The sequence below is a fragment of the Streptopelia decaocto genome, assembly GCF_964273445.1.
Source record: "Streptopelia decaocto genome assembly, chromosome: 1".
NCBI lineage: Eukaryota > Metazoa > Chordata > Aves > Columbiformes > Columbidae > Streptopelia > Streptopelia decaocto.
In genome coordinates this window covers 49960203-50248560 of record NC_138663.1, presented here as the reverse complement: position 1 = coordinate 50248560, position 288358 = coordinate 49960203, and the positions used below count along the sequence as shown (strand labels likewise).

At 36.2% G+C, this 288358-nt stretch overlaps 3 protein-coding genes across 3 annotated transcripts; 2 read left to right on the top strand and 1 right to left on the bottom strand.

Moving 5' to 3' along the window:
- Positions 1-50077: 50077 nt before the first annotated feature.
- On the bottom strand, positions 50078-63178 carry TSPAN19 (tetraspanin 19; the record flags this gene model as incomplete). The annotated part of the gene is made up of 8 exons (XM_082056752.1): positions 50078-50152; positions 51371-51454; positions 56039-56182; positions 58638-58748; positions 60566-60640; positions 61790-61920; positions 62949-63021; positions 63113-63178. The coding sequence occupies 8 exons, from the start codon at positions 63176-63178 to the stop codon at positions 50078-50080; spliced, it is 759 nt and encodes a 252-aa protein (XP_081912878.1).
- Positions 63179-68366: 5188 nt separating this feature from the next.
- On the top strand, positions 68367-177747 carry LRRIQ1 (leucine rich repeats and IQ motif containing 1; the record flags this gene model as incomplete). Its single annotated transcript, XM_082065663.1, has 26 exons — positions 68367-68495; positions 69413-69524; positions 70526-70620; positions 71806-71911; positions 72613-72842; positions 74762-74836; positions 75010-76209; positions 76842-76994; positions 77722-77872; positions 83066-83259; positions 84040-84167; positions 91557-91630; positions 91932-92025; positions 96990-97166; positions 105871-106347; positions 108598-108736; positions 111301-111420; positions 124800-124889; positions 125607-125731; positions 126349-126444; positions 126782-126867; positions 135048-135149; positions 156470-156602; positions 158224-158284; positions 163228-163348; positions 177608-177747. The coding sequence occupies 26 exons, from the start codon at positions 68367-68369 to the stop codon at positions 177745-177747; spliced, it is 4608 nt and encodes a 1535-aa protein (XP_081921789.1).
- Positions 177748-190682: 12935 nt separating this feature from the next.
- ALX1 (ALX homeobox 1) lies at positions 190683-209629 on the top strand (the record flags this gene model as incomplete). Its single annotated transcript, XM_082052314.1, has 4 exons — positions 190683-190914; positions 193150-193454; positions 197121-197249; positions 209309-209629. The coding sequence occupies 4 exons, from the start codon at positions 190683-190685 to the stop codon at positions 209627-209629; spliced, it is 987 nt and encodes a 328-aa protein (XP_081908440.1).
- Positions 209630-288358: the final 78729 nt, after the last annotated feature.

The window sequence follows — 288358 nt, the reverse complement described above, 5'->3', positions numbered from 1 at the left end:
ACCATGCCTGGTGCTTGTATCAAATAATTGTATTGAGTTACTTCTGAAATTCTGGGAACACCTTGATTTCTCACCTTTTATATCTGAGAAAGAAAACACATAGATTGAAACCTGTATTGCTAAAGTTGCATTGTAAGAAAAATTTTCATGTTCATAACCTGCTTACCCATCCTTACATGTATCTTAGCATGTTTTTCCAGCTCCTCCCTCTGTCTGGCTCTGTTTTTACCTGATGAGCTCCTGGGTCAAAAGCAGTGAATCTTGCAAATTCCAGGCCAATCTCCATATCTGTGTCTGAGGAAGGCCAAGCTCTGATTCCCCTTCTTCATTCATAGCCACCACTCCAAAGGGAAAATGACACAATCCATGTATTTGTTCAGTAACCCTGCTATCCTTTTGTTAAAGTGCTTTTCAGTTCACAGCTTCCTCTTGAACATGCTGCAAAGGTGGCGTGTGCATAAAGGGGGAATGGAAATTTGGAGACACGTGGTGATGAAAGGGCTGTGGTAAAGCAGTGTGTTCTTCCACAAAAGAGCATGAGCACAAACTGTAGGACGTTTTATAAAATGGCAGCAGATGCTTATCTTGACTACACAGGCATAAAGGTTTTTTTCCCCCAACCATATAAAATTAATATTAATCATCAGAATGTGACATCAAACTATACAAATTAATAGGCCTTTCTACACAGAGATCAAGAAAAGGCACCATCTTTTAATACGTGCATTGAAGCAAAGAGAAGATGGATCATTTTACTAATAGTCTCATGCAGGTTCTTGTCCTTTTAAAATATTTTTATTATTACTAATTACTTATGTTATAAGTCAAGGGGAAAACCATGGTGCCTCTTCATTCTTAGACCACTTCCCATTGTCAGAGTGCACGTAACTGAGTTTGTGTTTCTTCAGCCAAGCAACTGCAAGACACAGCCTTGACAATGTTTACATGGAAGGCAGAGTACAGATTTGACCAGTTCTATGTTTTTTTGAAGGTTCTGACTTTCTCTATAAGAGGTTTATCCTACAACATTTGACCTCTTGTTATTTATACTTTTCATATAGTCCTAGTAACAGATTCCTATTGTTTTAGGTATTTTCCAGTAACCCAATAAAGCTTGATATAGAGGTGCTGAGATTTCTCCACAAGGACCTAAAAAACTTTTAAAATAAAAAATTGTGTTTGGCTAAAGTGAGAATGGAAATCCCATTCTGAAACTAGACATACAGCTTTAAAACAGATAAAATGGAAATTAGGGATGAAAACAGAAGCTACAAGGTTTGTACACCCCTCTCCTTCTGCCAGCTGTGTTCTCGAAGGTCACTCAGTGACTTTCTGAGCAACACAACCTCTGCTCAGGTCCCTAGGAATTACTTTCTGACAAGGCTGAGGTCTGTCTGCTCCTTGCTGTGCACCACAGTCTCTTTAGTTTCAATGTGAGACTAAGCAGCTCTGGCTGTTGCCTTTTCCACTCTAGTTCCCATAGGAAACATGTACCTCCCTCTGGACAGCTCACCTCATTTCCTCTTGTCAAGTATAAATAAGCCCTCCCAAAACCAGGGAAGAGCAGCATATACTTTGCCTGAAAGCAGGTCAAGAGTTTCCCTCACTTTTGCAGGCAGATGACAGTCATCTCTGACCAAACAGGCAGGTTATGAGCCAAATCCTCAGCTACATACCTTCCATGTCAGTGCAGGTTTGCACCTGACTCGCTCAGACTCCAGCAATCCTCATGCATATCAGTTTGCAAAAGATCATGGGGATACACTCAAAAATAAACACTGTGTGTGTCAGCAGACATGTCAAAAAATGAATATGGGGCTAATTTAGAGCTCATTCTTGTTTCACTTGTGTACATATATGCATGTTAGGAGAGCCTGTAGTCACTATTGCTAAATGATTGTCTGTATTTACCATTCCTTTTTATCTTGTTATCACTTAAAAACAAGTCTGGGTCTCATTGTGCTAGGCACTACACGAAGGTAATTGATGAGGAAGTCTGTGTCCCTAAAAGACTCTAGTCTGAAGGATAAGAGATAAATACTAGATTAAACAATAAAGTCAACTGGATGAACTGGGAGTAAAACGTGCTAAAAAAAAAATCTGCAGTTTAAGATGTTCTGCATCACAGTCACAGTTTTTCCATCTGTTTCTGAATTGTAATAGCTTGAGAGGTATCACTTTCCTTGTTACTGCTTCATTTAGTAAAATGTTCTGTTAAAAAGGTTGCCTTTCTGTGGAGCATTAGTGGAATGAGTACAAGTGAATACAACTCTTCAGAGGTTTTGGCCTTCAAATTACTTCCAAAGGAAGATACATGCAGTAAACATCCAAGTGATTGTTCACTCGCCTTTGTTGTCAATAAAACTAAATAGTTCTAGTAAAAGGCAACTCAAAGCAAGCAAGTACATCTTGTATTTCACTTAACTTGGAGTCTTAGCTTACCCAATAACACACCGAATAGCATAAGCTATGCTGACAGGAGAGATAAGAAGAAATTACACTCTTTACTTCATCTACTTTATTTTTGCTTTTGAATATGGGCATAGAGAAGACACAAATATTTCTGATATTACATGTAGTTCATAAATAATCACAATCTTTGAGACTAATTTTTTCAAGATTTTGCTCCTACTACCTGAAAAACTGGACAGAAATTATAAAGTAAATAAATATCAGAAAATCTGGTGCCTGTATTGTCACAGTATAACATTTTACCTCATAAGTGTATTCTTTCAATATTTATACTATAGTTGACATTTTAAGCTAGTACTTCATTTTTCAGTTGTATTCAAGTGTCACAAGACTGTTCTTCTACTCAAACTCTATAGAAATTCAAAGACAAAATCTCTAGTTTTCTACTAAAGTACAGCTAAAACAAGAAATGTTTGCTAGTATTTTGTGAGAAAAGACATAATAATAGCTGTAAAAGGAATAGAAGGAAAGAAAAACCAGGAACTATAAAAGTGAGTGAAAACACTAAGAAAATGAAATAATGATACAAAAATAAACTTACCTGCAATTTCTTCTCACTCTTGGCTTACATTTTTGAGGCAGACAGATACTGATTTTTGATATACTGTTCAAAATATAATCATTTATACATCTCAGATAAAATAACATTATCATATACATTTCACACATCAAATACTAATTTCCAATTCAATATAGACTTTAAAGTTTTGAGTGCTTCACTAATTTTAAAAGACCTCAAACAGAGGTTCACATTTAAGCATACAATTTGATTCTGGTTCCTGTTTTGTTTTAGATATGCTACCACTCTGTCCTTATTTTTTAGATTTCTTTATGTTACTAAATAACTTTTATTTTGTTGGTAAAATATGTAAGTACCCATATATTTGTTTCCCATATGTACATTTTAATGAGGAATAAAGGAAACCACATTTTAATGGACAATTCATTGAAAAATCGACAACATCTGCATTCATACTTCTGCTGTATCTTTTTGTGCTATATTCTTATATGGAGCTTGTTTACTGTTACAGTTCAGAAGTCATTTGTGTCTATAAAACACATAATACTTTAAAGATAACAAAAAGAAAAAAAGGAAGTTATATAGTTTATCCAGACTGTAAGTAAAGCTAAGTCTGATGGGTGGTTTTAAATATTTTGCATTTTCTTTCAAAGCAAAGGAATGTGGAATTTCATTTGATATTATTTTTTTTATAAAATCTTAATGGACTCTTTATTCCTCTAGTAATCATAATCCTTTTTAAATGATATGGCACCATTGCACACAGTAAATAATGTACTTTTCACTGCAAGAGATACTAAAGCCAATAACAATACCTTATTGTGAAGCAAAGTTAATAACTGTAACTGGCAGCATTATTTCAGCCTCTTGCCAGCTTAGAGCTGATAAAATATTAATTCTTATGTCTGTCACAGCAATCGCTGAGCTACAACACTTATCAGGCATTACCAACTACTAAATATTTAATTAAAAATTATGTTGCAAATCAGTGCTATTATGTGCTGTTTGAGGGGTTTTTAGTCATCACACATCTACATGTCAATGCTGGCCTTTGCTAGCAGCATACTTGCTTCTCCTAAAGAAGCCAAGAAGTTCCACACTAGGACATGTGCAAACCACAGCACATTGTCATTTAACCCTAAATTGTGGGTACTGGTGCTCTGTAGGGGTCAGTGGGGTGCAGCCCATTAAGCTGCTCAGGCAGCTGCCCTTGAATTGCCACAAAAGGCAATCTAACACATTACAGAAAACTGAAATTGGTGGTGGTTTACCTTAATACGACAGCCTGTAAACTGCTGTGGTTCAAAAGCAGCTGAGCAGCCCCAGCACCCAGCTGGGAGCCAGAAGGAGCAGGAAGAGGCCAGTGGCATGGACCTAACAGAGACCTTGCGCAGCACTGGTGAAGCTGCACCTCAAATCCTGTGTTCACTTTTGGGTTCACTACAAGAAAGACATTGAGGTGCTGGAGAGAGTTCAGACAAGAGCAACAAAGCTGGTGATGGGTCTAGAGAACAAGTCTGATGAGGAGCAGCTGAGGGAACTGGGGCTCTTTAGCCTAGAGAAAAGGAAGCTGAGAGGAGACCTTATTGCTCTCTACAACTACTCGAAAGGAGGTTGTAGCATGGAGGGTGTTGGTCTCTTCTCTCAAGTAACAAGTGATAGGATGAGAGGAAATGGCCCCAGGTTGCCCCAGGGAAGGTTCAGATTGGATATTAAGAAACATTTCTTTATGGAAAGGGTTGTCAAGCACTGGAACAGGCTGCCCAGGGAAGTGGTTGAGTCACCATCCCTGGAGGTGTTTAAGAGTCATACAGAGGAGGTTCTTAAGGCCATGCTTTAGTACTAGAGTTCAGTTATGGTTGGACTTGGTGATCTTGAGGGTCTCTTCCAATCGAACGATTCTATGATTCTAAGCTGATGTGCAGCCCCAGCAGCTGTCTGGGATCCAGCAGAACCAGGGAGAGGCAGGTAGCATGGATCTAACAGAGGTCAAGCACAAAGCCATTGATGCAAGAGAAGATAACCAGAATCTGGGACGGTGGCTGGGGCTGCCATACTCTTCTGGGGAAGTATGTGTTTGCCGGATTCTTTCATCCTTCACTAGATAACCACTTTTGGCCACTGTTGGAGGGAGGGATTTGTACCTAATAATAGTTTGTGTGTGTTTATTCTGCTTCTTTTTCTTTACTTGCTTGTTTTTATTATTATTTTAGAAATGTCTTTGCATTTGAGATTTTAGGATTGTTTTTCTCTGACTGAATTCAAATGCAGCCGGAAGGCTTGGGTGCTTGAACATTACATCTGTTCCCACTAAGTAGTGCAGAAGTAGAGTTAACATTAAGCTTGATTCTTACAAACTGAAAAATGTAGGAAGTGAGTGTTACTATGACCTGAAGACCTTGATGTTTTATTTACAGTCCTTCTAGTTATTGCTCTCCTTTTTACCATAACATGGGTCAGGTGACTCCCTGATAATTCTCTGTTTCTTTAAGATTCGATATTCAGTCTCTGCTTCTTTGCATGCTGAAATTTCTTCATGCTGACTTATGTGGTGCAGTGATTTTCATACACTGAATAGCTGAATTAGTTATTGAATGGAGACATCATTTTACCCTGTTATCTTTCACTTTACTCAAGCCTGCAACCTGCCCAAGACAAGAAAGGCTGCTGTGTTCAGTTGACCATGCAGATGGTACACATGGTGATCTCTGAAAATATATTGAAGTACGACTGAATCTTTGAAGAATCTTTAACCTCCTTCTCAATCACGAAATATCTTTCAGATTAAGCTAGTATGTTGATGGGGTTTTTGAATGATTCTTACAACAGCCTTGTTTTCTAAAAGTGACTAGTCTTCTTTAATCCTAATATTTTTAGTAGTTTATTAAATTATTCCGATTATTATTCACAAGCAATTATCTTATGAAATCAGGTGCTTTTGAAAACTTAGACCCATCTGCTTTATTTTCATTCAAAAACTTTGCATCTTGAGAAGTCATGGGAAAAATAAGCATTCCCTGGCCAGCACTGTGTGAAGTAACCATCCTTTTGGCAAAGAGAAGCTTAGGCATGCATAATTTATCTACTTCGTATCTGTTACATGTGATTTATTTTCCACATTTAGTCCCACAATCACTATAGATATCACTATGTTGCAGATAGCTTGATAGATCCTTTTAAAGCTTATACTTGCTTATGTTATAATAAACGTTCTGACCCTACAGGATTTTTTGTAGAGATAAACCTGATATTTGATTATTCTAAAAGCACTAATTCTGGCAGAGCTACCTTACTTTGCTAGTTAATTTCTCTGATTAATCATTAAGTATTCAGAAGAGGATATGTCTCTTGACAACCTACAAATGATGCCAAGTGCATGTGACTTTGCTCATAACTTGAACTAACTAAAAAGAAAATCGTCCATGCCTATAGACTTATGTAAGTTGGTACTGATATATCTCTCCTCCAGAGAAAGCCAGAATTTCTGCCATACTGAATGGCTAGCACACATATTATTTAATTTTGGAATACATCACTCCCTTTATAATGAAAACAAGCTAAGGTATTTTAAAGCCGTCCTCTTTTTTAATAAAACAAAGCAAAGCAAAACCCTTTTATTGAATCAAAAGTGGTTCCCACCTGTAGAAAAACTAGCAATGTGCAAATTCAAACGTCGGTTTACTATATCTATACTGACATGCTGCCATTTCCTGAAGAAATGTTCTAAGCATTTTAATTCTCTTTTCTGTTGGTTTATGATCTATCAGTCCTTTAAAAAGCAAGTCCCTTCTCTGTAAAATCCAGAATAATCACATGCATATTAAATATGGTTTCACAATGTTTCTTCATTTGTGGTCATTAATGATATTTAAATATTAAAGTGGGTGTTAAGTTTTCTCTCTTACATAGAAGACATTATTTGAAATTATACACAGAAAAGGATTTGAGGCTCGGGTTCATCACAATGCTCCAACTGCTTATTACTACAGGAAATGATGTGAAGTAGTCAATATGATCTTCTTGTAGATATTAGATGAAGGTAAATAAGTATGTCGGTATGAACTGCTTTGACATAATACAGATTTCTTTTTAAAGCAGTGGAATGGCAGGAAAAACATTTAAATATTATTTTTGTTCAAAATCTGTGATGTGTGCACGCACATGTATTATAATCAATAATAATTAATTGAGTAATCCGGCAACCATTTTTTTCACATTTTTTCAAGAATTTAGATTATATTTTAAATTTTCAAAACACACTAATTTTATTTTTGCATTATAAACATTTCTAACAATTGCAGCTGAAATCCACGCTCTCTTTAATTAGGTTCTGTGAATATATATGCCATTGGAAGAGACAGTCCTATACGTAAGTAGCATACTTTATAACTAGAGAAATGATAAACAAATAACAATTTTTATCCCAGTTTTTGCATCTAAAAGACTAGAGTTTACAGAAAATTTGAGCCTTGGCCAAAATCCCACATAATTTTTCCAGCTTTTCTGCTTGAAAATTTGATCTATGTGATGGAAGGAACAAAAAAGCTGAAACATTAAAGTACAAAATGGATGATGTACTTTAAAATTAAGCACTGTTTTTTGGCTGGGTACTTGATCATAATTTTTGAACATTTGTTATTTTTATCATGTTTGTTATGAAAATAATTATGTATATGGTACTATAAACAGTCTGATAACGGTTTGGATTGATATGTAGAAAAATTACATATATATACAATGTATCTTATGCTTGCATATATTTTTTACATATTTAACATTAACATAAATACTGTGTTGTATTTAATTTCAAATTTGTTTTTAGCTTTCATATAAACACATTTCAAGATGTGACTTGTTTCCACCACCTTCTTGTCATAAAAAACATGACTCTAACAGAGCTTTCAGGAGTATGTTCTTCTTTTGTAAAACTAAGCAGCTCCTTTTGTGCATCCTTCTGGTAAGATAATACATGAGCTCAAAATAGAGCTTTCATGCATGAAGACAGATAATGATGGAGCCTGGTGACAGCTATGGGCCCAAAAGGCAAACACCACTGATGGGATGCTTCACAGCTGAATTTGGTTGGCTGCAGCACAGGTCCTGACAGCTGATTTGTCCCTTTATAACCAAAAGAGAGAAACAGTCAATTTTGCAGTGTAGGTCACTTGACCTCAGGACAAGGTGAACTGTTCCTGAGATTCCCCTTCACTGATTACAAGGAGGGTTTGGATGACTAGAGGAGATGTGTTGTGTACATTGACTGAGGTAATTCCCACTCTTTATGTCTATTAATTTATTCATCGATGACAGCTATTACAATACACTCTTTTTCAGTCAGCATTTAATGAGCTGTGATTACTGCATGGGTCACTGACACAAATGCCAACGGAAGTGGTGTACATTAGCAGGGTCTTTAACTCATCCTGATTCCTCAAAGACTGCAGGATCACCTTAGGATTCCTGTGCTATAGCTCTACTACAGCACTGGTAACAGCCCGCAAGGACCAATGTATTAATTGGAGACTTCTTCAGACATTTGCCCTGGGCACCATCACTCAACTCTACGCTGACATTTAAGTGAGGAAAAATTGCATGTATCAGTTATACTTCAACTCCAGTTTCCTTATTTTTACTTCCAACATCCAAACTTCCTGTACAAGTTGGCTTTAGGGCACTTTCTATCACCAAGAAAGAATTAAGAAATTATATGATTTGCATAAGCCTTTTTTGTATGGCTGCCATGCCTTAAAGAGGCCAAGAATGACATTCACTGAACCCCATATAAACATGAAATACAAAATACTTAAAACAATTATATTGAAAATATTGAGGAAGAAGAAAAAAAAAGGGCAGTTGAAGATATGAAATTGGTATCTTCAGGAAAAGAAATGTTGTAATTTCATCTTTAAAAACTTGTATGATAATGTTCATTTTCAAGGAATGAAAGACACTTAATGGTCACTGTAAAAAGGATGAACCAGGACATGATTGGGATCTTTTCCCGATTTTTTTTAGTTGTCTCAGCATGATCCTTTGGTATTTTAACTTCTCTTTTGCCTGTTGCAAAAATTACTTCTCCATTCCTGACCCTACTCCGATTCCCACGGACTTTACCGGTACGTAAGTTCATACAGATGGTTTGCCTGTGGCCTGTGTATCACATATTTGCTGCAGTTCTTCTGAGGCAGAAGTGCTTATGTATCAAGACAACATTTGTTTCTAATTTAAGAGTGCCTTAGCCTGACTAGGACATGTGAAATCATAATCCCAAACAGTTTTACACATAAGTTTTTAATTACCTTACACTCTTGTATATATGCTAACTATTGTCAATATTCACATGTAGATGCCATTTTAATTTCATCTTACATAAAATAAAAATGTGTATGATTATTTTGAATGAGAACAGAATAAACATTGTCATCATTCATCTGTGAAATGTTTATTCCTTTGTTATGTCTCCATGACTCATGCTGAATTGCATATTACTCCTCAATGAGTTCTATGGCAGCCCTTTGGCAACTTGTAGAAAGAAGGAATTTAAAGATACATAAAATGTGCTGAAATATCTACGGTTCTGATTTTCTTAAAATTTGTACCAAAGTGGATGTCATTTACTAGCTATGAAGTGGAGTGGCCTGGCAAGGAATAGACCAGTGTTCATCCTTAGTTAGCTCTATTAATATGCCTTCTAGTGTTTCCAGGGCTTCATTTGTGCATGTATACATGCAAATAGGTACATATAATTTTAAAAAATTGCAAGGCTGTTCTGTTTTCCCTCTATATGTTTAAGAATCACCTGGCTTTTTCTCTACTCGGCAAGTTGCAATTAATTCACATGCCCTTCAGTTTGGCTTGTGTTGAAGAATCCAGAAAATCTAATTAGTTTTTCAGGAGATCCTTTGAACAGAGATTCATGGGACTTCATAGAGATATTTCTTGCAGAATTTCTTAGAACCACAGGAAACTTTTCTTGTAGGTGGACCGATATTTGTAATGAATGCTTGATATACATGAGCCTACTCAGTAAACCTGTCATTACAGAGAACACCACTGAATCACTACAGGCATTTTCTTCAGTTTTAGTTAAAGTTTGGAAAAGGTAAGCTGATGGCTGTTGGTTTATTGTTTTGAGTTTCGGTTTAATTTTGCATTGCTGGTTTGTAGTCCTTTTCAATATTGCTGGGGGCAGTATTTATATCGTGAAGCAGTTCTCAAAGCAAACAGTTTTCATATCTACAAGAAAATTGCACAGTTGGCTAAGTTGTACAGCAGAGGTATCTGTTTTACTTTAAGATAAATATCTATTGTATTTCGCTTTGCCATTTTTTTTTCCTTAGCACCAGAACAAGAGTTTTCATTTCTTACTCTTTTGTCTTTCACTGCAAGAAAATGAACAAACATAACAGAAATGAAATTTTTCTAGCCCACTCAGGTATGGAAATTAAAAATGCCAGAGCAATGCTGTCCTGACATGGAACAGTACCCCACAAAGTCCAGTTTCTAGAATAGTGTGGAAGAGCAACACATGGTATGGGATGCCAGAAGCAGGTTGCAACAGGCAGTGGTTTCAGAATTTGGTTTAACTTAACTTGTCTGAATTCTTCCTTGTAATCCTGGACTTGTTGAATTGTTTAATAACTGACTCTACAATAAGAACTGTTGTTCAGTGCCAAAATATGTCACTGTGGCTGGATTTTCTCTGACTTTCTTACCCTTTCCTTTCAGGAAATGCCCTAAACACAATGTAATATTCATGTATCACTCACTTTCCATAACAAATGTCTACTAAGTGACTTCTCCAAATCATTTACACAGATCTGTGGCCTAACGTATGGATTAAAGGTAAAAAAGATAATTGAGATTAATTACATTATTGGTTCATGAAGCTACACGTTTAGGAAAATTTGCCTGCCAAAATAATTAAATGCTTCTACTGTTATGCATTTCTAATTGAGTATAATTTTCAGCATCTTAACATGTCTACAGTTCTTGACAAGTTGCAGCTGTACTTGTACTATAGAAAAATATACTACTTTAAAACTAACACAGCATTAGGGCAGAAATTTTATTCCATTGTTTGATTCCTTGAGGTCAAGAAGGCAAGAAGTTGAGCTTTTTCATTCTTAAATACTCTGAGTACCTTAAAAAAATCTTACAGATAAATCTCTCACACAACACTTCCTCTTTAAAAAAAAAAAAAAAAAAAATCTGCCCAAACACTATAACAAGTAAATGCAGGAGATAATACAATCCTCTCATTGCAGACTTCAAAAATAATATTCATTTTCTGGAGTTGCTACCAAGAATACACAATTTCCAAGGATAGAAAAGTTCTGTATTACACTGACAATCCATCAACAATGCCTATATTCCATTCCTTCCTTCCTTCCTTCCTTCCTTCCTTCCTTCCTTCCTTCCTTCCTTCCTTCCTTCCTTCCTTCCTTCCTTCCTTCCTTCCTTCCTTCCTTCCTTCCTTCCTTCCTTCCTTCCTTCTGCTCAGAAACCTGATATCAATAGCTTGTGTTCTCTCAAGCTATGTTTATGACACAAGCAGTGGGAGGAAATAAAAGTTTGTTGTTATTTTTTTTTTTTTGGGGGTGGGCCGGGGGGTTGTCTTTTACAAAAATCTTAGCATAGATCCATGAGCAGTAATGTTTTAAACAGGTTTTCAGTGTCACATCTTATTCCATTTGGGGAATAGCAGAAAAGGCATGGTTTTTTTGCTGTAGTGTATGCAGATCTTTGCTGTTAAAGTATAGCTCCCATGTCCTTTCTATACATCACTGTATTCTAATGCATTATGCAAGTAAAAAATGATAAATTTGAAAATATACCTAAAGTGTTCTCCCAATTAGGTTTCTTCAGCTAAGCATAATTTCCCTCAGTTTTGGTGGTTGGCTTACTGTTGAACTAGGAATGTGAACAACTTATATACACTAGACGAGGAAATAGAAACTCTGTGAAATTCATGGGAAGCAGAAGCCTTGCTAAGATGGACACTCCCTTATTCCCCTGAAGAAACCATTATTGGATAGTAGGAACCTTTAGCCACTTGGGATCTCATTTGCCAGGAGAGAAGCATGATGGAAGGCATATGGTAACTACATCAACCTTGTAGCTCAGCAATCCGGAAGTTAGACTGCTTTCTTGAAAAGTGAGACACCTGGCTTGTAGACCCCACACAACATAAAAGTGAGTCAAGATACATCTTCCACCTGGCAGATAATTTGTCTAACCAGTAGCCCATGAGGTATCTTCAGTATGGAAGCTCCAGAGCACTTATCCTGAACTTGATAGATTGCACAGCTGGGTAGCCAAGAATGATGCTATGTGACTGAGCAACAAGAGCAAGTTTCTCATTATTGAATTCCCATCCTAATTTTCAGATCTCTCAGTTATCATCTGTACAATAAAAAGAAATGGCAAGACACCTCTAATCATTTTCACTTGTCATTCCAAGTTGTTCAGTAACTACTGAATGGCTAGCTAACTAACTGGGGAAATAGAACCTAGCACACACTGAAAAATCTCCCGAGAAGGAGAATGTATGTCCCACCCACACTGTGCTCAGCTGCAGCATGAGTGCACTGCTGGCACTGCCTCAGCCAGCTAGTTTCAACCCTAGACAAGCTACACTTAGAGTAGTCCTCTATGCTGTTTTATTCAAGGTTAGACTGAAATACCTCAGTGGATGTTGCAGTCATGTAAATCCAGGCCCATCTAGCACTTTGAAGCAGAAATTACAAGGCTTTTGTTTTAGAGATGGCTTCCCACAATTTTGGTGGTTCTGTCTATGGTTTTGATTCAGTAAATACTCTTAATGTCATTTTGAAGATCTCTGTTTTTGAGTATCAATAATGGAATTCAATGTAAAAAATGTGTGCATCTTTAAATAATATAATGAATTGAGCATGTATTTACAGCATAGGCAATAAATTATGGTACCAAGTATGTTTACACTCTTTTAATGAGACATCCGCAATTCAGAGGTGCCTATCTCATCTTTCCATCAATTGGGGTCATAAGAAGAATGTAAGATGTTGGTTCCCTTCTGAGTATTTTGAGTCAAGCACTTGTGTCTGTGCTGTTTTCGGCTGGGATAGAGTTAATTTTCTTTATAGTAGCTAGTAGGGGGCTATGTTTTGTGCTGGAAACAATGTTGGTAATACAAGGATATTTTGTTTATTGCTGAGCTGTGCTTACACAGCATCAAGGTCTTTTCTGCTCCTCACATTGCCCCATCAGTGAGTATGCTGGGGGTGCACAAGAAGCTGGGAGGGGACACAGCCAGGACAGCTGACCCCAATTGACCACAGGGATATTCCATACCATATGATATCATACTCAGCAATAAAACTACACGGGAGGTTGGTGGAAAGGCTGCTGCTGGGGGACTGGCTGGGCATCCATCGGTTGGTGGTGAGCAAATCTTTTAATTTGCATAACTTTTCTTTCTTGGGTTTTATTTCTCTCTCTTTGCTATTTTCCTTTTCCTTTTTTTTTTTTTTTTTTAATTAATAAATTGTTTTTATCTCAACCCATGCATTTTCTTACTTTTACCCATCCAATTCTCTTCCCACCCCACTGTGCAATGAGCAGCTGTGTGGTCCTTAGTTGTCAGCTGGGGTTAAGCCACGGCACAGTTAAACTGGTCTCGCCTCATATTTTTCTTTCATTTCCCCTGCCACATGATGAGTTAATCATTCTCAGACAGTATGTCCACAGAAAAATATAATTCTTTAGCAGATTTTTTTAAGTGTTCTCCTAAGGTCATCTTAACAATTCTTCTTCTGCAGTGTGGACATTCACATGATGTTCAACATTCCTGTGAGAGACCACAATTTAAGCTATTTCATTTGTTCCTCTGTGCCCTTTTGAAGTATTTATCTTGTACAGTCATACAGAAAGGTTGAACATATGTGATATTTTAGTAATCTCAGGGGAAGGAATAATATAAAACTCAGAGTCTGTAGAATCCATTTGGAAAATACAGCACTAAAATTTTTCAATCAATTTCTTACTGTTTAATGTTTGGCGATGCAACTACTGGTATTTAAAGTAAATGTGAAACTGTTTTCATACTCCTTTTAATCTTCATAGCTGAACACCGTTCTTCTACCTAAGTTCTGCTGATGCACTCATCATCCAGTGACATGGACCTGGGAGGTGGAGCCAACAGCAAGATGCAATTGTTTGGCCTAGGAAAAGTCATTGAGGTTGTATCCTGGAGAAAGGAGAGCTTTCATCCTGTACACAGGACACAGCCTGCTTCTCCAAATGGTGATCAGTTGCCATATGGAAAACCAGAATGAGGACATACCTTAAACAGTAAAATAGAACTAATAATAAACATATGCAGGTTTGTGGGTTTTTTTTTTAATAAAAATTCACACTTTCTAGGATATTTTAAACAGCCTCTTTTAAGAAGAGATTTTCAGTTAGTGAAAATGAAATCCAATTTTATCACAAGATTTATTCTTAATACTTCGTTAATATAAACTATTTCTGTCAGGTCTCCTTGTACAGCCTGAGCGGCTCAGACATAACCACAAAAAATCCCTTTTGGAGACTAATTTATAATCTGGTCTGGTGTGTGCATGCGCATCTGTCAAAGGATATTTGTCACCTGATCACCAGGTTTCAACTACAGACTAAGAGTTAGCTTTTCAGTTCTGTCTTGAAAGTTCCAGGAATCTTTATATGAGAACATTAGTTTGCTAGAAACTTTCCAAATTATAAAATAAAATAAACCCACAAACAAACCCCACAAAAACAAACAAACAAAGAAACAAACAAAACCCAAGGAAAGCATAAATGTTGTTTAAATATTTAAAAGGAAGGTGACAAAAAAATCAAGTGGTTTCTACTTTGGCAGCAGTAACAGATCCTCTAACTAAAAAATCACAACCATTTATGAAACTGAGTTGTCTCAAGGCTTCTCAACAGTGTGGGCAAAATAGAATTTCACCATTTCAGAGATGAGGGACCAGGATGTGGATGCTTACACCATGGTAAGGAGAGGGAAAGGAAACATGGAAAGGCAGGAATAGGACTAGGCATGGATATGCTGTCCTTGGAAGCATGAGAAAGTTGGACTGGATGACTACAGTGAATATTCCCTCCCAGCTCCAGCAGGTTTCCTCAGCAATCTCTCATCCCACCTCTTCCTTTCATAGCCAAAAGACCCAGTAAAGCAAAAGTAAAGATGGTTTTGTGCCAATTACAGTAAATGGTGTTTGGCGGGGGGGGAGGGGGGGGGGGGGGAGCGGAGAATAGTCAAATTCCACAGTTTATATAAGAAAATAAATTAAGAAATCTACATTCTCAAGTATTCCCAGGGAAACAGAAGATCTTTTGGTCCCACTGAACTCAAATGACAAAATTCCCAGTCTTCAAGGGAAACAGAACCAGAGCCAATTTTATGAGTTGAGTGTGTTGTATTGAAATTTAATGATTCATTTTCAAATTTAACTTCAAAAATTAGTTCTGCTATTTCAGATTTTAAGGTTATATAAACATTCAGAAAGTTGATAATAAAGGATTCTTGAAAACAATTTGGATGTAGACAATCAGACAATTTAATGACCATGTAATTTTACTCATGCTCTCAGGAGAAAACAAATGTATCACTGTTGTAATCTTTAAAAGATGCAACAAGTATCAGATACATATTGTTAGCATAGCCTTCTCTCAGTAACAGGGTTAGTTAATATCTGAAACAAGGAATGCCTTCAGATAACTTTTTAGCAATAGTGAAAGGTCATTTGAACTTATACAATATGGAGAGACTAGAATCTCACTTTTGTTTCTTTGTTTTTATTTTCCAGAACCTGGTGAAAAAATCACCTTCACATGCGTAGGCTCTCTATGAAACAATTTTCTTAGAAAACAGCTGCCTTTGCCCAGCCTTAGCCAAGCTACTGCTACTGCTACTGGCCTTTGAATGCCAAACGTTTTATACAACAAAGGAAAACACTAATGCTGAAGTTTATTTTATCTTATACTTCCCTACCAAAAACTGTGTCTGAGTAATTGTGTTCCAAAATATGAGTGTGGTTTAGTTTTTAGAACTTATTTTGAATTTTGAGAAATTCAATTATTTTTAAAAGCGGACTGAGGGGACCAAAAACCTGTGTTTATGTCAGCTGAGCAAAGATGAAGATTCTCTGATTCAGAGGAAAAGAAGAGTAGATTACGTACAAATATCCATCTTACTCTGAAGGCTTTATTGACCCTTGAGAGAGGAATGTAGGGGATAAGTACATGTGTATTCCTCTCCCTCCTTCTTTTTTTTTTTTTTATGAGGAGGAGAGGAGAGGAGGTAAGTGAAAGGGTAGAGAGGGGAAGTGGGAAGGCAGCTCTTTGTTTTCCCTTTCTCTCAAAGCAAGCAGTTTTTTGTCTTCTCTGTCCCTAAAGAAATGCATGCTTTCTAAAAAAGTTACACAAAAATTACACAAAAATAGCTCAGCAGACTCATACCTATAGGTTGCTGCTAGTTTATACTAAAGCAACAATTGAAAGAAACATCTATTTTTCCATCCTAAAACCCTACTACCAAGTGAATCCACTTGAGTCAACAAGTCATTTTTTATGGGGCCAGGACTTGGAGCAAACAACCAAAATCTGATGGAATCTTATGTTCAAATTTAAACTCTCAGTATTCAAATATGTCAAAATTTAGGCAGAAGATGTTCCTTCATCCCCTGGTTATAGGATTTTCTTGAGAATCTCTGTGTCTTTCCTGTTGAAACATTCACAGTCAAGCCTAATTTTTCTTCTATAAGTAGAAACAACAAAAGTAATAATGAATAATAATCTGATCAGGGTCTGCCAGCAAGCCTGGACTGTATGAGCCTTTCATACAGAGATTAGGAGTTTTGACTCTTTCTTTGATCTCCAGTCTTGCCCTTGGCAGTTGAAACATTGCCAAATGGACCTTGACAACACTTCATGTCCACTCTGCTCATATGCTCAGGCTTCTGTGAAACTGTGCTGTAATTAAATCTGTCTCTACCAACAATCATAAGAGATTTTCTTAGGCTGTGGGGCAGGATGAAATATTTTGGGCTTCTGGTCCATTTATATAATGACCGCATGTTGAAATTAGAAGCTTCAAGGCTTTGCCTTTCTCTTGCTTATACAGAATCTTAGATTTGCCATAAAATGAAACCAAATATAGCAGATACAAATCAAAATTAATATAGCAGCAACAAATAAAAGGAATATACAGAAAATTAGGATCAAATCTTAGTTCTGCTAGTGTAAAAAGCAAAACTTCTAGATATTCCACAAACAAGCTTATTTTAATTAAAATAGTAGGAGTGAAAATATATTTTGTAAATCTGTATCTTTGTAAGTTATATTTTTATTGTATTGTAGTTGTTTTTGTCTTGATATGAACAGCTGAACAAAAGAAAAGATTCCATTAATTCCAATAGGTGACTATAAAGTGAGCAATCAGTTGCTGTTTTCTTCTATAACATTTGCTCCATGAAGTGGTCATCTCAAGTAGGGTATGTCATACTCATTTTCATCTTTACCAAAGACCATCATTTTCTCAGCCTTTTTTCTTCTTTTCTTTCCTTTTCTTTCCTTTTCTTTCCTTTTCTTTCCTTTTCTTTCCTTTTCTTTTCTTTTTTTTCTTTTCTTTTCTTTTTCTTTCATTTGAAAATCTTCATCACTCCCACATGTTTGTCATCTTTAGGCTACATTACTGTAAGCCATTATATCTCTTGCTCTAGCAGGGACCGGGGCAGAGTTCCAGCTGGGTGGGATTGGACAGACATCTCCTCAGTTAGGTGAGTCACTACCTTCTCCTTGCAGCTCTAATTCATCCAACAGCTCCTAACCACTCCCTGTTCCCTGTTCAAGAAGTTGCATTGCTCAGCTTCCAAACAAATTCAAGAATCTATCACCACTTTGCTCCAGCAATAGTATTTCCAGATCTGCAGCATATTTCAGGATTCCAGAACATTTCAGTGTGTATAAGAAGTCCTCTAGTATTCCTGCCATGGGCATACCCAGCCTTACCTGTAGCTACATACAGATTCAACTCTGGACTTACATCTCAACCTAGGAACTTTGAAAAGACAGGGGTTAATAATCTAGAGTATAAGGGGCTATTTTATGATGATTACTAGGTGTGATAAATTGTGATGAGTGGTTCAGCTGATTTGATAAGCAACATTTCTCAAAAAGCACTAGTTCGGGTTCAGAAGATGCTTATGTTTCTTGAAATTTGAGTAGAACTTTAAAAATACTCAGTATTCAAAATATTTAGTACTAAAAAAAAAAAAATACAAAAACCCCCACATACTTCTGGTTCCTGCAGGTTTCTGGCATTCTGGAATCTATATTTATACTCCTAATTAAAACCTCACAAGCCCAACTACCAGCAGCCCTTACCATTCCCAGTCTGGGACAGACTCAGTTCTTTTTGGCAGAGGTAAGGAGGGCCAGATCTCCTGGGACCCCCATACCAGAGGTCACCTGCTGGGAACTCTTTGAGTGGCACCAGATTTGCTGAAAGTTGGTGAACTTGAAGATATTTTGAATAAACCATTTCAAGTGAGCCAGTATTAACAAATGAAACATGAGGGTTTTTTAGAAAACTTTTAACCAACTCAAACAGCAAAAATAAAATAAAATTTATTGGTGTGTCTGTTTGCTGTTTTTTACACAGGTACTTATGCCTTTGATTGGAAAATGAGAATGTAAAGCTGAAAACCAGATTTTTTTCCAATGATACTCACTGTAATTTTCATGGTAGTGACAGAAGTTCATATTAGAAATGGGTCTTGTATTTCTGCCAATGCACAGCATGCTTGACCTGCAATGCCCTTGCTATTCCAGTCCTGAGCCTCCCCTGAGCAAACTCTGACAGTCATGGAAATTGTGGCAATGTGGATCTGTAGCCAGTTAACAGGAAAGTAACATCAAGATATTAATTTCCATTTGTGACTTGAAGCAATTGTCCAGATAAAATAGTGTAGAGGGGAAACTCAGTATTCCCCAACCTATAACACCATTGCCTAATAACTGGTGTTCAGCTGGCTGTAATTTTGAAGTAAATACTCAAAAAATATGGTTTGCTGATAAAACTAAATCTGAGATACCCTCACAGCATGAATAAATTGAGTCAAAGTAGAACAATACATTTAAATTACCTGGTTGCCCCTTCCTTTTAGGAGAAAAAGTTAGACATATGCTTTGATGCAGTTGCTACATGTCTACTACATAACAAAGAAAATTTTTTAATTTTTAAATTTTTTTTTGACTATCAGTAGTACACTTCTTGGAAGACCATGTGATCTTAATATCAGCTTAAGCAATTCAAGGAAAGGCTGTCTAAAACCATAGCATGTTGAGGACTGTCATGTGATGAAAAGGGACCAGCTCTTGCCTGCTGCACCGTTGCCCTAGCAACAGGGAAGCATGTGATGGCTCAGATGTGTTACAGCCACCCAGAAACAGTGAGAGCTCAAATTTAAATGAGAGGGGTGGAAATATTGATTTGGACAGCTGGAGTTTCCCAGTGCATTGCAGTGATAATGTGGATAGATAATTCTGGTGGAAAAGGGGACAGGTATCAAAAAACCCTGTGGGCAGAAATGCCAATTAATTTTCTAAGATTTATTTCCAATAATTATTTCTAAAAAAAAAAACAAAAAAACAAAAACAAAACAAAAAAACACCAGGTGCTCTTATCTTAGCATTAAAAACCCTGGCTTGCTTTTTTCTTCTGTGTCTACTATATCATAATGTAAGAAAAAAGAGAGGTCAAGACATTAACAGAGGAATTATCAGGTATTCAGTAACAAAAATAATGAACTAAAATATATAAACCTTTAGGAGGAAAAGGTACATTTTATTCATTTTTTAAAGTCCTTTTATCCCCAGGAATTGAAATAATGATAAAACAAAGAACAAAGCTGAGAAATACTGCTCATAGGCCTCAAGTCAGTCTATCCAGATATTGAATTTGCATTAGACTGCTATGTACATGCCATACTTCTGTGGCTTGACAGAATGGCATGCTCCTGGCATACACCAGAAAATCAAAACCATTATTTTCATGTTAATTCCAGTAGATATCTAGAAGCATTTATGTGTACAGCCAGTTAAAAATCTCCAGTGGAATATTGTTGTATCAGAAAGTGCTACACAATATATTTTCATGAGATCTCATCTGCAATATGACAACTCAGTGTAGTACCACAGGCTGGAAATTTTTTTCATGTTGCATGTTTCAGTGTTGCAATTTTTTTTTCTCATATTTGAATTTTTGTATTAATTTTTCAAAGTTATCTTTTGGATAATATATTACCTTCACTGCGGATTTGAAACAACTTGTAGATGTTTGAGTAACTCAAAAATAATTTGGAAATTTCATTTAATATAGCCTGATTTTACTTTTCTAAACAGAAAAAAAATGAATTGCCAAAAGTTTGCAGATGTTCAAATCCTTTTCTGGAGCAAAAATTTGGAGCAAAAATTTGGAGCAAAAATTTACTCTTTAAGTTATAAAACAGAATAATATGATATCTTTTTGCCTTATTCTTTCTGAAAATTTATATATTTGACAGAAATACCCAAACTTTACACTTTTGCAGTTTTTATGAGAATATGCTAGTGAGTATATATAATTAATTACAGGCTGTGTATAAACAGCAACAAAGGCAAAAATCACTCAGATTTCTGATGAATAAGGCACTTTAAGTAAAATTCTCCAAAGCATTGATTGGAGCAATTTTATATTTTGGGGTGGTTTTTTTGTTGTTTGTTTGGGGTTTTTTTTTGTTTGATTTTTGGGGTTTGTTTGGTTTTGTTTGTTTGTTGCTTTCATCTGAGTCATATTTCTGATAGTAACAGCTTATTTGCTATATTTAATTATTTTATTTTAAAATATATATATTTTGTGAGGATTTTTTCCAGAAGTTTCTTTTTGTGAGAACAGAATTACATGCAAATCATAGAAAACTGTGTCATCTGACTGTCACATTGTGCAAGTATTCAGCACAATTCAGTCTGCAACAGAATCTTGTCATTGGATGCAGCAGAGGACCTAAGCAGGACTCAGGCAGATCTGAGATGACTAAACCAAAAAAAATCCCCTCATAGCCCCACTCAATGGCATCTAAACCCAAAGGCTGTTGAGATCTGTTGCTTCCTCCCTGTTTGATTTTTAATTTCTCTAAACTCTTCAAATTTTGTTTCAGTGCATGCCCAGGGCTCCCCCAGCCCCAGGAAATGCTTATCTCCTGTCTAAGCCTGATGAAGATCCAGAAAGAAGGTGTTGCTCTGCCAGGAACCTCCAGGGTCTGACAGGCTGACAGGACCTCACAAAAAAGATGCAGCTGCTTTCTTTTCAGTTGCAGCTGATGAGGGTGGTAACAGCCACAGAGATTCAAGTATTTAACCAGGAAGCAGGCGATCTGGATCAAGTTTTCTCCTTCACCTGGGGGATTCAAAAAACACCTACCTCCCAGGAGAGTCATGCAAGAACAAAGCTGTAGGTTATTTGAGGGAATGGTAGCAGAGCGGCTATGATGTGAAGGGGTGATCTTTGCATATTCGGCCTGCATTTCACCTCTGTGGGTTTAAAACAGAAGTCAGATGAAATTATGTGTTCTTAGTTGGGAATCCATCAGAGCATGGAGAGCCGGTGTCATGTTTGATTAAGTACAGAAACAGTCTGGAGAAGGGAACCAGAAAATTCTCCAGCACTGTTCAAGTCCTGGCTATCAGTTTATGGCACCAAGCCCCTCTTCCACTTGCCTCTCAAATTTCAGTGCTGACACAACAGAGGAATAGCAAAACAGGATCTAACCACGCATAATAATAACTGTTCAGTGAATGCACGGTTTTGTTGCCATATTAGGAAGCTTTGAACCTCTTTCGGTAAGGAGAATTTTGAACCCAAGTGGGGGATACTTTCTAACAGAAATGTAAAAGACAAGCAACTGCTCCATCTCTCTTTTTTTCTCTAGCTATTTTTTTAAGAAGCGTAAGCCCCACAGATATTTCAAAGATTGGATAGAAGTGTCTGACATAGTTTTTGTGTACTCACCTGAATCTTTTCAAAATAAAATGGCCTCCCATAGCCCTTGCTTTTCATTTGCAAACTACTATTTCAAATGTAATGTTTTTCAGTGTTCTGTGCAGACTGGCACTTTCCCATTGTCTTCCCTTTTCTGGATCCCATTCTGAAACTGCTAATTTTGTTGTTCCTCTTCATAGCAAGCCTAAGTGCCTCACCATGAAAAAAATGCCTAAAAATGAGCTACTTTCTTAAACATAATTCTTCATTAAATGCAGAGATTCAAGAAATGGAAAAAGCTTGGCTGAATGTTTCAACCATGCAAAGTAAGTAATTAGAAAAATATATGTATACATAATTTTATATCTAACCTAAATATGCATGATGAGAAAAGCCTTGTATTACTTTCTGAATTAGATAACTTCTTTGTTAGGCTTGCTTTCTTGTTGCTGTCATTGCTCAAAATCACTTGTAAGAGAAATCTGGATGCTGTACATCCATCTAGCTACACTCAAATTGCCGGTTACAATGGAAGTCAGATGCCAGTTTGAAACTGAATGATTATGGCTTTTTTCCTTCACATCCACTCAATCAAAGTAATCTTATGCAGTTTAATTCTGTGAATCTTTTTATAGCTCATATCAAGATTACTATCTTAATTGTTTGCAGATCAGAGATTTCAAAGCAGCAAAGAAGAAGTCTGAAGGAGTTCTTTGATTTAAATATACCATCACCACTTTTGTTAACATTTTCCCTGCTTCATGGTATCACATAATTGGGAAAGTCATCAAAGGAAGAAAAAAACTTATGATTGTAATAGGTCCAATAGTTATAAAAGTTCTACATAGTTTTACAGCGGGAGGCTGAATTAATTTCAATGGTACAATATTACAATGAACAGCAGCATGTATATAAGTTAAAATAGAGGTATATGAACATATAAGTACCTGTTCCATACAGAGAAATATAACAAGAGGATGGTGACAAACAAACTTGCATTTACAGCACAGGCAGTTTCCTTTTTTCCTTCATGCATTTCTCATTTTTGCATCTTCATATCCTTAAATAAAATCTCAACAGTTAGTTTCATATAGAAAACATTTTGGTCAGCCATCAAATTTACAGAGAATCTTGACTTTTGGCTTACCTTGTGTAGGTGTTATCGTGTACCATTGCAAAGTTGTTTAATTGAAAAATTACATTTATAGTGAATCAACAATAACAAAGGGTATTGAAGAGTCTACTGGTAGGCAGAATGATATCATTAAATCATCTGTTGTTTAGCCTATTTTATTGGAAAACCTACAGATGAAATAATTTGCAAAGAAAGAACCTGAACATTCCCTGACATGCATTCTGAAGTTATTTCTCATACCTTGGGAATTTTAAACTGTAGGGGATCTTGACCAAACAATATAACATAATTATGATCGTATTTATATAGGCGAAGTGCAAGCTAGTAGATTTGAAGACTATAATCATTATAGTAGTTATTTAGGAGCAGCCCATGCCAAATGTTTGGAAGGACTTGAGAACCAGAGCTACAGTAAAGTATGGATTAATTTAAAAAAAAATAATAAAAACAAAAAGAACACAAAACTCAGAATCCTGATCTCGGTTTGTGTTTCAACATCTTCTCTAAATACACAAGATCAGGTATCAAAAAATCTTGACTTTGATCCCAGTTCTGCAAATTATTCCCAAATGGAAGTAATATTAGAAGTCACCAAAATGGAAACAAATTATTATTTTTCTTAGCTTGTTCTGTTAACATTTCAGTGACTTCTAAAATTCCCTAAGGTTTCTTAGAGATGCAGCAGAGTTCACAGGCTGAGAAGAGCAGTTAAAGCAACCTTAAATATCTGAACTTCAGCAAAGCATTTGACACTGTTTCCCACAGACTCCTCCTAGATAAACTGGCAAGATACTGGATGGGTAGTCAGCAAGATGGGTAGAACATTGGCTGAGAGGCCAATCAGACGGTGGTAATCTATGTTTTTTACTCAGGCTGGCAGCCTATCACAGGCAGGGTCCCCCAGGGATACTGGCCCCCATGCTGTTCAACATCTTCATAAATGATCTGGACGATGGGACTGAAAGCACCCTCACCAAGTTTGCTGATGACACTAACATGGGTGGTATCTTTATTGCTTAAGGAAGTTCAATTTCTTGTTGCAAGTGTTTTATAGAGTACTTTTTATTCTGTCTTTATGTCCAACCACTTCTTTTGATATCATTAGTCCAGCACTCCTAAGTAATAGAGATGCTCCCCATATTCAGTCTGTGTTAATTTTCTGATTTTGATATTATATGCACTCCGCTCAGCAGTGGTGGAGAAAGTTAGGAACAATGACAGCAGCACTGCTGAATTTTTTCACAAATATTGTCTGATGGCCTTGCACTAGGGCTTAATATTTTATCTGAGTGACAAACTATGGAGCCAGTTTTCTCATGTTTGAAGATAGGATTATTTGGTGTCTAATTAGGAGTGAGAGCAGAGTTTGGGGGAACTTTCCTCTGTGCAATTTGTTCATTTTCAGAAAACCTGTGTTTCTATGAACATAACAGTTTTGAGGCTTCTATCCCTCTTTCATATTTGATATCTACAAATGGATTGAAAAGAAGGGAATGTGCCTCCACAAGCTTTCACACATTAGGTATAACTGCATAGAACTTTTTTCCTGAGGAAACTGAAATCCCATTCTCTCATTGTTTGCAGTGAAAATAGAACAAATAAACACTTTAAAACTATTATTATTTTTGTTATTAAATATATATTCTGTTATAAAGCAGATAACTTTTTAAAAATATAGTTTGTCCCTAAATGTTACCAGAAGTCAAACTCAAGTCTTCAGAAAGGTGTTATGTCTGTTTAGAAACATGTACTACATAAGAAACTGATCTATTTAACTTTACGGGTAACGTGGAGAGTTCACCTAGTGAGAATCACTTCTCACCACACAAGAACTGCAAATTATATTTGGAATTAATATTTCTGATTCAAATCGGCACTTCTGAGCCTCCTGTCGACTAACTCCAGTTTGCTTAAGCAGTAACCTCAGTTCAGCTGAGAATGCCTTTAGAACATGCACTTCAGGTTCTGTACTTCACTCTGCTCTATTTTGCAGGACAGATCTCGAACATTTATCCCAGACATACCTGCCAGGCTACTGAGGTGCCTTGAGTATTTTCCCTGCCGTTTTTGCAGCTGCTGTGCTAAAATAGCAGGCAGTATAGTAGCTGAAAATTTCTGCTTTCCTTTCAGTTGGTATCTCTTATGGCTCTTCTGATCTCCTGCTGTTCTACTACTGCCTTGTCATCACTGACCATCTGGACTTCTCAGCACCAGCCCTACTACTTTATCTTATGACATTATTCTGATACATTTCCACATTTTCCTAGATGTGTTTTAAGATATAGAAGCAGCCAGGCAGAGAGGTCAGTGCCATACTTCTCATTCTGTGAATGTAAACACATTTCTATCCAAAACCAGGATGAATACTCAAATGGGGGGGGGGGAGGGAGGGAAGGATTTTAATCAGTTTTTACATCATTTATAGAGATCTTTATTTTTTTTAAGTTCATACTACATCTGCCTTCAGCTTCTAAACTGTGATCTTTTGCCATTGTATCCTCATAATATCCTCTCAGAAATGCTTCTAGCATTATCGTTTTCTGACTTGACACAGTGCCAGAACTTTCATTGTGATTCTGTCCTTTAATCAATATACTTGGAATTGTCTGGAAAAGGAGAGAAATAATACTGCCAAAAAATTGCTAAGTGATTTCATGCTGGATAACATTATTCATTCTCCAAGAGACAGAGCTTGGCTACAAAATGGTACTGCAATAGGACAAAAAAGATACTAGCTATACAGCAGCTGCTTCTACTACTTTAGTACAGAGGTGCAATTAAGTGGCTTCATGAAACTCATTTCCATGACCACTGCCCAGAGAGGTTGTGGAGTCTTCTTCTCTGGAGACATTCAAAACCAACCTGGAAGTGATCTTGTGCAGCCTGCTGTAGGTGAAACTCCTTTAGCAGGAACATTGAACTAGGTGATCTCCAGACATCTCTTCCAATGCCAACTATTCTGTGATTCTGTGATTGTACCTCTAGCATGGCTGGGGCTGGGCACAGAATCACAATACCAGTATTTCATAGATGAATGGCAAGCTGAGTTCCTGAAGAATAGTTATTTAGTAATAAATGGACTGTTTATTATATTACTGGTTGCATCTTGCACATTTTTTTCTCTAAGTCTATGTATGGTGAACTATTGAACTATAACCAAGCTTCTTTTGATACAGTGGTGAGCAGAAAAGACTAAAAGAATTCCTCTCATCATTTGTGCAAAGAGTTGAATCATAAGTCTCCGAAAGAGGTAGCTAAGATTTTCTTTATGAAACGGATCTCTTTTGAAATGGCAATCTTTATTTAGGCAGTTAAATCATACGGAGAGTTCTCAGAATAAATGGCTGGGTTATTACTAACCATTTCTTCTAGTGGTAGAGATTGGAAGTTCATTCTGTTTCCATCCACATGGGTATTTGGATTTAACACAGAAGTTGATTCTCTGGAATCATTTTTCCTAAGCTAAAAATGAAATAGGTATGTTGAAAAAGGTCAGACATATTAGAAAATTCCCTGATCACTCTTCTAATTTAGAGAAATAAATGGACTTTATTTTTATATTGTCAAGTTTATTCTGTATATGAAACATGTTTCATTACATTAATGATGTCCATGAAAGAAAAGCAGGATTAAGACTTAAGACATACAATTATGCTGTCTTTTTCCTGTGTAAAACTCCAAAGACCTCAGATTTCCTGAAAAGTTAAGCATACAAGAGCTGTCTGGATGTTTGCCTACTTGGTTATACAGATTTATGCACTCAGTTAGATGGATCTTTAAAAATATGCCATAGTTTTTATATCCTTTAAAAACAATGGAAATTGTTTGAGATGCCTCTACACAGTAATGATCCTTACCCCCTTTTAAACTGCTTCATAGATTTCATAGAGTCAAAGAACAACTGTGTCTGGAAGGGACCAGAGGAGGTTCACAGTGTCTCCCAAAGCAATGGTAGTGTGGGTTGTTCAGGATCCACTCCAGCTGAGTTCTGAAAGTCTCCAAGGCTGGAGATCTCACAACTGCTTGGACAGCATGGTCCAATGTTTGACCAAAGTGGCTTTGTTTCACTGTAGGTGGCTTTGATTTTCTAACCTGTTTTAGTAAATCAGTTTAAGTACCTCTTGTCTGTAAACATAATTAAAACACCAATTCAATCTCGTTTTGCAGTGTCTAGTTTTAAAGATAGAAGTTGTTGTTCTGAATTGTCAGACTTCAAAGACAAAAGGAATTCCACTGGCATTTCAGGTCTTAAAGCCTATTTTAGTTGGTTTGATTGAAAAATCCTAGTTCTATGCTAGGTGAAAAGAAAAAAAATATAGGAATGTATGTATCTTCATACAACACCTGACATCCCTTAGTTGAGTTGTCTTTTCAGGAATACGTTTTTATTTTTAGACAAAAAAGCAGTTCAGAAAATTTAAAAAGAAAAAAAAAAAAAGTCTGGGTCCATTATACTTACCTGTTTAAATTTTTTCCAGTACAGTGAACGCTTAGTGATCTTTTCAGTTATTTAAAGCATGTTGGCATAACACCAACAGCTAGGAATAAATTTTGGGTGTAGATTAAAAAGAAGTTTCTGCATCAATTTTCCAAAAACAGCAGCAGAAGCAAATAATGTGTTTAGTTTTAATATGGACCGAAAGATCTATGGCTTCCTTCAATAGTAGCAGATATGCTGACACAGAATGTGTCTTATTAGTGGTTGTTTGCTCTTAGAAATGTGCTGTGGCTGATTCATGAGTGACAGACTAGACATGACATGGCTAGTCCAGCAAATAAAAGCTACTTACATGTATAAATAAGTGTATATGCACATGTGTATGTGTATTTATTGCCTTAAAGGTGTATGGGTCAAGATCCTATAGAAAAGGTATCCAAAGGATGACTCTTTTAACCCTCTTATTTGACCAGAAAATTTTTTCTGCAATGTAACACACTGTAAAAATTTTTATATCGTTTTAAAAAAAGACCTCCCAAAAATGTTTTACAATTTTTTTAGTCTTCTTTAAAATTCTTTACAAATATTCTTTTGTTTTCTGTTACTAAATAGAAAAGGTATTGAAATTTGTCCTCATTTTAAATATTATAAATTGATCAACTTCCAGTAAGCCTAAATATTGAAGAAAAACCATAATGTCAGTACAATGAATGACAATATGAAATCAAATGATGCAGTTGGAGTAGCTGACTAGTACTTATACAGTTAACGTTTGTCTCATACTGCTTTTGTAGGTAAGCTTCTCTGCACTCTCCAATCTCACTAAGTACAGCAATGACTAAAGATACTCAGCATCCTTAAGAATCCAGTTCAAAAAACATATTGTGTTCTTGTAATCCACAAACACCCACACTGACACCATGCTTGAATGTTTGTTAGTGATGACACTAGTAACAAGTCAAGTCCCTTCATCCTACTCAGCAATTAGTACAAAGTAGATGTGCTAATGTTGCTGAACCCAGACATTTTCAAGGGTCATAGTAGTTAAAAATTCAGATAATGTGTTGTAAATTATAATCCTGTTAGAGGAATAAGAACAGTTCTTGGGAAGAAAAAAAAACAACAAAAAAACAAAACAAAAACAAACAAACAAACAAACAAAAACCAATCAAAAAACAAAACAAAAACACAAAAAAAACAAAACAAACAAACAAACAAACAAAAACAAAACAAAGAGGACTGGCAGAAAGACTGTTTTGTAGAAACTGACTATTACATTTCATGCAGGTTTAGGACTCGAAAAGTATTAATTGGTTCATAATCTGAGTTATAGTGGCTCACGACATAAATACAAACTATGTGAAATTTTAAATGACATTCTCAGTGAAAGTATTAAGGGCTGAAATCCTCATACAATGCCAAAGATTAAAAAAAAAAAAATTATCTACTGAGAGTCAATAGCTAAAATTGACACAAATGCCATGAATCACACTAAAAAATAAATACTACTATAGAAAAACCACTGCAGATACACACAACACAACGAGATCTCAGTGTATTGACACAAACATGGGGACATCCTGCTCACTCCATTTAGAGATTCTTTTATTTGATGAAGACAACTGGTGAGTAACATCTGAGAAACTACTGTTGCAGTTTCTTTCCCTGCCCCACTGCTCCACTCCATTACTGTAGTTCTCCAGAGGCACTTCTTGTCTTAGCAATACTGAGCTAAGAGATTTCAATGGAAGAGCACCTCATGGGACAAAAGATGATGGCTCATGAAGTGCTCTAAAGAAAAGACTTGCAGAAGCTCATGATCTAGCTGGGAATATTCTTGGGACAACATGAGAAAAAATCAGGGCTGAGGAGCTTTCCATCTACAACATTAGCACAAATTAGTAGTGGTTGGGAAGGGGCTAAAATGACAAAAATTCTTCGGAGCTATGGGAAGGAAGAAACAGCCTGGGAAATAGTACGTGAAGGCACTCATCCAGTCCAAAGATGTACCTAACTCTGTAAAGCAGATGCCTGCATTACAGATACAACAAAAAACAACCTGTCCCCACCACCACTTACTTATTAGTAAGCTTGTGTTTACTGAATTTTTAAGAAGCTACATGTTTAAGATTTTATTCTTTCTTCCTCAGTGAGACAGTGTGTTTTTGTAACACAGCTTTTTTGTGATTCATATTATTATGACAAAAAATTGAGAAGATATCTACTAAGTCTGATCTTTCTTCTTTTAATGTTAAGCTTCTCTGTAAGAAAATAGACTGTATTTCTCCAGTCATTATTACAGCTATTATTACATTAAATTAAGACGATAATTTTAATATAGGTGTAATATTTTTTTAGAACAGTCTATTGGGCTTCTCCAAAACTTTAAGTGCTTTTAGAACCATGGTTTTAGACTCGTAACACAAATTGTATCAATCTCTAATTCAGATGCAAATTGCAAGTCTAAATGCCTCCTAAGCCAGAATTTATTTCAATTTAAGGATTGAGATAAATTTCAGTTTGAGATAAATATTTCCTACTTTCTTTTTACAGAATAGTTTCAGAAACACCTCAAGCAAAGCTACTAACAAGAAATTAGTGGCTTGCTGCAGAAACCTAGTACGAACCTTTTCTGCGAACAGGACTTCTAGCTTTGAATATTGCTGCTTTGACAATTCTTTTTATTTCTCACACATATGCTGTGGTTTTCATCTTTGTAGCATTCAACTGCAATACATAGGATATAGTCCCCTAGGTATAACTACCTTTTTTTTTTTTTCCTCAGGAAATGAATCCCTAATTTTATTTTTCAGCCCTAAGTAGTCCTTCCCATGTTATGACCACATGAAGATTATCCACTATCTCACACAGAGAACACATCAACTTCCATTTGCAGGTAAAGGCAGGATGTAAGAGGAATTTGGTTCTTCTCCAATCTAATGCACCAGCCACTGCAGCTCAGTCAAGACCTAAAAGGGATAAATAAGCATCACCAAATGTATACACTTGTGCAATATACTTTCTCTGGAGAGACAAGAATATGAATTACAATTTAATCCAAACATTAATATTTTAGAGCAAATAAATATATGTTCTATCTCATTATGGGCTGGAAATAAACATTCAACCTACAATCACATTATGTATCCTTTGGACTAAGGACCATGTTTTCCTGTGTTTTGATAACACAAATATCACAGTCAAATCCCAAATTCCACTAGGGATGTCAAGGTACTTGATAACATATGTTGTTGGATATGTTTCCAGTCCTTTCAGGAGAATATCCACATTTACAGAAGATTTTTCTGCATTTGTGTATGCCAAGAAGTCATTTTGTAAACATGACTTCTATTTTATTTTGAACACACTCAAAGAAATCTTTGCATCATTTAGTAAAAAAAGTTCTTATGAGAGAAATGAGGATGTAATGGGTTAATTTAAAATAAACCCCTAGCCATTTTCATAGTGCTGGTTTAAGACAGTTTTTATCAGGAAAAGGAAATTTTGCCACTATATTTTTTCCTAGTAATTGATCAATTAATGAAAAGTTTTCAAATTAGGATAACATATGTGTCCAGTTCTGGGCTCCCCAGTTTAGGAAGGACAAGGAATTATGGGAGAGAGTCCAGCAGAGAGCTACAAAGATGATGACGGGTCTGGAGCATCTTTCTCATGAGCAAAGACTGAGAGACCTGGGTCTGTTCAGCCTGGAGGAGAGAAGGCTGAGAGGGGATTTTAGTTATGCTTATAAATATCTCAAAGGTGGGTGTCAAGACGATGGAGCTAAACTCCTTTCAATGGTGCCTGAAAACATGATAAGGGACAATGGGCACAGACTGAAACATAGGAGGTTCCATCTGAATATGAGAAGAAACTTCTTTACTCTGAGGGTGCCAGAGCACTGGAACAGGCTGCTCAGAGAGGGTGTGGAGTCTCCTTCTCTGGAGACATTCAAAACTCACCTGGACACATTCCTGTGCAATCTGCTCTACGTATACCTGCTTTAGAAGGTGGGTTCAACCAAATTATCTGCGGAGGTCCCTTCCCACCCTAACCAGTCTGTGATTCTGGGATAATGTTTTCTCATACATTTCCCTGTAAATAAGTGGAAGAATACATCACAAAAAGAACACACAAGCTCCACCCCAAATTGAATTCACTGTTTAGTTGTGTTGCTGAAAGTAATTACTCCAGTAATTAGGGTAGCAAAAAAGAAGGCATACATCTTCATCTTCTCTATTGTGTTAGAGGTGCAGATGTGATTTTGCTGCTCGCTGCCCCAGCTGAGATGGATGGGACAGCTTCTGAAGGCGAGTAGGAAGTGTGCTGGTCCTGGATTCCACATCCCGTTCTCTGTTGTGTCTGCTACGAGGACAGGCAGGTGCAGCAGACCATGGGACAGCTTTTTATGCTTCACTAACTCCAGCATGGAGTTGATGATGTCTGACCTGTTTTCTGCTGCTGCAGCCGTGGGGAAAAGTTCATGGCAGAGGACAGGGGGGAGCATCTGGGAGTTAGCTCGTAAGAAGAAACTGTTATGAAAGCAGAGGTTTTTCTCTGATCTTGCAGAATTTCCCCTGAGAGTGACAAGCATAGCTTTTCACCTTTCCCTTTTTCTAAGAGACAGTAATGTACTGTAGTGGTGACAAATTGTTCCTTTTTCTTGACATTTTAGCTTGGCTAACAACCTGTTGCTCCCTCTTCTCTATGATGTCAATTCCCATTGCCTTATTGCAAAGTTCATGATATTTGCAACTTTATAATTCTTGATCCAAAATGATATGATTAGGTGAAAATTTAAGCTTTGCTTTCTAACAGTATACTGCTCTAATCCTACCATACATGGGAAAAAGCTTGAATATGTAACCTGTGTGTAGTCTGGAGACTCAGAAGTCATAAAGCAAAAGGAAATTGAAACTGTTTCTTTCTTTTTCCTTTTTTTTTTTTTTTCCTTTAAATCCTATGAGCGTCAAGTCAGACAAATGGAATTTTCAGGCCTTACTCATGATTCTCACATGGTTGGAGACATTAAAATTAACCTCTCTTGCCACCCACCCACTTCCTGACCAGCTGCATCAGCAGAACAAGGGAGAAGCGAGTATACTGCTACCATTACCTTCAGGACCCAGCACTATTCATGTTGCCTTGCAGGGCTCACAGGAAGTTGAACTTCTTTTCCTGATCCCAAGTGGGTATAGATTTCCTAAAATGGAAACTACCTTTAAAATGTGAGCACAGACAGGGAAAACACTTTAGTAGGAGATTCTGCTTCAAAGTGTTGAACACCACTGCCTTTGTATCTTCACAGGAAGAGCTCCTACTTCAGAAACTATACAAGTCTATACTATCTCAGTGAATAATAGCTCTTCGTCAGACACACTCTACAGATAAAAATCTGAGACAAAACCAAAATTTGTTCCTGTAATTCAAAAGTGATACATGACACTTAAATACAGAAATCCAGTCAATGTCAGGAAGGATTCAGTGGTTAAATCATTGCATTTATTTCTCAAAAAACAGAGAGCGCCTCTTGAAGAACATTGCATGAAGACATCTGAATAGCTCTAGCTTAGTGTTATTTGTCAAAAAAATTTTTGACCTGAATAACTTTGTCCATGGTAAAACTTTTTTATATATTTAAAAACAACAACAAGCCCCCAAAACTGAGTTGGATGCTTCATTCTCACACATGCAGAGAAGGATCATGTGATTAAGGCAAAGTATTGGGCAGTAAAAGATGTGTATTGAAAGCTGAAATATGCTGGAGTCAAAGAAAGTTTTACTGCTGGTTTCTAGGGCTCAAGTTTTCACTCCACAATGTATGTGCTCTGTCGCAACCTCTTGTTATCATCATGGGCAAATTGCTTGTTTTCATACTTAGGAAACATTGGCCTACTTGCTGAACTTTAAATATATGAGAAGTCTACCTGGGCTTTCTGAATTTTTCCTTATCTCTCTGGTACATGCAAAAAGATTTTGTTGTCAAGTACATGAAGATGACTTGAAGCAAAATTAAAACTGCAGTCTGCATGTCAAAAGCAGTCTGAAGCATTAATAATAATTGCAGTGTCTATAGGGAATCTGTTTAGGTGTCTTACAATACTGTTTCTCCGTGTTAGAGACATTGTGTCTGAGGCCAGCTTTTATAATGTGTGTTACCATTAAGCTTGTCTGACACAAGTGAAGAATGAGTCAGCCCAGATCCAGACACAGGGGCAGGTTCTTGACCCAGTACCAGAGCCCCTCACAGTTAAGTCTCAAAATCACCATGCAGTAAAATGAAATTACCCAAGTCAGGATGCTGAGCAGCTACATTTTCACCTTATTCAACACTATCAGAATGCACTTTCTTCCTCTTGGGAGACAGAGCTCCTGAATCCTTTCCTAAAGGTAGTTACCTCTGTCCTTCTTTTGAAGGTGGAGCAGATTGTTCCTTCCTCCTAAACCCCAGCTGCAGATGGTGATAATTCAGTGGTTAGAGCACTCACACTTACTTGCCTGAGGGCTGTCTTATAACCTACCAATCCTCCAGCTGCATCTGGGGTCCTGCCCAAAACTCGATAAGTTTTCCAACAGAGTGTGTGAGAGGGTAAACTTCACCTCAGCTTTTGGAATAGCAATGCTCTGAAAGAAAATAAGGCCAGATGTGGTGGAGCACAAACAGGCAACAAGTGAAAGCTCAGCTGTTTCACCCAGTGACTGGGACACTCTCCCAAGAGTGAGCAAGTTCTTCAATTGGCTGTGGCACCACTTATTTACTTCTACGTACTGCTGCATCTTACTCCAGAAGTGCACGCTGTCTCCATGTGCTCAGTTGCATAGGAAACTTCTGCTGCTCTTCTCCTCCTCTTATAGTGAGGAAATAGAAAATTATTCTATGAAGGTGTTCAAACTTCTTCAGCTGAAAATGAGATTGATTACCTTTTTTATCCTTCTTTTTTGCTATTTGAACTCTGTTGCTCTCGGCCTGCATGTCCCTACCTCTGAATTCAGCCTGGGATTATTCCTTCCCTTCCATTTTCTAATGTCACTCTGTCATGGTAACAGCAGAGGCAAAGTGGAGAAAAGAGAAAGTTGCTTATTTGCCACAAAACAAACCCATGACTCCACTACTTTTCTCTTTTCCATTCTGCAGAGCTCTAGTCCCTGGTTCTGCCTCCACAGTATCCAGTTTGCAAGCACCCACAAGTCCTACACATGTTGGGTAAGTGGACAATTGCACCCAGAAATTTCCTTGACTGGAGCCCCACATGATCAGTGAGGTCTGAGGACACTGGTTGGGTTAAGCCCCTTAATGGACAAGACCTAACTTGTGAATTTTGATCAGGCTTAAAGATAAAAAAAGATTGGAGATTTTGTTATAGAGATGGATGTACCTCATAAAATACAGTTAAACAAAAGAAAGCAAGAAAAAGATTTTTCAGACCCATGGATTTGGTTTTCTATGGTGTCTATGTTTGCTCCTTTTTAATTATATAACCTCTATTTAAACATAGATTATTTCATTTGTTTAAAGTTTGGATTACGATGTTATTTGTTAACCTGAGGGTGCTTAGCTGATCTTGTAAGCCTGGTTATTGCTTGATCTGTTCAAAACACAAGACTTTTCCTGTACTTACAAGTGTTATCATTGTCAAATGTTAAATGATATGATGAAGCCTTGTGAAACAATGTGTCTCATGACCTATCTGTCAGTGAGCACATTTAAGTTTGTATTTTTTACAAATAAATTGCATTTCTTAGTGTTAGTTCTTTATAACTGAAACTATTTGACCTATAATTAAGCCTCATCAAGCTACTACAAGTGCAGATATGAAGAGACTCGCACAACACCATTTAGAAAAGGAAGGAAAATGAACTAAGAATACAAGATGTATGCTGTCATTCATTCTTTGAAGAATATAAATAAAATAGGCTACTAAAGCTATGAGCTCCCTCTTTGACATTCAGAAATCAATCAGATATTGTTTTGAACTGCTAAATAAATTGGAAAAAAATTGTGAAGGAATTTAGGGGAGTAGTTTAAGGAGGTCAAGCTGAATAGTAGATGTTTTCCTAATTTTGTTTTTAGTTTTATTTCTCAGGATTTTTCTCCATGACATAGCATAATTTCTGGGTTTTGAATAGTTTCAACTCCATTTAAAAAATGTAGCTCTACTGACATAAAAGCAGTACTCTCCCTCAATTAAATAAGACCTGTGATTCCCACCTGAGCTATTTCTGGCTTTACATTTCACGTTTTTAGGTAAGCAGAATTTTCAGCTTTAACTCCTAGAAGACAAGTTTGTTGTTGACCCCTTGTGGTGAATGGAGTCCAGCACCATGGCAGAAGGATCGAGAGAGTAATGGGCATGCATACCTGATTACAAATTTGTTTTACTAACACCTGAGGGTTTATTAGAACTTCTTGGACTCACTGGGAGAAATGCAGCTTATTATTTAATATTTCAGGGATCCTGATGATTTGAAAATTTTCAGTAGATATCCAGAGGTAACTGAAGCTTGCTGGTTTAATGACTAAGCAGTTTCTGGGATAAAAATCTTGTTTACTATCAACAGATCTTTCCATCAATCTTTTAAAAATGTTAGGATCCAAGGGCCTTACTACACCACAGGATGGGTGAGTCTCAGGCTCAACAAAATATAGCAGAGACCCAATCTTGCATTAATGCACAGGACAGGTATAGTGCAAATTAATTTCATACAGTTTTCTTGCAAAACTTAAAATTATTAATGGTGAATCTAAGGGTGAAGAATCCAGCAGCACAGTGGCAAGTCTGCCATGTGAATATAAATCATGTTGGAATTCTACACCTCTGTGTTACTGAGAGTAGAAGAAAGACTGTCTCCTGTTTAGGAAAATGACTGGAAGCTAGAGCAGAAACATAGAGATGCTTCTCTGTTAAGCAAGAAGCCTGGACTGAATGTGGCCTCATCTATTTCAGTGGAGTTGACCTTCTCATCCCAGGGTTCGAATTTGTTTCTGTAGCTGCTAATGCAAGAATATTGCTGGGAGCTGCTGTTAGTCAGCTGCCCTTTAGGCTAGTTTATAATTATTTAAGACAATTACAAGATATTTTAAATTATTATGTGATGTTATTTGAACAGGTTAAAACTCATTAAAAACCACATAAAACTTTTTTTTTTTTTTTTTTTAAATTAATGCTATGGAACAGTCCAGTATCTCATTTTTGAGTTATAGGCAAGTTTATTTTGTTTTACAAACACGCCCTCTTAGGTACTGTACTGGCCTACCCTCATGGCCAAGAGGGGCTCAGAGCAACCCGATCTGGTTGAAGTTGTCCTTGCTTATTGCAGGGGGCTGGACTAGATGACTTTTGAAGGTCCCTTCCAACTCAAACTATTCTATGATTCCATATACAAAATCATTAGGTTTAGGTTATAATTCATTTAACTGTCATTAAAGTGTAAGTTGGGGAACAATCTCTTGGTAGCCATGGCCTGAATCTCTTTTGTTTCTTCACCTGCTGTTGAAACCTGCCTGTTCTTGCTGCCATGCTGCTTGCTGAACCCTGCCAGCTGCACAGGCTCTTGCATGATGTGCACCCATGGCATGTGATCTTACAGAAATCATTTACACACTTTGAACAGTAGTTCATAGTCATCAAGGAGTGCAAAGAAACTTTTGTTATTATTTGTATTTACAATTTGTCTGCAAGGCTGGTCTTCGTAGGTGACTACTGAATACTTAGCTGAGCTAACCTTCCACCACAGCTCAATAAACTATCTTGTTGAGTTAGTTGCTGACTGATGATTTTGCTCACATTTGTAAGCTCTGTTTCATACAGACTTCATGTATGTTTTCTTCCATTTTGCATGAAGTAACAGTTTGGGGATTAAATACATTTATTTTTTCCATGAAACAGCATGCTTAAGTGCATTTAAATGTCAAAAGACATAGATAAGGTTTTTAGGTGTAAATATTAAAAATCAGTGTCTCCATTTCTTAAGTACTACAATTAAAAAAAAAAAAAATCAATCATACTATGAATTACAGAAAAAAATGGCAAAAAGTATGTAAGCAGATTTATAACACTCCATTAGATATACAAGAGTTAGACCTGAGATTATAGGAATAAGCAGGTCTTAACAGTAAAATTTCAACAGGATTACAGTTCCTGTATCTCTTAGTTACATCTTGAGTGCTTGCTTTACCTTCACCTTGGATCAGGTAAGTAGTAAGCAAAAACCAAATGTTTGTGATTTCTGCCTCTAAACTAGCAGAGCTGAGCTGCAGGTTTCCATTTCCTTCACAAAACAAGAGGACAACAGGAGAAAAACTGAAAAGTAACTGTTGGTGTGAGTGTCTTACTGAGATCGTGAGGAAAAATCTGTTTAAGAACTAAGCAAAAAAGTCTAGCAAACTTGAAAGATGGGCTCAAAGCTTTCCTGGTTTGAACCAAATATGGCCACTGTTAATGCAATCATCCTAAGAGGGTTAGCTGATATATAAAAGAAAGTATTTCCCAGTTTGTCAGTGTTCGCACTTCCAGAGTTCTCATTAATCAGGAGTTTTCTAAAAAAGATCCATTTACCTGATTACTTATGATGATCTTAAAAATTTGTATTTTGGACAGATTAGTTGAGCCAGTTCTCCAGCCTTTGAGGTGAGTTTATCAAGAATATTCATAATTTCTATGAAACATAAGGTCAGAGGTCTGACTTAAACTATGAAAAGGCAAGGATTCAGAATTAATTTTGAAACTCCTTCTCCCTTCTGCCCTTACTGGATGTCAGAATTCATAACAGGACTGAGTGATTATATATCATTTGATATCTTGAGTAATTCCTTTTGAATCATGTGGTGTAAAAATGTGTCTTGTTGAGCTGAGATTATCTAGGGCTAAATTAAAAAAGAAACCAATCTAAATTTTACCCACCATAAGTAGGTTAGTTTAACATTCAAATTACCTCATCCATCAGGATCCTCTGTCAGCATGGGGATATTTAATCAATAATGTCTTTATTGCAAAAGTTATTTAAAGGTGCTTTTGCATAAGAAAGCAAAAGCAAACACTTAAAAATACTAGAGATTCCGTCCAGGAAACATAAATTAATCTCAACATTTACTCCGCTGTTCTATCACCGACAGTATATAGTTTAGAAGAATTTTATTTTCTATGCTTTCATAAACTTTTTGCTTTTCTCTGCCAGATGCTAATAAAAATGTCCACAGATATTTCTCCTAACAATACAGTATGAAAATTCATTTGATAAAAATACCTTGGTAATATAAACAGAAATGCTATGCAAACTTGTGTCTTTTTAGACTGGATTTACTATTGATGGTATAAACTTTGTGCAAAGTTGTGGGTGAAGCTGTCTGGCCCTTGTCTGGATTTAACCAGTTTCAACAAAAGAGCTGAACAACTTTGTCACTAATAGCAGCAGCACTGATTGTAGCTAATAGGGGCAGACATAGTCTGCTGATGGCTGGATTTTAAGCAGCTTCACTTCAATTTTATAAATTAGTTTATTATGATCCTATCGTGTGAATTTTGACTTCTGTCACTGGAGAAACTGATCCAAGTAACCTTACTAGTAACAGTGGAACTATTATTTTTTACAGTAGGATACAGTGACTCTCAAGGAAGACCACTAAACAAATACACAGAGTTAAAGAGCAGGCCTTATATCCAAAAAGCATAGAATTTAAAACAAATCAAACTAATGAAGACAAAAATGAAGTGTTCTTATTTCATTTTACAGAGGGTGATTTGAAATAATAACAGATGAAAAGATTTGCCTAAAATGACCCAATACGTCAATGTCAGAGAAGAAAAATGAATCAAGAATTTCTGAGTCTCTGCCTATTGTCCTAAGTACAGTGCTCCAAAGCTTTCCACACTTTATTTCTAAGTCGATATCCAGCTAAGGGTGGTTTTGAATAGCTTTTTTAATTTAAACCTCTCATTTCTATTTACATTTCTAATAACCCACACAATAGTTTATCCTAACTATACGTAACACATTCAGTACATGACACAATATATTTTACAGCAAATACAGTATAAAGGAGTTCTCATTCCATTTTGACACATGAATAAATATTAATTTATTGTTATGAAAGCAGCAAAGGCAATACAATTCTTTAGACATTACTCTCTTCTACAAAAAATCTGGAGAAAGCATCATGGTTCAGGGTCTGTTCTTGCTTGCACTGCTGTTCGTCTTGAGGAACACCACTAAACATGGTGGAGTTAGACCCATGTGAACTGGTGTGAGGTAAAGAACCTGGCCTTTCTCTTCCTGAATTCCTCTTTGGCTTTACAGCTACACAGGGTAAAATGGAACGTGTGCAATGTAAAGAAGCCAATTACAGCATTATTTGAAAGTTATGTATATATTCATGATGTACTTAAGTCTGTCTTTGAGGCAGAGGAAATTGAAAAGGCTATAAATAAATATAGAGAAATATTCCAGTGGCCTTTTCCCCTTTGTGTTTGCAGAGCTGTGCCAACCTTCTAAATGTGTTTGCTCTTGGATTTTTCATTTGTATTTATTATTTTTGCAAAACATAATAAGTCCGTGTATTAAAAAAAAAAAAAAAAAATCACTGTCTGGAGGTTTTGAGCTAGTGCATAAAACCAAGAATTGCTAAGAAATCTATAATCTTTAACAGTGACATGACACAGCAATTTGGAGAGAGCATACCAGTGACTCTGCTATTCGCTTTTAAAATGCTGGACTACCTCTGCTGCTTTTAGCTTAGTTTTTCTAAAACGTAACTACTTTCTAACATATGGATCAAACCCTTAGTGCAAATTACCAGAGATGATTGAATTTACTGGGATTATGTTGAGGGTCTGAAAATTATTAGTGCACACAGCTATCTGTCAGAGGTAATGAGAAAGAATACTTTCCTTTCTAGTAAAGGAAAACAGTATTTCAAGCTGTTTGCACACAGTCACACCCTAGTGTAATGAATGTGGAGATCATGTCATGCAGAGCTATAGGGCGGCAGATTTAGGAAGCATGCTAACAGCCTAACTCTTCAGTGGCATTTCTTAGGAAAATGAGACCTGATTGCACAGTCATGTTGTAACAGTATGCCTGTATAAGTGCACATGGGGACAGGAGTGCATACAGGGATATGCAGATACATGCTTGCCTGAGTGTCCATCTGTCATTCCATCCACCTATCTTTTGCATTCATCATCATGCTCAACCAGGTTTGCAAGACGAAGGTTTGAAAGTCCAAAAATCTTCAGGTTCCTACTACAGTAATGAAAACAGGTGACTCAGGTTAGGAGAAAGCCTCTTAGAGGAAGGGCTGCTACATAAACATATCCCTCATGAATAACGTGAGACATTATATACAAAAGGTTAGAATGCCTAAGCACGAGAAAAGATTCAATTAGGTATTGCTTAGATTGAAGCTCGGGACCTTTAAATTGTATTTCTTGTTGCCTTTACTTTCAGTGATGAATGTAGGGATGTTACCAAAAGTTTGGATTCCATTCCTTCCAGCTGCTCAATGGACATGCATCTGTCCCTGAATTAGCAAAGGAAGAAAGACAGGATAGGGGTTACATCACTGAGCTATTTGGGACATAATTATATTCTTTATCCTACATTCAGCAAAAAGAGGTGGGAATTGTCTCATGTTCCCTACACTTCCAATGGGCACCATAAATGTCTAATATTAGCAGTCTGTTCCTCCAAATCTATCATGCCCTTTGCCTGCCCTGATAGGCTCTTTAAGTTCCCCCTGCACTTCATGATCTCTGGGCACAGTGGAATAGAACTGAATTTGGGTAGAATTATATAATCGATATGATAATCCCAATACGGTGTCTAGGGACAAAGCGGCATGTGTTACCACTGATCTGTCTCACAGCTTTCACTTTCATTCACTGGATTTGAACTTAAAGTGCATAGACAATAGATGCCCTGTTGCAATAATGAGTTGAGTTGTGCCTGCAAAACATTGAGATGCAGTTGTAATACAAATTTAAACCAGCAGCTAGACCAAAACCCCAAAAGATGCAGCACTGCCAATTCCAGACAAGCCAAATGCCCACAAAACAGGAGATTTGATCAGTTTCTACAAGCTTTTTAAAAAAATTCAGTCTGTGGCTTCCCTCTTAGCCAGCCTTTTATAAGGCTGTATGTTTTATTGTAAGCTCTCTTTTCAGCCAGGAGGTCTACAAATAAACTTTTAATGAAAGCCACTGTTCTCACATGAGAACCTAGAACTTTAAGAAATAAAGCTCACCTTCAACAAACTCTCAGAATTAGCATACTGCAAAGCTCTTAAAAGCCTTAATTAAAATAAAACCGAAGTGTAAAATGCGTTTACATAAAAGACAAAACTTACTGTAAGCTAATTTTATAGTTGCTTTCCAATAGTTCAAGGTTTTGAAACTGCCAATTCATGTGAAAATTATTTTTTATTTGCAGACAGAAGTATATTAAAAGATCATTTAATGAGCCCCAAATTCTAGTAATTTACAGGGAAAAAATAATTTTTCTGTTTTTTAAATATATTGATATGCTTTATCTAGTTGATCTAGACTGAAACATTGATCCTTTGCCTTTACAAAATCTCTATTTCAATCAATATTAAATAAATACAATTTACTTTAAAAATTGTTCAGATTAGGGAAAATAAAAATATAAAAGTGCATTATTTCCAAGCGAAAATACGTTATGGGAATCCATCTGGGAAGATTTGTTTTACAAAATATGAAATATACAGATCGTTCTAATCACCTTATTGTCTTAAGGGATAAATTCCATAAATTCTGTGATCAAAGCATTGTGCAAGACTGCCTGCATGGATATTTAGCATAATTGAGGCTTAAGAATGTTCTTTAAAGAAAGAAAGGTCACCTTTCATTTGGAAATATCATTAGATCACTGGGATCATATGTTAATGTCACTACATCTGTTAAAGCAAAAAAAGTATTATTTACTGTACCCTTTTTGGAATTCTAAATATTTTTATAAGAAAGGAGAATGAGAGCTTGTCTAGTGATTATTCAAAGAGCTAAGAACTCTGACTCACTCTACAAAAGAAAAAGCTGGTCACACCTTACATTTTTCTTCTACGTTTTCATGCTAGGTGTTCTGGTTTTTGTTTGTTGATGGATAATAGTGTCCTAACTGCTAGTATCCTTCTATTAAAAAGTGGTTTCCATTTTTTATTACAAAGAGCTTTTCACTCTAGACAAATTATCTCTCTGATCTGTCCTGTTCTTTTGAGTTTGGATCCTCAAATTCTTGGAGGTCATATCTGAAATTATCCCCTGTGTTCTAGCCCAAACTAATATTTAAAATATCTGAACACGTTCCCCATGACTTTTGTACTGGAGTAGCTTTATCTATAGTATTACTGGAGCTTCCCATTCAGAACATACACGTGGCATTGACAAAAGAACTAGCATTGTTTAAATTATCTTTGGATTAAGTAACAAACACAAATTACAAATGTCCTGTGGGAACTGCACATCCTGTTCCCTCAGGAGATGAGCAGTATAGTAATGTAAGTGCAAACCAAATAACTATAATTATTATTTCTTTTAGAATATGAAAACAAAATAGCCAGGTGGCACTCACACCACTGTTTTTCTAGGATTCCCTAGCTATGTAGGCAGGCATATAGTTCATTTGTGCCTCCACACCTTGTCCAAAAAGTCTCTGGGAGCTTCAGTCACCATGCAGTTTCAAGGTGCCTGTCATTGGTACCTAGCATCTAGCTTGTATCTGTAGCCCAATTAAAAAATCTAGTTTAAACCATGCAGTGTAGTGCAGTAATTAGAAACGATGCACACTGGGACGCAGACAGAGATGCACGTACAGTCAGAGATCTTGTTCTGGGAAAAAAGGCACAGAGCCTGGCCAAGCAGAGAGCTGACCTAGGCCGCCTTCTTTATTCACCATAGACAATTTATATGATTTACAGGTACCAGCCTGGACTAAGATGTTTACAAAAGGTGTTTTTCCACTACTTGTTATTAAAAACATACTAAACTCATGTGATGTTTGTCTCACTTGTTTTTCCACTCATTCACAGATGAGTCCCAAGGACATTCACACATCCCATGCACTTGGGGGCAGTTATCCGGCCCGAGACACCATTCTTGTGGGTCTGGGCTATAACTTTTTAAAATTATGAGAAACGTACTTTAAAATAATCTGTCCAAGGCCCTTTATATATTATTATGTTAGTATTATGTCTTTGACAGTCCAGATGGTCATATTAGTATAGATCTTCCTTTATTATCCAGGTGGCTGGAACCACACATCTTGCTTTCCCACATTTTACTTTCCAGCAGTGTAGGATTTATTAAGAGCTACCTTAAGACTTTGGAGAATTCCCTAAACATTAGTCATACTGAACACCATGACTATTTGTTTAGTGTAATACTGACAGTGATTCCATCCTCTTATATTATCTACTGTTATAGTTGGAGCACCCATAACAGAGGTAGAAAACATGAGTTTTGGGTCTCATTCTCCTCAAAGGGTTGAACCCACCTTGAAATTTCAAGACAGCATCCTAGTCTTCAAGTCATGAGACACTATGAGTGAGAGCAGTCAGTGTCCTTTTACTGAAGCTTAACCAATGTGCATCCATGCATATAAGATGGTGGGCAGGTACTAAGAAAGCAAGCAGGAGCCTTGTTTTAGCATAGGGTTAGGACACTATGTATAGAGGGGCAGAACTGAAATTCCAACCCCTGAAATGTATATATATTTGACACTGGACTATCATCAGCCAACCCCAAACCCCAGCCAAACCAAACAACAAACCAATTAAAAAAAAAAAAAAAAAAAACACTAAACATGTAACTTTTTCTTTTTCCTTCCCTTCCCTTCCCTTCCCTTCCCTTCCCTTCCCTTCCCTTCCCTTCCCTTCCCTTCCCTTCCCTTCCCTTCCCTTCCCTTCCCTTCCCTTTCCTTTCCTTGGATTATTTTTATAGCAATCAGGGCTTTGGACCAGTTCCTTGCAAAGCTGTATAGGTACCAGTGCCAGTACCCAGTCAGGGATGTGAGTAAGACTCAGAATATGAAGACAGTGGAACCATCTTTTTAGCAGTCGAGTGTTTTTGGGCTGCATGAAAGTGACTATGTAATCACACTATTTTTTTCCTCTCTTTACTGATTTGCATAAGGAATTTATGCAGTTATGATTTCCCCTTGCACTCTCACACCAATAATCCTTTTCAGGACATCTCTTAATTTTGATGATACAACTTCTAAATAGGCTAACCTGGATTCATTTGTTACCTTACTGAGATTTAACGCAGCTGCTGTGAATTGTTTCCCATGACAGTCCTGTGAAACACACTGTCTCTGAACATCATTTTCTCTGACAGTGCAGTGCCACATGGCTATCACCTTCAGGCTTACTCAATATATTTTAAAGTGTGAACTATGTATAAGCTGTGTACTTTATGGCATTCTGCAAATCTTACGTGTATTTTCCTTGTCCTGTATAACCCTTAAGCTCCTGTGTCCTCTAGTGTCTACCTATCAGCACTGCACAAATTGGCAAATACTTGTTTCCATGTTCTTACCTCAAAACATTAAAAAAATCCCAAACAAACAAAACCAAAACAAAACCAAAAAGCTTTCCATCTTATAAACTTTCTCCTCTATTATTTCTTTTTCTCTTTTTACTAACTACTATATTACTAATGATGTTTTTATAATTATTCTTGTTAAATACCAGCAGCATGTGTGGCAGTATTGATGATTTTATGTATAATCTTCTTGCACAAACACATAAGTCTATTAGCTAATTTCCTGTGTGGTTGCAGATCTTAGCAGGCGGTATGTACATTTTATTGTGAATGTTGATGACAGGTCTTGGTAGGTATTGCACAGTATTTCCTTACACACTAAAGCACACTCTCACTTGGGCATGCCAAACTGTCACTGAGGACAATTGGAGCTGCTTCTATTAATCCTAATATAATATTTGGGTATAGACCACAGTACAATTTTACAGAACTTTGTTTTTAGCTTACTATGGAAAGCCACTATGTGAGCACATATTTGTCAACTATTTTATAATGCAGATACATTAGGAACAAATTCAGATTCCACACGTGACTTTATTTGGGGCCTTCTGAATTCTTGACTATATTATACTAAAGTGGGATCCAACTAATCTAGTATTAACCATTTCAAGTTGTAGAAACTATAAGCTAGTGCAACTAGGATCCCACTCAAATCAGAAAAATAAAGGTACTTCCAGAGGATGTAATTCTAGAATACCTACCTAAGAATAAGCAACCCAGGAGATTTCTGGTGTGTGTTGATGATACTAGGTCAATGCAGGTGATCAACAATCCAGCTGGAGAAGATGATTTGCTGGTTCTGTTACAAGAAGGAACTGGTTGGAAATGCAAAGATCAAGGGTCTCATCTGCAATGACCATGAGACATTATTAAAATAAGTAAGTAGTTGCTCGGGTGTCTGCTTGGCAGAATCATATGTGAGACTACCATGAAGAGCAAAGAGGCTCCAAAGAACTGACTCCTTTTTTAGGATGACTTCCTCAGTGTACAAGAACTATCCACGATGATGTGCAGGAAGTTGAGCAAGTGAGGTAGAAGGCTAGTATGAATAATGGTCAACTGGTCTCACAGAACAGGGATAACTGGATACTGGTCTCAAACATAAAAAATTTACATTCTTGGGCTGCCCAGGAGGAAAACAGGCATTGCCCAAGCCTGCTGGGATAGATGCAGGAAAGCCAGTGCTCAGCTGGCAAGTAACAAGCAAGGCTTCTATAAGAAGACAGGCAGAAAAAGTACATCTAAGAAAAACGTGGACCCATTGCTCAACATGGTAGGGGATCTAGTAATAAAGGATATGGAAAGACTGAGGTACTCTGTATTTACAGGCAATGTTTATCCTCAGGCATCTCAGGTCCTTGAGCCTAGTAGGGGGGTCTTGAGAGACGGAAGAATAAGTGACACTGCTGGAAGCTAGAGTGCTTCAACAAGTTGGACATTCACAAGTTCTTGGATTCATATAGACCTGGCTGATATCATTGAGTAGCCACCTTCTGTCATCTTCAAAAGGTAATGGTGTTTTGGGGAAGATCCCTGATGGCTGCAGAGAAAGAAACATAAGACCCATCTTCAAACAGGACAAGAAGGAGGGTCAGCCTCACCTTATGTTCTTGGAATATTATGGGACAAATCATCCTGGAAACTCTTTCCAAGCACTTGAAGAGTCATTTGGAACATCCATCTTGGCTTTGCCACGGGTAAATCATGTCTGACCATGCTTGATTACGTTCTACAGTAAGATGATTGGCTTAGTAGGAGTTGAAAGAGTAATGACCACTAAGTATCTTAACAAGGCCTCTAGAAAGGTCTCCCATAATAACTTTATAGCCAAAGTGGTGATACATGGTGAGGATAAGAGGACTATTGAGAGGAAAATTGGCTCAAATGATTCTGATCAGCAGCATAAAGCTGAGGTGGTGGTGGGTTAATTATGTCACCCCTCAAGGATCAAGAGTGGGGGAAATTCTATTAATGACCTGAATGATGGGATGAACTATACCTTCAGCAGCTCTGCAAATGACAGCAGCTTGTAGGAAGAACAATCAGTAACCTGGAGGGCAGAACTGCTATTCAGGGGGACCTTGACAAGCTGGAGAAATGGGCTAAAAGGGAACTTGTGACATTCATTAGAGATATCTGGGATGAAATAACCCCATGCAGCAGTATGAGTTGCAAGAGGGCCAAATGGGGAGAAAGCACATTTGCAGAAAGTACCTGGGGCTCCTGCTAGAAAACAAATTGAACATGAGTCAGCAGTGTGCCCTCACAGCAGAGAAAGTCAACTGCATCCTGAGCTGTATTAGTGGGTGTTGTCCTGGTTTTGTTAAAAACAAGTTTCTCTTTTAGTGATTTTGCCTGTCAGCTAAAGCCTTCATATTAGCTGCATTTTCCTGGAGAACCAGACGCATGTTTTGGTAAACCTAGCAATGGAATGCAAACTTATTGATAAGCACAGATGGACATCTCACGAGAGGGGCGATGAGAAACAAGTGACCAAGAAACTGACCAACTGTGTATAACATTCCATTCATGTGAATACTTCATATAAAAGTGGGAGATCATGAGGATCTCGTCCCTTCTTTCCCTTTTCCCTTCTGCTTATGGCCAACATTAGGAGAGGACCTTGCTAGTCATCCCTGCGAACTGAGGCCTAGTGAGAGACTGAATCCAGCTCTGGTTGGCTGCAGAGTCTAATCCAGGACTTTGGTGGCCGGCTCTGCAGTTGCTGAGACTTTCAAGATTGGTTTTGTATATTTTGTATTATTTTCTCTATTCTTATTAGTAGCATTAGTAAAACATTGTTAATTTTTTCCAACTCTCTTCTCTCTGTCCTTCTTTCCCTCCTGATCGCCTGTGCTGAGTGGGAAGGGGGGAGAGGGAGGGGCAGAAGGGGGAAGTGGGGGGGAGAGGAGGTTAACAATACATCTGCCAGGGTTTTATTGTCACCCCGCAATCTAACCCTCGACAGGTGTGCAGTCAGCAGGCTGACGAAAATGATTTTTCTTCTCTTGTGACATCATATTTCGAGTGTTACATCCAGTCCTGTGCTCCCCAATACTCAAAAGCCATTGGCATACTGCAGCAGTTCCAGCAGAGGAACCACAAAATAGGTAGTGGCCCAAAGCACAAGACATATGAGGAGAGGCTGAGTGCACTGGGTTTGCTTTCCTTGAAAGAGAGAAACCTACGGGGAGATCTTAACACTGGTTTCAACTACATATTGAGAAAGAAGTGGGAAAGGTGGAGCCAACTCTTCCCAAAGGTGCACAGTAGTAGTTCAAAAGGCAAAAGACACAAGCTGTAACATGGAAAGTTCCAGTCACACATAAGGAAAAAGATTCTTACTGTGAGGATGGTTAAACACCGGAAGAGGTTGCCAAGAGAGATTGTGGAATATCCATCCCTAGAGACATTCAACACTCACCTGGACATGGCCTTGAACAACCTGATCTAAGTAGACCTGCTTTGAGTAGGGAACTGGACGATGTAGTCCCCAGATGCCCATTTGAACCTATATTATTGGATAGTTCTACAATTCCATGTTCAATACTAGATGCATGCAAAAAAGTGAAAACCACTTGCTATATCCTGCTCCATATCAGAAACCTATTCAATGAAATAGATGCACTTTCTAATGAAAAAATAGCTTCTGTTACTTTACCAGATTGCTGGGATTTTTAAATGTATGTTACAGTGAAGTTAGGTTATCTTTATATTTCAGAATAATACTTATTAACTGAAATTCAGATTCTTTATCTTAATTTTCTGAAGTACTCTGTAAATTGTAAAATGTAGATTACTGAAAAAACTATTGTTTATTTATTTATTATTTAATATCTTCTTCAGAATGTATCTTCAGACTGAATTATATCAATAACAAGATTAAAACCTCTTAAGCCATCACAGACATCAAAGTAACAGGTATCTGCCATTCTTAATGCAGATAAAACTTTGAGTGGGATGAGACACTTCATCACTGTGTTCCTTAGATTTTTGCTAGTGGCAGAACAAAAAGCGCAAGTTTGGAATTCAGATGCTGTTCCAAGCATGCCGTTCACCTCTGAATTGACACATTTTTTTTTATTTGAAGTTCTCTAAATAAGAAATTTAGCCTGTGGCAGGCACTTGAAATGAAATTTTTTAGACTAAATAAAAAGAAGTTAACAAATTTATAAGCATCAGGAAATGGAGTACTGAAATAGGAAGTTTTAGACAAAAAATAATTTAACAGTGCTACCACGTACACTTGTAATACCATGCCTTCTTCAGTTTTCCTGAAGATATTCCAGGTAACCTCACCGCTCAGAGGATAAAGAGTGTTTTAGGGTTTCAAGCTTACTCCAGCTAAACCACTGAAGCCATTTGATTAAATGGCAAGAACCACTCAGCCAGAACAAAAGATGTCTATTACAACACTCCTTGGAAAGGAGCTGAAAAGAGTAACATATTTATAGGAATCAGGGAAATATTTGGAGATTAAATTACACAACAGACAAGGACAAAACAGAAAAGGACTGGAAGGAAAGGTAAAAGTGTAAAGAAGTATCAGCAACGTTTAGTAAAGGTGTTTCTCGGCTGAACCTGATAAAGGGTTCCTCTGTTTCAAAGTGCAGTATATTATACAGTACTTTTTACAATACTCTGAACAAATTATTCCAGAGACTCAGGTAATGAATATTCAGCTTATCAGAAAGTTTTATTAACCAGCTAGTAAATTACATAGTACTTCAGATGTAAGTTTGTAGCATATTACCATATCCATAGTAATGAATAACAAACAAAAATATTAAAGCCAAATGTTAGTATCTTAGTGACTACAATATGTAGAGCCTGATCCAAATTTTAGTGGAAGTAATTTTGTTGACTGTTGCAGGCACAGATCAGATAATTCTTGCACTACAGCAATGATCAGAAGAGTTCATGATTCATTTGGCCAAATATTATTCTTCCTGATGTTTCTAAGTAGCTGACCAGTTAGTGTGATCAATAATACCTAAGAATGAAAAAAAAAAAAAAATAGGTGAGTTAAAAACAATAAAGAAAGGATTGATACTCACTGATGACTGAACTGATCTCACTGTTAACCTGGCTCCTTGTGGATGGCAATGCAGAAGGATATAAAAAAGCAGAATAATCAGTACATTTGCCTGAAGACACAAGCTGAATTCTCTGCTCTGGCATAGGTTTGCTGTATGACATCCAGTAAGTCACTTGGGCCCACATCCACAGAAGTATCTTGAAGTCAATTTCAGGTGGCACATAATTCTGTTAAGTGTTAAGTGTTTCAGTGCCCTATGAATCTTGGTCTTAACCTCTTGAATGGGGATAACAGGTCTTTCCCACCTGGCAGGAAGGTGTCAATGATAGCACATCAAAAAACACTCATGTACTGTGCTAGTGTGGATTAGGTGAGTATAAATAACAAACATTTTCACTACCAAACTGGTCCACTCCATAGCCAGAACATTTTTACTACACACCTCCATGGGAAGGTATTATATATGGCAGAGGTAATACAGGTCATACTTTTAATTCTCTGAGTAAACATGAACTAATCTCCTTTTCAACCTCGTGATTTTATCAATGCCTTATCAAAATGTCTTATCAAAAATTATCAAATTTATGAAATTTATCAAATTTATTTTTATTTAATTTATTTAAAACATTTATCAAATGTCTTATCAAAAATCTTTCTGCCTGCTTGATGATACTCAAACTTTAAGGTGTCCATGGAGTGAACAATCAGTTCTTTTTGCCATTATTCATATCATTTTGGTTTGATATTGAAAGCTTTATTTCTTTTTATCCATTAAAATTTTCTCATACATATAGGGGGAGGGGTTTCATGATTTTGTATTGTTTGATTTAGCATATTCATGAACTCGGTTGTGTATAAATAAAGGACAAAAGAGGTCTTTTGCTCTACAGATTTTACTTCCTTTTTAACTGCTTCCTATCCTTGTAATGCCATTTGCTTTCACAAATCAGGTCAAACATTTTATTCGACAAACTTTGGACACCAACATCTGTAATGGTGCTTGAATATTAAGGAGTTTGTTGGTAAAAGTGTTTGATCTTACTTCTAATTAAAATTGATGGAAAGCTCTACAAAATTTTTGAGAGTGTGTCAAAGCCAAACGGCAATGAACTGATTTTTAATGCCAGCAGAATATCAGTATTTTGTGGGGTTTTTGCTTAAAAGTACTCTTACCTGTGTAATAAGCAGGCTGATAGAAATTGCAGTTAAGATCAAAATATTGTTTTCAAACCATTTACTTAGGTGTTCTTCACATCCCTAAACAAGTGCAGATGAACAGATTTCAAGAAAAATAATTTCAACTTTTGAATTCATATTGCATTTTCCTAAGAACACACTTTTAAAATATATAGAACTTCCTGCATGTTATGATGGGTTCTGATATTTACTTGCCAGAAACCAGATATATTGGTAAAGTGTACTGCTGAGAGTTAGCTATAACATTTTTAAAATTATCTGAACTAAACAGATTGTTCTTAAGTAAATATGACATTTTTGTATGGAAATGTTCCAGAGCTTGTGACTTAATCAAAAGGGAATTTGCTTTTCTGTGAGTATAACTGAGGGATTACCTTGGAAGTAAATCCTTGAAAGAATATTTTCAAGATTTCACTGATTCTCATGCATTATGCATCCTGAAATTGATGTGCATATTTTCCAGATTACAGTCTATGCTTATTATATTGCTTTTTAAAATAAATTAGAAACTAATACAAAGCTCAAAATAGCTATACATATAATAAAACACATAAATTAAGGCTTTCTATACTTTAAAGTGATCACAGAATCACAGAATGTTAGGGATTGGAAGGGACCTCAAAAGATCATCTAGTCCAATCCCCCTGCTGGAGCAGGAACACCTAGATGAGGTTACACAGGAATGTGTCCAGGCAGGATTTGAATGTCTCCAGAGCAGGAGACTCCACAAACCCCCTGGGCAGCCTGTTCCAGTGTTCTGTTACCCTTACTGAAAAGAAGTTTCTCCTCAAATTTAAGTGGAACCTCTTGTGTTCCAGTTTGAACCCATTACCCTGACCTACCATTGGTTGTCACCAAGAAGAGCCTGGCTCCTTCCTCGTGACACTCACCCTTTATATATCTGTAAACATTAATAAGGTCACCCTTCAGTCTCCTCTTCTCCAAGCTAAAGAGACCCAGGTCCCTCAGCCTTTCCTCGTAAGGGAGATGCTCCACTCCCTTAATCATCTTCGTTGCCCAGCGCTGGACTCTCTCCAGCAGTTCCCTGTCCTTGAACTGAGGGGCCCAGAACTGGACACAATATTTCAGATGCGGTTTCACCAGGGCATAGTGGAGGGGGAGGAGAACCTCTCTCGACCTACTAACCACCGCCCTTCTAATACACCCCAGGATGCCATTGGCCTTCTTGGCCACAAGGGCCCAGTGATGGCTTATCGTCATCCCGCTGTCCACCAGGAACCCCAGGTCCCTTTCCCCTACATTGCTCTCTAATAGGTCATTCCCCAATTTATACTGGAACCTGGGGTTGTTCCTACCCAGATGCAATATTCTACACTTTCCCTTGTTATATTTCATTAAATTTTTCCCCGCTCAACTCTCCAGCCTGTCCAGGTCCCGCTGGATGGCAGCACAGCCTTCTGGCGTGTCAGCCACTCCTCCCAGTTTGGTGTCATCAGCAAACTCGCTGATAGTACACTCTGTTCCCTCATCCAAATCATTGATGAATACATTGAATAATGCCAGCCCCAGTACTAATCCCTGAGGCACTCCACTAGATACAGGTCTCCAACTAGACTCTGCCCCATTGACCACGACTATCTGGCTTCTTTCCTTCAGCCAGTTTGCAGTCCACCTCACTACCTGATCATCCAGACTGCACTCCCTCAGTTTAGCTGCAAGGATGCTGTGGGAAACTGTGTCAAATGCTTTACTGAAGTCAAGGTAGACCACATCCACCGCTCTGCCATCATCTATTCACCTAGTTATGTCCTCATAAAAGGCTATGAGGTTGGTCAAGTGTGCCTTCCCCTTGGTGAAGCCATGTGGACTGCTCCTAATGACCCTCTTATCCTTGATATGCCTTGAGATGGTGCCAAGGATAAGATGTTCCATCACCTTTCCAGGGCTGGAGGTGAAGCTGACTGGTCTATAGTTACCCGGGTCCTCCTTCTTGCCCTTTTTGAAGACTGGAGTGACATTTGCTTTCTTCCAGTCCTCAGGCACCTCTCCCGTTTCCCAAGACTTGGCAAAGGTAATGGAGAATGGTCCAGCAATGACCTTAGCCAGCTCCCTCAGCACCCATGGATGCATCCCATACGGACCCATGGATTTATGGATGTCCAGATTGCTTAATTGGTCCCTAACCCAGTCCTCATCAACCAAGGCAAACTGCTCCATTGTCCTGACTTCCTCTGGTGCCTCAGTGGTACGGGGCTCCTCAGGACAGCTTCCAGCAGAGTAAACAGAGACAAAGAAGGTATTCAGTAACTATGCCTTCTCTGTATCTTCTGTCACCAGGGCATCCACCTCATTCATCAGTGGGCCTGCATTGCCTCTGGTGTTAGTTTTATCCGCCACGTATTTGAAAAAGCTCTTCCTGTTGTCCTTGACCCCTCTCGCCAGGTTTAATTCTAAGGAGGCCTTAGCTTCCCTACTTGCCTCCCTACACCCCCTGACAACAGCCTTATATTCTCCCCAAGTGGCCAGGCCCTCCTTCCATGATGTATAAACTCTCCTCTTCCACTTGAGCTTACCCAGTAGTTCCCTGTTTAACCACACAGGTCTCCTGGCTCCCTTCCTTGACTTCCTACGTGTTGGGATGCTCTGATATTGAGCTTGGTAGAAGCAGTCCCTGAACACTAACCAACTGTCTTGGGCCCCTTTACCTTCAAGCAGCCTTGCCCATGGGATTTCCCCTAGCAATTGTTTGAAAAGGCCGAAGTTTGCCCTGCTGAAGTCCAGGGTTGCAATTCTGCTTGCTATTCTGTTCCTGCTACACAAGATCCTGAACTCCACCATTTCTTGGTCGCTGCAACCAAGGCAGCCTTCAACCTTTACCGCTTCAACCAGACCCTCCTTGTTAGTGAGGATGAGATCCAGCAGTGCACCTCTTCTAGTCAGCTCCTCCACCATCTGCATCAGAAGGTTATTGTCAATGCACTGGAGGAACCTCCTAGACTGCAGCTGGCTGGCTGAGTAGTCCTTCCACCAAACATCAGGGAAGTTAAAATCCTCCACAACAACCAGGGCCTGTGACTGTGAGGCTGCTCTCAGCTGTCTGTAGAAGGCTTCATCAACTTCTTCACTCTGATCTGGTGGCCTGTAATAGACATCCACAACAGTATCACCCCTGCCAGCCTGCCCCTTAATTCTCACCCATAGACTCTCAACTCGCCCCTCATCCATGCCTGGACAATACTCAATACATTGTAGTTGCTCTCTCACGTAAAGAGCAACTCCATCACCACACCTGGCTGGCCTGTCTTTCCTGAAAAGGACATAGCCATCCATGACCTCATTCCAGTCATGTGAGCTGTTCCACCATGTCTCTGTAATTGCCACCAGGTCATAATCTCCTGCCCAAACACAGGTTTCTAACTCCTCCTGCTTATTCCCCATGCTGCATGCATTGGTGTACAGGCATTTCAGACAGCCAGCTGAGCACACCGATGTCACCCTAGGGATATGGGAGGCCTCCCAGTCTTTATCAGTTCTAGACTGCTGCCCCACTGATGGAAGCCCAGCTACAACCCCAACCCCCTTCGAGTCTAGTTTAAAGCTCTCCAAATTAGGCCTGCTAATTCCTGTCCCAGCATCCTTTTGCCCCTGCAAGATAAACCTTTCCCACATATCACTGTTTGGACTGGTGTATTGTAAAACCAGCCATTATCGAAGAATCCAAAGCCTTGCCTGTAGCACCAGTCTTGTAGCCAATTGTTCATGGACTGAATTTTTCTATTCCATCTCATGTCATCACCCAAAACTGGAAGGAGGAAAGAGAAAATCACTTGAGCCCCAGACTCTTTTACCATCTGTCCCAAGGCCTTGAAAAAGTGATGTTTTAATAATGACAAGGGTTTGCTGAAACAGGGAACAATTCCAAACTGAGGAGCGAAAGAAGACAATACCAGATGTCATTTGACAGCATCCTTTCTATTATTTACTGTCCTTCATTGCCAAGATACAACCTTTGTTCATTGAATTTTTATTCTCATTGGATAATCCTATTAACATTGGAGGGTTTACAGAAGAAAATAATATGTTTCAGTTTGCTCCAGTTTCTTATTATCAGGTGATGATATCTGATGGTTCTATGTAAACTGGTCCTTTGACATGAAGACATATAAATGCTAACATGAAATGGTCTCAAGAAATACATCTCGTATTTTAATGCTTTTCTCATTCCTCTCATCCTGTGAGGTATTGGAGATGCTCTAGAAACAGATAATACAAACAGATGGAGACTTTGCTGACGTTCTCTAAGTAATCAATAGTAATTACAAGTGGAAAATGTACTGTATACTTTCTATATAGTGTCACTTTGCATTGTCATTGATTTGCATGGCATAGATTTCTGAATGCCAAGATGCTTACTACTTAAACCACTACTAATGTCCCTGGGATATTGATCTGTAACAGGCACAACTCCTGTTTTCTTGGAGTACCCTTATTTTAGAACTGCCTACATGACTGACACCTAATGAGTAAAAACCTAGACTTCAGAGTGACCCAAGACAAAACAATAAATATCATTAATATTTGGAATTTGTAAGCAAAGTCTTGATGGAAAACATATTTTGTATATTTTTTCCGAAGTCCACTTAGTAGCAAAAGTTACATTCTTCAAGACAATTTTTTTCTTACCATACTGTATGTTGAATCCCTTGAGACATTACAAAACCATTTCTTCAGACCAGATTTTGTGCATGAACATGGGATCTGAGTACTATTTTCCTTGTTTTTATTCCTTTCCCATTGTGTGATGTTGTATCTCCCACAACATTCCATCTAGAATAGAAATCCTGTCACTTGGTAACTCTAACACATATAAAGACCGTCACACAGAGGAACTTTCAGCCCAATGAGTGCAAGCTATCAGTTAGCTGATTAAATTAGCTAGAGAGCTTCCTTCTGTATTCAGTAGAGAGGGGTTTCTGGAGAGGATGATTCACCCTTGTGTATGTATCATATCTCATGGTATGCACTGGATAGTACATATTTAAGAACAATATGGTCTTAAAAATACACTTTTGAAAGGAACTTTCTTTTAGACTCTAAATTATTATAGAACAGATGTAAATAGAAAAAAAAAAAAAAAGAAAAAATTACAAACCCAGATTAAAGCAAAACATTTTGATTACCACCCTTAACCTTCCAAAGTAATTTCAGGGTAGAAATTGTGTTTAAGCTGTAAGCTATATTAAGAACATGTTCACTGTGAAAAATAACAAAAAGAAGCAATCAAGCAAGACATTATTGGAAACACCATAATGAATGTTGTTTCATAATGAATGCAGTAAATGGGGACAGATTTTATATAAAACATGTCGTAATACATAAAAATAAAAACAGAGATACTGTTTTACTCTGATCTAGGAACTTAAATAAGGACCAGATTTTGAAAACTTTTAGTTATTCCTTTGTTACTTCTAACATCACATTTGCAAAAATTCTCTGCTCTTAGCAAGAAGAGATCTTTAGAAAGTTTCCCTATTCCAGCTTGTGTTTTACCAGGAATTGATCTCTTCTCAACACATAGCTCAAACTTCAAGCACTAAGCAAATACTGTGCCCTGTTCAAATGGATTGTCAGCTAACACTACCTGATAATCTATCTCAATACCAGTAACATGAAAACAGACCAAACCACCAGGCAGCTTGGAGAACAGAATTCTTGTTATGTAGGAAATTCAAGCAGTAATTTCAGAAATCTGTGAGCTTTTTTGTTTTGTTTTGGGTTTGTTTGTTTGTTTGTTTGTTTTTGTGGGACAAAATGTCTGCCATATTTTGGCTTAGACATGCTAAACAAAAGCATCTCCTCATCTCCTTTTGGTGTTTTGAAGAGTCAATCCAAAATATACTGCTTAGCTTAGATAGCAGTATATTAGCTAAATTAGATAACTTAGCCAAAACTGTCCTTTCTCTGTAAAAACATTCAATTTCAACAACACTGTAAGTCAAAAAAATTACCAGCTTTAAATTTTACCAAGAATATATAAAAATCTAGTTGTTCTCTAATACTATTCACTTTCTTAGGCTTTTATTTTTCTCTTGGCAGATACTGATCATACTGTAAAGAGTAGGAAGCATGTAACACAAGAGTTGAGGATGGCAGTATTTAATTCAAAAAATGTGATTACAGTTCACCTTGGTGGATTCAATACCATTTTATCTTGTTTAGGTACCAACAGCAACTTTGAGATCTTCCACAATTTAAACATGCCCATCAGGGTAGGTGGTGGGTAGGTAACTTTGCTGAAATCTGTGCTCCCATAACATTTCCATGAAACTGAGTTCAAGTACACGAGCGCATAGTCTAGCCACACCATCGACATAGTGAGGTCACCGTTAATCACTACAGAAATCATGAATGTAATGAGAGAAGACTGGATTTTCAAAGAGCTGATTTTAAATATACATTACAAATGCATTACTAATCTTGAGTCTAGACATCTATGAGTTATCTGGAATCATAAATTATCTTCAACATTTGTCAAGAACTATATAGCTCACCTCTTCAAGAAGTCATATTGAGGGACTCACAGATGGTCTACAAAAGCATATTAAACCATATTAAACTGTTAAGCTGTACTGTTTGTAATTAAAAGGTCAGGGTGTAGAATTAATTTGAAGGGATAGCAAGACATTGGTCAAAAACATTGCTAACAACTTCCAAAATAATTGATTCCATGCAAATGTTTTAAAGGACTTTTCTGAAAAATGAAACAAATTACATGCTGCCAGGCCACAAAAATTTTTATGATTAATAACTGTGTGTGCTGAAAGTATTGATTTGAAAACTAATTTGAGGCTTTAAGCATTATTTCTGAGAGAATATCAGTGCATTACCTATTCAAATGCTCTCACCGTAGAAGCTCTGCTTTTACCTCATACTATCTCTGTCCATGGTTCAGATCAGTTTTGAGATCTAAGCAGACCAAGTGGTTTATGATATTTAGCACTGTCAAAGATGTTAGGAAATCCACTGTTTTTTTCAGCTGCAGTTTACTGCACGCTCCGATATATATATTGACAAGTCCTTCAACAGCCTAATCTAATCCATAATGATCCATATAACAACAAGGAAACTGTCCAGTTACCTCAGATATTAGCAGTGGACCTTGAAAAATTAATCCTTTAGTAAAGGAACTGGGTTTTTCTAAGTAAGTTCTGATTGGTATATAAATTTTTTAATTGATGTAGTATTTCTGATGGCGATATTTTGCGGGGTTTTTTTTCCTTACCTTGTGCTGCACAGCATTCAGAATGTTCCACACAGGTTCCTGCTCAGCCAGACTCTCATTCCCATATTCAGAAATTACTTCATCAATTCTGTTGTTCCATTGATTGTGGACCTGTTCATAAATATTTATAGCATTTGGTAGATGCATATTGATAAGTGTGGATGGATAGTGCAATCCTTGATCTTTTATTGATATTCAGGTTTCTTCTGGGGTTACTTGAAAGCAGCAGCATTCTAATCAATTTGCCAAATATGATATAAGACATGTCATAGCCATTGCACTAATGGGAAAGTTGAAATCAAAAGGGGAATATAAATGAAGTGACCCAAAATCATATACATAGGACAGGCAGACACAAGGTGATTAGCCCAATGGAGCTCAAAGAACCAGGTAACATGGTTTAGACACACATGATCTGTCCTGAAATACTAAATCCTACCTCTCACACTTATTTTTAGAAAGCACAGAACATATAATAATAAGCACAAACCCATAATTAATTCTACACCTAACGTGATACAAACTTGTCTGAGTACCATACAGCCTGGCCAGGACATATACTGCTTTGGGCTACAGGAGCTAGCAGTTCATGTTGGCCGTAGATCAGGCATTTTTGCAGAGGCTGTTAAAATATGCCTTCAACAGTAATTGAAGTGGACAAGCTGATCACAAAGAATGTGGTTATAGAGAATGTAGCAGGGAATACATTCAGAGGGGAACTCTTGGGCCACTGAACAGTTTCGTTACAAAACAAGAAAAAAAATGAGGCTTCTCTAACTCATTTCCCTTGCTACAGCCATCCTAAAATCAAAATTCAAAAGCTTGTACAGTGAATGATAATGGTACCATCATTTATTATACTTCAGCAACGCTTAGTTAAGGTTGAGATCAAGTGCAATTACAGTTGATATCAAATAAATTTAACTGCAATCTTTCAACCAATTTTCCTAGCACAAATAGCTGACTCCAGAATGCATCAATCCTGACAGTTCAAATCTTTCAATATGTAAAACCATCATATAAAACAGGGAGGACTGCATCACTAAAAATTAACATTTAATGAAGAAATCCTGATGATACAGATTCACTTTGATGAAGTAAAACTAATTTATTTGTGCTCTACCCTGCCTGAAAAGCAGCAGGACTTGGAGAACTGTATGAACCTTATGAGACCAGTATCATGGGAGTTTTTTCTCAAACCATAGATTTTGGAATTAGGGAACAGAGAAGTGGCTGGACCACTATGGATTCAGCACAGATTACCTTTCATATAATACTGTGAGGATTACTCAAGCTATTGGAGCTGCTCTATGTTGAAAAAAACCCCAACTGAATAAAGCTTCAAAACAGTACAGTTACTAGTGATAACAGCAACGTTGGTATTTATTGTTGCTTCCTGGTGTTAAAAGCTAAGATAGATCTGTACTGAGACCTAAAATATGGGTTCAAACAACAAAATTCGTAATTCATTAGTCCATTTTGCATCCATGATACCAATGACTCCTGCTATTACTTGCACAGAGAACTACTGTTATCACCTTCTAGCAGACCCAGGTTAGCACCTAATACTTTTTCCTCCCTCTACTGATGTCCAGGAAAGAGGGCCCTTCAGTGTCATCCCTTGAAAGGGAATAAAGCTGTCCCTTACACTGTTGATTCCGCATTCTTGAACGGGAATGGTATGCTTTGTTGCAGAGAATAAACTGGAAATATATTCCCATGTACTCCCCTTTACAACTATTGAACCACGCTGAAATCCTTAAATTAAGTTTTTCACATCTTCTGCTATGCCCATACGACATATAGAATACTCAAGTTCAAAGAAATGGTGATGCAGCATACAGTGAGAACTGACTATTTTTTTTTTTTTAATAACGGCAAAAAATATCATGAAAGTATCAGCAGCCTCACATAATTTATTTACATACCTCTTCTTTCTTCACAAATATCAGCACCAATATTGCCATCTGAGTAACAAACACCAGGATTTGAAAACTCATATGCTGAAAAAAATATATATATATTGAACAAGTGAGCAATGCAATAAAAAAATCCAGAAGCTCATGTATGATCCTTCATGACTATTATTTAGAGTTATTCCAATAAAAGTAAGAAATATTTTTCTCCTGGAAACCCTCAGTGGCATCACAGTCTAAGAGGCAGGCTTCAGGCAAAGCACAACTCACTGTTTCAGGCTTAAAGACAAAGCCATAATGTTACCAGAAGTGAAGAACAAAAGCTGTTGTTAAGCAGCTGTTCTCCACTGAACAAAACTCTCATTTCATTATTTCCTGTTTGAATTATCATTGTACCTAAGTCTCATACATAGTTGATTTTGTTCATTTTCAGTGAGACCAAATTTTCACTCACAGTATCTAGATAATGTGGTACTAGATACTTCCATGGAAGATGGAAACGAACAAGATTCCAGGTTATAGCACCTGAGCTTCTCTTACTGCTGTGCCAAATGATATTTGTAGTGCTTAACAAATGATTCAGTAGAATGGTCTCTGCTTCAGCCTTCATATAGTCTAAACCAGATTGCTCAAAAAATGCTACAATAAACAAAAGAGAAAGGAAAAATGCAATCAAAGTGATCATAGGAATGTATAGTTACAGTGTAATTTTTCAGAAATAAAGTGTTCTTCCCTTAAAAAGCAGGAATTGTATACAAATATGGAGTCTCTAGGTAGGTCTACAATCGTTAACAGCTTTTTAATCATATTCACCTTTTCAATACTGTAGCCACCCTGTAGCTACCTGTGCCTTCAACCTGCAGTATTTTGGGGCAGGCTTTTCTTTATTTCTTCAGCACATACTAAAAGGACAGTAGTTACTCTGCAGAGTTTCAATACTAAATTTATTCAAAAACATCTAAGATAAGAAATACAGTGGTTAAAATACTTAACACATCAAAATGCAAGTGTTTTGTCTTGAAAATATTCATGTAGTGATATAGAAGGATCTTCAGTTTTGTTTAGATTTCATTTAAACCAGAACTTAATTTAAAAATAACTTTCTATCAGCAGTTTTGTGAAGCACCATGTTTCCACTTTGTTGTGAAAAACACAACATCAAGACAGGATCACAGTTGTCATGCCCAGAAAATGCTCTTTCATTTACAAGGAAGCTGGAGTCTGATTTACACTTACAGTAACAAGTAGACGTTTGATTTCCAAAACACTTCCAAGGAATCCCAAGGCTGATGTAAAGGTAATAGCAGATCCAGTTCCAAGTAATATACAAGAAATATATGTCACTAGCTGATTCTTGCCTGAAGAAACTGTAACATAGTGCAATTCATACTGTCACTTCTCTCTTTTTTGAGATTTCAACTTACAAAACTTATTCCAGGAAAATAATGACATCTTTGCAATGCCATTACTGAAAGGATGTAAATAGTAGAATGATAAAAGGGTATTATTATTACTTATGCTATCTATAGTCACAGAAACAAAAAATATATATTTTCATAAATTCAGGGGATGGTAACAAAATATGAGATGTAAACAGAATATACTCAAATATATACTCAAATTTACAGATTTTTTTCTGCTTGCCAAAGATCAGTACCACATGTACAAATCCTGTGTGGACATAGATGTAGTTTTCACTAAATCCAGACTCAGATTCAATGCTATCCTCCCTCTTTGTGACTGACCACTTTCCCCTTTCCACTTCAACCATTTTTGCATAGATATGGAAAGCAGCAGGGCTTGTCCTTACTTCCATCTCAGATGTTTCATCCCAGAAATGCTGTATTGGATGGTTCCCATCCCATCATTTGGGAACCGATGCTCCCTAGCATAGCCAAGGCAGACAACTCCATAAGAGCACCACTGTTGTTATGCGACCCAAAACTTACTTCCCCATGAAACAAGTTGAGAGACACTCTGGGAAAAAAGGAATATCTACATGGAGAGGCTCAAGATCCAACTTGTGTTCATTCTACCCAAATATCCACCTAAAGGATCTATAATCTTGTCAAAAGCAGTCTGGTAAATTATATAAAGATATAAAGCGTATAAAGATATCATATAAAGATAAGATCAATAGAGCTTATTTCTATTTCAGGGATTCATCTATAAAGAAATGGTGTAGATTATAATAATATATAACTTGTATGTATACTGATATATGTTTTACCCTATTTTGATAATCATACTGTCTAATGATGGAAAATACACACAACAGAAAAAAACAACTTATACATTTCAATCCAATACTGCCACCTTGTGAAAAAACACTAAAATCTATCAGTGTTTATGTTGTAATCATTTGAAACAAAAGAAAAATCCTATTTGTACTCACATAACACACTGAAGAAATTGCTTCTGTCAAATAAAAGCCACAGGCCAAATATCAGAAGCATAAGACCCAGAGCCTGAGGGGGAGGAAAAAAAATTACTTTTGCAATTCAAAATATTTTTTAACAATTAATTTGAAACTGCTAAACAAGAAAACAAAATTTTTACCAAGAAAATTCCATTGAAGACAATTACGTAGAACTTCTGTATTAGTATTTTATCTCTTATTTTCATTCTTGTGTTTTCAGTTTTGAACCACAGCTGAAAATATAATATATTCAGTTGAATTTGAAACATATAACTAAGCCTACCAATTACAATGTGATTTATTGTCTTCAGATGTTTTATAAATTTAAACAGCCACCTGATACATTGAATAAGAAATAGCAGCAACAGCAGAAGCATCAAGATGATGTCTGGTCTCAAATGTCTGTAGTTATATCGTACATGTGTATTTCTTTTTTTAGTTGTGTTGTTTTTTTTTTTTTTTCCTTAACTGCTAAAGACATTCAGAGGCAGCATGTATGAAGATTTATATTGCAGCAATGGCAAGATTTACATGGTCTTGAATACACTCGTCCTTATATTCTTCGGTACACTTACTTCACTAGTTATTAAGGATATCAACTGAAACAAAAAGGGAGAACCACAGTAAATATATAAGCCCCGCTTTGTCAACACAATCTGATTCAATTGCTGTTGAAAATAGCTTATACAGTCTAATGATTTTAGTGTGATCCAGCACACAGTTCTAGCAAAGCCATGAGAACTGTCAAACAGCGCTGCCAACTGTCTTGTACTAAACTTCAGAATACACTTTGCATTTTTAAAGTGAATCTCCCAGTCACCCCCACTTACTTTTTTCTTCCGTTGTTTTGTTTCAGAAAGTAACAGGATGTGAAAAGTTGAATTCCTTTCAAATGAGGCTAAATCAAGAAATGCACTTCATTGGTCATCTATAGCAAGTGGGTGCTTGGTCAATGGAAGGGCAAGCAGAGACTCTGCCCATAGCAACTGCTCCTGAAATATTATACCTGTAAAGTGTGCATTGGAACATGAGTACCAACTGGATCACCCTTGCAAACACCTGCAGATGTCAACAGGGCTGTAGAGAAGTCACACAGGCATTCACATATTGAGGACAGTTTAGCATATGTCAGTGGGAAAGACCCCTAGCACTGTAAACTCTCTGATATAGGATTTTTTTCCTGTATATTATTATTTTATTAACATTATTGCATACCATATCTTCTGGGCCTACCAAGATTTTTGAATGGAGAGTGAAACACATACGTTTGTCCCCTAACCCATGTTCCCATTCACCTGTCTTGCGTCTTCTGTAAACGTACTCTGGCGTTTTGCTCTGCCTGGCTTTGTGGTGCAAGCTGAGATGGTTCCAAGAGCAGCAGCCCTAGGAGATGGTTTGTGCAATGGCAGCAGACTGCAGTTGTCCTATACCTCTCATGTGTAAAGCAGGCACACAAGCATGCACAGACATGTGAACATAACCAGCATAGGCACGCTCTTCAGAAAGTATTTTCTAATGCAAATGGATTTTTTCAAAAGGAACTGTTCTTGTCTTCTATCAGAATTACTACAGATTGATTAATAATAACAAGTTATTTCTTCTATTATTTGTAAAACAGAAAAAAAATGAAGCTTCTGCACTCAAAAAATATCTTGCATTAACTTATTTTGCATACTAAACGTATGTATTACATATATAGCTAATTTGTTGATTAGAAGAAAAGATGCAGCAGACACAAGATTTGCCTGTCCTGTCAAGATCTTAATTGCCTGGATAATAAAACTTTTGGTGCTGAATTGCAGAATGAAGAAACCTATAAGCTTCTCAAACTACCTCCACAGTAGATTTAGGACAATAAGGGACCACATAAACTTATGAACTATATTAGATAACTGTTTTTGCACTTTCCCTGAAGGAGATCCACTCCTTTTAAGAGTAATGAAACTTCAACAGAATTTTCAAAACCAGAATACATTAAAACATTGCAGTGATGCATTTTTATAGCAAAAAATCCTGAATGGTTACATATTTCACTTGAAACTTGGCATCTGCAATAGTTTTGTAATAACTACATTATTTCAGTGTTTTATTTTGAGCCATTTAAATAATAATTTAGTTTGTCTTATCTGGAAAATAGAATGGAGATACTATCTTTATAAAATCCTGTATATTTTACATGACATTGTTACTTCACAAGAAAATCCTTACCTACTCTGAATATTTCCATCCTACCTTAAAGAGCACAGTCTCATAATGATCTGTTTCTTCCTGAAGTGCAGTTTAACCGCATCCTTATAACAGAGACGTTTTCTTCTGTTGATCAGCCCTGGCTTCCTGGTTACAGGTAACTGGCCTACATAAACGTCTTTTGTAGTGGCAAAGCTGTTTGCTAAATACATGACACGGTGCCTGTGGTCTTCAGTCACCATGATCACAGCATAACGCACGTTACAAAACAAGTATCAAGTGCACATTCAACACAGCACTCAAGGACTCGACCACATTGAAAAGTTCTCTGGTTGCATGATTCTATAAAGTGAGAGACATTGCAGAGTGGATTTCCAGTGGATGAGTTCCTATTGTTTTAAGATTAAAATGTCTTGCTCACTCGTAACACTGGCGAGAAAACGTTAAACAGTTTCCCTTGAATGCAGTATTTTGCAGTTAACTGCCATAAGTCTTTCAGAAAGGTACTCAGTTTATTTTAAAGACGGAAGGAGATGGGGAAAACCCCTCCTGTCCTCAGCAGATCCTTCCCATTGCTCAAAAAAGTGCTTGTTTGCTATGTAAAACCTCTGTTTACCTTTCCATTCTTGTTTTCTGTTACACCTACCTTTGCAGCTTGCTATTCCTAACCAGACTTTAGGACAGATACATTCCCTGTGAACGCCAAACACTAAAATTATATTGTTTGCACCATCCCTGCCCCATATCACTTGTCATAGAATCATAAAATAATTTCAGTTGGAAGAGACCCTCAGGATCACCGCGTCCAACTGTAACCTAGCCTGACACTAGCACTAAACCAAGTCCCTAAGAATCTTGTCTAAATGGCTTTTAAACACCTACAGGGATGGTAACTCAACCACTTCCCCGGGCAGCCTGTTCCAATGCCTGACAACGCTTTCCAGGAAGAATATTTTCCTAATATCCAATCCCCTGGTGCCACTTGAGGCCATTTCCTCTTGTCCTATCAGTTGCTACCTGGGAGAAGAGACGAACACCCTTCATGCTACAACCTCCTTTCAGGTAGGTGTAGAGAGCAATAAAGTCTCCCCTCAGCCTCCTTTTCTCCAGTCTAAACAGCCCCAGTTCCCTCAACTGCTCCTCATCAGACTTGTGCTCCAGACCTCTCACCAGCTTCGTCACCCTCCTCTGCACTCTCTCTAGTATTTCATTGTCCTGATAATGAGGGACCCAAAACTGAACACAGGATTCAAGGTGGGGCCTCACCAGTGCCAAGTACAAGGGCACGATCACTTCCCTAGTACCGCTGGCCATACTATTCCTGATAGAAGCCAGGATGCTGTTGGCCTTTTTGGCTACCTGGGCACACTGCTAGCTAGACTGAATTGTGTGGAGTCTTTAACCCTCAGACTGGACATTTTCTCCACCTCTCAAATAATTTGTATGTGCCTTTCCCTGATTTTTTTTTTTTTTTTTTTAGCAATTATGTTTGGTTCCCCACCTGCTGCGCAGGTGGCAGCCGGTGCTGTGCTGCTGGTTCCCCGGTACCACCCAGACCCAGCCAGTCTACCCACCCCAGTACCCAGCTCCCCTGTTGCCCCAGGGCCAGTGGAGGCCACTGTCCCAATGCCAGTGGCCCAACAGCCATTCCAACAGCCATTCCATGCAGGACCGCAAGGTGTGAACGCAGAAGGGACATCAGGCAGGTCTCCATTCTCTGTGCCTTTGGAGTTCTTCTGGCAAACAGGAAGCAAAACTGTGGTATTTTAATATGGCTTTACTACACAGTCTTTGGTCTGCTTTTATTTATTTTTTTTTTTAATTTCCCCCAATCAATTGCTAACTCTACTTTACTCTGAACACTAAATTCCACTCCCTTACTTAAGATAAATTAAAAACAAACCAAGCCAAAACCAAACCAAAACAACAACAAAGGCAACCAAGACCAAAATCAAAACCAAACGAGAAAGACAACAACAAAAACGAAGGAAAGTGCTGCGAAGTGTTTCGTCCCACGCTGACGATCGCGAGGCACCTGCCCCCCGACAGGCGCCACTAAGCACCCCGTCAGGCGCGAAACGCGGACTGCTCGTGAAGTTTGGATCCTCCAGCTCGCCGTCCAGGACGTTGTTCTCCGTTGCCATGGTGACGCTCCCGGTTTCTCAAGGCACTGGCGGGGCTCTCGCCGTCCTCGCGGAGGGCCTAGCCGGGGTTGGTTGGGAGCTGCGGAATTTCAGGGCGGCGGGACTGTCGGTCCCCGTAGGCGGCTGGGAAAGCGGCGGCTCCGGCAGGAGCTTGGCTGAAAGATAAGTGAGTAGCTACACACAGGAGACCGCGGAGACGCGAGCACTATGGGCGCTCCGAGGAGCGGACTACAGCTCCCAGCAGTCGAAGGGGCGGACCCCCTTCAGGTTCTTCCGGGGAACGGCGGGCGGCCTCACCGCCGCGATGCCTTCTGGGAGATGTAGTTTTTCTAAGAGAGAGGCAGCTTCGCGCCATCAGGGCTGAGGTGCGTTCAGCCTGTGCGTTCTCCGGCTCCAGGAGCCGGCGAGGGACGAGGAGCTGCTCGCTGCTGGTCTAGGCTGCCTCCCCTGTCCCCTCGGGCTAAGAGTGAAGAGAGGGATGCGGGTTGTGGAGGGAGGGAGGGACAGCAATCCCTTCCCCTCCTGCCTGGATGCATGTGCAAGTTTTGTACTTCTGTGGGTCTGGCCATTTCTTATGGCTTTCTCTGTATCATTATAACTTCACTGAGTGCTTTCTGGATTCTTAGTCTTATTTTGTAATTGCTAGCATTGTTTGAAGCCTTTCATTATTTATTTATTTATTTTTCTTCTTTTCAGCTATTAGTACTGGAAAAAACGCTTGTGAGGCTTAGGTCATAGCACTGATACTGTCCACAAGGAGTAGAGAGCAGGTGGAGGTTTTTAACATTCAAATTTGGTAACACCTGCAAAATTTAGCAGGGTAGACTAAGGGGGGATTGTCTATTACAAGCAAACATTTTCTTTATTTTTTTGCTTGTTACTATGAAGTGTTCAGAGCAAACTTCTGCTATTTCTTTTCATGTTTTAAGTCAACTGCTCAATAAATACATCCGAATAAACTCCTGTGAAATGAGCACCCTCTTTATTTTGGTTCATACAGTGCTGAAAGTTAATATTTTCTTTGTGTAGCTTTGAAAGCAGATAAGACACTGGGGAAAGCAGAATGTCAGAAGATATTGAAGGAATTGAAAAAGAAATAGAAATTGAATTAAGCAGAATCAGTGTTTCTTCCTTTGAAGCAGAAGACCCTGACACAGAGGTATCAGATGAAGCTTTGAGTGACAGTGAGTCAGTAAGTATTCAATTGGCTAAACCGGCTTCTATTTCTGCTTGGAAGTAGTATGAGTATCTGAAAACCTATCTAATGAATGCACTTTTTCCTGAAATACCAAATCTAAAGATTTTTTCTGAAAAGCAGTCTCTGTAGTATTGCTTATGAAAAAATGTAACCTCCAATGGTGAAAAGACAATGAAAGAGATTAATATCAGCATTCTGCTTAAGTGAGAAAATCAGACTGGTAGACAATGATTTGTTTTAGAATCATCTGAAGTTGGAAGATTTTATTAAAGCTAATGAGGTAGATTAAATCTGGATGAATGAGCCAATGATTTTTCATAGAGTTCTGTGTATAATTCTTACAGGAAATTCTTCAGATTGAAGAGTTCCTGATTTTAATTTAATATGAATTTATGCTTCAAGTCCTCTTTTTTGGATGACTTTCTATTTTGGGGAAAGATTTTCCTCTGAAATCCAGTTATTTGCATCCTTTTCAGTTATTTTAATCTTTCAGACTTGTAGAAAAAGGATTGGTCTATAGGATATTCAGGTAGATGATATTTTTTTAAGTGTCTGAAAATTTTTAAGAAAAATATCATTGGTATTTATTAATTTTAGTCTTAATCTTTATTTCTTGGTCTAACACAATTATAAAGAAAATGTTAATTAAAACATTTCTGAACATAGTGGAAGATAAATCACTAAAATGTGGTCCAATAAAAATTGAATTAGAATGTAATTTAAAATGAGAATATTAATTGTCAGTGCGTGATAAGACAATGGAAAGAGTGTAGCAATTGCTACTAAATCTCCATCAGTGCTTCATATGTGAAGTTAAAATGAGTCTTTATTCTTGCATGTCAAGTATTTACCTCTGGTTGTGGCTGTGAGATGAAAATGTAGAATTTATGTCAAATGTCATGTTTTTCTAGATTTCGGTTGACTTGCCGGAATCAGTTCTCTCCTATTTAAACTTTATAAAGAGCAGAAATCAAGATGCTGAAAAGTTTATACTGCAAGGCTTAGAAGATGAAGAAACTACAAGTAAGCAGAGATCATACTTAAAATGTTTACACACCTCATGTTGCCAGTGGAAGACTAACAATCATTAGTAAAATAATGCAAACTATTAAGCAGAGCAAGCAGTGGAGCCTATTGCATCAGCTTCTGAATGCATGCTGAAAATCCCTAGGAATAAAGCCCTGCAATGCTGTCTTCTAGGATGAACATCTGAGTACGAATTGAACTTCTCTAAAAATTCATCTGATGTTAAACCATAGACCAAGGCAAGTTGCAGGATCATTGTCTGAAACAGGACCTGGGCCAGACTCTTCATGAGAATCTAAAATGAAGTCACTTGGAGCTGAAGAGTTCAGATGCAATTGAACCCCATAGGATATCTTTAAAGTCTGTCTCTAGAGATATCCAAGCTAGCATTAAATTAAATGTCCTTGTAATTTGGAACAATATTGCTGTATCAGCTGTGTGGCTGAAGCCAAGGTCACAGGTTTTTATGCCAGACAGCTGGTGTTGTCTGTTCTCTTCTACTTTTTCACATCATCTTGGATTTCACACTCATTTAGTATAATGGTCTTCATGAGCAGAAGTTCAGTATTGTCTATACATTTTAAATTTTGAGGAAGGTTTCTTTTTTATGTGTTTTTGTAATGGACACTTTTTCATTATTTTTGTAGTTCTTTGTCAGTATTTGACCTATCTGATACAAGTTCTACTGTGTTTTTCTACACGGAAAGTGTTCTGCTGTGTTCTTTGCTGTGGAATTATCTTTCATATTTGGTGTCACTGGATTCTTACAATATCATTGGGTGTGTCCCAGTTACATATATTTGCTGCTTTTAATGTAGATGAATGACTCCCATAAATATTTGAGTTAAATTGTCAGTGTTTTTAAAAGAGTTTTAAAGGAAAAAAGTCCTTTCTTTTGGTTTAAATAAATATAAAAGCTAAGCAGTGTAGAGCAGAAGTGAGTACTGCTTAGGGATTTTTTCTCTGTGTACTAAATTATACATTTATTTCTTCTTTAGGTAACATTTATGGAGTAGCTTCTTGCCATGCTTCAGATTGCTTGGCCGAGTTGGCTTCTGAAAATAATGAAGATCCAGAACAATTTAAAAGAAGGGTATTCTCTATTTAAATAATATTTATAGTGAACAAAATTCTACTATACTAAGTAATCTAGATAGCTTGTACTTGCTTGGTTGGCCTCCTAAGGAGGTGTATAGATGTATTCCATTTTGCTTCTGTCAGACTATCAAAAAGGTATTAAGGAGTTTGTATATGCTGTTCTTTAGAACTAGGTCATCATCTGTAATAACACCATGTGTGTAAGTTTTAAAACTTGGAATAGATTATCTCTACCAGTAGTTTTTTTGCCAAGAAAAAAAAAAAAAATTACCAAATAATCAAAACTGAATAATACTTTATTATCTCAATAGTGTGATAATACTTTACAACTTCTTCTTATTTTTCTAATGATCAGGAGGATGTGCTACTATTAATTTTGCTCCTAATATATTCCATTATTTTATAGAAAATGCTAGCATAAGAATGTCTGTAACTTTCAAAGAAAAATCAAGAGTTATAAATCTGAGTTCTTTTATACTTTAATAGGATTTGACTGAATAACTTGCTGAAGTTCTTAGATGTAAATCTGCATTGAATTTAGTCACTTTTAATTTGCCACTTGTTTTTTATTAGTGAGCACTTTTGCAAATATGATTCTTTGTTCTCAGAAGACCATTGTTTAGAACAGCATAAGTACTTTATGTGACTTCAGCTGCATTACAAATATTAATATATGCATCAAGCATGTGATGAGCAGATGATAAATGAGGAGGAACAGATTGTTTTTTGCCAATAAAGAACAATGAAAGAAATACAGCAAACCTTGGTGCCTATAGCATTATTTTCAAATAGGCAACTTAAAAATTTACTCTGTAACTGGTTCTTCCCCTATGTCCATAATAATATTAATGCATAAATGTAGTGCTTAGTCCCACAGAAAGGAAAACATGAACCAAATGTAAAACATTCCTTTTTCCAAGTCAAAATGTAAAATACATTTAAAAAACACAGAGAAATATTATGTATTTTGGGAAACACTCTAATACTGATTACTCTAGAAAACAATATTTTTACCAACGTGTTGGCATTATTTAGTGTCTAAGGATTCCAGTCAGTAGTAAATTTTGTATTAATATATTTGTCATATGATGAAAAGCTTATCCTTGCTGTGGAAGATTTTTATAATGTTCTGCTTTAATTTTTTTTCTTGTTTCTTAATGACAATATTAAACTTTATTAGGTACTATTTGAAATTGAAGATGAAGACTTGCAGATTGTTACAACACCTAGTTATAATAATTGCTCCCCCAGTGATGCAGTGGTCACTGATGACCATTTTGTTACAGGTAAGCAAACATATTGGTCATTTGATGTGGTGATCTTTAGCACTGTATCACTATTTACTGCTTTTCTGTTTTCATGAGTATCATAATATTCTTTGTAAAGAATTACACCTTACAGTACGCAATAGATTTTGATACATCATGAATTGGGCATATGTGAGAAAATCCTTGTGCTTTTCTCTCATTTCAGGATCACAAAATTATCGTAGTCTTTAAGGTCTTGATAGAAATTTGTTTTACAAAATACTACTCAAAAATTATTTAAATAATTATAAATACAAATGGAAGGCAGATTGGAGGCTCTAAACAGGTTGTGCTTTGGCTGCAACATCTTTTAGTAACATTGGCTGGGAATGTTTATTTTCACCACAGCATTTGTATGTGTTGGGGTGGAGTGCATCAGTTATAAAACCCTTGCTGATAGCCACAGAAGGCATTTCTCCTGAAGCCAAAATGTAATCGTGAAATATACATTGGTAGAATAAGCATGATTGTAGCAGAGTCAGTGAGTGTGCTTCACGATAATAAGACATCTCTGATAGAAGAGACTCATGTTGTAGTTTTGATTTCCTTGGGGATATGCATTGCTGGCTGTATCAGAACAGAGTTCTTTTCTTGTCAATACTTTTAAGACTGTTTAACAACCTCCAATGCTTATTATGAAATTAAATAAAAGGTTTGCTTGGTTGATTACAAATTCATAGCTGATGTTGAAATGAACTTAAGCCTTACTCACCATGAAGTAGAAGAAAAGTGTAGACAAGAATTTGAGCAGTTGGAGAAAAGACAAAAGGAGCTTGAAGATGAGAAGAGGAAAAAGTGGAAAGCTGAGAGGGAAGCACAGGAAAAACAAAATGAAGAGGAACACGCAAGAAGGGTGCAGCGTCTGGAGGAACTCGAAGCTGAAAGAATAAAGTTAGAGCTTCTTCATAAGGTAATTAATGATATTGAAACCAATCTGTTCCCATCTGAAGACTATCTGAATTCAAGATCTAATGTGAACAAGAGAGTACCATCCCAAACTGTATGACTGTCCTGAAGTCTGTCTGCTTGTGTTAACAAAGTGAGATGTAAGACATATTTAAATACAATCCACTGGGTTTTATGCATTTACTGCTTTGATCAACAGTGAATGAATTTGCTGTGCTAAATGTTAAATTATTCCTTAGACTTTGCCCTTACTAAGTTTTTATATTTTGACACCAGCCAAAGTACAAGAAGTTTGATATGCTAAATTACGCACAAATGAAAATTGGTTACTGTGCCTTAATAGAAAATACCTATTTACTTTAGACCTCCCACCCTAATTTCACATGTAGATGAAAAACATAGGTGAAGTAATCTGAACCAAAATAATTCAGTCCAGAAATGCTGGAACTGTGCTTCATATAGGTAAAAGTTACAGTACCTCCTTTTCTTGTCTGTATCTGGAAGGCTTCATCTACTGAGTTCTACCACAACAGAACATGACTCAACATGTTGACTGGTTGCATTCTAAAGGGTATCTAGTTGTGTTTTGCTATAGTGTGTGGTGCATACCGAAGGATAAAATTTGATAACTCCTCATGAAAGAGTATAAGAATGCGTAAAAACGGTGACCCTCAGATATTGTACTTGTGGAGCCACAATATTTTATTATTTAGCCTAAATATGTCTGTTATGAGAGATGCATTAACACTGCATTTTCAATTAACTAATTTGCAGCTTTCTGAAGAGGTAGGCATCTTGGTCGCAACAAGGTAAGTCAAGTCACCAAAATCAAGGAAGGGCTTAGTAAGTGAAAATACCCTTGATCTCTGAAGACAAATTCAGCGTCTGATACAGCTTCCTTTTCAACAGGCCACAAAACCGATTAGGCTTCCTTTTCTCTTTGATACCATTAATCACTTTTGGATGTAGGATGGCTTTCTTTCTCTAGACAAGGAGTGGCATGTCCCCATGTAGACACTTTGGTAGTGCTTTTGCTAGCACACTCTTTTTGGAGGTGAGAGGTGGAGAGTAACTTCCCCCATTACAGAAGAATCTGGACATCTAGTCTCGTGTTGTCTGAACGGCATGCTTCTGAACATGCATGAAAAATAGTGCTTAGGCACCTGGGAGACTTAATGCTCCATGTTGAAATTGCTAGTTTGTTTATACTGGTTACTTCATACCCTGCTGTATATTTGATTTGGCTGATACTGATTTATCTTGGTTCCACCAGGAGACAGGTGGTTCTGGATCAGCCTCTGTTTTTTTGGTACTTACTGTCTGTTAATTTTCAAATGTACTTCCAGATAATTTGGATTATTTTTCTTTCTTATTGAGGATATGTTGGGTGAGGAGAGAAATGCTATTTATTTGCAAATAGTGATAAAATAGGCTTGAACTTTCTTTTTCTATTGAGAAACAATTTTAGTGAAAAAAATTCTTTAGTTTTACTGAACAAAATACCCGTTTGAAAGATTTTAAGATTATTGGTAGCATATCTGTGCAATTGGGGGAGGACTGTTCATGCTACATTCAGAGTGTTTATTTCTGTTATGTTTCTATACTTTGAATATTTATTTCATAAGCATAGTTTTCATCTTCAATAATACAGAATTTACAGAGGAAGGTGGTAGTTGTTTGGGTCAAGTACTGAGATGCTGCCTCGGAAGGCATGCATCTTTCAGTACATGACCAAGTCTGCATTACCAATGCAAGTGTCCAGTTGTTTGTTTTGATCCTCACACAGCTGAGTTTCTCATTTTAATTGAAGTATTTGCAAAAGTGGATCATTGGAAAGTCCAGAGGTGAGGGAGATTGAAGAGACGGTGTTTTGTGATGTTCCAGGTTTTTTACAGTATTAATTTAAGTTACTTTGTTGTGCAGAAACACCAAACTGCAATAGAAGATGAGTTAGAGAAAGAAAAGAAAGCTTGGAGGGACAAAATGATGCAACGTGAGGTAAGGCTATACAATGGGCTTTTGTCAAAAGACTGTGAGATTACTATCATATATTTGAGAATAAACATTCTGGAACAGTTAAGTTAGCAGATTCTGTTATTAATGATGAATATGTGCTAACACCTGTCCTGTTTTAAGTGTGGTTGAAGTCTGTCCTAATTGTTTTGGCCTAGGAATTGATCATGAAGCTACGGATGCAAATGGAAGAGGAGAAAAAGGCCTTGGAAGAGCAGAAAGCAAAAGAAAGACAACACCTGGCAGAACAACAGAATACAGCAGCTCTGAAAATCCAAGCTAGATTTAGATCATTTTTAGTCCGTAAAAAATATGCTTCCATCTTAAAAGAATGGAAAGAAGAAATAAAAAAGAAGCAGCAAATACTAGAAGAAATAGAGAGAGAAATTAAAGAAAAAGAGGAAAAAAGGAAGAGACGAATGGAAGAAAAGAAGCAAAAGAAAGAAGGGGGAAAGAAGAGACAAGAAGAACTTAAAAGACAAGAACATTTGGAACAGGTGAGGAGACGTGAGGAATATGAGAAAAAGAAAGAAAGTTTGAGACTTGCAAGAGAAAAACAGCTTCAGATAAGAAGAGAAGAACAGAGAAATCTAGGAGAAAAAACAGCAAAAGCTGTGATGAGTGAAAGTGGAGAAAACAACAAAGAAAACATAAAAAAGGATAAGCAGGCAGAAAATACAAAAGTAATAGAACAGAAGAAGGAACTAAGTAAGCAAGTAGAGGAACAAAAAGCAAAGCAGACTGAAATCCTGGATGATACAAATAATTGGATGATTTCAGCAGAAAGAAATTTGACACCAACACCAAATATGCAAGGGTTTGAGAAGAAGGAACACTCTTCTCAAGTAAATGATGAGAACATTTACATGAATTCAGTAACGCATGTAGAAGAAAATTGCTTACAAACTACAGATCTTACTAAAGCTTCAAAGAGTCATAGTTCAAATGATGAATCTGTTAATTTTGGAGACAATGACATGGTAGAAAATACATGCAGCAGTCCACCAAATGTCCAGCTAAGTGTTAGTAATAGAGATGTCAAAGAGCAATTTTCTGAATCTGAAATGATGGTAGAAACTGTATTTCTAATGGAAGATGCTAATGAGGAAGTTGGAGAGACCTGGGACAAAATTCAATATGTAGCTGAGTGTTCCAGTAGAGTAATTCTTCCTGATGATATTGAAAAGAAAAGAATAAACTGGATGAACACATGTAAATCTTGGTCTAAAATATATGAAGAAAACCAAAGAAGGCAATCAACTACAAAAAAACGACAAAGGAAAAGTTCAAGTAGCAAGATGCCTCCTTTAAGTTCACAGAAGATAATTCAAAGTGGCCATTGGAGTACTCTTCAGCAGGTAACTGTACAGATTTAGAATGAAATGGGAAGCCATACCATCTTTTTTCTTTTTTTTTTTTTTTTAATATGTCAGTAAAATGCTGTTTTCAAAGATCTCAGTGAGAGTTCCTCCATACAAATACAGAATCAGGGTGATGAGAATTATTTTTTAATTTCTGTGAGCATTGTAGTGCAGACTAGTGTGGTATTGGTCTTCAGATGATTGATAGCATCTTAAGTCTGTAAAAGGCAGGAGCTCCTAGCCCCTATTTTCTGCTAAATGAACATGGTTTGCCTCTGGATGAAGGTCTGCATTTCAGCACCTGCTCATATAACCCCTTCAGAGTTTTGAGAAGACTAATCTCTTCCAGAAGACATTGCTGATCAGCTTATAGATGGTATTTTGCCATAAAGAACGTCTCTTGGTTCCTAACACTTACTTATCTTACCACGTACTGAATTATCACTGTATGCTTGTTCTGTGCTCTCATCTTGGTGTCCACCCTGAGATGACACACTAGACTGCATACACTTTTAATCTGAACTATTTTTGGCTGGTTTTGCACACTCACTTTTCACTTATGACAGTGTGGCGGGAAACAATTCACACTATTAACTGCTTTGCTTAGTGTTAATCTTCTGTCTGTTCAGGTCACAACACTCACACTTGAAGATTTGCCAGCCTGTAGCCTCTCAACATTATCAAAGTGCCCAAATCTTCAAGTTTTGACTCTGAGGCGCTGTGGACTAGTTGCGTTGGAAGGACTAAGTAGCTGCAAAGACCTAAAGTATATAAACGTGGAGGTACCAAGCACATTTGATTCTACCTAAATCTAGTGAGCATTTTAATTCTGGAATAGAAATTAGACACTTTGGTTTAATTGGTTTGTTACAGAAGCAGGGAATTTAAGTTTTGTTTATTTGAGCATCTGCAGGTAAAAAACGGAAGAAAATGGCAAGGGCAACAAATAGTGAAATAAAAATCTGAGGAAGTGTTAGTAAAATGGCCAGGGGAGGGGGTTGTTAAAAGAGCAATATCTCTTGGGGGTTGAACGTTACCTGAGAACAGTGTTAATGTTTGTGACTAAAATACCTCTAAATGCAGATTTTCACTATTAGTAAATAGTCTGGCAAAGTCATAGCTGTCTTCATTAGTATATAATGAATATGATGGTTTCTATGCAGTTTTTATTTGTCTCCCAGGATTTGGAAAGCTAGGAAAGCATGTAGGGAAAAGACCACTCTCTTAAAGACCTTATATTCTCCTTATACTCTTTGTTTCAACTTCTGGGCTTCTTCAAAGCCAGAATTAAGTTTGAAATACATTTTATTCTATCCCAGCAGGACACAAAAGGTAGTTTCTATGACACATAAATTTATTTTCTTAATGGAAAAAATAGAGATGCCCTTAGTCCTAGCTAGAAGTTTGGGATGAAAACAAGCAATGGTGACAATCTACCATAATTTTACACTTAATTCTGCTATTTCACTTCAGATGCTATTTAATATTCAAATTTTTCCTTTATTGCAGGAAAACAACATTCAGACAATTGACTGTGAAAATCTAGAAAATCTCTGTATTCTGATTCTGAATAAGAACCATCTTTCATCAGTTTGTGGCATAGATGGCTGCATAAATCTCCAAAATCTTGAACTTTCCTACAACAGAATCACTCGAATTGGTAAGAAAATTAATGAAAAATTATTCCCATTTTTATTACAGTATTTGTGCTGTTTATATTCAGAATTATACGTCCCTTGGATTCAGGGCCAGCTAGCTGCTAAGCCCAAGGAGAATGAGGAAATGGACTTAGAACAGACCTGCATTTTAAAGCTACTCACGTACTCAACTTCACATTTATTTGTAGTATGGCTTAGCTACTGCTGTGTGTTCCATCTACCAGGTCCTATAACTATTATCAGCCAGATGACTAAAAATCTTTCTAGAAGGGCCCCTAATGTTACCTGCACTAACTCAGTTGGAATATGCGAGTAGCCTGAATTCAGTTTATCTACAGAAGCAATTAATATAAAGTCTAGCCTTGTAACTGCAGAGAATTCTGATGTGTTCCTGACTGACACAATAAATAGTTATAAAGAAATCCTATTATCTGTCTGAGTCGCTGAACCATGCTAACACTGGACCACAGCCTCTCTTTCTGCTAAAATGCTACCCCATTCTGACTGCAAACTATTGTTCTATATTTCCCTCCCAGTCTGGCTCTTCATTGCTGCTCTTTGCCCCAGAGCTGGAAAAAAAAGAATGAGTCTAAGATAAAATCATGCAAATCATTTAGGCACAGAAGGTGTGCCAAGCCCTGTTATATTTATTATACAAAGGCAGTTTGTTCTGTTTGTTAGGTCCAACAGCTGGCAGGCAACAGTTGCACCTTTAGCATGCAGTCCACCAGCTAGAATTTACATGCACCCAAAACACTGAACAGATGCATCAATACATTAAGTCTTTTTGCCAGGAGATTTTTTTATGTTAGCCAGCCAGGAATTTTTCATGTAGTGAATAAGTGTTTGCCTCCCCACTTGTATGGCCACTCAGACTGTAAAGTGCCTAAGTGGTACAGATTGTGCCTCAGCTTCTGACAAGCCAAAAATTTTGCATTGTGAGTCTTGTATTATGTAGATTTGGTATAGATGTAATCGGTATCCAGAGCCTTTTCTACTGACAAAGGTCAGGAAAGTGTTAGTGCAGTGAAAACAGCTGGAGAAGCAAGTTTTTTTGGTTTTAGAATGATGTAACAGAGGGAAGACCATTAGTGGTCCCTCAAAAGCAATGTTAACAGTTGATAAAAGGTAGTAGTAAATTGCCAGATCATTACTTGAAAGACAGCTCTCAAGGCTTGAAAGCAGTAAATTTCTTTCAAGAAGGCAGCACAGCAGATAGAAAAGAACTAGATTTAACAACCTCCCTATACTCTAGGCCTAGGGACTTGGGTTTTGGTTCATGACATACTGTGAAATTTGTAAAGGCCACCAAAATACAGTATTATAGTCTTAACAGACATGAATCTTCAGAGATTGGTCCATTGAAATAAAATCTTATGGTAAAGAAAAAAAGCTGCTGGTGATGAAGTAAAGAAATTTTGTATAAATTGAAACACGAAACCTGAAAAGGTGAATTGCTAGTTGTATTCTTCGTCTATGCTAAATTTAAAGATGTTACTTGGAAAGACTGCAGAGCTGGGAATGGAAAGGAGATAAGGAGATTTTGATTTTATTTATCTTGATTTAGACTTGATTTTCTTTAGAGTATTCTTAGAGTATTTTCCTGCTGAATGGCAGGAAAATAATATAAAACAATTATTAAGCTGTAGATGGAATACATTAACATAAGACATTTATATGAAGAAATGATTTCCACTGGGGGAAAAAAAAAAGATGACTGAAACAGTATGAACATGGATAATGGAATTTCATTATAAATAACAAGGCATAGCAAACAGGAAATAGGAAAGCTTAAAAAAATCTGTAGTTAGGGGGTTTAATGTTGATATATTTAATATTTTTTTTCAAATTTGGAATGTTAGTATTTGTGAACAGAGTTTATAATACCTGCAAATAGAGGAATAAACATGCTGGAATATCAATGTTTACTGTAAAAGCATGTCAGTACCCTAGTGAGAAACAACAAAATAAACTGGTTAAAGAAGTTTCATCTATATATGTGTGTGACCAGTAATGCTGGATAAGATTCATATTTAGATTTATCTCATTTGATAAAAACGTCTGCAAGATTACTGTAAGAATGACACAGGATTAGTGGATGAACTTTAGGAATGTGGCTTCTGTGTGGAATGTAGTGTCTTCATACAGGCCAAGTGAAGTAAAATCTTGTACTTTCTGTTTTGTGCAGTGTGCTGCTATGTTTACTGAGTCTCTAGTGTATTTGAGTGGGTAAATAAATGTTCACAAAAAGCAGCTTAGAATCTTTCTCCACTCCAGAAATGCTTTGAGGATGTCCAGTTAAAACAAATGCATATTAAAGGATTTGTTTCGTACAATAACATATTGGCTGTAAGTAGTCACATAAATACACAAAAATGGATTTGTGGGTTTTAAGACGTTATTATATCCCTCCCATCTGTAAATCTTGCAGGAGGTCCCTTAGCAATTCTGGAAGCTGCAGTACCATTCAATGTTCTCTGTTCATTCAGCTTTAACAAAGGCTGGGGGCTTTTTGCTAAGAAGTAAGGCTTATTTGTCTTTGTAATACTTCTGCTTTAATAACATTGTAGGAAACTTCAACCATACTATGATTTATTTTTCTTTTTTTCATTCAAAGGGGAAGAAATTAGAGTTGCTAGAAAACCCTTAAAAATAACATTAGAAGTATGAGAAATGTGTCTCAGTTATGCTTTTCCACTTAAGAATGCATGATCACAAATTAAGTAATTTTGTCAGGAATACACTGAAGTTCAGTGCATATGTTTGTATTTGAAAGATCAACTCTTTACTTAAAAATTTTCTTAAACAAAAAGTAGCATTTTGACTGGAGTCATAGACTCTACTTTCATAGGGTGTCTAAATTGCCATAGTATGTTTGCTAAACTCCTGGCAGTGCTACAAATAGCAATGCAGAACTGTGGATAGTCATAAATGCTTCTTTGGACCTACTCTTTTTAAGAAAGCAGGCAGAGGTTGGTTTTTTTTCGCAGATACCTTTCTGGTTTTGGTGTGGTTTGGTTTTTTTTTAATGTGTTTTTTCATCTTCATGCTCACTGTCATCAGCTTTAACTCCTCTTGTCACACGCAGAATTTACTCCGGGACTTCACTGATAGCTAAGAGAGAGTCCCTCGCTAAAAGACTCCAGCTGCAGTTTGCAAATTGCTAAGAGCTACTTATATGAAGTTTTTCCACAAATATTGCTGAAACCATGTGTTTTTAAACAGAATGCATTTGCCCATATAGTGCTATAGCTGTTGTTGTTTGCATCATACGTAAAACAGACAATATCTTCTGGAAATGTGCAGAATACTTTCATGCTTATTTTTAATTTTGCATGTGTGGAGAAGAAACATTAAAATACCATCTGTTTGTATTACATTGCTCGGTCTTGAGTTTCTGTTGGGCTGCATTTGATAGTTCCAGAATAGATTGTGATCCCATTGTATGTAGCCTTGGTACGTCTGTTCCAAATGACATTTGGTCTAATTAAACAAGACAGATGAGGAGAAGGAGATGTAAAAAAGGTGCTTCGTGCAGCAAGCAGAATAGGAAATTTCCAGAACCTCTGTTAACTGCTTGTCTCTTCTTACTGTGTGTGCAGTCTCTCCCCTCTGTTCCACTCCAGACTAATTCAGTGCTGTTAAAGTTTCCAGTATGGCTATGCTGATAACTTAAGAGTGGAGAATAAGGTCTGCTCTTTTGAGGAAGTCTCAGAAGCTGTTAACACTGTCTGCAACAAAATTGGTTTAAGACCACTAGATGGTGCTGGTTCCTTTTTTATTTTTATCCAAGCGTAAAAGAAAATACAGACCAGAATCTTGCAGTGGGGATAGTATGTCATGGACATGTTTGAAATTCTTTCAGAATAGTTAAAGATTTGTATATTTTCTAAAGCACAGTTTTGAAGTTACAGTATGGAACATTTGTTTTAGATTTAGGATGTTATCTCTTTAGTATCAGGCAATTGTGTTACTTCCACTATGTGCTTTCCATTTTCAAATTACTGTGATTTAAAGACCTATATTTTATTTTATTTTATTTTTTTAATGTAGTTTTGGCTAGTTTTGTAGTTTTAAATGCTAGTTTTGTCATTTACATTTTTACGTCTGTTTTCTCCTTATCATTCATTTTCTTTTTCAGTCCCCTTCTGTATTCTCAATAATTTATGTTGCAAACTGGTCTCTGGTCTCATGATCCAGTGTATTCTCAGAGGACAATCACAAAGACATTCAGCTCTGTAAAGCTGGCCCAAATTCCTTTTGGGAACTTGGGAAGTTTTGGGTGACATACAGATGAGACAACAGATTACCTCAAATAATCCTGTGAAGAGTACGTGAAAAAAGTAAATCCAGAAATTCCTTATTTTAGATATATTTTGTAAGGGATGTCCCTTCGAAACAGTTTTACTACAGAGATGCAGGAAAAGCTTCTTGTACCTGTAGCAAGTGAGAGGCATCAGTGACATTGCAGGACATCTAGCATGTGTAAGACCATGGAAAGGCAGTGTGATTTTTGCCATTGTCAGAGGATGATTTGGGAAAAATTCTGTGAAAGAAACAGATGCTGACAGGAACTTTTTCCTGTGCATCTTTTTGGTGTAGACATTGCACACTTTCTTGCTCTTTACACTAGCTGGCAGGAGTAAGTTTGAGAGTGTGATGTCTCTAGAAGTATAGCTTTATACTTAAAGGCACTAAATTTTCTGTCCAAATTTCTTCATTAAAAATATTTTATGACATAATTTGTTAAACAAGATACACTCAAATAATAGAGGTTGTGCTAGTCTAAGTTTTAACACAATTTGTTCTCACCTTGCTGATAACTTGAGAAAAACCTTTTAATAATGAAATAATGAAAATTAACTTCTAAGCATAAATATTGTTTCCATTCTGAGGGATGATTTTAAGAGGGCTGTTAGCATTTCACAGAGCCCATGGGTTCTGAGTAACAGCTATGAATTGCTTAAAGCATGGTTAGTTTATTACTACAAGAATGTTCCGTTCCAACAGAAGTGCTAAAGGGGTTATGAATTGTTATTATGGCTAGTATATGGCTAATGGTTATACAGGACTAATATTAATTGCTGCTATAGACAGTATAAATATATTGAGAGTCCAGAGTTTTCTTAGTACTTGAAAACCAACAGGGGTTTATTTCATTATGGCTTAATTCAGCTAAAATTTTTAATTTTCAGGTGGTCTGGCATCATTGAAAAATCTTCAGCAATTAATTGTGGACCATAATCAGTTAATCAGCACAAAAGGTCTTTGTGAAGCACCTACTCTCATTCACCTAGACTGCTCTTTTAATCATCTCACACAAGTTGAAGGCATTGAGAATTGTGGCCTACTTCAAATTTTGAAGTTGCAAGGCAATAACCTCCAGGAGGTAAAAGCTTTGAATTCAGTGGCTGTCATGCAAACACCTTTGTTAACAGTCATATTTTTCAGAATGCTGATCATGTGCTATTTGTATGATGTGGAATGTTTCAGGCTTTTAGGTTGGCTTTTTTTTCCCCTGTTAGTGGGAGATTTTTCAAAGTTATAAATGGGTAGCGGTTAAGTATTTTATTGCTCCTAAGTCCTTGAAAAATTGTCCCCTCAGTTATTATATTTCCCTCCTTTGCTTATAGCATTTAGTTTACAGTTTATGTTACATAATGCTGATTCTTTGTTTAAAATGTAACAATATATTATTATCAATATGTATAGGTAATACTTCAGACTGATTTGAATGTATGCTGATCCTCCAAAAGTTGAAGTTTGTGCTGCAGCATTTAAAATGGAAATGTAGTTTGCTAACTGTACACTCAGTGTACAGTTACTGACAATAATTCTCTTATGAATCTGAGAGAGGAAAACCGTTGTCAATAAGCAGCAAATAACTGCATGAATAAAATAGTAAGACTGTGACTCTTGGGCTCTTGACTTTTTTTTTTTTAATTTATATTGACTATTCAGACTAGGTAGAATACATTAAAAAATACCACCTGATATGTAGAAATTATGTGTGGCAATGGGTACCTACAAAATAAGGAAATTGTATATATACCCAAAATGTGGGTTTTGCTTGTATTTAGTAATGATTTATGAAAAGCATCTGGTAAGCATTCCATTGTTATTTCTTTAATTTATATTAATTTTAAATAACCATCTCTTTTCTATTTAGTTTCCAAGACTGGAAAATCATGTTCTCGTAAGAGAACTATATTTACATGACAATAGCATTTCTACTTTGAGAATGCTTTCTTTGTATTGGTTGCCTCTATTGCAGATTCTTTTGCTGTCTCAAAATAGGTAAGCAAGAAACATTTTTCCACTAAAAAACTGATACAGAGGAATTTACTAACGTAACATTTATCTGAAAACTATAATTCTCAGTATGGTTTAAATATCACTATGTTCTCCAGATATTCTTTGAAAATATGTGGTTGACAAGTAATGATATTGGCTACCTTTAGCTAAGAAAGTTTGAAACAGCATTTACTATGAAAAGTGATTTTTTTTCTATTAGATGGTATATGAAAATAATTTTTGAGAATTGTGGCATTATTAAAACCATGGTGTTTCTTTTTTTTCCTTTCTTTAACAATTGTTTCTAGAGTATGTCTGTCAAACTTCATATTTCACAGCTAGCTTATTCAAAACAGACTTTGAAGGCTATATTAAGTGCAACTGTTAGAGTTAAAAAGGACAAATGAGAATGTTGGGGTTTTATTTTACATACATATATTAATGTCGTCCAAAACAAGCATATTTGCTTGAATTTTTCACTCTTATCATTCAGTTTGAAAGGTATAAAATAAAACAGAAGGATCAAGACAAGTAGCATAAAACTAGATCATCACTCAAGTACTCCATAATTAGCTTTCTGTTCATTTTCTAAGCTAATCTTTACATCTGTAGAGTTAGAATGACCAGATACTCAGGAATGAAAATTTTTATTTCCTCTCTCCTTTTTCTCAATTTATATTATGCAGAAAAATAAGGAACAATTGTTACAATTTACAATGTGTTAGTGGTAAAATGAATTTTAAAGTAAGAAAAATAAATTATTTTTCTATCCTGTGACCATTTTGCTCTGAACAAGATTGATCTCAGCTAAACTAATGGAATATACTCTGTTACAGACAATATACAGAATAAACACACTGAGCTAATCACTTAACACTCCTGTTAGTGAAGAGGAGATGCTTTTAGCATGTGATTCATCTGCCATTTTTAGCTGTTTGCTTTGAGTCTAATCGTAGCCTACAAGTGCCTGTTCATCTTCATTGACTATTAACAGGGTCAAAATGACCAGCACACATGTAGGTGTCTTCATTTGAAGAGATGAATCCCATCTTATGTGACATTCAGTTCAGCAGAGTCAGCTGTAGCTGGGAGCCTGTGGGAGAAAAGATCTGTAAGATGCGTAAGACTGAGTCCTGTTATTAATATTATAAGGAATGTCCTTCATAGAAAATTAATATTATTTAAGTATATACAATTTATATTTGTATTTAACTTTTGAGATTGTTTTCATATAATCTCCAATGAAGTAGTATGCATGTAAACTCTTGGATATAAATATAACACCTGGCTATATTTACAGAATCTAATCTTCATGTTGCCGGGCTTTTAGGTTGTTTTTTTCGTTGTTGTTCTTTTATTGATTCTTCTGGAGTTTGGAGAAGGTACTTCCTGCCTGTGATTAATGAGAGCATTATTTGTTAAGTGTTAGGTTCTGAATCACACGTGTTGATTTAATTTGTGTTCTTAACTTTTTTTTGCCTTGTTTTATGCATCTTTTTGTGGAACATGCAGTAATGCGACTCAACCTTATTGTAGTTTCCTCCTCTCCCTCTGGTTTGTTTTTTTTGTTAACATGAAGGTGTAGCTATGCTGTGTGTAATACAAAGTTTGCAGAGCAGCTTGAAGGTCTCACGTGCCTCTTAGGAAGAAAACAAAATTAGGAGCACGGTCTCAGGCATAGCTTGAATGCAGCCTCTGGATCTAGGTCGGATCTAGGACTGGCCATGTAGATGTACCTTATATCGCTTGCCTGTCCCATGATCCTACAGTTTTTAATGTCCATTGTAGTGCTTCTTCTGGTTTTCAAGTGGCCAGGCTGAGATGCACTGTTTGGTCCACTGAGTTTCTTCTGCTGGACTGCAATAAAGCTCATGTTTTTGTGTCAGCAAACTGGATGTGCTGAAAATAAACACATTCCTCCTCTCCAAACAATTCCCTTTCTTTCCTTGATGTATCTATAGCTGATCTCACATCTTTGTGACAAACAGGACAAGATAGTCTTAAATGCATATTAAAAGCCTCAAAATTCCTGGCATTTCAGTAGCCTGCTCTGTTACACTTACTTTACGTACACTTATAAGCAGCTCCATATGTGTGTGCTGTAGCATAAGTAACTTGATGTTCTATAGAAATGGTGAATGTAATGGAGTAAGCTGTTGAAAGAAAAGCTGTTTCTTTACTTTTATCCTACAGCTAGTGCAATTTTGTGAATTTTTTTCAAGTGTGCACTGAGTGCCATTTCCTTTTTACTGATTGCAGGAAGCCCATATAATGGTAATGCTGTGAACCTGTATTCTTTCTAAAAGTGAAGTACTGTGAAAAGAAAATTCTTACACAATTTCACAGGGTTTTTTTTATTCCTGATATGCTTTGTCTGTGTCATAAATCAGAAATTGCTGGAGATAAAACTCAAAAAATTATTTTTTAAAGCTACAATCTAGCAACAATGAATTATAATATAACACATAGTGATTAATTCCTTCAGTATAAAAATGACAGCTATTTCACCACTACTGCTTTTATTAAGTGTTTTATTGTGGCTTTCACATACAAAGCTACACTTGGTCAATGTGCAATTGACCCAAGCCAATGATGAATATCCTCTTGATTTGATTACTGCAGATCTGGGACTATGAAGATCTGTGCTCTGTTTTATAGCAAATGGAGAACACAACTGTTAATTTAGTTTTAAAAAAAGGCACATTTTCTTTTTTCTTCTGTTTTGGATAAAGATTTAGGTAGAGAGAAAAAAATCTTGCCCCTGGGACTAAAATTAATACATAATTAATCTGTGTTAAGAGTTTGTGTGGTATTTATATTTACATGTAATCTGACTTCACTATGTAACTTACTTGTTAATGTCTTTTTCATTTAAAGTTTTACAATGAAACACTAAATCAATCTGCTCTTCAGGCAGCCATTACTTTTTTTTTTTTTTTTTTGCAACTTCAAAATAGACAAATATATCCCTTTTAAAATTTCTGGTTTAATATGGCATTAATGGCAAAGTTCTTGTTTTGCTATCTCTTGTTTTTCATTAAGATAACCTAAATGTGATAGATAAAAATTTAATATTTAAAAAAATGCAATCTGCAAAAATTTTTTTTTTGGGGGGAAGCTACTTTGGCCAGAGTCAAATTCTTTATGAACATGTTCCTCCCATGTTTTTGCAACTAGATGCATACTATTCCTAAAAAGCTTATAATAGAAATGCTGAAAATCAGCTCAATTCTTTTGTAGAACGTATTGTCCTCCCTACTTACATGTATATATATGATATCTGTGTTTTTAACTAAATTTGTCAGATATAAGAGTTGAACTCACTGTCACTGTAAGCCATCACATTTTGAGAATTTGACCACTTTTCCAGAGTTATCATATTAAATCTAAATGTCATTGGATGTTCAAATAAGTTGGTCATGAAAAAGCTATGCTTATGTATAGTGGGTTTCCTCATCCTTACCAGTCTAGATTTTTTGGATCGCTTCCAGTAATTCCTTGCTGGTGATAAGTTTTTCTCTAAGTATGTGACATCATGGACAATACTGTTGAAGTTCTGCCTACTAGAGTAATCAAGAAACAAGTGACTGACAGATTTCCTACATTCTATTTAATTACTACTTAGAAATATGGTGGATGTTGCAAACTAACATATTTTTTATGTTTAAAGAAGGAAAAAGAAATATAGACATCACTTCAAGATGTAGATTAATATAAATTTATTTTCAAGTATTTTACCCTCCTCTCAATTATTTTACTAACCTCTCATTAACATCAGTGATTATTTTTCTGGAGAAAAGCAGATGCCCAGCAGGATTTGGACTGTCCCGCACAGTAACTGCTGTTCATGTTTGGAAAAGCAATCTTAATTTTCTCTGATGCATACTTGCAACTATTCTAGTCTCTTAAATCTTGTTTTCTGACACAGAGTTTCTGTGATTATCTGTGTCCTGTTCTGCTACAGCTTTAAATGGGAACAGAAAGAGGAAGCTATAGCTTGCTTTTTTGTGAATATCTTTTACTTTTGTGTCTTCTTTGTAATTTATATCTCTCTTATGCCCAGGGCTAAAGTGACAAGGTCAAGTAGTATTAAGTTTTCAGTAATGTCCTTTGTTTTTCTGGTTTGAATTTTCTTAGGAAAAAAATTAACAAAGAATGTCAGTAAAGGGAAAGCTATAGAATGACGGGGAAACATTTTAACTCTCATAATGCCAACAGCAAACAAGAATAGTCCTGTAGACAATTTCTAATTCACCACAGCATATACTGATAAAGATCTAGAGAACTGCATTATCTTTCATCCGTTATGCAAAGTACAACATTTATTTTCTTGGATATTTCTGAATATGTGAATCTATAATCTGAATCATGGATTTTCAGTCTTTGCAGTCATACTGTTAGCCACTAATATCTATGATAATATTTGTTACAAATATTAAATATATTTATGTACTGTGACTGGCCAGGAACACCTAAAATGCTGGTATTTGTATTCTATGTACAGATCTACATACAGGGCTTAATCCATTTTAGTTGTAATACTTCTTCATATTTATTTGGTTCCATGGAAAACTGCAAGGGAGGTAACAGAATTATATAGGACTAGAACCAGGACAACTTTACTATATGACTTGCGAAAGAAATGGAGGTATAGTGACACAAGCTCAATTTACTTTATACCCTGACTTGTGCAAACTGTTTGACATGATATCATTGTCTCTAATTGGAGAGATATGGCTTTGATGGCTGGACCACTTAGTGGATAAGAAATTGGCTGGATGGTCACATTCAAAGAGTTCAAATCAATGGCTTGGTGTCTATGTGGAGATCAGTGACAAGTGGTGTTCCTCAGGGGTCAGTATTGGGCTGGTGCTGTTTAACATCTTTGTCAGAGACATGGACAGTGGGATTGAGTGCACCCTCAGCAAGTTTGCCGACAACACCAAGATGTGTGGTGTGGTCAACACACTGAAAGGAAGGGATGCCATCCAGGGGGCCTTGACTGCCTCAAGAGGAGGGCCCATGTGAACCTCATGAAGTTTAATGAGGTCAAGGGCAGAGTCCTGCACCTGGGTCAGGACAGTCTCAAGCACAAATGCGGTGTGGGTGGAGAATGGGTTGAGAGCAGCCCTGTGGAGAAGGACTTGTGGGTGTTGATTGATGAGAAGATCAACATGACCCAGCAATGTGCGCTTGCAGCCCAGGAAGAAAGCCATATCCTGGGATACATCAAAAAAAGCTTGGCCAGTAGGTCTAGGGAGGTGATTGACCCCCTCTACCCCACTCTCTTGAGATCCCACCTGAGTACTGCATTCAGCTCTAGGGCCCCCAGCGTAAGAAAGACATGGATCTATTGGAGTGAGTCCAGAGAAGGGCCATGAAGATGATCAGAGGGCTGGAGCTCCTCTCCTGTGAAGACAGGCTGAGAGAGTTGGGGCTGTTCAGCCTGGAGAAGAGAATGCTCAGGGGACACCTTATAGCAAATTTCCATTACCTAAAGTGGACCTACAAGACAGCTGGAGAGGGACTTCTTACAAGAGGACAGGGGGTAATGGCTTTGAACTGAAAGAGGGCAGATTTCGATTAGATATGAGGAAGAAATTCTTTACCATGACAATGGTGAAGCACTGGAACGGGTTGCCCACAGAAGCTGTGGCTGCCCCATCCCTGGAAGTGTTCAGGGCCAGGCTGGACAGGGTTTTGAGCAACCTGGGCTAGTGGAAGGTGTCCCTGCCCGTGGCAGAGGGGTTGGAACTAGATGGTCTTTAAGGTTCTTTCCAACCCAAACCATTCTATGATCCATTTATCTGAATTTACTAGTAGAATGTTATGTTGACATACAGAAATACTTGTCAACTGAACATGGAAATGTGGTGTGGTTTGTTGTTTTTTTGGTTTGTTTTGGTTTTTTGTTGTTGTTTTTTGGTTGGTTTTTTGTTTGTTTTATTGGTGGCGGTGGTGTTTTTTTCTGTTTTGCATGTGGTCGAACTTTCAACAAGATAAAAGATTCTGCAACCAACATTTGGTCCAGAATTTGGGTACCAGAGTTAAATCCAGCTCTGTCTTTCAGTTGTAATACCTGTGCTGGAAACATGACAAAGTCATACATTATAGCAACAAATAGCATTTTTGTCTCTGACCAGTTGTAAATTTTTGGAGTGGGTGGGTGTTGGTTTTTTGCATAGTCATGTTTCTGGCCATAAGAATTCTGATGTATAGCTTTCAAAGGCACTATAACCCTCAGAAAATGCTGCTTTCCAGGAAAATTAGCAGTCACAAAATGACCACACACATTTCCATTGGTGCTACTGTTCTCTTATTGTGCTTAGGCCTTGTCCTTACAGGGATGAAACAAGTTACCTACCCATGGATTTCTTTTTACAAAAGGTATAGTTGCTTTAGTATGTGCTTGTACAGAAACATTTTCATTTTAGTTGAAGACTATTTTTTTATCTTTATTTTAATTTTTCCTCCCTCTTTCATATTTAACATAAAACAATCTGAAAAAGTAATATTTTGAAATAGCCTGACAGCTGACCAAACCATCCAACATTCATTCTTAGTTGCACTAATGCAAGTTTGTAAGTAAAGAAACTTGAATAACACTGCACACTAATGTTTTAATAGTGGTGATAATATACATCTTATAGTCCAAAAACATTTGTACAAATGAATGTCAGCGCCGTTTCCTTACATTTCCTCTTCAATACTACAAATAAGAATTTTGTCATGGCTTTATTGCTGCTTTCCTGCTTCATTGCACAAGAAAAGCTCTGATACGCAAGCTGAGCATTTCCGTAACTGTCTATATAATAGGCACCCATTCAACGCTGTCTCTCAGAAGCAGCAAGACAGAGGAAGCACTGAATATATATTGCAGGACAGTGCAGCCTTGACCTGTTAAGAAATACAACTGTGATTATTATGTTAGTTTAAGGATCTAGGAAGTAATGTGCTGAGAGGAGAAGAGAAACAAACTGACAAGAAGTTTGAGCAATGAGAAATGAAGAGGAAAGAGGAAAAACAAGTTTTATTTCTTCTCCAAAATCAGGGCCTTCTGTTAGTTTCATTCTTCGTATGGTGCCTAAAGAAAGCTCCTTGAGTTGTGTAAATTTTACAAGACTTCAGAGCCTCAGCACTAAATGCAAGAAACGGAATGAAGTATTTACCAGATAAAACAAAACATTAATGAGTAAATACTAAAACTTGAGCTACTGAAAAGACTTACTTTCAAGTTAAAAGTTCAGTAATTAGTTCTAGCACCTTGGATAGCTAAATGAGTATTTTCTTATGTAAATAAGGCAATTGTCATAACTGTAAAAGATTCTAATGCCTTTATGAACTGCTGTTTTATGTAATTAAAAAAAAAAAACCTTTATGTTTTGCTCTTAGATTAACTGAGCTTGTGCCATTAAATTCATTTGTATCTTTGGAAAAACTGGATATCAAAAATAACTGCTTGTCAGGTGAGTTGTATAAAAATACATAAAACCTCATCCAAACAAATACTTCTTCATTAAATTATAAACTTACTTGGTTTTGATTGTTCCCATTTATTTATAGGAGACACTTACGGAGAAAACTTAAATATTTTCCAAATATGGGTGTTATAGATACTAATTATAACTATAGTGTATGTATAGGTAGCAGAATTGCTTGTAGTACTTCATTATTTCGGTACATTTTACTTTGATGTAAGATTTTATGAGAAATAATATGGTTCTGCATTCAAATTTATATTTAATTTTCTTTCCTACTACAATACAGACCTTAAAGGTGTTATTACATGGTTAAGTGGCTGCCATAAACTAAAGGAGTTGTCACTCAGTGGAAATCCTCTTCTCCAAGAAAGGAATTGGAGGTAAGAAAATAAATTAATTTGCTGAATCAAAAAAACCAAAATCAGCTAAAAACTTGATGTATACACATCTTGCTCATCAGTCAAAGTCAGCCAAAAACTTGGTGTACATACATTAGTTATATAGCAGAAAATAGGTAAGTATGAACACTACCACAAATTGGAAGATGATTATATGAAAATAACAAAATTCAATTGTGTGATCTTTATTTTCTGAGAATTCCAGTTTGTAGTTTTATTTAAACAAAAATCTTGATGTTTGACCTAGCACTTTGAACCTTAGAAGCAGTTTGTGCTAAAACTCAACAGCTGTCCCTCTATGCTGTTCAGCTGTTAAACGAGTATTTTTCTTCATGATAATTTCTTTAGGCAAATGCAAAAATTACAGGAATGATATAGGCTTGCTTTGTGCTGCTTATTTGTAACTACTTCTTTGTACAATGATCACAACATCATTTTCCGCATGAATGCTGTTTGCTCCCTTTACTGACAAGTTTACCACCTTTGGTAACTTTAACTTTCTGACTGAAGTTTTCACTGACCATTATTACCCTATTTTACATGTCACTAGGACTTCTGCACAAAGAAGGCCATTCTCTCAATCTTTTTCTCCTTCTCTTTTCTCTGCACTGTTTAAAACCTTTATTTCTGCTCTGATTATGAATGTTCTTACACTGCTTACCTGCCCTTCTCAGAACCATCAGTTTCTGACTGCCTATCACATAACTTCTTGGAGTGTTTCTCTTTCACTGCTTAACTGCTGCTGTCATAGGTTTACACTGCACATAGCTAGAGAAAGCGTGGTGTCTATAATAAACATATTGAGGAATCCTGGGCTTAGCATCCTTTAAGGAAGAACAAAATTAGAAAAAAAAAGTTGGAAATAATGGTTGATTTTTCCTTAGTAATTGAAGCTTATACTTTTTGCTTGTTCTGAGAATTGCTTATCTTTACATCAAAAACTTATGTTTATGAAAGATACACAGATGTAAAAACAATGCTGTTCTTTGCCCTCCAGTGATGTATAATGCTGAAATAATAATCTGAAATAAAATTAAAGAGCTGGTCCTAGAGACTATAATATGTGTATATATAAAAACTGGATAGGGTAGAAAGGAAACTTGACACATTAAATGAGATGCAGCCATCAGAATCCCTGAAATGAGTAGTTGTGATAGGATTGTATTTGTAAGCCATATTAATAAAATTGTACATGGATAGGGTTTTTGGAGATTTTTTTTTTTTTTTATTTTAGTAGATGTCTTCTGGTTTCTTGAGACTTCTGTGGTCTGAAACCCCATACATGGGCCAATGGCATCAAGACTTAAAGCTGTCTTAGCGAATTGCTCAGCAGAAGTATAGTAGCACTATGAATTTAATGTGAAGTGTTCTTTCATCTTCCTTAGAATTAGTACTTCCTAGTCTACAGGCCTTCAAGAACAGAATGACAGGTTGGAAATGCAATTCAGTATACAAGTGTTGAAATGGCAGGGTGAGCTTTTAGTGAGCTCTGACTATAATTCCATTAAGTATACAAAGAAGCATTTAATCAATAAGAATTTAAATCAATAACAATTCTTTCAGCTAAGGAAATCAAGTATTTATCTAGGAAAGTGTTGACATAATAAAATTTCTGAGGAAATGAAATGAGACAAAACAGTTGGACTTTCATTTTGGATGTAATTAAAACAGATTACTATGATTTTTTACTAGAAAAATATTTTTTTAAGCTTAGGAATTTGAAACAGTTTTCAGGCCATTTCTACTGAAAGTGCTATGAAAAACTGTACTTTATAAAATTATTATTTTTTAACCCATACATGATCAGAAACTTTTCTTCATTTGCCACCTCTGAACAATTTCTTTTTAAACCACAGAAATATGTTCCTAGTACCAGTGTGTATAAGTGCTCTTCCATTGCTGCTTGCCAGGTGTTCTAATTACGTCATTGTATATATTAGCATATAAGGATGACTTTTACGAATATTTACTTTGCTGTTTATTTCTGTAACAATCGAAAGAATTTTGAAGAATCACCAAAATTGTTCCTTGTATAATTTGATGTCATTTAAAGGTGGGGCTTTTCACTGCAATGCTACACAAGAATGTTTTTAGATAAATTGTGTTCACATTTGCTATATTAGATTGCCTAATATAACAACAGCAGAGGTTGGGATGTGTGTGTTTTGGAGCATGTTTTGTGTTAAGAGAAAAAAAAAACAAAACCAAACCCACATTTACATGTATGTCTTCCATTAGATGATTTTTGTACTAATTTCTGATTAGTATTCCAGCAGAAGAAAAAAAACTATTTGAAACTTTTAGTTGGAAATGTTTGAGTAGTTTAAAAGATAGCTGTACAAATACATTCTTGGTTGTTTTTGTTGTTGTTTTTATTTTAATTAACAGACTTCTTTGCACTCTCATGGTTCCTGCAGGTAATTCTGTGAATAAAATTCAGTGACTGTGACAATATTTCAAATTTCCATTTGCATTGTTTTAATTCCCACTATTTTACAGAACTAACTGTTATGTCACTTGTAACCTAGAAGGGAAAAGCTTTCTGAATTCCAATTTAACTATAAGAACTGACACTTCAGATTGCTTGACCCTATAGAGCTTTTATGATTAGACAAGAGATTAATTTGTCTAAAGGATTTAACGTATAGGATACTATAAAATATGGATTTGCTGAATACAGCATTGACCATAACTTCAGGCAATATGTTCCAGTGAACTTTACATAACCCCCTGATACCAACAAAGGAATTAGTTGTAAAATTTCCCAATCAGTTTTGTACTTTCATGTCCAGCCAGCGATAACACCAACAAAAGTGAAGTAGTAAGAAATTGCTTTTTAAAAATTAAACCCTAGGATCAGTCTGAGCACTCCTAAGGGAACGTGTTTCAATGCTGTAATGATTAATAGAGCCTCTTAAGTGACAGAATATTCACCAGGAAGTTTTCACTAAATGAAATATTGACTCAGCCCTTCACCAGGAGAAACCCAGCTGGAAAAACTAGTGTTGAGATCCCATAGCTCTAAGACACAATACTTCCAGCATCAATCAATTTTGATACAGCATTTTTTAAATGTATCCCTATTCAACATCACTTCTGGTAATTTCTCTCTATGTGTTCAGGGACTCTGTCTAAACCTATCGTTTTATTCCAATTGTATTTCAGACAGTGTTATTCTTACACTAATAGGCAATAGAGGAGGAAAGTTTTATAATTGCAAAAACTACTATTCTATTGAGCTACATTTTAGAAAATTCTAAGTCAGTCTTAGAAAATTTCTCTGATTTTAAAATTAGTGTATATTGGCTGAGCTGAGTAGTAGTCTCTTATCTTCACAGGAAAGAGTAGGAGTTCTAAAATTTTGAAAACAGTATTATCTTTTTTAATAGTAAGGGGACTTAGAGCCTCCAATAAGCATTCTTTCAAGAGTTCTGAAGTGTTACGTAAAACTAAATTAATGAAAATATTGAATGTTGATTTATTGATTTAAATAATTTTGCAGTTTTGAAACATTCAATAAATTTGGTCTGGTATAAGAAATATGTGAAACAAGGTTGCAGTACCAGGTTATATTTCACAATAACTTAAAAGAGAGACAATTGATACTGGTTTTTAAATCAGTAGATAAGTTTCTCATACATATGTTTTCTTACATCACTGGCCCCAACTGTCCTTTTCATAGCAAGGAAATGTCATCTCTACTATCGTCCCTTTCACTGACCCAAATTCAATATTTCAAAAGTGGATTTTTTTTCAGTCATACTGAATATCATATTTCTCTACATGGTATATGCAAATGTAAAGGGAGTAAGATTGACAATGTTTAGTATTCTGTGCAGTTTTTAAATATACGCGTTTCAATGTGTCAACAAAATCAGTGCTGTATCTTAATTCTGTGACTTAGTTTGCCCTGTTGCCTACTCATCAAATGCATTACAGGTGCCTATGTACAAGTGTGTCGAATTTTCCTGTTGTCGAGGGTTAAGATTGCAGGGTGACAATAAAACCCTGGCAGATGTATTGTTAACCCCCTCTCCCCCCCCCACTTCCCCCTTTTTGCCCCTCCCTCTCCCCCCTTCCCATTCAGGACAGACGATCGGGAGGGAAAGAAGGACAGAGAGAAGAGAGTTGGAAAAATTAACAATGTTTTACTAATGCTACTAATAAGAATAGAGAAAATAATACAAAATATACAAAACCAATCTTGAAAGTCTCAGCAATGGCAGAGCCGGCCACCAAAGTCCTGGATTAGACTCTGCAGCCAACCGGAGCTGGATTCAGTCTCTCACTAGGCCTCAGTTCGCAGGGACGACTAGCAAGGTCCTCTCCTAATGTCGGCCATAAGCAGAAGGGAAAAAGCAAAGGCAAAAGAGAAAAGGGACGAGATCCTCGTGATCTCCCACTTTATATGAAGTATTCACATGAATGGAATGTTATACACAGTTGGTCAGTTTCTTGGTCACCAGTTTCTTGTTGCCCCTCTCACGAGATGTCCATCCGTGCTTATCAATAAGTTTGCATTCCATTGCTAGGTTTACCAAAACATGTGTCTGGTTCTCCAGGAAAATGCAATTAATATGAAGGCTTTAGCTGACAGGCAAAATTCACTGAAAGAGAAACTTGTTTTTAACAAAACCAGGACACCTGTTTAAGTAGGTAAAATACTAGCTCTAGTGATCTAAGAATGTTGTATTTGACCTCCCTGAAGCCAGTATTTCAGCAGTGGTCTTTATACCAACAGAGTATTAAGAAATCTTGTTAAGTTCTGTGATTTATTAAGAATAAAGTTTTAGTTAATATATTAACATATGGAGTAAGATCAAATATATATAGATACTTAGAGAACTATAATCATGTTCTGTCTTGTTATAAGATTGCAACAATAAAATGGGAGTTTTAGCATCAGGATTTTTTCATTAAAATAATTATGACTTTTTCTTTTTAAGGCCTTCTTTGTGTAAGGTCCTTCCTAGTTTACAGTTTCTTGATGGTGAAATCTTAAACTGTCATGCTTTATCCACAACTGAAAGAACCAAGGGATCAGAATCAAGAACGTTTCTGGAACTTTGTGAAGTTCAAATTGAAGAAAATGTTCTATTGAATAAAAAGGCTGCTGAACTGGGGTATGTATTTATGTGAATATAAATTGCATTAAGAAATATGTTTTCATATATTGTTAGTGTAGTTCTTGGGATCTTATGAATTTTACTTAGCTTTTTGCCTGGAAATGTATTAAGTTAAAAAAAAGATATTAGAATCATTGACTTCAGTGCAAAGAGTATTTCAGAAATATTAAAACATGTGGGCCTTGAATTTTGTCAGTTAGTAATACTTGAATGAATTCACACACACAACATAATACCGTGGTATGCAGGATCAGTAGCTTAAATGCTGAAAGTGGTATAATCATATTAACATGATTTCCAGCTTTAGTTTAATCAAACATAATTTGACTATTTATGCAATATGGTCTATTTTTTTCTGGATTTGTTTGCTTGTCTGTATTATTCACATTCTAAATGACTGCAAAAGGTTTAACCTCTTTTTCCATAAAGTAGTGGATCAGATGGCTCTGTTTACAGATCTTTGATTTGTCACACTTACTACCTTTATCATTATTACCATGGTTAGTTATCCGGTGACTTCTACCTAGACACTGCAAGTGGTAATTCATCGTTTATACCTGCTATCTTTTCATGACTTTGCAATATCTGAATAGCTCAATCTTCTCATGTTTTCACACTTAGTAATATTGCATGTCTTCTTTCTTAGACCCCTTTCATTTCTTAGCAGGGTCACAATATGGAATGATAGAATCAGAGAATAGTTTGGGTTGGAAGGGACCTTCAAAGCTCATCTAGTCCAAGCCTTCTGCAATGAGCAGGAACAATGTCAACTAGATCAGGTTGCTCAGAGCCCCGTCCAGGGATAGAGCACCTACCACCTCTCTGGGCAACCTGTTCCACTATTTTCCCACCCTTATTGTAAAAACTTTCTTCCTCATGTCTAGTTTGCGTCTCCACTCCTTTAGTTTAAAACCATAACCCCTTGTCCTGTCATAATGGGCCCTGCTAAAAAGTCTGTCCGCATCTTTCTTATAGGCCCTCTTTAAGTACTGAAAGGCTGCAACAAGGTCTCCCCAGAGCCTTCTCTTCTCCAGGCTGAAAAACCACAACTCTCTCAGCCTGTCCTCATAAGAGAGGTGTTCCAGCTCTCTGATCATCTTGATGGCTCTCCTCAGGACCCTCTCTCAACAGGTCCATGTCATTCCTGTTCTGAGGGCTCCAGAGCTGAATGCAGTACTCCAGGTAGGGGTCTCACCAGAGCGGAGTAGAGAATAATCACCTCTCTCAACTTATTTTGATACAGCCCAGGATATGATTGGCCCTCTGGCCTGCAAGCACACATTACTGGCTTATGTTGAGCTCATCCACTAGTACCCCCAAGTCCTTCTCCTCAGAGCTGCTTTCAATCTCTTTATCCCCCAGCCTGTATTGATACTGAAGGTTGCCCCAACCCAGGTGCAGGACCTTGCATTTGGCCTTGTTGAACCTCGTGAGGTTCACATGGGCCAGCTTCTTGAGCTTGTCCAGGTCCCTCTGGATGGCAACCCATACCTCAGGTGTATCAACTGTACCACTCAGCCTGGTGTCATCTGCAAACCTGCTGAGAGTGAACTTGATCCCACTGTCTATGTCATTGATGAAGATATTAAATAGTACTGGTCCCAATACAGACCCCTGAGGGACACTACTTGTCACTGGTGTCCATCCAGACATTGAGCCATTGGCCACTACTCTCTGGTAGTGGTCTACCCTCCTTGTGATCCTTTTAATATACAACTTGCCTGCTGATGTTTGGAAATGCAGTTTCTTTGATCCTGCCAGGTACTGAACATTATCCCAGAGCGGGTGAAGCATGTGACATTTGACAATGCTTTAGCCTGAACTTCTCCTTTTGTACTTCTTGGTTCAGAAAAAGTACCCACATTTTTTTTTTTCAGAATCTAGCTGTTTTGCATCTACGTGTAGGCCTGTATATCCATGGTGTCTTACTACCTAACAGCTTATTACATTGACGTATTATTGGCTGTTACTAAGCTGCAATAAAATCTTCATAGTTCACAAAACAGATTTATTTGAAAAGAGGCTCATATTAAGAATTAGACTGAAAGTAGTTTAGAAAAAAAAATTATATAGTGCAGTTTTCTCTGACAGATGTAATGTCTAGGTGGCTCCTAGAACTCGTATGTTTCTCCATTAAACCCTCAAGATACGTCTTTTCCAGTTCTGTGATTTTTGGCTTCTGGTTTGCAGGTGGGGAAGCTGATACTTTCTGATCTATTAACCATTTTGAAATAGTGTTCTTTCCTTTCTTTTTCTTCAAAAGAAATAAGGAGAGGAAAAAATAAAAAGTACTGCTCCTCCTTTATCATAGAGAAAATTTTCTTATGTCTGAGATTTAAGACCTGGTTTGTCAGTATCCTTTGCAGAAAAAAGTCAACTTGTGATTAGGATATGACTTGTGAGAGAGCTGTGATAGACTCTAAGGACCTAAGTTTTATATACATTACTGCAAGATGGTAAAAAATGGGAGAGGAAGATGAAATTCATAAAATTTAATGGTTTATTTAACCGTAGTCTGCATGAATGGACAGCTAGACAGGTAAGAAATCTGTTGGGTAGTGAGGCTCGGACCAACTATTAAATATTAATATTCCATGGCTCCTGCTACTTTCTGGAGGCTCACTTGTCCTTCTAGCGTCTTTATCAGAGACCTGGAGCTGGAGTTCACACTTACCACGCTTGTAGATGACAACAGTCTGGAGGAACTGTTTACATGGTTGAGGGCAGGGCTACCATTCAGAAGGACCTAGGCAAGCTGGTGAGACAGGCTAACAGGAGCCTTGTGAATTCAACAAGGACAAGTGCAAAGTTCTTTACCTTGGAAGGAGTGACCTCTTGCAACAATACAGGCTGGGACTGGCTGGCTGAGAAATGTCTCTGCTGAAAAGGACCTTTAGATCTGGGTAGGTAAGAAACTGAATGTAAGCCAGCAGCATGCCCTGTTATCAAAGAAGGTTAAGAATGTTCTGGGCTGGATCTACAGGAACATAGCCAGTAGATTGAGAGAAGTTATTATTTCCCTCTCTTCAGCCTTTATTAGCTCATATATAGAATAGTGTGCCCCACGTTTTGGATCATCAACACATGAAAGACATTGATAAACTGGAACAAGTTTGGTGCATGGCCTCTAAGAAGGTCAGGGGATTCAAGCACATGCTCAAGAAGACAGAGCCAGGCTGTTTGCAGTGGGGCATGACAGAAAGGTGAACAACAAGGATCTAAGCTGAAACAACAGAGGTTCAGACTGTTGTGGTGGGTTGATGACAGCCAGTAACTAAGCACCCACCAGCTGCTTGCTTGCTACTGCCTCTGCCAGCAGGATGGGAGAATCAGAAGACCAGAAACAAGAAAAAGCCACAGATCAAGGAAAAAAAATAAGAGAAAGGAAAAAAAAAAAAAGGCAACCAAGTGATGCAAAGCAATCACTCACCACCTCCCACCAACAGACTGATGCCCAACCATTTTCTGAGCAATGTCTGCCTTGGAAAGTTCTCCCTGCAAGTTTTATTGCTGAGCATGATGTTATATGGAGTGGAATATATTCTTGGTCAGGCCAGCTGTCTCTGCTATGTCCCTTCCCAGCCTCCTGCCCACTCCCAACCTACTTGTCGAGGGGGATAAAGAAGGCCTTGACTCTGTCAAAGCACTGTTCAGCAAAACGTTAGTGTTTTATCAATACAGTTTCAGTCACAATTCTAAACGACAGCACCAAACAGGCAGCTATCATGAGAATTCACTCCATTTTAGCCAGACGCAGTACAATTGGGCATAAGAAAAAACATTTCGCTGTTGACAGTGATGAATTGCAACAGGTTGCCCAGAGAGGTTGTGCAGTCTCTGTTCTTGGAGAACAGACCTGTTTCAAGACCTGACTGGATAAAGCTCTTAGCAACCTGATGTAATCTCAGAGCTAACCAAGCTTTGAAGCAGGAGATTGGACTGGAGACCTCCTGAGGTTCATTCAAGTGGGAATTTTTCTGTGTAAGTTTTGTTTGAAAGATCTTGCAGATGTTTGAGAAGAACAACAGTGGGAAGAAGAAATTATGTTAACCTCTCTTCTTTCCTGAATATGTAGTTGCACAGGGGGAAGAGGGAAAGTTGTTGGTTTTGTGAGGTTTTTGAGAATTAATTCATAATATTTTAAATTGGTAACTTTGACATGGTTGAAGCATCTTGTGTCAAATTAAGTCTTGAAATTAATTTCTTGTTTGTTAAAGCCTGCCCTTGTATATTTTATTTTTAACTTAAAAGTTCAATTTGTGGATGAAGTTGAAAACCATTGAAGACTGCAGTTCATAAAAGGAACTCTGAACAACTTGTTTGTCTGTAAGCCTTAACAGTATAGCTGTTATATGTACATACTGCAATACTTTGACTGAGTTAATGTGACGTTGCTAAAGAACAGGGCAACAACAGAGCAAATGTCTGTCTGTTTCACATCTTGCTAAGTTATGAGCCCCTGTAGGTGTGACCTCAAGTATGTAAGCTGCCAAAAGTAATCACTGCTTGCTTCCCTAATACATGTTTCATATACTACTGCTGCCCAATTAAATCGTTTGTGCTGTTTCTGCCTGAAACTTCACTTTTTTTGCCATGCTTAAGAGTGAAACATTTAAAAATTACTTTTCTCTATTCTAATAAATGCTTTCTGACACATAATCTTTAGATGTCTTGTAGTCAGTAATCATATAAAAGAACAATGTGACATCTTGGCTGCAGTAATTTACTTTCAGTCATCAAATATGCAAATGTCTGACTAATAGGATTTGAACTTATGAATACTATACATGTAATGCAGTGAAAATGACAGGAATTTAGTAAATGGCATTGCAGGAGAGAATATGTAAACAGTGACTTCTTTCATGTCCTTGGAAGGGACTTTTGTAACATCAAGTTGAACATCAGTAATGATGCTTCTAGACAAATTAGATTTCATCACACTATTACAAACAAAAGCTCACTTAAAACTGGAGTTTACTATTTGAATATTCAATGTATCCGAATTATGAAAATCACAGTAGAACTGCAAAGGGAAAAACATGACATTACGCAAAATTTTAACTAGAACACAAACTAGCACACAAAGGGGTAGAATGTTATTTATGACTCAGCAGCAATGGCCAGGAGAATTTGCTGATTAGAACTGGCTGTTTTTCTCACTGTCCCTTTTTCCTTTGAGAGGTCTGTTCTGCTGACATTTCCATATAATTTTTACTGTCTCTTTCTGACAAAATGATGCTTTTTAAATAACCTGGCATTCATTGGCTTTCAGTAGAAAATTCTATACAAAATGTGTCAGCTCTGTAAGCAAGGTTTCACTGCCACCTTAAGCTAAGTGGCAACATTTTGCCTGATTTAAACTCCACTGAAAGGACTTTAAGCGTGAATAAGTTGTCCTTTTCTGTATCCATTAAGTCAGTCTGTGCATGTGTCCTTATAATTCCTAGGTGGTGTCAGTGGGGATTTGCTCCTCCTCTCCTCTCCTCTTCCCTCCCCAAACACTGCACGTGAAACTCAGCAGTATTTGGTCTAAATTTACCAAGAAGACGGTGGTGGATACTCCTGGTGGGCTGACGTTAGAACTGAAGTTGCAACAGTCATTAATAAATGCCTGAATTGAATTTCCAAATAGAATATAATCTGATTGTAATGCTGTTATCTTTCCTCAAAGTCCCTGGAAAATCCTAACACAAGTTGAGAGGTATCTTTTGGGGAAGAAAGCTACAGGTAGCTTTCTGCTCTTAGCATTTGTTTGTGAAAGTAATATTTTGATCTTTAGATAGTATCAGGGCCACTATTATAGCTCATTTATACATTGCTATGGAAGACCAATCCCTTCCTCTTCTTGCTTGTTATCCCTTTCTCCCACTGCAGAAGCAGTGCATCCTATATGGCTATGCTAAAATTAACATATGGCACAAGTTACTTTCACTTGTTAAGATCAAAACAAAGTTGTGGGTAGCCATAGAACATGAGGGAATGGGCTGGTCAAAGCTGGAAGCCATAAAATTTTGTTGTAGCAAGACTGCCATATTCATCTACATTTAATTACATATGAAGCAGCCAGGCAGTATTGATATTGGTGCTTCAGTCAGGATAATCCCATTTCTTGTTTTGTCTGGATGCCAATTTATATTTAAAACCTTGGTTGTGTCTTAACCGAGAAGTAACTGCAGAAAAGTTAGTGACCCACGTCCTTGAGCTATAATACCAAAAATGGTCTGAAAGGCAAACAACCAATTTACATTTAGTGAAAGGGAAATATTGTGGTATCAAAAGTCTTAACACAGTCATATTTCTTATTTTGTCTTCTCTCTTTCCTCGTGTGCATTTTTTTCCATTGAAGAAGTAAATCAGTCCTGCCTATTTTCCATTATAGCAGCTTCCTTTCTGTGGTTTCAATAAGTGGTCTTCAGGACCACGTCTCTGGTATCAAGAATTACATCCTTGAGAGACACTGAGAAACCTGCAGTGCATTGATAGGATAGCTCTACCCCGAGCCCATGGAATAGTTCTTATTTTCTCCAGAGCTGTCTGAAATCCCTGTTCACCTAAGGGAACCACCAAGCAGACTGCCACCTAGCACTCAGACCCCATCTTAACTTTTGTTGTCTGTTCTTTGGAGCTTCACCTGTGCAGGAGAACCTCAGATACAGTTACCAAGCCACTTCATTGCTCATAATTCTCTGAGATAGATGTCACTACAGCTTCCTTTGTAGTTTCTTGAAACTTAGGCTGATCTGATTGCCTACAAGAAAAGCCACTGATACACAGGGAGCAGCCTAAAAATCTACAAAATAAGGGTATAGTTTTGGATTTCCAGGGAAATGTCAGCTGGGAGACAGGGTGCATGCCAACTGTGGCAAGGCTGTATTTTGCAACCACTGTTACACTGAACTGTTTCTGCTTTCCGCATTCATAGCTGCTGAAAGGGTGAAACAGCTGCTCAAAATGCCCCTGTCAAAAGAGAAAATGCACAAATATCCTACTCTGTTCACAGTTCCGGTGTTTTGCTTTTATTTGATTCTGGTTTTGAGAATGATCAAATATACTCAGGATATAGTTTTCATAAAGAAGTTTATTTTGCTCAATATAAATACGTTCTGAGATTTTTCAACAATATTTTAATCCTGAAGCAAGCAAACAAACAACAAAACCAAAACAAAGTAGAAGAAGGAAAAAAAAAGGTGGGAATGAATCTTAGGTTATTTATTTATTTTTTGATTCTTCTGTCATCTCACCATTTTATGTTTTGTAGAACATTGGTAATGGTCTTGTACCGAATTTATCTTGTTAAATACATTAACTAATTCAAAGTGTTTACCTAGAGTGTTTAACTAATGCTTTAAGTATTTAATGTTGAAGAAATTACTATGCTTACTGTGTAGTGGGAAACAGCTAAAATTATCAGATCCTTAAGCAAACATATGCACTGGTTTGCATATTTTCAGGAATTGTCATATTTGTGGAATTAACAGGAGTAATGTTCTATAATGGGCAATAACATGTACAGCCAATGCACAGTGAGTTGTGTAATTAGGCCTCTTAGTTTTAGCTTCCGATTTAGCCATTCATATTTGTCCAATAGCACTGAAGTTGTCCTAGCAGAGTTGGAATCTTTTTTACTATTGTAAAATCTGATTCTGTATGTTCTTAAAAATCTAAAAAGTTCTTAGTTGAACTTCACTAGAGGAAATAGTTATAAAAGTGGAGTCTTTTCACATTAAAACCTTATCAAAGCTTCACCTTTCAAGAGTGATAAACAGAAAAATTATGTTATTGAAACTATAATCTTAGGACCTGATTTTTCCAAACTCCCTAGAGCACTGATCTTATTTCTACTTTTGCTCTTGGGTTGCTGAACTAGAATTGACTTCGTGCTCCTCTGAAAATTGCTCCAGATTACAGATCTCTGCATCTGTCTGTGCTATCAAAGCAAGATGTTTTTGTGATTCAAAAAGTACCTGCTACCTGATACAATGGACAAACACTGTCCAAATACTGACACCCTTGTGAATCTGTAACAATTAGTTCCTATTTGCTCTTAGTCATCCTTGTCATTTAGATGGTATAACGCAAAGAACTAATGAGAGCCAGACTTTGTAGATTCATGTTACTTCCATCTAGCACCTTCCCTTATGTTGATAAAAATATCTATACTTAAAAGTCTCTATTTCCTAAATTCTCTCTAGGCATTGTGGTTTGTTGGTTTGAATATAAGTTTTGGGGTTGTTACTGTAGTTCTAATCTAAATTTTAAAATTACTGTTATTTTTATATTAGCTTTCATAGTTTCCAGATAAAATTGGATTATTAAGGCTATTACAGGATTTGTAACAAAATTGCCTCAAATCCTCTAAAATTTTCAGCTTCATATGCCTCTAACCACACAGAAAATTAATAGTGAAATGCATGCCCTAGTGCCTATTTGGAGCAGACTGGAACCTTTGAAAAAAAGGTCAGAGTAAAATAAGCAATCTAATACAGATGAATATATTTTAAGTGCTGAAAAAAAATGCAATTGAGACTTATAAATACTGAAACTGCTTTTCAATCAAAGTAATTACTAATTGTAAGAATGTGGAAACATGTAAGGATACTGGAAAACACAGAGTAGTTTAGAAAATAATAGAAGGAATGTATTTTTTAAAAAGGATTCATATAGTCTGAAACACATGTAAAAACTTTTTTTTTTTTTTCAGAATTGCCTCTTCCATTGATTCTGCACAAGGACAATGCTGGTATTTTAATCAGTTGATGAAACTTAGTATTAAACATCGATATGCACATGAGTATGGGGACCTAAACATTACTGACAGAGATGGACCAGAAGCACTGCAAAATCATTTAAAGCAAACATCCACTGGCTGCCTACAGAAAAATAACCTCTTTATCATGGGTGCGACAGAAAATAAACAGGTCTTGTTGGATCCTTCCAAAAGATGGATTACTACTGGCCATATTCAGGCCACATTCATTAACTCCTCCATACCTGTGCACCAAAAGGAAAATAAAGAAGATCAGAGAGTGAAGCAGAAGAGCACTGAATCTTGTATTAATTACAGTGGGGAGAGTGAAGGCAACAATAACATGTCAGCCCAACTCACATTGCAACAGTCAGGGATAGTAGCAAGTAATGTGGGAAAAGATCTTCAGCATTTTGAGAACGATACAGAAAGGTAAGACAGATGCTGTATTGCTTTCAAATAGATTGTATGGATAGGCAATAGGAGTGAGGATTTCTTGTTCAAAACAGAGACACAGAACTTGTAGTAAGAACACAATATTTTTAAGCTTACTAGACAATAAAGAGTTATTTTAAGGTGATGCACACTAGACTTCATATTAAAAACAATCATTTGCAGTATTGTGCCAGTTGATGTATTGGACTATAGATATGCATGTACTTAAAATAATTTACAAATACTGTATAGTAAGAGAATTTGAAAACTTTCTCTTGGTCTTCTACCTTTTTCTTCATTTTTTTTCAATAAATTTATTACACCAATTTTATAACACATACAATGTTAAGGATGAAAATTCCAGATGGTTTACAGGAATCCTGGGGCAGTTTACACTGCAAACTAATGCAAGGCTTTTTAGCTGTCCTCTTCATTAGACATTCAAAATTAATCTATGTAGAATTTACAGTCAGTATCATTTAGAAGGCAAGAGGGAAAAGTTGCTTAAATCTATCATCCTACTCCCTTAACCTTAGGCCAGTCTCCTGCTGTTGTGATGACTGAAGAGCTCACAGCCTGCCCTGCCCTTGGTACTCCTCCAACATGTCTCAACCTGCTTCTTAAAAGTAGAGGCAGGGGTGAGGGCGCAGTTCAACTTGTTCTGTGCCCTCAAATATTCTCCTGCATGGAACAGACTGGTTTATTACCTCTTTGGAATGCATTTGCTTCTGGTTTGTATGGTTCTGAAAGTGCAGTCAGGGGAAGCTGAAGTTTTTGTCCTAAAGGTTAAAAAAATCAGTTATGATTTCATAAGAATTCCATTTGAAAAGTACATGTATTGAGAACAATACAAAGACAAGCGTGGAAGGTGTGCTGCTTCACGCTGTTTAGACTTATGGTAAATGGGCAGTAGTGCTTAGCTGGTACTTAACACACTAATAGTTTGTCATAAAATTTATTATTCAAGAAGACCATAGAATTCATCATTGCCTCTCAGGAAGCTGGAATTAAGAGTACAGTAGTCTATTATGGAAGATGAATGCTTCAGAAAATATTTTTGAAATAGTTCATTTAGAGTTTTTATGTAATGTTTTAAATGCATTCTGCAAGTCTGTTGTTGGACAGCTCTCTTCAACGCAGAATGGAAACCATTAGAAGGGATTTTTTGTTTGTTTTTTAATGCAGCTACTGCTTTTTATAGGTGCAAAGCTTGTAAGTAACCATATTTTGGGCTTAGTAAACTTAATAAACACATCTGAGGAAAAAAAACATTCTGGCTTAACCTCTTAAGTGTGCTTTTTTGCTGAAAAGCACTCCTCTATTTAAGTAGATGCACTACACAACAAAAGAAGTTGAAGATGTTTAACGACTGGGGGAAATTTAGATGTCTTTTCATAAACCCACTGTCCAATTGAAATGAGAATTTTGTGGAGAAAAGGATTCCAAGAAAGTAAAGTCATAATGCAGAGCTGCCATTAAAATTTTTCTCCATCAGTGTATATTAATTGAACATACATTTAGAAAACTGAATCACTGAACTAATCTAAATAGTCTGTAATCAGTGCTTGTTAAACAATGGGCAAATTAGAAAATGTACACATATTACCAGTGGTCAGTAGTGTTAAACTGAAGGGTAAAAGTAGCCAAAAGGTTAAATTGCACTTACTCAGTTTTTCCTATCTGCTCCATTAGAGATATTTGTCTCATGCAGCTTCTGGCATTTAGATCTCTTCAGTGTTTTGTTTTGGTTTTGGTGTGGTTTTCGTTTGTTTTTTGTTGTTGTTGGTGGTGGTGGTTTGGTTTTCTTTTTTGTTTGTTTTGTTGTTGTTTGGGTTTTTTTTGTTATGGGTTTTGTTTCTTTGTTTTATTTTTGTTTTGTTTTTATATGGACAGTGGAGATAAATGGACACCTGCAATAGTTTATGTAGTCATTGTTAAACCACTTCTACTCCTAATCCTTCCTTTGAGGAGACTCTTCCTCTCCAGTGAACAGGCAGGAACCAGAGCCCAGTGGAGACCAGTCCCCTTAGATAACTTGACTTCCAAAGTTATGTGATGTGAATATGCTCCAGTGTTTCTGAACATCTATGCCACATCTGGATTGTAATTTCTTTACAGTTTAGTGGCAGAGCCTTCCATTTATCTAAATGCAAAGTGTTATGTTTTATGGTTATAGTTTGGCAGCTATGATAATCCTGTTGTACTGGTGAGACTATGTCATTCATAAAGGTATTTATTCTCCCTGAGGCTACATATGGCAGCATCAGTGATCCAGTCCCTTTGGCGGGAGTACCATGCCAGGAGGAAAACTTATGGCACCCAAACAGAAAATCAACAGTTTATAGAAGCTTTGAGAGAGAAACATGAAGCTGCCACACTAATCCAGGTTGGTTTATGGTATTCTGATTTCTAATTTTGCATATATAATAAGAAAAAAATATTATTGGTTTTGTGTACTTGATATCTTCTCTCTATTTTTGTTTATGATTTTATCAATAGTTTGATAATTAAACATTTTTGGTTTTATTAATCAGCATAAGCTTGATGCTTTTAAAAGAGAGCCTTCTTCACAAGAAAAATTATAGAAGCATAAAAATATTTTCCCTTTTTTCACCATTTATTTCTCTGAATTAGTTTTGCTTTATTTAATTCTAATATTATGTTTGAGACATATTGTGCCCATATTCTTACGGGGGTATATCTATGCTATTAAACTGACAGATGCTGCTTAACTGGTACATCATGTCTGATATCTATACAAATAACTACTCTTCCCATCTCTTCCACCTATCCATCTCTTTCCTTCTCTTCCCATCTCCCAAAACCAGGATTGCCTCATCCGTGCTGCCATTGGAAACAGACCATGGCCTAGGCTGTCCTGTGCTAGATACTGAGTTGATAGTTAAACAGAATGGATTACTATGTGCAAGACTTGAAGTTCATGCCTTGGCTCTGTTTATTTTGCTAAGCAGATATAGTATTTACCTACCAAGTTGCCAGGGTTTGTGTTTTGTTCTACATTTTTAAGCAAATGGACCCTGTATTTATTTCACATTTCAAGTTAACTTAAAAATGTTGGATTTCGTAAGTCTGCTATAAAAATGTCAACAGTTCCAAAGTGATTTAGGTACCCAAGTTGCATTTTCAGACTGAAAATCCAGTTCATTAGTATCTGTTCAACAAATGGACAGTAGCAAAATGTTTAGTAAATGTGCCTACTAGCAAACAAGACAAGTACAGAATCACATTACAGAAGTTGGTTATCCGGGAAGTTGAGCTAAAATTTGTTTCTGGAGTATAGAGTGTAGCTAATATACTAACAATTGATTTCCATAAACTTATTTAGTCCATTTTTGAACTTATTTATGTATTTGGCCTCTACTATATATTAAAGTTATGAGTTTCACAAATGTATATAGTGATTAAAATGTGTTTCTTTTCATTTGTTTCAGACCTGATAATTTCCAAAGTCAGTACAAAAGTAGTTGTTCACTATTTGTCTTCTGTGCATTTTATGGATTTTTAGATCTCTCTCATATCCATCTTTATATTCACTCTTTTTAAAATAAAAGTTTAGTCCGTTTAGTATCTTTTCACATTGCTCTATCCTTCCTTTTGTCCCTCTCTGAAACTTTACCTCATTCTATTATAACATTTTTCGAAGAAGTGACTAGAACTGAATTCCATAGGCAGATATACAATAAATTTTTACAGTAAGATTGTTACAGTAAATTTTCATCTTGTTTCTTAAAAAGTGCTAACATATATTTTTTTTCTTTTTGATCATGGCTGAGTACTGACCTGGTGTTTTCATAGAACTGTGTTAACAGCTGCCTTACAGTTTATCCTTCTGCATATACCATTAGGACTGCTTTTCTCCTTTGCATTTGTAAAAACTAATTGTATTTGTTGAATGAAATACATTTGTCATTTGATCACTCAGTAATATCAGAATGTTTTATCTAGATGGTTATGAAGATCTGTAGGAAAATAACAGCAATACAATAATGAGAAAGCAGTTGTAATACATTTAATCATTTTTATAATAATCAGGAATTACATGTGTAAAACAGTAACATTGTCAATAATTTGCATAGTTAGACAATCATTTCCCAGAAGTTAATAAGCTAGACATTAAGCCAGAATATGAGATTTACCATTCCTATTTTAGTTCCTACATTGAAAAGCCATTAAATATGGACAACACTGCTTCTTTCAGGACAGTGGAAATTTTTTGCATGGTGTTTTAAATGCTTAGGGAATCTTGAACTCTAGTGATGTCAAACACTGATTTGGGGGAAAATTGCTGTCCTGAATTTAGTTTTATTAATTTCATCTCTCTAATTTTGTTCTGAAGTGTTTTCCTTGATCTGATTCTATGGCTTGGCACATGTTCTCTTTTTCTAGCACTCAGTTGCTGGTGTGCTCCTTTTCATTAGATAAGATTATGCCCACTGGTAATATTTTTTTTTTAAATAAAGATCTTAGATAGTTAAGAAAGACCAACTGACCTAGGTCAATTGCATGAGATGTCTCCAAGAATTGCTACTTGTAAACTATAAGACATTTAGTACAAGTGTATTTTTATTCTGAGTAATTTGAAAGTTGACACTCAGCTTTTTTCTAATGTAGCCTTTCCTTTCAGTTTATAATAGTCCCTGAAGGAATTGTCAAATAATTAATTAGTTGACCCAGGTTTGTAGTTGAGGGAGTTTCAGGATTCCTTTCTGCTTACTTGTGAAGAGCCTCTTGAGTACTCTAAGCTTTAGACATATGCTGGCATTTAATTTGTCTTGTAGTTTTAAATGTCACATAAAGTTCAAAAAACAGATCATTGAGCTATTAAACCAAGGCCCAAGATGTTTTATCTTCCTAATGGGATAACATAGAGAATCTGGATTTGGATTTGATCTATGGCTTTGTATAACATGCTTTAAATTTTTTGTTTAGGCATTTTGGAAGGGCTTTCTTTTGCGAAAGAAACTGGCCAGTGCTCTTGCAGCTGTTAAAAGTGATGAAGTGGAGGATGACTATGAAGAAATAAATGTGGATGATTTTGCATTTTCTGAAGTAAGTGCAGTCATTAGCCTAAAAACTTAATTTAAAAAAAAAAAAATATTATTCTTAAGCAATCATGTAGGTGTTGGAAATAAAAGAAATCTAAAGGACTACCAGGGCTAGAATTAACATGTTGACCATCCAGAAATAAAGAAGCATTTTGTATAGATGGCTCATTTAAATGTATTTGTCATGGATTAATTGCTTCCTGCTCTTCGAGATGCTCTGGTAGTTACTGTGCTGTTAATGTCACACCACTGTAGAACTCCATATATTTCTACAGTTGAGAGACAATAAAATGAGAATAAAGAAACAGCTACTTTTGCTCTAAAATTTGTAGCTTTTTAGCATTTTAGTAACAGATTACAATGTCAATGATATTTGAGTGTGTATTTTGTTCACTTTCATGACAGAATGAGAAAAATAATATAGTTGAAAATATAGAAAATATAACTGATATTCAGTATCATAGTATTCTAGCAAAAACAGCACACCTCCAAAATCTGGGGTGAAGCAGGCTTATTAGCTCTTCTTTTGTCTTATAGGAAAAGTGCTAAAAAGATCATGAGTCTGAATATAGTAGTAAATTATGAAGAGAAGTATAGTTAAATCAGAAAAAAAACCCACACTTAGAAGGTCTGTGATGCACAAAATCCAGAAATCATTACTAGTAAATTTTACAAGTTATATAGAGTTAATAATGTTTCAGTTTCAAAGGACTGAAATTGGCTCAGAAGTTTCCATTCTTAGAAATAAAAACAGGCTCCAATGGAATAACATCAGATTCAAAACTGAAATTAATGATAATTAAGTAAAAAATAAAAATGTTTACAGGATCAATGTTGTCATTCAGTAAGCAAGGAAAAGTATCTTTAAACTAATTTTATCTTTTATAGCCTCAAAATGCACAGTCTACATGGGAAGTTCTAGATTCGTGTGCATAGTAAGGCAGCTCTTGATGACTTACCTATAGATTTGACTGGAGCACTACTTTCTCTAATTGCTCATGTTTGCTGACATCTCTTTTTTTTTTTTTTTAATGGTTTCAGGTAAAATAAAGAAAGCTGATAGCAATGTGGTCATTTTACATCTAAGAGAATATGACTGAGTTTTTTAATGAACCATTGTCTCTGAATGTTGTTATTCAGCTGCTGCTTCTTTGCAAGAGCTATTTGTCAATATTCCACTGTAATTTTGTGAAGGAGACTGATGTGATAACCCTGCTACTGTCAGGATTAGATCCTATTTATGATCACGTGTTTGTGTGACTCATAGAGAATTATGAAACCAAATATGTTTTTAGTTGGAACAGTGCCCTTTACAGTTGATCAGTCTTCAGTCATCTTGAGTATCAGCCTTCTTTTGCCACCACTCTCCCCTTAAAAATAGTTGGGCTTTGTAGGAAATTATCACCAATGACTTGATGACTTGGAGTAATTTTATTTTTTTTCTTCTCCCTTTCAGCAGCTATTTTAAGGTACATTTTCAGAATTACTGTCTTACTGTAAGAGCATCTGAAATGTTTGAGGCAGGAGTCCCAGGAATCATTTGGTAGACAGGAAATGTCTGCGTGTAAACATAGAGATCTGGCTTAAATTTTAGGATTTTTTTCCTTTTAATTTGAAATATATATACAAAAAAGAACAGTCTCATTAGTTGATGTTCTCTGATCCCTGGCTTCTTTCTAAAATAATAAAAAGCAGAAAGTAGAAGGATTTATTTCTTCACATAGGAAGGAAGTATCTATTCATATATTAAAGAAGGAAAATATCCTGTTTTGAATTATTCAGCCAGTGTCTTACATACTATAATTCAATTGAGCCGTTCTTGTTGCACTCTGTTTGGCCCAACTAATCCTCTGTTTGCTTGGTGTGGGGTTTTTTTGTGTGGGGGAGGTTTGTTTGTTGGTGTTGTTTGCTTTGTTTCGTTTCATTTTGTTTCATCTTTGTTTTGTGTTTTGTTTGGTTGTTTGGTTGGGTTGTTTGGTTGGTTGGTTCGTTGGTTGGTTTTGCTTTTGCTTTTGTTTTGTTTTTTTCTTAATTGCTAAACTGAAAACTGCATGGGCACTTTTGTTCCATCTGTCTGTCAGCAAGGCAATCACATTTAGGCAGATGCTCCTGAGGCCAAGAAGAAAAGGAAGGAGTGGGGAAGACAGGAAAAAAACATCAGCTCATTTCAGAGAAGCTTGCACTGTATCAGTCTCTGGTGTTGCCACACCTTTCTTCCTTTTCTTTTTTTTTTCTTTCAAATTGTTATTGAGTTTATTAGGAAATAATTAAAGCAGAGGTGTAGGAAGCAATTCTCAGAGAAAGTGTTTAGGGCCAGATCATGACAGACAAACCATGAGCTGACATTTTAATTAGCACAGCAGGCTCAAAGGCTGAACTGGGAACTGCAAAGTTACTCAAGCCCTTAGCTTCTTGTGCCAAAAAACAGAACATCTGTTTTCTACAGAGCAATGTATATGATAAATATGCCCATGAAGGATATATTTGTTCAGTGAGTGAGCATTTCAGTGTTCAAGACTGATGGCTGTGACTGGAATTATACCCTGTGATATTCATTGTATTTTTCCTTCTTTTTCTCTTTTTTCCCCTCTCCTTTTTTTTTTTTTTTTTTTTCCTTCTTTTCAAGCACATATCTTGTCTGTTCTGAAGAGTCTGATTGTGACAAATGTGTGGCTTAGCTGTAATGGGCCTACTGGAACTGGAGCGTGAAATAGTGATGTATGATACAGCTGTATCATGTTATTAATTGTATGTGATACCAAGGAATGCTTACTGCAAACTTACATTAGTATTCTGTTAAAGATTCCATGCCTTGCACTTCACTCTGTCTAGCCTAGACTAGCTGTTCTAGGTTGCCTGATCCCATGTGTCTTTCACTGTTCCATTCTCTGCAGTTGGGCGATAACCAAATCACATGGACTTTCTATTTCTGCAGAAACAAGCAGCAAAGGCTTGGAAGAGTCGGTGCTTCCTATTCCCTCCTTTCTGGCCTCAGAGTTTTATAGCAAAGTACTGAAGCAGAGCCAAATAATGACACATGGTGTCAGTGGCTATCTGTTGGGCCTCAAACAAGTGTGTAGGGAGGAGTACATATTGCTGGGCTAAGACATCCCATCTGCTAGGGTGTGAAGAAAGAGGAAAATATCTAGACACCATTTGGTACTGCAGATTTCACTGTTGAATAGGGTGAGTGAAATGAGAGAGAAGGGCAGAAAAACCTTTCTTTATTGCAAACCATTACAAATGTACTAAATTTTGTCCAAAAGTTTTTGAATAATCCACTGTTTTGTGATGTGATCGTTATTTGTTTTTCTTATACCAATATTACGTAGATTTCAGTCATTGTGATTTTATTCAGCATTATCTAGTATTCTACAAAATCACTAGTGTGCAAGCACGTATTTAAACCCTTTGCAAATATCACAATGCAATAAGGCGTTAGGCATTAGTCATCATTAAATTACTGTTTAATATCTTCTTTATAAACTCAGTGTACCCAGGCTGCAAAACAGCATGGGAACAGCTCTAGTCTTTGCCAAAGATCTTCTGTTTACTTCATTTATGCACATTGAGCAGTGGTGTATTTTTAGTACAAGTTTGGCACCACATCACTTGAAAAATGGATTGCATGTTATTGAGCTGGAAGAAGGGCCTTTATCTTGCTCACAAGAGCATGAATAGTAATAATTTCACCTGGACAATTACTGGTATCTTCTTGTATTCCTATCAGCTCCCGTATGTTGCCAAAGACATTCTGAGGCAATTGATGGCAGTAGTGTTTTGTGTCTGTTGTATTTTGCAATGTCAAACAGGCTATCCCAGATGAGATGGAAGATCTGGCCAACAGATGTCTCAGAAAGTATGAGCCTGGTATTTAGTGATATTTTCATGTCTTTCATGTGGACTTCGGAGAATTCCAGCCTGTGTGCTCCAGAAGGCTGATCTTAAGGCAACCTTTCATCAGCAGTCCATCCTTGTAGGAGAGCTCACTTTACCTCTAGTGGACAAAATCTGACAACACATTTGCTTGGCACAGCTCTTATTTTTTATACCATGTATAGAATTGTTGTTTTCTTGATGAGAATATGATGTGAGTCAAAGGCAAAATGGCCAAACTTGCCAGAAAGCTGAACCAGTTGAATATGATCAGTTTCATGATAATTCTTTACTCAGAACGGTGGCCATTGAATAAATGGTTGTTTTCCAGCACTGTCACTATATAGAGATATGTTTTATTCTCCTCAAGATTAGCTTGAATATTGATGGCTACATGGCACAGAAAGTAAGTGCTGCATTTTTTAAAACTTCATTGTTTGAATTTAGTTCAAATCAAGGCTATCTAGTCATACTTCAAACAAAAAAGACAACACACAAACACCCCCCCCACTCCCCCCCCCCCCCCCCCACACCCCCAAACAAACAAATGAACAAACACTTTGTAAGTTTCAACCAAACTAAAAAGAAATCCATCATGGCTTCTTTCATCAAAAGGGGTAAGTCTGTTGCCATGAGACAAAGTGATGTTCTGCTTCTGAGCTTATGTTGAATTTTTACATTCCAGTCTTTTGGTAGTTTTTTAAGTTATTGCCTAGGAATAACCTTCATATTTTTTCACATGTCCACACTCAGACACAAAGCCATTCCTATTTTTTTGTTTATCTTCCAAGGCAGCTAAGCAGTCGTTTTATTTTCCTGTTTGTTTGAAGGAGGGTGGGGGAGAAGAATAAAAACTACCTCATATGTGCTAACTCTTGAAAAGTAAACAGCAATTAGAACATAAATTTCTTTACATCTCCCATCTTTAGTATTCTTATCACAGGTCCAAATTAGACACATACAATATGTTTTGCTTTCTTTTTAGATAATCCTTCATGATGTGATTTCTCTCGGGCTGTGAGTTTGTGACTGTGGGCTTGTGACAGTGATTGCTCTTTTCTGCCTAGTGCCAGGAAATAAGTGTAGCCTGTGGATTAGTAGGTCCCCATAACATTTCTTGTATCTTGACACTCTTATGCATGTCTAGCTCTTGTAATTGCTTATATATGTCAGATGAGATTCTAACCTTTATGCATTGTATATTGCAAAGAATATGATCCTTTTTTTCATTGACTTTCTTATTTCTTACAGCACTGTATGAAACCAAAAAGCATATGATGAATATTTCATTAGATGCATCATCTTCCTTTAAAGGGAGGAAAAACTCTCTCCTAAGTAACCTATTGAAGATAAATCTTTTCGATGAGTGTGTACCAACAGTCTCCCTATATGATCCTGCTTCTTCAGCTGCTGTGTTAATGAATCGCATGCCATTCTCAGTTTGTGGCATCGTCAGATACATAAAGCCTCTTTTCTACCTCTTTAAGCACTTATCTTTTTAGACACTTATCTAAAATACTGAAATCTTGTTTTCTAGTTATCTGATAGATATCCTGGCCTTGGAAGTAGGTTGTTTCAGTCAGTACCTGATAAGATAAACACAAACACAGCTATTAGGAGTTGTGGCTTTTGCTAACACCCCAGCTTCACAGCTCATGCAGAATGTGCTCTGATTGCTTTCTGGCTTTCCACCAGGAGATAGATCTCAGTTCTTAATACCTCCTGAAATGCTTTTAATTTTAAATAAAAACTATCTTCATGTTTTTTTTTACCTAATTCTTGGTTAAATAGCCAGATTCAAACAAATACTTTCGAAAGGAAAGCCCACTAATGATGTATGACACTAAAGGTATCATTTGGAACTTCTTTTTAACCAAATGGTATAGTATTTTTCTAAATTATATTTAACTTGTATGACATATCAAAGTATAGTGATGTCATTAATTATACTTCCTAGTCTTATTTCTCTAAAGGCAAAGTCAAGCATCAAAATTGAATAAACAGGCTAAGCAATGGAAAAATATATAAAAGTGAAAAAAGTCTTAGTTCTGTGGAGTTTTAGACTCATTACTGTAGTCTCAAAGGAAAACCGTTCTGAGCCAAATGCATCATTTTAAATGTAAGTAATAATAGAGCCATCGTTTCTTCTCAATGACTATATTTTCATCTGCAGTCTCTTGAAATCTGAGCTGAGGTCCCAAATAATTGAATATAACTTCCCTAAGTTCTTTAATTTTTGTGTAATGTTAAAACTGACATTTTAGTGTAGGTATAGATTGTGTTTAAAGGATCTAGTTTAATGTCTGATAATTAGTATGTCCACATAAATTGATTTCCTCTGAAAAATATGTTTTAGTAATGCCTAATTACAAATTTCAGGAGCTTTCCTAACTTACTTGTCTGTGTTCTGTGAGAAGAGGCCTCTGATGCAGCCAATATTGTAATTGAGTTAAACAGCAGTACTTTCTGAGGAAACAAAGAGGAAAGTGACATGTCAACTTCCTTTCTCCTCCACACTCAAATCCATACATGTCTCATTGGCTGGAGCTTGAAGTCCTTTTACTTTAGAACATAGCAGATGTTATCCAACCAAAGCACAGTTTAACTCACCTGAACATGTAAAAGTTTGGGTCATGTAGGTCATGAATGACTGGCATGAACTACAATAAGGTTCAGACATTTGGAGAGTTAATTATGTATGTATACATTCATCCCTTTTTGTGAATTAAAACTTTTAGGGTTCCTGAAATTTTCACTATTCATTTACTTTTGTATATTCTGAGAAAAAAACAACAAACCCACCCCGTAGTTTTAGTCGTTTGTATTTAGAGAAATCACGTAAGTACTCATATGAAATATATATATATATACATATGTATTCAAATTTGAGAGAATAATTAGTTTTCTGAGCTTATTAAACAGTTTGGAAAAGAGACATTTGGAGAAGACATTCCCCAATAAAACTTGAATGTTTTTCTTAACAGAATGTTGTCATTTTTGCAGTCATTGTCAATATATCCTTTTTATAAATGGACAACTACACAACTATACTTGTCCTCTAATTTTACCACAAGAATGTGCTCTAATAATTAACCACCTTTCTTAAGTCTTTAAAATCTCCTGGGGTCAATTAATCCTTGTGATGTTTCTCTGGAATCCATATGATACTTGCTACTTTTTTTGGCTTGAAACATTGTTTGGTTTTAGCAATCATAAGAATGCAGCCATGCCCAGCTTTCCTTCCTAGTTCTCTTATTTTACATAAAGACAAGGTTGAAAAAGAAGCATTGCCAAAGGTTAAAATAACCTTTTTAGGGTGCTAACCTATTTATCTTCACCACATTAAATATGTGAAAAAGCATGAAAGACAAATCCAGAGAAAAAGGCTATTTTTCCTACAGTTTGCAGTTCAGAGGTCCATTTTCTATAAACCATGCATCCATTAAACTAATTAAAAAGAAGTCTGTATACAGTTTTTTTATAAAATTGGTCAAATTAACACATTTACACATAGTTTCAAAATGAAAGAGCTTAGACTGAATTTTTGTGATATTGTAAAAGGAATAATAATGCAGCTAATAGATTATGCAATTAAGGATGTTTGTATTGGTTAATGTCTTAGCTTTGGAATTTTTTTAGGGAAGTCTGGCACTGGATTTATATTCAACTTCCTAACATTGAACTAATCTTTATGCATGAACTTGAGTTTCTCAGAAAGCTAGGCCATAGAGAAATCTGATTCCTAAAAAGACTGGATGGAAGAAAAGGCTAAATACACAAAAATATTGAGATCTTTACTTTCAAAAGAAGTTTTCATTCACAGTCTATCAACAACATGTAAATGAACATAGAAAAGTGATATAGTCCTTCTATATCAGCTATAAGAACTAAAAATTTGTGATTTCTTAATAAGTTTGTCAAAACTTCCTTATGCTTTTAGAGAATAATTTTCTAGCAAAGAATACTTAAGCCTTGGCAGAAATGTAGTTTAGTTTAAAAAGAAATGAAAGATGTTACCCTGGAGTAGCACAATATTTGAATGAAATACACCACAGAGTGAAATATGTTTGCCAGGAATCAAGAGAGAAAGTTGCAGCTTTCTGCCAGATCAAAGAGAGTCCAGTGTGGCTTGGCTGCGATGTGCCCTTTTCTATTGTGAGTATCCACAGGGTTAATCTTCAGCATATGATCCTTCCCCCTGACTGCTCCCACTCCCAGTCTCTGAACAATTATTTAACCTACAGGATGTTTAGCACTAGAAAAGTAGTTCTTCATGTAGCATGTATTGCTCAAAACTAAATCTCATCAGATAATTTGAAATAGTCATAGAATGCTGTTGAACATTCTGCCTTGGATTAAAGTGCTCTCTTTCACTTCTCTTATTGTTTTAACTTTTTATTTTACTTTCTTGGAGTGAACTAGACTTTAACTGCACTATTCAAATATACTTACTAAAACCTGGGAAAGCAGAAATCAAGATTCTTCACCACCCTGAAGAACTTTATTTAAATTTGTACTCTACAGAGAAAACTAGAGGAAAGATTAATTCTGATTTATTTATTTATTCATTTATTCTTGTTATACATTATTCTTATTAAAAATTAATTTTGAATGTAGAGAGGGCAGATACTTTATAAAATCTGGTTGAAAAAGGGACATTCTGGCTGAGAATGACACTGATGTCACTGTCTCGCTGAGAGGAATAGAAGTCCAGAAAAATAAGTTAGACAAAACTGGGCAGGTGAACTTAAACATGAATATTTTTCTAAAAGCAAGGAATTCCACACACTGTTCCTGTGAAATTGTTATGTGGAAATATGGTTTTTTAATACAATATGCTTAATTTTTTTTCCCCATCCACTGCTTGTATTCTGTTGTAATGCTCAAAGGCTGGTCATGACTCTAGTTCAGAGTGAGTTTTGGATATTAATTTTCTTCTGCTTCTTTATATTCTGTTGAGAAATTTTCCTAATTTTATCTTAAGATACTATATAAATGAAAGCATTACATAGTAATCAATAAAACAATTTTAAGGGCTAAATCATTACTGTCCTGCAAACAGTGAGTGAGTCAATGAGGGAATGAAAGAAGGAAAGAGATATAAAGAGTAAGTTCTCCCTAAGTTTCAAAGATAGTTTCGCAATTTTATCAGCTGATGATTCATCTTGTGATTCTGAGGTCCACTCTTTTTAGAAACCTGAGGTAGCTTCAGTTCCCATGGCAGCCAACGTGTTGACCTTTCCAAGTTAAACTACACCACTTCAGCAGTTACATGCTCTGAGCATTCTTTCCGGATCAACATAGGGATGACCTTGCAAACACACTGCCTAGGTTTTTATATTTGTCATAATTTAGATTACTGTTTTCAGCTGAGGAATCTTTTCCTAGATGTTAGCAGAAAGTCCTTAAAGCACCAATTTCCAAGGTCTGAAAGTATGTACCAAGGGAAGGATTGTCCTCAACATGTCCAGCTTCTTTCATTCTTTCCATAAGTATCTGCTACTGAACCCTTTTTCAAGCAGAGTACTGATGTAGATAGGTACGATCATTGGAATAATCAGACATTGGAATAATTTCCCCAGAGAAGTGGTGGATTCCCCAACATTGGACTCTTTTTAAGATCCATCTGGATAGGATGCTGGCCCATCTTGTCTAGGCAGTACTTTCCCCAAGAAAAGTTGGACCACATGGTCCTTGAGGTCCCCTCCAATCTGGTATTCTGTAGTTCTGTGATTCTAAAACTCTGCGTTTCAGTAGTTCATTCAGTTATCTTTAAATTTAGCAGAACTACTCTCACCGACTTTGGTGGTTGTATGATTGGATTCTGTTTCCAAGACCACCAAAGTTTAATGCTTGTTGGTAAATAGTCATTATATTTGCAAAAGAAGGGATAGAATAAGTATTTGAAAAATGAAGGAATAACAAAATATAAAAGTTTATGTATAATATGCTATTAAATCCTCCAGAGTTCATTGATGAGCTACAAAATGAAAGGGGAGAAAAAAAACCTACAGAATTAGATTCTCAAAGTGTAAAAAAATGCATCGTGAATCAAGTTTAAAAGTTCTGGATCCTAATAGGTAAATGGAAATAGGTAGTAGTGTGGAAGCTTTATTATTAAAATTCAAGGGAAAAAAAAAAATAGAACCAACAAAACTAAATATAGTCACACCCTCTTGTTGAAGAAGGAGTATCAGGAATAATGTGTTTAATAGCGAATTTTGTGATCTGTATTTTTCTAGACTTGGAAGTGTCTTGTTTGTGTCCTGAGAAAGACGGAAATGAAAAATAACACAAGGTCTTAAAAAAAAAAAGAATTAAAAATAGTATAAATAAATAAATAGAAGCATTAAAAATGTGTTTCAAATAGTAAGTTAAACAATTTATTTCTGTGATGCTTTAACAAAAAGTTAGACAGGTCTATGTATGTTTTGTGTCCTTGTGACACTGAAACTTTTTAAAAGTAAACAATACACACTTTGACTTGAAACAAACACTGGAAATAAAGTGTGGAGGATACAGAAACATAAAAGATGTCTTCAGATGAACTGTTGTGTGTTAAGTCAACTGTATGTGATTTACACGTATGTGTAAAGCTAAGTCATATACCTCAGCAATTGTGAAATCAATTCCTTAGTTTGGCTTTAGAAAGAAACATAAATATAGTATGCCTATAACTGTTTTTGTAGCTCATGCAATCACATTATTTTTTTATTTGCCTTGTACTTAATCTCAGATTGCTTTTTTTTTCTCTTAGTGGACAAAGTCAGTAGAAATTAATCTATTATTATTATTATTAGGTATTGGTAAATCTGTCATAAACTGTGTTAGTTATAATTTAGGACTGTGTTTATGGGAAAGATATGGACAGAAGTTTCTTGAACTTAGTGCTGTCAAAATCTCTAAGGATAAACAGAGTGGAAGAGCATATATTTGAAAATCAATTATGTGTTTATTTTTTTTGGCCTAAGCAAATGACCGTGTGATATGTTTTTATAACATGCCACGCATACATAGGAGTGCTTAATGATAAATCAGTTATTATTTTTTTTTTGTCTTGCGTATTTATGCCTTTGAGTCATGCTTTTATATTTTCATTGGTATTCCTTTCAACTCTTAGAACAATGAAAAACATTTTATAGGCTATAAAAGAAATAAAACCACTGCAGAATATGTTGAATTAATAAATTGCAAATACTGGGGTAAGAAAATATTGGTGAGAAATATTCCTACTCAAATATTAAAAACAAAGAACTTTAATTGGGTTATGGTACAACTATAAAGCAAAAAGATTCATTCAGTCTATTGATTACTACATTTAAATTGTACAAAAAGTGGAAATCTACCTCTCTCCCAGCTGTATTGATTCTTTTACAAATAGAGGAGGAATAAAATAATTTAGAAATTTGCCATTTTCATATACCTTTATATACCAGCAAAGCTGAAGACACATCTTTTGCAGATATTGTGTTTACCCATGACTGGATTGCATGCCCATACTCAGAAATGAAGTGAAACACTCTCATCTGAAAAGTTAGAAATATGATTTGCATAGTGCATTTTAAGAATAAATTTAAGGAGGACAAGGAGGAATAATACCTGATTTCACTGAAAGTTTTTGATCAGATTTTCTCCCTTTTATATAGTTATCCATTATGAGCGTTCTGCCCATAGACCCTAGGCAACTGCAAAACTTGAATATGTCACAGCTTTGTCTCTGCTGAGATATCAACTTGTCAGTATTCTGTGTCCAAATTGTGCCAATTTCACATGTTAAAATATCTCATTTGGGATCTTACTTACTACAGTCTGCTTCTGGAATAAATTTTAACTCTGACCTTTTTTTTTATTAATGAAAATTATTTGAATCAACCATGTAAGAGTAGTCACAGAGGAGAGAGAGACTAGTGGGTTGTAGGTAAATGTAACAATTCATGAATGTGATCCATTTTATTTGTTGCAAGCCTCTACAGTTTATTTGCATAGATTTTTTTACATATGCAACCACCTGAGAAGGTATGGTAAAGAGGATAGTGGTGTATATTTATCACGAACTGAAATGGTAAGAAGGGGAAGAGTGGTGAAGAGACATCTTCTGCTAATAACGAGGGCATAGAATATATCTGGATTTATTATATAAAAGTGAAAGCCAAGACATAGTATATTAAAGAACACGGAATTCATGAAACAAGGATCAAAGATGTAAGAATGCATTCCTTTTAAGACCTGAAAATAAAGTCAAAATTTATTGAACATTTACTTTGAAAAGTTAGGTCAGGATGGAAGAGGAATACTGGTTCACAGTTACCTTATAAAGATAAAGAGTGGTTTTAGAATCACCAAATTATGTGGCCAGTACAAGAAGTAACCTTTTCAAAACAGCTGGAATATGGTCCTTTTTTCTCTCAGAATTTCAAAGGGCTTGGAAGACCTTCTTGTTCACTAGTCTAAGGCTGTGCAAAGTCCTGTTTAGACAAAATACACAGGAAGGTATCCAAAGTTAGCATAATTTCTCAGAGTCAGAAATTAGTGCAATCTGAAATATTCTGTGAATGGGAGAAAGGTAGACTGGTTTTATAAATCAGACATTTTCAAAAGAATGAACCCCAGGATCTTTGCTGCTGAAGTAAGAACAGCCTGAATGACTGAGCCCTGTGTAAGTAAAGCCAAATTCTTCAGAGGTATTTACTTACTGTGTGGGAGTAATTTGCTTCTCTCACTTATCAGAATATGTTGAAAGAACATGTGGTTGAAAACCTCAAGGACGTATAAAAAATAATTAATATACAAATTGAGTTTGAAACAAAATCTAGATTTTATTTTTATGAAAGAAAACTCCATGAAATGCCAGAGACACCAGTTAGCACCTAATTCTGTCATCCCTTTTCATTCCAAGCTATTATTTTAGTTTACAAATTATTCCATTACATCAAAAATAAAATTGATTAATTGAAGGAATAAGTACATACAGGAATCACCTTTCTAACCCCAGATTTCAGTGAAAACTTTTCATCTAATCAGTTCAACTCAACAAAAGCAAATATGACAGAATCAGGCACCTACATCTAGATATAAAGTACTCAGTTTGTCAAAAACAGCAAACAAAGCTGTTCATGTCCTTTAGACCTTTAAGTACTTTAGGTCTGTATTTTCTTCGGAGTTTGGCAGTCTTTTTTAGTAATGTGGGCTTACTAACAACATTGGGATAAAATTTCAACAATTTGATAAGGAAGGGATGCATCTTATTTAAAAACAGCAAAACAACACAAAAAACAACCCCACAACCCACAAATACTATTAATCTGTTTTTTTTCTTTTTTAAGTAAAACAGTACAACACAGCATCTCAAAGGTGTTTTAAGTGCGATTGCTCTGCAGGTGGCAGTTCTGATGTATGACTGGAAAACAGTTGAAATAGTATGTAAGACAATTTAAAGACACTTTGCAAAAGTTACCAAAACTAAGTCTATTTTATCAGTGCACTTTTTGACTTTACACATTCATGCAGGCTGCATTAGAGAAGGAATGGCTAACTCCAGATTCCACCCGTTTCCCTTCAAAAACACTCCTGCTCTCAGACCAGCTGCACTGGCCAAAGGTAACATGTCACAGAAACTTCTTACTCTTCAGTCTTTATTCATTCCTTAAGGATATGCTATTCTGGGGTGATTAATACGACAATATATTGACTTGAAAAACACAATTACTTTTAGAAGTCTCAGACTTCCTCCTCATCCCCAAATGCAATTTTTCTTTTAGAGTTTCTTTCGTTTGCTTAGTTTTTAATTTATTTTGGATTTATTTCAACACTTCACAGTAGCAGAAAAAAAAGATGATGTGCTTCATCTGTACATTTGGCAATGGATTAAAAATTGCTAGTTGACACACTACTTTAAAATACTAAGATCTGCATTATATGACAACAGCTGAATGTTTTCAGAACAGCTAAAGGTCATTGAACTGTGATGTCTGCTAGTTATTTGATAAACTTTGAAGTTTTAGCTTTTTGTTTTGGTAGGGTTTTCTCTTCTTGTTACAAGTGTAGTATTACTAATGTTTTATTTCCTACAATTAAAAGAAAGGAGTCTTGTAAATGTAAAATTCCTTATAGTTGGGGATGTTAAATATAATTAAAATCACCTTTTTGCCCTGTTTATTTAGTCAAAGGTAAGGTCTATAATGGGCATATTACCATTAAGAGACCATTCTGTTATAGTAATACACTCTGCAAACCCTGATGCAGGTTTACCTGCACATTTTAAATTCAAACTTGCAGGAATCATCAACTTAATTTTTTTTATTTTTCTTTATTTACAAGTATTCTAGGCCTTCAAATTCCAGTGAACATTCAACTAGTCTGCTGTTGTCTCCGCAAGAAGTTTGGCCATGTGTTAACAGACCACATTCACACTCAGCAGAAAATATCCACTTTCATAGCAGGTAAGTTAACTAATATATTTTTTTTCATTATATTTAGTTCATTTAGATTTGACAAAATCAAAAAGAGGAGAACTTGAGTCTATTTTCTGATACTTTTGCTACTTCCAGTTCATATGGTATTACTGGTGTTAAAAACATTTACTTGTTAAAACCAAATATGTTACTTTCAGTTGTTATTTTTCATTCACTACCAGAATTAAGAATATAGGAATATACATGTGTATTTTTATTTATCTAGGTTTGACTGTAAATCATTAAAGTATGGGTTTTTTCACGTATATCATAACATGGATGTTGAAATAGAGATTTGTAAGACTAGATAAAGATTAAAAGGGATTTCTTACACAGCTGCATTCTTTTGGAGAGAAAGGACTGAAATATGCTTCAAGTAATTGAAATGTAAACATTTCAAATTGATGGCAGACTTTTATTACTCTCCAAGATAAAGCCTTCCTGGAGTATTAAAATAGATATTTTTTTTTTTATTATATCCAAGCTTCAAAAGTGCCTTTAAGAGGCACAAACAACTTGAAGAATAACGAAGGCTGCAAAATAGTCACCTAAGACCCTTCTTAATCTACCTACCTTTCAGTACTGCTCTTATACTTTGTTTTCAGATCAGGGAAGGAAACAGTATCACAGCTCTCTGACTGGAAGGAAAAAAAGAAATTCTCATTCATGTCTGAAAAAGAAGCAAAAATTTCAGAAGAATGGTATGTTAAGCTATTTTGCTAACAGTGACTTCCAGGAATAGGTACAGTATAGTTGGCTGTTGTTCCTTGCTTTTTTTAACTTTCACCTTTCATTAATCTGTTTTTGACCAAAGTGAAAATTATTGTAATTACTTTTCCAAGCATCTGGGAGACCAGATTAATAAGCTATGATAATATTAAGATAAGCATTGCAGCTATCTGTGTAATTCAGAAGGTTTCATCATGCATAAGTAGTACTATACGCTTGTATTCTTTTTGAAAATGCATTATACAAAATTATGCAGCTGGTATAATGTAATATACGTGAATTGTTTAGTAAGTTATTCTTTTCCCCTAGGGGTTTTAAGGATATTTCTACCGCACAGCTAATGCTGAAGAGGGCCCATAAAATGAAGCCCAAAAAATATAGTAATAAAAGTATAGGTAAGTCAACATTTTTAAAATGGTTACATTGATGTAATGTTTCTAATCTTAAATCCCAAAATAGTGTCTCTGTTAGAAAGTTTGCTTGCACAACATTAAACATTCATTTGAACGAAAGTAGAGTGTGATTCAGTAAAAATAACTCAGTTTAAATGTCTGTAAAGTAATCAGTTTGTTCCAGGGATAAAATTTTCATATTTATAAAAACATTCAACTGTTTTTTGAAGTTGAATATGACATCTATGTTAAACAGACATTTTGGTGGGGTTTTTTTTCATGTATCTTTTTTTCTAGAGGTGAAATTTATATTTCTGCATTTTGTACATCTTGTATTTTTCTCTTGAGGGAATCTCAGGCTAACGTTATTGACTTATGCGAGAACTATTTATGAAAATGACAACTTAATACATATGAAATTAAATCATATTTTCTGTATTAAAAATTCACAGTGGAAATAGATAATGCTTATCCAGTTTCTCTGTAATTACCTTCTAGCTCTTCTCAGATACTTCTTATGTCAATGAACGCTTCTTTGAATCATCAACTGTTAGTATGATATGCTAATAAAAATGTTAATTGAATATATTAATAAAAATATTAATATTATACTGCTAGTATAAGATACATTCAAATATGTAAGACCCTGGTGACAATGGGACCTAATGCTAAACGGTCTTTGGAAAGTGTACCCTTATTTACATTTAAGTTTTTTTTAATTCTATGCCAAGCTACAGTTAATTTTCCTCTTTTGTATAACTTTGCAAATCTCTTTTGTATTAAGTGTTGAAAATATTGAAAACCATTTTGCTCTTCGAAGAGAAAAAAAAAATCAGCCTACAGATAAAATTTAAAAAGTGTTTATATACCTGTATATTTTTTCTACTTTAAATGATGTGCCACAGACTTAATATGACAAAAAATATCTGTTTTAAAAAAAAGGGTGGGGGAGGGGGAGAGAGAGAGGCATGTAATCAACAACTGAAGCATTATTGTTATGGAAAGGAGAAAAAATTAATAAGAAGCTAAAGTGATTGTATTTAAACATTGATAGCTTCCCATGATGCCCTACCACGTTACCTAAAAAAAAAAAAAAAAGAGAAAGAAAAAAAAAAAGTAGTAAGTATCTGTTATGCCGCTGTGTTTCTACATATGTTCCATTTGGTGGCCTCTGTATCATTTTTTAATGAATAGAGCTTATTAGGTTATATCATATTTTCTCCATGTGCTCTTTGGTTTATGTTAGTAGTAATTAATCTAGTCATAAATGTCTGATTGAGTGTATCAAATTTGCTATCCTATTTTTGTTGTAGTTCTAATGGATTTTTTGATATGTTTACATTCACTTTGTTCAGATTATTCAATATGGTATATGGGTGTTGACCTTTTAATGTATCACTTGGAATATTTACAAAGTATATTAGTTTTTCAAAAATTAAATAATAGTTTTGGGCAATGTTTTTGTAGGTTCAAATTTCCTCTTCTTGACACTGCCTTGTATAAGAATTTTTTATCATTCTAACTATTGCATCAGGCACAAAAATAACCTGTATATATAATTTTCCTGTATAGAGTTCTCTGACAGTCATTAAAGTAACTTTTTTTTTTCAGATAAACAGAAAACATAATTTCCAGAACCAATAAATATGACTGAAAATATTGCACACTTGATCTCTTTTCAGTAAAAAGATTTTCAAAACGAAAATATTGCACACTTGATCTCTTTTCAGTAAAAAGATTTTCAAACCAACTACCCTTTCTCAAAGAGCACGCTGACAAAGTCAGTCCTTTCGGTCACTAAGGACCAAATAGACATTATCAATTAAAACAAGTTTTTTTACCTTAAACTCATGCTAAAACTCAGCTGTTGCACTAAAAAATAATCCTGATGGAAGATTGCCCATGTGCGAAGAATCTCCATGTATGTGGTTGTGTTTTACATCAGCCACCTCTGAAGTGGTGAGAGCAACTTAGGATCTTGTTGAGGGTCTGGTTGAACAGAGAGACTTTACAGGATTTAAGAGTGGATATACCTTATCGTGAGGCTTGCCAGCTCCAGATCAGGAAACTGCAACCAGATCCATTAGGCTGCCAGTATGTTTCTTGGATCTCTGTGCGGTACAGCTCGTGCTAGAATACTTACAGAATATTTTATCTCTTACTAGAGAAAGAAAGAGAGAGAGTTCATGATCTTGGGCCACTGCTGTGAGTTTAACCCTACCGAAGCAGGAATGCCATAAGAAACCTTATTCCTTCAAATATTTTAAAGCAGATTGAAATTCATCTGAATGTAGTTGTCAGCATTATCTTTTTATGTTTCCAGATAAATTAGCATCCTATCACCTTCATCTCCTCTGAAATGACCTTCATCTGTCTTCTACTTACTGAACCTGCATATGAAATCTTGCAGCATTTATTTTTAGCATTATTTCTGTTCTTTCTTTTGAATTTCCAGGTCCTCAGTGTTATAATTACAACTCTTTCCATTTAACTTTCTGATTTGAAAGAACTGAAGGTATGCTAACTACAATAAAATAATTCTGTTAGTGATACAGATTTCTAACCACTAGAAAATAAGCAGCCAGCATCCACTTAGAAGTGTGGAATATAAGGTGTAAAAAAGCAATTTTCCATGTTATATCAATTTCCTGTTACACATTTAACTTAAGATTAGAATTGTAAGTTCTGACAAAAAGCAAAGCAAAGCGACAAGATCTAAAGGTTCTAGAGACAAATAAATTAGAAGCAATTAACAAATAATACACTGCTAAAGTTTCAGGATCATTCCAAACATCTTTTATGTGCCACTGAGGTCTGTCTGTGATAACAATCTCATTAGTTGCAGCACTGATGGCATTTTGTAGGAACAAATGGCCTGTCAGATTAGGCTTTCTGCTTCTATATGCTATCAAACTCCTTTGCCTTAGGCCTGAGATTCACAAATGCAAGGTGTTAAATCAACCTCCATTCTGTGTGTTTTACAATTGCTCTTTAATATAGTTAGGACGTCTTCTGGATTGGAACTTGGACTGGACAGTCATGAACAGCTTAAATTCTTAACATCCTCAAGTGTGGGAATTTATTCCTTTTAATTCTCCATCTAAAATGTTTGTCTTCAAGTGCAATAGTGATGGGATTCATCTGGTTAATTACTGAAGTCCACATCTGAGTTAGTCATCTGCATTCCTTTATGGAAACAAATAGCCACCTTAAATGCTATTAATTTCCTCCTAAAACATAATTCAAAAACAGGCTACTTGACTCTCACTGTAAAAGCACTTATAGTTCTCCATTGCCTAGACACAAAACCTAGATTGACTGGCTGAAGCACAGAGTTAAACTGTAGGTATGTAGAAGTAACTGAGAAGTATCTTACCTCATGTGTCTGGCCACATACCTTCTCAGTAGTGAAAAAAATACGGAAAATACTAGCAAGTGCACTAAATCCTGTGGTTTGTATTACAAGGAAGAGCTTAAAGTAACATAACCTTGTAATAAGGAATGATTCAGACAATGCTTATTTTGCAGTAGACCAGTCCCACCAACTTAATGCCTTAAGGCCTGTTCTGCCTTAATCCACTACAGTTATGTATGCTTGTTTACGTATTTAAATAAAGTTGTGGGCTGTATTTTAACCATACTGAATGTGAGCTACGTCTGCTTCAACTATTTTTACTGTACAGTAAGATAATACAAAAACTGTGGGCAAGAAACCAGAAGTTTTGCAGCCAAGTAAAACTGGCATAATGTCAGAAATATTCCTGTTTATCATGGGTGCATAAAATTCTATAGAAATTCTAATTAAAAAACTAAGTACAGCAGACATTAATGCACCTCACTGTGCTTAAAAATTAAGTGCCTATGACTCATAACAATCCTAGCTTCCTAAAGATGTCTTGGCACAACAGTACAGAATTTCTTGCTTAACTTTGAGTTTCCTTGATTCTGTGGATTTTATTTTAGCCTCTGAAAGTTAACTTATTTTTCTTTTAAGATGGCTAGAAGCCTTGTCTTGCTTTCAGCTTGTCTCTCCTACACTGCTCTATTACTTCTTGTTTAACCATTTCATCTCCAAAGGAAAACTGTCTGTGACTGGCAGCATGAGATGGAAAATCTTGCTGCCGCATAGGTAGAAAACCAAGAAAAAGTGAAAAGCAGCTGGAGTGGGCTTTGAATCCCAGAACCAGAGCACAATGATAAAGGTATTTCCTATACATCAGCAAATATTTTTAGTTCCAGTTTAGAATTTAAGGCTTTAAGGCAGCAATGTAATACTAATTAAAAACAAACAAACAAACAAAACAGAGAACATAAAATACTCAGCCCACCTCCCTCCAAACCCACAACCCCAGAACAGATGATCTGACTGTGCAACATTGATCTGTTGAATTAACAACAATCAGAATAAATATCTGGGGGATATTATTATTCCTTGTTACACATTACGTAAATGACCATTGATCTATATTTTCTTAGTAGCAGAAAGCAAGCTACTTTTTTTGTTGTGTATTCCATGCCACAGTATCATCTGGAAACTCCAACCATGGATGAGTTGGGGTTCTAATTGCTGTTCAATTATGGGAGAAAATGTGGTCTTTCTTCCAAATGAATTTACAAATTGAATTATCTTATAGATAAGCATCTGTCACTGTGTGCTACTTTGATTTATCAGCTCTTTAAAGTTGGCACAGATATGTTTATATTTTTCTAATTACAGATATTGCACAACAAAAATGAAAGACAAACATTTAATTTTTTTCAGTTTCACATATTATCAAGAAGTTGTTTAGCAAATGTGCTGCCGGATCAGGCAGAAACTATTCCTTCCATATTGTTTCTATAACATTTATTGTGTTTGTCCAACTTATCTTCTATATTTGGAGTCAGCCAAGCAATGTGCATTAAATTACTTCTCTGGCACAGATCTTTGTCTAATAAGCCACATTTAAATGAGTATGCCAGAATCCAGGAAGATATTTGTATCATTTTGAACTATTGGACTCCTTCACAGTTCTCTGTGTGAAATCTGAAACATTTGATTGCTTGTCATCAAAGCATACATGCAGTTCATTTCCCTAGCTCACTTAGAGACTGAAAAGCACTAGTATTATAAAATAATCTGTGTAATATTGCCTACATTTGGGACTATATAAAGAAAAGGACTCATTTTTAATAACAAAAGAGCTGTAGGCAATGGTTGAGGTGATCCAGGTAGGTACAAATTCAACTAGTCTGGCACTGTGTTAAATCCCGGTAGATTATTTAAGTTATTTTGCAAAGACTCAAAGATAAATCTTCTGATAGAACTCTCTTAGAAGAACAATTTCCATCATTTCCCTCTCTTCCCTGCTCATGGACCTTCTTTATTGCTGATATCTTTGTGCATAAATAAATGTTTGAAAAATCTAGGTTGGCACTAATAATTTAATGTGACTTCACCTGGAAGTCCTTGGCATAGTTTAATGTTGGACTGGTTGGAGTTTTTATAGAATTGGATGGGAGGCTGGATTAAGGAAAGGTGACATTTTAAAAACATTTTGGAACAATTTGAATAGACCCACATTGGAAAAAGGTGTGTTATTTCAGGAATTATTTTAAGTTAATAAAAAAATCACATTTTGTCTTAAGATATTTTAATCAATTTTGTCACTTTGTCTTTGGTCTTCTATTAAAGAAAGACACTGTTTTGTAACTAGCATAAAGTTAGAAGTCTTTTTATCAACACTGTATGGATCAACACTGTATGCTGGATGTTGGCAAAACTGCAACAGAAAAAATATTCTGTACGTTTTTATCTGTGTATAGCACTCCTATGACTATGTATCTTACAAGTATAGAAAACACAATAGTAATTCATACTTAAAATATTTTTATATCATCTATTATTTAAAATTCCAGAGAGAAACTTTTAAATATAATATATTACTATTTCAAGACATTTTATCACAAATCTTGCTGTCATCTACTGCCCCAAACATTTGCTACTCTGAAGAACACTAGGTTGCTCCGATTTTATTTTTGAATTGGGAGGCCAAAATAGGCTTATTTTATCCGTCTCTGCAAAGTGAAAATACCTACAAACCAGTTTGTGAATAAATTGAACCCATTGTCAGAATCATTCTAATAATCAAACCTTTAAAACTAATTGAGCTAATCATTATTTATTGTGCTTCTTGGGTCATTTAATTTAATTTATAATTAGTAAAAGTGAGTTAAAATTACATTAAATCTGACATCCTCTGGGTTATTCTGGAAGCTATAATCGTCATAGAACAAGATGGGAGAGGTTCTTCCAGTCAATTTGAGATAACCAAGTGTAAAGTATTGCTGATTCTGCCTTCAGAAGAGGGCATGGCCTAAATTACTTCCATCCATATTTTCCATGATTCCATCACTAGTCAAGTTTGCTGCTTTGTGTGAAGGTAGCACCATTAAGAACATTCAAATGCTGCTGCAGTGTGGGCTGACCAAGAACACCATAACATTTTGACAATGTTTTGTCAATTCGTTATCTCTTATCGTATCCACACCCCATTAAAGATCTTCTCCAGGCTTATAAGGCGAAGGTACAGTATGTCAGCATCATCTTGCTTGTGTCAAGCATTTTCTGAGGAAAAGTGGAGCTCATAGGATCCCTTTATGTTCCATTAGTTTGTAGCTGAAGCATCTACTGCAAATATAGAGACCTAGAAAAAACAAAAACCAAACAAAACAACAAACAAACCCACCACACACACATAAAATCCCAAAACACTGACTTAACAAGGCATTCTGATCCTTTTTTTCTGTACATAAGGAAACAAACAAAAAAATAAGGTACTTTTTTACTGCAGTATTATATAATAGATGCTCTTATAAACTCATTGAATAAACACCAGCAGGGTCATGTAACAAGCTCAAAATGAAGCAGCAGATATAAATAGTCACATAAGCTTTCTCTGTCTGAATGTTCTTTGAGTCTTTCCATGTCTTCTGTTTTCCTGCTCTATCTATTCTGGCACTGTCTCATATTCATTTTTGCTACATTTGCATTCTTTGTGAAAAGTAGAACTTTTCCTTGTCGTATGTACTTTCTTGCTAAGTTATATAGCTGTTTTCCCTCTTTGTTCTTATTAATTTCTACCCTTTTCTGATAGCTTACAGTCACCTTTGTAGACAAACCTCTTCTGCCTTGTTGTTTCTCAGATATTCCTGAGAGTGCATTTGTCTGGTTGTGCTATTGTTTTCTTCTTTTAACCATGCGACATATACTACTTTGATTTTTCCTTTGGTTTTCTGTTATTCATGTTATCATGCTCAGTGTTGTATCTGCAAAACCTTATACTTTTGCTGATCACTGTGTATCTGCTTTTCTCTCTACATTCTTCTCAGTCCTTTTTTTTTCTTTTTTTAATAACTTTCTGGTTTATTCTTTCTAACCCACTGTTTCCTTTAAACTCATACTTTCCTCCTGTGCCAAGCAAACAATTCTTCCTCCACATAAGAAATAATGCAAGAAAATCACCTTTCCTGATTTGAGTGGGTTTGCATTAGTTTAGATTTCGTTAATTAAACTTTGTTTTTTTCCAGTCTAGAAACAGGTATGATCTAGATTTATAAACAATTCTGTGCTCATCTTTGCTTCTTTGCAAAGATTTCAAAATAACTGTTATGAAACTAATCAAGATTTCATACTGTGACATATAGATGAATCTATAGACTTCGGGAGTATTTTTGATTTCAATAAGGATGACACAAGGATGTGCAAGTTCAGCCTCGAAAAATAAACTGCCTCCTGTTAACATTTTTAGGTATAAATGACTTTATTTAGACAACTGAATAATTCTGAACCAAAGCTTTTAGAAGCAGTGTTTGCCATATATTTTGTTAATATTTCTGCTTTAATTAAACCAGATTTTTAAAATATTTTGTGCAAATATATGCTTCAGAATTTATTTTTATTATAATTTGGAGATGAGCTAGCTAAAAGATCAACAGTGTTAAAACCCTGCAAAATAGTGCCTTTGATTCTCAGTTACACATATATTTACATTGCTTTATTTTAGAAAGTGTAATCCTTTGTGAATATAAATCCAACTTTTAAAGGTATTTTCATTTATTAAGTGGCTAAGAGGTGAAAAGCTGCTTGAAGGAATGAATGAGCCAGGTCAGACCTTTGATTTTAACTTATTCTTGTCATCTAGACCCAGCTGTGCGCCTGGCGTTGTTCAAAAACAATGAAAATAAACATCTCCATGTGAAACCACCAAGGAAGACACAGTCTGTAAATGCTGGTTACTTTGAAGGTATGTACAAGTATTTCACTTTATCTCTATGCATATATGCGTATGTATCTTGTAATGTCTTCTAAGCAAGCCTACTTGAAATGTAAAACAATATGCACAAATAGAAGGCAGGAATTTAAGGCCCTTATCTGTTCGTGGATATCTCAAGTTACACCAGTGAAACATTTCAACTTCAATTAATTGGGGAGGGCATGGGGTGCTGCTAGAGATTAATTCATAATTAACTGGTACCTAATTTATTTATTTTTTATCAAATCTTCATCATAAAACACATTAAAACATGTCACAGAGGTATAGAATACAAAGCATTAGAATAAAATTTTATAAATGAAATATCACTTCAAATTCTTCATGTCATTGTCACCTTTTCTCAAGCTAGTCGTTAATTCCTGAGAATTGTTAATATGTTTTTCGGAATCTACTTTCATAAATATTCCCTAAAAACCCACCATTTGACAGAAGACAAGAAAATAATCTTCAGCATGTAAATATAAAATTGGCTTTCCAAAAAAAACATTTAAATACTGATGTAGCTGTTTTACTGTTGAAATTGATGCTAAAACTCCTTGGTTTCAATACTATCAAGTCTATTTAAAATATTCTAGTGGTAAGAAACTGAGGATCTCCTGAGGCATTGTTTTCAGATTGTTTCGATTCCTTCTGCAACTCAGTAGCTTGCTCAGAATGTTTTCACCTCTGTCTTTTTATCTGTTTTCAAGACATACCCGAATGCTATCTGATTTATTCGCAATCACACAAAGTAAAATTAAAAATAAGAATACTATATTAACATTCATTGAATGGGGATAGAAATTAGAACCTGAGACAGGTGTGCAATCAATCTGAGTATATGTGAACTGCAATTCGGTCAATTAACCTAGTTATATGAAAGTCCAGATTTGCCTCATATTCATAAGCCCATGCTCAGATTTGGTTGGAAACAATTCTTAGTGAATTCTAAAGAGAAAAAAAATGTTTGTGCCATTATATGCCTTGGATGCAGGCATTAATTTACCTAGAATATAGAGTTTCTGTGTATGCTGTGCCTGATTTTCCTTTCCCAGTGTCTTATATGTGTTCCTGTGGATGTGTCATACGCTGAAGGAATAGGACATGCAGACTGCCTGCAAAACACTGGATGCCAAAAGCCTACAAGCAGTAGTGTGAATGTTCATAACCCAGTCAGAGATCAGCTTGATCCCAGGCTCAGTACCCTAAAGTCAGTGTAGGTTTAGCCTAGCTTTACTGCTACCGATTTTTCTGTTCCTGCCTGCAGACATTTATCTTTTCCAGCCTGGTATTTTGGAAGATAAGCGTACATATCTTAAATACTGATGAAATTGGTTTTAAATACATGGAGAGAAGGCATCGTAGCAGATTAGATGTCAAAAGGCAAGCACCCAGTGGCACTCTTGTTTATCTTTCATGCCAAGGACCATTGTACTCCTTTGGCCAGATAATAAACTGAGGGTTTTTTTTCAGCAATTGGCTACTTAAATGCAATCTGCTGAGTCTTCAAGAAGAGGAGCAATAATCTTCTGCTTGACCAGAACATTAAAATGTCCTTCTACCTGAGGCATTGCTACTTCAGGTGGTATGGCCAGAAAACACTAGGGTGTGCATTAGAACCCAGAGTGCAGCACAGAGCATTTATTTACATGTATGTGGGATACCGTCAGACAGAACTAAGAGTTTCTAAATTTAGAATTTGGTAACTCTTCATGGGTTATCTACTACAAAGCAAAGCACTTGCATGATAACTTCACAGAGTTGTGTTATCAGTCATTTCTTCCCTCACTCATAGAAAAGCTTGTTTCCCATTTCCCCTCTCTCACCTTTTGACCATTTCTTCCTCTTTTGCCTGGAATCGATTTCTGTGGGTCTGTTCTGCAGTGGGAGTTCTTTCTTTAACAAGAAGTTGGAATGTTTTCACTCTGTATCCATAAATCTTGTAGACACTGTATTTTAAGTCAAGAGAGAACACAGACTAGTCCATTGCATGGTGGAAATAAACTTCCTCCATTCAAGCCCTTTTGCGTTCACAGACTGCTAGTCAGTGCTCTGGTAGAAAATTTAAACTCCTATCCATCTCCTTCATAAACCACTAAATAAATCTACCCCCACACACACATTCTAAATATTCCTGCTTTATTTCTTTAAATTGGGAAATGGAGGGAGAAACCATAGCATCAACAGCAAGAACACATGTGTTATCTGTTAAATAACAGAATCGCTACTTTTGAAAGGGGATGCCCTCGGAAGTGAAACAATTAGAACTGTTTTAGATTTTCAAACTGGAACACATCATGGCAGTGAATACAGAAGAGGTAATCTGGTTAAAATGTATGATGAATATCTTTTATCTTCATTGTGTCTTTAGTTTCTGTTTAAAAATACAAATAAGACAAAAAGGAAAAAATATGAGGTATAAAATTGAAGAGCGAAAAAGAATTAGCTTAATATCTGATGATTGTGTGTTTCTTAGATAAAGGTTATATTTTGTCATAATTTGCCTTCTCATCTAAGCTACTGCGTCATACCAACAGTGTTGTATCATGCAATGTCTTTAAAGGAATACCTAAACATAGTGAGTACACAGTGTTAATGCAATCCTGTTACAAAAGTTGTGATAAGCTGATATGCAAAATGTTCAAATCAATTTTTCAAAACTTATACATAACTTTAATCTCATAGGACAATTCGCAAATCTCTGATTTGACATACATATTATAGGAAAGTATATTTCCAAAACTTGAATGACATCATATTTTTTTTCTGAAATTTTAGAAGAGTCATCATACTTTACTCACTGACGTTAGAAAAATCCCCACAAGGGACCATTGTTTCACGTTTATATTACAATAGCACACAGAAGTTAGCCAGAGACAAACACTTTTGTATTACATGCTTCATCAACAGCATGAGGAAACTTTCCAGCAGACAAGAACCTACCTCTTTAAAACACAAGCAACATGTGAAGGAGGGACAAACCATGGGAGTATAATTAAATGTGTGTTAATGTATGTGCGTGTGTCTATATATGTGTATGTGCCAACACATATGCGTACAACACATGTGTGTATACACACACAAATATATATGCATGTATCGAGAGTATAAGTAGGTATAGGAATTCAATGAGCATATCGCTTATTTTATTTATATATTATATATTTATATATTTAATATAAATTTTATATTTATATATTTATATATTTATATATTTTATTTATATATTTTGAAAGGAAAGTAAATTCTGAACTGATGTAATTTGTAGTACCAATATGCATTTTGTAATCCAAGTACTTTCTGTCTAGATGCTGTTTCAGTTTATTTCAAATTATTTTAATGTATGTGGTTATTGTGTAACACAGATTCATTGAAACTATTATTGAAATAAATAATATTTTTGATTCATAATTATATATTGTGACTATAACTTTAGAAGGCTGTGCAGTAAATGACAGAATATGCAAGTGTAAATATGTGTTTGCTTCTTCTCTTAAGAAACTATAGCCTGATCAAAAACCTGAAGACAGATGAAAGCCTGACTTAATGTACTTACACTTCTGATTATTTCCTGGACATTTCTTGGGATTATGTATATTACAGTGCTTTTTGGTGTGATAGGGTTATGCTTCCAGCATGGTTGTTGAATTTCGGTTAGTGCTAGTTAGTCAACAAACAAAATATGTCTGCTTACTGTTTTAATGAACATTCTTGGAGAGTTTTCTGTGTTTTGTAGATTGTGACATTTCAAAGATCTCAAAATTTTGGAAATGTTATAAGGAACACAGATAATTTTCATCGTTTCCTGTTTTTCAGCAAAGCATATTTTTAGAAGCTTTATGACTGCTTCTCCTCTTGTTGTCTGGAGGCTATTTCAGTTGTTGATTTAGCGTAAAATAGTCTTGATCATTTTGGATAGAGTAGATGAGGAAGTGAAGAAGAATCTATCCTTGATTCCTTCTTTTTTGAGAAGTTCCAGTTAGTCCTGGCCTCACATCTAACAGATTATCTCTGCCAGCTGTGGGTCTGTAATTACAGGGTCTGTAATTTCATTTACACAGAGGAAGGATACCTGCTTTCCCAACCAGGTACTGGTACGGCAGCTCAAAAGTAAAGAAGGAGCCCCAAGGCCTAGCACATTGTTTTGCTACAAGCTTTGGGAACAGTATAAGTCTTTTGTGGTCCTCTTTTATCCATCTGCCACAACAATTTTAGTGGGTTATCCAAGTAATTTTTGTTCAGTGGAATGAGATAGATTCCAATCTGTACAGCAAGTTGGAAGAATGCAGTAGATCAACTGAGAGTCCAATCAAACAATCCAAGTATTATTTGGGTATGATTCACTAAATTTATCAAAATATGATAGACTAGGATCTAATTAATTATGTAGACTAGGTGATTTATTGGTGTATATAGTCTATTAATTTTTAGTTGTATCCATATCTATATCCATTGGTGGCACATCTAAACCATACCCTTTAAAGAAGTGGAAACAATACAACTTGACTTCACTCAGGAATGTTCACAATGACCAATGCCAGGAACCTTAACTATATTAAAAATGTGTTGGACTACGTTGTCAAGATATGTTTGCTGTAGTTTGGGAACATATAGTTCTAATTGGCTGTACTGTATTTCCTGTCGTTTTATGCTCATTGGTGACTAAAGAAAATGTAATGAGTATAATGTTGAGACAGATTTCACCAATACGAATTTGATAACGAACATATTATGCTTTCTCAGGTGGCTTTTGATTATGGAAATATTTATTAATTTCTCTTTAAATTGTCAGTAGAAATAACATTTATTTTTCATATTGGAACAAGAATAAGAGGTAAAATGATCTTGTCATTATGTCATATGACTGGAGGATAAATATCAAGTATCTCTTTAAAGTTGTCTGTTTTCCAGCTTTCTGGTAGTTCACAATTATGAAACTCCTTGTAGTCTCAAAAGAAAAATGTTGCAAAACATTCTTATAGATTATTATTCCTACTGCTAATTAAAAACGTGACCTTGAGACTTTGGAAAGTGGTAATTTAAAGTTAATAATGTAAGCTCATTAAAATATTGTTACATAATGATCAAGATAGTTTCTTAGGTTTTCTGTGTTAGGAAATGTGAATACATTGAAGAAAAATATATATATAGTAATTAAATAGACTCTTTGTTGATTTGAATCACTTGATTCTTTTAAATATCTGCATGAGAGTTAAGACAAGTAACTGAAAATAGAATGCTAATATTAATATTTTTCTGTACTTTCAATATTTTTTAGTTTATTTCTTTAAAGCATTTAAAAAGACATTGAACTATAGCTAATACTTTGTGCTAGCTGATTTCCTCTTTTAGAAATTAGCTATTTTAAATGGAAAAATATATGTGGCATCAGCTCCCAGGAAGCGTATTTTTTGTGAGCATCCATTTCTAAATAAAGTCATTTTTTATTGAGCAGTAGTCTGAAAAGGACTAATAACCACATTCTAAATCTGGCCTTGCTGCAATTCTACTAGCTGAATTGCCATGTTTACAGTAAAATGCAATTATTACATATCTCCCAGGCTTTAAGTTTGTATGCCACATTAGGGATGCAGTTTCTAAACCATACATAACTGACAAAGATGACAGAATAATGCATTTCTAGGGAATGTAAGGTCTTACCTGAAATGTGATGAAAATACATTACAGAAACCTGTAGTGTGTGGGGGAAGCTATCTTTTAAAATCAGAATTCTGTGACTTTGTTTCTTATTATTTAGTTTGAGCTCACAAAACAGAACTCTCACATTGAAATATTTTCTCATTTTAAGGAATTAATGGCTCTCCACCAGCCCTTTAACATGTAAAATGAGTAGGTTACTTGTGTCCAGTACATCCAAAAAGAGCCAGGATAAAATAAACATAAGGAGTTGGATATCTTGGAAAAAATCTGTCATGGGTTTGGGTTAATCATCTCCAGAAGAAATTCAACTTGATGCCTGAAATGTAAGACTTCTTGGAGAAAGCAGTAAAGCCTGAGGCAGTGTTGATCTGAAGGAGTGCTCTCCATGGGTCAGAGCTGCTCTGCTGGCAGAGTGCAAACCCAGTTCACAACAGCGGTGTGCGGAAAAGTTGTAAAAGACTGCAGGGGCCTTACAGTGCACGCACTCAAGCTTCAGTTACATAGTTATAGTGGCCCAGTTTCTTATTATAAAATAAAAGTAAAAAATAAAATCTGTGCCTAATTTTCTAACCTCCTGTCCATCAATGATACTGTAGGATTTTTTCAGTATTTGTGGAATGAAGCAATCCTGAAATTATGGTATATGTTTAAAAATAAATGTGTAAAACAACATTTCTGTGCATTTATGCAGTGAATATTTATAAATTATCTAGACATTTGACATTTTTAGTAATATTCTTTCTTTTCGCATTAAAAAAAAAAAAGTTATTTTCTGTTTGCCTAACGATCCCAAACAGGAGGTGTTTGCCATAGGTACATGCAAAATTAATATTATGGATTATCACTGTGTTTCTAGTCTTTAGGGTTTCTGTATTCACATTTTGACCACATATTTCACCTGCCTGTGTATTATCTTTGTTCATGTATCCACTGTTTTGCGGACTGTTGTAGTTGGTGGTAGTATCAGGACTTCATGAGTGCATCAGACTTAAACGTGGTCTCTGAGCTACCAAAATTCCAAAACTTGGAATATCTATCGACTGTGCTTCCATACCATAGTGGTTTACCAATCTTTTACCTAAAAGGAACTTTGTGTAAGAACAACAACAACAAAAAGTCTTAACGTTTTTTGCTAATAACTACTGAAGGATGACTTCAGTGGGAAAGAGATTTCACCCAAAATGTCATCAGATGTTGAAAATTAGTGTCTCTCATTGTTGAATAAGGTAACAAAGTAGTTCAGATAGTTTTATTTGCATCTTCTGAGATTCTACGTCTCTTGTTTCACCTTTCCTTGACATTCATGTCCAAAAGCTAGGTGGTGTAGATATCTGCATTTCAACCAACATATACATAAACTAGTTTACTCCACGTTCACAGCTTTTAATACTACATAAGGCAATCATTTTGGATGAATAGACCCCTGAGTACCGAAGCATTTCAAATCCTTTTTCATTTGACCATTCAGTGACCTGATAACTATTTCCTGTCCCTAAGTAAGGTTGTGACCCAGGTCTTAGAGTGCAAAAGACAGATAATTTTAGCAACAAGTTAAATCCAAATGGATTTGGTTGGAGGGGGTAAAGGAGAATAGATTTGGCTAAATTCCTCTGAAATAAAGTGTTGCAGCACTTGGGTTTAGTAAGTCTAGTTAAAACTAATTGTTGAATTTGTTGCCCTCTGTTTGGATGCCTGGGGACTGTAGTCAGTATTGGGGTGGTTTGTTTGTTTGTTTTGCTTTTACTGAATAATGCCCAATACTCTTTTTACACTTCAAAAAACCAATTGCTAATGAAGAGGTCATTAAAAGTGCATTTTGAGATATATTCTAAGCATTTTCCAAACTGAGTATTTCAATCATTAAAATCATATTGGTATGCAAATGCTATTTTAACGTAGGCCACAGAAAGTGTATAGTCTGTATCTACAAAAGTATCATGAATCCATTTCAGAAATGTTCATCTTGAAAAAGAATTTCCAAGGAATAAGTTTCATGTAATATATAAAATAGCATGTATGGGAGACTTAGATGATTTTACAAGCAATTGCAAGTCAAGTAATTGAAATATTTTAATAAAAATGTACAATCATGAAGTGATATCTGTATAACTTCTATGCTGTTATTTCTATGATGTACATCTTCCAACTTCATAATTTTACAGTTCACTTCTTACCATGTGCAACACAGAAACATTCTAGCAGTTGTTTGAAATTAGTAGGTTTGTGCTGTTTTGATGTATGAACTGCAGATATTTTATCTGGCTTACATGTATAAAAAAGGTAGAAATACTGAATTTTCCAGTTATTTTATATATTTTTTTTCTCATATTCCTAAGAAAGGCTGCATAGAGAGATAATATTTTTGAATAAAATTCTATTCACATGACAGTCTAGAATAGTTCTTCCTTTGCAGGTTTATTGTCAGGTTAATTAATCCAACATGGTTATAATTTCATAATTGCTACAGTAGTAGAATCTTGTAGATAACCCAGGGCAGGTAACGAGATAAAGAAATCCAAGCAGCCAAACAAAAGAACAACTTGATTTCACTTTCGCAGTCATCATTAAGCAAGGAGATTATTAACAACTTCATTTTTTTTAATGATTTCTAAATGCAGATTCAGTATCAGGCTTACTAAGAAATTGACTGTGGAAAGACATTTCCCTAAAGCTTTTGCATGCTTATTGTTTTCTAATATGAAACAAGCTTAGCAATTTTCAGTTTCTGAAGAGGCCAGAGATATATTTTCTCAAAGATAGAATTTAGCTTTTTAAAATGGGGAATTTAGACACTACTGTGTATCTCAAACTTAAATTTACTGAGAATCTGCTTTAGTGGCTGATCTATATTTTGTAATTGAGAAATTCGTAATGAATGTAAAAAGAAAGGAAGCTATGTGCAACTAAAGCAGAAAGTTCTGATTTAACCTACCAATGACCTGGCTTTGTTTGTTCAGATGACAGTTCTAAAAGTGTGCAGAGAATATTCCCTTTTAATACAGTTATTTGCCGCAAGCCGTGACCTCGCTGCCTGTCAGGGAGCAGGTCTGAATTGGCCCTTTCTCTGATATCGTGACATTGCTTCTGTTGCCTCGATTGTGACCTCTGATTGCATGATACCCCTGAGAGTTCAATTTAATAAGCGTGACTCCTGACTCTTAGCCAGGTCTGCCTTCTTAGGTTTTGTCAGACTCTACTTGTAGTCTGGTCTACATATGCTAAAACACTGCATAGGCTGTCATCATACCATGTGAGTTGTGTGCACTGCATTCAAAATTCTCTTTCAAAGATCTTTCATTTATTACAAATGGAAATATTGATAAAAGCTTACTTGGAATCGGTTTTAAAAGTTACTTCTTCCACAGTTATGCTTGCTTGGGATTTTGGGGTTTCATACCTTTGTACAAGTAGCCACTATTATTTCACTATATTAGTAAGCATGCATGTTATTCGTGCATCGTGCAAATTCCTGAATTTAGTTTTGTGGGTTTTTTTTATTTCCCCTATGAGAGTGTTATATATTTCTATGACTTCCCATCAACAATATGTTTGTTCATTATAGAAAAAGTTGGGGCAAACCCTCTTTTTTCACCGTATAATTAACACAGTTTCACAAAGAGACAATACTGATGAGCACCCAGAAGACTGTGAGATGTAGTTATTCAGGACCAGTCAGGTGCAAGCTGAAGAATCTGTTTGGAATCCAGGAGAAGGTGAGTAGAATTAAGATTTTTTAAATGTAATGGAAAATTAAATATCTTGGGTTTAGTGATTATTTTGCTACATCATTGCATTCTTTTCTCCTGTTTTCGTCCTCTTCTAGCCAGAATCCTGAAGGAGAGTCTGTTCAGAGACCTGACTGCCTTGAGGACGATGATGCTGTTCAGACATTTCTCCAGTTTTAGTATCCCTTGATGCATTCACTGCACCAGAATTTGGACAAGTTCAAAGATTTGAAAGAAACTTTCAAAAACTGTGGTACAAGTTACAGAGAAGTTTCTGTATTTACTTACATATAATTTTTGTATTCTCATTGCAGATACATACACCTTTTTCTAGCCTCTGTATCAGTACCTCTAACACACTGCTTCTAATCAATGTATTTTCAGAAAAGCAGGAAGATCTTGCTGAACAAAATAATGCTTTGTGCTCCCTTTTGTAGTTAAATTAAAAAACAGAAAAAGAAAATATTACCATTTCATATTTCTCTATTTCTTCAACTGTTTTAAAGAATTTGGTTCACCTTTTCACTCAGATTGCTTTGTGTTAAAATTGTTCTATCTCGTATGAAAAGGAAATTACGTTAGAATCTTTCTTAGAAAACAAGTTCTCTGATATAAGGCAAAAAGCAGGTATTTTCTTGTTACATTCAAACTTGGCAATGAAATGCTTATTCTTCTACATGGCAGCGACTGTTACAGTGGAAGTAAAATCTTGGTTTGACCACTTAATTTTTTTTTGTATCTTTTAGACAAATTCCCATGTAAGATAATACAACTTCAATAGCCTAATTTAGTCTATAAGGTTGCAAAACTCATAATATAATTGTCTATTCCCTTCTTCTAGAGTAAATAGTTTAAAATGAGCTATTGAAGTTCCTTAATCTAAAGTGAGAGTTTGCTTACCTAACTGGAATTTATGGGGTTTCACCCTTTCTTGGATCAGAACTTAAAGCTCTATAAGTTTCTGTGCTGTTTGCAGGAGCTTAGATAATTGGCTGCAAACAAGCAAAGTTAGGAATGGACAACTCTTTTACCTGTCGTTAGCCAACAGGTAAAGCAAATAATGCTTTTAAGTTAATTAGTTATGGCTGTATTGAAAGCTATTGCAAATATAAACAATGCACATGAGGCAAATTCACCTATTCAGAATCATCATGGTATTTAACTTATTCCCTCCTTTTCAAAAAAATTATATATATATATGTATATGTCAGTGAGTTGGAGAGTTTGGTAGCAAGTTTAACTGAAAAGTTTAGTAAAAAAGAAACTAATTTAAAGATACCTACTCTAAGAATAAAATATTTACAATCAAGCTTACAGAAGCTTAAATTATGGAGTTTTTGTTAAGTGCATTGTCATATTAAAAAAAAATAATTTAGATAAAGGTCTAAACAAAATTATATATAAGGACAATAGGAGACAACTCTGATACCTTCATTCAGTGAGGTAAATCACTCAAACCTTCTCTATATGGACAGAAAAAAATATGCCATTTTAACTATGACTGATCCAAAATCTATATAAGTAAGTAATTTCAATTCCCCTGGGGCTTAATGCTCTTGAATATGTGTTGGTTTCTCTAAAATTATGTATTATGTTTCAATTATTGCATTTTTCATCTCTTTACAAGCTGAAAGTTGCAGTCCAATTAATCAAGAAATCTATAAAAATACTAAACTCTTTCAGACATATGAATTAACAATTAACCCAGGGCAACCTCTAGGTGAATTGTGGTTTTGTTTTGCCTTTTTTTACCTGTCCTTCTTTACAAATGGAATTCCCTTTTTCTTCTTTTTTTCTTCTTTTTTAATAGATCCATAAGACACTGAAATTTGATATCGTTTATTTTCTTCCATGATGTATCAACAAATTAAGTATAACTTAATAAGAGGAATCAGTACTTTTATGCCTATATTTATTTATAGTCACTCTTGAGTTTAGTATTTATGGTTATTTTTAAGCTATATATAAATATATAATAATTGTACACACTTGGGGATTAACTCACGTTAGATGCAGAATCTTAAGAAAAGAACTATGTCTATCTGAGACTTTTTTTTCCATTGAATTCAATTAGCATAAAATCAAACCTTGTTTATACAATGTTTGGCATAATGACAGGCCTGATCTTCAGTAGTACCCCTGGGTTTTACTGTAAAGTAAATTAAACAGCAGCCTTGCACTTAGTCTATGTAGACTTTGTGTGTATATCTGACAATGTGGAGTAGTTCTGCTGTTATGCATTACTGCAGTGACATAGCTGTGAATTGTCACAGTGCCTTCATGAATACCAACAGGTATTTTAAGTCAGCATCAAAAAGTAAGCCAGAAATAGTTTCACCTCCACAAAATAAAAACAATTTAAAATTGAAAATTACATGTGTACATAATAGATAGAATAGATAATGAATTCGTAGGTATTTGTAACTGAACTGCATATTGAAATTAATAATTTCATTATTTCACTTTCAGTACTACTCTGCATTGATAAGTACCAATCATACATGGTACTCCTGTACATCACGTGTGTTGATGAACACGAGTTCTTAGAAACAAGTTCATATATTATTCAGATAACTATCTAGAAAAATGTTTATTCTCAAGAGTAAACATAATAACATTTTTTTAATGCACATTCCCAAGCTGTGATACAAAATTGCTTATTTTAATTGCTTATTTCTGAAAATTATGAGACAATTGTTAATGTGGTATAAGTCAGCTTTACTGACTAACGTCATTCTACTCCTGAGTAATGATTTTTTTTTATTATTATTATTTCTTTAATACTTGACATATGTGTCTTCTTGTTACATAGCAACCACAAATTGTTATTTTGAACAAATCTTTCATTAGATTTGGGGGGGGGGTTGTCCATTTCTTGTACTTTTAAGTCCTCAATACAAACAAAAGCTACCTTAATGGTTGTCACACTCAATCAAATTTATTGTATTTTGTATTGTTTGCCCTCTTGATAGGGGACAACATAGTAGTTGGACCTTCTGCACTCTTACAAAATGTTCTTTTCTGTTTGTTTTTTTTGAGAATTCCTTTAGAAGATCTGATGTCTTAAATAATTTAGCTTGGTTTATTGAATTTAGAGAAGGACGCTCCTCTGGCTTGGGCTCCATACGAAGCGATAATCTTTTCTTGCTTGGGAATGCTGTTTCATTACTGAACAACTAAGCACTTCTGTTCGAGGTCTTGATTGTTTCTGTCAGTTAATATTAAGAACTGAGAATGGACAGAAATAAAATATGTCTAAAGTTTCTCTAATTTTTTTTTTTTTTTATGTTATGCATCTCTTAATTTTCTCCTGAGCAATATAAAATCCATTCCTCTTTTCAGCAGAGAACATCCGTCATTAGGGGTTGTATTGATTCCCAAAGATTAAGAGAAAAACTAGAGATAGAGTCTGTACTAGGCAGATTTGGGGGATGAAACAAAAACTATGTGACAGTGTAATGACAAGGATAAACAAAATAGACTCAATCTACTTCCATCTTATTTCTTCCTTATAATTACTAAGGGATAACTAATCATGGAAATGCTGAACACAAAATTTCAAAATATTTTTTTAGTTCTCCTTGATTTCTTTTGTTCTTCAAGGGCCTTGACTGTTCAAAGATCTCTGGTTAACTTTTGACTATACTCCAAATGGACTTCTCAGCATCACTGGTGGTGAAATTAGCCCATGCTGAGTGGCTGAAGCAGCTAGTGTATAGACTACAGAATATTCTGCTCATGGAAGACTACACAAAAGATTAATGTGAAAGTACATCATAGTGCTGTAAGGTGGTTCTTTTTAATGTACTTTTTGAAGCTGTAAAAACCTGAGTGGGTCTTGAAAAGTGCCGATTACAGGAAGGAGTAGTTTCCGTCATGAACTCGTGTCATTGTATGCATGTGGGTAGAATATTATCCCTGTAGCTTCTCCATTTTCATAAAGTTGGGGTTTGGTTTGGGTTTGTTTGTTTGTTTGTTTGTGGGTGGGTTTTTTGTTTATTTGTTTGGGTTTTGTTTTTTTTTTAAGAAGGAACCAACTTAGCTTTTCAAGCATGAAACTATTTCATGTTATTTCACAACCTATACATAAAAAAATTCTTGGGTGGCTGGATTGAGGAATGCTAGTCTCTTCTTTTTAGTTGCAATGCAGCTTCCATCTGTTTAGGTTTTGGGAACCTGAGGAACCTGTGTGTGCCCGTATATGTGTCTCTGTGTGTATGTAGGTAGATGCTGAGATATTAAAATTTTCATATATATACTCTTCATTGTATTTGTTGTCACTTGTTTTACACATTGCTGAGTAAAATACAATCTGTCTTCACTTTTACCACAGCATTAATCCAATATGAAAATCTCTGGCTATGCTAATAGTAATGCTGTTTATTATATTATTACCACAAAGTAACTGTATAGTGTACTGGGTGTGAAGAATTTGATGTGAAGAGTTTGATGTTTGGTTGTTTGTTTAATCAAAGATTTAACAAATGCAAAATCATAGACTGTCACGAGAACTTGATATTTGCATTTCCAAACTTGGAAGGTTTCTGAGAAATTAGAATCTTAACATTTCCAAATGTTTGTGCAATTTTTTCTTCCACTTTTCTATGGTGAATAATTCACACAGCCTTTATCATTCTGAAGTTAAAATAAATAACCATAACTACATGTTTAATTCCAGTGTTAAATGACTGCTGTAGCATTCTGAAGAAATAAAACAATTTTGGTGAATATTTCCTTGACATAAATGTGTTTGAGCAGTAGTCTACATAACTTTAAATGTAATGGTTTAAATGGTACAAAATTAACAAGTTTAATCAAATGGCAGAATATTGTTTTGTTTTCTGGTTTATTTTTTTAAATAAATAATTCTTCATTTGGTGGACAAGAGAATCTCATACAATTTGTTAGAGAGTGTGGGCCTGTGTTAAACTAGTGCTCTACTGTTCCTTTATTTTTTCTTCCCATCTCTATGACTTATTTTTTATTGACCCATGCAACCGATTCTGACATTATTATTGTTATTAGCCCTCCGCTGTTCAATTCCGATATCTCTCCCCAAATAGACCTTCAAGTTCTTATCCAAAGATTCACTGCCTAAAGTGTATCAGAACAGTCATAAATTAGCAAAAAATAAAATCAGCAACTGTATGTGTGGCAGCTTCCTGTACACACCTCAGGTAAAATATTTGTTTAGGTTTATAGACCAACTCAAAAAGATGTTGTATGTCTTAGGAAATATCATTATATGAAACTGATATTGTTATGAAGGACATTATAGAAGATGAGAAATTGTGTTCAATGTAAATGGAGGAGTACAGAAAGTGGTGACAGCCCATAGAAGTTGTGAAAGTTGGATAAACCGGAAGGAAACAGCGTTTGATGCTGCCTTGAAGTCTGTGCAAGGAAAGTGAAGCTTATGAAGTAATTCAAGGGGAAAAGTACCATGTTCACAAGAAGAGTAGAAGACATGAGCAATTTAATAAGGAGAAATAGTTTGCAATGTATTTGTGTGACCAGAGGGTTGTAGTGAGAGATTAAATAATCAGGAAATACTGAGAGAACTTCATTGACACTGTTGTGATGTGAATAGAGAAAAATAACTTTAAATGAGGTGTCTTAAAATACACCACTGAAAATTAATACTAGGTTTTACCTCAAAGTGGGGAAAGGAACGAAGTAAGCATATGCAATAAGCTAGAAGTAAATACTAATTCTGATAAATAGTATTGGTGGTGTATTCTGCAGAGGCAAGAACAAGTAGCAAAATAGAAAAGAATGTGTGGGAAGGTCCAAGTATGAAATCCTGTTTTCCTTGAATTCGGAAGCTGAAATTTGTACAGTTTCTGTGGTCCGGGAATCTCAGTGAAAGGGTTCAGTTTTTGCATAATCTAATAATAAGCAGGATGAACTAAGTAGATGAAGTTTTATTATTGGTGTTAATCACTCAGATATAGAGCACAGTGTGAAAGACAATGAAAAATAGATATTAAAACCAGGAGAAAAAGAATAGCCAAAATAAAGACTAAGGTCTTAACTGAGAGTGTGGTGAATACCCAGATTTGGTGAAGGAAGAATGAGTGTGAGGGTTAGGTCAAGAACAGTCATATGGTAAAAAGGAGATGATTACAATAACAGATGAAGAGATTAGAGAAGAGAAGAAGGTTTGCAGATGGAATAGTAATATAGTAGACCTTATTTATAGTCTGAAAAAATATGAAATATCTAGTAAAAAAAAAAAGGTACAAATTTTAGAAGAAAAAACAACTTTTATTTTTCTTTTTGCTTTTTGCTTTCATAATTTTTGAAAGGCGTGCTGTTTTGGGTTGATCAACGCTCCCATGTTCAAAACTCCTTGTGATGTAAATATTAATGCATTTTTAAACATGATATTTTGCAGGTCATAACCTGATTTGGTATTTTTGTGAAAAAAAAAAAAATCTGCATTTCATCTTTTGTTCAACTGTGGGCTCAGACACTGCTAGAATATTTTTATTTATTTATTATTTATATTTTTTGTTTCATTCATTCTATCCCTAGAGATGGAAATTTATTTACTCTAAAGTTACTCAGATGAAAAAGTAACATCTAAAAATAACTATTCCATACAGTATAGCTAGATCACAAGCAAGTTTCTATGTTTTTAAGTGCTAAATACCACTCTAAATACCATTCTTTTTCCAAAAACAGTATTTTGGATGATCAATATGTAATGCTTAAGTCTATTTAGTGACTTCTGACACTGTAGAGTACTGACAAATGTGTCAAGATTTTTGTGGAAGAGAAGAAATTCCTCTCATTTCTCTAACAGTCTGCTATAGTTTTCTGGGTGGTTTGGGGGGTGGAAGTGGTGGGGTTGTTGTGGTTTTTAAATTATTGTTATTTTGCTATCTGTTTTCAAGTTCTTCAGTTTCCTGCCTTGGTAGCAATGTTATTACTCATGTAGTTCTTGCTCTCTGTTCTGTGTGTATCATAGAAATTGTAACAGAAATAATGTGATTTTGTTTTTTTGACTAACATATGGAGAAAAATGAGATAAAATTTGGATTTTAGGTTTGGGATTTTGAGACTATTTATTAAGATGTATTATAGCGTAACTTTATGGTAGACATTGGAGAAATTATAAAAATCCTCACGGGTTATATATAATTTTAATTTTCATTCAGAATAATCTTTTTATAGAGTTCGTACACTCATATACAGATTCACATGCACACGCGCTCGTAATATATATTGCTGGCTAGTAATGTATACCAGAATACTGACAGATAAGAAAAATGTCAATGTATTAATAGCATAGACATGATTTTTATACCCATGCTCAGCTACTTAATTACTAAATTAAGAGTACCATTTCCAGAATACATATTGAGAACATTAACTCTGGTCACAGATTTTTTGTATTAAGGGAGGAAAACTTAGAATGCTGAAGAAATTCCAAGCCCTTCTTTCACATTGTAGGTCTTAGTTTTCTTAGTCTCTTACTTGATTTGTATTGGACTTTGTATGATGCAAGTTTTGAAGTGAATTAAATCATCCTCTAAACACAAAATTTAACTGTAAAAGATTGGATACAGTGCAGACTTCTTCACAGATTTCTCTGTTTCAAGAAACATATGACTTATTAAAGTTATACGTTTTATCTTCCCATTGTCAACAAATAGATTTAGAAAAATAATCACCGTGTTGAATCAGGTTCCTTAGCATCCTGTTGCATATAAAATGGCACATAAAGTTGCATATAAAGTGTTGAGTAGCTAACTGGGGTTTAGAACAATCATGATTGGTGTTTTCTAGGAATAAGATCTGAAAATTAAAATGGAAAATCTGAAAGATCACCCTGAATTATGTAACCATCTTCTTTCTTATTGCATACTGGCTTGCTCTTAAGAACACTTGCCCTAGCACTGAGGAATGTGATTTTGAGGTGCTCCTTAGCCTGGTGAGATTTGAATCTCCAGCTTCCACATGTCAAACTCTTCCCTTTGCATATGCTTCAATCCTCTTTTTAAAGCTGACTGCTACAACTGAGGGCACAAGATGCATCAATCTTGAAGAAAAACCTATGAGAAAAAAACCTGTCTAGAACTTGAGGCTCTTCACCAGATATAGTTCACAAATTCTTAGCCCTTCTCCTTTAACTCACTCAAAGGATTATCCAGAGATACTCTAATTTGAAGTCTCTAAGTAGCATCTCTATTTTAAACCGAACATGAGTCATGTTGTCTCAGAGCATGCCCAGCAAAAGAATTTGACAGAAGGAGGATGACATTTTTCTGGATCCCAAAGTTCAGGTTCTTACAGGTTTGCACATTGATTTGAGGACCTAGAAAATAATTTATGTTCCTGTAATGGTCAGTTCCAAGGACATTTCAGGTTCCCAGGCTCTTCTGAATAAGTTCTCTCTACTTAGATACCCATGTTCTGTAGGAAAATGGCAGTAGGCGCCCCTGAAAGCTGCCCTGGATCTGACCTAAATGCACAATGTGTGTGTGGACTATTAATTGGCAACACCTAAAGATCATTACTGTATTAATGCCAAATGTAAGACCAATCTTAAATTATTAACGTGTGTTTCATATTTAAAAAAAAAAAAAGAAAAAAGAAAAAAAGAAAGATTGAAAGCTTAGAAGTGATAATCTAATGAGAATACAATACCTCTGAAGTTTATTTGTATTTTGATGGAGTTGTGCCTTCTTTGATGTATTACTTTTTTCTTTGATATTCTAAGAGTTGTCTGGGTTTAACAATTAAAGATTATAGGTCTGATCTATTTCAAAGATGCAGAATGCTTACAGCTCTTTGGGACTTGTGTGGAGCTTGTGAGTATTTGTACTTCTACAAAATCAGGTCCAGGTTTAAAAAAAAAAAAAAAAACAACAGCCCTAATTTAAGAAAGCTATCGAGCAAATGCATGATAATGATATTGATACACCAGCTCCTCAAACACATGATGTTCATAAGTGAAATAGAAAAATGATAATTCTGTATTTTAATTCATACCATATTATTCTTTCTTAAGTATTAAAAAGAGAGATGTTACTATTAAACAGTAAGAGTATGAGTATGTTCCAAATAAAAAGAATAGGATACAGCTTTCTGCAGCATTATTACACAAATTATTGACAGTGTCTGCCCATTTGAGAAAAAAAGACACTATTAACACTAATACGGAATTAGAAGACTCTGCTTAATAGCATATATGATTTTAAGAAAAACACCCTATTGTGTTCACTTTCATCTTGGTCACTTTCTTGTTTCAACCATATTTCAATAATTAACATGCAAAAATAAGTAAAATAAATTAAAAATAAAATGTTATTAAATAAAACCAGTTGTGTTTCAAACATAGTTCACCCAAAATTTCAAACTGCAGTTTAGGCAAATTATTAACAATAATTTTGGAAACATAACCTGCTAATTGAAAAGTGTTCATTTTTTTGTAAGTTTCATCATAGCTTATTGGATGTGCATCCTCTTTCGACTGTCACTGACACACAGACTCAGACATGCAGTTCTAACGCTGGTTTTAAATTGCTACATTTTAATGGAGGAAAAGATAACAAACATTTTAGTAAATGCATAAATAATGCTGATCCTTTTTAATAGGAAGAAGTAATTCTTCTGAGAAAGATAGTAATGCTGGACCAACTTTTCTGCAAATAGAGATAAGAAAAAAACCTAAAGATTTATTGGGGAATTATTCCCCATTGGAGAACAAATGCTGAAAAGCAGCAGGCTCAGTCTCCAGAACTGTTCTTATGAAGTCATACAGAATGTTTCTTACTGCTGTTACAAACTGGCATCTTCTTCATCTGAAGAGCTATAAGAGTACCAGTGTGGTTGCAGGCTTGTACATTTCAAAACATTTTCATTACATTTTCAAAAGGTAAATGTCAGAAAAGCGTACTCCTGAACGACGAACAGGAGAAGGCAATATCATAAACTTAGGAAAGAAGACATGGCTTCCACTTTAATCAAGGAAGTTGATTAGCTCTGTAATTAGGACTCTGTATTTTAATATTTGGCACTGCTTGAGCAGTTCATTGCTTGGGCTTTTTAGTCAGCCCTCACCACCTCATTTGGGTACAGTGACTGTCCATCCAAGCTTCTCATTTTCTGTCTTCTGAAGAAGGTAAATGAGAGTTCTTCACATCAAATGAGGATAAATTCTTCTGCCTAAATTCTAGTCTGTAAATCACTAGCAAGACATTTGGCTTCATATTCTGGATCAGAACTTTGCCTAATTTTAATAGGCTACTTATGGTTTTAGCAATTTAACATGTTCAGCCCAAGGAATGGATTTGGTTTGAATAGAGATTTTCTATACCAACGGAAACTGAGAGGACAACCAAAAGGCATTTGTATTTCAGACTATGAAATAAGAAGCTATGATACTCTAACTCTTAAAGCTAAAGGATAAAAGCAGTGAGCTCACTGCCAAGCCAGGTAAAATGCAAGTGAGGAAATACATTTCTCAGCTTATCACAGAATCACAGAATGTTAGGGACTGGAAGTGACCTTGAAAGATCATCTAGTCCAATCCCCCCACTGGAGCAGGAACACCTGGATGAGGTTACACAGGAATGTGTCCTGGTGGGTTTTGAATGTCTCCAGAGGAGGACACTCCACAACCTCCCTGGGCAGCCTGTTCCAGAAGGATAAGTCTAAAAAAATACTACAGGTAATGTAGCAAACCTCTTAAAAGGAAGATTGTGAATAGCCTGTAACTCCAGTTTATGTTGTCAAAACATGAATGAAAACTCAGGCTTAAAATACGGAGTGTGAGGAAACCATTCACCTCAAAGGCAGTTCTGACATCTCCCACCATTACAGTTATTGATAGTTAAATCATTCATAGTGGGCAAATGCACTTGATACAAAGTGAGGTGACCTACGTTATTTGCTGGTTCAAGTGCAAAAGGACAGGCATACTCCTACAGTTTATTAGGAGACTTCTAGTAGCTGCTGAATATACCTATCACCAACAGATAAAAAAATCTCTGAAGGAAAAAACAGCAAGAAGGAGGATAACCCAGTGTCATCTGAAATTACACTAAAGATAAAAAATAAAAAACTTTTGTACAAAAAAACAATAAATGTTTTCTGCTGTCTCAAAAAAGCCCTGAGTAGAAGCTGCCAAAAAGACATAACCTATGAACTTGAGATATAAAGGTGGAAAATAAAAAGTTATTCTAATCCAATAATGCCACCATAGAACAATGACACTTCTTCTGCAGGCTCTTTCAATTCTGGCATCCTCTTCCTTATACTTCAAAATATATCTGGTATTCAGCAGAATGGCCCCAAAAACTGAAGAATCTGCAGAATTTTACAGCTTTTTTCCATAATGTCACTATTTTATTCTCTTTGTGTGGCTTTTATGATCCAAAACTAGGTAGTAGTTTTTGAAAAATAGTATCATGTATGCAATTGCTTTGAAATCACCATTAAAACCTCTTAATAAATCATATTAGTAAAAGACAGATCAGAAGATTAAGACTGCCATGTGGCCACTCTTGTGTATGGTTGTGATTTTTTTACCTTATAGATTGGTAAATGGAACTGTAAATATAAATGAATGTGTATTTTTTTTGATAGCACACTAAGTAGCATTCACAGATGCTGTGATGAGCAATTTCTGTATAATATATATTTCAGAATAAAGGAGAATCTTATTTCCCAATAAAAACAGATGTATTCAGAAGGCCAATATTTAATCCCAAAAGAGAAAATAAATTAGTTCAAAATTAATTCAAAAGTATTTCTTAAATGTATCTGAAGAAATTCAAGTTGGACTATTTGCAAGAAAATCAAGTAATTACCTTTTTTTTTTAAGGCAATACATTCAAAGTTATCTAAGGAATCTTAAAACAAAATATATTTTAAAGAAATAATGGAAGACAGGAGTATTTTTTTCCTCCTCAGGTGAAAAAGAAGAGTTTTCTCAGCTGGATACTACTTTAGATGAGAAATTACGAAGGAGAAGAAACTTTACATGCCAATGGCTTCATACACAGCTTTTGGATTATGAAGCAGCCAGTTCCAAAAATACAAAGTGGTGAGGTCATTGCCTTTAAATTAAACAGTTGTTTTTTGTGTTTTGCATTTTGTTTTTTTGTTGTTGATGTGGGTTTTTCAAAATTATTTTATTTTATTTTAAATTTATCTTATAAAATGAAACCTAGGTTAATAGTTCTAAAACAAACGTGACTTTTTAGCTAGCAGACAGTGCGCCATATTTCCAGGTCCCAAACTTGGTGCCCTTTAGAATCAGTTTAGTTGTCATGGTACAGATACTTCTTCCACAGTGATAAGAAAATGTTAAATGGTGCAGAATCTTATGATAAAGATCTACATAGCTTTATGCTAGCAATGCAGTCTTTTTAATGTTGTAAAGAGTGTAGAAAAAAGTGCTTATTCATCATGTATTTTATAGCTTTATTGGTATATATTATGTTTTTATGTAATTAGATCAACTGTAACATTACCTATATTGTTAGATTTGATTAAGGAAGTAAAAAACCCACTTTTTAACTAGGTAGATTGTAATTATATTTTGTCTTCAAAATACAAACCAATTTTTTACATCTTCATAGTATACTTTTTGTTATTAGACAGGTAAAATATTAAAAAAAATAAAATATTAATCTCATTTCCTAAACTAACATGAAGACATAGTAAGTATATTTTGGTCATAAATTCCATATAAACCATTGATATCATAGTGAAGTCATTAGTAGACTCAATGCCAATCACCTCTAATTAAACCAAACAAGGTGTCAGTAGGCAAGTAATGAGTTTAGTGTAAGCATTTAAGCTTTATTTTCATTAAAAATGTATTTCATTTTTAATGAAATGGACTGCATATTGTTAAGTTTTGTATGGAAAAATATTGTATGGAATTTTGTATGGAATTTGTATGGAAAAATGTCTAAGTTGTATCAATGATTATAGGAAGTATCTGTAGCAAATATTCCTTCGAAACTATTTATCTGTCAGTCATGTTCCATAATAGTGAAACATTCTGACTATTGTTGGAGATAACTGCCATGAACTTTTAATTTCAATGAAAACACTAGAGCAGAACATGTAAGAATGTTTGAAAGTAAGAAGACATGGCAATGTATAAAATAGGGTTTTTAAAATATTATTGTTGCCTCTGCAGACATGTGCTATGCACTCGTATTTGCACTGATATTTTTTAAGATTATGATACCATTTTTGAATATGGCAACAGTCCCACTAATCTCCATTGGAACATCACTAGTAGACTGCTTAGAACAGCTGATACATTTGGGTAACTGAAAACAATTTTATCCCTACATAAAGTAATGTGATAACTGATTTTGCTATAGTTTATGCCAGTTCATGCAAAAAATTCATGCATGGTCGCATTTATTGACGTATTTTTAAATTAATATTTTATCATAGAAATAAACAATATTAGTTATTGATTTCTTTAGTTTAATGTTAAGTACAAATATTTTAACATTAATTATTTTGATACTTTAACATTATCAATTAATATGTATTACTCTGATACATTTTAACCATGGAATTATTTCAAATAGTACAGTTTCTAGTTAAGGAGGAGTGTTTCCAGGAGCATATTCTGTCCAGGTATTTTAGTGAAACCAGTACAGTGGGTTTTGTTAATTTCTATTCTACATTTTTCCCAGCTGTCATTTTTTGCCTGAGTTAGATCCTGTGATACGTGACAGCAGACGAGTACAACTTGTGGTAAGAACTTGTTTCCTTGTGGGATTTTGCAGAATTCAGCTATGCCTTGATGGTGTTTTCAAATGCATACTTGGTCTAAAAACAACCAGGAGATTTTGGTTTTTTGACTGAATATAATTCTTTAATGTTCTTTCTATTTGGCAATCAAATCACCCATTGATGGAGATCAGAAGAAGATGTTTGGGCACAAGAACCCATGTGTGTATATAGGGTTCTAGTTTCATAATCTGATACTGGTTTTGGTTTTAAGACGTTAAATCTACTGTGTGTTTTTTAAAGCTTCTAAATCAACCTTTTAAAAAGTGTTTAAAAAAGCTGAGCATGGTTCAGAGTCAACTGCATTATTGACTGAAAACATGTTCTTGTCAATCAGACAAGTTTAAATGTTATTAAATTCTGTAAGTCACATATCTAAATCACTCTAATATGCCCACAGTGTCATTTATCAAAAGACAGTAAGTGGGACTTCTATCTTAATATGGTGACGTTATTAGAAACAGTGTATAAAACCAGATTATTCCTACAATTTATTTTCTATATTTTTTACATCATAAAATGCCCTCTACTCTTATCATGATTCATTCTTTTCTTTGCAGTATTCAAAAAAAAAATATTTTCTGAAATGGGTAGTTCTATAGGTTGGCAGGACAGGGAATATGAGCAATTTAACAGTCTGAAGATTTACAAAATTAAAAGACTCAGTATCAGAGATACCAAAAGTTCCTCTGATAGTGAGCAGTGTTACAATACCTACAGGCCAATTTATACTGTGTGTAGATATATATACACACACTTAACATTTTATTGCCAAATTAGCAATATTTTTGTTGATATAATTATGTAGGGGTTAAAAAAAGAAGCAAAAACTTACAAACTATACAGAATTAGTGTCTTATAACACAGAATGTTGCATAAAAAGTATTTCTTGGATTATGTGCCATATGCCTAATTCTGTACTCTGAGCAATCTTGGCCCTTTCCAACCTCTGTCTTTCTAAGCTTCACCAGCTATGCAATATGCATGTTTTGGAAACACACACACTCTTCTAAAATTCCCTCTTGAAAAAATGCTTTTAAGACTTATATGTTACTATTACTACTCTCTTTAAAGCAGATTTTGTCAAAGATTTTTGTCTGGTGTGAGGTGCGTCCAGATCTTATGTTTGTGTTAAAATTTACTGGCTGAAATCATTAACCAGGTGACCATTGTGATGGGTTTTGGTTGCAGCAGCACTAATAGTCGTTTGTTAGGCAAAGTCTAAAACAGTAATCGCTCTAATTTGAGCAAAACATAATCTAATAATGTTATCTAAATTACACATTATGTAATTTTCAGTAAGCATATGTGCACATAGGTAGATTGTATCTTATTTACAGTAGGCAGTTCTGTCCACAGAATACTGCTGTAATCCCACAACAGTATTATGTGGTGTGCCCACATAACTGGCAATGTTATGGGATTGTCACAGCCTGTGCCACATAATTACACAGATGTTCCACATGAATGAAAGACAGAGAAAAATGCAAGAGAAGAAAAAAAAAAAAAGAATAAAATTATAAAATGTATTTCTAATACAGAAAACAGCACTATATAGGCCATGAAATAATGATGTAGTTAGTACACACAGATGGCTGGAAAATCATGGTTTTAAAATTTATACGGGTTCTCTTAACTTTTAAAGGTTGAAATGTGGATGTGAACAATGTGAACATGCTTCTAATGCTTTTGCACAGTAATTCCGTTAAGAGCTCTGAAATCATGACAAAAATGAAGTTAACACTTAGCTGGAATCATTATCAAAAAGTTGAAAAAATTCTGGTAAACTGAAAGAAAGAGGAAAACATACATTTAATTTAAAAAAAAAAAAAAAAAGAAGAGGAAAGCCTTCCTGGACATCTCTAGTGGTTTATTCATATGCTCAGTCATAAAGCTTCCTGGTGTGTAATAGGATCCCTATTTAGTATGTGTTCCATAAGCCTGCATTCTGAAGGTACTAGATTAATATAATTTTCTAACTGATAGTTATGCACATTCCAAGAATTTAGGGCATTCTTTTTCATGGATACAAAATGGTATTTCAATGGTTACATAATAACAATAAAGTCTTAGCTGTTCTCATTGGGGAATAAGACCTATGTGATAACCTTCAGTAAATCTAAGACCTTATGTTAATCTTGATCATTTTTATGATTTTGCTTGCTACTAGTACTACATAAGTGCTTGGGAAGGCATACTGACAAACTGGGCACTTGAAATTAATATGGTTTTGTTAAATGGCAAGTAGGATAGGTTTCCTGATTCATCTCTGTGTGTAGTTTAAGTTACCTACATGGTTAACCACTTCACTGTTAATCAGCATCTCCAAATCATTAAGATATAACTTGAATTTAAAAGCACTTATTACCTTGGAATGCTGCAGACTATCTTGATAATTTAACACAGGAATAGAAAAATATTCAAATGCAGAGCTGTATTCAAGGAAAAGGTTCCTTCAGACTGAAATTAATTTCCAATTAATTGGAGAAAAAAAAGAAAAAGGTTTGTAGTAATAAAACTGACAAAAAGTCTGAAGATTTAAATATGGTGATCACTACAGATGGAAGTCCAACACTGCACTCTGTGAAAAAGTGCACCAGTATCTTAAATTTCTTCCAAATTTTTGGCTCTAAGCTATAAATGTAAAAGGGAAGGTTTTAATTAGCTTCAGAGGACTTTCAATTAGCTTTTTTACAAAGCTGAAATCAAGTTTGCTCCATTGATTAATACAACCTTAAATATTACTCTGACTGTAATTTAAAAAATACTGTAATTTAAAAAAATACTGTAATTAACAAAAATTAAAACACTTATCTTTATTTGAAAGAAAACTATGAATATTTTACATCAGAGATACAAGCACCCATATTAAAATTTTGCATATTACACTGAATATTGTAGCCTACAAGATGATGAAGCCTCAGATTCTATGATGGTAAGAACTGGATAATAATTCCATGGAAAGGTTAGTTGTTTAAAATACTGTGGTCTCCCAGGTCTTTGGAAATTGGGACATTAGAAAACTTCTGCTGTGTGTTGAAATGGGTTAGATGGAAATAAAAATTATGAATTTGATTGTTTGCATCTCTCTGAGCATCACAATGATTGCCTTATTTCTCCTAAGACTAAAAGCTTTCTATTTAGAGATTTTGAACATATGGAGCTCTCACAAGCTTAAACCAACTGTAAATATTAAGGCCAAAAATATAAAGAGTTAGCAGAATTAAACTGTTACTCATTTCAAAGTTTCTTGACGCTGCTACAGAATAGAAAATAAAATATTGTTGTTAACAGCAATAATACAAACTTCTGCCTCTTCAAAGGAAAACTATGAAGTCGTGGTCATTAACACATGAAAGACAAGCATCAGAAAACAGAGGATAAACTTTCTGTACTGACACAGAGGATACGCAGTCACTAAGGAAGAGTGTAAAATATCTGTATCTTTGGAGTTGGTTTGAAAATGCATGAACTTTTTAATGAATTTTACATTAAACAGTGACTGCGTAGAGACAAAGAAATGAAACAGGTCTCCATTTCATCTGAGTTCTCTAAGTTAGACCCGACTACAAAGCTTGTCCACATTGGTGCAGTGCTGCTCTTGGTACAGTGAGCTGGTTTGAACAGGAAGTCTGGAGATTGTCTCCTCCAGAATAGCTTAAAACTTTATATTAACAGCATTTTACTGAGAAAAAGGGAGCTGCAGGTTTCAACCCCCCAAGGAAGGAGTTGAGATGCAATCTCTCATTTCCTGATTGAGCAGTCTAACTACTATGATGTTTTGCAAAAGTTTGGTGACACTACCACTAGCATAGTCTTTCAGTTTTTTGTTGTTAGTTTGTTTTTATAAAAAACAAATGCTACTCGGTTAGACATCTAGGTTCTGAAAGGATTTAGGACTTTTCACCCCAGATAGAGGAAGGACTTAATCTGCCTCCTGGACTCCACTTGTGAAGATCCAGAGACTAGAAAATTTAAGTATGTCCTCATGTTCAGTACTTCCAGCTGATGGGCCCTGCACTGGGGATTTTGTAGATCTCTCTTCTGCAGTGTCTGATGTTTCTCTGTCATTGTTACTGCCCCTCAGTACCTAGCCAACAGTATTGTTAGATGGCTTCCTTTGATGTCTAATAGCTTTTCATTTCAAGGAAAGGGAGTTCTTGTTGAGTAAATGTGAAGTCATTTCTGCAAAACTAACCATCTACCATTTACAGTGTGTGGTATCTTCCAGGTCAGTATTTTTAAACTTTGCCCTACATATTCCCAAAACAAAGACCCATTGCTAAAATGACATATGATTTTCATTTCTATTTTGCCATACTTATGTGCAGGTAACAGGCCTTATACCAAAATGTACTACCACTGGGTGTTCGAAGTTTATAATTCATATAATACCCTTACCTAAAGTATAATTAAAATACTGTCTGATGGTTATGGATAATTAGAAAAAAACTAAAAGATTAAATTTCTTACTGGGCCCTTGACTGATTGAAGTGATACATGTCCTGGATAAAACATAAATATTACAGAAAATAATCCAATATGGCATCTCTGACATTCAACTGTAACTTAAATTATAGACTGGTCAGTAAATGATCTTAAGCTGTTTAAGGTTTCATCAGCCATCTGCGAGATTGATTTTCTTCAAAATTACTGTACTAAAATGTTTTCTTTTGTTGTTGCACTGACTCAGATCACAAACCACAATTTTAAGATCGGCTCTTATTTACAAAAATGCTTTGACATAGTGCATTTGTTCAGCCTAGGCAACAATAAAGGATTGTGGTATCATTTTGAAGAAGGTTGTTTGACAGACCCTGTTTGTTTATTTGGGGTAATGTGAGCTGTATTCAGAAAATGTTATATTTTGTTTCATGATTGTGTACATTCTCTCCCACTGCTTCCAGGCAAGCCCTGTAAGCAGAGAAGACATGGATTTAGACCTTGTTTCCATGACCAGTGGAAGTGCTTTGACTGAGAACAGAGAAAAAAATACGCAGCCACACAGACACTCAGCAAGATCTGCAAGTAAGTTACGTTTTTTTCCAATATTCGTTTTAAAGATCACTTTAAAATCCTAGGTGGAACTGAGCATGCTTGGAATCCCTAATAACACATGCTGCTTATCTTTCTGTTTCTTTCATACCTAAGACCTTTTGATACATTTTCTACAGTTCTGTTTAAAACACACGTCATTAATATCAATAGACTTTCTTCTTGTGATTTTAACCCACAGGAAGTTCCCTGTGACGTATGCTAGGTCTTCTGGTGATCAAGTTCTTAAAAGATTTTATTTTCTCTAGATTATAAAACAGTTGGTTTTTTAATGTTCTCCTTTTTTTTTTTAATTTCCCCAAAGAGGTTTATAAAATATAGCTTTTGTTAACTGAATACCAGAACACGTATCCTACCCAAGCCACAGATTTCTGTCATGTTGATTACCAATTATGCTGTAGTATATACATGCTACTGAACTTACTATAGCTCAGTGGCAGAGGATCCTTTTAAAGCCTTATATTTTTACCACTCTTTAATGTCATATAAATTAACAAAAGGTTATATGTATATATATAAAGAAAACAAACAAAAAAATAAAACAAAACCTGTAAGTCATAAAATGGTAGCATTTTAAGTTTCATGATTTGTGTTGTGTAATATAACTGAAGAAAAGCTTAGCATATTTCTAATAATATGATTTACTTTATTTTGTCAGTTGTGTACAATGTCTTTTCCAAGTAAATAAATCTCCAAACTCCAAAAATGTACATTATAGTAAAAATATAAGCAGTATTAAATAACTTTTTGGACAAAATTATTGAAATTCTTAAAACTGTTTCAGTAGTGATGTTTATTGAATGCTTTGTGTCTAAATAGAAATCAGGTTATTTTGTAAATTATATGTAATTACTGGATTTGCTTTTTTGAGAATGTTTTCATATATGCTGACTGTTCACTTTAAATGAAAAACAAATTAAAAGTTAATAAAAACACATAAAAATACTTGATATCTGTATTTTTCTGACATACTTTGTAAAGGCTTTGGAATAAAGATATATTTACATTATATTAGTCCACCACATGCAAAAAATAACAAGTAAGTACAATTTGTCCGTGCTTGTTCACTTGATTTACATTCCTAAAATTAGAATAAATAAAATTTATCATTCAAGTCTAAGGTAATTTTATCCATGGAAAAAGAATATGATACTTTCTCTCTGTGCGCCGTCTTAGAAAACAATGAATTTTGCTGTTTCTCTCCATTAGTTAGTGATGAAGCCCCACTATTTAAATTAGATGAGATTCCTAACTGCTACAATCCTGAATTTAGGTGAGACAAGCCTAAGGTACTGACATCAATGGCAAAATTCTCATTCTATTAATATATTCAGAATAGTATGTATGCATATCTTGAATAATCGAGTTAAATAGTGTACACTGCATTCATATTAATGTATAACTGCTGTCTAGATTGCAACCCACACTGTATTGCCATCCAGAAAAATAAATGAGAAAAAGCTTTTAACAAAGAACTTCCCTATGTTAGGAGCTCGAGAACAGTAAAGGAAAAAAGTGTCATTGTATTGTACCTTCAAAAAGAAGGGACTAGGAAAGGAGCAGGAAAGAGCGATCAACTGGCAGTCTCGTAAATGTGAGAGACAGAGAGACAGTTTGCAGTGTCTGGTAAGATACTTGTATCAGTAGTCGATGAATGAAGGAAAAGGCTCAGGTCTTACAGCTTTCTATAGATGTCTCTTATGAGCATCTATAAAAATATTTTCATGATGGATTTCATAAATTAAACACTGATGATACTTTAAATTGTAATGAATGTTATATATAAAACCAAACATTACTATTATGTTTTTACAATTTATATGCAATATTTAAACATGTTTATTATATTAGTTGTGTTTCCTAAGGACTGTTGCTTTTCAATTATCAAAATTAAATTATTGACCCTGTGGTATCCTTAATCTGAAAACATTGGAAATTTGTCTTTATTTATAGTGTATTAATTATAAAATAACTTCATGTTGTGTTGTCTCTCTTGGTTTTGCCTTCTGAAATATTTAATGAAGAAGCCTAGAAACTATTTTAGTGTTTTAGTAGGTGTATTCCCTTTGAGTTAGCCTGTGCTTGTATTACAGAAGAGCATAGAAAATATACTGTGACCTTAGCGGTGCTGCTATTTGAATTAATTGTTAAATCAAGTTCTTGCATCATTATTTTCAGGAGAATTCAACTTCCATGGTTTGGCAAGCTTTAATTAATAAAATGTTACTAAGTTCACTTTGCAACATCCATAATCCTGATTGTTGCTCAGTATGATTTTTAATTATTGGTAGGAATTCTTTGTTAAACTGTGCCATACAACTGAGAGATATTAGTATCTATCAGAGTTATTAGTTGGGAGTACCATATATTGTTTCTTATAGATAGTTTGTAATTCAGTAATTGTATCAATAAAGTGTTGAGTTCCTCCAGACTGAAAAGTGAGGTCTAAAAATGCAGGATAAATTATTTTTAGATATATTTACTAAAAAAAAAATCTTCAAATATTTATGATATTGAAATAAAATGCATTTTATGTACTGTGGGGACATGATTGTGTATCGATGGTCGTGGGGTTTTTTTGAAAGACAAAACATAAAATGTTTCAGAATTATTACCCTTTAATTCAGAGGGTTTTTAGAAAGGCCCAGTCAAGATTTTCAGAAATATTTTGGGGAACTGCCCAACTTTCATGTACTTTTTATAGATCTTATTTTCCAAGGGTAGGTTCTTAGAATTCCTAGTTAATTCAAAGTTCTTATCACCCAAATGTACTAATATTTTTGTGAAAAACCTGAATGGGCTGTATTAATCCTAAACTAACTTAATTCTGTTTCTTGACAAAACAAAATGAATTAAGGACTAAAGGAAATGCTGTGGACATAGTATATCTCAGTTTAAGGAAAGCAACCGTATACTTAAAGTATTTGATGTGGTTCCATGTTATATGTTCAAAGGGAAAATTGACTGTGGGTTAAATTCACCCTGTATTTAAAGAAAAAAAAAAAAAAAAGTATAACCTAAAGAAAAAGTAGCAGTTGTTCAGTCAGACTTATTAGTTACCTGTCTAATTTAGGACCTTGCTTCTATTGATGGCCCATATGTTATGTTCTCAAGCATACTAGTTCATATTCCTTGCAGAAATAATAATTTTTTTCTTTATACTCCCTGGTAACTAATTCTTCTTTTCTATTTCTTGAGGTGTTTTTTGGGTGGGTTGTTTTTTGAGCATTTTTTGTCCATTCTTGTCTGACTACTGCTAAAATCTTACTCTCTGTAGTACCTTACGGCAATAAGTTGCAAAAGCATGTGTGTTAGAATGACCTTTTGCTGATTTTATTTTCTGCCTTTCAGTTTCACATACACTTACTTTGGTTTTGGTATTTTTTCCCTGATGTATAATTTCTCTGTAATACACATACACAAACCATGATGGTTAGTAGCTTACAGTCAGAGTTATACAACATTCAAGTATCAGTCCTACATTCATCGGTATTTTCATTAACTTTGTAATTATTGGTGTGAATTGCTGGAGGATTTTTTGGTTTTGGTTGTTTGTTTGTTTTTTTTAGTACTTTCCAGAACACTGTTACTGTAGTAAGCATTAAGTTGCAAGATGGGCATAGAAATATTTTTTTTAATATTAATGTCCAGTTTGTGCGTACGCTTTGACAATCATCAGATCCATTCTGTCTTCCTAATCTGATTCTGGCTAGCCAATGTTGGACCTTTAGATGAGTCTCCTATATATTTGCATTGTCTACCTATTATGACAATTTTGTGGTTTTCTTTTCTCTGCAAATCTTAAACTTTGTTTTCATTGTACTTCTTGTCTTGTGAACTACAATCTTTTGACAAGGATTTCCAGAAGCACTAGAACTGCAAAGTGGAATGCAATAGGAGTTGTGCCTCTGACTGTTATTTAAAATATTGCCCAGAAGTTCTAATTCTTCTCTTCCCTGGATTCTAGTCTTTCAGAAAGCCTCTGTTATCAGTAAAACACCGCTTTCCAGAAAAAAAAACAAACAAACAAACAAAAAAACCTGAATCTTGTCATTTGTTAACCACCTCAAGTTCAAAAGGCAGCCCATTAATACTATCTTTATTATAAAACATTTATCAATTTTGTTTATCATATAAATCCAAATGTCACCATTCTTTTAGTCAGTGAAAGTAACTTAATGAAGTCTAACAATGCCTTGTTTACAGTAGAAAGACTTAAAACTCAAAGAGAAAGAAAAAAAGAGTAACTTTTATTTCACTTCCATTTTTACATATTTCTCAATTCTTATTTTTCCTCTTGATGGCCCCCACCTTGGTTTTTTTGCCTTCTTTTCTTTTGATAACGAGAGTTGTTAGAAAGCCTTCAGGTTTTTTTTAAGCAGTGTGAAGTACAGCTTCACTTCTTAAAAAAAAAATCCTATTTTCTCCCTTCTCCTTAACATTAGTATTGTCTATATATTCTAGTTCCATAACTGCTGTCTTTCATTTAGGATTTGTAAACTCCCTGTGTGCAGTAAACATCTCATTTTTAAGCTCTCTTTTCATGCCTTTACTCATACTTTACCGAGGGGTTTCTGGATGTATTTTTTTTCTTTCCTTCTTTCTTTTCTTCTTTTCTTTTTTTTTTTTTCTGCTTTTACAGTCTGAATTAGAACTTTGTCATGTTATAGAAATTAAGTAAGAAACATCTGAGAAACATGGGATCAAATATGAAGGTACTTATTTAGTAGGTTTTTTTAATTTCAGAGCATTTACCTGCTTAGTAGACTTCCTAATAGATAATGGTAAAATTTATGCTTTCTCCTTAGAAATGTGTAGAAATGCTGTGAAGTTATAGAGGATATTTACAGTACAAATTACTTATTATTGTCAGCAAAATGCTGAACCCAGTTTACCTTAGAAATCACAACTGCTGTCACAGTTTTAGGAATAAAGTTCTCTTCTGTAAGCCACATCTGATTATATGACCATATATTAATTGACAAGCATTTTGTCCAATAAAATATAGTGAGATGATTCCATTCTATTAATAATTTTGTACTCAGAAAATGAAGTCATATAATGGATGAAAAAGGGTTCTACAGTTCTGAAGTAACTAAAATTTACCAGGCTTTGAAACCTAGTAGAAAATTATTAATATTGTTTTGAACATCCCTTCAACATAATACTTTTTTCCACACAGATACCTCTGTACATCTCACTAGAATATAAAATATGCCTCAGAAAAAGAGCTCTTGATCCACCATACATTAAGGCATAGCTTATATTTACAAGGTCAGGAAAATAGTTAGAAACTAATTAAAGCAATGTTATAGGGTGAAAGAATGCAAAATAGCCTGAGTCTGGAAACCTTTAGATGTGTTTGAATAGACTGGTACCTCGGCAAAAAGCTGTGCAGAGAGATGGGATAATTTAGCAGTGGCATAACTCTATATGAATTTGAAATTCTCCAACGACTTCCTAACAAGAGCTCACTCATCCCGAAAAATTATGGTGCAGGTAGATAAAGCTCATAATCTTAATATTATGTCACATCCAAATGTTTCATCTGATACTGATGCTTTCTTATAAACAATCAGAAAAGGCACCGTGTTAGAAATTAATAAATCAGTACGATACTCTTCATTATATTTTAAACATTCTTCAGTATGTTGAACTTTACTTGATGTCCTGTATGTGAAAATACACAGCACAATGGAACTTGCTCCTGTGCAGACTTAGATACTAAAACCTACTTTTCCATGCGTGGTGCTGATAGGATGCATTTTATCCACTTGAGAGAAAGTATTTGGCTGCAGATTCAAGAGCCTGGGCTTTTTCCGGTTCTGTCACTAGCCTGTTAGTTGATATTAGGAATGCTGTTTTGAATCTGTATACATCAGTATTCCTATCTGCAGAAATAGTAGTCATGATATATACCATCCTTATATAATGTATCTGCTGATGTAAGGATGGTAGCATCATTATGTTTAACTGTTAGGAAAGCAAAGGGGCCTCCTCCTCTATTGTGAACTGGATAAACTATTTGGAAGCTGCCATGTCAACAATGGAGTGATGTTACATATGATTATACATGGGTATAACCCTGCAAATGACAAACTAATTACAGTATGGCGACAAAATCAAGGGGTATGTCAAATGGTGGAATAAGTAACTCACAAAATAAAGATAAATGGTGACAATGTATGTCTAACTCTTATTCTTTCAGAGTTTCTTAAATTCACTAACTGATTTTTTTCTTAACTGAGGAGATGTTGTATTGAGTAACAATAGAAGTGCAGTAGTCCTTCAAGAAACGTTATTAAAAATTCAATGAACAGTTTATAATGATGAAACTAGGAAAAATCAGATATGTACCATGAATTTCTTTCTAGTATTGATACAAGTGCTGTGTTTAGAAGTGAAGTAAATCAAAATAGGTGTCACCTTTTATGTGTGCAGGGGGCTATTTATCTCAGTATTATCTGCTTCAGAGGAAGGCTTATTTCAAAAATGAACATATAATTGGAAAGGTAAAAATGGATTTCCAATATGAGATCCTGGCTTAATCGAAGCCAGTAAGCCAAATTTAAGTATGATACATGCATCTAATACATGGTGCAAAAAACTTCAAATTTTCAGTTTTGTTTATTTTTTTTGTTTTTCTCAGATATAACATCTGAGTATTTCCCTGTTCTTGCAGTAGGCAATCTTAATAACTTGGTTTTTTTTTTTTAAATGTAAGGAAACACACAAGTAGGCTTGGATTATGAGTGTAATTCTGTTGTTTTCCATGCCCAAATGTTTTGAAAATTCAACTAGTGGTGAGTGTGATTAAGAAAATCTGGATCAGGAAAGTATTTGTGTATAATTTGAGAATACTCACGCATGCAAATTTCACATAGTCTGCCACATCAGAACTTTTTTCTATTTGTTAAACACAGGTGAAAAATGTCGCTTTCCTAACCATTTGAAATTATTATGGAGATACATATATATCTTTCTATGTATTAATTAACTGTTGAACAGCACATACCTAATCTTTTTGCATGGACTACAGAATGATAATATACAAGATGCTGCTTAATCGATTTTAAGGTTACATATTTAAAAAATGACTGAGATACAGATTTTAAAAGTCACTTAGAACTTGATTTCATTAAATTTATCAGGCCATGGAGAAAAATGGTCCGTTATCTCATGTACTTTTCTTATCTGTGTTTTGAATTATGAAAATAATTCAAGAACTAGGTGTAACAGATACATACAGGCATTTCTTAAATTTTAAGTCTTTTAGTACCATTTGGGGGTTCTCATGTGTGTCTGTGTGTTTTTTAAAGAGAAACCAGGTTAAAAAAAATAAAAAAGAAAGAAAATCCTTTCTGAGACATTACTTACATGTAGCTTAGATACCCACTTGGAACCATTAGACCTACCACATTGGTTTCTGTCATATGGTATGAGTAAATAATAACAATTTTAGGTTTCTTTTGCTGTGAGGTATTTGTCAACTAGCTTCAAAAATATTTCTCAAGTCAGTGCATGGAAAGACTCATTAATGGATGTTGGGCTACTACAGAGTTGGTGCATTTTCCACACTTGTGTTCCATAATCCTTTCTTTTACTATGGACGATTCTTGTTTCTGCTCCTCCAACTTCTTATTCCAGCATAAGCTTCCTCTCCCATCCACTCTTAGGCTTCCTTTCCACAATGACCATCTAGTCTTGTGTTTGTTTCCACAGATCCTTGTCTGATAACCTTTTTCTTCTCTCTCTCTACTCCCCTTTATATCCAGATACTCCTTGCCAGTATTCCTCAGATTCATCATCTTCTAGTCTCCTATTTAAGCAGATCTTGGATCCAGACTCTTAATGTACTTATTCTCTGTATCCTTTCTTATCATCACCTGTATTTTTGCTTCTTTTAATTGTGTAAGTTCTGAGAGTTAAGGCCCATCTAATGCCCCTGAAACCATCTTCCTTTATCCTTGCTAAGTCCCCATCTGCCAATTCACAACTTTCTTCTCTCTGCTCTAAGTGTCAATTTGTAAAGTCATTCTTGTCTCTTGTGCCAGGTATGTCAGGGTATTGTTTGCCAACTTAGCCTTAGTTTCTCTCACCTCGACTCCAAGTCAGTCTCATTTCTCTCACAGTTTTTAATTCTAACCCCGCGCCTCTTCTCCCAGTCTCCCTCCTCTAGGAGCTTTGGTTCATACCCTCTCCATGATTGCTGTAGCCAGGCTCCATCTGCCACAGAGAGCATATAACAAGCAGGTTCTTAAGTTCCCTGACCTAGCATGAACTTCAACATTATTTTTAGGAATAGACTTCCTTAGCTCCATGTAACATCATGGTAAAGAGCATTTCCATACTGGCTGATATTTTAAGGAGTATAGCCAAAAAAAATCAAGAACGTCTCCTCCGATCATGTCGAAACTTCAATTTGGATATACTTAATCCAGATTTGGACAGATCCTAAAAGCAAGGCCCTGTTACTTGGCAGGCTTCAAGTCCCCTCTGCAAAGGGCAACATAAATATTTCACATATTTTCTTAGAAGTGACTGACCTTTCAGAAAACTGTGGCCAAAGGCAGATGCTCAGTATGTAAAATTTCATCCTAAATTGTCAAAATTGGGGAAATAGATAAGGAGCTGAAAAACAAAATTAATATTGGGCTGTAATAACCAATGATGCCAGAAGTTCTGTTAGTAGTTAGGAAAATGTTATATTTTACAGGAACGTATTTGGAACATTATGTTTACTATGTTGTTTATTTTAAGTGTATAAAATGGCAATTAATAAATGTTTATAATTTATTCTTGTAAATGCTTAGCTAACTGAATTCCTTATGTGACTAGGTCACATTTTGGAGTTCAGATTATTCAAGTGTGTAATTGTCAGCATGATCTGGTTAGAACAGCATCAATGTTTGATAAACAAAGATATTTAAGTTAATTGTTTCTATAAAATCTTAAGATTAGTCTCTAGTCCTACCAACTTGAAGTCAATGAGATTTATTAAAAAAATATAGTCATTTGCTTCGAAAAAAATAAAAGTGAGATTATGTTTTATCTTCAAATCTCCATATGGAAAGGAGATATATCTTTATCTATTACATGGGATTTTGTCCAAGATGCTCCTGAGGCTTCTCAGTGCTATCCAAATATAAGTGTAAAATACAAAAATGTAATGTAAAATTGCAGTACAATATTTTTATTTTGATGTAAACAATCAATTTAAAAAACAAATTTTTGATCCAACTTCGATATAGCCATAAGTAACATTATGAGGAAGTAACTTTTTGGAGATTGTAGCATCTACTGTTTTCACAGACCTGCTGAACCCAGCTTCTTTCCAGAGCTTAAATTGATGTAAACGCTTTGCTGCTAAGGATTTGTTCTGGTCACTTTCATTAAAATGTTGAAGTTTTTTCTCCATGCCTTCTTATGCTGTATTTACTCTTAAGTAATACAATATGGTAAGGGCTTTGAAATAAATTATATCTCCAGACACACAATGTTAGGTGGATCGATAAATGCCCTATGACGTCTACTATACATCATAAAATTTCTATCTTAACCTGTTTAACAAAGCTTTTCTTCTTGGACACCAAGAATTTCATTCAAAGCATTTTACATATTGCATTACTTATCAAAACAGAGGATATGTAAACCTTGACATTTGTTAAAAGACCCAGGCTTTAACCAAAGAAGACCAGAACAAATCAATAGCAGAAAACAGATTAAACAACAGAAAAGTGACTGCTTAGAAATAGAAGCATGCTGACTTAACCCAAGACAAGCTTTCAGCACATACTCAGTAGAAATTGTTATTTGATATATACAGGCACCTGAAAATCTCAGACTATACTGAAGCTTCATATAGTCAAATATTACAATTAAATCAAAGTATAGTAAACAACTGCTACAGCCTGTCTTCCAAAACCTAGTTTGGAATAAAATAAATTAAATTGCTTTTCTTGGCCAAGATTTTGTTCCCATATGAATAGGTATTAGGATAACTGCATATCATGTTAAATTGTACTTAATATACTTGTCAGGTTCTATTAACTTCTACTGCCAGTAATGGTAAAAATTATTATTATTATTATAGTTGTCAAAAATATCAGTAACTTATAGAGTAAATAAATGTAATACTTCTAATTTATATTTAGTAAAGACACGGGCTTGAAACAATATGTATCTTTCTATTGTTGCCTTTGGGTAATGCTTACAGTTATTCACAAATCACAAATACACGTGTACATACCTATGTGCGTATGTATGCATATTAATGAAATATAAGCCTTATAGATCTTTTTATAGCAAAATATGACTGTAAATGTCACCTTTATTTTATCAGTCAAAAAGTTCTGATAACAGTAATTTTATTCACTCATCGTCCTGGTTTTATTTAAAACAAGCAAACAAAAAACCACTATTGAGGTGCAAAGTAAGACTTTCAAATAAGGTACACCCTGAAGAACAGTTAAAGGATGTCATGAGATTTTAAATATTTTAATAATACCTGAATATCTGACCTTGCATTGCTTCAAGTATATGCTTGGTAGAACATTTTTAAAACTGCAAAATGTTTCCATTTTCCACCAATCTTTTTTTTTTTGTGAATCTCTCCTTTATTTTTCTGTACATTGAACTAAGTATCCTCCCAGCTTTTTATTATTTTCTCCCTTTTTCTTAAAATAAAAAAATTCTCATAAAGCAGTAAAATTGCACAACTTCCCCTGAGCAGTTATAATTGTATTTACATCCAAGGAGAAGAAGTAAAGCACAATAAATATAAGCAAAGACAACAAATATAAGTGAAAACAAGGCTACATTTTTAAGGAACATTTCTAGGTTCAGTCTCCCTTACCAGTCTCCCTTGTCATCCCTTACCAGACTCTTGTCTTCAGTCATCCCCCCAATCTAAGCAAAATTCTAACCATTTGCTAATGGAGCTATCTTTATTGAAAATTTCAGAAGGAAAAAATTGCCTGTTTGAATACCATAGAATCAGAAAACCTGTTGTAAACACACTTATTTACAACAAAATATCTGAGTTTTAGTTTTAATTTATATGTTATTTTTACTTCTTTCAAGACTCTACCTAGATGCCTACTTTATACTTCAGTAAAAAGCTGCTCTTACTTCACCACAAGCATGTTCATACCTAGATTTTTCCCTAAAATAGCAAAAGACAAGAGTTAAAAAATAAGTATAGAATTTTGTGGGCCCATGTCTGATAAATCGGGTAAGTCCTATATTTACAATTCATTCCATTCCTATGTTTTCATTTTTATTTCTGTTTATTCTTGCATTAAACTCCAGGAGAAATAACTGAAATAAAAGTCTTTCTCATGTTTGACAAATACCTTCATTCTTTGCTTTATGATACTTTTTTTTTTTTTTTTCAGTCATAGTTAACATTTAAGCCATTACCAGTCTGTAAGTGTAATGTCTGAGTATTAGGTATAATATGAATAGGAGGAAGCAAACTTCACTATGTTTATATGCTGGTCTAATATCTGTGTTTGAGAATTCTTCTTCAGGGAATAGACTGTTGGATCTCCGTGCTGTTCTGTCTTCCATCACTCCAGTTAGACCAATAACTGGAACAGCAGAGCTGATAATAATACCCATCTCTTACAACTAGTTAGTAGATATCAAAAGTGCTTTATCAGAAGGGCAAGAATAATTATGCCCATTTCAAAGATGGGAAAAACAATGGGAGTGATTTGCAATGATTTACAACAAATCTGTCTTGTAAATATTTCATTCTAAATCAGTTGATCATTCCCTACAATGATTTTATTTCATTTGACAGAAAGTGCTTAGAACTGTGTGAAGTATGGAAAGAAAGAACACAGACTTGTCTGTGCTTTTTTTTCAGTTTGTGTAGGTCATTATTGTAAAATTTAAAGCAAACCCTAGGAAATCTAACCATATACTTGAGGCTGAAGAGAGCTGTGACTGTCAGACTTTGGGAGGGCCTCTGTTTTGTTAAACCTGCATGAAAAGAGTCTCTACACCCTCAGAGTGTGGGGGATTTTGTGAAAATACCTTCAGGTTATTCTGGTCTGTTACTGAGGGTCTACAAATCCTGAACTATGACTCTCAGATATCTACAATATTGTTTTGTCAGACAGCTTGTATGCACTCAAGATTAATAAGTTATTACATTTTACTCACAAAATATTTGACTACACTACCATTTAAACAACATTTGAGTCAATTACAATTAAAAATAAATAAATAATTCCATGAACGATTTACTCTGGAGTTTACACATGCACAATTCATGCTGTGACAGATACATCTGCTGTTCTGGCAAAATAAAAGGGTATATTAGTAATTTGTGAAGACTTTTCACAAGTTTCTTGTAGCAAATTATGGCAAGTCTTAGGTTTTTGGTGTTTAGTTTGGTTGGTTGGTTGTTTTTTTAAATGGAATACTAATTTACATTTCATAATTTACATTCCAATGAATTAACACGTAATTATAAATTGAAAGACATAAAACCTGTATTTACAGATTTCTGAAGTCCATCATGAAAATATTATTTAGCAGTACAGACAGGTTCATAAACAAGCGAGGTTGTTAGTGCAGAAATAATCTAGATTAGGCAATTTGTTCTGGCATTTGTATTTATTCTGTTTTAAAAATAATGTAAAAAAAAATTGTTTTGTCAAAATTGGGAATCAATAACTTGTATGTCTAGTTTACCTTTATCATTCATGAAACCTTGGAGATGAGTGCATAGGAAAGTCAGTCTCAGGCATAAATTGGCCCCAAACTTCTTTTCCAGTCTAAAAATGAAACAGCTGTTTGCCCTGTTTTTCTTTAACAAAGAACATATTCCCATCTTAATTCTTTTTGTTGTTTAACAATGTCTGCAAATTCAGAAAGCATCTCTTTAGATTACAGAAGGTATGCAATTTTTTGCTGTAAAGCAAAAACATTAGTATTTTAAAATTTATCAGGTAGACCTAGAGTAAGTTTTATATTGTAAGGAAAAAAAGAATTACATCTGTAGATCCATAAGAAAATAAATTCAGATCATGTTAAAAATACTTGAAAGCCCTTGATGACAAAAAGAGTGAAATAATTTCTAAGATACATTAGCAATAATTTAAAACTTCATTAAAAAAGGGAACTGTGGGCTGAGAAAAGCTCCTGACATTTAGCTCTAACAGACTACAGAAAAGGATCCATGAGAAAACAAATAAGTTCCTATTATTTGAAATTTATAGCTATGTTGTATATAACAGTAGGTAGAATTCTATTCAGTCATATGATTTGTGCTTTGCTTTCATTTTTGGAGACTTTTTATTGTGAGAAATGTACCCGTGATATTGAAAAGTACAAAAATATCAAAAATACTTACTACAAATATGTAGTTAGCAAACTTTCCCTTTGATAAGTAGCAAAAATATGTTTGTAAAATTTTTATTTGACAAGCTAACATAGCATGCTATTTTTATATATGTATAAAACTGCTGTATCGTGAACATCATATCATTCTCTTGCAAAGTTTGAGTTGCCTTCCACAGATGCTTTCTTCCTTACAGATGTCTGAGAAAGATATTTTCGTATGTGAAGTGTTGGTTTGTGTAAAATAAATATCCTACCTTTAGTCAGGTGTACTGCTCATTTTATTTAAATAATTGTCTTAAATATTTTGTAATATTGTCTATATTACTCAAGCATCATATGCATGACAATGAAAATGATTATTTCACGTATTTCTATGTATGCTTAAACTTGTGGCACCATTCAGCATCAAAGTTTAAGTATTCTTGGGCACTGAAAAAAAAGAAATATCTCTTTTATTTTGTCTAATACAGTACAACAATAACTTGTTTATTAGATGTATCTTCTCAACTAATTCTCCATCCAGCTGAAGGATGAATGACATTACTAGCTTCTCTGTTAAAAATATTGCTTATCCCCATATGTGTTTAAAATATGCTCAAAATGGACAGGGTGGCACTTTTAAAAATAGTACAGTTTTCTGTAGTAATTTTACTGTCTATGTTGATAAGGAGTTTGTTTTTTTAAAAAGTACTGCCCTGTGAAAATGCTTATATTACTTTTAAAACAGTGAGTAATACATAATCATAAAAGTTGTGTGCTATCAGATTAGATATATTAAAGTATGTTATTATCTTAAAAATAATATTGTGATGCAGTGACATTTAGAGAGTTTTGTTTGATTGTTTTTTAAATTTCATATGTTTGTTTGTTGTTTAGAAAAGAATATATCTACTCCAGAAAAATCATATTTGGGTCCATCTCATAAAGAACGGATATCATTTCGAGACCAACCAGTGCAGCTCAGTGGAGGATGGGGAGCAGGCAAAAAAAGGCAGAAGCTTAAAAATATTAGCTGAATATCGACAATAATTTAACTTGTTGATTCAATCAAATATGGAGAGCTGTTTCATTTTAAGCCTGTGAATATCAGTTTTTGGATACTCATTTATTACCAGTATGAACAGTTTCAGTTAACTACATTTGACTTACTATACCCGGTTACAGTGGTTTGTTTTTGTTTTTGTTTATTTTGGTCAAACTATTTTATACCTAGCAGTAAGTTATCAGAGTTTGTGTTTTCAACTGGTTATATGTTCATGTGGTGTAGAAAGCAAAACTGATTAACCCTGCAAGTATTGTTGTACAATGAATAGGTTTAGGATGGCTTATAGGAACTGGTTGAGATGTGCAAATGTAATAATGGTTCATGCTCATGTGATGTATGTCACATATCAAAACACTGAATTCTCATTTTCTCACAAATAAAATACATGTTTTCGAGCTATGTTGCGAGCCATAACATCCAGCAATGTCATTCCTAAAGAATTCTGTGTAGAATATTTTACTGAAGGAGCAAAAATTCACAGCAATTTACAAATGAGGGGGATACATTTTTCTTTATTTTAGTAATATGAGGAGTCCTCTAGAGCTTTCATCCTAAATTGTGGTGGTAATATGATAAGGCAACCTGTTATAGTTTTATACTTTCAAGGACTTCTAACATTTTCCTAGAAGGTTAAAGAAAAAAATCTATTTACTAAGTTTTCATTTTGTTCTGGGGTAATGTAACGTTACATCTACATGGTATTGTTAACCCAACTTTACTTGTTCCTGTAGCCAGACTCTTTCAGACCCAGGTGTAAAACTTTAGTGGTGCAAAGAGATCTAGAGACAGAGAATAAATACTATTTCAACTATTCATGGGTATACAGGACAGAAAATGTTTCTTGCTTTCAAAACCTAACATTATTTTAATGTTTTCCACTTTGAAGATAGAAGTTGCTAACTGAATCTGGAGAAGTCTGTCTTGGGTATTTCCTCACCTGCTTTTGTACAATATTGTGAAGCCTCAACCCTCTAAAGACTGGGAGAGAGGTGGGGAGGGTAACGGGGCTTGAAACTTCAATCAGTAAAGAACATAAATTCTTACGTTGTGGCTGGTTTTAAAATGTGCTTAAATTACTATGACATTATTTTCTGAGGTGCTTTTTATGCTAACATACACATATGACTATGGATTAAAAGTAGTTATCTTCATTTTTGTGAATACTTGCATTCATTTTCAGATTAAAAAATGGCTGATCTCATGGAAAAACTACAGCAAGTAACCTTGCTTCTTTGAGTCAGTGTGCTGGTTTTATTATTATCTTACTTTTCAAAAGTCAGTGCAGCCTACTTCAGGAAAGATTTCTTTACCTTTCTGAGGAATGATGATCAGTGAAGGTTACTCGGCCTGGCTATAGAAATGTCATGATTGTCAGCAGGGTATAAGATATCATTAAATGCTTAAACTACCTAGTTAGTTTCGCAATGTATGTATTAAGTGTTAACCTGGATTTCCAAATCTGCTGTATAATTACTTTAAAATGACACCCTCAAAGACTGAAGCTTCTGTGGTTTCAGTTAAGTTTTGTAGGAAAAATGTGGTCAGTTCAAAACGTCTGACAGTATAGGTGGCAGAGTGGTCAGAAACAGATGCATCACTGTTGGGTGTGGAGATCAAAATGCAAAATGAAGGAGTTCACAGTTGAACACTTCTTGCAGATTATTCCCTCTATATGTCCAGAGTGTCCATAATACACTGCACATCTCCACAGCTGTAAATAACAGATATTTGTATTTCAGATTTCATAAATCTTTCTATATCATCTATATCTAACTCTATATCTAAAAGACCTGCTGTATAGAAATCATACCTGATCTCTTTTGCTTTCCAGGTGTTTCTGAATGAGAAATGCCTCCAAGCCTAAATAAAATGTTTTGACAACATTTTTAAGGGATTTTATTGTGCAAAGAGGAAATAGTAGCTTTTTAAGATATAATTTTCTAAATTACAAATTGGAGTGACAATGTTGGCCGACATCCCTTTTCAGGTTCATAATATATTTAGTGTGCTCTTCTGTAAGGTGATATTGTCATGCATAGGTTAAGTAGCATAACCAAAGTAAGTTATAAAGTGTGCCAAAATATGTTGCTGTTTTCACTACATAATGTTGTGATATGTAATAGGATTATGTCTTTTTATTATATCCAGCACATTTTTTACAAATTTCATTGTTCGAAGTACAGTGTCTGGTCAAATATGGGTAAAAGTGCAAGGTGCAGTTTCTGTTCAAGCTAGCAGAAAGACCTCTATGACTTTCAGGAATATGGTGAAGCAACCCTAAATCTGGGCAAATGCCTGCTGTTCATAGTCGCACCTCACAGTCAGCAGTGACACGAATGCCACACATGGTGACATACTTAAGAATTTTTCCCTATTCTGTACAGCAGAAAGCTGTTTCATGTTTTATTTGTGTCTTTCTTGGGGTTTCTTTCCCTTCTGCTCTCTTTTCCTTGTAGATGTTGTTAACATGAAGGAGGAGGGACTTCATGTGAATAAGCTCTTTCAAAAAACTTCCTTGGCTATATGAAGCTTGAGTCTCTGAATTGCAGAAAAGCATTCATTCAAAATTTAGAATTAAAAAAACGAGTTGCATTTATGCTTTGATCCTCTGATGGCCGTCGTTCACCAAATCGAATTGAAAAGCTTTCTGCAAGCTCTCCTGAACGGATCCCTGGAGTGTCTTTTCCTCTGCAACTTAGCTGGACAGCTGCACAGTTGTTTGAACGGTGGCGTTAGGAGCATCTTTACCTGCTGCAACAGAAAAAATGCATCCCAAAATGGGTACTCTGAATGAGAACGAGGTGTTAATGGTACTCGGATAAACCACACCAAATGACAAAACACTGTGAGGAAACGATTCTTAGTGAATAACGGGCCGATTTTCTTACTTATGTGTTAAGATGCTCCTCAACAGTAACCATGCTGACTCAAAAGATTATTGCTCAAAGAGATTTCTTGTTTTAATAGATCTGTGAATAGCAGGGAGACTATGTATCTGTAGGATAGATATTGCTTTGGTGCTGGGTGAGTTGGTGTCACATTTTAACTTAATAAACAATAAATTAATTATTTTTAATCCTATTATTCAGACATGCATACATTAAGGAGTGTTTACATTTTTAAAACCATGCCACAAGTGGCGTCCAAATCTGTTCTCAGACACATGGGTGCAAAACTGCTACTTAGTCTCCCACTGCAACTGTTGTACACACTGTGAGGATATACTGCATTCATATATTTTTTTATTTTGCTGTTGTATTATCAGATAATGCCAATGTATGTTTGTGGAGGTATAGTCTTTCCTTGATACACACTGAAGTTACTCCTATTAGCATTAATGGAAGCCAGGCTAATATCCTGGAACACTGCGATGTCTTAATATGATTTTTTTAAATGAGAAAAACACATACAAAAATTAGCTGTTACCACATGGCCCCAAAAAGGCAGGAAAGTAACTCAACCATATTATAAAAGATTGAGTAGGCTGATATCACATCTGAGATCCAAGCTGTTTGTACTTAGCTATACTAGCTGAAAAAATAACCAGCTTTGTTGCTTTGTTTATTTCTTTTTACAGTCATAAGTGAAAATCAAGTTAACTAATTACATTTTTAATAGGAGTTGTGAAAAGCATTAGCCAAGCATAGGGGTTTTGGCTAATAGTCTGTGGAATGCAGACAAATCATCGTCACTGCTGATTTCATCATTGCATAAGGTCTTAGAGAATGGAAATTTTGGCCAACAGCGAACTACTGCAGCACTTGTAAGAGCCTTAGTAATATATATATGAAAGTGGGATGCCAGCTAGTCATCGATGTAGCTGTGGTTAAGCAGGAATGGAACACCTCTTTCTTCTCACACAAAGACGGGAAAATGTGCCTGGAGTAGGGAGACATAGGTATGGCCTGCAAGTAACAATATAGATCATCTAAAGCCGCTGTTGAGTCTTGTGGAAAACTGCTTCCCTGTTTTTCAAGGTAGATGGTGGACGAGGAAGTGCTGACCACATTTTCTTGGATCCATCCTCTTTATCCTGCCAAGCTGTTCTGAGGGTTTGTTAGCATGTTGTGATGTTTATTTTGTTAGATGTTCATGAAGTTCCATGATGGTAAATGGACAGGGACTAGGTTTTCAAATAGGTCTTTAGTAGAAATTTTGTGTAACTGCCCCAGACGGGCCATCCTTACAAGGACTGAAAGCTGAAATGAATGACATTATGAGCTACACTGTTATTTGCAGACCAGATGGACAAATGGATTGTTCTTCATGAGCACAGGTGGACTTCCTCCATTGTTTGGTGACATAGATGCTGACACAACAGGTTACCACCTAACACAGGGCATTACTTCAAGCCTGAACGCAGATAAGCACCACCAATTAGGCGAGCCACAGCCAATGTACATGACCAGTATCTTGAGGTATCTGTACAAGATCGCTTTTTAGGAGATCTCGCTGTAGCTTTTTAGATACAATTCTAATAAAGGATTAAAGCCTTTATTTAAAGCCCGCTTAATTTTCTGTGCTTGTGAGCCATGCTCTGAAAAGGGTAACGTAAAAAAATAAAACAATCTTTGTTTTCCTGCTACGTTCCAGACATTAGATGAGAATTGTCCCTCCAAAACTGCATGTTCTCTGCCATCATGGCCAGGTGTAGGAGATTCAGGAGGTTATTCACTGCAAGAACACAAGTCAGCCCTAAGCTTGTCTCTATTTTGCCTAGTGTGTTGCCATTCGCGCGATTTAGTTCAGTTCTCCAGCAATTTTCCTTTAAACGACGATTCCCTTAATGTGAGAAAAGAAGGCGTGATGCCGGTAAAAAACAAACAGACAAACAAACAAACAAAAAAAACAAACACAAAAAAAACCCCAACACGCCTAAGCGGGCGATAGCAGAGAAGAAAGGAATACATCGACCACGCAGTCTCGATAAGTGCTTATTTCTGGTGGCTTTTTCTCTTCCGTCGCAGTTCATTCTTAATTTACGGGTTCTGTGAAAAGGACGGCATGGCCAGGGGGGGCTCTTGGTGCCGCCGCCACCGGTGTCAGCCCCGGAGGAGCGCGGGGGCAATCGTTGCCTACGTTCGTTTCCCATTTTTTACGAGCAACAGCATCATTCTTCATTGTGGGTTCAGCCCCATTGCTTTCTCTGACAATTTTGCCTGGGGAAAAAAAAAAAAAAAAAAAAAAAAAAAAAGAAGAAGAAATAAAAAAAAATAAAACAAGAAAAAACCCAGCATTTTATGCGGGGCTTCATTGCCTTCGTGCAATATGCAGTTTGGCTGTGTGCCGGGTTAAGCTCAGATCCTCGCCCAGGGCGGTACGGGAAAGACTTTCCCTGGTCTGGAGGGATGCTCTGGCTGTGTTGGCAAATGGTCCAGGGGGCGACCTTCTTGCTCCTCGCGGCAGGGGGAGCCGAGTTAAGGCTTCGCGCTTTCACCACCTCCGCTTTACCTGATTTCTTGAAAACGCCCTTCTTGCACAAATGCAGACACAAATAAGAGACTTTCCTGCTGGGTCATGTTCCTTCCCCACCATCCATCGTTGCCTGATATCCTCTAGAAACAGCTGCCACAAATGAGGTAGAGAAAGGTCTCTCGCGGTGACATATACCAGGTATGAGTTTTGTCAAGAAAAGTGAAATATTCCGAGGCAATTTGTAATACAGTAGATTAATTTTAATTGCCCAGGGCAGAAACAAAAAGAAGGCTGTGTCTAACCATAGGCCGGGGGCTGACTTTATTTGCCAATATCAATATTTGTGTGGAAAGCTTAAAATATGTTGTTTTTCCAAGAGCTGAAGCTTTAAAAGGAGAGGAGGAGGAGGAGGCCTGTGGATGAAATATTAGCAGCATATCGGTTAACCACTAAGTCCTTTTTTGTGTTCATCTAGCCGTTTCTGGCAAGAAGGGCAACGAGTATAAAGACTCAGGGATAGATGCTCCTTAATGCACGGTAGCGTTTCAAAAGATACAGGCAGCTCTCAGCAAAGGACAAAATAAGGCTGAGACTGTACAGAGTCAGATGCTGCAAGACCGGAATAAAATCGTTCTGTGGCTTTCAAGATCGCTGAATTACACATTTTTAATCGGATCTAGCATACATCTTATGGGGCGGGGTGTGGGGGGGGGGAAGGCAACGGTTCTTTCAAACGAGCTAACCTTGAAAACCAGCAGTCCCTGTCAAAGCAGCTCAATGCATCAGTTTGTTAGAGCCTCCAACTTGGAACAGGGGTCTATTTTTTAGCCCCTGACGCTTCTGTCTCACACCTTCCTTTAGATTCGTGCTTAGAAACCAGAATGTCGACCCATATTTCATGCCCTCGAAGAAATCAATTCATCTGAGATGACAAGGCAGCCCCCCACACACTCTCCAGGCCCCTCGATACATTCAGAGCCTCGGGGTCTCTCCGGTAATGTAGCCCCGTATATTTTCGGAATTGTCCCAATATTAATCAAACTGCCAACAAGGAAGACCGCGTAACTTGCAAAGGAAGGATTTGCTTTTGGTTTGCTCGTTTGCAGACGTGCGCTAATGTTTGGAGCTCTGCGGTCAGCGTTCACTCGGTTCGCGATGGGAGAGCGAGAAGGGGGTTAAAAAAAAAAAAAGATAAAAAAGGCTTTATTTAGTTAGACTTCTACACATAAAAACTCTTGATCAGATTCTTTGGGGAGCGCCCCTTCCTCGGAAATAAATTCCTGGGGAGGCGGGGAGAAGCAAATATTCACCCGTAACATTCTGCATAACCTACTAGTGAGGTTTTTTCGCGTTTGGATTTTTCTCCTAAGGCGTCTGTTTCTTTGACATGAAGAATGGTGTTTGTATTTTGCCTTGCGTATATCTCTATAATTTGTTGGAAAGGATGGCGGAGCGGACCGGAGCAGGATTTAGATTTCAAAGAGCAGATCCAGCTGCTGGAGCACCAGCCCGGCTCGGCCGATTCAGCCGGCAGGTTTATCCCCACGTCGAGGCGACAAACGCCTCTCCGGGACCCGGCTGCAGGCAGAGAAAGGCTGTGACAGTCTTTCCCATGATCCCGAGTGGAAAGCCGAATCCTGTTCCTATTCGAAGTGCAGAGAAAAAAAAAAAAAAATCTGAAAACCATCTTTAGGAGCAGATCTCTTTTTCCTGATAGTGCCAAACTTTTTGAGTCCCAAACGGGTTTTGAGTCCCGCGGCCCAACTTCCAAATCCTTTCTAAACTCGATAAAGGGCTCCAATAGCAGCCCGATAAAGCATAGATTAAATTCTTGTAGGATTTGTTTTTGTAGCGCATATGTAAGTCGGATTCATTATAATTTGAACGAGATCAAGATAAGAGATTAATGCTTTTATAGAGCATCTCTGCTGAGATTTCCTATGGGGCTAAGATTAAATCCACACACTAAATATTATCTCATTCCATTTTGTGTTGAAAGAAACGTTAGACTATTTAAGAAGAGTTATTAAGTGTTGCAAGAAGTAAATGGTCGAGGTTCGTCCAGCTCTGATGGCAATCCCGCTTTCCTAACGGGCGGAGAGGGACGGAGGAACCTTCCTATTCATCAGTTTCTTGTCTTTCCCTTGAATATGCCTTCGAGGCACAGGAAATCTTCATTTTATCTGTGCAGGTGTCATACAGGAAACCTCCAAAACAGCTGAGGTACTCTAAAAGCGCCAAACTGCAGGAACCGTGAAATGATTGCTGTCATTACGTTTTGGCTGGTTTGTGGACAAAATCTGGGAGCTTCTGAACCTCGAGTGTGGCTGGGAAAGGCTCCAGGTTCGGGCCCAGCCTAATGAGAAACGACACATCACTTTCCCTGTGCGCATTTCGAGGACTTTGAGCGGAGCTCAACGGTCTCGTCCTTCTGCCCACGGAGAATTAACATTAAATTACCGAGAAGAGTAGTCGATTTGCTCCTATACTTCCATTTATCTCTGAAAATACAAATCCTAGGCTTTTGGTAAAATAACTCCAAGCAATGTCAATTAAACGCTTTCCCTCCGAGCGAAGAATCTGAAGGCTACCCAACCTACATAAGAATCGATTTTTGTTTGTTTTCTTAGGTGAACCAAATCTGCCCTTTAGGAAAAAGTTCGTTAAACAGGGCTTGGATCGGATCCTTTTTGCAGCCTGGCTGCGGAAATCAGAAGCATAATCGTTACTTTTAAACATCAGAATAATAAGCCTTAATATACTTAAAAAAAAAAAAAAGTCTATCAGCCCCCCAAACCTCAACTTCTCTTTGAGATGTGTTGCACATATTTTTTCCGGCAATAAGAATACTTCACATGATTCTTCTCACAAACAGGACATCTGGAAAATTATAACTACACCAAGCTATATTTTGAATCAGTAATTTGCAAGTTGCCACATTCCGCTGGGAGGAAGATGTGGAGGGAGTTGCGGAGTCTCTTAATACACCTTCTCTTGCCTCCGCAGGTCGGGTCTCTCGTTCCCGAGACCGGGCGACGGAGATCGGGGCGCTCCTCTCTCTGGGGGTCTCTGTAGCCCGACTTCAAACCGACCCAACGCAATAAAATCTCTGGATCTGAACGTGAAACGAGCAACTAAGTAAAGCCTCAGCAAAGAAAACTGGAGGCTTGTGAAAATACTGTAGCATTTGAGCACCTGTTTTTCGAGAAAGCCGCTTCTCTTCGTATTTCATGGATCCTCCTTCCCCTCGCAGCTGTTGGGGTACTCGAGCCCATTCAAGAAATCGCATCGCTCCCCTGCTGTCAGCCCCCAGTTGCCCCTCAGAGTGGGGGGTATTACCCCGCGGGAACATCCAACTCTCACCTTCATAGTTTCCCCTTCCATTATTTCGTGGATAACTGGAGTGGGTGCATGTGGAAGGAAGCGAGTAATCCCCCCCAAATTCGTTTAGCCCACTCCCAGGTAGGGCTGATTTCTTCCCATTCAGCCCCTAAATCAATTTCGTGTTGTAACCGTTCTGGAGAGAAGTGTCAGTGTAAAATAGATTAAAAAATAAAAACGTCTTCTCTGTGTCCTGACATCCATGGTTAAAAAGGCGGTACTAGAAATGGGAAGGATGGTCAGGGGGATGTGGATTCTTGGGCATTTGGAAGGGATGCCCTCGCCCATATCGATGCCGTAGCATTCTCACTTTATTTAAACATAGGCAAGTATTTCGGGAGTGCTGCAAAGGAGAAGCCTCAGACATGCAGTAGCACTATTTCGGCTGGAAACTGCCATCCAGAGCAGCAGCGGCAGCACCAGCTGAGGACCCAGTAACGACCACCCTGTCCAGGACGGGTTGTCTCGTACCGTGTGGGTCCAGCACAGGATTTCGTCCGTTTAATTTTCCGAAATCCATGCATTTTTCGGCAGCGAGACGCTTGCAATTTATACGAGATCCTCATTCCTACGCTCGGGTCTGTAACTTCTGGTCTCGGGCAGGGGAGGAATGCGAGGGCGGAGGGGGGAAGGCAGCCCGCCTTCCCCGCAGGGGAGCCCCGCGGGTGCGGAGGCGGGGAAGCCTCCCGCAGTGTGCGCTCCCGGCTTATCTCAGGGGACAGGCTTCCCCCGAGGAGCTCCTATGCACGGCAGGGGCGAGCTCCTTCACACCACCTCTGGCCACGAAACGTCTTTCCATCACACATAACACCCTTTCACAGAAGGTTTGGGAGATACTCCATCTCTGGAAACACAGCGGCACATCTGCACGCAGCTCTTAATAACCAGGCTGCCTGGCGGAGGGGATCAGTCCCTGAAGAAAGATGCTTTTCAAAGCTGTCTCGCCTCAGCACAGGATTTTTTTTTTCCTTTGCCGCCTTCTCCCCCGGGATCTGTCCAGCCCCTTTTACATGGTTTTAGCCCGCTGAAGTCAGCTTTCTGTTTTCAAGCTTTTAAGGAGAACGAATGCCATACGTGGCGCCAATTCTCCCCTAGGTTACATCTCTCCTTCCCTTTGAAGTCAGCTGTGTTGCACAGAGGTAAATGAGAGCAGAATTTGGCCTCTGTAGCTAACAATGATGTGGAAGCACTCTTATTTGTATTTCTGTATTTATTTATTTATTTTCCGGGGATGGAGATAAGTTCCGGTTATAATCTGTGTCGCTGTGTATCTTTAATACTCATATACTGTAAGCGCATATATAAATCACGGCGCTTATCTCGTCAGGGAGCGCTTTGCAAAGACGGGGCGAGAAGCGAGTGGAGTCACCACTGGGATGCAGATGCTGCGGGACGGATCTTTTTCTTCTCAGCGGAGTGGGGCGGGGAGGTGGGGTGAAGAGCACAGAGGACTCGGCAGCCTGTCCCGAGCCTGGTCCCCAGCCGAGGCCCGCGGTTCCACGGCCCCGTGGGTCAGCCGCAGCCGCCGGGGTGGCCCGGTCCACCCGGGAGGGAAGGAGGGAGCGGAGCTGCGGCGCTGCCGGGGTGCGCGGCCCCCTGGGGCCCCCGGGCAGGGAGCTAGCACCGCCGCCGCGGAGGCGACTCTTCGCCGCCAGCGGGACACGCGTGTCCCCGCGGACGGGCACCCCCGCGCTTCCTACAACCTCTCTCGAAAAAGTCCTGCTGCGGGCAGCTGCCTTTTTTTTTTTTTTTTTTTTTTTTTTTTTACAGGCACATGAGATGCTCCTTGTCCTCGCCTCCTCTGGAGTTTAACAGCTGTCTTTAAAGATGGACATTTATTGGGATAAAAGTGGATTGCAGACTGCAACAACGTTGCATGTGTCTTTCATTTAAAAGACACCGAGAGCTCCTTTTTCTTTTTCTTTTTTCTTTTTTTCCTTTTTTTTTTTCCGTCCCCCAAGGCATTTAGTGCTTTTAAGTCATAGTTACAAACAAACTGCCGAAATGCCAGCACACCGAGGTACTAGTGGCGGGGGACAAGGAAAAGACCTATTTCCCCGGGTCTGGATCGGGAGTTGCAGCAAAATGTGCAAGGAGGAAACATGCCACTTCTTCAAGAAAAACACAGGGACGGGAACGGCCTCTGGAGCGGCTCCCAGGGCCGAGTCCTGCCCCTCGCCCGAGAGAGGTAGCGGGCTCATCCCCGTCGCACCTTGCCGCGCACCGCGGGCACCGTTGTCCCTTCGCGCTCTTTCTCCTTCTCCCGGGAGCGTACGGGAACCACTTCCACCTCGTCCTCCTCACAGTCGGGCAAAGTAGCACCTACGTCCCCGAAAACAGCCCAACCAACACCCAAGCTCCCACCGCCACGTCTGCGTTCTCCCTCGGCGGGGCCGCGCATCCTGCGGGGGTGGCGGCGGGGGCCGGCCGGGCCGCTTCCCCAGGCTCCGCGCCTCCCGCAGCCGCGGGCCGGTGTCGGGAAGCAGGTAACCCTGGAAAACGGAGCAGAGATGCGGAGATGGCATCCCGGCTCTGCGGGGTGGCAGGGAAGGGCAGGTTGTGCGTGTGTCGAGTGATGCCTGCAGCTACTCGACTGTAGCTGAAACAAGGATTTTTCACTTAGCTACCCTTTTCTCATGGAAAATATGGAACTAGAGAGCAGCTGAAGAAGGAGGGGAGCTGCTCGCCGGGAAATACTCTGGACCTGAACTGGCCTTCTCTTCACCTTTGGCTGGGTTCACAAGAAAGGTCTCTAGCACGCTTAGCAGTCCCGGCTGGCCACTACCACACCTATACTTCAACCGCTCATTAAAGCTTCACTTCTCCCCCAACATGGGGGAAGGGCCCACGGAAGTGATTTCTAAAATAACCTGAATAGAACAGACAAGCTCGGGCTCACGATGCTGAAATTCTGATGTGAAGTGATTGCAGATTCGGTTTTACTTTACTCCGATGAGCACTTCTTTCACTGGGAAGCAGGAAACAGCTCTTTTCCATAATTTAGGCCTTTTCTAAATAGGTCCCTATCTCTCTCTTGACTGTGTTTTAAATCCTGTCTATATGCAGAAGGACCAAGGAATTCAGCACTTCAAAGCTCACACTTTGGTTGAAAACCACCCGCTTTTTCAATATCCATAGGAATGCATGCATATATGGCTCATTTCTTTTTCTTTTTATTACCTAAGTCTCTGTTTTAATACTTTCATTTAGAAACTTTCTTTTAGTTGGTAGTGATAATATTTCAGGAGATTTAAAAAAAAAAGGACCGTTTTAACCACTTTGCACGCACACACACACAGAGGCAGACTGGAAGTCTGTTTGATAGCAGCCAAATTCTCTTTTAGACCAGTTTTTGACATGAGAGATTTTAGCTTTAAGTTCCTCTATTTTCCATTCCCTCTATACAAACAACTGCCTATAATATTTCTTTCTCTCTTTAACTGTAGGACCAAACTTCTGAGCTGTTTAATAAAGAAGGAACACCAGTTCTTAATTTTACAGCTTCAGAGAACAGGACTGCAGCTACTGTGGTATCAGTCAAACTGATTAAAGAAGATCCTTTACTTGAGGGTATGTGCCCCTGAAATTACCTTACTCTAAGCCTCTCGGTGAGCGGGGGGAGAGGGAGGGAAGCGAGGGATTACTCTCTTTCCATGATCCCTGGAGAAATGTGAATAGGTTGCAGAGGGGAAATGTTCTTTTCATGTGTCCTCCCTCCCTCCCTGTCTCCCCTCACCCTCCTCGCACGCTTGTGTGTGTCTGTCTGTCTGAAACAGATCTGTCTGTTGAAAACGGGCCTGGAACTCCCTCCTGTGTTGGGATTAGGTCTTGGGGGACCTGGGGTGGAGTTAGGCTGCTTGCTTATTTTCATATTCATTAGAAATGGGAGGTTGCATAAGGAGCCCTGCCGAGCTTCAAGATATAAAAGCAACTTCGGGTTCCCCCTTTCAAGACAAGACAAATCAAAGGCTCAGAGGCAAAACAGCCCCCTGAGCTCTGAACGTCTTTCCCTCCCTCTTTCTTTCCCTCCCATCCACTCGCCCACTCTCCCTCCCTCCCCTGCTCACAGTCCAGCCTCTGTCTAGGGAAGAGGCTCTCAAGCAGCCTTAGATGATTATGGATTTTCTGAGCGAGAAGTTTGCCCTGAAGAGCCAGCCGAGCAAGAACAGTGACTTTTACATGGGAGCAGGAGGCACTTTGGAGCACGTTATGGAAACTTTGGACAATGAGTCCTTTTATAGCAAAACGTCAGGCAGCAAATGCGTGCAGGCCTTCAACCCTCTCCAAAGGGCTGAGCATCATGTGAGGCTGGAGAGGACATCACCCTGCCAGGACAACAACGGTGAGTTACCATCCCAGGGTTATTCCTGCTCCTGCGCTTTGCCCTCCTTGAAGATGAACAGGGGAGGTCAGGGCTTCTCTTGCACGGGGAGACCAAAGGCAACTGCACAGCCTTTGGGTGCTGGCATGTGAGGGGCTGTCAGGTAGCAGTAAATAATAATAATAATACTAATAATAGCAACAGCAACAATAATAGCAGCAGTAGTAGTAACGGGAAAAGATGATCGCCTACTTCGAATTGCACTTTTCCTTCTAGTGCTGCCCCGCCTGCCGGTCCCAAGCCGGTTTCCTCGGCTTGTCCCCGCCGCCACCACGGGAGCGCCGGGGCGCGGAAAGCGCAGGCACAGCCCACCGGGCCCCGGGGACCGAGAGACCGGCAGAGGGGACATCGGCCGCTCAGAGGCGGCCGGGGAAGGGCCGCGGGGTCGGAGCGGCGGCGGCCGAAGGGGCCCGGCGGGTGCGGGAGGACTGTGCTGCGGCCCCCGCCCCGCCGCCGGCCGCCCGGTTCCGCTCCCCGCGGCGCTAAGACTCGGGGCCGGGGTGCGGCGTCCCCCGCTCCGGTTGCGGGCAGCGGCGTTTCCAGACAGAAAACTTCTCGGAAAAAGCAGCTCCGGGTGTCGGCGGCCGCGGTACCGCGGGCACGGACGGATCTCGGCGGACGAGGAACCGCTACAGGGTGGGAACGGAAGGTCACTTGGTCACATTTGGGTCTTTCGAACAACGTTCTGCGAGGATAGTATTTTTTTTTTTCTGTGTTACTGAATAATGCATAATAGCGATTCTTCATACTGACTGAAAACGACTTAGATAACTCAAACTACAGTGTCAAATATTTTTTTATTATTTTTCTAGCTAAGCGGCAAGGAGAATGTGGAATGTTTTATTTTGGAGACAATTAAAATTTTGCCCATTGTTCCAACATGATGTAAGTCACGTATTGAAAAAAAATAATATTTTTTTTTTTTCCTAGCAGAATCGGAAAATGTGGTTAAGATCACCTGCAATAATTAGACCAACTATATCTTAGATTATTTGACTTCATATAGGCATTGAAGTATTTTTTTGAGAACAACCTTTTTTTTTTTTTTGTATGAGACAGTTTGACGAAATAATGGCATATTTCTTCAAGTGCAACTTAAAAATACCTACGGAAAATTGATTTATACATTGAAGTTTTTCTTAATTATCTCATTTAATGTGTGCCTTGGGGGCTTTGAGGCATTTTCTATCTATGTATGGTTTGATGGTAAGTATCTACAAATTGTATTTGGTTAGAATCAGCTTGGACTGAAAGAAATTACTGAGAAAGTGAGAAAATCCCACAGCAAGCCTCTTATCTTATGTTACATGCGATCTTTGTAGATTTCAATTTCCGTCGAGTTTTAAACTTTTTTTCGCGTGTTTCTAAGAGAAAGAAAAAGCGCCTTTTTGAATCCTGTACCTTATCGCATGATTTTTTTTTTCAGTGATGTGAGATATGTAAATAGAGAAAAAATAAGAAATGTTTTCATTTCTTATTAAGAAGCTACAGAAGAATATTTCTTATCTCTACCACTCAGATTTTACCTTAAGACAAATAGTTCCTGCAATCCTTATACAAAGTGTATGAAAAGATCTCCTTTATTAAGTTAACATTTTGCAGAAACTCTCTGCATTTTGTAACCATAACAAACTTAATTGGAAACAATTCCACTTTAGAAATCCAAGAGAAGGTATATGGAATCTGTTGAGTTTGTAAAGTGAAGTTAATTTTCGGTTTCATTTGCCTCTTGATTTGTTAGTTTACTTCACAGCTATTTTGCATTTTCATAGAAACTGAGTTTTTTACATCTGCTTCCAACTTTAAATGCACATTTGTCAATAGCTTTATGCCACTTATACAAAAATCTGGTTTGGGCTAAGATTCCTTATCTGTGCAACTCTAGTTAAAGCTGATTTCATGGATTATTAACTGCTTTAGTGTCAGAGTAAAAATATTCAACTACTCCCATGCAGTCTCCTTACACTGAAATATTTTATATTATATTTTCAGAAACAATTCTCTGTTAAAATTCAATGTGTTTTAGTACTTTTACTCTGTCTGTGGTTAATATCACCAATTTGTCTTCCACGATCTCACATAGCAATACACCGCCACATAGAATCTGGTTCCTTGTGAAACTGTTTTATATGAACTCTTGAATCTAATACCCCGCAGCCTTTAACCACTTATTTCCCTTCCCTACCTTGTGTACAGTGAACTATGGGATTACTAAAGTGGAAGGACAGCCCCTTCACACAGAGCTGAACAGGCCCATGGACAATTGCAACAATCTCAGGATGTCTCCAGTGAAAGGGATCCAGGAGAAGGGGGAACTGGACGAACTTGGTGATAAGTGTGACAGTAATGTCTCCAGCAGCAAGAAGAGGAGACACAGAACAACTTTCACCAGTTTGCAGCTGGAGGAACTGGAGAAAGTGTTCCAGAAAACTCACTACCCTGATGTCTATGTAAGAGAACAGCTAGCTCTGAGAACAGAGCTTACTGAGGCCAGAGTCCAGGTAGGAACCAAAATTCAGCATTTCCATGACAAGTTGTGCATTGTAGGAACTGGTAAATGACGCTCTTGGGGATTGTACAAACGCTTGTAAAGCTAAAGTAAATAGCTTGTTTTGCTTTATTTCTTTATGGATCTGAGCTGTTATGCTGCAGTACTAAAATTACTTGTTAGTTTTTTTAATAGCTTGTGTTGCTGTTCTAGAACCTTGTTTAAAGGATGAGAAAACAACATCAATAGTAAAGCAATCTTGATCTCTGGTAGCCCTGTTTTACTATCAGAATTCCAGGCAGTGAATACATAAAATGTTACATGTAAAAATCCCATTAAAAATATGTTGCATGCAGTTCAAACTGATGACAGTGCAGAGCTCAGCCGCAGAAGATTGTGTGTGTATTACAGCATGAAAAGTACAATCTAAAAAGTAATCAAATTCCTTGTTTAGATCCAAAGAGTGTGCAGGGAAACTGCACATACATACATGTGTATAAATATACATACGTACGCATGTGTGTATGCGCTTGTGTCTGTGCAGACCAAGGAGATAATCCTTTCATGTCTGTTGTATGGAATGAGCTTAAACATCTTAACATTGGGAAGTACATTGGCTATTTTTTAAACCCGCATAACTGATGGATAACGTTATTCAAATTTTTGAAATGAAACTTACTGTTGACCACTTAGTGCGGTATTTGAGTATCTCAATTGCGTACAAAGTTGATTCATTCAGTATGTGCTTGTACAGTATTCTCAACAATATTTATGGCTTTGGATGTGTAATGGTGAAAAAAAAAAGTTAAATATTCAGGAAATGCAGCTCTTCCCCTGTTCAGACATCTTCCCTTACAAAAGGGTGTGAGATGCATTTTGTGAGTTTATCCTAATTTTAGAGATCTTCCCCACTCTGGTAATACTCATGATTTCAATATAGGGAATAGCAGTCCTGTTGATTCTTACAGACTGGGACTAATTTTTTAATTTAATGACTTGAATATGATAACAACTTCACAACTTGTAATTAAACACATACTCACACATGCATATGAAGAAATAGACGTCAGTGCACATACATACAACTGAAATTAAACCAGGATCGCTTTCAGAAATGAACTCAGCTAGTTATTTCTATAAAGGAGTGTTCTTTTCGTGTTTATTCATCCAGAGAGCATACTCACTGTTGTCATTGGGAAATAGAGTCTAAAATCATGTGTTGGTTGCATCAATACAATATCAGTGAAACCAATGGAATTTAGTTTGGTGGCTTTTAACTCTCCAGGCTCTGTGCAATCCTCTACCTCTGAATTTGGGACAGGTTTCCATGTATGATTTCAATTCACTAGGATTTAGTCTCAACTTAAAAAAAAAAAAAAAAAAAAAGCTTGCATAATGTTAAAAAATGTTCTCACAACTGCACAATTCCAGAATAATGAGAACTACCCTACTAATAAATTAAGAGGCAGGACAGAGCGGGGGAACTGAGGCTAAAATGTGTCAACTGACTTTTTTATCACATTTTTTCCTAAGTTTTAGAAGCTTTGTGTGGTAAAAATACTAAAAATAAGAGACTAAATGTGAAAACATATATGTCTGCACCAGACTTTCACAGAATATGTATTTCTATTTTATTTAAACATGTTCTCCGCTTTCTGAAAAGATAACCAATCTTTGCATTTCTCATACTCTAAATATGAAAGGAAATGGTGATCACTTTTATCCAGAGTAGCAACAGTATTCCATCACAAGATTAAGCAATTTAAAAGGCCTTACATCATTAGAGGCAAGCATCTGGCAATTCAAGGATAACAAGCAGCAGATTTTTATATTGCTTTGTGGAGGCAAATGGTTACTTTATCTCTGCCAAGAGTCAGTTTCTAGTAAAGTGATGTAAACAGAAACATTTTGAGGGATTGTCAAAGGAAAAAAAAATGTGTGCTTTTTTTTCATTTAGTTACTATAAATTCAAGCAAATTGTTTGATTTAGTTTAGCAGAGTGATCAGCTGGATACCTTACCCACATTTTCCTTCACCGCCATTTCATCAAGATCCAATTTAATATTTGTCCTGCATACATGCAGAGAGAGCCAACCTGAACCTAATTTATCTAAGTTGTTCTCTTTCCTGCTGCATGTCAGTGAAGTAATTGGCACCCATTTTAAGGAGACTGTCAAGGTCTTTTTTCAATGAAAGAGCCTCATTACTAAATTCCCTTAGCGTGTTCTTGATGCCTCCTGTGGAGACAGGAGAATTTTTTTTTTCCTTTTTTTTTGTTGAGCCTCAGGCATCACAAATAATACAAATTTACCAACATGGTCCCTAACAATATGTACTCAGCAGTTACATGCATGAGCCTTGCTTTGATTGCTGAGTACATTTTAAAAGGTTGCACACACTAAATTTGCAACAAGTCCTTGGGAATTAAAATAAGCAAAATTATGTCCTAGTTGCCTAAGCAGCATCAAAGGATAGTTGAGTTTTCCAAAGATCAAGGCAAAAACTGAATTACAAAACAAAGCATTATTTTAAATATCCCACCTTCAGGGATCAGAAAATATCCCTCAAAATGGGATTCACAGACAGTGTCTATATATAAAAATTCCACTCATGTATGTATCCATCCAAATGGATTAATGATCCATTTAGCAGGAAGACCAACTAATGGCATTGTTTCCATAAAAAAAAAATAACAGTTCTGCTAGTAGTGTGGCTTCTTCAAAAAGAGTCAGAATGAGTTTGCTCATAGCTGAACAATAAAGACTTAGTTGGATAATATTACTTTTATAAAGAAACAGTTACTTTTCTTAGCAATCCCTTTAATTCCCTTAGCCAGTCCAAACAAAACTGTTTGAAAGAAAATTTTTTTTGAAGACGACATGACAATGAAAGATATCAGTCACAGCAAGAAATATGCATATAATAGGTTTTGAGATAACACCCAACACTCAAAATATTACCAAACAGTCCATATTTTCTTTAAGCATAAGGAAAATAGCTTTCAGTTGACAGGAAGGCATTGTTTCAGGTCTAAATTATTTCATAGTTTGAATGTAAAGTACCATTCTTTAGTTTTCCATTTTCAGAAACGTACATATCACCCAAGACAAATGTGAAAAAATGTCAAAATAGTTTTAAAACTGTCAGTGATCTCATGATTTTTTATTATCTTCCTGCCCTATAGATTTTTTTTCTGTAGCACAGACTAATGTCCTAGTGCCAACTTTTTCTGCCTTTTCATTACTGCATTTGACAAAGATTATGTATACCTCTAGGAGGCAAAATCATAAGTAGTTATATCAAGTCAGCGGGCACGTAAAATTTAGAGAAAGTTTCTTTATAATTTAACTTGCTTGCTTAGTTCTCCTCTAGAGAACTAAACTCTGTCAAAATTAGCACTGCATGACGGACTTGACTGTACTTTCCTCTACCTTTTTTTTTTTTTAGACAGTAGAAAGGAAATAATACATACTTCTAAAATAGCCAGAAATAACTTAAACAGGTCTGTCACTGAGAAGATTGAAACTGCAAGTATTAATCCTCAGACTGAGAACTTCCCTTTCTTAGATAGACAGAAATTTTCAAAGCTGCTGTCTAAAATCTCTTGGCTTTTCCCTAAAATTCTTTGCACAATATGCAATTGACTTTACCTTGATGATTTTTTCCTCATATACTGTAGGTTTGGTTCCAGAATCGAAGAGCAAAATGGAGGAAAAGAGAACGCTATGGTCAGATCCAGCAAGCTAAGAGCCATTTTGCTGCCACCTATGATATATCTGTTCTTCCAAGGACTGACAGCTACCCTCAGGTATGGTAAAGACCAAGTAGCACTTTGATTCTACATTTACCTTCTATTCCATCCTTTAGGCACACACATGCACAGAAGATGCGTGAAGACTTCCCTGTGTTTAGCTTTCTGTATTCTTTAGACACGTCAAAAGGACCTGCCACTGTGAACAACAGTTCTGACACCCAATATCAATAATTAACCCTTAAAATACAAGCATTTTTTAACAATCTTAGGACCAGCAGAGTTTTGTGTAAGTTATGTACTGAGAATGGCAGGCAATATGGTTATGCAATGAAGTCTTGTGCATATAAAATTATGTAGCAATTTGAATCACTTCTCTAGGTCCATACAGAATTTCTGGATGACATCTAGAACAATTGAGATTGACAGGAATCATGTAATTCTATATAATAAGGTCAGAATGTCACTTCTGGGATATTTATATTCACAGGCACAACTATCTTAACAACTCTGGTCTTATATGCTTGGGTAAGATGAAGCGTAAACTATGTGATTCATAGGTAACTTCCTTCTGATGTATTAAACATGAACCATTTTTTTACAGACCTCAATAGGCCATTGAATGCAACAAATCTTTTACTGGCATGAAACCATATTATGGTCATGAATCAGAATTGAAAGTATATGGCTGAAAGAGGGAGGCAGGAGCTCTCTCAGCCACTGGTAGTTTAATTTTTTTTTCTATTTCAGTTCTCTGTTAACATGTAGTAAGGTACTACTGTGTAATAAGATCAGAATCTTCTGTTTCTGTTCTTCAGTCCTTTGGTTTATTGCCTTGCCTCGTTCTCTGCTATTGTTTTTCTGCTCGCTTGTTTGAGTACATCAAATACTTGCATTCTGAAGCCATTGTTTTTCATGTCTCTAGCTTCCCATTGCTTTTACCACATAATTAAAAAAAAAAAAAAAAAAAAAAGAGAGAAAGCATTATACTAAGCGAAAATCTTGTATGGGTCCCTGTGGCAGTCCTTCCACTGCTGGTGTCCTGGTGCTGTTCTAGTTCTTTAGGCAGCCAGGTCTCTGCCAGCTTTAGAAATATACTCATATTCTCTGTGGCCTTGCTTTGGTCATGCTCTACATTGGCTGAATGTGACTAGCGTTGAACCAGAGGCCTCGGGCCTATGTCTTATCTACTCAGTTTAAAGCACTTTACATCAGGGGGTGGCATTGTTATTAGGCTTGGTGCCTGGACCAGGGCTGGTTTGTGTTCCAGCAGCTCATGGGCATAACCATTTTGGACCTGGCGGCACGTATCAGTCTCCCTGTTTTTATTTTAAAATGTAATAGTGGAGTAGCCCAAATTATATCAGAAACCACTGCATGATACACTCTGTCTTTAAGTAGGAGGACATAATACTTGTTTGAGATTAATGTAGGTGGAGGTGTGCAAAAAGACCTTAAGCACTCCTGGGCAGATTCACCAAGACATAGATGTGCAGTGACTCACAGAACTCACTCAAAGTGTCAAAATATCTTTTGAAGGTTTTTCTAACTCATCTGTAGTGTCACAACAAGTGATACAAGGAACGGTACTTAAGATTTGGGCTTGTATCCCTGACTGAATTCTCTAGACTAAAATTTGCATCTCCAAGCTCATTTTGTGTTTTTAGTAGGACTCCTACAAATTTTCCCAATTGACAGAAGTTTCATTAGCATAAGATAATCCAATAATGCATGTCATTGGTGATCACTTAAAATTATTGTCCTAAAATTAATGTTTATTAAAATGAAACGCTTTTGAAGTATATGAGAATATTATCCACAAACATCCAAAACCAATTAAATATCTATTCTGTACTATCAGATTGTGAAAAAGATGAGTCATTTCACTGCATTTCTATTTATAAATTTGTTAAAAAGCATTTTTCCTAGGCTGATGACACAACTAAGTTTCAGCCTGGCAAATTTTTTCTGTCATTAATTTGTAAGTTTTTATACACAGGAGATGGAAATGTTAGTACAATAATGTTAAATAAATCACCTCTAAAATGCATAGAAATATAAAATGCATACTCATTCATAAGCACAAATATATCGTACTCACCTACAAACCCAAACTAACATACTAGAGGGAAGCAGACAGGCACAAATACTTAATTGAGTCTGGTCACCTGCACAAGTAAGTTATGTTGTACTGTGCTGTACTTCATGAACAGGAGCAAGGAGCTACATGAAAGTGTGAGTCCACTTTACATTCACTATATCAGTTGAGTGCTCACATCAGTTGTTTGGCAACATGATAAAAACAAGATATGTTACTCCTCAGTGAAGAAGGTGGCTACTTGGCTGTGTACTGGTATTCAGGCAGTTATCACACAACAGTTAATGCCAGCTCACATTCTTGCTAACCTGGTGGTAATTCTTCATGTTTTCACATTCTTAAATCCTCATCTTCAATAAAATCTTGTGTGTATCATATACATAACATTTCCAGTGAGAATGCTTGAGAAAACAAAAATCTGTATTAAAGCCAAAATGACCAGTAACATTACTACATTTGAATTTTTTGAACTAGATATCTATTTATAAGTTTGTCACTTACAGAAAATAAATATACAGTGCATGACTTGCTATAAACTCATTAATCTATCCTACAGTTCAAGGAGAGATATTTAAAATTGTGATCTTCATGTTTGCTTTTAGTGTTATAGACTGATTTCTGAAAACAATTCTATTATTTCAGTACAGTTAATGCAAGAAAAGAAATTACACATACTTTTTTTCCCCCTCTTTTTTTTTCTTATTTTTTTTCCTGTGTACAAGCACTCTCATTGTGACATTGACACCACTAAATGTTAGACAGGCTTTGACATACTTTTGAATAACTAATTTTTCTTGGGGATTGTGGAACACAGAATACTAGAGCTTGTTTATGAAGCCTTTATTCATATGGGGGAAAACAGACTGTTGCTGGCAAGAAGTATAGGACCATGTTAGAAAAAGGGTAAAATCAAGCTGAGATATTTACTGCTGCATGGCAGAAGAAACAGGAACAAATGCGAATTTCTGGTGTGCATTATATGAATTTACAGTGTGAAGATTTCTGTTTTGAGCCCCACCACAGATATGTTCCCAAAACAGGCTTGCATTCCAGCAGAAACATCAGTCTCTTTTGCAGTCAATAGAGGGTGTGGAGACCGCTGCTTAGTCTCCTTACCAATTATCTTCATCCAATACAAATTAAGAATGTGATGCTGTTCAGCATCTTGTGACACTATAAACCTGAAAGGTTTTCCTGTGAGGAAATTATCTTTTCAATTTATTTCTGATAGAAGGTTGGCTCTGAGTCAGAGAATGGTTGAGATTAGAAAGGGACCTTTGGAGATGGTCTGGTCCAACCACCATTTCTACAATCCAGTCTAATTTTGCTATTAAAGTACACATTTTAATCTTCAAAATACTAATAAACAATTTAGGTTTTGGGTTTTTTTTATATATATATACAGTAATTTTTTGTTTTGCTAATTCAGTCTAACCTTAATTATTTTTACAGTATGTTAATTTTAGATGTTGCTTATTGTGCAAAATACTTGCTCAGTTGGCTGCCAAGAAGCTCAGTATCTCCTAAACTGCTCAAATTCTGCACACATATATCTTCCATTAATTATACTGGCAACACCTGGATTGCAGAGAAGAACAGTTAGTACAATACTCCAGGAGAATCATCTGTTATTCATATGTTTTTCTAGGTTTAAAGATTAAAAATACCACAGAGTTGTCAAGTTTTCACTCAGATGAAATATTTTTCAATAGCGTTATGCTTAAAATCAGATTTTATTAGAAAAATGTTATACACAGTATCTTTCAGTCATTTTAGTAAAAGGTTTCAGTTTCATTAGTTTCAGTATTTCAGCTTCAAGTTTCTCTTGCAGATGCAACACACTGTGTTCTAAGAAATCTTAAGTGCACTAAGAAAACAAATCGCTGGTTAAAACTCTTATCCTAGACACTTTGAGCCTCGTTAAGCAGCAATATTCTGCTGATGGTATGAGAGTGAAGAGGCAGCATCATAACATGAATGAGGAAATGACTGCAGATTCACTTCATGGGGATGTTTACTTCAACTCACCTAAGTAAATGTCAGTGAACAAGCAATATTTGGTTTGGTCACCTAAATACAGTGCTGTTTAAGATGTCTCAGCATATCTGAGGCACTGTTACAGTGCTGATGAACAGGACTTACCAAAAGAATGTACCCTTTGGAGACGCAGCTGGTGGTCAGAGAGATATTAGACACCTGTGTTTAGCAAACTTAATTAAAGGGACTTTTATGCCTGAGACAGGGACCCTGTCAAGTTGGCAAAAATCTGGCCAATTAAGTTTTCTCTTCCTCAAGTATAAAGTATAAAATAGGTGAGAAGATCTCTAAAAGTGTATTTTTCTCTCTGATGCCTGGTTCAGCTGCAGACAACTACAATGCTCTTAGGTGGATCTGTCTGTGTTGGGAGAGGAACAATAAAAAGTCTTGCTTAGCCTTGTTCTTCTCTTACTGTATTTGTCGCTGCTTGACTACTTTGCTGTCCTGTGCCTAGTGAGAAGGCTAATTTTACAAAGGGTACTTGATTTAAAGTTTCAGATTGAGAAGTAGCAAAGGACAAAAAATTTGAGACAAACTTTTTGTTTTCTCCTTTTTATTTCCTCCACACACGAGGGTGAAATTTGATCAAAAGCCTGCACTACTAACACATAGGCCTCTAGCTTTCCCTGTATGAGTTAAATTTATAAAGATGTCATCCTTATAAATGTGAGTGCATCAGTATATAAATAAACATTCAATTATCATTGAAAAGCAGATACAAGGGGCAACGATTTTCCCCACCTAGTCTCTTTCCATATTTTGCATTTTCTTGCTTGCTCTTTGAGTCTAGTTCATTTGTTGTCATTGTCTTCTAAGTTCCTTTGAAAGGCTTCATCCTGTCATGCAATTATACTTTCCTTGTTACCACCATGGGTGAAATGTGTTGTTTACCCCTCTTATTTACTTGTAAATTCAGGGAAGAGCTGGACAGAACTGTTTTGTTTTGTTTTGTTTTTGGTGGAAAACCTAGCCTAGTGCAGGTGGGAATCCCAAGGAAACAAAAGCATTTCAAAAGTCTGAGTACTGGAATGATACAGAAGGTGTAGAAAGAAGAGAGAATGTTGTAATCTCAACAATAGAAGGAAGAGGCTGAAGTTTACATCCCATGCACCAGACTGATAAATCAAATTAAATATGTTGAGCAGCATGGCATCCCATGATTTTTTTGGCAATCAAAGAGTGTAAAAGTGGTATCAGTGTACATGTGTTATGTACTAAAACCTTGGATCATCATTATGGTTCTGCTTGAGCCATAGTACATATGGATAATTCTCATTAGCAATAATCAGAGTTACATGCTCCAATTAAATCTTTCATATGGCATATATTAGACACCACATGCTATATGACTTTAAAATTCTTTTAACTGTAGTAGAGATATAAATGACACTTAATCACAATACTTCATTAAGGCTCTGGGTAAGTTAATTAAGTAGGAGTAGATGTGGTAGACATATCTGAGCTAGCTTCAAAGAAACTTTATCATATACTCATGTTGTCTAGCTGTGACAGCATGGAGCTCAGGCGAGGCCACCACCTGGATGGTACATTGCTTGCTGCATATGTGCTGACTGCTGCACTGCTGTGGCTGATCTTCCAACAGGAGCAACATTTCTAATCTTTTTGGGTGGTGTCTGTTCCACACAAAGTATTTTGTGCACTGCATTTTTTTTTTTGTTGTTCTAAACCATCACTCTATGTGGTCCTCACAGACTCAGCACTCTGTCTGTTGCTTTCTTTTTTTTTTTTTTGTGAAACATGGATTTAAGTCTGTGAGTGACTTTAGCTGGGGCTTAATTATAAGACAAATTCACTTTTTCTGAGATAGAAGCTTCTTTTAACAGCATTTTTCAAGGTACGAAATATTGTCTTTAAGTATATCATAGACACGAAACATAGCTGGCCTGGAGATTGAAGTAGGGAGAAGTCACAGTTTATTTACAAAACATCCTATGCAAGAATGAAAGCTTGATGACTTTTCGAATCATATGTTAATTTGCACCTCAGCAAACTTGTTAAGCATGGAATAAAATGAAAAGATTTTTCTTTTGTTCACCATCTGCAAGACCTAAGTGGCGTCTGAATGGGTCTGTCACATATTTTAGAGTTGCAGCATTAAGCCAATCACTACCAAGTGCCAGCTTGCATATCTTTATGGACATATCTGCAAATGGTGTGTTGCAGCTCTCTCATACGTACCTGAACACGGTATGGTACAGATGATCTTCACATGTTCATTAGGTCCAGAAGATCCTATAAAATGATAAATTACACCAAGAACTATTCTATCTAGATATAAAGGAAAAAGTACAATAAGAGTCGTAAAGCCTTGGAACAAGTTGGTCATAAAAGTTGTAGAATCTCCGTACTGGAGCTACTCAAAACTTGACTGGGTTGAGTAACCTTATCTAAATTCAAAGTTATCTGTGAACAAGGGTTTGGAATAATAATCCCAGAGATTGTTTTCAGTTTAAATTATTCTGAGAATCTATGAACCCACGAAGTCAGGAAATAGAGGCAAATCTCTTAAGAGGCCTCCAGGAAAAAAAAAAAAAGCACAACAAAAAACAAACAACAAACCCAAACCACTGTGGTAAGTGACAGACCAAATTAGTTGTACTGATGGACTAGGAACAGCCTACAGATCATGAGTCATAAACTAGCAGTTTGGAGCAGTTTAACAGCTATTGCACGTAAACTGCCTAAAGTAGCTCCTTGTGCAAGCACAGTTTCCATGTTTTCTGGTGGTACAAGGATTGTTGCTTCACACAAAGAGAGAAATGACAAAAATTTAGCAAATCAGTCTCTTGCTTTGACATTCACATGTTTTCTATAATTAGGTAAATTAACTTTTCAGTTAGTGCTACCTTTTTCTCCCTTGCAATGCCCAGAACATCCTGAAAGTAGAGTCAACATGTAGTTTCTAAGTGCTTACTGGAGTGATTATAATAGCATATAACGTAACGTAACGTAACGTAACGTAACGTAACGTAACGTAACGTAACGTAACGTAACGTAACGTAACGTAACGTAACGTAACGTAACGTAACGTAACACATATGCTGTATCATAATAACAACAATAATAACTTATTACTTCATATCTAGAGATCTTAAGAGAGATTATAATTTTGTTTCCCATGTGAAGCACTAAAACACGTGTCCACTCAAATTGAATCTGTGTGTGTTGGTATGTGTGTCTGTTGGAAACAGGCTCCAGTCTGGATAGGCACATGACTCAAATAGCATGAGTCAAGACATTAGATGGTGGGAGGACCCAAGCTGGGTAAGTGATAGTAAAACTCAGATAATTTGCAGACGTGAGTTTATGTGAGTTCTCCAGGTGCTGTGTAAGAAGACTGAAGCTCCAGGAGCTTAAAATTTTAACAGAAAAAAAGCAATGACACCAAGTGGGATGACCTCAGCTAATTTTCCTCTGCAGTGTCAAGCAGAAGGTCATATGTTTAGGAAATGATATCATAACCATGTTAACAGCCATAACTCTCCAGTTATATTCTTGTCACAGCTATGAAATCCTACTTCTTTTTTTTTTTTTTTTTCTATTGGGAAGGGTGGTGTGTGTGTGCACGGGTGTGTATAAAACATACAGTAGGTAAATATGTTGAAGGGCTCTGGTAATTTCATGGTAACCACAAGAGCAAAGCTCAAGTTGTTTGTGATGTTAACAGAAACCAGAGATGTGCTGTATGTATAGCCTCATTCACAGTCTCTGAATTGCCTTTTATATAGTTCATGGATCACACAAGAGTTTAAGAGGAAAAATATTTTCTTTAAATTCATATACATAATGTCCCTTTTCCTTCCAACATACCAGAAGAAGGTCTGATAATTTTGACTTATTGTAACACATTACTGTATTTATTTTTAATATGGGATACCTTCTGCACCTAAATTTCACTCTAAGATATTTATGTTGTAAATCCTTGCTGATAAATGAAAATCTAATATCCAAAGTGAAGTCACTCAACCAACTAAAATGAACAGAAAATTGATATGACTGAAACATTATTTTGAAAAACATAACTGTCTCATGAGAGAAGATGTAAAACTTTCCTAGCATCTTGTGGCATTTCTGAAGTTAAGTTTACTAATTTGGATTCCTTCCTCTAAGGAAGAAGACTAGAGCACCCCTTTGAAAAATTAGGAATGAATAGCTTGTTCATTTTTTTATTTAACAAGACACTGGTATATTTTAGGATTTGCAGCTGAATTCTGTTCTCATTTACACCTGTGTAATCTCACTAGATTTAAATTGAAAGAGATTCATCTAGGATAAAAATATCAGGAAAATTGGTAGTACTAAACTTAGTTTACTGCAAACCAAGCTAATAGAAATATGGAAGGAGTGATACCTCCAGACCACATAGGTTATTGGGCACTTTCAAACTGAACCTCTGAACCTTTTGAAGTCTTCCCATCATGACTGTATTAAAGGCAAAGTTGTGCATGTTCCTATTCAAATAGATTTTTTGGGAAAATTCTTCCCGTAATTATATCTGTGCAGGCTGGGTGACTGCAGCATTTGGCATAGAAAGACATCTTAGGAAGTCAGATAAATGAGACTTTGTCATATGTGAGTTAGCTTTGGAGACTAGGATCTTCAGAATTAGCTCCTCTTTTAGATGTTGCATAGATGAACCAGTCTCTCCCTGGGCAAATTCATCCTGTTGTGAAGATTCTGAGACTAACCATTTGAACTGGAAATAACATAAAAAAGAATGGTGTGTTGAGTGCATGTGTTTGAAATACATCTTATATTTTTTTCCTGGATTCTTTTTTAGCTGTATCATCTCCGTGTTCCAATTCAGTAATGAGTTGTACCAGCAAAATAAACTGAAAGGGAACAGTGTGGAAATAGGAATGGGTGATGTGTTTTGTAGGAAGAAAGGGAAAGAAAATCCCAACAGTTGTTTAGTCTGTCACAGCTGCTGCAAGAAATGTATACGCAACCATGAAATACAGTAAAGTACAAGTAAAAGGTTCTAGTATTCCTGAACAACAACAACAACAACAAAAGACAAAAATTTTTGTATAGATGACTGTTTTTCTGATTTTCTCAGTTCATGATTAAGACAGAATGTGTGCAGCTTGGCCTTTCAAGCAAAGTGGAGCTATTATCTCGATATTACAGGCTTTCAGCTGCGATCTTTTCTGCTTCTCTCCTCTGCATTCTAATCACATGCTATGTTGCTCCAAACTCTTTAAGTCTGAGAAGCCAGGAAGATAATGAGTCTTAGTGGATGACTTCCCAGCTGCCATACACTTAACTACCACACATTCCAGCTCTTACAAGGTCCCTTGTTTCCTTCTTGTCATATTCTGTAAATCTGTAATGGGATCTGAGAAACCTTTCAGGCAATAGGACACTCAAGAATCCCTGAATCCCAAGTCATAAGAGATGTACTGCTCTCTTTGGGAATGTTCCATGTTGTTGAATGCAACAAACTTTTTCTAAGCAAGGTGATGGTTCAAATAGGTCCACATATTGTATGTCCTTTAATCCCCAGGTAAGCCACCTGTTTGCTGAAGATCAAAAAAGTTTGTCTGATAATAAGTCTAAACCAGCTCTGGTAGGCTAATTAAGGTGTAATAAGGCAGCTGAGGATAATGTCAAGCAGTGTAGGGTCTCCCATGGGCTGATGTTTGAGAGTCTTCTAAGAACTGCTGAAGGGAGGAGGGAAAGATGGGAACTGGAAAGCTCTGAAACTCTCACTAGAGTCTCTTTCCTCCTGTAGATCTCAGGAGGCCCACAAGAAGGAGGAAAAACCTTTGATATCCTTCCCCAGACACCTTATTCTCTCCATTCCCTCTCAGCAGACCAGCTAAGATATGCAGGAGCAGATGCCTGAGGTGTGCCCAGCTGGCTGTGCATAAGTGTGTGTGTGTGTAAAGGCAAGCTGCATTCATGTGGGTGGGTGTGCAAGTGTGTGTATGACTGTACGCATGCATGTCTGTGTGAACAAGGAGTTGGGCAGACCAAGAGTTTGGGGAAACTTGTTGCTACCATGACTTTCCCTCAGCCTTCTGCAGGAAATCAAAATGGAGCATTTACTTGTCCTTTTTTTTTGCTGCTGAAATTGCCAAGGAGCTCAGATTAGTTTGTCAGCTCCTGATGACCCCTGCCAATATAACTGTTAAAAATATTAATTAAAAAAATAATATTCTAATTATCTCATCCTTGCTATCTGCACTAGATCTCAGCTAGATGAGTTCAGAACCATAATTTATCTCTTAAGCTTGTTTGGTGGGTATGTGTTGTTGCAAAGTAATAGGACAATGGGAAAAAAACAAACAAACAAACAAAACCCAGCCTTAGAAACTTGTTTTCATTCTGTGTGTGTGTGTTTCTGTCATAATTAATTACTTCACTGACCTCAACTTTGACAGAAAAAAAAAAAATCACTCAGCTAGAGAGATAACCTACATATCTTAAAGCCAAAATTCCCTTGTCCATGGATTTGGAATGTGAAGGCAAAATTAAACCTGAAGTGGGAATTTAGAATGTTAACCAAAGAGCACTTGTAATTACTCCAGTGTATAGCAGAGAACAAAGATGTGGGCTCAATCCCAGGGCATCAGATAAATGATATACTGAACAGACAACAGATTTTTAGGCTGAAGACAAATTCAGAGAAGTAAAACAGAAAGAAAAGAATATCGATCCTGGTTGAGAAGTTCTGTACTGTGAGTGGGGCTACAAATGTCTTGTGTCATGATGTTGGTACTTAAAAAAAAAAAAAATCTGCATTCAGGAAATAGCTATAAGTAAAAGTGGAGAAGAAATATAAAGCTGTAAAAAAGAATGGTGGATACAAGTGAGAAATGACTGAAGAAGTCAGATTATGTCAGAAAATATATCCATATAGTACTGATAGATAGAGAGCAGAGAGTTTACAAAGACAGAAGAACAGCTGCTGAGTGTGACGTTTGATTAAAGCAAAGTAAATACAGGAGGAATGAAAGAATGCACAGTCTGAGATAATGACAGGAGCTGACTTGTGCTAGGCCTTGAAAATCTTTCCGTCTGTTCATCTAATAACAAATATGTGAAAAATACCTATCCATAAATAGCATCTATACACAGATGATAGGAGAAGGCCTAAGACTCAGAATGAAGCTTTAAGTGACTGCCAAGTATAGAAGGCATTACACATCAAAGCTTGAATACGTGGTTACTCCAGATCTTCAGCAGACATTGCTGGTAACCACAAAGTTTGTCTCCTAGTCTGTCATGCAACGTTTTCCAGGGACACACAGTGCAGCCAGTTAAGGCTGAGAGTGGAAACAGAAAAGCCCTCAAGTATAATTTCATATAAAAACATAATGAAAAGAATTTTTATCTTAAAACCATCTTTGTAACAACTTTAGGGAAAACTCTTGGATGTTTTATTAACCATGCCTGTACTTTATGGATTCATTCATTTTAAAGTAATTATGCAAGGCTTCTCAATATTTAATTTTACATGTACTTGTTGGGCTTTGCTGCCTGAGAAATCCTGGTTTGTTTTGTTCATCCTTTTATACTGTTTCCTACCATTACACTAAGAAAGAATTCTGATGAGCAGAAGCTTTTATGGTAAAAAGAGCTATGATATTGTACACTCTTTTGACACCTTTTCTTTGAAGTTAGTTGTGTGCTTCTGTTAATTTTACTGACTGGCTGGGCTGATGGCATCCTGAGGCTCAATAGTAAACACTCAGGATAGACCCACAGAGCAAACACATGACAGAGCAAGGGATATGATTAATCAGCCTTTGCTTCTAAGTGAATGATCCAGCATTCTGACTCACATAACCTTGTCATGGTATTTTCTAATATGATTGCAGAAAACTAGTTAAGTACTTGTTGCTTGTTTTAGAGAAGAACTAATAGCGGATGTGTTAAGTTAAGCAAACCAAGAATTTCAGAAAATAAAAGACGAACTATCTATACTTAATCTTATTCCTTTTATATGTTCCAGATTCAGAACAATCTGTGGGCAGGGAATGCGGCTAGCGGTTCTGTGGTTACTTCCTGCATGCTGCCACGAGATACGTCCTCCTGTATGACACCTTATTCCCATTCACCCCGGACAGATTCTGGCTACACAAGCTTTTCAAACCACCAGAATCAGTTCAGCCATGTGCCCCTCAATAATTTTTTCACTGACTCTTTACTTTCTGGGGCAACCAATGGACATGCTTTTGAAACCAAGCCGGAGTTTGAACGGAGGTCCTCCAGCATTGCAGTTCTACGGATGAAAGCCAAAGAGCATGCTGCCAATATTTCCTGGGCCATGTAATATAGCAGCACCCTTTCTTCATCTTTTTTTTTTTTTTTTTTTTTTTTTAATAGAAAACAGAAAACATTTTTATTTCCCATATTTAAAGGACATAACAATAAGCTGCTGTGTGTGGAATGCTAGAAATCACAATATGCACGATGTCTGCTTAAACAAATGCAACATAATATTTAACAATAAAACAAGAATAAACCAAATAGATTTACCTGCATCAAGCTCAACAAGCCCTCTTTGTTTTGGTTTTTATATAGAAATATGTTTTGTTGTACCAGTTGATGAAATACAATTATAGAACCTGCAAAAAAGAATAAAACTATTAAGCAAATATGTCTACTCTATTGGTTTTTAGCAGTCCTGTACACAAAATTAATGTTTTACAAATGAGTACTTCATAAGGGAACAACTCTGTAAAGAAGAATAAATTTATTATACTAAAACCATGAAGTAAATCTCTAAGCACACCACGCAGAGAAGGAAATATACAATCATTCATGTTGTAGGTGGAATTCGTAAACGTAACTCAGCACTGTGCTGCTGCTCTGAGCCAGCCTCTGCTGTTTTGCTAAATGCATGTTGAACTCATTGGAGTTATATCAATGCACCATTAATGTAATGAGAATAAAAGGTACTCCTTTATTTTATGGACTAGACTGTATTTCTATTAAAGATCATGAGATTTTTTGTGCCAAACTTATCACTAAAAGTAGGATCACAGTGTTTAATGGAGTTTTCAAAGACGTGCACAGATTATGTAAAACAACTAGTGTTGCAATGAAATCTTTAAGGCCACTTTGAAGCTTAGGTGACTAGAAGAGAGCATGGAATAGTACTGTGACACTTTCAACAAAATCAAGATATAGGAAAAAAAAACCACAACAAGAGCAATGTCTTACTTCCAGTCCAGTCAGTCTTACTGTTTTTTGTTATGCTACGGTCAAATTGAAAAGAAAAAAATCCAGCAAGGCTTGCCAGTTTCAGTCTGTAACTGATCTCAAGATGTTATAAGAGTATATTTAATTTAATTTTAGTTACAGTTTGTTGATACCTTTTTTTTTTTTTTTTTTTCTTGCTCCTCTTACAGTGTAGGACTGCTTTGCTCTCTTTAAAGTTGATGGGAAAAATCTTTTTGACTGCAGTGGCAGCAGGATTTGGCTCTCAGCTCCTAGCCTATCACAAAGGAATTAAAATGTCAGCAGACTTTCTGACATTTCTGGCGGAAAAAAAAATAAAGAAGAAGAAAAATACTTTACATCTGGAGAATTGCTATCTGCTTTGATTTACTTCTCCTCCCTTTCCCCTGTCACATTCCAAGCTCCTTCAGATGAGTGAAATGTCAGCCTCTTTGAAAGCAACAGTCAGTCTCTCAGGTTCATAAAGGCAAAGTAAATTAATTGAAATAAAGAAGGGCTTGCTTGACTGTGATTAGAGCAGGATACAACTCTCTGAGCACCCCCTGCTCCTTGCTTTTCTCTCTGGCCATTAGTTAAGAACAGAGGGTGGGTGAGGGGAGAAGATCAGGGAAGCACATTTCATCACAGCAACTGCAGAACTACCAGTACTCACAAAAACAAACTCACAGGAACACTCAGATTGTCTCTGTTCCCACTCAGGAGGGTAAACTTGAAAACAAAAATAGGAGATGGGTCCATTCTGTAATCTTTCAGTGGAATAAATAATCTTAACTTTGACACCACATCAGCTGAAAATGGGGATTTTACAGGAGATTCTTAACTAGCTGATTGAAAGAAAGGTTGTTCTATTTGCCACTAGTAATAAACTTAAATATTAAGGCATACATATACTCCAATTTATGGTTTCCTGATTCTATTCTCCTTCTAAAAATTAACTTCAACTTTGGCCTGAAGAATTAGGAAAGAGCATTCTGGCTAGAATTTATCTTTTCTTTTTTTTTTTTTTTTATGGTCTGTTTAGACAGCAGTAAAATTAGCCTTTTGATTTAAAGAAAAAAATGATTTTATTAATACAGGTACAGACACTAGTTTTATATAGACATCTGTGCCACATGGAAAAGCATGAAAGAGGTGGAATACAAGTGTTGTGGTTTTTGTTGTTGTTGTTGTTGGTTTTATTTTATTTTAGCAGAACAAACTGTTGCCAGTTCTAAAATGTGTTTTAATTTTCTTTTTCTTTTCACTTTGAACATAATCATTTTTTAAGGTGTAGCATTTAGAACATGTCAAATTGATTTCCAGATAATTTTAATTAGAGATTCATTAGTGGATAACAAAGCAAAAGCTTAGCTGACAAACTTCAAGCTGTTTTTACTGTTGTCTCTCTTTCAGTTCACTTATTTATTTTGATAGCAGAATTTGCTATTATTTTCTTGTGAAATCCAGACAAAAAGTTCCTTTTTACAAGGCTTTTTACATCAGGAGTAAAATTAAACAATTCCTAGGAATTTATTGCAGTGACGGAATGCTTGGGAATGATAAACATCCATTTTCAAAACATTACAACAATTTTAGATACTTGAAGGCTCCAAAACCAAAGAGGAAAATAAAAGACTATGTCATCTTCCTGCTGATTTTAATTAAGTGAAAGGGGTACAATGCTGATTAATTTTTCGTCCTCAACTTTAGCAATGGAAATTACTTGTTACATGTTGCTAGCATAACTTTATGCATTAGACAAACAGGTATTCAACCCTTCATTAAACCTGAGGTGTGATAAGTTGCAGGCCTGCATTAAGCTTGTCATGCTCTGGCATCAACCCTATTTCAAAGAATGAATGATAGTCTGTCGGTTATAGCGTTTCATTTAGTTAATGAAAAAGTATCTTCATGTTAGATGTCAAGTACTACAACAGGGTCACATTCTGCCACTTTTATTTAGTAGTGCTTTACTCCATGAGTAGATGCATTGATGTGTGAGACTACTCTCATAGGCCAAATTGTGAATCACTTGTAAATGTTTATTCACAATGGCCCCATTCATGCAAAGAGCCGCTCACTACAACATGAGTAATCGGTTCATAATCAGGCCCAGCTTAAGGTACTATTCAGCTCTGGTAAGGATGGTAGAATCTGGCCCACACTGGCTTAAGGCCAGACTCAGATTTTTTAACCAAGATGAGTAGCTCCTTATTCTACAAATAGTGCAAATAGAGCCATCAGGGCTATTTGTAGGGTTCTCTTTTTATAAGAAAATTCTAGAAAAGAGGCATTTCAGGATATGCAAATCATTTGAGTAAGTTTCTATTCAAGGTAAATAATTTTATTTTCCACTGGACTGTACTCTCACATTTGACAGGATTTGTGTTCTTGTGCTTTGATTTCATCCACTTGATTTCTGAGCACGAGCAACTAATCTTTTCACTGCTTCTTCAACATGTGGCAAATGCACTAAAAAACAAAAGGAGGTGATTTACATAGCCTTCCTGCCAAGTACTTTAACTAATGTTTGAGATATGTGATCATCACGCAATACTGAGAAGTAAATTTATAGAACTTCTGGGCAAAGAGTCCCTACCCTGTTAAAAGAGAAAGTGAAATATTGTTGTAATTATTGCTCTGAAGAATTTGTGATGACATAGTGCTATGCTGTTTTTTTCTCCTATGATTGATTAATCAACGATTTGAAAAAGTTAAGCCTGTATTTGAATAAATTTTGGAACAGATGTTAATTTATCTATGAAAATTAAAAGTTCTCTTTACGATCTGTACAGAGTCACCTGAGTGATGGACAAGACTGCATTTAGCAGCTAAAGACCCAGTCTCTTTACCATAAAGATGATCAGAAGTTTGACAAAACTGAATTCTACCTGAAGTTTAATCAGCAGTGCTACATACCATGGGAGCATATCAACGAAGGCATCTTTTGTTACTGAGAACAGCTGAAATGAACTATATTTCTCACTTCACTTCTTTACTGTCATAATATTTTACACTGTTCAATGTGTTAAAGGCACTGTGAACTTTACAGTAAGGCCCTGAAGTACATGATTTAACAAGTATGACAAAAACTATGCATTTAATACTGAGATACTTTAGCACAATAGAAGTAAATAACTTTGTTTACAAATAATAAAATATGACAGTATTTTCAAAATGACACAGGTGAATTGATATTTTATTGATAAATTTCTAAACATCAGAGATATGTAGTAATTAGATTTAAATCAGGCTGATCAGAGTTAGAGCTCATTTAAAACACTTATACTGCTAAAATTCAAATGTTTCCATGTGGATCTGTGACAAGGCACTGATTTTGTCCGCCAGCACTTTCATACCCAATTAACAAGTGCCCCACTCATCTCCAGAATACATCCTTTTCATCCCTCTACATTGATCTTTTTAGATTTGGCTGGCATCAGAATAATAGTAAGACATTGTGAGTTACCTGAAGCTCAGTACCCATTTATTTTATACCACTTTTGAGTAGCCCAAATAAAGTGAAACATATCTGGTTTAACTAGATTTACAGCTGCTTTGTATTGCCAGTGCAACACAAACCAGCTATGGTACACTGGTGAATTATAATTTGAAACACTGGTGGTATAAGTAAACTTATTAAGTACATATCTAGAATGTAAAATTGTGGTAGTTGAAAGGACATGTTGTATATTCAAATTATGTAAAATAAGCAGCAGGCTGGGCAAGCACTGAATACGAGGTATGGGTATAAGAAGAGGAGTGTGCAGTGAGTATGGGGATATGATGACTGGGCATGGCAAAATGATCTTTTGGGAAGAGAGTCAGAGTGCAGTGCTGGAGTAAGGAGGAAACCTAAACTCAATGCAGCCCCTCATTCCTGGACCTAAATCTCACCAGGATTGTAAACATGAGATTTATTTTATTGTCTCCTCTCCTATCTCTAATTGCAAGAACAGTATGGGTTTAAGGGAGGATATAAAGAACTCAAAAAGTAAGTATTCAAGAGGCAGGGCTGGTAGGTGTGTGACTCTCACTGTCAATTAAAATATATTGGGAAATTAAAGAGTAATTCTGGGGAGAAGCATCTCTAGTTATGGGTTTCAGGTTTTCTTTCTCTGCATTTTTAAGGCAGCATGAGGACAGACTATTAAAACACAGTGACGGTCAGGCAAGTGAGTCTACCAAATCACTGAACCACGGTCATTCTCATTTGCATCATAAACTCATTAAACCTGGCACAGCTGTGGCATGCAAACAAAGCAACATATCACAACATTGTCACATAAGAAGTATTTGAAATATTTGACTGTTTCTGCCAGTTATTTTTGCTCTATTTAAATAACAATATAAAAACTATGTAGTTCCTCTCCAAATCTCTTTGTTCAAACAAAGTCCATACATGAGATGTCACTGATTTTTCAATATATGAAAAAATCTCAAGTAGGTTAGTCTTGAAAATCCATAATCATCTCAAAGAATAAGGCTTGTGAGGCCTCACATGCAACACCTTGAAACTTCAACTTAGCTCATGCTACCACTTTCATAACAATGATTATTCCCATAGGAATAAGCAGTAGACTAGACTAATAAATATATCAGTGTATAGACAATAATATTGGTTAAAGTCAATGATGCTGTTAACATGAAAAACATCATTTGACAATCTGTAGGTTATATGATGCTGTTACATGAGTGCATTACCATGTTCCAGTTCTAACTACAGCAGCTCTCCATAATCTAACATCTGGCTGCTTCATCTCTCAGAAGCTGAGGCAATGATAGTTTCTGCATCCTTCAGTTATGAAAAATAATTGAAATAGGCTCGATCCTCCCTGCCTTGCACTCCTGCAAGAAAATCCGTGTGTGTACTAACCATAGTTTAGTATAGGCCCACTGTCATTAGAGCTGAGTAAAGTGTTTTGCTATAATCCAGTAGTTGCAAAAGATTAGATTCTTGACCCCAAAATTGCTCTGTGAATGAGCAATTGGAGAGGGATGACTTTTTCTGTTAAACCAAAAAATCTGGTTTTTTTTTGTTTGTTTTTAATCCAGTCTGATTATTATTAATAAATGGCTTGTAGGTGGAATAGGGTCCTAGTTAACACTTTCATAATGTTTTTGCACTTCTGAGAAATAGAAGGGTACAGTTAAAATGAAAGCTTTATTAAAGTGTTCACTAGGAGAGACAGAAGTATCTGAACTTCTGTAAGACTGTATTTACTCAGGTGTATTTACTCAAACGATTTTGTCTTAATCATTAAATATGGAAAACAGCTGAGATCTTTAGCTGAGAAAATGACAATAGAAAACATGTTCATTGCATTTTTCTTTCAAAGTAATATTAAGGGAACAACTCAACTTCTAGAGTACTAAGAATGATTTTCTCATTACTCTTTATAAGCATTTTAATATATAATGAAATGTGTATTTACATAAGGAAAAATCTGTCAGATGTCACTTGAACACATAGGGTAAATAAAGTACTGAATTATTTTGGGAGCCTTTTAGAAAAAGGTCTGGAATTGAGATCTGAGCTAGTAAGTATTATTTAGCAAATACTTAAATAGTATATACAATGAGAAAAGAGGAAAATACACTGATTGGCTGGGAGTTTATTGAATATTTAGAGCCAGAAATTTCAGTGTTGGCAAGGAGGGATGAAATTTCCTTAACTCTACCCAAAAATCTCCTTATGATCAAATCCTAATTGAAGTTAACAGGAATCCTGCCACTGACTTCACTTGGGAGGAGAATATGATCCCTAATAAATACATAATAGATTTACTATGCTAAATGAAATTGTTCTGTAACAGCATTAGTTTATATTAATGTTTTTTTCTTAGGTAGTTCATTATGCTATTTTTAAAACATGGAACTTTATTCAATTAGTGTTTTACATCTAATTTACTACAGTAGTTTCCATATCTGTGTCTGATTTATTTTTAAAGAGAGACAAGGATGTACTGAGCAATGCTTTTTCTTTTTTAGGGAGACCTGTTCTAAGGAGGAGTGTTAGTTTTAGTTTGAAAGAAGTTCTATGCATATGCTAAATTGTTAGTCCAGAGGCAGAGCATTAACGCTTATATAAACTAATTGGGCTAATTCTCTTCTGGAATTTAGGCAAATAATGTAACTGAGATAAACAGAGAGTCACTTATATGTCCACGTTTATCTACACTTCCTATTTATACTGCTAAATGCTTAAAACAACACTGGCCCATAAATTTGCCTTTTCGTTCTCATTCTTTTGGCAGTGTTTCCTACATGCTGCACTTTTAAGAGTGCAGTTTCGTCTCCGCTCAAATAAATAAGAGCCGTGGAAGGAAAAAACTGCAGCTACAAAGTAGTTCTAACCCATTAAATGCAGATGGCCCACAGGGGGTTTAATCATAAGAGAGAGAACACACATCATGCTGAAATATAGAGCTGTTTTCTATCACTTGTTACCATTTGAATGTCTGTCCCAGGAAAGTGAATTCAATATATCTTCCTGGCCATCAGTTGCCCTCTGAATACTCCTTCTCTCTCTGATGTAGCTAGATTTCCCTTTAGAACATACAGAGATGAATGAGCTCTTACCACACGTAGAAGTGAAAGAAAACATTTCTTTCTGCACCAGAACAGATGAGATTCATCATTAAGAGAATGGATTTGACCTTGTCAAGTGGACCAAAGCAATTTATAAACAAACTCCTACAGGGGAGGCTACTTTTGGCCAAGTACTATATTAGCAGTGTTTTACTTATGCCCGCTGCTACCTTACAATAACTTCACAAACAGGCTGACTTCCTGAAATATAGGGTGCTGAGAGATATCACAGATGTACCTAGAAACACTGGGATAGCATAGGGTTACTTCCCTCCCTAGAGGCTGTATAGAAATATGTCCACCCACCTTTCTTTCTCATTCCTGGCAGAGTTCCTGACTACTACCCAAATTAAAACTCCATTTGATGTTTAGCATATGTATTAGAGAAGATATTTATACTTTAATTTGCCATTATTATATTGTCGTTTGTGTAAGCAACACCCATATGGAAGATAGTGTCCAATATGAAATTGAATGGCATCTACGTATTGGAACACTAGCAGAATAACAAAAGCAATTCAGTATGTGTCTATTTTATTTCCAATGTTGGAAAAAAAAAAAGAAAAGTCAATGTCTTGTTACAAAGTTGTTTAGACCAGCTAATACACCCACTTCTACTGATAACTTTTCTTCCTTTTATAGGATATTTAAACTGTGGGTAGCAATTTTAACTCTCCTCGACCCAAGCCTGTGTCACATGTGCTTTTAAGTGGGAGCAGTGTTGCAAGGGTTACAAAAGCATTATAGTCCTTTTTGTCCATTAAGTCTTTTTGTCCTGTCCAATAATCACAAGAAAGGCAGAAAAATCAGGATATTCAGTGGCTCAAGGACAACCCTGTTGTGTGGGAAGAGAGGACTACGTGCCAACCCAAGCGGGTGGTAAAGTGGAGGGTATGTGGGGGTAAAGTGGAGGAAAGTCTCACTAGATGTGTAAGCTACATATCATCAATAAGAAAATTTTTACTATGTCTTCTAGGACACACCTCCTCATCTGTACCTACCTTAGTCATACCAGTAGAGCCAACAGTGTTATAATATCTATCACCAAAAAGAGAATAATGGAACATTTGTGGAAGGGAACTGACCAAAATATTCACAGTTCTCTTAGACTCACTTTTCCTATGGCATCTGTGCAAGCAAAAGAGGTAAAGTGACTATTTACCTCAAAGTCTACAGTAATAAGTGTGCGTATAATGTTTTTTTGTACTTTTTGTTGGTGCTGCTTTAAAAATTGTAGTTAGAGTTGGTGACTGTGAGAAGGAGTTTTCTTTTAATACTTAGAAGCTTTAGTAGACTATTGTTATGGTTTAACCACAGCCAGCAACTAGGACCATGCAGCTGCTCACTCATCCCCTCACCAAGTGGGATGGGGGACAGAATAAGAAAGGGAAAAAGAAATCTTGTTGGTTGAGATAACAGCAGTTTAACAGGACAGCAAAGGAAGAAAAAATAATAATAACAATAGAATATACAAAAGAAGTGATGCACAATGCTCATTGTCTGTGGCACAAATAACACATTTGCTCCTGAGCAGGGGTATTTCCCCCCGGTCATCTCTAGTTTATATACTGAGAATGATGTTATAAGGTCAGGAACACCCCTTTGGCCATCTCAGGTCAGCTGTCCTGGCTCTGCTCCCTTCCAGTTTCTTTCCCAGTTGCTAGAGCATGCGAAGCTGAAAGAGTCCTTGATTACCCGTCAACAACCAAAACAGCAGTGTAGTATCAATATTCTCATACTAAATCCAAACCACAGCTACTAGAAAGAAAATTAACTCCATCCCAGCTGAAACCAGGAAAACTATATGTGGAGTCCTTCAAGCCTTTACATTTCCCTAAGCTTTCAGAAAGCATGGAGCCTCCATCATTTATGAGTGTTATGTGAACAGCCAGGAGCTTGATGCATATTTTAGCTCAGGAGATACCTATTCTGTCCAAATCTTGCATGCTTTAACACAGAGGCTCTTTAATGTCCAAAAACCAAGACAACAGTCTCAGCTATGTTTCATTGCCAGGAGATAACAATATGTACCTTCTTGAGGTCAGAACAATGGAAAGAATTTCCCAAGTCCTTAGAAGGCACTACATTACATATATTCATAGCTGCTTAGCAGATTTATGCCTTATTCTTCAGTAGGTCAACTTCTCAAGGTCTTCTGCTATCATGCTGAGGAAAGAGGAAGGGGCACTTGCCTTCTTCTTATAGCTCTTATTCATCATTCACATGCTTCTCTCTCTCAGAGTGTGCTAGGTGTTTCTGAGTCAAATATGGAGATGAGAGACCCAGTTCTGATGTTAATCTCTGTATTTTTGTAATCACATCTCCACTTTGATTTCCAGAGGTGTGAGGAAGAACAGAGTCAGAACGTTGGGCCCTGGTCCCAGTGTACTTACAATGAAAATATACAAGTTACAGAAAAAGGAAAACATTGCAGCAAAGAATTGGGTACAAGTGATTGGGTACTACTGTTTAACTTATTATCTTGATTCACATTTTTTATAAGTATGCATCTGTTTATGCTCTTTAAGAGGAAGATTACAGTTCACAGAGAATTTTTATGACCCTGGGAAGAAATGTATCTTTTTTTTTTTTTTTTTTTCCTTAAGGAAACCAAAACCCCAAAACCAACCAACCAAAAAAAAGCCAAACAAAAAACCAACAACAAACAAACAAAAAATCCAACAAAGCCCCAGAAAACATGGTCTATTATCTGCTTTGAGTGAAACAAAAACAAATCTGTCTCTCTCTCCACTTTTGCACCAGACAGGAAGCATCCAAGATGGGTTATAAAGAAAGGTATTTTCCTATGCCTTAACATTCCATTAAAAGCACTAACTAATCCTGAAATCAACCCTCTCAGTTTTGCTCTGCCTGAAAATTCATTAAGATGTTTGTAGAGATTACATTTTGCCATATTAAATTTGGTCCTGTGGATTAATGGGGTAATCACATTTCTGTTGTCCTCCAGCTTTATTGATTCTGCTGGAAACCATAGCCTAGGATAAAAAGTGCTATTTTCCATTTATTCTGTGTGTCAATATTCAGCTGAGTGACCTTAGGATGTCATCAGAGGCAAGAAGTCTACAAACTGCAATAGCTTGCTACAGAAGACATTTTATTTATTTTAACTACTCCGCCTCCATTCCTCTTTGGCATGCAGTATGCATATATAAAGTGTTGCTGCTACTTTCCAGTTTGAGTTTAGAGTGCTTTCGTTTTATATAAAATAGCTCTGCTACATTTCCATAGTATGTCAAAGCAAAATCAAGTTTGTTGCAACTCTTCAGGGCTTCACACATCTATGCATTTCTTTTGTTAATATACAAGCTGGCTGTCCCCTGTTGTCTCTGTCTCACCAATGTTTGCAAAGTTGTTGTATAGCAACTTATACACTCCTAGATAGCCCTGACAGAGTATTACGAGTCCTCCCATGTAATGACTTGGCTGACCCAAAAATGAGTTCTTTTAAATTGTCTTCCTTGTTTTTGTAGGATGTTATGAATTTGTTTAAAAATGATCTAGTGTCATCAATTTTCCTGGATGTTCAGCTTGTGACACCTCAAAGTAGAAACTGTCCCTAATTTTATGCAGAATAATTGCTACAAACAACTATGTAAAACAATTCTTGTAGGTCACCAGATTTATGACTTTTTCTCAGTTTCTTCATTTTTAGTCCTCATTCTGAGCAAAGCTTCCATATTTGCTTCCCAGTGGATATCTTCCATCCATTCAGCTACCAGATTGTCAAACACTAGTCCTTATTATACAAACTCTATTTTCTTTTTCACCTGCATACTTCTCTTCATTGGTCTAGCACCATTTTCTGCTTGCAGCCTTACTACAGTTTCCATGTACTGGCCAATGTATATTTCCACATACATGTGTGCATTATTTGCTCTTGCTGATGCTGTTTCATATGTGATTCATACTCAAAGATGTCTTCCATTCAGTGTTTACTACAGAGTGCTACCAGCCTCCAGCTTCTATTCGCACCATACTGATTGCAAATATATTAGTAGTGGGAAAATCATGGTAGAAGAGAATTAACCACAAGTTATGTAATTTTCTCTGTGAAATCTGGAGGAGTGAGAAGCAATGGGAATCTGCTTGGATCTGGTTTGCTCTTTATCAGCTGCTGTTCTGCAAAGTTCAGGGAGCATGAGGAAACAATACTTGATTCCTTCATCCCTGCAGAAGTATCGAATGAGGAGATCCTTTACATGCAGGTTTTTCTTTGAACAACACATGAAAAAGTTCATATACTGAATATGGACAGATTAGTAGAAAAGGAATAGCTATATGAACTATAAGCTTCCAGGTGGCTTAGTTGTTTTTTAGCATGTTATTCACATAGAACAGATTGATTTTGCATATGTCACAGAACACAACAGAATTCCTGATATTTTTAATAGCCATGATGCATAATTTCATTTTTTGGGGGGGAATTTTAACTAAAGATCCCAGCCGTAACATTTTTCCTGCCTTATCCTACAGATACATAAAACTGTATTGCGCTCCTATCTTTCTAGATAAAGAATATCAATAAGTTTTTCAAGGTAGAATTAAAACTCATCCTCTATATCCTTGAGCCAGTTTTGTTTCTTTTGCCCTAAGAATTTGCTCAATGAGTTTTACTTTGCCTGCATCATAGGAGGTGAGAGGTGGCATTCCAGCTCCTGGCACGACTTAAACTACCATCTGAAGCAGAGGAACCTTTCTTTAAGACTGAAGGCATCATTAGAAGACATGACAGCTATCATTCAGCTCAAGGACATCAAACAGAATTGCTTTACATAAGTTATTTCAAGATAGGACTCCAGTTTTTGCTCCCATGAATACTTAATGGAAGAATTTGGCAAATATTGCTGGAACAGGATGGAAACTTTCAGATAAGAGTCTACTTATTAGATTATAAAAGAAGTTCTCACTCATATTTGCTGTCTTTTTTTCCCTTGCATGGTGATTTCTTAAGCCTCTGATTTCAACAGAAGGTAATACCAGGATATGTCTCCCTAACAAACCCAATGGCTTATTGCAAGGATAGTGTTTGGGTAAAAATTATTATAGTTTTTCAAGTAGAAGGAGTTAAGTCTGATCTCATAAAAAGCAGAGCCTAGTGATAATCCCACCTGTGAGTTGTTTTCACGTTCTCTGAAAATTCAAATCCACCTTTTGCAAATAAAGTTTGCAAATCCTGAAAGTTTTAGCTGTGAGATATGTTTTGTGTTGCTGAAACCTAAGGAAAAGGTGGCCTTTAAGGACATGTCCAGAACAGAACTCTCCACAGTTGGAATACTTTAAAGTCAATGATACAGGTACCTCTTGGATTAAGCTTCATCTTAGATGGAGTGTTGAAGTTGTAACCTTTAGATTTAGGCATGTAAATGGCAGCTAGACACCTATATCTTCCACAGTTGCTATACGGATCTAGCATGAATCCTTGACTCTGCTCCCAGACTCTTCTCTCATCTCTTTTAAGTGATGTCTCTCTTAAGGTTCATGATTTGCAATGCAGAAATGGCCCTGCGTGTTGCAAAATGTCTGTGTTTTCCATATGTGCATTACATAGGTTTTAGTATTTATTATCATATTTATAAAACAGTGTTACCATGATTAAGGTTATCCAGCTTGTATTTTCACATTTCAGTATTCAAAGACACAATAAGTTGTTGATATGTTCCAAATATACAGGCAAATATTTTAACTGTCAAAAAATGTTTGTTTGAATTTCTCTACATATATTCTAAACAGTATGTCAAATTCTCTGCAGAAAGATTTGTAAAAGATTAAAATGCGGAAATTGAAACTATGTGAATTCTTCAAGAGAAGTGATACTTCCAGTAAAGTGTTGATCAGTTAAAACCACCACAATCTGCAAAATTTACAGGCCTTAAAGTGGGATTTGTATCCAATTTCAGAAATTAATCTTAATTTCTGACTTTGTCTTCCATAAAAATATGGGGTTAATTTTTCAGATTTCAAAGAGGCTGCATATACACGGTGTAACCAATTACAAGTGCTGTGTGGAAGCAGTGACTGATCACTAGTTTTCACTTGCTTAGATGAGAACACTTGGTGGATATCATCAACTTAGACAAAATTTTAATGTCATAGTGCTGATTCTCAAACTCTCGTACCAGCCATTGCATTTCACCCCCTTCTCTTTTTGACAACTGTGTTGTGTGTAGACATCGAGGTGTTGGCAGCGGGTGCTGCACAGGAGGCCTCTGTGGGAGGAGGCCAGGGGCTGCCCTGTGCCAAACCCATTGCAGGACGCAGCTGAGCCCACCAGTAAAGCTGACAAAATGTTTAAGAAAAGGCAAAATCACTGGACTGAGAGAGGAAGAGGTAACAAAACGAGTGAGAAACAGTGGAGGGAACACCAGGATCAGACGAAGGGGAGGAGGAGGAGTATCCACTGGAGTCTGTGCAGGACCCACGATGGAACAGTTATTTCTTGAAGGAAATAAAGCTTGTGGGCAAAGACCATACTGAAGCGGAGTAGAAGTGTGATAGACAATGAGCAGTAGAGAGGAACTATTATGTATTGACTGTCACCTCCCCATCCCCATCGTGCCACTGTTGGGGTGGGTAGAGGAGTTGGAAGTGAAGAAGCAAAGCTGAGCCTGGGAGCAGGGGGAGTAAAGTTGTTTTAATGTTTATCTTTCTTTCTCATTACCCTAATCTATTTTAACTGGCAAAAAGTTAAATTAATTTTCTCCAAGTTAAGGCAGTTTTGCCCATCACAGTAACTGATAAACTTTCTCCCTGTCTTTATCTTGACCTGCAAGCTTTCTAACCCTGTTTTCTACCCCTGTCCTGCTGGAGTGGGGAGTGGCAGAGCAACTGGGTGGGAATTTGGCACTCAGCCAAGGTTAACCCACCACAACAACCAAATTGGCTCCGGGACCCCATGAACTGGGTCTGACTGAGACATGTTGTTCTGTCATTAATCTGAAGTTTTCAAGTGGTTAAGAATCTGCCACTGCTCATGACAAATTTTTTTCCACTTGTCAGTCTTTCCCATTGTGAAACATTTTTACAGTGTTTCTCAAAACAGTTCGCCAGTCCTAGTTTATAAAAATGACCGCCAATTTGATAGGGGAGTTTACTCTTCTGTGGACAATTTGATGACCATATCTAATACTCATTTATGGTGCATTGCATGGAAATGAACTTTTATAAGTCCGAGTCAGAGTCTGGAGAAAAGAGTCTTTCTTATTTTGAGGTTAATGCCACATCTTGGAAAGGTTATCTCCCAGTTTTACTCTTTTACCTTTGTTTGCAGTATACTGGAAATCATTGACAGCAGTTATGCATATTTACATTGAAAAGGACTCATATAGTAAGAAATTAAACCACTCCAAAAATTTACAGGGGTGAAGAAGATAAGAATATGGCAGAACCAGGTCTTTGACGAGTAGACTGCACTACTTTAAACACCCCATTATCCATAAATAGAACTATAGTATAACCTCAGAAGCAGTTGAATAAAAAAATAGCCATTAATATTATAAGGAGAAAATATGTATTGTGAAAACATAGCAATGATGCAAGAGGGTGTACTAAGAACTATCCCTTTTATGGATGATATTTTCTACCCTGTTTCTACCTGCTAAACATTTTCTGTATATCCTAATGGTTTATGTGAGAGAACCATAAAGGATGTTTTCCTGATACATTTCCAAGTGCAAAGGGTAAAGGGTTAGTTATGTGATGCTTTCCAGCTCCTGTGATAGCTAGTCCATGGAGGGGTACCAACCTACTGTTCTTAACCTCTTCTACAGAAAATAAATGTTACAAGATAAGGAAGCAGCAATATTCTATAGTGGTATAAAATAATATTTCTGCTTAGGAACCTTCCATATTAATTGAAAGTGATAGTGTCCTCAGATACTAAAGGAAACTACTAACCAATATTTTTTACCTCATTGGCTGTAGAGGAAGCCTAGGAAAGCTGGCTTTGCCTATCTGAAGTTAGTTTTTGTGGACATTTTTTGAAAGCAATGGTTTTGTTGAAGCCTTCTCCCTGGCTTACTAGTCAGAAGGTTTTAAGACTTGGGAATGAATGGTGGTTGCAAGAATGACTACTGGTATGAATTAAAACTTCCTAGGTTTGCAGTGGCTTACTGCAGCCCATCCCAAAATGATTATGGGCAGTAAGGAAGAATATAAGGTGATTTCTATGCTGTCCCTGTCTGACTGCTCACTTGTTGCACAGGTTGGGAATTATTACTCTGAGTCTCTGCCAGGAGTCAGAGAAAGTCTGGTTCTGCTCATCTCATACTAATCTGTCTTCTCTGGATCTTTCTTTTGTAGTACTGCCCCCTTTATTTTGTGGAGCCATATGTAAAGATTGAGATGAGAAGCAAGGAAGGAAATAAGGAGGCTGTATTTTTAAAAAATTACATGCACAGGTCTGTGCATATATAGCATATCTCACAAAAGTTATGGGAGTTAGGTGGTTAAAGTCCCTTAAAGTCTTTATGTTGTCCCGTGGTGAGAAAGTTCTCTTCCCCCTGTCACTAAAGAGGAAGGGAAACCCCTCTGGAGAGGTCATCTGTGATGTTCATTATCTCTGAAATGCAACTATTTTATAAATCAGGTTCAAACAATGTGGAGCACACAAATGGATGCAAACCTCTCAGGGCAAGTATGTGGAAAGGTTCCTCCCTCTTCCTACTTCCTTCTCCCTCCCTACAAGCAAGGCTTGCAGATGTTTTCTTCTGCTCTTTATTCTTTTGTTCCTGTTTGGCTGTGACCCTTACTCCCAACTGATTCTTTTTTGTCAAACTTTGTTTTTTCCTGAACCTTTGAGCCTGTGCTTTGACTCTTGCAGTAATGAATATGACACTATTATTTTACTGGATTCATTTTATGATTTCTTAGCTCTCAGAGCTCCCATGAATAATATACTATTCTTTTGTCAGTGTCTTGCAGAAAAAAGAGGGAATCTCACAAAAACTACCACCTTGCCTAACGACAGGTGAAATATAACCTTACATATGAAGATTAAGTATTTAGGATTCTGCATTATAACTACACATTTGATTATCCAGTTTGTTTATATTTCTTCAGTTTTCCAGCTAGGAGAAATTAGTCAAAGGTTAAAAAATATGCTAATGGAATGAAGTTCAGAAGACACACAGCAGACAAGAAGCTAGGACTTAACCACTGGGTCAGGAACACTTCCTTGTTCTCAAAAAGAAATGTTGCCTTAAACGAAAACTGTATATACTATTAGTTCTTCTGATGCGTGTTTTTTTTTTTTTTTTTATTTCTGTGCCCAGACATCTCAGTTTAATTGAGAAAAGTCAGAGAAAGAGGATCTCTGTCTGCTTCAAGGAAAATAAATATGCCTACACAGAAAACTTCCTAGTTGTTTTAGCTGAGTATCAGTCATCCAGTATATGACATATGCTGTAAGAATATCATAAACTTTGAAGCTAGACCAACCAACCTAGAACTTAGTAGAAAATTAGTAATGCTTTCTTCCATGAAATTGTGATTCATATACATATATTGAGTAACGTACATGTGTGACAATAGTAATAGAAAGTACAGCTTGAGAGAAACTGCAAGCAAGATTTTGCATACACCTCCTTTCAACTGCTTAAGTGATTTACTAGAATCTTAAAGTTGGTGGCTTGCCTTTGAAGTGAGGTGACTCTCTAGTCAACAAAAAGCTTATCAAGGAGGTTGTCCCTCCTTCACAACAACAGTGGAGGAAGTTATTTAAGGTTACTGCTGTCAGCTGCACACAGCTCTTCAGACTATTTTAATTTATGTCATAGGCAGGCAGGCCCCAAGCTGTGCTCAGATGATCAGAAGCAGCAGTAATAACTTGGAAACAATATTTTTTCTTAAGTCTATGTATTAAGTACAACTCAGCTGGAACAAAGGGAATTAAATGCAACTTTTGTAATTTATTTGGGTGAAATGAGCAATCTGTGTGAAGAGAGATAAGGACGATGATAGTCACTTGAACAGTAAATCACTGACCAAAGATTTCTTTTCCTATTTTTTTTTTTCTTCTTAAATAAGTACTTTATTTAAAAACAAAAATCTAGTTTGTAACTATGATGCAGGGTCAGAAGAAATAAGGAAAAAACCTAGATAGGAGAAAAAAGTTTGATAAAGTAAGATTAATAGAAAGGGGAGAAGGGAACAAAAGTCTTCTTATTTCCATCTTTGTAAAATATTTTCTCATTAAAAAAACCAAACACAAAATGTGAAAGCAACACCAAAAGGAAACAAACAAACAAACAACAAGGCCCCATAGGATCAAATCCATGTGAAGAAAAATACCTTTGGCAGACAGTAAATCAAAATTGCCCAAGCTTGTTCACTTGTCTACAAAATTGCCTGGAATCAAAGGAAATGCTGGTGAGATATGTACTTTCAGAGTTCACATGGGTTGCATCTAGCTGAGCTACAGATAATTCTGCTACTCTGTCTCTGAGTCATTACCATGGCAAGTGATGTTTTCAGTTAACAGTGCTGGGAAAAACATCTACAACTTCATACTCTAGTGATTATCTACATGGAATTTCCTATTTGTGTTTTCCAGATATATGCAACAGAAAATAGAGCAGTACTTGTTGCAGAGCTGCTGGCAGAAAACATTGATTTATTGACAACATAAATAAAAAGCCCTGCTGGTAAACTGGCTGAAAGCTGGCAATCTTGGTAATCTTAAAGGAACGTTTTTGCTGGGTAATAAATTCAGGAGGCATGTACACCTAAATCATGATGTTGAACCATTTCCATACTATAGGACAAACACACATTTCTGTTACATTTTAAATCCTAGTGTAGTCAAGGTTTGGATCCAGTTCAGAACTTCCACAAAATTTAGAAATATTCTGAAACTTTATACAAAAAATGGACATAAAGCAAGTGGGGACAAAAGCAATTAAAACTTCATATTTGTAAGTAAACTTCACAAAAATGTGGGCATGTTCGAGCCTGGGGTTACTTTTCTTTTTTAAAGAAGAAATTTTCTAAGTATTTACATAGACAGTAGTAAGTAGTCCACAGTCTTCTATTGCACTCTAAAAACAATTGTAAGAAGTCTTAAATATGAGAATATGGACTAGAGTATTCTTGAAGTTTTCAGTGCTCCTTAATGGAGATATAAGATACATACAGATCAGAGAAGGTTAAATCCTGACTTAGATGAAGTAAAAGAAGAACATCCTTCAAGTCCTAATATATTTATTCTTGTTCTGTGTCACCTCTACATTTCTCCTTTACTTAGGATGATTTGCTCTGAAGCCCCAAAATCCACCGTGGTGTTATTGGTTACAGATTTATAGTTTAGTCAGCTTTGTAGTAGCCTCTTCTTTTATGGGTGGGCTTTCTTTGAACATGATGAAATATATGCTGCCTCTTCCCTTTTTGGTTGGACCTTTTTTCAGATCCCAGTAACTTTCCCTTAAGATCTACAGAACATGGATTGAATTTCACTACTTAACTTAGATGGTGCACAAACCACTTGCCATGCCCAGATGACACTCCATTGAAACAGGTTTTCAAGGTATGACTACACATTTATTGTTAAGCAGTGAAACAACTGTCATTACATGAAGTGCTGAAGTTCAGAGCTAACAGCTCATGAGGAACCATTGCAGCCCTGTTTTTCACACAGTTCTCAAGGTCTGCAGTTTGATGATATAAGTCCAGCTTTTGAGCTCTTCCTTTCAAAACATTACCCCATATTTATTCTGAAGTAACATCACAACAGGGTAAATGAAACATCATAATACCACATTCTAGTTTTTTTTCGAACATTTGTGTGACTATATCATAAGTAGTGTCATTGTTTATAATTAATCTTATCTAGATAGAGATTTTGTTCAGACATTTCCTTTGTGATAGCAGGCATGGTTATTAGTATCCTGGAATTGCCTTTCAGATGTAAAATAAAACTGTAGCTCCCGATCAGTACGAAGCAGGAGTTGATAAAAGTAAGGCAATCACAAACATCACTGTGGACAGACTCGGTTGGCCCTGTCAAGCAGCTGATGAAAGGAACTCTAACTTGAGTTGGTCAAACTTTGTCTAAGGGACTGAGCCATGTCTGAAACTGATAATATGTTTTTATTAGAAAACATCTGAATCTGATGTTTATTCAGAGAGATGGTCTTGTGTATGAAAGAAGAAATCATATATTGCCAGAAACTGTTTCACTAGGAACAGTTAAGAATGATACACTGCAGTGAAGGAAAGTTTCTTTTACCAAGGATGACACCTGAAACAGAGCCCCTGTAAGACCTATGGTGAGCATGAAGTGATGTTATTCCAGCATGAGTCTCCAGTTTCACTATAGCATATGAAAACATTAGTATTTTTGTTCTTTTACATATTCTGGAACATGGGAGAAACCACCGCATTCACTCCAGGAACGTGCTGTTGGTGACACACTGATGTTCCAGGTCCAGCTAATCCACTTCATGAAAGGCAAAAAAGCTGTGCCAGTCTGGCTGCATTTTGAATTCTTGCTGTATCTGAGCAGAGAGTGATGGATGAGCTGTGTGCAAGAAATGGCATAAACACCTCTTAAAAAACCACAGCTGCACTTACATCAGAGTCCTAAAAGGCAAACCAAGGGGGAGAGAAATCACGAAAAACTAAAAAAAAAAAAAAAAAGGTCCATTTGTATTTACAGAGGAAACACTTAATTTTAAAGCAAATATAAAATGCTAAGGTAAAACACAAGTTAGTTGAAATTCTCTCTTTAGTTTTGCAATATTTCTGAAAGCTCTGAATGTCTGTCTCATTGTGACCTCAGTCATCTTGTGAATGTATTTCTTATGTGGATTCTATGGAATGATGAGGTTGGGATAAGGATTCTTTCTTCTTGGACTCTCATGGAAGAGAAGAGCTCGTTTTCTCTAGCTTTTGTACTCAAAAAGCTCAATCTTGCAACTGGCAATGCACAAGCAAAGAGAAGTAACTGTTGATGATAGATAGTATCACAATCTTAAATATCATGTTTGTTTAACTGACCCCCACAAAATTTCATTGCTTCAAGCACATTTGTAATTGCAGCCATCACTAATTCACACATTCTATTTCACCAGCTGGGAATAAAAATGCTTTTAACAGAACACAAATAACAACTGAAACAATTTGCTTAGGGATGCAATAGATTCTGAATGCACTCCTAAAAGCTGCTATAAATCAAATAGAGGTCACAGGTTCAGGACAAGTTAGTAGATGAGTTTCTATTGCCTGTATTTTTGCAATCATGCTAATCAGCACAGTTGATATCTGAATTTAAGAGACATACATTTGTTTACTAAAAGAAGAAAAGAAAGGAGAAGTATTTCAAAAGTTTAATTTTTTATGTATTGCTAAATATTTGGAAGCATAACTTTTAAAGCTATCAGACAAAGTAAAAAAAAAAAAAATTATATTTTAAAATTTTCCTTAATGATCCTTGTTATTAAGTTGGTGCCAGGAATGAAAACATATATTTTTAATATATATTTCTAATTGCCCAAGATACTTGGCCAAACAAAAATGTAATAACCCAGAAATCTCCACACAATTTTCCACTGTGTTCTTAGCATTTTGGCCCTTGGTAAAGATTAGAACAAAGTAAAATGCTGTAGAAAAGCTTACGCCCTTCTGCTTCTGGGTTGAACCAGGTTTGTGACAGTAAAACTGGCTTGTGTTGTCTTCCTCTGGGTTGCTGCTGACTGCTTTAGACTAATGAAATCCATAATAGTCCTCTGTTATTTTTCCATTTAACAATCCAACAGTTGATTTCCTTCCCACTGATTATCATCATAATGCCATGCATAACTCCAAAAACTAGGAAAGATGTATGATATCTCAGAGGAGAATGCTTGAAGGATGGTTGTAAGATCAGTTTAATTTTCTTTTCAGTATGTTCATATTTATGAATGCTGTTTCTTGTGCATAGTTGGTTCATCTGTGTCTCACAAATGGAGCGGGCAAGCAAGATAACTTGTAATTAAGATCATGCTTTTCCTCTTTTTATCACTCTGACTTGTGTTATTTTTCAATGTGTTGGTATTTATACAGGTGCACCTAAAAAATTGGGGGCCTCAATACTGATACAGTCACTGTCCTAAATAGGCCATATTTGTGATGTTTATTTTTAGTAAAAAATGTACCTGAAATTGTCTTATTTTACAGAATAATTATAGCTATTCAATAAGTTTCTTCTGTGGAACATTTTGTTTACCTAGTTTAAATTCATTGCCTTTTAACCCACTTGTTTCTGTACCAAGAATTTAGGTACACCCACCCACACCCAAACATACATACACTACACAAAGACAGAAGCTTTCATTTTATGGACAGAAACATCCATCTTGCTGGCTGTGGAAGGGAAGGGAAATCTCCTAGGAGCTCATTCCAAATGCAATGTCAGCTTTACAATAAACAGAATAATTGCAGTGTTTACAGGATTTATTTTATTACTATCCTTGTGATTGCTGCAATTGTAAATAAATGTGCTCCTTGCCACAAATTTATTTTGCTTTCCAGAAAGGAGGACAGATTTGCTTCCTTTCCCTGCAATTATAATAACGGGCAGTATATGTTTGTATTTAGGTTTCTTTAGCCAATATAAGCCAGACAGCAAGGCAGCTGTTGATCTTAAAGGATTATCACAAAACAAGTTCACTTAGCTTTAGATTGTAATTTATCACTCAAGACAAAATCCTGATTGTGTTTTTAAAACGGTTGCATTTTTAAAATGGCAACTGCAAGCTCTATACAACATATGAAAAATGATGAACTCTTCCATGAGAAACAGCACTGGTCCATGGTGATCATGTCTGAACACTTAGGCTATCAAGATAAAGCCACGCTCATATCAGTCATGCAGAAATTGAACACAAAAAGGTTTTGTACCACCTCTTTCTCTAGAAATTGGAGGCAAGATTAAGGCCATATAATGCTTGAAGGACCTCCCCAGGGTCCTTAGTGGCTTTTGAACGTCATAAACATAATTTTATTTTTCTAACAGTCTAATTCAAATCTGAATTAACCTATATGTAAATGTACCATTAATGTAAATAGACATATAGCCTACTTAATGAACTGATACTAAATTCATTTTGTGGTCAGTTCTCTAAGCAGTAGTTTCTGAGATGGGATTTGTTGTTTCTTCATCATACAGCATCAACAGATCATACAATACCACTGGAAAAATATGTCCGTGCAGGACAGTCCCTTAGTGCATAAAGAAAAAGAGAGAGATAAAGACAGCTCCATCATGCTTACCTCTGTCCCTCTGGTGTAATAAAATGGCTGCAAAGAAATATTCCCATTTTATGTCAGGCTTGGCTACAGTTTTGTCTTCCTGATAACTTCAGTAATTGATGTAATCTGAAGCAGTATAAGGACTTTTCAAGTACACAACAGGGGCAAAAGACTCAGCTCAGTTCACTGAAAACACACAAAAGTGTCATATCATGGCAGTTTGTCCAAGCCTGAGAAATGAAAAATAAAATCGATGTAGAAGGTTCTAGTATAGTTTTAAGATGCAGACAGAAACATCTTATTTCAACTTATGTAAAGACTAGAGATCTTAATAGTGTCTTGCCCCAGAGCAAATTTTGGCTCAAAACTTAGAAATATCCTCAGGTAATTAATTTCCTATAAAAAAATCAATAACAGTGTTGGCAGAATTGACAAGTTTCATTTGATTTCAACAAATATTTCAAAGGAAAACCCCCAAATAAATCTGTAGTAATTTTACAATGACTAAATTTCAGTATTTTGAGTGCAAGTACATTTTAATAAAGAAAACACACCCATATTAATTAAAGTTTGAAGAAGTTCAAAACTCTTATTGCTGTTTCTTAGGTTGAGCCAAAAATATTTTTTGCTATGTTTTTACTCAATAATAGTCTTGCCAAAATCTATTCTGATATGATCCAAAATGTTTTGAAAGCCACATTTCTTGTTATAAAGTAAAAATGGGTGACCAACTCGAAAAGTGTAGCTAGATTTTTTAAATTTAAATGGAAATAATTAAATATACAGTATAGCAAGCGTTTTGTTTTTAATAACTGATCTCTCTTCTGTACAGAAAACATAAGCAATGTTCTTATTCTGCCACTTCTATGTACCCATCAAGTCATGTGTCTCAAGCATTTATATAAGTATCTGTCATCACTTTCCTCTGAAAAACTTTTACAAATAAACCTTTTGGTTTTTCGCTATTTGATAATGGGTAAATCCTGTGGTATTATATTAGTATACAACAAAAGACATCATTAGCAGAGGAAAAGAGTCAGCAATAAAATCAACTGGAGATTAAGCTCTTTCACAAAACTTCAGTCCCTGTTGAGCGTAGTGTTAAACATGCTTGACTGCTTCATTCAATAGTACAGCTATTGATGGGGTCCCAAAACCCTAGTTAAGTTTTTATAAGGCTTTTCACTAGAGAACATAATTGTTATTTCCACATACCTACATTCAATTTTCAGGGATTACTTTAAGTGTGAATTCTCAGGTATTTCTTCCAGCTGTCTCTTGTCAACCCATAATCCCATATACTGAGCTCTGTCCCTGTAGGGTAGGCACTTGATCCTAGGGTCAAAGGTCCCTTAGCTCTTGACTAATGCACCTCATTAGAAGAGGAAGGCAGAATGTCTACAGCAATTCAAATGTCATGAGAAGTAACACAACTATATATTTTTAATCAAGTTAAATAGGTTTGTTTTATTTTAGACACAATGAATAAAAAAGGCTGCAGGCTGCCCACTGGAAGCATCAAGTGTCTAGTTTGTTGTGCATCCAAGCATAATGCAGGAGTGTGCAACTAAATTGGGAGGAAATAATATAATTAATAGCTTAATCACATGCAGTACCTTTTTCTTTTTTTTTAATTGCAGTAGGAGGCTGTTCATAAATTAATAACTATCATTACTGGGCTATTTGGACTAAAGTGAACATGTTAGTTAAGTCAAATGCCAGCTTTGTTAGGACTTTTTGTTAGGTAATGGTTTTATCCTGTGCTGAAAAAATAATCACCTCATAAACTAACAGTTTTTTGATCAAACAATGAAACTGGAACTTAAGTACAACTGGATTCCTAAGCAAATATAAGCTACTACATTTTCTACAAAAGCTTTTTATGAGTTCACTGTAGTCACAAATTCCCTTTGCTTTGGAAATTGAAGATAGCTATTTGCATTCAGACAAGACTGTATTTTGAATGATTTTAATTTGAACTAACATCAACATTTCTAGCCATTTGTCATCATTGCATTCTAAAGAAGCTTTACAACTTCACGTGAGCTAACTTGTTTGTTGAATTGGAATGGTAATTATTCAGTTATTGAGCATTATTTATTGCAGTAAGTCAACCTGCACACTGGCATCCAAATAGCTTAAAAAAAAGAAATGTCAGTTATAGTTGTACAACAATTTTTAAACAAAACATTTTGTAGTATTCATTGGTTGGAGACATAGAAGATGACATCTTGATGTCAGCAAAGCCAAAAGCACTCTCCCACTGATTTCAAAGTGGTCTGAAATGTCCCTAACATTTTTTTCCATCAAGCTTTGGAGAACAAGCATTTTCTGGCATTTCTAGACATTTTCTGGAATACAAGTAAGGTTTACACCTGTGATTTTAATCATTAGAGGAAACAACAACACAGGGAGAGATGTGATGTCACAATTCAGGTTTTTATATCATGCACGAAAGTGTTTTTCTGATAATATTTTGATGTCAGAAATATCCTGTCACTTCTTTTTATGTGTAGTTACTTCTAATGTAATTATGAAACATGAATGTGAGATAAGGCATTTTCTTTTATTGATTTTACTGATAAATTTGGAAAATGTTGGATGACTCAGGCACACAATTCTTTCTTTGTCTTGAGATTATCACAGTTATAACAGCAGTACTTCTATGCCTTATTTAATCTCTCACTCTGAATAAAATGTGACTTCACACTGGTTTAGAGATTTGTTAGGTACTTTTATTATCACTTTATAACAAGTAAGTCTTGAAGACTTGTTTGTAACATGTTAGGTTTGCTACTGTTATAGTTAATACATATTATATTATTTTAATGTCCTTTAATTTAAAAGACAACACAAACTGATGTTTTATTCCATCTGGAGGCAGGGAATCACGCAGTGAATTATCTTTTTTTTTTTTTTTTCCTGCTTATCAACAAGAAAAATAAAATGTCATCTTACTTAAACAAAACAAGATGTGTGCCATCTAATCAGGTGTTTTCCCTACTCACATGTCTTTCAGGCAGCAGTCTTATAGAAAAACGATGACTGTTAAGGTCCCTTTTCAAGCCAAAAGCCAGTTGTTTAAGCTATGCAACATTTTTCTCTCGGTCTTTATTTTAGAACATATAGCTATGATTTTCTACCTGAGTTCACAACCCAGCTCATAAACAGTGTGTGCACTATTTTCTGCTAAACACTTGGCTCACACTGTACACTTCTCTTGAGCAGTCTTCCACTTGTGTCTTTCTCCCAGCATCTTCTTTAAATGAAAACCAGTGAGATTTCACAGCTCAGTGAAACTGAATCATCCTGTAACAATAACGTGGTTTAATTTGGGCTGTAGTAGTGAGAGCAGAGTTACTGGACAACCTCATGTTTGTCTCACCAGTACATATTATTTCAAAGTGTCATTTACTACAGCTGTAAACTGTAGCCGTCTGCTTTGTAAAAGTTGTATTAAACCCATCCTGCTCATTGAAGAAAACCAGTTACATCTGAGGTAGTTCTCACTGCCAAATTGCTTTATACATTTAGTTTTCCTGCTGGCTGTTGTTAGTGGCTATGGCTGGATAAATAAGCCAAACAGCCTTGCTGGCCCTCAAACTTCCCTTCACGTCTTACCTATCATAGCCTTGCCTTTAGTTTTACAAACCAACCCACACGCAAAAAGCTTGAAGTTGCAAGAAGAGGAATTTCTCTCAGAGTGTTTTGATGTTGGTTATTGATTACAGCTAGAGATATAAAGCACTGTGATAACTATGTGTATTTGGAGAGATTTACTTATATATACTTAACAGTCCTATTTGCAAATTATCCACACAAGTACTTGCTTTCTCAGGTTTTAGTAATGTTGTATCTCCTATGGTGCCTGAAGAGAATGATAATTTTTACCCTTCATTTCACTGGGCTTGTCACCAAATTCATGCTGCTGATGGTTCTGTTCCACGACTGGCATACTGTTGAAAAGGAGACAGCTAACCACAGAGCAAAAAGGTGAATGGCAGCTTGAGGACTGACAGTGGTTTTCCGTGTCTCCTGCTCTCCTGGGAGGCCAACTCTGTTTATGATGAGTAAGTGTTTCCCTTGTCTGTTTACCAAGAAGCACCAAACGTTTTGCATAACAATGATATTCTGTTCTATTCAAGTTGCTCATACAGGAAGAATAAGTATCTTCCTCTGAAGGCTACAGATGCAAAAGCAGAGCAGACTTGCTTTAACAGAGAAGTAGATTGGAAACATACTTGGGTTAACAGAATACTTTCTCTCCTTCAGAGATGTTGAAAGGCACACATCTCTATGTCATTTCCATTATTGTAGTAAGAAAAGGCTTACAGAGACAATAGTTAAGAAGCTATAATCTCCATATTAATGCAAAAGCTATGTATTTCATATTGCTACTGTTGTGCATCTGCAGGCTTCCGCTTATGAACAATATGTATGCTTTTGATTTAGGAACGACTAACATTTTAAATTCTTATGTTAAAAGGAGAAAAAATTAAAAAAAAAAAAAAAAAAGAAGTAGGGAAATGATTGAATTACATAGAACATATTTTTCTTTTAAAATGCAGTAAAAGATTCAACAGTTCAAATTGCTCAGGGGTGATCACATTTCTTTCAGAAGGTGCTCTGTATCTTGGGGGCAGTGTGTGTATCAAATACTGCTGATAGTTCAGCAGATGCTTTTTTTTATTGAAAGTCACAGAAAAGAGTTGCAATAAAACCTGTATTAACAGCCAGAGCTCAGGCTGAGGCTGCCTCCTGATTTATACACTCTCCTTTGGTTTTGATCTTTTAATGAACGTGACTTGCCACAATATATACTCTTCTGGGATTTTCTCCCTCACCACTCTCATTACTATACTTTCACTGTCGATCTGATTGTGCAGTTTCATATGACTCAGGAAAAAGAAAACCAACTATGAACAGTCAACTATGCATGATTTTGTACTTTTTTGTGGCTAGGGGTCTGATTCCAAATACACTCAGACAAGTGAGAGGAATCTAGTTTTTAATGGGCTTTAGATCAGGGTAATGAACAACGTACTTTTTCAAGGCATATCATTTTAGGTTATTCCTTTTGCATCCAATTTTTCTTTTCAAGTGCCCTTCATCTCTACATAAAGCATGTCACAGCAAAGAAAATAAAATAAATCCACAGTTTGTCTGTTGTTTGGAATGGAAAAACTTGATTTTTTTTTTCTTAATTTTAAGGAATAAAATTCTTTAGGAACTACCATAGTCCAGAGACTATAACACATGGAGAGTTCTTCAAGTACCATCCACTCTTATTTAAGACTCTGCAATTATACTTGCCTCATGAAAATAACTTGGGGTAAGAATCATTTTTCAAATGTTATTAATAGATAAAAAATAATCCAAGGATAAATGCTTCCAGACTGCAGCTACTGTGTGTATCTAGGCTAGACATACATATCTCAGTGTTTTGTTGTTTCAGTCTGACTAATTGTCTTTGTCTTTAATGAGTCTCCTTCAAATGTCTGCTCTTTGTTTTACAAATACTTAATCATTGCTTTTCTTCATCCATTTATTGATAGAGTTTAAACAAAGTGACATTACCTGAGGAAATATTGGGCAGAAATGTGATTTTTCCCATCATTCAAATAAAATCTTTTCTCCTAGCTGAAGCTAACGAAAACAATCTTGGCTTTTCTCCCTTGCTGTAAATACGTGAAGAAAAGACTGCGGAAACTGGAATTCTTAGAATACACATAAAATATACTTAAAAGGGGATGACAGGAGAAAACATCCCTGCTCAGGACACCATCCTGGCCTGTGTGAATTATACCAAGAACACTAGTAAGCCCACTTGTGCAAGTAAACATTACACACATGTTAAAGACTAGGAGAATGGTGTCTCATAGATGGAAGCTCTTATGCTCTAATGAAACACCTTCGTGTATGATGTTATGTCAATGGAACAGCATGTGGCTTTGGTAAATATAAAAGCAATTATGGAAGTAATATTAGAGCCTGACTTGCTTTTTTTCCATTGGTTTCAGGGTTTCAGACTCCGTAATAGCTCTAACCCGAATCAGAATGATAGCACTTTCCTTCTTGTCATCATCTCACAATAAAACTTCCCATTCTTTTAATGGCCCAGAAGCCCTTCAGATGTGTCACTGGTATTTATATTAGAAACATTTCCATTAGCTAAGATTTCACAATATGCCTCTCTCTTGGTGTGCTTGTTTTTTTGTCTTTTTTTTTTTTTTTTTTTTTTAAATTTAGAAACTGTAAATAGTCCGTGCTATTTTAAAAATAGTTATTTGATTTCTGGTTATTTACTGACTTTTCTCACATGATGTGCCTTGAAACTATGATATAGCACATGTCCAGGTTTCAGAGAAGCCCCAAAATGTAGTGTCAGATGATGTAGCTACAAAGGGTATGTTATAGTGCTAGCTTGACCGTATTGGCCACTGATAACCTGCTCCATCTGTCTTGCTTCTGACATGTTAGCTGGACAGGGGAGCAATGGGGCAGCCTCTAAAAACAGGAGTCATTATGAGAAGAAACAGCAGCCCAGAAGCAATCAGGTATTTTGTTGAAAAGTTCAAGAGATCAATTTTTTTTTCTTTTTCTTCTTCTTTTACCTGCTTTAATGTCCATTATCACAGCAAACATGGTATTTCCTTAGTGAGTTATAGAGGGTGACTCAGTCTTCCTACCCTTCATCAGTGCGATGCTGTTGGTTAAGATTACTGGAGCCCATCTGGTCAGCCAAATCTCTGGGCTTGTCTCTTCCTTCTCCCATTTTTGTAGCTCAGGACTTGAACCCTGATCAGCCCTGGCACAATTATACTGCTTCAACAGTTCTATCCTCCTGATAGATCTTTAGGATGAGTTCTTCTACAAGTAATAAAAGCTTTCTCCCTTCCTTTTCCTTGTAAATAGCTTTGAAAACATCAAGCCCATTAATATAAAAATAGTATGATTTGTATACTATACATTATGTTATTAATGATATTATACTGTATGTGGGCTATACGCTTACATATACACATATGTATATAGTTGGTTAAAGAGGATTAGTTTATGCATACATGAGAAGTATTTTTTTAATATTTTATGACCTAGAAGATATATAGATGTCTGCACGTGGGAGACTAGGAAATGTAAGCTTCTCTGGCACAAATACTTGTGAAAATGCCTTTAACCTCTAGTGCTCTAGTAGAGATGGAAACACAGTCCAAAACCATTGTTTTATTGGAAATTTCATATCAGCCGTCCATGTCATGCTTTCTCGCTACTGACTAGATGAAGTGGGAATTTGAAACAGCAGAGAAACTGTCTCAGTACTTCAGAGCTGAGGAGAAAAACCCAGGGTGGGGGAAGTGGGAAATGTAAAAAAAAAAAAAAAATAAGGTATACATGCCAACTACTGACCACTCATTCATACCATGCTGTGTTTTTAAGTGTTTCTCCCTTTTGGTTAGACAATAAAGCCACTAAGTTTGGAAAAGGAGTATAACTTTCAATTTCATGGACAAAAGTCCAGACAATTTCAGAGTCTTCCTTCCTTCTTCAAACAATATTGAACTGGCATAGAATTGTTGGTGGCCTGTGACACTCATAGTAAGTTGAATACAATTCCAGCTCTGCTATTTTTCTTTCATAGCTTCCTTAGCTCATCTTGTGAACAGAGCGTGAGGCTTTGGGGTAGTGCTTCTATTTATTCAGATGTATTTGGTTTATTTCCTTATCCTTCTGGCTTGAAAGCTAGCACTGGCACAGTAGAGGGAAGTTTTCTGGAAAATGATTGTAAGCTCCTAAAAACCGTAATTACAGCCTTATGATATCCCTAGCTGTAGCAAATACCTGACACAGCTACTGTGACATAGTGATTATGTTGCCACTTTCTTTAACAGAAGCACGACAATTCATATGCTAATATGAAGTCCTGATCACAGCCAAGGTCCTTGGTCAAGCTCCTCCCAAAGATCTGTGGATGCCAAAAAAAAAAGCTAAATAGAAGAGATTCAAGAATGCAGACCTAATGGTTTTTCTTGTGCCCATAGAGAAAATGCAGCGACTTCCCTGCCTTAGTCAGTCATCTCTGCCACTTTTATCTGTGGTCTCATGAAGATCTCAGTAAGGCCTTAATAATGGTGAGAGTATTGTATGGGCTTTTACTGGCCCACTGTGTTGTGTTTGTTGCTTAGTATGCGCTCTGTTTGCTTAAGGACAGCTTACCCATGAACATTAACCATTTGTGATTGTGAAACACCCTCCCCCAAAACGTGTGTCTGAAATTAAACTACAGATGGTGTTCACAAAGGTTAACCATAGCCTAGGGTGCCAAATCCCTTAGAATCCCTGCACAGTCACTGGAAAAAGGAAATGTCTCCTTTACTGCAGTATTCCTCAATCTGTGCTCTGGGAACCAGTAGTGATCTGGAAGACATCTGATGGTAGTTCATGAAAACGTTGGAAACATTTAACCTTCCCCTGCAGAAAACACCTCCAAACTATATACAGAAATTCTTACATATGCACACAAGCAAACAATCAATTTGGGAGATTTTAAAAGTAATAAACAAACCTTGAAAGGGCATTTGGCTGTAAATGAAAACCATTATGACAACACTTCATAACACAGTACTTCAAATTTTTTTTTTAATTTTTTTTTTTTTATTTTTTTTTTTTTTAGGTTTGATAGACTTTCAATTAGATAAAGAAAAGAACTAAAGCTTGATTTTGAGTCTTTCTCTCTCGGGTGACTATACAAATGTGGTAAGGAGATACACTTGCCTTGTATAGAGTTGGTTCTTATAAAAGCCCTTCCACCTTGAAATAACAAAATGTGAAAACTGATGTCCAGGGGGTGGTGTACCCAGTGTGGTACACTCCATGCTCATTTCTTGAGAGCTCATTTTTGGATTGTTAACATTATATCATATATTCCAAAGGGCGGTCTGAAGAAAGTATTATTTAAAAATATTGAACAAATTTACCTTAAACTGAGTAACTGGAATCTACTTTTTAAAATAAATCCAGTGATGCTAGTTTTCACTGCAAAGAGTTAAAATCAGATATATTATTGAAGTCAAACAGACTTACGCTGTGTCACATAAAAATATTTTAAATTGTATATAGTAAAAATATAATCTAATAAGTGAACATTTTCATTTGTTATCTGACTAAAGATTTTGCTAATTACAACAGCTTTATGGTTATTTGTATCAAGTAAAATTCAATCCCATGTGGAAGGCACCATAAGGATTTCTGCCAAACAGATGGGCTTCTCATGCTTTTAATTCCTTTTGGAAATCTTAGCTTTGCTGTGTATGAAACAAAGAAGAAGAAACTGCTGTGAAGGTCTTCTTGTGCAATTCTTTATTGTGGGCTGCACCAGGGAACAAATCTGATGCTGTATGCAGTGAAGAGGTTAGGTGAAAAAAAAAAAGCAATCTCTTTCATTCCATCCCTTTGGGTGTTCAGCATCATATTTTCTAATTTTAGAGTTTTATATATTTCTGGTTTTGGCTCCAGGTTGTCCTCTAGATCCATTGATGGTATATTCCAATAAACTATACTGGGATCATAAATCACATCCCAGTTATGAGTTTGTTTCCAAACAGTCTGTGGCTAGCTCTGATCCAATCCCAAAAGTTGCTCCTCAGGACATTTATGTCTCTTCATTTTAACTATGCCAATTCATCTAATGAAGTGTATTTCTCACATTTCACATTTCACAAAAGATCTCCCACCATATCCCACTCTGAATATTCATTGTTACAGGGAAAAGTAGTAGACAAGATGCTCGATGTATGAACAAAATAGTATCTAATAGAAGGCATGACTTCTCCAACCTTCTACGTTTTCTTGAAGATGGGTAAAGTACTTAATAGATTAAACATCAGTTCTAAGGAGCAGAGAATTGGTGACATAATAAGCTAGTTTTAAGGAACTGAGCTGTCTGACCAGATCTTTAGACTACAAATAAATTTAAACAGTGTGGCAGACTAATCACTCTCCAGGATGCCTGATATTTCAGGTCACTCACATTTTGGAGTTCACTGTGGCATTTCAGGGGAATGAGGGTGTGAGGGAAGTGGCTTCAAAACCAATTCTTGCCCCATTATGGAGTGTTGCTGTTGCCTGAGAACTGCACCAGGACCAAGAAATTGTAAATGTTTTCCACTGCCTACATGTAGCTGCAGAAAATAAGATACAACATATAGATTTGTGAAGTTCCATTATATTCTGGAGGTGTTTAAATTTATTGTTTTCTGATAAAAGAGTCCCTCACATTTCTCAGTCTATCCAAAACCTGTTAGTATCAGAGGTGGTAAAAAGGTAGCCCTTTCAGAAAAGAGTACGGAAAGCAAAAAGTTGAAAACAGATAATTATTTTTGCAAGGGTTGACCAAAACTCAGTGACTTCTTAACATGATTTCTTTAATGTGATTATCTCAATTTGTGAACTGAATATGAAAACACAATAATATTAATGAACTTGTGTTTAAGTCATGAGAGACAAATCAAATATAGCTCATCTAGTTTCTTTGTATAACTTATAACAAATTTACAGTTTTGAAAAAAAAAATCAAATAGTTATGAGTAGATATATGTAACAGAAATGCATATGGAACAGAGTTCCATTAGTTTTTGTGGTTTTGCGGATGTGAATATTTGATTATAGTTTTTTGGACCTTACCAAAAGCTGGCAGGGAATAGAAATGCCATCTGGCAAATGACTTTTTGAGATTGTTCTGACTAATAATAAACTCTGTGCACTTTTACATACTCCACAAACAAAATGTCTAGGAGTACGCAAGTTTTGTTTTCATTTGGTCAAAAGGTTTTATTTGAATTTGTCTTGTATGTTCCATTATGGCATTAATAGTTTCAACATGAAGATAAACAGAAAAAAAGGTTTCTGAAATAACAGTGTAGAATATTTTAACAAAACTTTTAAAATATTTCTTTCTTGATTTAAATATGCATCTTCTACAAAATTAACAAAAGTCTGTGAAGCATTTTATTTTCAAAGATGCATTTTTTTTAGTGTAAAAAGATATGGATTTAAAAAAATCCATTCTTAACTTATGGCTTTCTAGTTAAAAATAGTATTTTTTTTTTCTCAGAGATCTTACAGTTTACAATTACAGAGTAATTTTTGTCTTGACCAAAAATTGCGTCCTAAATAAGAATTTGATTCCAAACATACTGAACATAACTGCTGAGCAAATGAGCCAGTAGAGAAAAAAAGGGTAATTATCAGAGAAATGAGATTAAGAGATGTTATAGATTCACCTACATGACACAGTGCAATGCTGTGTTGAAATAGTGATTTAGTTCTCAGTGAGAAGCAGGGAGATGAAAAAATATTTCTTTGAAAAATTCCCAACTGCTTCTACAATGAAGTCAAACAGTTCACTTATCATAATGCTATTATGGTACCCCCTTCTAAATTAAGATTAATAGCAACATATTGCATTTGTTCCTAAATATAAAGATTTCCATTTAATAAGTTTACTGTGAATTATATCATCAATGCAACCATTTTCCCCATCTCTTGCAAAAATGTCTATCTTTATTGGCTTTTAGTTGTAATCCAGGGCAACGTCTCTCTTGCAGACTGCGTGCATTTTTCACAAACATGTCGACATACACTCCTAGAGGAGGACATTGTTTACTTTGGATAAACCTGCCTTATAAAGGATAAAACCATTCTTTGTGAACACTTATGAAGGACAAGAGTGAGTGAGCTACTTATGAAATGTTTCGTTATGCAGTATGTGGTCTCCATTATATAAATAATTCTTTCCCCCTCATCTACTTCTCTGTGGGAATATTGAATAAATAATTAAAGGAAAAAAAAAAAAAAAAGAGTAGGAAGAAATAAGTATAAACAACTTGAAAGATGATTCATAAGTTCAGTTATGTTAATTGTATTTCCTACTGAAACATCAAAGTACATTTGGTAACATGAAATATATGCACCTTTCCAAGATTATATATTTTGGCTCTCTTTAGGGTGCAGATAATTATACACAATAACTTCATGAAAAATATCCCCAAAAGCTTTGTTTAGTGTTTATTTTCACAGAGCAAGACACCACTTATAATCTCTTTTTTTTAAAAGGGTTAGTTCTTTGCTCTTTTTTATGGAAGTCTGGTAAGAGACAGTGCTGAGTCCACAGTCAGAGTATATAAGTGCTTATCACAGTCACATAGCTTTTCTATTTGCTGCTTTTATGAAGCTTGTCAGCCATGAGAGAGAGAAAAAACCCAAACCACCAAAAACCCACAAGAGTGGCAGAGCACTAATAAAAACAACTGCATTTTGGCTACTCTCTTTGAGAATGATTACACCCCAAAATAATTGGGTTTTATTTATACTGCAGTAATGTCTGGAGGCCCCGATCAGAGATTTAGGGTAATATTTTCTAAAGTGAGTAAGTAATGCAGCAGCTACAGTCATAAAAGAACAAATGCAACCTTTTCACATTTTAGGTCCCTAAGTCCACATTTCAGGAACCTGAAGTCTAGCTCAGATGTTTGTTGTCCTGGTAGACCTTGGCTGCCTGTGTTTCTCTTGCTGTATGTTTGCAGAACTTCCCCAGCCTTGCCAACACAGAGGCAATAATGCACACGTAGGTACACCAGGAGTCATGATATGGTCTTTCTATCACCTATTTGTCCTGGTGGGCCTGCTCTAGAAGACAATTCTTCTCAAATAGGAGGAGCACTCCCATCAAATCTGTACTGACTAGAACTAAGACTGAGAAAGCAAAATCCTCCTCCACTCTGATTTGAGTGCTGCGAAATACCCCTGCCTCTTCCTAAAACAGTGCAAAGATGCAAAAGGCGGGAAACTGACTATTATGCATAAATCAGTCACTATCTTATTGCATTCATCTGAGTATAATTTGAATTATAGAAAGCTGTGAAAAAATCATCAATAGGATGGAATAATACTAATTTTTTGCACCTCTTGCCTGTGCTACTTCCACACTCATAGAATGAATCTGGTTTGCATTTGCTGGGGCTGGTTGGAAAAGTGTGACTGAAATGTTCTGAGGTTTTAAGCATTGTTTTTGTTCTACATGAAGACATCTCGAAAAAGAAAATTTCCAAGACAAGGAAGCAGGGAGACTGCCAGTAAATGCCTACCTGAGTTGTAGCATATCTACTAAGGTTCACAGTCTAACACTATGTGGTTCAGAGCATTTTCTTGAATATGTCTGCTGTGTGGCACGGAGTTGTCCAGAAACCAGCTGATGAATATTTAATGAGAGTAAAATAGTTTAAATAGGAGTACTTTAAAGATGGAGAAACTCACTTGCTAAACCAGGGTGAAATAATATACTAGGGAAAAGGGAAGGGGTTCACATCAAAGTCATCACTCAGCCTGTGTTTTTCTCTAGAATATTAAGTCTCAAAAAATGCATAAACCTGGCTTTTCAGGAAAATTTATCTAACCTGTAGGAGTACTGGCTATTTTGAGACCTCGCTCATGCTTTCTGGTTTTCATCTAAATTTACAAATTACATTGCTGAGAAATGCGTTATAAGCTATGGTTTCTCTAAGAAAAAATCTTAGTTGGCTAAATTGTGCAATTCCTAGTTACTCAGAGCTTCTGTTGGCCACAAATACTGCTCTAAAGATTGAGGAATTTGTTTTAACAGAAATTGGCCAAGCTAATTATTTTCCAAGTGAATAATACAAGGCATGTATCATCAACACTAATTTTAGACACACAGATACACAAATTCTATCTTCTATCAGCTGAAATTTATAGGTTTCAGAATAATTGTGCATGTTGCACTCTTTTTAAATTTTCAGCATGTTTCAGGATATATTTAATTATTTCCCCCACTGATAATGTTTAAAAGGTTATTTATTTATTAAATTGAAGCAGTCTGATTAAGGCAGTTTTAAATCAGGCCACAAGTAACAGGTTGTTTTGTTTAAACGTGCATAAACTAGCATACATGGTATTTGCTTGATCTTCTCTTGTTTTATGCATCCCATATCACCAGCAGGATACATGAGAGATGCCACATATTATACATGTCCAGATTGGCTGCTGTGGGGGGATTACCAGCCTAGCTCTGCCATGAAACCTTTTCATACTATTTGCTGACTACAGCATTGTAGCCACACATCACTGGCAATGACAAGGAAATTAGGAGTTGGATAGCAACAAAAAATTGTTAAATCTTGCTATGGGCCTTGATAAATTCTCTTGTAGTTCAATTGAAACCTTAGTTATTTTCAATTAGCCCTCCCCGCCGCCCCCCCGCCCTGATTTTCACCTAATTATGGTTTAATTTGATTGCACCGCATTCTGTTATTAAAACAATATATATTTTAGAAACATTGTGATTTTTCTGGGTACAGAACTTGGAACTACGTTTCTTACGTGCTCGGCTTGGGTAAAATCCTTTTGTCCTAGGTGTAAGGTTGTAGCTGTATGGTGATTCCTATGCCTGCCACGAGAGGTCTCTTCCTATGTGACAAACCCGAACACAAAGACCTAAACATCCTCGCTGTTCCTGAGTGCTCTTTCAGGCTCACGTTCGCATTCCAACGCCAGTGAAACTTCAGACACACTTGAAAACAAAGCTGTGTTTGCAGATTGCAACAGTGATTGCAATCTGAACAGTCTGAGAGAGATCCGAACACAGAAAATAGGGATGATATTCCAGTGCTGAACTCCAACTGCCTCTTCAATTTCTCCTTTTCCTTTTTTGAGTGTGTTACATCAATTTTCTCGTTTCTTTACAAACTGATGAATGTGATTAGCATGTACTGTGCTCCCACGCCCAGTGCTCCCATACTAAGGTTTCATGCTTTTGACAGAAAATTACATTAAGAGCTAATAATTTGATTTACTGCATTTTGAGACACCACAAATAAACTTCATGTCCCAATTGATAGACTTTTCATTTGCTCCTTCCTTTAATCTAAAATTTTCAGTGTTTGCTTTTGGCATATGAAAAATGTGAGATTTTTGAACAATGTGGTCTTCTGGGATGTTCTACAATAGCGGCCAAGATTTAATAAGTAAGATGCATCTGTTTCTCTCTTTAATCTTTGGAATTTTCGCCATAGTTTTATTCACCAATTGCAAGGACAAAGGGGAAGAAACAGATAAGACAAGAAGATATGGATATGCATGGAAGACTAACATATAGCTGATATGTCCTAAGCAGAAGAACCTATCTATCACAACTCTAGATTTGCCGTGTTGAGTGATAAACGAGTTCTTCAGTTGTTAGTATAGACAGTGAACTCCCTAGGTAGATAACGAAGTCATTTAGACCTTTAGAAAGTTTTGCTGCCTCCATATTGGTAAAATAAATTTTTATTAATTTTGAGTAAACTGTTGGTAGTGTGAGTACTATAGCCTGGAACAGCAGCTCTTACTTAGCATCCAGTAGCATGTGGATGGTCAGATTTTATTTTAAAAAATCATAATATATTTTCTAATATTTTTATTAAACTTTATCAATGGTTAATAAAGTGTTACTTGCTATCAGTAGTGCAATAGAAAGGACAAATTACCCTATGTCAAGCATATCCATGTTTCCTTTCCTTTTTTCTTTTTTTTTTTTTTTTCCCATGCTAGGCACAGGCAATGTCTAATGGCTGCCAAAATCACCACAGAAAATTAATGTGCCAAGTACAGTGGATCAGCAAAAGTTTTAGATGGAGAGGAGCCAAAATATGTTTTTAAGAAAAATAATGGGGCTGCAAGTTTGGGGTAAAATCATAAAGAACCATCCTTTGGCAGGCTAGGAGTCAATCTTATTTAAATACCTCCTGCTTTTAATGTCAATACTTGGCAAAATTCCCCTAGTCAGATAAGGCACCATGATTTCGAAACACTGTAAATTATTTATGTTACCTGATAAAATGCCTCATTTAATTCCCTTTCCACACCCACTCCAGGGGGAATCACATGTAACTTTATGGAGAGAGAAGTTGGACTATTTTGGCAGTCTGTCAAAAAGGAAATAAAGTTTGAACAAAAAATATATGTAAGGAAATGATTTGGTTATGCCCTCTGATTCCAGAATTACTTTTTTTTTTTTTTTTTTTAATTTTATTTAGTTTCTGTTGCCTCTGGGAAAGTATTTTCCATCCATGAAAAATTAATTTCTAGTGTTGTTCATGCACATAATCGTGGTGTTTTCCCATAGCATTTAAAGAATGCTGATCACTTTACAGCTTACTGTACATTTTATGTTGGGTTCTTCAGGCCCTCTAAGAACCAACATGGAAGTTCTGTGGCCAGTTGCATCCCTGACAGGAAGAGTTTCCTGCACAAAGGGCAGGCTGTCCAGTCTGTGCACCCTAAATAAGTAATGTAAGTGGAGCTCAAAGATAGATAATGCACCTTTTTCTGTATTGTGACCAAGACAATTTCTTCAGTGCTTTCCACACAACAGCAGAATATACTTGAGTCTTTCTTTATTGATTTTGAAACAAGGGATATCATTCACTAAGTTACTTGGTTGTATGTTTATAACAACTTTGCAAAAGTTGTCATTGCCATAGCACAATTGCTAAATTATACAAAAGGGTGTAAGACTGCTTACAGATTTGCCCAGTCTCTAAAGTTGCCAACAGGAAAGTGAAGACAAAAGTACATTCATGCAACAGTGCAATACACTGTATATACCTGGGACCCTGCCAGACTGTTCCTAAAGATGTATGTACCACACATGGAGTCAAAAAATAAATTACATTTATCATCCACCTTTGCTTGCCCTATTCATGCTTTTCTGCCTTAACTGCCTTAAGCATTCCAAGTACAGAGCTGCATCAAAGTCTCTGTCTAAAGCAAAAAGCAATGAAGGAATAGTAAGAAAACTATTGATTTTCCATTCCTCCTCAGCTGGTACAACATTCATTTTTCATGACAAAATACTGACACTTGTTGCTGGTCAGTTTTGAGATGGGCAGCAGCAAAGCATTATCTAGGTGTCTGGATAGACAACTCATACAGCACTTGACCTACCTAAAAAGAGATGGGCCAGTTTCCTGATTTTTTTTTTAAGCTTTTTTTTTTTTTTTTTTTTTTTTGTGTATTCCAGGTGAAGAAATCAGACAGAATAAACTAGATCTGACAGGGGTTTGATAGGTTGTCTAATTCATCCCCTCTTGTAATATTCTTTATATTGATTTCTAGCTTTTTTTAAATTATTATTTTTATAGTACTGTCAATCTTTATGGATTAAAGATGTCTAAAAATGTTACATGAACTAAGATAAAAGGCCACAGACCAACAATAGTCCTGGAAATCTGCAGATCATTGATTCTTAGCTTTCTGGTTTTATTTACTCTTTAACAGCAAGTTCAGTTTGATGTCAGATACTCTTTATGTTGGAAAAAATCTCACTGCCCTTCCCTGGCCTTGCCTTCCCTTGCATTTCCTTCCTATCTGAATAATGATGTAAAAGTGGTACAGCTTCATAAATACCTCCCGATTTCTATTGTCAGACTAAAGTTTCAGTGATCCAGCACCTTTGGAGAGTAGGAAAGATTTCAGCTGAGGTCCTATTTAAAAAGCAAAAGATTTTAATAATTATGTGGGTGATTTACTTAGGTTAAAAGATGTATTCCATTAATAAAATCATTCCGTCTGAATTTTGAAGAGAGACAAAACGAAGAACCTAACTAGAGTGGGAGGAATGTAAAAATCCAGCAGGTCACTACCTCCTCCCAGCATCACATCCTCCCATGTCTGTGAAACTGGGAGAAATATAAGAGACAGCAGCTTATGGTGGAAACTGAGGAACAGGAATTTAATAGATTTGCTAAGAGCAGCTGAAGGTTTCACTTTGCTAATCTTGCAATGACTGACATTTTAGAAGAGTGTAGGCTTTGTGTAAATTTTTTTTTGGAGATGACAAATGAAATATTGAGTGATCATAGCACAAAAAGTGACCTTTACAGAAGATGCATTCCCCTGCCAACTCCCTGCCTGTTCCACCTTCTCACTCCCTCTTTAGTTTGCTTACAGTGTCCTGCTGACATGGCAGTCTCTGACATGTTTTCTGCTTGTCCTTACAGGGCAGGAATGACCCAGGATGGGGAGTGCAAGTGCCTTGTGCCGTCTTTTTGCTCCCAAGCAGTCTGATACACACATGGAGTCCACCATGGATCCACCAGCACTGAGGTCAACACTGATACTTCAAGATAAAAAGTAAGAACAAAAGTTCTAGACCTTGCTGAAGAAGGGGAAACAGTTTAATTCCAAAACTAGGTTTAAATACCACACTAGCTGAATCATTAAATTTAAAGAACCATTTAATCACTATAGCTGAAGTCCCAGGCAACGGCAGACATCATCAATTTTTGGTAAAAACAAACTGAGACTCAAACTCAAAACTAGAGCTCCAAAAAGACTTCACAGAATGTTTGTGCTCATAAAATTAAAATATGCAAATCCTTTGGAAAGAGAGCAATTCAGGTTTCTAGAAAGTTGAATTGGTACAGTCTTGTGTGTTAAAGGGCTGTGAGGAACAGAATATTTCAATAATCTGACTGGTATGTCATTCCCTGTTAGGTGCAGAATTGTTTGTTAAGGCATTTTGAACTGGAAATATGGTAGGGACTCACTCAACAAAGAACAGAGATGCTCTTAGCCTTGGATATCCAATCACACAACTTTAAATAGTGCTTTTGTGTAATTTAAACCAAGAAATAAAGGGTGAATAGCTTAAAAAACCATCAGTACTTCATAACCAGCCCTTAAAACAGTTTAAAATAATGCAGTGAGAATGCTTTAATGGATAATCTGAAAATTTAGATTAGTTATTTGAATAATTGCTTTGCCGAGTTTTCAAAGCCAAATCACCTATTCAAGTGTATGGGAATTTGGCCTGTGCAAGTCCTCAGCAAAGCTTGAGAAGACAGAGCCCATGATGTTGCTATTAGCATAAAATATCCTTTGGACTTTTTACAAGCTGAAACCAGGATTTATAAAAAATGGTCTCCATGTGCTGTGATTTGTGGTACTGAAGGCACAGCAGTAGGGTAAAGGAGATGTTTCTAATAAAGCTCTGTTTCCAGCCTGCTACAAGGCTGGAGTATGCTCAGGCTGTATCCCACTGGGAGCTTACATGTGGACCTAGAAACCCTCTGGGGAGACCTCTACATTTGTCTGAAGCTAATTACAATTCATGTTTTCTTAGCGAATTGAGGGCAGTGATAGCCACTCACTCTCTAATTGCAGTTAAGCCTAATGGGCAGCCCCGAAGTATCTACCCAGCAAATATTTTGACACTTTCCTCCATTCCACATTTACCACTGAGTACTCAGCAGGTGCTCCCATTTTAGAAAGGAGGTGCTAATGCCTCCAGTCCTTCTCTTATTCTGGTTAGTATGCATCTAATTGATGGCTCACCTCTGGGAAAACAAAGACAGCAAATTCAGGTTAATGCCCCTGAAGACTGGGAAGCATTGCTAAGCATATTAACCCAGCCAAACCCCAAACACTGGCGCCTACAATAATATGAGGAGAAATGACAAGATTCCTTAGGAATCATACGTTAAAAGTAGTCTCCAAATGGTATCAGGAAAAAAATAAAAATAATGTTTGGAATTATTTTTCTCATGTTCAAAGGGTATGATGTACCTGCAAAATAAATATAAATGCATTCTGTGGGTGAAGCCTGAGTAAAGAACCAAATGTTAGGGCCAGACAATTGAGGCAAAAATAAGTGGTTCTTGTGGTTACTCTGCCTCCACTGAAGAGTAACACCTCTCCTTCAACACTTAGTTGAAGATGGTACATTCTGAACACAGACTGAGAAATTCACCTTATCTAACTGTAGGTGCCCACGTTTCAGTCCCTGAGGTAGATCTGGACTAGACACACCTGTCTCCTACAATCTAAACAATGACAAATGATTTCACACCCCAATTTATCAGATTGTTTCAAGCACCTCCCCTAGGATGAGATGTTCCCTACCATGGATGTGGTTGTTTCTCTCCATTGATTATAAAAGTCTGGACAACTCTTTCTGTTGTGGTCTCTCACTTGCTATTTATTTCTCATCTATTCTCAGGTTTCCTTATGAAATCTGGTATGTAAATAATGGTATGAGGGCATAGAGAGAACTGATATTCAAAGCACAGCTGTAGAGCTAAATATTCAGCTGTGGAAACATGCTTCACTGTGGTTACTGTGGCCATTTATATTTACACCAGATAATAAACAGTGTCAGAGCCTCTAAGCTTTGTAGTCCCTATGAGAAATGAACACCTTAATACTTCTGTAAAGTACAAGGCTATTATTCAGAAATCTCTTTTGCATTTAGTAGCTCATTCCCTTACAACAGATTCCAGAAGTTACTAATTCATTATACTCTAGAATCTAGAACCAGCTGGGAAGTAAATGGCATGAAATCACGTTTATTAGCTATGCTGAATTGCCTCTTCATATAATAAATTTACAGTTTTCTAAATACAGATGTTCAACGTTACATTACTAAATGGTTCAACTTCCAGAAAAGATTTACTGATTCATGTGGTTCAAGGTTAAAGAAATCAACAAGTAGTTATCAAATATCTATAGAAAAAGGGTAATGTACTAAAGCTGACCTTTGTGCAACGTGTTAAAAAACAACCCTGCCAAATTTATATTCAGTAAACCTACACAAAAGTTGTTTAGAATCACCCTATTTTGTATGTGAAAAAAGGAAAATGCAGGTAACCGCAAAAGAAGATAAACATATCTGAAACTTAAAAAAAATAGTTCACACACATAACATAACAATATTCTTATTCTTTGGACCTGCCGTAATGTAACTTTATGAAGTTTTTCACAAGTAAGAATTAAGTCACCTCTGTGTGATTTTTTCCCCTGATATTTATGAGTAGCATTTGACAATAAACCAAAGAAAAAGATGGGACACCAAATCTCTTATCTTTACCCTCATAGAGTTGATTCTGACATTCCTTAGCTTTGACTGAGAGTGGTTCAGTGTACACGTTAAACTGACATAACGTTACTGCTAGAGTAAGGAGCGTTCCCATCTTCTACCCACATCCTCATTGCCTTCCCTTACTGCCTTGGTCTCTTGCAGTGTCACAAGCACCTGTGTGGCTGAGCAATAAATCAGACTGGGGCATGGATCTAGTTTGTAAGAAAAAGAAAGGTGGTGTCAGCAAAGACCATTTTCCCAGTCTGGCTGAGGACAAATTAATGGTTTTTTTTACTCACTGGGGCAGAGAACAGGAGGACTGGGGTAGCTTATGTGGACTTCTTCTTTTAGTGCTAAGGACTGTTTAAAAAGAGAAGTAAAGAGAGCTACAGTGAGGGGTGCCCCATAGTTTTATTAATATTGGTCTCAACTGCAAAAGACTAATTCAGAATGTAACTATTTAACCATAATGAGAAAAGCAGCATATCTCAGTTCTTCCCAGTAAAGAAAACCAACACTCTTTCCTAGTCATGTGAAATAAAGTTTTCAAAGCTTGTATTTTTGTGACTCTGATCTCTACTACAATAAGTTTATTTCATCCTACTGTTCTTCACTATTTCAAGTCCTTAGATTCTGAATAATTCTTTTGCAGTCTTTATTTTATTAATGTATTTTGTGTCACCATTATTATGAAGTGATTAGAAACAACCTTATTTTTATTAAATACAAATTACTTATACTGCTTTTTGCATTAAAAAGGTGCCCTTCATTACTTTCAGTATATGATTTTTCAGATTTTGTTCTGTAAGAAACAATATTTGAGCACAAAATAAATGAAAATTTCATGTACACTGAAATGAAGAAAAGCTGCAATTTAAAGATAACCAAGAAATAAAATCCTGCAATGCCTATCTTCTTCATTTAAGTTTTTGATTATGCTGAATAAATACTCATAGGTTGGGTTGAATTCTGGAAAAATTATCCAAGTAAGAGACCAAGGAAACCTTTTTGTAATCTATGTTAAGTCTACAACACTCAAGACCTTCCAATAGAATTCAGAAACAGTAAAACAGTGATTAAGGACAGTCCATGGATAATAAAAATTGTTTCTTGCAGTACAGTTGGATAGAAATATAGAAAGCTGGTTTACATTAATTTTTCCAATGAGAATATACATGAGTCTTTGGACTTGTTTATGTAACACCTCACACACAAGTATACACACAAACGAAAAACACCATCATGTTTACATACACACTGTGCTGTGTTACTCAGTCCACAGAGATGTAATAGTGATGACAGACAAATAGTGATGAGTGATTCTCAGTCTTGATATGGCAGCTGACATGATTTTGTATGAACTGGGACTTGACCTTAAAACGATGTGAGCACTTGTGGTACCAAGACAAAAATATCATGAAAAACACTCATGCATAATGGATAAAAATATGAGATGCAAAGAAATGGCCTCCTGAGTGCAGAATTAGGAAAAAAAATGTACAAGAATTAAAATGTTACTTTGACTAAAATGGAAAGAGAGATTTTTGAGAGTTTATTGACAAAATTAACAAAGTACAAAACAAAACCACGCTGCCCAAATACTTGAAACCCCTGCCTCCCCCAAAAATACCCAAACAATTTTGAAATGAAAAATGATATTTTGAATTAGAAACAATTTGCATTATCCCTTAAGAACATTGTGGAATTCCAGAAGGAAACATTTTAAACAAAGTGGCATTTTATCATTTTCAAGTATTTCTCATCCCTGTTTTAGCCAAACCAATTAGACAGTTCCTCAAAATAGATCCATGAACATTCTAGCTCCCCAGAAACTCAGCTTTTAGAGACAGTTTTATTTTTCATTGAAAAAGCAAAATCTGATGTTGCGACACTACAATATGCTTTTTATCGTCATTCATTCAGTAGGAAGGGAGAGCTTTAGCCAAAAAATGCATATATTTTATTTTAAAATAAACAGTTACACAGATAACATAGAGTAATGATCTGGTTTTATTTTGTGTTTCATCCTGCTCGTGATTTAACTACCTTATTGATATCAGATTATTAGCTGTTTCTTCTGAATATACCTTTGTATATCTTAGAAACTTGGCAACATGCCTATTACACTAAGTGATTTACAGTGCCTTAGGATGTCAATATACAAATTCTCTTAATAATAGATCATGCAATTCATTGACTACTGTAATGCATTAAAAAATCCCCAATACTGGCTTTTCAGTGAGAAAAGCTGCAATTAAAATTTTGAGTTTTCTTCCCACTATCATTTTTTAATAGTCACTGAATGCTATACTTTCAAAAAAATATTTTCTTAGAATAAACACAAACTATACATAAAACCACTGTCTTGATGTTTAGAAATTCTGATGATAGCTGTGTAAGTTTAGAAAAGTTGCTGTAAGTGTGGAGAAGCACGTTCAGCCAAAGAATAATCCATGGCTACACACACTGAGACCAAAATATATAAAATTTATTTTCCATTCAGTCTTTGGAGGGAATAAGTAGAATCTTGGCACTTAACCTCTGTACATCTGGGTTGTAAACTTTATTTCAATGAATGAACGTTGCCCTTCAGATTGAAGGGGCTAGGAGTTTTCCCATTCCCTGCTAAGTCTTTACAACCTTGCTAAATATCAACAAAGAAGTCATTTAGCAGAAAGGGAAATTTAATACTAAAATGAAATAATTTAATAAAGAAAATGGTTACTGTAAGTAGGTAGTGGCATAAAATTATAGATGGTAGGCACTTTCATGTTATGAAGAATCAGGAAAAATATTTTTGGTTTCTTTTTCTCACAATGTACTTCTGCATAAAAGCTGTCTATGTGAAAATCATTCCAACCTATAAATAATGATTAAGATATTTTTGTCTTGAGTTGACACAAGACAGTACTGTATGTGATCAGCAGATATCTTACAGGTCAGAGTTGATTGTCTCCCAATGGAGAAATGTGGGTAGGATGCTGTAACCTAAATGATCTGCTTCTGTGGTCAGCTTTCTTGCTGTAAAGACACTGAAGATGGATCATGTTGTCTGTGAAAACTGCTGGACAACAAACAGAAAATAGTGAGTGGGTGTGTGGAGAGCTGGTGTCTGTGGGAAAGGCAAGGTTCTGGGCTGAGCGTGTTGAGATCTTACCTTCTGGATGACGGGGCAGTAAAATTTAATTTGTGGAAATCGCATTGAGGCTTTTCCCTACATCGTTCTCAAAATGGATACTGGTTATTCCACCTCTTTGTCAACGACTCCTGACTCCCCTCCTCTTCCTACCACCCAATTACACTGCAAAATTCAGTTCTCTAGCCTGCAGTGTTGAGAAATATGTACTTATGCTAGTGTAAAGCAATTTCCCTCTAAAAGTGAAATCTTCGTTGTTCTGAAATCAGTGTTAAATCTCCCATGGTGTTCACAGAAACTGAATTTCACCCTGAAGACTACACTGAATCTAGTTAGTCCTCCTTTTGTCTGGGACCACATGAGATGTAACTGTAGGGAAGTTATAATCTTCTCTTTCTTGCTTATCAGACAAATACAAGGGTAGCATACATTATATGTGCATTATACATTTTTTATTACCAGCTAACATGCATAATTATAACATAGTCCTGACTATTAATAGTATTTTAAGCACATGCTTAAACTTAAGTGAGAGTGAATCTAATTCTCAAACACTATGTTGAACTGAGACCAACATCTTTAAAACCAATAATGTGGTTATTTCATTTTTTGGATCCAACTTGGCATGCATTGAGTTGAAGAGGGCCAAATTTCAACTGTGATAATACATTCCTTCCTATTAGAGCAAAATTATTTTCCTGAGGTCTTACTGCACTAATGATCTAACTAAAACTGTATTTTCAGACAAAATTAATTCAAAATTGAAGGTAATCAGATTCAACAATATTTGGCTCAATACAAAATCTGGACAGTTGGGTAGGAAAACAATATGTAGACAAATTTGTAGGCCTATTTTGCCTCTGTCATTCATCTAAAACCAATAAAACACAAGGCTTGTTTGCAAGTGGAAGTATTTGGAAAGGAAGTAAGAAGTGAATGTTCCAACAGTGTGGTTGCTATCTGTTTTATTTCTCACATGGACACTGTTATTTATTTTCCTAGGTGTAGTTTAACTGAATCCATCCCCAAAGGGAGAATAAGAGAATCTACTTACAGACATCATCTGAACCTCTATTACGGACTAGCCATTCTGGTCTATTTTACTTTGCATAAAAGACAGTCTCGGTTTTTATATATTGGAATAAGAATGGTTTTATTTCACATTTTGTTTGCTGATTGAACTTTCTGTGCAGAGTTGTGGGATGTTATCTATGTGAATCTACAACACTGAAATCTTCAAGGCTTCAGGAAAGTTTGAGACTAGGAAATCTGTGTGTCTTTTATCCTCTGAATATGATTAATGATGCTTTGTGTTTTGCAAGACATTATTAAAAACAGAAGCCTATGACTTCATTGTCTCTGACAATGACTTTGAACATGGGGTCAGTTATTCCACTTTTACATTTCTTTGCAAGATTAAAAGAAAGTAAAAACAATTGCATTGGGAGGGGGGAAACTTTACACAGATGTAACAAAGAAGGATACACACACGTTTTCAATATGCTTCTTCCAATGACAATTCACCTCATTCATATGATACTGCTGGTAAGCAAACACTAGTGACAGGCAAATCTAGCCATCAGGAAAACATACTGGGTTCAGGATTATCTCAAGTGCCACATGCTAGAATTGTTGAAAACATTAAGGAAAGAGTTCAGAGTTTGATTGGGGAAATTACAAGTAACAGATGCAATTTCTTATTTACATTCCTGGACATTCAGTGATTGACAAGAAAGTTATCTTTCCGTAGAACTGAAACAAAATGTGCAACAGTGAGAATTTATATGAAAATATTAGTGATCTATTAGATACCAGCACTTTTTAAATTTTCACATAAAATACACTCCTTTCACAAGTTGAACATGCTATACATTTATATAGGTTATATGTAGTAGTGTTTAAAGTGCTGGAAATGCTAGATCTTCCTTTAATATCTAAACAGGAAATGATTCACTTATTTCGAGCTATTCTGCTCATCTGTGGTGCATTATTTTATTGAATTTCTGCAAAGTAAAAGTTATTTTTTTAGTGATATCTTCACCTTTTGTGAATATCAACATCATTCCATTGTACTAAAAGCCCAAAGGGGGAACTTAAAGCTTCACAGAAATTGATGGGAAAATCCCAAATTATTTCAGCAACATCGAGGTTTTGCTAAGTGAAGCTTGGAATATGTTTCCAATAGAATCTCCATCTCTTCGCCCATCGACAGAGGAATGAGTGTTATCTAACACTGGCAGTTTTCTGCCTTCAGAACACTCGTCCAGAGAAGACACTAGAAAATCATGGCACTTTTTCAGCCAGTTCTGTTTTTCATTGTCTATAACTCAGTAGTAAAAACTGGTCTGTCCAATGAACCTTGCCTGTACCTGTCTAGAAAGCATATGAGACTCTATTACAGAGTGATAAATTCACCTTGTGTATTATCAAGGTGCTTTATTCTGACTTTTCTGACCTTTTAGTGTTCCAGTGGCCTTAAATGATACTGTAATGGATAACACTGCAAAATTAAGTTTATTTGGTATATGGTCAATAAAGGGGTTAATATTGCATTTGAGGCTCTTCTATTTGGATCTTTATCTTAACTAGAATACTTTCCTGAACTGTCTGATTTGACACTAATCTAAAATGTCTCCTGTAGTCTGATCTACTTTTTCATTTTCTACCCATCTAATGGTTTTAAAAAGGGATTCAAATCTCCCTCCATTGATGGCTCAAGAATCAGATAGAAGTTATTATTAAACAGCTTATACTAACACTGAAGTTTAAATGAGATGATCTTCAGAGTTAAGACTTGAATCAAAACAGTGCAGATATCAGGACCCTTTTTGTTTCTCTGCAGTTAAATAACAAAGCATTGATTTGCAAGGGTTGTTTTACCATCTGGACTTTTTGAAAATAAGATAATGGTTCAGTGAAAATACTCACATTTGCAGATTTCTGGCCTGTGTGATACAAGGATAAAAGCCAAACAGTGAAAATAAATAAATAAATAAATAATAAAAATTCAGTGTTTCAATGTTTCATTTCACACTGGAATGTGCTATTTTTGCTGGGAACCACCTCTGCCTATATATCCTTTGCATCCTCTGCTGGCACCTGGTGGTCTCTCAGATTTTGTTAGACTGGCATTGGCTCCCTGTTGCTGGTACAATACATGTCAAGCTCCCAGCTACTCATCACTGACTAGCAGTCAGATATTTTTGTCAGATTTTCTGTTGTTAAGAGTATGTTTAGATCTAGTATGAGTCTTCATATCGGGCAATAACTGACAAGAACTACATAAATGACCTGGCAAGGTCTCTGTTGAAGTCTTCAGGTGCAGGTTTGCAGAGCTGGGGTGCATGGAAATCCGGAACCATCACAGGACTTTATAGCTTTAGTCAGAGATTAGAGAGCAGCTCTGATTCCAGAGGTGAAACTCCTGGATATGTCTTTTATACACACAAACATATCTGTAAGTATGTAAAATATAAAATATATAAAATGCACATTCATGTACAGAAAAGATCATTTTCTTGAAAGTCTAACAGAACTGTGTCATTGTTATCCACTGACAGATCCTGCACTTACTTAACAGTAGTATAAATCTGAAGAAGTCCATTACTCCATACAGTAATGGAGCTGATCTAGTTTTAGTTTAACCAAATGCAGGCTCCTGTCTATTCTCCATGGTTTCTTTTCATAATCAGTTTCAGAGAATTACTGTTCTAAGGTTACATACACCTCACTGGTTACCAGGCCACAACCTGACCTTAAATTTGTATGAAAAATTAAGTGGAAGGCAGACGATTGAGCTGTGGTTTCTTTCAGTTTCATATCATTGCCCTTGCATCTGGCTGGGGGGGAGAAGGGGGTGGGGAAAAAAAGGCAGCTGCCTGATACCATAATGTCACTTTTAAGTTTTACACTGAAAAAGCACTAAGCAGGGCTTACTCAGAGTCATTTTTCAGCCAATTCTTCTTCCTGGAAATGTGATGATGTGAAGACAGACAGAACTGAAGGAAGAAAGAGTCTAAAAACCATCTCCCTCACTCTATTATTACGAATCACTCCTGTTATAGAAGGAAAACTACACATACCCAGCATGCTTCAAAGAAGGAAAATGATGTGACAAATCCATGAAGTTAAATTAAACAGAGCGGATCTACACAACCAATTTCATGTCTGCATATTTTTCCTTTTAATTAAAAAGTAGTTTGAGACTGTTCTTACAGTACATGATATCAAGTTAATATAGTAAATCAGAATGTAGTAAGTGGTACATCTGTCGGAAAGAACTTAATAGCTTGAGTTTGGTTGATCAAGTTAATTGAATTAGGGTTTTATTTTGTACGGCTAAATTAAAGCTAGTTTATAAATAATGTGCACTTTGAATTAAAACTTGTATAGTGTTTCAACTACATATCTTAACAACCATCACTTCAGGATTTTAAAACATTTAAATTTCAGTAAGTACATTTTCAGTTTAGCTGGTTACTCTTACTAGCATGCTTAGGTTCCAGAATTACACAAGACATGACTTTAAAAATTAGAATTCTTGATTCTCAGTTCATATTTTTCCTTCTCTTTTGTAACAAGTAAATTTTACACACCAGTAATAAGAACACTAAAGCTATTTAATAGCACATTTCCTCTATGCTCTCACTGAGGCAGATGATCTAACAAATAAGTCATGTGGTAGTTATAAAAATGTGGGCAATTAACAGGGGATAAAATATTCACTGCTGCATTTTTCATGAATTAAAAAATCCTTTTCTATTCACAGAGGAGCATGGTGGGAGACTACCTATTTCAGTGCAAAGCGTCTTCTCAAGAATTATAGAAATGTTCTCCCAAGAGCACTTGAACAGAATTACGAGTACAGCAAAACTACAGTAAAGTGGTAGGAATTTAGGATGTTGTCAACTGATTTTGCAACGTGACTTACTTAGAAATCCTATTCTTCCTTGGGCACAGACTGCAGTCTAAAGAAGAAAAGGAAGGCAGGATTATTTCCTTCATATACACAAAAATCACCAAGAAGTATTGTGGCCTCCTAAAAGAGAGTATGTTCGTGGCTGTGGACACTTACCTGATAGAAAAGTGCAAGTTCTCCCAAACTTTAGGCACTTCTGTACCTGAGTTGGTAATATTAAGCTACTTATTGATTAACAGACTAAAACCAGAACTTCTAAGACAGAGTTTGCCTGACCTATTTTGGACTTTGTCCCTCCTTTCTGATGGAATGAATTTGGCCAAGATGTTCCTGACTCTCTCCACTGATTTGTGTGATTAAAATAGATCTAGATCAGATGAATCAAGCTCCTTGAGGTATGGCTTAACATAGGTTTGGAGGAAATAGCAGATAATAAGTCACCACTTCTTTTCATGTTCTTTTTATTAACGCCTCTGCCCAAATTATAGTGTTACATGGGAAAATTTGAAGACAAATGCGTTTGCAAGACGTATTCTCCATGGTTTTCTGCCATCCTAATGAATTAAATTCGGTAGGGTCATCTGGAATTTCAGTGGGTAAAAAAGCAACTAGGTCCATTGTTTCTGCTGACTGCTATCCAACTTCTAACAACTCTCAGGACAAAAGATACCTTTGTTAAAATGTCAGCACTCTTTCCCTTCAACTGTGATGCAAGAGTTCACAATACGTTTTTCTGACCTTTCTTTCCTCATCCCCTCAAGCAAAATTAGGATACATCTACCCAGCAGATGAGAAAGTAACTTTAAAAGAACTGGACTGAGAAGATGAGGTGCGGTGTAAGATCACTGTAAAGATACAGAACTGTTTGCATGGTTTCAGTACATTATGTATAACAGAGGAATATTATATTCCAATTCTTTGAAATTACTAAGGACAAGCCAACACTACTAGGATGCCACAGCCAAACTCAGACTGCTGGCTAGGTCAACTGTAGTTATTACTGTAGCTATAACCTGACCCAAATCTATGGAAGGATTTACTGTCTCTGTGATATAGTTCTCCAAGCCTTTCCTGGTAAAATTTTAACTAGGTTTTTTATGGTTATTATCTACTTCATTGACTTCCAAAACACTGCTGACCTTCAAACTTTCTCACATATCAGCTTGTATAACATTTAACTGATCTGACTGAAAATGATGCAAATGCTATGCTCTATAGATTCATGGGCCAGCTCTGGACCACTGACAGTGGCCCCAGAGATCACCCACAGTCCATGGATCACAGTACAGAACCAGTAATTTACGCCTTTTTGTTCCCTTGTTCACTCAGGGCAACCAAACGTTGTCCCGTAACCTACTTTAGCTGGTAATACACAAATGATTAAGATGACTTGAAGTAAAAACACCAATGCAACAAAAATTCTTCTTTCAATAAACATCCACATTCCTTTCCAATGTGTGGTGTTACTGAAATTTGGAGAATAGAAATGCAGATAAAATATGGCTTTGATTAAAAGCAGTATTTTTTTGTTTGTTTGTTTTTTATAGTTTGGGTGCAAAAAGACCTACATAATCAATAAGTTCCAGAGCAGTGGTAAGTTAATAAAGTCATTCAGATGCAGAAAAAAAAATTAAGAATATTAATCACCACTGGGCAAGAAATCCTATTTATTTTCTGGAAAAATAATTGTTAACATTATGGTTTTGGTTTATGTTAGTGTGCTTGTTAATAAGAGATTCAAATTAATTTCAGCTGATGCCAGGAAAAAAACATGTTCAATATAGTTTGGTAATACATATGTGTGGAATACCATTGCTGTTTTATTAGACTGTGAAATTACTACTCACTCTTATGGAATAATAAAAAAATATTATGGAAAGGGTCTTTATGCAATTTTTAGCTATAAACGATAGATACGTTTTATACTGTAGGCAGTAATATTCCTTCTAAATGTATAACATATAGCACTTTGATGTGAAATGAGGGAATAGGCTACCCAAACTGAACACCATATGCTATGGCTAATGACCCATGGAATTTGCAAAGAAGAATTTTAGTGTAATTATTCCTACTTAGCAGCATTATGGAGCAGTGGATGGCAGGATTTACAGTACTATAATCTAATGACATTCCTCTGGAAGGTTTCTCAAGTTTTATTTTAGATATTAAATTCTAATTTTTTATTATCATTTTGTCTAATGAGTAAGTAAATACCATTCAGAAGAGAGATACGGGCATTCATCACTTCTAATCTAACTGTTTCTCTAGAAAGAACCACAGTATCAGTTCATTAAAAAAAAAAAAAAAAAAAAAAAAGAAAGAAAAACAATTTAGCTTTACCTGGAGAAAAAAACCTGCAGGAAACACAATTTAAGGCAGGTATTATTAGGCTAAGTAAACTCAATATCTCGTTTTATAAAGAAATCTGAACAAGTTTTTTTAGTTATGAAGTGGCAAAATTTGTATTTCCCTTAAAGGAATAAATGAAGCATCGTAGTAATATATTTTAACATTCAGGAACTTATAAATCACTAAAATTACAGTATTATTTCTATAATTTTAATGGCAAGATGTGGAAAAACACAGAATAAATTCTTTATAATTTTTAATTGGAACTTTAAATGTATATAACATTTAATAAAATATACATAGTCTAGGAATGATAATTTATATTGTATATTTAAACTTCATTCATTAGATTTATTACACTTAGAGACAGTATAAAGAAAGTTGCTCTATCAAAACTTCTTCATTTATGCAAAATACTGGATCTTTAGAGCCCATGGAAAACCTCTTTTAGTGTTCTTATGCAAAATTCTGTAGAATTCTGTTTTAATTAAGATTTTATGGATTCAATAAACCTATTACATTATATAAATTCTTTAATGGATTTCATTATTGTTTCAATATTATCCATTATCTTATCTAATTTCCTGTCTAGTTAAAAGTCTCAAATAATGTCAGTTTTCCAAACAGTAATCTTTTCATTACTCAGTGAACCCTGAGCCAAAAAGGAAGTAAACCCTCAGCTTCAAATATAGCCTAAGAGCTCTGAGTAGGTGGAAGCTACTCTTGGAGGATATCATCGTCTCTATATTGAGGTTAAAAAAACCAAAACCAAAACCAAACAACAACAATAATGGAAACCACCACAACCACCATGCTTCTGCTCGAAGCATTGACCTCATCTATAGAAAGTACTTATCTGTTGTGAAATTATTTTAAACTTCTCTTTTCCTAAGGGTTTGTAGGGTATTACTTTTGATCCTGTGTCTATTTATAAACAATAAAATTTTATAGTTAAGGAGAAAAATTGCTAGTACTTACAGAGTAGAATAAAACTTATGGAAATGTTCACATCCTCTTGCTAAATTGCTTAAGATTTTTCCTTCAGGTTTTTACTTTTCTTCATTTTGTTAGCCATGTTTACAATCTCTCACTGCTGTGGCATGTCTTACTTTTAATTTAGTGACTAAATATGACAAATGTATAGCAAGCATGCAGTTTTCAAGTTAGTCTAGACATTTTCTTCATTTTAGCATTTACTTCATCATTAAACGTTTTCATTTCGGGTTACCAGTTAGTCTTAGGTTTGATTTTGGTTTTGAATTTAAAGCAAGCAATAGCTTCTTACTAATAGTTTCAAGCTTTCCTTGGAGAAAATGCAGTGCCCATCCAGTAATCCCTTTAAAATATTTTTGTTAATCTCCTGGAACACTGGGGGCTATAATATCAAATAATTAATAAAATTCTTAGGATTAAATAGCAAAGACCCCCATGTTTTAGGGAATGAAGGAAAGTAGATGTAGGAATGCTCAGTAAACTGAGGCAGCTTACAATACAGAGCAAAAAAGGAACCATAGAACTTCAGGGTTTATTTTGAAAAGCATTTTACAATCTAAATTGTTTTCCTGATGCTATGGATGTGCTGTCACCGTACATGTAGCACCTTTTTTCCTACAATTCTATTCAGTAACACAATTTGAGACCTACCTGTATCACTAAGTAGCCTCTCTTTTTTTATTTTTTTCCTCCAAGAAGCTTAGGTAAAAGGGTTTATCTCTCCTACTGCATTTTTCCTGCAGAGCTTTTTTTTTTGTGGAAACCTGCTTATTAAAGTTAAACCAAAACAAAAGTAGTGTACATGTCTGTGTTTTATTAACATTTGGTTAGAAAAAAATTTCAGTGATCTATTCAAACTTAAATTTGAAGACTAGCTTAATGGACTGAAATGTTTCTTTAAACACACTTATTTAACAGATTAATTTTAAAAAGTTTATCTCCCACTATAGAGGTTAAACCGTACACCCAAACAGCCTGAGTGTCCTGTGAGGCTGTGAACTAGTTAGTGGTGACTGACAGGACTACCCAGTGTGCCAATGTGTCTCTTATTTTGATTTATCAGATAACTGGTGAAATGTAACACTCCTGGTGTCAGCTTCCTATTTACAGTGTTGTTGGATAAACAAAAACTCCGTAGGACTGTTTGGGATTTTTCACTCATTTGAATTCTTAGTTTGTCCTTTCTTGTAATGTCCCTGTTTCTAATTAACAGCCTTTAAGAGGGGATTAACTCTCCTTTTGCCTTTAACAAATAGACCATGGCCATTTTTACATTCTGTGTGGGTCTTTCTACTGTAATTACAATTTATGCTACAGAAACATAAAAATAAAACCATATATTTTTGCCTTTCTTCCAAGCTTAGGTTGGCCTCCTTAAATGAAATAAGTTGTATATGAACATGATTTTACACTGTGTGGAATTAAACTTTTACTGTAGTATGAAAAATTCAAAGGTTCCTTGTGGGATCTCATATGGCTTTACTGATAAAGACTGCCAACATAGGGAGGGAATTCTCAGTTTTGACACTCCAAAATTCTAAGTGTTTCTAAATTATTAAATTCTAAATTCATTTTACTAAAGACACTAGTTCATCTTACTTGAGGTGAAAATACACCAAGTAACCCAAAGTAGCCACTAATTCAAAGTAACCCACACTTAAATAAGTTACCCTGGATTTCCAATCTTATTAGATAGTAAGAAATATGGACCCCCAGGGAACTTCCATCTTACCCCTAAACTTTTCCTCAACATAGATAAGACTAACGAAATATCTTTCCAAGCTCTATTTAGGCTTGTGACATTTTCTTCATTATTTACTGTTTATGATGTCATCATTAAAATATAACACTTGGTATTGTGTAGGACCAACACAGAATTAAACTTCTACTTCCATCAGAATAAACAATTATCCTCCAAACTTACTCATGCATGGAATTCTTATGCAACAGATTCTTTATATGACTAAATTTAGAGACGGATAAAGTTCAAGACTACTGAAATTTACTGACGTTATCAGACTTCTCTCCTTTGCTGTACTGTTAGTTTTCAATTTCCATCAGTTATCCTGCATGAAAAACACTAAGAAAAACCTTTATTACAGAAATGGAATCTGACAGATATAATAGTCTGTTATGAATTACTGAAAATTTACTTTCATGCATTCTAAATCGGATGAATAAATTATAAACAACCTGATACTTCAAGTTATGTTTACCATTAATAATAAAATACCTGGAAGTTATAAAAAGGTGAAGTGCTTAGCATCCATTTCTTCTCAAATCAGCAACCTGGTTACTTTAAAACAAAATTCTACCACTTCCATTCATTTGCATTATTTTCTCCTGAAATCACAGGAATCTGAATATAATTAGAGTATGAATCTAGCATGTAATGCAGAGTGACGGGGTGTGAAAAGCAATCTCTTTGTATTGTAAATACTGCAATGGGTAACATGGTGATGGAATGAAATAAATAGAGTGCTAGTGCTGACCTATTAGAGGCAGACAGGGTGAGGTTAGGGTTATTTTCCCAAAGACCTTACTGCATACACAGTTACATTTTTCTTACAAGTTAGATCATTGGCTGACGTTTATCTGAAACTTCGCGTGTCCCAAAGTTGTGCTGAGATTTTCCCTGTCCTTTTACAGTATAGAAGCAACAACAGGATGCCTTCATCAAAGCACGTAGAAGCCTCACACTGGTCATTTTAAAGGATTCAGTTCAAAGTACTTGAATAATACTTTGTACATGACCTACATGAACCTTTCATGATCCACAGACTGTGACCTCAATAATTCATTGTGGTTTTTTTACCTTACAAGTTTACTCACTTATGAAAAATAGTATTAACAAAAAAGCAATAAATGACAAGAAGTGAATTTTGTGATATCCTTGGAAGTATCAACTTAAGCTAGATTCACTTATATCGTTCATTAGCTATTTTATTTTTATTTTATTTGCATGGCCATCTAATGTGATTAAATGTTGTGGGTTAACATTGGTAGTCAACCAAGCACCACAGAGCTGCTTACTCATTCTGCCCATGGTGGAATGGAGGACAGAATTGGAAGGGCAGAGGGTAGAAACCTGTGCGTTGAGATAAAGACAGTTTAATAGGTAAAGCAAAAGCTGAGTGCAAAAGCAAAGCAAAATAAGGAATTTTACCCTACTTCCCATCAGCAGGCAGGTGTTCAGCCATCTCCAGGAAAGCAGGGGTCCATCGTGCATAAAGGTCACATGGGAGGACAAATACCATAACCTCTCCATACCTTTTATCTTTCCTCCAGCTTTCATTTCTGAGAATGACATTTTGTGGTATGGAATATCCCTTTGGTCATCTGGGGTCAGCTTTTCCAGCGGTGTCTCCTTCCAGCTGCTCATCCACTCCCAGCCTACTCACTGGTGAGGCAGCATGAGAAGAAGAAAAGGCCTTGACTCTGTGTGAGCACTGCTCAGCCATAGCTCGAGCAGTGGTGTGTTATCAATGGTATTGGTCATAAATCTGAAACAGCACAATACAAGCTGTTATGAAGAAAATTAACTCTATCCCAGCCAAAACCAGTACAATAACAAAATGTCAACTCAGGAGAGACTTCTCTGGACAAAAGAAGTAAGAACCCTTGCAAAGCTGGGATAAAAACCAGGAAAACTTCCAAAGATCTGTAAACAGTTACCCAAAATACCTCAAAACAAAACTTTATTCCACATCAGGCAGAACAAGAGACAGGGTACCAAACAGCCACTGCAACAAGAACTAAAATATCACTTATGTAACATAAATTAAGGAAAATAATCCAAAGATTAAAGTATGCTCTGCTGGAGTTTGGAAAGAAAAAGTTAATAAAGCATGACTTCAAAAGAGAAGCTGCTGTACACAAAGAGGAAGAAACAACTTTCTAAATATGCAGGAAAGACATTTTGGGCACATTAAATCAGTTATACCATTTACTCACCTACCAACATATCTCTCCACATACTACAGCTTTCATTTATTTTCATTTCTCTTTCTTTATGTGAGTTGATTAGCTGCAGGATAAGACATGCTCAAAAGTGTTGATATCCTTCTGAACTGCCTGAGTCAGGGTGGGGCAGAGATTTTAAAAAGTGAGAATTATGTCCACATTGTTAAGATTGTCAATGTTTTCGTGGATCAACTAAACAGGAAGAATGAAAAATGTAAAATGTTCCCTTAAAAATCAGAAAACACTGTAAAACTTCTATGAGAGAATTCCATGAGTCAAGTTGTGTCATTCCTGTTCTGGAAATGCTGCTCTGGCTGAAAATAACAACAATTGCAACATAAGAACATGGTAACTGTTTTTGTTTGTTTGTTTGTTTGTTTGTTTTTTGTTGTTGTTCTGAAAACTCAAAACAGATTGTCCAGATTTGGGGATTTAGTTTCAAAATTTAATTTCACTTTTCTAATCTCTAACTCTTTGAGATTTTCTGTAATACCTACATTAAAATTATAAAAAGAACAGCATAAAAGGGTTGTAAGAACTGTACTACATAGAAGTATTTCTATACAAGGTTGAAGTCACTTCTGCAATATTGTTGTTTTCTACGTGGTTCTTTTGGCGAGACAAGTATGACACAAGTCCAAGAATTTGAATGCTTATAAAGACTGAAAACTGGACCAGTTTCTGGTGAGAGACTCTCAATTGCACATACAGGTAAAACTGAACTGGTTTGCAGTGACACTCATTATTACATGCGTTCCATAAAACATAAGGATTATTACAAAACTATTTGAGGAAAGTTCTATTTGTAATGGGAAATTGTGTTCAAGGGACAAATTCAGTACCCTGCGAAAGTAGCAGTTACCAGTAAAAGCTTTCAGTCCATTTCCTTCTCATGCTGCTGGTAATCTTCGATATATATCTTTCCACACCACAGGACCTGACTTTTCAATCCCCTCTGGATGTCAAATAATAGTTTAAGTGACAGGAAGCAAGGCAAATTTCACAATAGTTTTTGAAAAATATTTAGTCCTGATTTTATTTATCTTCTGAAATGCAACCAACTTCCATATTAAATATCAAGCTTAGAAGACAGAGGTTAGGAATACTTTAGATATTTAGGAATCTGAAGATGCTTAATATTGCATCATTTTGCTTTGTCACACATCCATGGAACCAAATCTAATTTAAGGACCAGATGGTCCTTACCATTAATGTAAATTTCAGTTAATCTGAGGACCTGAGCCTTCTCACTTTGGAAACAGATATTGTCTGTAGTGGGTTCATACCATAATGGCTCCAGGAGTCCAAGACCTGAAGAAACAACAGTTACTTCAAATTTACAGAACTGCTGTATTTAAAACTGATGAGATCCTGTTCCAGTGAAGTTGCACAGGTTTGCCCACTGACTACAATGAGAACAAGAGCAAGATCAGGCTCCATGTTTCCTTCCACTTTTAACTGTTAATTTGCTGTATTGAACGAACAGATTGCATATTTCAACATGAGGCTTAATAGCACTGAACCTTTGAAACACACAAGATGATGGTTAATGGGTTAAAGGCTCCCCACTTCTCTCTTCTACCCACTAAAATCTGGAATTACAAAAAAGGTCTTGATCTCTGGAAACCATGCCTTGTTAAATTTCCTTAGCAGTCAAGATGGTACTGTGTAGTCTTACATGTGGTTACTGTTAGTCACATCCTTGCTGTAAGTTACCACAGTGTAGCTAAGGTAATAAGATGTGACAAAAGGCAGCATGACAAGTCAGTCTGGGTAGTTTTCTTTGGAATATAAAAAAATATATAAGAAGAGGCTGCTATTCACTAGCCATATGTTCATGGATGTAATGAACGTCCATTAGCTTTGAGCCGCACTTACCTATAAAGAGAAAAGGGAAGATCCCAGGTAACAGCAAAAAAAATCTACTAGGGACAAATGGTGAAGCAAGGCAGAGTGGGACAGCTTGTAGAATGGATATACATCTCAAGTCATTTGTTTGGCCACAATTACTTCACAAATACACTTAAAACATTATATGAAAAAACCCTCAAACTCCAATTTTGCCATTTAGGCCCACGAAACTCTAGGATACTGTGGTAATTGCCCATAAGGTGAGATTTTGCTGTCGTGCATGCGCAAAATGATTCCGCTGCTTTACAGTCTTGACCTCCAAAATTAAGATTTTCAAAATGGGCAATTTTATATGTCCTCCATTTTTCCAGCACAGATACAGTGTGGGCTTCTTAATTTTGTTTTATTGATGCAGCTAGGTTTTCTTAATTGCCTTAAAAATTGCAGTTACTCTGAAGGGATTTTGAATAAAAGGAGGAGTCTGGAGGAAATTAATTTTTTTTCCATAAGAAAGAGCAAAATATGCAACACTTCTTAATGACAGAAAGTTAGAAACATTTCAAAGGGCCTTTCACACCTGTATGATTTCCCATAGATTATAGAACTTCCAGAAGTAGCTGCAGGCAACAAATTATTTCAGTAATTATTGGGAGTGTGGATAAAAGGTTAAAAAACCCACACAACTCAGTTATAATCTGGGTTTTAGATATAGAATTATAGTAGTCATATGAAAAAGCTAGAGGAAAATGACAATTATTTTGGAAAGGAGTTTGTTTATTTATTTATTTATTTATTTATTTATTTATTTATTTATTTATTTATTTATTTTACCCTTGTCCTTAAAAGATAAAAAAAAAGAAAACAAAAAAAGCAACATTTTGCTAAATTTATATTCTGACTTCTGTTGTAAAATCAAAGTAGGCTTGAATTTTACAAAGCCATGTGATGGCAGAGATAAGTCTTGATACAAATATACGAATTTTCATTGCTGGTCATAGTACTGAAACAAATTTTAAACAAAAAAAATTCCATTCTGATTTAATAAACATTTTAGCAGTTGAAGCCACAGAGGATTAATCAATTCTTACTGAAAACCTATTCTGTGATTTGGAAAAAAACCAAACAGTTTTGAAAAATGAAACACAAGGATACAAATAGACCTTGAAGAGGCATAATATATTGTAGAAGTGTGTTTTAGGTGCTTTGCCAATCCTCCATTAATTTTGGATTTGTTTTCTGTTAAAGTTATTGCTGAGTAACGTAATTTGTTTAACATTTGCATATGTAAAACACCAGACACCCTTATGAAGGGATGATATTTTGGCTCTTGTATTCACAGAAGTCAATTACAACACACCTTTTATTTTTGAAATGAGATTTTGCTGCGTAGTTGTATTCTGAAAAACAGGCAACATCATCTCTATTAAGATACATAACAAGACCCCTGTAGTCATGTCACTTGTAAAAAAATTGGAGAACACTATTTTTAAAATGTTAATTGCTTGTAAATAACTGTATCAGTGGGAATTTAATAGATGTTGAAAAAGATTTAAGAAAATAGGAATTTTGCTATTCTGTTTCCTTTTCCCCATTTTTAAATAAAGGTAAAATCAGTTTCAATTTGTATGTGCCCTTTTCCTTCTGCCTTTTTTTTTTACCTTAATCCAGCCATTTTTGAAAAGAAAAATGAAAGGTCCTTGTAACTTCTAAAGCTGAAGAAAGTTGGAAAAGTTGTAGTGACAAATTTGCACTTTCCATTTGGCACTCTAAGAACTCCTCAAAGTTGGAGGCTATAAGAGTTACCAACCATAGAAAATAAAATAGAAAACCCAATCTCAGGCATTCCAAAAAAGTTAAAAATATGGCACTTTAGTAGTTAACCTGTTAAAAGATATGCCACTGACTACAGATTAACTCAGATGGTGGGTCTCTGTTTAGTGGAAATATAGTTTTTCACACATTTCGCTCAGTTTAGGAATCATAGAATCATTTAGGTTGGAAAGGACCTCTAAGATCATTGAGTCCAACTCTAAGGACTGGGAAGGACTTGTCCTTTCCAGCAGCAAACCTGTGGTTCCAATAGTGTGTGCCTCAGGATATCATCTGGACCACGCATGGAGGTGGAGGTCAGACCAACAGCTCCAGCCAGAGGAGGTGACTGTCCCATCCTGCCCGACCACCTGCATTAGGAGGCCATTCACTCCTTCTCCTTTCCCATTTCATACCAAGGTTGTCTCTATCTCATTCAGTTCTGGTGTAGTCATGGGCATAAAATGCAGCTGCTAAAAATATTCATACTATCCATGTCAACTGCGGAATTGGGACCAGACCAGAGGCACAAAATATCTTACATGGATCAGTGAGAACCAGAACAGCATGTCTGACTTTATCCTTATTGTACAGAATTGGTGCGTTCCCCTTCACAAGCCTCAGAAATTTGCCTTCTCAATACTGATGTATTATACTAATTCTACTGTAGGTTAGAAAGATTTCCAGCGCATAGCTACTCTTATATCTTATCTTTCCCATGGATATTTTTGCCCTTTCAGATATCTAAAAGCTATTGATTTTCTCAGTTGCTCACATAGCTTTGAACAGAAATAACCTCATGGAGTGTTTTATTTCTTGCTCCTCTCAAGACTTGCTCTGTGATTATGTGCAAGTTCTATTGGCTGGAACACGCGCAAGTCTTCAAAATGTGGGGGTAACCGAGAAATATTACGCTATTCATAGTCACAAGAGGGCCTAGGTGGAGAAATGTGCTCTTTTGCAGGCCTTTTGCAAGGTGACAGATGGGAATTCAACCAATCTATTTTTCTGTTTCTGGTTCTAAGAAGAAAGAATAGCGCTCCTGTTGTGACATTGAATTCATTAAACATTCTACAGTTGTCCTGAATATCTAAGTAGAATTCATGAAGGAAGTGTTTTTCCTGTGTTGAATTAACTTAATTTTAATAAAATAGGTAGTTAATTTGGACTAGGAAACAAAGAGTCCCATCTATCTTGGTTCTACTTTACTCTTAATTGTTTTGATTTTGATATTCTGAATAATTATGCTTGATAATAATTTAATAATTTTTTTTTCTTTTACAGAAACAGTTGCTGATAATAAAAAAGTTACTGTCAAACATTTCACTAAGAAATTAATCACATCTAGTACAATGTAGTGTTTTGTTTTGGCTTATATTTCTGAGATTTGGATTAAAATCAAAGCCAATTTCATCCCTTGCTTAATTTAGTTTCCTAAAAAAGAGTTTTAAATATATAACCTACTGCCATTTACCGATCTGTACTTACACACGTTCTTTCTCCATAATATATACATATATTAACAGTTACTATGTGCTAATAGTCATACAAATTTAGGGGGGAAAAAAAAATGTATTTTTGTCAATAGCTGTAACTGCTGCCATTTAATAAAATGTGTATATAAAGAATTTTAGTTATTACATTGAAATGTGTTTTCTAGAGAATTATTTCCAGTCTGAGTAACCATATGGAAGCAGAAAACCATTAAAAAAATGAAAATAAGATGGTTTATATCACCTGCATAACTTGTTTTATTCTCTGCCTTCAGGCTTCCAAACCCACTTCCCATATTTTTTTCCTTTCTTTAAAAATAATGTACATCAGTTTAATTTATCCCAGGTCCCAACAGAAGGATCAGATTTTAGGCATTTAATGCTGTGGCTTCAAATCCAATTTTACAGTGTTCATCATTTCAGAAGTGGCAGAATCCAAAGTAAGCTTAAAAGAAAAAAAAAAAAAAAGAAAAAAAAAGAAAAAAAAAAAAAGATGAAGCTTCTCAGTGTGTACACCCTTTCTTTATTTTTTATTCCTTTTTTTTTTTTTTTTTTGTACAGTTTAGTATGAAGCTGTAACCTGACGAATTTTTCTGAAGGTGTGGGGAATAATTGTCATTTAAAGAATAATTTCTCTTTCAAAAAAGAAGCAAAATTTTGAAGGATAGCTTTGTGTGTATGTGCAAATTTTTGTATACTTCTTCTAATGAGCCCTACTGAAAGCAGTGCGTGGGCCAACAGTATTTCAGATTACCAGGAAAAAAAAAATCACTTGAATGCAGAGTGTAAAATAATCCCTTTGCTGCTGAATGTAAGTGTGCAGAAGCTGGTATAATATGACCTATTCTTCCTTCTCATGGGATTGCTTGAGCAGTTTTGGATATATTTCAGACTTGTCTTCCAGTTGCATGATACAGTAGCATTTCTTTTATTTTGAAAGTAGCATTAGCAGGACAGAAAAAAAAAAAAAAAGTTTCAGATAACCTCCACTGTCTCTGTGACATGTGTCCAGGAACAATTGTTGCCATATGGGCCACCCTGCACCGATCAGTTCACGTTCCTGTTGTCTTTATTTTCCTGGTCAAGTCTACCATCCTCAGGGGATTACCAGCTGCATTTCTACCATCTGCAGGGTGCAAGCCCTACAGCAAAGATCCTAAGCAGAGAAAAGAATACTATCATGGGCTCACTGGCAATGCTGCTTTCAGCAGGTAGAATTTGCTTTGGAAATCTCTCCATGCTCCTCAGTGAACAGCAAGTGCTATTCACAGGTTTGATTTTGTTGACTTCAAAAGTGGGTCTGTTACTCAAAATTAGTGTTGGTTCTTCAGGGCAAACAGAGAACTGGAGTGAGCAATGATTGTTTTTTGGGTCCACATGGAGACCAGAAGGGAACTTTACTTGCTGAGAGAAAAAACGTGTTGGTAGAGGGCTTCACAAGTGTGGTAAATGACTCATAAGAATGAGATTGTGATTGCCACATACCTGCTTGTCAGTAACAGAAAATATACATGTTATTATATGTGTTTGGATATCTATCTGCCCTTCCCAGAAAATCCTGCTTCCCTTGGCCTATTATCCCTCAGGGAAATTCGTAGCTGGTTGTAAACCAAATATAAATTTTATAAATGAAATGGAGAATTGTGGACCAAAAATTTGTCATATGGATTTTTTTACTGCACAAAGTTATCTCTAGGAGGAAATTTGGGTACAGTATCTCAGTTGAGAGTAAATCAACAGTAGTGGTACCACCGAGGTTGCAGGCATAACAACAAAGCATCACGTTCTTTGTGATCACGGTAAAATTAACTGAATTGACTGCCAGTTCCTCAGAGGCTGTGACAGAAGGTTGCATGGGGGACCCATTATTTATGTTGGAAAGAAGCCAAAGATTTATGGATACAGAAGGTGAAATACCTTCTTCACCGTGAATGGACTCCTACAGGTCAGGGTCCAGACACATTAGTGAGGCAATGTGAAAAAGTTCATGCCAATACTACTTCTAGGTGTGCTTGGAGGACGTTCATCGGCTGAGTGTCACAATCCTAGACTAAATTTATTTTAAAGTGGGTGGAGAAAACATACATCATCCATCTTAACATAGCAATCCCTTTTAAATAATTTTAAAATAAGAGATTTTTTTTTTAACTGAGTTGTAGCTTATTTTTTGTATACAGCTTCCTTATATTGACTTTTTTTTTTATAAGATATGTAGAATGCTAAAGTTCACCCACTTTTTAACAAAGTGCAGCTAAAAATAATCTAGACACATGATACTGAAGCTGCTCTTGTGCTACCCATTTAAGTTACGTATCAAGTCTAAATTTAATCAAGGCCACATTTTATTTATACATTTCATGCCTTAAACTCATTTAAACTTTTAGTCAGGTTTCATTAGAGGAAATACTACCGTGCACATCATGCAGTAGTAAAGCTAATGTGCTTCAGGAATTTGAAAGGATTTAGAGATCGGAGGGTCTGATTTCAAAATTTCTTTTTCTGCTTGGTGCTTGGAGCAGGTCTGTATGCTGCACATAGTTTGTTTCCTAGGACACTAATACAGTCAGTATGGTCTCTACAAATGTGTAAACACAGACATGCTCTGTAATCAGTGCGTTTGGTGTCTTAAGGCAAGATTATGTTTTTTTAGGAAATGCAATTTATGTTCAAGATTAAATTTCTCCTCCAGACTGATAACATTTTGAGGTTGAATGAGATCATAAATATTGTGTCCTGACTTCTTGTTCTCCATCTTATGTCTTCATTCCCTTTTTCAGAGCTTTAGGAAAGGAGTACTGAAAGAAATGTATCTATAATGATTTACTACACAAAAACATAATCTGCAAGGCTTGATAATGTGCAAATAAAAATATATCTAAAATTTTGGACAACTACAAGAACACCCCTAATCAACACTGCTGCTTCATTCTGATTTCTTCTAAGATTATGAAAAACCCACACAACTAAACAAAATACCTCACACATAAGAAAACAGTAACAGCCCCAACTGAATTAAACTGTTCTTGTTTGTCAGATCCATTTATGTCAGATTCTCCCTGATACCGACTCACCCCACTGCCTAGGAAGTTGAGGGAACTTGAAGTTGTGTCTTTTATTGTAACTAGAATAGGGAAATATATATTCTGGATTTGCAAAGCAGATTCATTTGGTTTTGCTACCAAAAAAAGAAAGTAGAAAATAGAAAGAAAAATCTAAAAAGACAGATAAAAAAATCACCACCATCTGCTTTTTCAGGCAAAGCAATTGGACTTCATTGTAGTGTGGGGCCTTTTCCCTCCTGGTGTGATTTCACCATAGTCCTTGAGAATGGAATTTTGACATTCTCATATGCATTGTATCTTAAAGTGCTGAAAAGCCAGTATATGGCAAAGCTTTAGTGACCCAAGGCATATTTGAACTTGTGATCTAGAGATGAAAGTCTTCATATTCGATTCCCAGTCTCATGACTCATCTATTTCCCCAGCATAATTTTGGTTTGGGAAAGAAGTTTTTGAATTACAAGTGTGTAAAAAACTTTCTGACAGAATTGCAATTTAAAAACAGAATGACCTGATTTACAGACATGTTGAACCCTCAGGGTCCCACTGAATTAAGAGTACATAACAGTCAGAAAAGCAAACAGTCAGAAAAGCAGACCTTACTTAGCACCTGTCTTCATAACACTGTGCAAAAGGTAAACAAATTGCTGTAGGATCTAAGAATCGTGATCACAGATGCAGATGTGTGGCCAGGCTTGGAAAGGAATGGCTTCTACAGCATCATTCCTTCTCTCCTCAGCCTGTGAAGAAACCACTACAAAGGAGCTTTTGAAGACTCTGGACACGTGGTGTGTCCTGAAGGGCTAATGAGAGCAGGAGCTCTTTCTTTCTGACAGCAGAGGGTGTGATTATATCCCTGATCTCTGATTGTATCCCTTTTCATCTCCTTGTCTTCTGAGGGAAAGATTGTTCTCTCCCTCTTAACAACAACTGTTATGGTGGAAATCTATTTTCACCCAAGCTCAAGTGCTTTGTTTCTCTGACAGAAAGTTTATTTGCAACAGAATCAGGCAATCAGAGGGTGTGTGAGGAAACTTAGAGATGCAAAAAGAAATGAAATCTCCCCTGTTATGTATGTTATGTTGGTTCACATCTCAAGCCAGGCACCTCAGTGGTATCCACATCACACAAGTCAGCTCACCCTCAGAGCAAGCAGCCTCTCCAAGAGGATAATTGCAGGCACTCATATTCATGCTCAAATCTGCCTTTATTTAACATACTCAAATCCTGCCTACCTTAGCACTATGAAAACAGGTTGTGAGAGCTGTGTGCTGGGGTTAACTCAAAGCCCATGTTCATGCACAGCCAACAAAAGCAATGCAATTGTTCTTGTAGGTCTTAGATAACCTCTTAGCAGTTGAGCTCCCTTGTGACTACATAGTCATACCAACCATTATTCCTCACAGAAGAATTTTTGGAATGTGGGAGCTAAGTTAAAAATAATTTTAACCACAGTATTCCAGAGAGGTGTTGCCAAGACAAAGAAATCATGAGATCAGTGAAGTGGCAAAATAATTTATTTGAGAGATCTCTGTTAACCAGAATATTTATGAGCTCCTCTCCTTTTGCATCTTAAGAATTTTACGCACAGATTATAGTGCTTTTGTGTACCAAAAGATGCTTTACTGATAAAATGAAAAATAAATTACTTCTGGCTTGAGCTAGGTAAAATATGCCTCATCATAACTTGGATTAATGAGTATAGACGTTATAAATAATATAGGAAGCTTCAGTGGAAACTCTTTGCTGGTGTCACGAGGCCTGTTTGGTGGAAATAGATGTGTAATTAAACTTTAATGTAGCCTAAGAAAGAGGTAAAATGCAATAAATGAAGAATACAAGCAGAAAAGACAGGTATAGTAGTTACTAGCACTTTACGTAGTTGCACCTGTCCCTCACTACCTTTGAATAGCACAAGACGATTATATTGATTTAACATACATCATCTATTTTCTTGTTAAAAAAAAAGACAGCATATTATCCTGCAAGGAACTGGAAAATTCTCGTCACATGAATAAGAAAGTAGACAGATATAATTTTTTAATAGAAGACTTACTAAAGCAGCTTGAAAATAGAAAGAAGGATTAAAAAAATTCTGTGGCTAGCTAAGCTGCAGAGGGATTACATCTCTGGGTCAAATTACTACTGAAGGTCGAAAGCACTACTTTTTGACCTGGTTTGAGTCCAGGAGATTTAGATTTCTGCAGAGGTTTTGGTCAGCCAGATTTTGTGAATGCTGGAATTAAGTTGCCTGTTTCAGGTAAAAATCAAGTATAATTGCTAGGTTTACCACAGTTTTAGACAAAATCATTATTGCTTCCCATGATCCTTGGATCCACGTTCAAACACTACTACTACTAAAAGTGTGAACCATAAAATACTTTGGGATTAACCTGGACTATGTTTTTGCTTTCAGCTGACATCCCACACGACATCAGTTTCTTGTGGGTCTTTATTTTATATCAATCAGTTTATACAACCTTAATGCACTTTGAATTTCAGAAAACAAGATATGGGCATAATAAATAATTTTTAAAGCTAGAGTGTTTCTTTCTTCCACTGGGTGTCACCGTAAGGCAACAACAAAGGGTTTGGAAATCTCAGTAAAAAGTTTGTCAGATCAGAGATTTTATATTTACTTCAGAAGGCTGCAGTGGGATAATGCTACTTGCTAAACACTGAAGAAAACCCCATTTAGTTCTCAGGTCAACAGAAAGATGCCTACACCCCAATGAATATCAGATCAGGTCTGAGGGTGCTCACAAACAAAACCCACCCAAAACAAAAGGCCCAACAGGCTATTTCTATTAAATATTTCTAAGTGAATTTTAAGTTTCCATACCAGTACTCATGAAATAATTAAATGAATGAACTTTCATGAAAAACTGAAGGTTTCACTGAAATGTTTCATTTAGGAACAGAGGATGGGATTCAATCATTTCTAGAACAATTGCTGTAAGGAAGAGCATTTTACCTGAATTCAGAGAAAATTTATCATAGCTTCACTAGTCTATGCCATTTCAACCTTTCAGTTAAAACACCTGCATCCAAGCTGTCAGTCATCTGTCAAGGAGCAACAACTAATGGGAGTCCCACGTAACTCGTAGGCAGAAATCGTAGCATTACTCCCTTCACCTGCAGCAGTTACAGCTGGATCTGATTGCCACCTAAATGGCCTGTGGCTACATCCTAGAGAAAAAGAAATATTTGAAAGGAAGACAGACAATAATAATATATCTTATTTTTTAAAAGATGTTTTCCCACAAACTACATTCTTTAAGGGATCATTCTAAACAACATTTTATTTTTGCCTGCAATATTTACTTAGTTTGGTTTGGTTCTTCAATAATGCTTAATGTCACTGTCAATAGCCCGGATAGTAATTGGTTCTATTGGTTAAAATTTATGCTATTCTGGATACTTATCAACAATTCCTCCAGTGTATGTTATGAAAAAAAATATATATTGAGAAGTTCTGTGAGGCTGTGAGGCTCTGTAAAGTAGACAATATTTCTTTGCTAGTTATGAACCTCTGAATGGAAATGTAACAGTTTCTCTGTAGCCTCTGATTTTCTTCAGTCCGGTTTTTCTATGGGAACTATCTTCTCTGGCAACAGGAGAAGATATTGTGTGAAAACTGTTGAACTTTCATCCCAATATGACTAAAACAGAATTGAAAAAAAAGACATAGAACAAGAAAAAACACTGAAAATGCCAGTAACACCAAGTAGGTCAGGACTCCAACCTGAGATGTCTGGGAGTGAGTAACTCTTCTGAAATTGGTCCCCTGCCCTCCAGTCTCCCAAAAGAAACCCATGACCTGCTCTGTTGGGGTTTTGTATATGCTCTGTGCCTACATTCTGTAGCTTTCAGAAGTTATTGTGTGTATCCGTCTCACGGCTAAGTAGGACTGCGGGTCTTGAGCATCAGTAACATGGTGCAGAGAGGATTCCACCTGATGAATTCTTTTGCTTTAGACTGAGATGTTGTTCATTAGCCATTTTCAGGAATAAATATTGTTTGTATTACTCTATCTAAAAGTACAAGTTAGCTCTTGTCACCTCTGTACTGATGAAGAACATGTTTGGTCAGCTTAAGAGGTGAAATGATGACCCTTAAAATTTCCTTGAAAGGATCCAAACCCTCTGCATAAAGTAAAGTAGTAGAAGGGTGTCAGATTACTCTGCTAACAGACTTTTTATAGTCAGGGTTGAGCAAGATAAAGGAAACATTACAATCAGCACAAACCTTACTTGAATACTTCCTCTGGAAACATAAACGCAACTTGATTTTGGTTGGATTTGTGATTCAAATACTTTAGAATAAATGTACTGTCAGGAGTATAATTAACAAGACTTTCAACTTAGAAGGCAGATCATTACTGGAACTTTGTAAGCATTGTGAATTACACAGCTACAGGTCTGGCGTTCAGTTATTTAAAAATCCAGTGACCTCAAAAATACCATGCAATCCATACTAATGACAAGGAAATAGAAGCAAAATCTCCAAGTAACTCTGGACTGAAAAGGAGTTATGGGAATTTTCTTTAGGTTGGCATGAAGTTTGAGCATATATTTTATGTAAATTGTTGGAAAAAATAGAGAAAGTTTAGGCTGCAACAAAGGAATATATTGGTGGTACCAGGCTGCTTGTTCAAAGAATAAAATAACCATTCCATTTTTAAATATCCTTTGGTGCTTTTCCCTTCTATAAAAAGGTTTTGAGTAGGGCCACCTGAAAAGAAAGAAAAGACAAGTGTGGGGTGCGCGTTAAGTTAGGTCTGAAGTTTTGTTAGACTTCAGTGAAAACCTGCTTTCCAGATTAAGAGGATAGAAGTCTCCATCAGCCTTCAGCTTCAGATAGACACCAACCCTGCCATGTGCTCTGTGCCAACTGCTTAGCATCAATTAGGAGAACTCAGACTAAATTTTATTTGATTTCTGTGCAGATCTGTGGCCTGCTCCTCAAAGCCGCTTTCTGAACACACTGTTTGAGATGACCGGGCACATAAAAGTTCTAGAAAAAGTTTCTGGTGTCAGGCAATGAGTTTTGCTTTCAGAACACAAAGTGTTAAGGCTCCTGGAATCTCTTAGTTTTATTATCTCTGCCAGTTCATAAGAACAAACAAGACTAGTAAGCATTTTAGATATAATGCAAACCCCTAGTTTCGGTAGTCAGTTGTTGAAGAATTTAACTCAGTACACATACATATGCAAAAATGTATTTGAAAACAAGACAGGAAGCTTTGCTAATAGATCTGAAACCTTTTAATGAGGCACATTATTTCCTGTGGTTTCCATGATGCCACCACCAGAAGGCAGCATCACACATCGGAGTAATGTTTTCTTTTTGATGGAAACCAGGGGCATAAATGAGTAATTTTGTCTGATGCTAGGAGCTAGACAGAATTTACAGAATTATCAAACATTTTCTGCTAGTGAAGTCAATGAGAAGGTTTCCTGGGTTTTCTGTGAAGTCGTTTTATGAGTGATATCTGGCCTTTGTCCTAGTGCAGAATCATTTCACAGGGTTCTTGCCTCTGTTCTTCAAGGCACCAAATGCAACAAACCTCACCTGGAAGATGGTTATGAAAAAAAGACATTGACTCAAGCTGGTTGATAATTTATGAATATTCCCTTGACCTTCAGAGAACGATGATGGCAGTCCTGATACTGTGGTTAGAACAAACAGAAAACAATATAACAAAGTACAGTACAGGAGGCCACATATTCTGATTTTTCCAATGAACATAGCCATAGAATCATAGAATGTCCTGAGTTGGAAGGGACCCACAAGGACCATCGAGTCCAACTCTTGTCCCTGCATGTGGCAACCCCACAGTTCACACCATGTGTTTGAGGGCATTGTCTAGTTTCTTCTCGAATACTGCCAAGCTTAGGGCCGTGACTGCCTCCCTCATGATATTTGCTAACTAAATTCTATAAGACTGAGTTGGTTAGACAGTAAAATTACGCTTGAAAAACATATTATTTGAAGATTAAATACTGAGTGCAGAAACTCTTTTCTTTGAAAGAAGAAGTGTTCATCTTGTTAGGACACCGTAGTAGTCTATATGTGTGCTTCCTGGTGCTACTGCTTCTGGGGAAAAATCCTTCAAAAATATATTAACTTTGAAAGCTAGTATGTTTTTCATCAGATCTGGACTCTACTGGAAATTGGCTCTGCTGACAGAAAAGGGCACCTGAAAATTGGTTTGGGAGTCAACACAATCTAGAGTAGAGTACTGTTATGAACTGCTCTCTGCTCGTGGTTCGAAAACAAGGTGGCTGTGAACACAATGTCTACTTTATACACTGTATTAGGATTCTAAATATCTGTATGGCACTAATTTCCAGCTTGACTTTGAGATGGCAAACACATAAAGAATGTTTTTTAAATAAAAAATTGTATCCCTTTCAAAAGGTCCAGATAAACTACTGAAAATTTATACCAAATGTGTATTCATCAACAACGTAAAATGTGGACCAGCAAAACTCCTAAAAAAACAGTGGGATGGATATAGAACTTTGCTATATTGCTTCCTAGGATTCTTCAGAGTAGTGTGCCCAATCTGACACAGTAGGCCCTTATTGTTCCTGAGAAATACCAAGTCTATGGCATCTGTGACTATCCTTAATTTCCTGTGAGATATTTCCACGTCTAGGCTACAGATTTTCTACTCAGAGTATCAGGAATCACTTGTCTGCTTCTTTCATGTTAGCATTCATGAGATAGTAGGTATGATGGTAGTGATGGTATCTCTACGTTTATACATTCACACTGGTCTCACCACAGCAATACATTATAAGAAGAGGTCACTGTAAGAGTACATTATTTTGAGAGTAGACAGTGAGTCTTGGTGGGCAAAAAGTCTGTATGGGATTACAGTATTCTGGGAAGCGGCAACATAATGATTTCGGCTGAGTTTACAAGATGATTCAGCCAACAATCCTTTTAGAAATGATAAAGAAAGGCAACATTCTTCATTGAAGTCCCATTATCCCCGATACAGTGGTCTGTTTAGTTATTCTCTCTCCTTGGGACATTCTCCAAGGACAGGCTGAAGTAATGCTAGTCCCAATTACAGCATTTGGAGGTCCATATAAGTCCTTTTGGCTCTCTATCATAATTTCATTCTGAAGAGGTTCTATGGGGAACATACAGGACCTTAAGTAAGCCGAATGGCGTGTTCTGCTTGGGACAAAGGGAACAGCCGTACTCCTTCTCACAAAGATATATTTCTGAACAGGAGGGAGGTTCAATTCCTTCTTCCTCAGTTAGATCACGAGAAATCATAAACTTCAGGTAAGGACATGGCCCATTGCCCTAGGTAAGAGAAATCTAGCCACAGTTGACTTCTGGTTTCTCATCCTATGGTCATCTGATGCTAAAATTGTCTGGCTGCCAAATAAAGAATGAAAGGGGCCAAGGGAGTCACTTCTGAAGCTGGAAGTTCAGTGTTGCTAAACTGTTGTAACCCTAGTTTTCTGACTTTGGGTAGTGATCTTCGCTCAACCATAGCTGGGTGATATGACCCAGTCACAGGAAGTTTTCTGCTTATTGTTCATGTAGCAATGAAAAAAGGATGACCAGCCACCGGTAAGCACATGTACTGGCAGTTTCATTGCTGCCTTTCACTTCCATTTCTCTTCCTTGTACACTATGGTTCCTTGTGGTCACCCACAGTCATATGTTATCCAGTAAATTCTTTGCTGAGAGCCACTTGCAGCATTTCTGATTTTACCTCAAAAGTTTCCTCTGTATCATCAGTTGTTTCCACCTTGTCCTAAGCATATATGTCCTTTATCTTTTTCTCCATGAACTTTCACTGGTCTTCAAGGCTACCCATATTGCACTGATAGCGAATGTTCTGATCAATAATCTCTGAAGAAAGATGGGTGCGTAGCTTTGGAGCCAAGCAACCCCAAAGTTTTGTCTTCAGTGTAACAGCTGTCAAAATTTAGATGGTGTGGATAGCTAAGGAAATTAGTATCAGGTGTTTGGGGCCTTTTAACAGAATAGAGTAGATGTGGCCTTCATAGCCCTGCCAACCCACATATCTTGCCAGCAAGTTTGCTTCATGTGAACTGTATAAAAAATGCTTTCAGATAAAATGTAATGAAAACAGTTGACCATGATAAAAAAGGCTTTAAGAAAGGTCATATCCCAAATATTTGTACCATGCTGTTAGGCTGAAAGCAGACTGGTCAAAGAGTTTTCAGTCAGAAAATGAAAATTCTGTTTAGCTATAAATTTCTTAGTAGCTGTTTGCCACATGACTGGAAAGAGATAAAAGCGCACTCAGTGAGGGGTAACAGAACACCTTGTTCTGATGTTCACTCACTCCTCTTTCTCTCTAATGTTTTCGATTTAGCAAGACGTTTAGGTCCCTGGGTCAGTGTTTTGCTGAGCTGAAGCTTATATTTCTGATAATGACAACATATTCCACAAATAAATTCCCTGCAAAACAAAGCAATTGCATGTACTGCCTGGACTCTGGCACTGAGGGTAGCTGCACAGTTTCTCAGCAAGATTTTTACTCACCAATTCATTCACAAACACTGTCATCATGAGACCAAGAGGAAAAAAAAATAGCTTTATATGCACATGCCATACAGTAAGCTCAGAGGACAAAAACTTCAGAGAGCTGCTACAGCTATATGAAAACTCAGAGCTGCACCAATAAAACAGAAGGGCTCCTCATATTTGAAAAGCTGGCCTGATTTCTTAACCCTGAGTTACTGTCTGTGTCGTGGAATGCAACCCCCCTCCCCTCTTTCTCTGGTACTTGAGGCTAACAGCTTCTTTTGTGTGGCCCAGAGCACACCCTGCCAGGCCCATTAGGAGAAGGGAGTGCCCAGGCGCCACTGAGCCGCTGGGTCCCTGCGGCCAGTATGGGGGATGTTTGGAAAGCTTCAGAGGCACCCACAGACAGTGTGGAGGTGCAGAGAAGCTTCTAGAGTGACTCCAGTCAGGTCTGATCAGCCTATAAAAACGGGACGCTCGTCGGCGACTCGGCCCATTGTGCGGGTCCCTCGGAGCACGAGCTTGGCCCCTGCCGCCGGGAGCCACGGGCCCCCCCCGCTCCCCGGGATGGAGACTCCACTTGCCCTGCCGCCACGTGTGTAAGTAAAACTTCTCGCAGGATTGCGAGTACATTTATACTTTTCGTGCACATTTGCACATATATTTTCCGTGCACATTTGCACGGGTACTTTAAATTAATCCTCGCACAGTCGCGAGTGGCCGCTGAGAGCCCCTCGCACAACCGCGAGTGTATTTTCCTCCCGTGCTTTCAGATAAGCACGTGTAGGATTCCGTGCACACTGGCACGGGTAAGTAAATTATTTCCTCGCACAATTGCGAGTGTATTATAAATTTACCCTCGCGGAATCGCGAGTGCACACTTCTCGTACTCACTACGAGTACGTGCATCTCTTTTGCACCGTGTTCGGCAAGTGTGTGCTTCTCCGGGACCCAAGGCTGGCTCCGGCATTGTTTTGGTGCAGCCACGTGCATGCACACTGTGGACCGCCTGTTGTATTAGTTGCTGCCCCTTCAAATTATTTCCTCAACTGATAATCCGAACCTGTATTTAAGTCACTTGTGGAGTGCAAGAACCCTGTTTCTTACTGGTTTAATAAAAGTTGTTGTGGACTCTCTTGTCCCTTAAATTAACCTTGGGGTGCCTCCGTGTAATATTTCGTGACAATTTTGGCGTAGTCGGCAGGATATCAGAGATGGAGGAATTATTTGGAGGGTTGAGTAACATTTCTGATTCAACTTGGCTTCTCGCGGTGTGTTTCCTTCTGGCCGTTTGCTTTAACTTAGCGCGGGCTGTGCGTAAACTTGACTTCCAAAGAGAGGAAGAAGTTTTGCGGCAAAACAAGCGCGCGGGCTTTTTAAGTGAACGCACCGCCGCCCCGCCGCTTCCCGACACTGAAAACAGTGTTGATGAAAGGGAGGATGTGCTCTCTCTCATTGAAATGGAGACGAGTACGTGCTTTGTTTGTGTTGTCCCGTGTGCCGAGGGTGATCGGATATTGTTAGCAAAGCCCGACCTCGCGAGTGCTGGCGACCGCTCCGGGACCGGCGACCGCTCCGGGACCGGCGACCGCCCCGGGACTGGCGGCGCGAAACGGAGCAGCCTGAAAGAGCTGCTAGAAAGACATGTCCCCGCCCAGTGCCGGCAACTCGGAGGGTCCGGCATAGCAAAGCCCGACCTCGTGAGTGCTGGCGACCGCCCCGGGACTGGCGGCGCAAAACGGAGCAGCCTGAAAGGGCAGCTAGAAATACATGTCCAGTACGGGCGTGACCCGAAAAACGGAGGAAAACTTCTCCCCGTGAAGCTTCTGCCGCCTCTCCGCGCACCTCCCCCCGGCTGGCCCCCCCCCCGCCACCGTTCCTGGCATCCAAGTCCTGGCGGTGTGGGGCGGGGCAGCCCGGCCTTGCGAGCGCCGGGAGGCAACCACCTTCCCCAGGTTGGCCGCCACCCCCCCCTCGCTTCGGGCGGGAGCGCCCCCCCCCACTCTCGCAAACTGAAGTAAAAAAAAAAAAGCCGCGGCTTGGGACCCGCGACCCCGCCCGCAGCTCAGTGCTCTCTGAGGTTCAGAGGCAGCTCGCACTAGGACCCGGCAATGTGCCTCAGCACCGCTGCTTACTAAAAGTAGCTGCTAATATTACTTGCTATCAAAAAAAAAAAATATATATATACTGGCACTCCACTGCAGCTAAATGAGGCATTATGGAGGCCATTAATGATTTTGATAATGAGTCAATAACAGGCAACAACTCGATAAAGACCTGCCCCCAAGACAAAAGGTCCAAGAGATAGTTCCTGCTCAGAAACTTCTGAGTTAGTTCAACATGTTAACTATGAAAGCCCGGTTCCAAAGGGACCGAGATCTGTTTTTGTGTTTTCTTGCAGGGCGAAGGAAGATGACAGGGTGGAAGAGAAGTACAGATGCGTGTATCTCCACAACAAGCTGTCTCATATTAAGAGACTAATAAGGGATTTTGACCAGCAGCAAGCAGAGTCATGGCACTAGTCTTTGCTTCGGCCTGGACATGTGAACGAGCTGTACCTTCTAAGATTCTTTTGCATTCAGTATTAGCAGACTTAACTACTTTTGTTGCTTTTATGCATATTTGAAGCTGCTTTTCCTGGTTCCTTCTTTTCTACAAAACTTACGTTTGTCCATTGGAATAGCAAATTGAAATGTCCTTGGATAAATATAAGGCTGTTTTCTGACCTTTCTTGTTAATACACACTCTTTGCCTTAAATGGTAGAAGATTTTAAAAATAATAATAAGCCATTGCTTGGAGGGTTAAAGAGGCACGTGTATTTGCTGTATACAGCCCATTTTGTTGCAGCAGAAGCTTAACCTTTTAACTTAAACCCCCCATTGCAGTGGTTGCTTTAAGGTGTTTGCTTGTGTGTGTTTGGTGTAAGGTTTTAGCTACACTGGTTCCCCATTGCTGCAGCAGCCAGGGACCCCACATGGCCTATGGGTGTCTGGGCG